Here is a 288,358-nt window from a genome sequence, read left to right as displayed (position 1 = left end):
CCTGCCCCAAAAAGCTTACAGTCGAAATAGACAAGATAAAAAGTGAGAGAGGAAACAGCAAGGTGACACAGCAAGTCAATGCCAGAGCCAGAACTAGAAGCTGCATCTCCTGATTCTCAGGCTTGTGCCTGATCCTCTAGAGTGTAATCAGTAACTTGTGTGATCAGAACCGTCGGTGCTAGAACATGGTTTCTGGGGAGAGTCTGTCTATCAAAGATACTTATATCACTGCCATTAATATAGTATCTGAGCGTTGCAGGGTCTGTCATGTGTTTTCCTCACACTGCGCCTGAGAGGTAGGGAAGAACTGTTGTTCTCTTTTTTTACATATGGGAACCGAGGGTCTGTCTACACTGCAGCTGGGGGCAAGCCAGGCTTGCGTTAATGGGGCTCAAGCCAGCATGCTAAAAATAGCAATGTGGACGTTCTGGCTTGGGCTGGAGCTTGGGCTCCAAAGCCTAGTGGGTCAGGTGGGCTTGAGAGGAGCTGGGAAGTCCAAATTGCTATTTGTAGTGCACTAGCACCAGGCTCGCTCTCAGCTGCAGTGTGGACAGACCCTGAGTGACGATGTGACTTGCCCATTGTTGTGCAGAAAGTCTGTGGTAGAGCAGGGAATTGAACCAGGCTTATTTTTCTCTGACTAAAAAGGAAGATGGGCTCAGCACAGAATTGGACCTCTTCCTTTCTCCACTGAAAAACCCATTAACTTCAGTGACAGCACGACTGGGCATTAGTGTGTATTCCTTGTCATTTGTATCAATACCTTTTCATGAGTAGGTTACATCATTTGTGTCCAGGGATAGCCAAAGCCCCACTGGAGAGATTCAGAATGTCAGAGTCGTTACAGTCAGTACAGAAGCTGTATGGACACCTGAAACAGAGGGTTAAGACAGGCCTATTCTGTTTATCTTTTTTTAAAATACACGTCTTTCAGGAATACATTGTCTGTTCACCTTCTCTATAATCTCTCCCTTTTTCAGCGGAGCTCAGGATATGACCTAGTAGTAATAATTATTATTATTTATAACAAATTATATAATTATACCATAATTATACAAATGTATGATAAATGTATACATAATAAAAATGTGTAAATAATACATGAATACTATGTGCCCTGGTGGGCAACCCTTAATTTTCACGAGGCACCTTTTCTTATGATAGTACTAAATTAGTGTCTGATCTTACAACCCTTTCTCATAACATCCAAGATTCATATAGGGTCCCCGTAAATTTGGGGTGGGGACCTTATTTTTTTTGTTAGCATGTGATATACCCTGCACTTCTATGGTGCTATATGAAACTGCAGGACAAAGTGGCAGGTTTATATTCTTGTTCGTAAGGACTCTTAGTAACACATTGAGAGATATCGCTGTCTCGCTGACTAATTGTTAGTGATCATATTATGTGTAATAGCATGTCTACGGTGGAACATTATGGGTATATACTGTACTGCAGGCAGTGGGAGAGCATATAACAACAAATCAGGCTGTGTGTATATGCATATTTCAAATTGCTACTTACACCTGTAGGCAGAGAAATGAGATATTTCCCTGCTCTGGCAGCTTTACTTTTAAAACCATAAAGATTTCAGGCAGGATTTTGAGGTGAGCCATTTAGAATAATTCTCCTTATGTGCCATGTCTTTTTCTCATCAAACTAATATGATTTTTAGCGATGAAAACTTTCCAGGACCTGTTGGATTTTAGAGGCTGTAGGTCACGTGAAATCTGACACCAAAGATAAAAGGCTGCATTGAATTATTGGTTGCGGGTTGAGATTTCTTTTCTTTCTGTGTGTTGATCTGGTGTCCTCCCTCAATGTGAAGCTGTGTTCAGAAATACATATGGATTTACATAAAGCGTCGTGGCTTCCCAGGTTCTGTAATGCTCTGTGTCCTCATTAAATCCTTCAGAGCCTTTATCAGGGACAAAAATGTCTACTTTCTGAGAAAACGTTGATTAAAGCAACAGCGAGCGCAAGTTGAAAGGCTAATATTATCAGTTTTAACTCGCTGGGGTGGTGTTTTGCCTCAGGTAAAACAGACTCATGGTGGAGAAGAGTGATAACTAATGCTGAGTGCGATTCAGCCAGGCTGTACCAGGGCATGCTACAGCAAAAGCTGGGAAGTGAAGAACCTAGGGATAGCGGGGTTTGGGAGGAAAAGAGGAAGAGGGTATTTAGAAGGGAAGCATTTTCTGTGGGCATTCAACTGCTGTCAGCCATTTTAGATTTCTGAATCCTATTTCCCTGGTGCTTCCAGAGAAGCTTTTGGGGGAGTCCCCAGCTAAAACTCAAATTTGCATTTAAATAGTTTTTTCTTTTTTCTTTTTTAATGAGTAGGACACATGGGAGACTTAAGACTATTTAGGTTTCCTTGTGGGAGGGTACAAAATGTCCTCACCTCTTACTCCCCCGTCACCTCCACAGAAACCCAGAAATTTTTAATGCACACTTCAAATTAAACATTTAGAAAAAAGGGAATAGTGCATCTTTAAGGAGAATATAATAATAAACAAATACATGTAGCTGCCTTTGCAGCAGAACTAATCTTCCCTCAGCCGAGCTGTGATATAGATCAGTAACAAGAGCCACGCGCAGGGGGTTCCTTTGAAATGCATAATACCTCCTCGTATAAATTGGAGTTGGTGTGATGGAGCTGTGAGATGACATATTGTGGCATGACCCCTCTCTACTGATTGTGGGTGAACCCTGCAAAGGTAAATCTAACACGGCGCACACATCAGACAATTTCATTTTCATCACCCAGGGACAAAAACATAGCAACAGAATCTTTTCAAATGATAATCTGCATGCTGGGCGGAATATTTTTTTTCCCTCCTTCCTCATTCCCCCCCCCCCTTTGCATGTTCAATTCGTGATGTAGGTGAAGGGAATTATAAAAGGGTTTCTAAAGTTAGTTAGGTCTTTTCTTTTCTTTTCTGTTTCAAAAGTTTGCCCCTGTGTGTGTGTGTGTGTTTGTGTGTAACTGATTCATTCTCCCAATTCCCTCAGGGACATTCCAGTAATAATGATTTATAGGAGTGCAAAAATCTATGCTCTTGCTGTTACCACCTAATATCCTTCCCACCCTCAAAAAACTGAGTTTTCTGTGGAAAAATCTCTCTTTGAACAAAGCCCCCCATCTTCCTGTGCTTTTCCATTCAATATTAGAAATAATTATCCAGTGCATATCATGCCTGCCAGGAGTATGTAGTCCTGAATAAACGTATTCCAGGTAGAACTATTTACATTGATTTAACTAAAATGAGGCTTTACCTAGGGTGAGGTAGGGGGTGAGGGTTAAAAATTTGATTGGTCCTTTAAAAAAAAGAAAAAAGCTGCAGTGTTTACTCTTTTTTAAGTGAAGAGATTCTAAGAGTAATTTTTTAAAAATTCAGATTTAATTTTAATAATACTCTAATTTTAAATGCAACCAAACCAAAAAACTCCAAGTCAAATGCTAATTGCTAATCACCGTCTACATTGTACAATTTAATGTTTGCTAAAACATTTTGGTTTCACAGTGGTGGCTTTTAAATCCACTGATTTCTTCTCCTGAACCTCTGTGAGTCAGTCAGACCCAGAGGCAGCTTGGACGGCATTCTGCCCTAGGCTAGAATCTATTGGTAAGGACTGGATCTTTGGAGTGCAGTGGTTGGTAATATGTATCAGTGCAGTTAGGCAGAGAGAGGCAGAGGTATTGCCCTCTGATAGGCAAAACCCACCTGGCTTATGTGCACATAATTACACTCAATATCAAAACAAGCAAATAAATTATACAAAAGTTGGATGTCATAGGGCACTTTGTGCAGACCGGCAAACATAGGGTAGGGCATCCTACAAAGCTCCTATGGACGTCCAGCCCCAGCACAAAATATACTTAAATGGCCCATGTCATTTTTATTGCTATAATCATGCTTATTATGGTAGTGCCTAAGGACCAGCCAAGAACATGGCTCATCGTGCGAGGCCCTGTACAATCACAGAGCGCTAGATAGTCTCTGCCCTTTTCATCATTATGGTGATGAGGATGACAAATGTCAATATTCGGCTCGCGCATGCCCCCATGATAAATGACGACTTGCCCTGGGTGCTCATGCGAGTAGAATTTTGCAAGGCTGCTTTGGGATGGCAAAGCGTTAGAACAGGTTGTTCTGGCTTTGCTTCCGCCTTCTCTCTTTCACTAGGTTCGATTCTGTGGCCGTTAAGTCAATGGCAAAGTCCCTGCTTCAGGATGCGGCCCTTGTAGATGCTTAACTACAAGCCTAATTTTAAGCATGTGAGTAGCCCTTTTGCTTAAAGATAGGCATGTGATTAAGGACCTTCTTGAACAGAGCCACCTACGTTTTCTCCTCCCACAAACCCCCTCATTCTGTTTCCTGATGCCTCTGTGCTTAAAAAATATGCCAGTGTCATTTATCTGCTCTCAAGACTCTCCCTCTAATCCAGGGGTAGGCAGCCCATGGCACGCGTGCCAAAGGCGGCACACGAGCTGATTTTCAGTGGCACTCACACTGCCTGGGTCCTGGCCACCGGTCTGGGGGCTCTGCATTTTAATTTAATTTTAAATGAAGCTTCTTAAACATTTTAAAAACCTTATTTACTTTACATACAACAACAGTTTAGTTATATATTACAGACTTACAGAAAGAGACCGTCTAAAAACATTGAAATGTAAGACTGGCGCGCGAAACCTTAACTCAGAGTGAATAAATGAAGACTCGGCACAGCACTTCTGAAAGGTTGCCGACCCCTGCTCTAATCCCTCACCTTCTCTTGGCCCTACATGGTGGGCCCAATCCTGTCACCCTTACTCCCGTGTAGACCCATTGACTCCTCATGAAAAGTAAGCGTGAAAGGCTCCAGTCAGTAGAGGCATTTCTCGGCGTGACCCTGTACTCTGCTTTGGAGAGAAGGAAGGGTGAATTGAGGAGAGAAAAACAGTTCACCGTTCCAAACCTTACAGCCTTAAAGAAGTGAATCAGCTAGTTTGTATTTTGTCTTGCTCAAGCTCTCAGAGCCCCAAATGAGAGTAATTAATTGTTTTCCTCTGCTAATTTTAATCATGGTTGCGCTAGGCCTAGTAGGTAGGGTGGAGAGGGGTCTGGCCAATCTAATGGGGTTTCCCATGACTTAGCCTTCAGTGGAGTGTGGCTTTCTGATGAAAGCAATGGAATGGGAGTCAGGGTTCCTGAGTTCTACCTCGTTGCAGCCACTGACTCTGTGTGATGTCGGGCAGGTCACTTTGCCTCAGTGCCTCAGTTTCTCCATCTATAAAATGGGGATAACAACACTTAACTACCACACAGGGATGTTGTAAGATTTAATTCATGAAGATCTATGAAGTGCTTTGTGATCCTTTGCGATGAAAGGTGCAAATGATCACTATCTAAATTGTTCACGGGGGAAATTTGCAGGCACACACGCAAACAAAACCCCACTTTAAAAAAGGGAGATTGCAGATTTTCATTGGCATAAAATTAAACACCCAACAATTAAATAACTTCACCCTGCACCAAGTAGTAGACACTGAAGGAGCATGAGATGCAGAAGAAAAGCTTAAATCTACTAACAGATTAGACTCATCATGGGGCCGCACTATTGTCAATACCTCCTCTCTCTCTCCTGATGCCAAGTGACATGGCGATTGTATATGTAACAGTCTGACACAGAGATGAGTTTGTCAGTTCCACCTAGTGTGATTGCCATTTTTTTCAAGGAGAAGAAAGGAGTGAAATTGAAGGAGAAAAGGTCAGAAAGGGCTGGTCATCCTCTCCTCTCCTCCAAAATCACTTGTTCCTTTGGAAGAAAATAAGAAATGACAGGTTCCCCTGCCACTTGGGATATAGACAGCCCAGAGTAAAATAAAAAGGAAAGCTTGTTAGAGAAGGGGAGATAGCAATGAATGTAACCTGTTAATAATGCATTTCAAAGGCACAGAATCCTAGTTATTGTTCATGGCATCTGCTACCTCCAAAGTGACAGTGACAAGTTCTTTGATTAGAAAGAGTTCCCTCTGCCACACTCCCTCCCACCCCGCCGGTGAGGTTTTGTGGAAAACATCATCCTCTACCTCAAACCCTGATGAATGCTGCTGAGTATGTGCTTAACTTTGGGAAGTGGCTTGTTTTGTTTCCAGTTCAATGCAGAATCATCTCAGTTCAGGATCCATTGGCCCAGGAGATTCTTGTGCTGAGTTTATTCTGCCCCCCACTCCTCCTGCTTATCAATATCATTCCTTCTCAATTATTCAAAGGAGAAACCATGATGATAATGATCCTCATTTCAGAGGCTTTATACCTATACACTTTTTAAATTTCAGAGCATGCTTTTTACTGATTTGCTATTTGCCATAAATCTGGACAGCTCTTTTCTTATTACTCTAGTTACTATAATTATTGTCATTATTATTTGGTCTATTATAGTGTTCAAAGGCGTGATGGCCGCTTCACGGATGGCATAAAAAGACATGTTCTCTGCTCCAAAGAGCGTACAATCTAAGGCCCTGATTCTGCAATGAGCCACCTATGCATGGACTCCTGTGTCCCCACAGAACCCTACTAATGTCAGGGGGATTGCACACTGGCACAAGAGCCCGCCTACAGCATGTGCCTCGTGAAATGAGGGCCTGAGCTGTAGACGTGACACAGTCAATAAGGATGACAACTCTAGGGAGAGGTGGGGTGAGGAACAAGGGCCACAGCGATACGTTTACTGTGTGGGTGTGTTGTGGGGCCAGCCGCCGAAGCTAGTGAACGGGGACTCAGCTGCAAAAGGCTCGTCCGGGAACATACTGAGTCTGGTTCTGATCTCACTCGCATTGGTCTGTTGCTGCTGATTTCATTGGAGTTACTCCTGGTTTACACCAGTGCGGGTGAGATCAGAATCCGAGAACATTCAGAGAACTTTCGACTGGCTTGACTAGACTTTCTGTGCCCTGTGCTGACTGGCAGCTTGCTCCAGCTGTTCCCTCCCTCTCTCCCACTCTCTTCACCTCAGCTTCACTCCACACCTGCCTCTCTTCCCCTCGCCTCCCTTCCTTTCAGTGTCCCCCTCCCTTCACTTTTCTTTCCATTTCTGATCCCCTCCTAACTACCCAGCCCCCCCAAAATCCTGGAACTCTCATGATGTTTGCTGACATCCCATTGTTCATTCAGCTTGTGTATTGTGCCCTTTCCCCCACCTGCATCTGTCTTTAGATTGTAAGCGCCTCAGTGCAAGGACTGTTTGCTGCTCTGTGTGCCCTGTTCTTGGTTGATCCTTGGGCCACAGGAATAAACAATGGTTTTATTTATTTTATTTTTCAGATGCAGAGTGCTGCCCTGGAGAAGGCCAGGTGGCCAAATTGCTGGCAGAAACATGCCCCTGAAACACAAATCAAATCCTTCATTAAGATCACCCAGATTACGGTAGAGGATTTAGGTATTGAAACCTACAGTGCGGTGTGCGCTTGGAGGGTGATGAATTGTACTGTCCCATAGGCAGCAGATTGTGGAGAAGGGGAGGAAGGATGATCTGGTGGCTAAGATACAGCACTGGGACAGAGAATATCTAGGATCTGTTCCTCGCTTGGCAACAGACTCACCAGCCACTAACCTGCCCTGTGCCTTATCTCTGTCTGTAAAATGGGGATAATACTACTTATTCACTTGTAGTATGAGGATTGGTGCATTCACATTTGTCTGAGATCCTTGGACGTAAGGCCCTGTGTAAATGCAAACTGTTCAGTGTTGTTAGCCGTATTCATTATTATTATGGGAGAGACAATGTGCTTTTGCTATATCGCACCCAATAGAAATGCTGCTTAGATAGCCTAGATTATGTATTTTTAAAAATGTACACCCTTCCTTTCAGGAGAACCAAAGCGGCAAGCATCCTCCTGATTTTCTCCACTGCGCCAGTTCCAGGCAGTCCTCTCTTGGATGCCGGCCTTTTGTTCTTGAGCACCTTTTGCTGGCTGATTCACTAAGCTTCATTGATGGCAGGGAATGGCTTCCTCAAGTTCAGATGTCAAAGCAGGGGCCAGCTAGGGTGGCAGCCTGAAGTGAAGAGGTAAGATCCTTCATATTTTAATGACATGAGACCTCCTCCAAAAATAAGATGAGAAAGGACATATTAGAGCAGGGGGAGGGTAATTAAGAATAAGTGACTGTATTTGTGTGAGAGACATAACAGTCCACACTGTATTACTATATAACTATACAAGCTCACCTTAACTTCACCACCTTTTATGCTGTTATCTCTTTAAAGTTTGGTGGGGTTCTTATACAGAGACAAGCCTCTGTATTAGATGGACTGTGGGTCTGATCCAGTCTTACTGGATATTCCAATATTCCCTAAAGCTGGTCAGAATTTGTTGTCAAAATCCCTTTTTTCCTATGAAAAATGGCTTTTCAACCAACATGAACATTTCTGCAGGAAATGTTCCTCTTTGCTTGACATTTTCTGGGTTTTTTTCATCAAACTCCTGCCCCAACTTTTAAACCTTTTTTACTGAAAACTGAGAATTTTGTTTGGTTTTATTTTTTGTTGCAAACCAAACATTTTCACAAGAGATTTTTTGGGGTGGGGTGGGGCGGGGGAAGAATTTTTTTTAAGTGTCTTGTGAAAAATAATTGGCATTTTTAACCATCTCTGCTTCTACGCAAATAGTGATTATTAAAAAAAAATTGAATGTGGCTTGTGGAATCTAAGCCAGTTCATGTACAGAAATATCCAGATATACTGTATGGCTTAAAAGATACTAGGCTGGATTGTTAAAGGTATTTAGGCACCTAGCTCCCAGTGGGTGATAGGCACCTAAATACCTTTAACTGCCTGGCTCCTTATCTCAATTCAGGTGAAACAGCATGATGCAGATATTTCTGTGTATACTAGACGTGTATCATTTTTCTAGTCCTGCATTTTTCCTGAGAGACTTAGGTCAGTTGGAGGTCTGTCCTAGTGCCGGGACATCAATTGACAAAAGACAGAGGACAGAAACGCACAGTGCAAGAAGCACAATAAACATCATCCTCTTTTGAAGTATGGTATAAAACTGGCAAAGAAACAAACAAACTGACATTTAGCTGTGGCTTTGAAAACAGGACTCCAGGAGATGGGGCCACTGATAGGAGTGAGTGCCCAGGGTTCTGGATCTCACTCTCTTGGTCTGAAGTAGCCAGAGTCTGGTGACCTTCAAAGCCATTTCTTCGATTGGGATTTTTGAGAAAGTCAAGGGTTTGTTCCCAGAGACGATGCGGGCTGATTCACTGTCGCATTGTTGATTTGTTCCTGCTGAATGCTTGTTTTTTTGGCGTTGGAGGGTGTATTATGCTATTACAAGTACGTATGTGTCTGGGCCCCTTAAACAATTCTATAGGTGTCTCTTTTCCCACTATTATTTAAATCTAAAGAAATAAAATAAATCAATAAATATAAAGTCTAGTGCATTAGCCCACTAAACCATCAGTCTTTAAGAGAAACAACTATACCCACAGAGCAAACCAAGGTCTCAGGTACAGCTGAGTAAATAATTGGATTTTCAGTTTGGTGGCTGAACTGAAAAATCGGAAATCGTTTTTGTTTTGGTTTGAACCAAAATAGAAATGTTTTGTTTTTTTCTCACCAAAAACAAACACCACGTGTTTTGGGGTTGAATGCCACGTTCAGTTTTGGGGTGGTTTTTTTTAACCTTTTAAAAATAAAAATTAAATCTAGCTAATTTTTAAAATGAAACTTCATTTCAAAACAAAAAGTCAAATGTTGCATTTCAAAAATGTCAAAATGAAATGGTTTGATGTTTTCTAATTCCTTCCCCGCCATTCTTTTGGATTGATTTCAACCTGAATTCACAAATAGTTTGGTCAACCTGAAACTCCATTTTTCTGCAAATAAACGATTTGTTTGAAATTTTGCCCAGCTGTAGCCCACCTGTCTGATGGTCCATTGTGGTAAGTAGGACCTCCCGTTTACGTGCAAGGGTCTTATTGCTCCTGTTTAAAGAAATAGATCTGGATCTCAGTTACAGTGCTGTTGCTCGCTCCGTTGGCGTGACTCTGGATTGAGAACGGTGTGAGAACAGACTTTGGCCCTTAGGGTTTTTTTTGTATTTTAAGACACTCTTATTCATAATGGACCACTTGGGTCTGGTTTTTGGAGGGAAAAAAATCAAATAGGGATGAACCGTGACTCACCATTGGTTCAGACAACCCCACAATAGTCTCTCCTCTCTCAAAGATGTCTTTGTGGCATGTCTGCTCCAAAGGGCGGAACTTTTTCAAACCGCTAAGCCCGCCTCTAGCTGCGTGCCGTTATTTCCATAATAAGATGGCTAGTGATAGATGATACGATACGGTGCTTTTGTTTCTCAGTTCTGTTCCAGTTACCATTTGAAACTGATATGACAGGCCTCAGGCTAGTATAGAAATTTGCTACAAGTTCCCATTTCACAAATGCCTTGACAGTCAAATAGCCTCCCCCGGTCTGAGCTTATTTATTCTCTTGGGGATCTATTTTTAAAAGTTATTAGCAGATTACTGGTTTTCTATCAACCTCAGGCACCAATCTCCCAAAGATACCATTGTACTTTAATAAGGTGTGTTTGATAATCCTCAGATAAAGGAATTGAAGGTGGGTTAAGGGAGGGAGAAATCACCATGCTGATTTACCTAAGGATTCAGTCTAGAAAAGGGTTAAATATACCCATGTTTCTAAATGGCTGAACTACTGTATGTTGTAGTTTTCAACTGCAAATCATCTTTAATAGCAGACATCACGGGATGGCTCATTACATTAAGCTATTTTTCATGCTATCTCCTGTAATATCCTTTAATCCAATGCGTTTCAAATCACCTCAGGCTAAAATAAGAGACATAGCGATGTAATAGCCTAGTGTATTAGTGGGTTAATTGCCCTGTTGTACTCTCTGGTAGATATCTCTGGAATGAGTTCTATATTAATTGTAAATTGCTTAATACATTTAACTCCTTGAGCAGCTTGGTCCTGTGATATATCTTTAATGAACAATACAAGTTTCAAGACGCAAATAGTTGTTTTCTTTATGGGATGCTCCAGGGTATCTTTTTTCTTTCATTAAAAGGCTCTGAGTTCATAGTTGATCCACTTCGTGCTTAGCAAAAGGTTAACATAAAGTTTTATAGGTAAGTTGTGGTTTTTCCCTAGGGATGGCCAACTTTGGGTCAGGACTCCAAGTTTCCTGGAGTTTGGCCTGTTACAGAGTCATGGGCAAGCTGTATAATTTGGATCTAGATCTGAATGTAGTCTAATTTTCAGTTTTCAGTTCAGCATCTGCACTCTTTGCAATAGAATTGAAGCCGTAGATAATTGGAGCTGCTGAGGGGAAAAAGAAGGCTTAAATTATACATCAGCTTCCAGGCTCTCAGTTTACCAGCTACATGGCCTGCCCAGATAGATGAATGACACATGCTGCAATTCTCTGTCATGATCCAGAACTGGATTACAGACCCATAAAGCATCAGAGTACTGTACATATCTTCTAAAATATCCTCTGCAACACTGGGGGAAAGTGTACCTATATGCCAGAATTTTCAGAAGAGGGCTTAACACTAGCAATCGGGACAAGATTTGGTAAAAGAATCAGCTACCAAAAGAAGTGGCTAGGTTTTCAGAAGAGCTTAGCACAGTGGAGGCATACCGGGTGCTGAACTCTTCTGAAAACTGAGCTGCCAGTGTCACAAGGGAAGCTGCTGAGGGTCAAAATGACTGCACTGCCCATTAAGTGGAGGGGGCGTTGTCTGGCTTGCTGGCGGAAGGCGTGTACCTATGGGGACAGAGAGGCATGGAGTGAGTTTGCAGCAGCTGCAGATCAGGTCAGCGTGGGGATGCTGACCCTTCCCCCCAGGTGACCAGAAGAGAGGAGATGTTATATGAGTACATGCCAGGCAGGAGAAGCCCTCTTTTACCAGGACAAAGTGGAGCAGGTCCCATCCATGGAAGTAGTGCAATACCAGCCTTACTCTAGTCGCCCCTTTCTTGGGTGGCTGGGAAGAAATTCTTCGCTTACCGCCAGATTGGGTTAGACAAAGGGGGTGGCTTAGTTGGGGCGAACATGGAACGGGAGCTAGGCTATGATGCTGCAACTCGTGCCGACTTGAGGCAGATTTCCCGTGCAGGTGCTCCGTTGGAAGGGGATATAGTGATCAGATAAATGGATTGGTAAAGAATTTAAAGGAGGTATTGGTTAAAGGAGAGGAAATGGGGGATGGAGGTTTGGGGCTCCCAAGAGCAGCATGGCTGGGAGCCAACCCCTGCTCTTTCAATGTCCCCTTAGCTCTCGTTCGAGGCGGGAGATGTTAAGGTCTCAGCTGTGGGTGGGCTGGGGACCAGGATGGGAAAAGGGGAGGGCTGACAGAGTATACGTGGAATTATCTGCACTGAGCGCTTTTATCTGCTGGGCACTCCTAGACAGTTAATAATAAAGTTGAGGCCGAATTAACCCACATCCGGTGTCTCCTGTCCTTCCAGCATAGCTGGATAAAAGGACATCTGTTCTAGCAATGGGAACTGAGCTCTGTTGAAAAATCTGTCTCCAGTTGTGAGTGCTGAGCACTGAAATACCTGGCCCCAGAAAGGTTTGCTTGTTTGAAAATCTGGCGCCTAGTGAGCTTGATTGTGCTCTCACACTGGTTTTACACAGGTGTGATTCCACTTGGTGCTGTGGATTTACTCCTGATCTGTATTCGTGTGATTGAAAGAAAGATTGGGCCCAATATGTGGTTAAAAGAAGGTTTTAAAAAAAGAATAGCTTTGTGGGTGATATATTCTATATCAGTTGCTTCTGACACAGTTTTCATTCCGCTTTTAAAAAAAATCACTTTATTGTTAATGTAGGCAAGAAGCAAAAGAAGTTTCACAGAATTTGGATTTTTAAAAATTCTCCACTTTTAAACATTGAAAAAACCTACCCTTAAAAGCTAGCTATTTGCTTAGAAACCAAAGAAATCCTGTAACGATGGTGACTGGAGAGGTGAGGGGACTGATAATAGGACAAAGAGACATTGACATCTAGGTCAGTGGTTTGAACACATGGCCTAGGTTAGTAGTGACTAACAGTCATATCCACCTGACAGCTATTCACTGGCCTATATTAAATGAATTGGGGCTTTCAGTTCATTTCCTAGTAGACATGTCTCCACATCACAACACAATGAATACAGTTGACAGTAATGATCACTTCCTCTTGGCCTTGTGTCCAGGATAAGTATAATATCTGTTTAGGTGCCAGTTCAGGAAAGCATTTAGGCACATGCTTAACTTTAAGCATGCACATAAGTCCCATTGTCTTTAAAGGAGCCAGACATTTAAAATGAAGCATATACTTACAGTGCTTTCCTGAATAAGGATGCTTCCCTAAACTGCGACCTTAATATCTGAGATATCATCCATCTGGGGTTGGAATAGGAGATCTGACAGGCTCTTTTAATCCCTAACTTCCATGAATCAATGGATATTCTTGTTGGGAGACTTAGCAAGGAGCCAAAGGATTGTGCATTGTGCGGAGGCTGAGCTATCCTTTTATCGCTCAAGATTGAGTCTCGTTGGCAGGAGCAGTGGGGGAGGATTCACTCCTGCTTCCCACGCCTTTTGTCTACCTACCTCAATATATGGCCCTTATCACTGTAGTATCTGAGGTCCTGCACAGATATTAATGTATATATCCTCCCAGAAAACCCTGGGAGGGAGAGAAGTATTATTATTCCCATTTTACAGACAGAGCATGTAGCGAGATTAAGGGAGTCACCCAAGGTCAAATGTGGTAAGCCCAGGAACTAAAGCCAGGTCTCCTGAGTCCCACTCTAGTGCCTGAACTACAAAGCTATCTTGCCTCTGCTATATCTGTTCTGTGCCAAAAGGACGTTAGTCTCCAGATCTGTGAAACTGGCAGCTTTCACAGGAACTAAATTAAACATTTAAAAAAAGCCAAAGAAACAAAATAATGGAAATTTCCACTCTAAATTAGAAAATTTTCAGAAATGAAATTCAGAGCTATCATAGGGAGAGATTTGTCTAGAATTGGGTCAGTCTAAACACATTCTGTTTATCCTGCCCAACAACAGTGTATTACGGCAAACCTCTCATTCCAGTGGAATTGTCTCCATAATATTGGCTTCGTTTACATCTGGGGTAATTCTGTTGACTCCAATGGGCAACTAAAATCCTCTTCAGCTGAGTTACTCTGGCATTACACCTGAAATCAGAATCGGGTCAATAGCCTTTGATGTAAAAGGAGTAAAACGGAGACATTGCCTGATTCTGATCACATTTAGGCTGGTTTTACACTGTGGGGTAATTACATGGATTTCAGTGGAGTTACTCCGGATTTACACCTGTATAAATTAGAAATAATCAGACCCACTGGATATTTTTGCTGAAGCATTTCTTGTTCAGATTTAAAACTTCTTTCATTTGGGTTAGTAGTGAGCTCTGGCTCAAAACAAAACAACAACCCCCCCCAAAAACCTTCTGCACTTTTAAAACATAATATGAAGATGCTCATGAAAAAATCGGTATGAAATTTTCATAATTTTTTTTTGGGGGGGGGATTCTGTTAAGCAAGGGAGCCTGTTGTTCTTTGAATGAAAGACACAAAGTGCTTAGACTGCTGGAAAAAATCCATCAAGTAATCCTGTATCTATAAAATAGGTGGTAATACAATCTGAGCTTAATTTTGATGGCACACTGTACTTCATAACAGTGACAATACCTTAAAAAATGTAATGAAAGGGCCTGATTTATTACTGAAATAATCCATTTAGCAGTCCAATAAATAAAGGGAGAAAATACAACCAATGTTTTAGGAGGGGGAAAAAAAAGGGCAGAAAAATTGCAATGCCTGGCAGTTTTCTGTACATGCATCTAGAGACTGTGGCTAAAGATTTTTTTTTTTTAAAGACTAATAGAAATTCAAAGTTAGATTTGAGATCTAGTCTTAACGTCTTCCACATACCTCATGTACCTTTTAAATACCTGGCCCGTGATTTAAATAATGTAAGCAGTGTTTTTATTTGTGGGGAGGGGAGAATGCTAATGTGGTGCCTTACAAATATTTGATTTTGAATATGCTCCCATAGCCATTATTAATCGCAAAGCAAACATATTTCTCCCTCATGCCAAATTTGTTTTAATAACATGGCGTTACTTCTGCAAATGTCAGCTCCAGACTCTCTCTCTCCATTTCAGTGGCACTTGGCCATAAGTGAAGATTGGCACTTTTTATACTCCCTCTAGGTTACTTCTATTAATCTATTTAATATGCTACAGAACGCTGTGGTGGGAATTGGCAGTAAAGGTAATAACATCCCAGCATGGCAGAGCTGTTTGTATTCAGGTGTATAGCCCTGACAGCGCGCACTCTGGAGTACAGTAGCTTCTTATTTTTCCCCTGTTCCAATTTAGATTTCCTGCTACCAGCTCTTTCCCTTAATGCAGACTTCTTCACACTGGATTTAGTGGCTTTTCTTTCAGATACTGATCAGTTAAAATTTACACAGAATGTGGTTTGCATTCTGAGGAGGCCTTATAGAGAAGCTTCAGATGGATTGATTTGTTGGCATTGTCCTGATGAAAGCAACGTATTCTGCTCCCACGCTGGCGTAACTCCAATGATTCAGTGGAGTTGCTCCTGATTTAAACTGGCTGGGGGGACACAAATCAGGCCCATAAGTGTTTTAATGGGGAACGAGTGAGCTAGCTCGACCGACAAAGATTTGCCCAGTTTTGCTTTGTTGTGCCTTTGGTTGCTAGTGAGGTCATTGGCTGATTGTTGTATTTGGTTACACTGACACTTCTTCAGATGCGGGTGATGTGCTATAATAAAACCCGCTTCCATGGCCATGGATATTACAGAGAATGGTAATCACAGCTTTGACTTTGGTACCTTTCATGTACAAGACGTGTAGTGTGGCTTACAGGATTGAGCTCTTGGTTGGGAGCCAGGTCGAACCTGGTTCTACTGCTGACCATCTTGGTGTCCTTGGGCACTTTTCAACTCTTCATCACTTTTCCCATCTACCTGCATGGTTGCCTTTTGCCTCTGCTCTGCTACCCACTTCCCCAGCTCACTTGTGTCATGGTTCCAGAGACTTCCCCTTCTGCCTGCTCTCCCCAGCTCAACTGCATGTGGAGCTGTGATCTGATCCCTACTGTGTGTGGCTGAAAGAAAATAGTCCTGGTATTGTTCTATGTGTTTAGCAGATCGAAGGGGTAATAGTTGGGTGACCAGATGTCCCGATTTTATAGGGACAGTCCCGATTTGTGGGTCTTTTTCTTATATAAACTCCTATTACCCTCTACCCCGTCCTGATTTTTCACACTTGCTGTCTGGTCACCCTAGGTAATAGTGAGCCAAATGCCTCAGAGTAGTCTCTGGGCCAGATCCTCAGCTGGTTAAACTCACATAGTTCCATTGAAACCTGTGAAGTTATTCCAGTTTACACCAGCTGAGGTTCTGGCTCAGAATCTTCAACATGACCATGCAGAGTGATGCATTGAGAAGTCCAGGCTAGACTCAGCGCGAGCTTAAGGAGTAGCCTTAAAAGTCATAAACGCGTCTGAAATTGATGAGCGATGGCCATTTGAAATGATACGACTGACACCTGGAAGTAGGCACTTCTAGTCTCTTGCCCTTGCTTTGGCCAGAGAGCTTGGACAATTCTTGGAACTACATCTTTGAGCCCAGACGAGGAGATGTTCTGTTGTGCCTCCATTGCAGGGCCGTGAGGAATCAGAACCCAATTCTTCTGCAGGTCAGGCCTGAGATTCCTTTGGTGGAACTTTAGGGAGAGTGAAAGCTTGAGGCGCACCTATCTGTGCTTGGCTTAGCATTAGCATTAGCCAGTGCTACCTGCCCTCGTTTTCACAAACATTAAAATTAATGGAAGAAAAAGAGAAAACAAAGGAGTAAATTGCTGCCCATTAAACCCTTTTTTTGTTTCATATTTCACATGCCCTCACCTTGTAAAACAACAGTGGAGAATCCTCACTTAAGGGCTCCCCCCGCTTCAAAGCCTTGGCCAATGGAATGAATATTTGGCTCCACATACCTGTATTTCTTGCTTGGTTCTAATTGCCTTGTTTGTTTTGTAATAAGTGATTCCTGCCTGTCTTGTGCTGGATTGTTTTTTTCACACCATTAAATGAAGTTCTGCTGTATTGATCCCTGTTTTTCCAATTTGAAGCCTGAAAAGTGATGAAGACATTTTCTTGTTTTCTCGTGTACTTTTCCCTCAGTTCATTTAGGTGACCTGTCTTTAGTTCCTCACTCTGTTTGCTGTAATTGCTTCTTCAGAGTAATGTTACACTGTAGCCGCAGTACTGCAGCCTGAGTACTTTTTTTATGGACGAAAGAGGGAAGGCGAGGTTGAAGTCATCAGCTAATATTAACTGTGGAAGCTTTGCCACAAATGACATCTCAATAGCAGTGTCTCTTGCTGTACAGTTACAGAAGCAAACTAGTCCAATGGACTATTATGGACATAGGCAGCAAGGACCAAGGTGTCTCTAGCTCTCATGTCAATGCATTGGTGGGTTTTTTTACATGCCTCTGAAAAATTGTGAATGCTTTTGATTATTTTTTTTCTTTTGGCATAAAAATGCCACTTTACCTTTTTCTAAAAAAACCCAAATTTTGTTTAATTGTTTCATATTTAAAACATATAGGGTCAGAGTTTCAGAAGAGTTCAGTTCTCACGTAGGCCCCAAAATTAGTGGAAGTCGGTCTTGAGGTGACAGCTAATGGGTGCTTTGGAAAATGTCACCCTTGTTTAAGCACCTGAATGGGAGCTCAGCTTTTTGCAAAATCTGGTTCTTTTGAAAATGTGTTTGGTAAGGGCCAGATTCACCAGGATGCTCCAGTGCATTACTGCCCCACAAGCTCTGAGCAACGTTGTTTAGCTGGAGGCATCCCTGCAAGTGCCATATTTTAGGGAAAGCATTTCTGAGAATTAATTAAAATGCCAGGTCTGGACCTGTAGTGCCTACTCAGGCAAGACTCACAGTTTCAGTGTGGTCTGGTCATGCAAAACTATTGAATTCAGTGGGAGTTTTGCTTGAGTAGCAAATGCGGGGCAGGGACCAAGATGTGGTGTGTTTTCCCAGACTCTGTTAACAGCTATTTGGGACAGGAACACTCTGAACACCTTTGAGCTATTTTAAAAATAGAGTTGGTCAAAATTTTCAGTTGAAATATTTTTTGATAAAAAGTCTTTGTTTTAAAGCTTTTACAAAAAATATTCAGGTTTTTCAATGAAACGAACATTTTTCCATTTTCTGTTTTGCAGTTTTTGGTTTTATCTCCTCTCTCGCCTTTTTACTGTTTTTCTTTCTCCCATTCTCCTTTCAGGGGCAATATGGCAAAAGGAGGAAAACCTGCAAAACAAAACAAGAACTGTAAAATGTTCATTAATTTTTTTTAAAAAACCGATCAGCCGTTTTCGAAACATAGAACGAAAACTATTTTGGAATTTTTTTGGCAAAAAGTTATCAGTGTTTTTGAATCAGGTCTGTTTAAAGAGCAAAAAATAATAGCAGGTTTTTTTTAAAGTGCCATAAGAGGATCAACTGAAAAGTATTGCTTCCTGTGGTTTATGTCGTCATATTCAGAGTCATTCTCTGATCTCACCACTTTGGCCCCGATTTCTCTACCAGCAAAGTGAGACGGCTGATTCAAAGTCTTGCATTGTAGAGCTGCTCTCCCCTGGCTCATTAGTGCAGCTATACTGGCTGCCCACTGACAGCGCCGGCCAAGTCTCCAGTCTCTCCTCTTTCATCCCTGCCCACTCCTGCAGACGTGTGGCAGGGACATGTAGCTGCTGTGGGGAGGCTGCTCTGTGGAGCTGCTTGATGTAGATGAAGTTTATGAAGTTTAAAAATAATTCAGCTGTGTTTGAAACTGATACTAAGGGTCATATTTTCAAAAGCTTTTAAGTGACTTAACAGCCTAAGGACCAGATTTTTAAAGGTATTTAAGCGCCCAAAGATACAAATAGGCACCTAGGGGGATATTCAAAAGCATTAGGAGCTAGATGCTCAGGTGTTTTTGAAAATCCCATTAGACACTTGTCTGCATCTTTAGGTACCTAAACACCTTTAAAAATCTGTCTCATGAGTGCCTAAATCGCTTTTGAAAATGGGATTTAGGCTCCTAAATCCCTTTCACACTTTTGTAAATGTTACCCTTAGTCTGTTCTGGCATTCTCTCTCCCTAAAAGTCCCATGATGTATGAGTCTCTCTCATTTTAAGAAGCCTTGCTATTGCTCTGAAAGTTTTTTTTTAATGGGAGGCTTTGGGGATATTATTGTGAACCTATTGTGCTGATGCATTATTAGAACGTAGCAAATGAAAAAAGGTATGTTGTTTCCCCTCTTTTCACAGGTAACATAATGAGATGTGAAAAAAATTCTTAAGGATGATGCAAAGATGAGCCACATTCTGCCCTGGAGTGTGTACGTTCACCTCCTGCATAAGTTGCTGGGAGATGTTTGCTTGCAACTGCAGTTGACAAAAAAACCTACCAAACTGTAGCTTATCTAGTGAAAGTGGCCATGTATTCTGTGGCTGGCCTAAAAGCATTACAGGCACTTACAGGTAACTCAACTAGCATCATCAGTTTGTTCCCCTACAATCCAAAAATATGAGTGTCAGGAACAAGTTGTTGGAGCTTAGATTCCAATTGTGCAAAGACTTCCATGAGTGCTTAACATCAATTGGATTGCTCATGTATGTAAAGTTAAGCATGCACAGAAGTCTTTGCAGAACCCGGCCTTCGAGACTGTACTCTAAAGCAGTTAGAGAGCAGAGTTTATTTATTATTATTATTATTATTTTATTGTTTGTTTGTACTGTGATAGTGCCTATAGCCCCAATCAGGATAAGAGGTCATTGTTGGCCATTGGACAAACATCATAAAAAACAGTCCATGCCCTTAAACTTACATTTTAAATAAACAAGACAGACAAAAGGTCAGATGAAAGGGATGCAACATACAAGTAGATAGTTTGTGTCAATGCATTATTAGAAAAATATCAGGACACTCTGACTTGTAGTCAGAGAACCTTATACCGGAAAGTGCAGATCTTGGAAATAATCTCACCTTTTCTTGCCTCTAGATTTGTATGGAATTTCTAACAGGGAAACTACATTACCTCTAATAAATAACAGAATATTCACGAATGAGACGGTTTTAGTAAGATTTGTTTCTTCCCCTCCAAATGTAAAATCTTGGAAGAAGAGTGAAAATTGGGAAGTGGTAATTTACTGAGATGGGTCAGCTGTTCCTAGTCTAAATGATAAGGGGAGGTTTTATTATTTTTTTTTATTGTGAGCTACCTTATGACAATTGATGATAAAAGAGCTGAGCCTTTCAAAAACCCATTTTAATAAAACATCGTATGACCTCATAGATATGCATAGGATTTAGAAATAACATGGATTTTAATGAAGGTACTTGAAAGGTATGGTGCCATATTGCAATTTTATGGAAGATCTTAGATTAATGAAATTAAACGTGAACTGCATTGTTTAGATGATGAACTTAAGGTCATATCTGCAGCGTTTGAAAGAGAAACCTTGAGTGGAGGGTGTAGAGCCATTGATTTAGACCCTGGTAGACAGCTGAATAGCAAGCATTGAAGCATGAAGGTAAATTCCCATATTTCATTGTTAGAAGGTTAGCTGGTGGCTGCCAGCTTTTCAGTGATAATCACCAACCAATTCTACCCTGTTTCAAAAAAGATTTTGCCTTTGTGTGCTAAAACACATTTAAAAACCATTCCAGTTCAAAGCAGGGGTGCACTATTTAAAGAGAAGCTATTTCTGCAAAATATAAGGTGTCAATAAGTTGATGCTGTCCTTGGATAGTGATGCTATTAAGTTCATTAGTATCATCATCTATATAAAATGCTTATAAGGAGAATTTTAGTCTGTTTGCTGTATACCCTAGAGACACCTGGTACTGCAGTTCATAACTACATGTCACCAGTAATTAGCTCCTTTGCTTCCTTAAGATTTTTCATTATACAGTGGTCCTTTCTGGTTTAAGTACTGTTATCCCCCCGACTTGAAAAAAAGGAATATTTAAGAAAGAAAATTAAATAAACTCTTGAAATAATGGACATAAATTGTGCACAACGGGAAAATCATTAGGAATGAAATATTCAGGCTTTAAGAATAAGTGATAATAGGATGATACTGCCAATTACCATTTGAGAACCAAAATATTGTGATTGAGACAATGCATGGGGTCGGGGGGAGGTGGCGGAAAGGATCCAGAGTGGCAGTTTGCTATTAAAGAGAAATTGACAAGGATGCCAGGATCAGGTTAGACCTAACTCTGTATTTCTTGTGCCAAATTCCCAGCTGGTGTAGGTTGGTGTAGCTGCATTGACTTCAGCACAAGATGTAGAACCTTATATCTGTTGGCAAACGCCATTAAAATCTTTCTCCCCTCTCTTAACTTATTTGTTATCTGTATCACACTATTGTCTAACGGCCCCAATCGGGATCGGGGCCCCGTTGTGTTAGGTATTGTTCAAACACGTAGTAAGACACACTTACTATTTCTTTGTCTTTCTGTCTATACTACATAATGTTCTGTATTACTTAAAAAATAAATGCCAGTAGTTATTACCAAACTGTGCAATACTGAACAAACGTGGAAGAATAGCCTTGTCTAGACTAGGATTTAAGGTGTGACGTTAACTCGGGTTAGTTACCGTGTACTAAGTAACATGTTTAAAAGTCTACCACAGACAAGTCTAGTGCTGCCTTTAACAAGCGCTAAACTGATTGAGTTAAAGAATTAATGGGGGGTTTTGCATGCCATCGTGGGGGAGGGATAGCTCAGTGGTTTGAGCATTGGCCTGCTTAAACCCAGGGTTGTGAGTTCAATCCTTGAAGGGGCCACTTAGGGATCTGGGGCAAAAATCAGTACTTGGTCCTGCTAGTGAAGGCAGGGGGCTGGACTTGATGACCTTTCAAGGTCCCTTCCAGTTCTAGGAGATTGGTATATCTCCAATTATTACATAGCATTGAGATGAGAACTTGATCCAGCTCAGCTGTAATTTAATTTGAGGTATATTAATAATTAGTGAGATTGTTTAAATCTTGGAGGGGCATATCTGATTGTGGGGATGAGAAAGAGATTGTAGCTGGATACAGAAGAATGCAGGAATAGAACAGGACATTCTCAAAGAGGGAAGGATACTTTTCGGCTCATTTACATTCCCCCTGGCATGAATTTATGGCAAACTACAAAACTCTCTCATGCCATGAAAACCGTCTGAAAGTTGCCAGTAAGGAATTATAGAAGAAATACTGCTAGAGAATGGTGGTAAATGAGGTATGATTTGTGTTCCTTTCATTAAAAAATTCCTTGTGCTCTCCCTGTGTACACTAAACAGATTGCACATGATTCATTTGTGTGTGCGTTTAGTGGTGGGAGATGGACAGAGGGATTAAAGTCTTAGAGATTTCATTGCCAATGAGGGGATTTAGGCACACCATAGCTATTAAGATGAATGAGAATTGTGTATCTAAATCTCCTGGTCAGCTTTGAAAATCTTGACTCTAGTACTTCTCTTGTAGTCATTTCCAAGGGGTTCCTTTGTTGCTGATCTCATCTCTAGGCACCATAGCATGTATCTGAGGGTAGGTCTACACTTATTTTGGTGCACAGAGGACAGGGGACTCTCCTGAGCTGCTCCGAGCCCTAATCAATTGATTATGCCTCGTGCCAGCTCTGATGTGCCCTACATGGCTCTCTGCACACCCAAGCAGTGTAGAGTCAGGTTGCTGGAGTCTCCCTGCTTCAGTGAAAGGCTCTGGCGGGGATGGGGGGAGAGGCCGTGGGGGACGGCTCTGGAAACTCCTCACTGTCGGAACCTTTCCCCACGGCCTCCCTCCCACTGAAGTCTTTCACTAGCTACACACCGCAGCGTGGACGCAGTCTGGCTTTCACCGTGGCATGTAGCCACCTGTAGCCTCCACACCGACACCAGTGTAGACAGGATCTGGAATAATAAACACAGTTGGTCGAGGATCACATGATGATCCAGAAATGGCTCTCGTCTGCATATTGCTTAATGTTCTGAGTAAGGGGAGCTCCTTCAGGAAAGTGCTATCTGCAGGAAGAGGTAGGACAGTGCAGAATTTCAAAGTTGTGTCTTGCGCTTATTAAAGATTGATGGAAATGCAGTTCTCTCTTGTTTAGGGCCTGTTTCTGATGTTACCCACAACAGTTTTACACTGGTTCTCCACTGCTCTTTACCATATATAGTCATTCACACCTGTGCAAAATGGAGGCAAAATGTTAGTGTTCTACTTTAGCCACTTGTTACACATACCTTGTGCTCACTTTGCACAGGTGTAAATGTCTACACAAGGTAAGGAGAGTGGGGAACCAGGCCCCATTGACTTTAATGAAGTTATTCCTGATTCATACCAGTGTAAGGGAGAGCAGAATCCTGCTTTAAGGGGCCTGATCTAGTTTCCATTGGACTCCGTGGAAAGAATTCAGATCAATGACGACAGCAGGCGTTAGATCAGGGCCTAATTGAAAGGCCAAATTCTGCCACTGAGCAAAACCACTCCCAAAATAGAGGCAATCTGCAGAGTGTGGAAGGATTAGGGGCCCATTGCTGTTTGAGAGCATTCACTGAAAAATTGGACTATACCATCCACTCCCTGGGTCCTTCCCTAGGACTCGACTCTATTTCCACGGATGTCTGTGTATGGTTCCTCCATGGGTTTAGCAGGGAATCTGAACTACATCCCCCTTTTTGTCCGGTGACTTCCTGGCATGCATATGAGTGTGACCATCAGACAGAATACAGCTCCTCATATCTGAGAAGATAGCCCCTCTGTGTCTAGTAAATACTAGTAATTCTGCAAAGCCGATTTGCTGAGTTTTAACAGATTCATAACTTTTCATCACTTGTAAATCCTTCAACAAATATTTTTTCCTTTAAAAAAAACAACACAACTATAGTCTTGGCTACTATACAAATGCTGACCCATTAAATCCCACTAGGAAACTTTAGGCATGTTAAATATCAATTGATTATAAAACCCATATTAATTGATGTTTAACAGCTGTGCTAATGGAGAGGAGCTCATTACATAGCTGTTAACCCTCAACACATATATTTGAAATAATCAATCAGTATTTATTTAACATACAATAACTTTCCTATTAAACTTAGATTAAATACCGGTTTATGGGTACCATGCAGGAAAAGCTGCACTTTGTGAGCCAGATACCAGGTTATTCCCAATCCCCCAAGGACAGTCTTAACACATTAAGAGAAAAGTCAAAGGGCAAAAGAAGAGTATTTCCATCATCCTGAAGTTAATGGGACTTGTGGGCAATCAGCACCTTCAAAGGGGCTCAGAATCTGTCGGGATTGGGCCCATGTTGAATTGTACAGCATGGTGCCAGACAGAGGAAGAGTTGCTTAAGTATCTGCTAAATGAAATGGTATCTAAGATACACGTAGTTCATCCCTGTACTCTCTGCAGGAGTACATGGCATGATGTCAGGACTGGCTGGAGCCTACCACCAGACAAAGGAGGGATCAAAGGGACAGGCATAGAAGAAGGGAAAGTCAGGGGGGCCCTTCTGTAGTGAGAAGAAAAGGGTTGTATTTCTCATCCCTCAGCCATAGAACTTTCACAGAAAAGAGACAAAGAGAGAGGATAAAGCAGGATTCCTTCCTTGTCCTGTCTGCCGGGATGGCCATTGTACCGACCCTCATCTTGTGTCACTGTACTCTAGATCTCCATGATAGGCCTCTGCCACCATGTGACACCACCAGGGGTGCAGATTGTGTTATGGATACCTGCCAATTGAGAAATGATTCAAGACCTCTCAACCTACTATGTACAGGTGGTGAAACATTAATAACCCTCGGTCCCTACTATCGTAGGTGGGATTTGAAAGGGCAATCTACAGGCGAAAGGCTCTGTATCCTATCACGAATCTTTCAAGCCATCTACTAACACGATGATACTTAATTCAACTACATTTACAGACAATGCGGTAAAGTGACTGTAGGATGTGAGCAAAGACCTGAGAAATGCTGGATGGATTAAAGATTGCACCAAGGATAAGCCTCATTTGTCCTCCTAAGCCTGGCCAATGTAGAATGTACTCCGTTAACAGAGTTACAGCTTGTAAAAATGAAGCTTTAACACTGCACTACCTTTTATGAGCTGAATCTTCAATTAAACCCCATTTTCAATGATTAGAATTGTGGTTTTAAAACAATTAAATGGAAAGCGAGTCAAATTTCTCCAGGATAAACATGTCACCAAAAGAGCAGAGGGATGTTTTCAGACCAATACATAGTTGTTAAATTCTGATTGAACTTGATCAGATTGAGTACTGCAAAAACAAAAACAAAAGGAGAAGCTTTGGCATCAGATCTTCAGGGGGTCAACCGGATTTCATCACTCTCACATAACCTTCAATCCTACACTTTACTCCAGGTAATCAGACCTCCATGGAAATCAGTGGAGCTCCGTGTGGGTGCTGGATCAGGACTCTAAAGAAGAAGGAAAGGGCATAAAGGTGAAAGGAAAACATGATAAGAGACTTCGGAGTGAATGCTATGGTTTCAGTACTACAGTGATGGGTGCTATGGAGCAGGGGTCTCTACTTGGGGGTTGTTACCAACTTGTCCTTTTTAGATTGCTAAAGAAGAGAGAGGTCCTGGCACAATCCTGTCTAGATGGGAGATGAATCCCACTGGGTTGTGTTTCCTAGCATGGAAAAGTTTGAGATTCACTGATATAGAGCCATCTAAGTGAGATAGGATGGATAGATTAGGTGGATAAATGGAGGCAGAGTAATGGAGCTATGTATATACAGTAGAAAAAGCATAAAAATAGGAGAAAAGTATTTTCAAATTTAAAAGGAAAATGAAGAGAGAAAAGAGCTGAAGAAAAGACAATATAGAAGGCAAAGAGGCAGGATAAGAAGACAGTGAAATGGGGCTAACTGGGTAGCTAAAATTGGAGTGGCAAAACTAACAAGCTCATTATGGAGGGCCTGATTCTCGCCTGCTTTACGCCTCAGTTGGTGTAAATCAAATGATCTGCACCAATTTGCATCAGCTGAGGATCTAGCCATTAGCAACCCTGGTAGCATGGGGACTGATCCAAATCCCTTTGAAGACAATGGAATCTTGACACCAGTGGATTTTGGATCAAGCCCACAGTGCATAGTAACAACAATGCAGAATGTCCCCCATGCGGGAAAACCCCCTGGGGGGTACAGGCGACTGTTTTCCCCCATGGATCATCCTTAGGGAGCATGGCATTTTATGCCCCTCCCCTATGAAAGAAAACACAAGGGGTTTAGAGCCCAAAGCCTACAGATCCTCCTAGAGGTAGAGACAATATTTGGGCCTCCAATGGCTGCACTGGATTTGCATGTTTGCATTGGGGGTATGATATCACTGGAATAACAGTGGTATGGCTGAACCAGGTGAATAACGGGGGATTTTAATCAGCAGGCAGGGTTTACTGAAGGGATAAGCAAAATAAAACAGGAGGAGAACAGCAATGCTATTTGTTGAAGGTTATTATTGAGTCTGATGGAAAAATTGGTCTAACCATTTTGGCTCACTTGAGAGACATCAGTGGTGTTTTATCTGGAAAATATTAATTGTGAGGCAGGGTGAGTGTACTTTGCAGTTGGTTTTTGTGCATAATGCCTGGTATAGATTGCAACCGCCCACTGAAATCTATTTGAGTTTTGCCATTCACTAAAATGGAAACAGGTCCTTGCAGTTTTCTGGAGGACTGTATCATTTCTCTGAGCCAGGCGTGTGTACCATTTGTGTGAGCACTTGCACTCAGAGTTGTGTGATTATTTTTCACCACTGTGGTACATCACTTTTTTTCTTTTTTACAGTTTGTAGAAACACTTCCATCCCCAGGAATTTTCATTGGAATCGTTAGATTTCTGCTGCAGCCCAAAGAGTAGTATTTATTATTTATTGTTTATTGTATTTATTATTTGTTATTCTGTGTAAAACCACAGACCCACAACCAAGATTTGGACCCCTTTGAGTTAGGTGATATATGTTAAGAGACGGTGACAATCACTACCCCCCAAAGAGCTTACCATCTAACTAGACAAGACAGTCAAAGAATTGGGGATAAGGGATATAACATACAAACAGAATGAACAATATGATGGTTTTCAAATGTCATGTTAGTTCCATGATTATTGTTCTTTTCTTTTCTAATATTTTGAAGTGGGTGCAATTGAAATTCCTCCCGGATCACTCTAAATGCGAGCAAGGCCTGCAAAGGCCAAGGTGGTTATGTTAGGGAGATAGAGACTGATATAAGCGATAAACAGAGGGCTTTAAAAAAACTGAAAACAAATGATCTGGGGCCTGACTTGCATGGGAGTTTTGGGTACACAAGGAATGCGTCAGCAAGCCCTGGTGAAGAGGAAGAAGCATTGTCTCTGGCTGATCTATTAAAAATAATCAGAAGCAAGTTATAAAACAGATGCAGCAGAGCAGAAAAGAAATGCTGACTTTCTTTTCAAGGCAAAATTTTGGGGTTATGCATTTCTTAAGATAGCCAATTTAATCTCTCTCCCTCCTCTCCCTCTTTCCATGCATAAAATCAAGCATGTGAAATTTTTCTTAGGATATGAGGTAACAAGTTCCTATTACCTAGAAATTTTGCCTTGGAGAAATGATAACAGAGAAAAATTTCCTGGGGAAGAAAAGGGCAAAGAATACTGGAGAATAATTTTGGTTCAATCAGCCATAGGTACTGTAATGATAGAAGTGAATTCAAGTACTAGATTATCAAGAAACACTCACATACGGGAATAACAGTGTTGCTTCCTGTCTAAGTAGTTTGGTCATCAGGGACCTAATCCAGAGCCCATTGATATCAATGGAAAGACTCTGATTTCAGTAGGATTTGGATCAGGCCCTATCTGTGCTCTGCTTTTCTTCTGGATGTTCCTATGCCCCTTAGATGTCCATTGGTGGAGGTGATTTCTTCCAGAGAGGCAGTAATTCCCTGAGAGAAAGTAAGAGCGCCCACACTTTTATTCTTCTAGTGTAGGGTCAGACCAGGAGGGGATCCATCATTCAGGAGTCTCCTCCTCTGTCTCTAACTCAGGTCTCTATGTTAGATCTGAAAGAAGGGTTGAAGGGAGATAAAATTGGGCCATCCTTCTGGGTTAATCCTGCCCTCTCTCCGCCATGCTGCCTCGTCACAGGTGCTGGAGTGCTCCACCACACATTATATCTTACTCTTGCATCGTTCTTCTTTAATCATCAAAAGCACCAATAACTATGGGTTTGGGGAACGTCTGACCTGAAATTTGCTACTGAGCCATTTGCTTGATTAACCAGATGCTGAGACACCCACCCTAAGCTACTCCTGAAGGGCACCACCTTCTCCTCACTTAGACACCTCCTGAGGACACACTTCTGCCATGATGCTTGCATGAAATTTGCCCATTAATTATGGCTCAGGAGAGGACTGGTTGGATGTGTATTACACACACAACGCAAAAGCAAAGAAACAGAGACCAAGAGGGTAACCGCCCATGCACCAGCCTCCTTTGATATTGCTTCCAGCTCCTCCCATCCTTTGTTTCTTGTCTTGTAAGTTAAACTGGGAGTCAGGAGACTTGGCTCTCCGCAGGCTTACTGCGTGGCCATGGACGAGTCATTTGGGCAGAGATGGGAGTTGGGCACTGAACTCCAATGGCCCCCTTTGAAAATCTTAGCTTCAGCTTCTTTATGTCTGTTTTCTCTCCTTTCTAATGAGGATAATACGTTCCCCTCTATGCAGGGAGCAGTTGTGAGAGTTAATTTATTAATGTTTGCAAGGTGCTTTGAGATCCCCAGATGGCAGACAAAGGGCAAAGTGTCATTTTAATGTTATTTTTGTTCTTCATGGGGCCGCTCCTGTAAACTGCTGAGTGCCCTCAACTCCACTTGGGGATGCTCAGCAGCCATCTATCTAATGTAGCTAATCTATCCAGAGTACTATATTGGCACCCAATCACCATCGTCTCTCAGCCCTCCTTGCAGGCCTCGGCCATAAATTGTGATTTCAAAGGAAGGTTATTTTGTTTGTTTGTTTTCTACAGGACAGAATTAAAGCAAGACTCACCTGGGCCCTCTGCACATTATTGCCCTGGGCATCCACAACGTGACTGTATTTCCCACAGTGTTATTTACTGACTTTTTCTATTTGCTGAGAAAACCGTGTGTGTGTGTGTGTGTGTGTGTGTGTGTGTGTTTAGGAGGTTAAAAAAATTTCTTGCTGTCAGCGAGTGATGTTACAAACCTGTTCTGACAAGGCTGGTTGTATATTTACAGTTGGTGAGACCGAAGGCTTCATCAATCTTCACGCTTTGAAAGGGACAGGCCCGCTCCCATGAGCACCTGCTCTGGGAGAACAGCTGAACTGTGACTTTCCAGGGAGCTGGCTGTAAATTTTAGCCATTCCCCCCGCAGCCCACGCATGCTTGAGCTTTTTAACCTTCCCAGGCTGGCAGGAGTCCCAGCAATCCGCTTAGTGCAAAGACTGGGGTTCTTTTTAATTAACCTTTTGTTTCCCACTGCAGGTGTTTCAAAGTTTCTTAATGTTAAAAAGCAAAAAAAAAAAAAAAAAAAAGGCTGTGAAGGTGCGGCCACATCCTTTTGTTTCTCCTATGCTCAAGTGATCAAATGGGACAGGTCTTCCTCTCATTTCCCCTCCATGCTTTTAGTTCTCCTGCACAAGTGTCTACTCTAACATCCAGTAGGAAGCAGTTATGGCTTGTGGTTTCCTTCAGGCATCCTTTGAAAGGATTCCTAGCAGGGCTTTTCTACAGCACAATATTGCAAAGTCATTCTCACTTCACAGGGCATCGTCTCCATCCCACCCTATTCTCCGCATGCAACTTTTCCCCATGACTTAATTGCCTTTGCGCTTTAATGTTCTGGCTAATTAGTCTGGTTGCTGTTAGCCAAATGGCCAGCTAGAGGAGAAAAAGTCTGACTGTAGAATCTCAGGATACTCCTTCCTTGACAGCTGGTAGTCCCAGCATTCAACCAAAGAACACTTCCTAAAGAACACAATTTGATTGGTGTATGTGTTCAGACATTAATTGTATTAATCAAACAGACCAGCAATTTAGCTGCTGGGGAGACAAAGTTTAGAAAATGAAGAATCCAGAAGGAAAGCATGAGAGAATTTAATAATCTAGAGAAAACATGGTTTGAGGACTCCCCAGGATTCCTTATATAAGGAGACTTGGTATGATGTAGTTGATGTACTGGTTTCCTAAGTACATTGGAAATATCAGGGCCTCCCAGAGGATTCAGGGGGCCTGGGGTCTTCCGCTGCCGAATTGCCATGGAAGACCCGGCACTTCGGCGGCGGGTCCAGGGGCGGAAGGACCCCCCCGCTGCGGGTCTTCGGGGCACTTTGGCAGTGGGTCCCGGAGCGGAAGGACGCCCCCGCCGCGGGTCTTCGGGGCACTTTGGCAGTGGGTCCCGGAGCAGAAGGACGCCCCCGCCGCCGAATTGCTATGGAAGATGCTCCGGGGGCCCCGGAGTGAGTGAAGGACCCCACTCCAGGGGCCCCGAAAAACTCTCATGGGGGCCCCTGCGGGGCCCGGGGCCTGTGGCAAATTGCCCCACTTGCCCGCCCCCCCGGGCAGCCCTGGTAAATATTGATCAATATTTGTTGGTTAAACACTCCTGATGGGGAAATTCAACTTACTAACCAGCAACCTATCTATCAGGAGAAAATCAAAAGTTCAACACCCACCACCACCAACATCCCCATTGGGAAAATCTCTCTCTGCTGCAAAATAACCCCATTCATTTTTTCTTTTCACATGGCAGAGGGGCATATTGTCCTATTGTATTTTTATCAGTAAGGCTTTTAGCAGAACAAGAATGTGTTGTATCGCTAAGAAAATTCATATGCAGAAATTTATCACAAGGAACAAAATGGCTTTAAACCCCACTTAAAACAATAAAATACATCTTTGAGGGAAAGTTTCAGAATTTTCTGTGTAAGAGGACTAATGGTTTCTGTAATTTAATAGGTGCTAAATTTGGTGAGCAGTGCCAGCAAATCCATTTCACATAATGATATTTTATCTCTCTTGAAATGGTCATTTTCATGAATGTTTTTTTATTGGTTCCCACCTTCCATCAAGTGTCCAAGCTGCTCCTGCTACTCCACAAAAGATAAGACTATCTATTGGGGGGAGTATTGGCTGGGGGAGGAGGGGAAGGAAACTAGGCACATCTGTTAATAATAGTGATACGCAAATGTGGAAGAAACACATGACAATTGAATGAGTTCCCTTTCAATGTCCATATTTTCCACTTTGCTCCAAGAGGCTAAATTCTTCAAAATTTACTCCTGTGCGAGTAGGGTAGACACGGCTTTTTAATAACACAGAGATGACTTTGGAGGAGCCACAGGTGAGGGATTCATTATGGTTCAAAATCGTAGTTAACAAATGGAGTAAATGTGGTAGGGCAGGCACCGAGTGAGAAGGACCAGCAGGACGAAGAGCTAGAAATCTAAAAGAGTTTAACAAAGAACAAGCCATTGGATAGTTCAGCTAGATGTAAAGGTCAATTTACCACTGAGTAGGAGTCATGGGGAACTGAATTTACATATGTGAGGGCAAAATTCTGCCTCTATTGTTCCAGTCAGTGGACCAAATTATTCTCTTAGTGCTTGTCTACACAGGGACAGCCAGTAAAATTAATCAGAATTAACTAACTTCCAAAGTGAATTAAACTAAACTGAATTAAGTCCACTTCAGTTCTGATTAACAGTGTCCACTAATCCACTTCAAATTCACACCTTTAGTTAATTCGGATTAACTTTCATGGATGTCCCTGTGTGGACAAACCCTTATACACTGTTGCAAACTCACCGAGCCAAAATCATTCCTGGGGTAACTCCACTGAAAGCAATGGGAGTTTTGCCAGCAAAAGGACTGCAGGATCAGAGCCTGAGTTAGTAGACTTGATATAGTGCTGCTTATATGTGATGTAAACTAAAAGAAGTGGTTTGAGGCCTCCTACTGGTTGACACTTCATGTTGATTAGCGATACTGTGCATCTAAGTACAGGAGTGGCCACAGTCTGCTCAAGTTTGTCATAAACAATAAACTGAGACCCAGGAAAAAGAGGCAGGAGATGTTGAATTTTAGCATTGGGGAAAAACAAGTGAAGTGCTGCAAGTGACTGAATTGAGATAAATCAACAGAGGGAAATGGCAAACCTATATAGCTGGCACTGATGCGACACACAGAGCTGGGAGTGGAAGCCAGGAGTCTTCACTACTACTGCGTTCTGGAGTCATGAGTGGTAAATCAGGCCTGTCTGGCGAGCGCGCTTCCAATGGTAACCAGAAGAAAAATACATGGAAACTACTTGGATAAGTATTGGGAGAAAAAAAATATTGCAATGATCCACCCATCCCATATTCATTAGTATGGGATCTAATCTGTTTCTAAAGCACTCAGATTGTCTGAGTACCAACGGATAACTGAAAGGCGAAGAAGAACCTGAGAATTCTGTACACTGAAATTTCTGTCTCTGTTTTAGGAAAAGAACCCTTATAAAGAAGATTAAATAGGAGCCTAGATCCAGGCTACAAGAGAGTGGCCTTTGCAAACCAATATAGCTAGCAGATTGTGTCACAATACATTATCTATCTCTACAAAGCAGCAATGAAGTTTTTCCATGAGAACCCATATCTGGCCCTTCTTAGCTGTATCTTGCAAGCCCAAGCCAGTTCTCATTAACCTTTTGTGGAAGAATCCACTTAAAAATTGCACTCTCATTAAGAAGTGACAGAAAATTACTCGGCTGAGCCAGTGGGAAGATCCAGCTGCTCCAGGCACGGGGAGCTGAGGGGAGCCCTGACAGAATGACACACCATTCTGGGTGAGACTGTAACCACATAGTGGGATTTGTTTGTATTTGGATGTGAGCTTGAAAATCAACGGGAGAGGAGAGGTGGGAGGAATCTAGTTAAATACCAATTTTTCCCCACACCTCACCCCTCTTTCAGTGTCAGAGAGAATAAGGGCTTGTCTGTCTGTGGATTTCAGTAGGCTCCAGCTCAGGCCTTAAGAAAGGAGATCTGAAAAATAGTGGATGAAATACTGTCTCACTGACTTTAATGGACCCTGACTCTCACCCAGTTGTCCGAGAGAGCCCTACTTTGCACTTGCAGAGCCTCTTTCGCCTTCAGCACTTTTTCTAGTTTCTTCTACAATATATAGAACTTCCCAGTGTGATCGACCTACTCCTTAGATGAAGGGAAACGGCTAAACAAGGAGGAATAAAGTCCTGGTGAGAGAGCACAGAGTGGGGTCTCTGCTGCATGATGCATCAACTCCGCTTCACAAAATAGCCACTGCCTTTACTGGCCAGCCACCCTAGGGGTGTAGCAGAGGGAACACAAGCCATGACAGTCGCATCACTACATACTTCCCCAATCTCAGATTGCTTTTGCAACTCTGAACGGAACCTCTCAGCCTCTCTGCAGAAGGTACAGTAAATATTAGTATAGGGGAAAATGTAGAGGCCTCTACTCAACTTTTACTCACACCTTCCTGAGGCAAAACTCCAGACAATAGCACTGAGAGCATTGCCTGCCTGAGAGCAAAACCGGAGTAGGCACCATGGAATTCTCCCCATCCCCATCTTACCAAATGGGTAAACTGAGGTGTAGAATGTTAAATGTCTCACCCAAGGTGAGGGGGTCAGTGAACCGATTCACTACAGAGGGCCACACATCTTGGCCCCTCCTGTGTGGCTGCAGACGGCCTCAGTTACAATGGAACCCACTGCCCTGGGAGAAGTGGTGGAGGTGGACTGAGGACCCAGACCTGCCTTGATGCTCAGATTTGTGGAAGAAGGGGATGATTCTGGAATTCGGACTCTAGTGGTAGAGGAGGCTAGTATTGGCTGCTGAATAATGACAATGGAAAACACTGTTTGCATGTCGTGTGTGAGAGTGTTACAGCGGGGTTAAAAACCAGCCGAGGATTCCCCTCCTGCCATAGATAAATTTGTGCTCTGAAGGGCTAAAGTCACCTCCTTGTGCAAGTAAATGGTCTCCGGCGGACTTTAGAAATGGCTAACCCATCCATCGCGTAGAAGAAAAAAGAAATCTCACCCAAATTCGCAGTACAGTAGTTCAGTTTAACTGTGTGGCTTTTTACTGTCCACCACTAGAGGCTGCTACACACCTCATTAAATAGACAAACGTGACAATTAAGAAAAAGACAGACACTGGGTGCAGTTAGTGGTGGGACTAGAACCTTGGTCCAGAGCAGTCCTATGCAAGTGTTTCTGTTGTGTAAATAGAACAGGCTTATTACTCTCAATCTTCCTCTGAAGCCAAAGAGCTCATTCTTGAGCTGTCATCGGTGGATGGGAAAGGAGAGGCCATGTTGGGCGCGAACGTCACAAGCTAAGCATTGGGGGGCCAAATTTTATTCTCCATTTCCCCAGCATGAATTGACTTTGGCAGACCTTCTCCAGATTTATGCTGTCAGAACTGAGAGCAGAATCTGGCCCCGTATTTTCAAGTGCACCAGAAGATGTGCACACCTCATTAAGCCCCAAAGAATTAATGCCCCTTAACAAATACATTTTAGAAAAAGATGCCAGAGGTAGAGCTAGAACCTAGGTCACCTCTAGCATCCCCAGCAAAGATTGTCTGTTAGCTGGGCTTCAGGAATAGCCCGTGTGAGGTTGAGCTTGCAGTGCTATTTTAAACATTGTCTGCATCTCCTTCCACTAGGCAATGCTTCCTTGCAAACATCTCTTATTGAGAGAGGCATGTTTTATGAGCAGGCCTAAATTCCTTTGTCTTAGTATTGCTAGCATTTGTGGCTGTTCAGACAGCACCCCGGAAATTGATTCCCTCTCACCTTTGGTAAAAAGATACATTCATGTCAGTAGCTGCAGTAGTGCAGAATCTAGCAGTTTTGCCAGGCTCAAACACGATCAGAAAGTGTTGGTATGTTCTTGTAAGTTACACCGAGAAGACCCGCGTTGTTATTAATCTCAGTTCTGCTGTGAGCTGCTGCTTTCACAAAACAATATACAACTTCATTCAAGCATGCCATTGTTGTTGTCTGCCTGGCACTTTAGGCTGCTGTGTGAGGGAACATTTTATAGGCTCAACATTTACAGTAAGTAAACATCAGCATTTTCACCCACCTCCTTCCCCCTCTCCCCAAAGCTCAGATATTATTTCCCCCCTTTGCCACCAACTTGATCTTATTATCCTGCAAAATGACAGCCTGGCTGTAAATCAAGCATTTCTAACCAAAAAAGAGCCCATAGCAGCTCTGCTTCGACTTTCACGTTACATTTTTCATCATCGAGGCTGGTTCAGTTCTTATTGTTTCTGCTCTTAAGAGATAAAGCTGGACAGCCCCGTTTCCCCCCAAATGTATCTGTTACAAGGTGACATATATTTTAAAAATATGCTTATCTGTCCCCCTGTTACTGGAATACCTCACAATGTATATATCCTCACAATACCAATTATATCATCCCCAATTTACAGGTGAGGAACTAAGATGCAGAGAGAAACTGAGTAACTAGAATCATAGAACTGGAAGGGACCTCGAAAGGTCATCTAGTCTAGTCCCCTGCACTCAAGGCAGGACTGCGTATTATCTAGACTGTCCCTGACAGGTGTTTGTCCAACCTGCTCTTAAAAATCCCCAATGATGGAGATTCCACCCCCTCCCCTTGCCCAAGGTCACACAGGGATTCGGTGGCAAGCCAGGTAAATGAACTCAGGTTTCATGAATCCTAGGCTGGTGCCCCAATCACTATACCATCCTTCCTCTCTTTTAAGGAACCCCCTTTTTGTGGGTTAGTTCCCTAGACTCCCATCCAAGACCTCTAATGCTTTATTCATTTTTGGACTTCTCTGATGTGGACGCCCTAATGTCAAGATGACATTATTATTGTGGGTATTAACATTAGGGTTTACGTTCTTTCCATCTGAGGCTCTGAAAGGGCGTCGCACACATTCATGAATTAAGGCTCACACTGCTCCTCTGAGATGAGTATTACAATGCCCATTAGGAGTAGATGGAGGGGGACGCTGAGTCAGAGATATGTGAGGTGATTTGCCCAAAGTCACCCAGCAAGTGAGTTGCACAGACAGTAAAACAAATAAATAAATGAATCCCCAGTTGTCCTGAGTCTGAGACTTTTTATCCAAAAGAGCAAACTTTCTCTTAGAAGGATGTCAGAAAGAGACCTTCCTATGGAGCACCAGGGAACATTTTGGGATTGGGTACAAAAATACAGACGGTTGCTGTGAAGCTCTCATGTGGAATGTTGCCAACGAGTGTCTCTCCATAGCTTACAGGATAGCACCCAGGGGTTGTTCACGCTAAGAGTACTTTGGCTGGGCAATGTATCATCTTCTGAATTTTCATTATTAGCCCTGTAATTTATTATCCCTATCTGTTACCCCGTTTGATTGCTCTTGCATGTCACTGGTACGTCCAAGTAGAACAACCCTGCTGTATTGCTCAATGTGTCAAGTACTTCCTAGCATTGCACTAATTTCAGTGGGGATTTTTAGGGCATAACAGCAGGACTGCATGGGCTAGATCAGCAGTGAAAGGGTTAAAACCAGCTTTGAGCCTGAAGATGAACCCTGGGTCAGTACATTTTGGAACCTGTTTGAAATCCTAACTCATGAAGATTGAAACATGAAGACTCATTCACACCAAGCACTGCAAAGTGAAACCCACCAAGGCTTGGCTCCATTGTGAAATCTTTCCAATGTGAACCCAATAGCTATCTTTGGTCTGTTATATAAATAAGGGTTGCAAGATCAAAATGACAATTGGGAACGTATTGCACCGACGTGCTAAATCTTCAGGGCTAGATGTGGCTCTGTAAATTAGAATAACGGCATTGAAATAAATGGGCCAGATCCTCAGTGGAACAGAGTCCTTTTTCATCAGCTGAGGATCTGGCCTAGTTACCTCAATGTTTAATAATAATGACATCATTTGACTTACTTGAAAAAAGGAGTTGGCAAATCAAATGTGACACATGACACTTCTGGTTCTCATGTACAGATTGGGGGAGACTATTAAGAGCCCCAGTCTGTGTAGAGGAGAGGAAGAAGGGACCCAGAGACGGGAGGCACTGAGAGCTTTCTGTTTTATTTCAGGGATTTGGGAAGAGGATGGTTTGCTGTTACGCGTTTTAGTAATTTTATGTAGCTGCTGTTTTAAAGCACCAAAGGGAACGATGATGTTCATTCCATGTGTGAGATTATAAAGTGGTGAAGTGTTTGTTTGCATGGCTTGGATAGTAATGTCTTCTTTAAAGAGTGTGTTCTTTTATTGCATCTTAATACTTTTTGTTGGTGAAAAGGGGCAATTGAATAAAAGAGGGTTTTTTAGTTGAGATTTACAACAAGGGGTTGATTTTTATAAAGATGGGCATTAAACTGCACATGCAGAAACGCATAGGCAATTGCAAGCATAATTGGAAAGCACTGTGACATTCCTGTCAAGCTTACATAGGTTAATAGTCCCCCACTTGCTCCTTGAACCTGCAGAATTCTTTGATTGTGTGGTTTCTTTTTTATGATGAATTTTCCATTTGGAAACATTGGAAAGTCACATCATCAGCCTATACACAAAGACCGCATTAGCGCAAAGAAGGCATCATATTAAAAAAAAAATCCAAACCAATAAACAACAACTCTGGATCGACAATATGATTAAATGTTGGCCTAATTTATAGACACAATAACTGTGATTGCTTGTGCAAGTTTGGTATTTACATATACATATAGGCACTAACATACATAGCTGGCCATTTGTGAGTGGAAATACTCAGGGTGAGGGCACAATCATGGACGTTGTGCATGCAATGGTGCACACTCATCTTCACTTTGTTGTGGGTGTGGTTATGCCTGTATAATCATGCGTGTAATTGTTAGAAAGTAAGGCCTTCATTGTTTTTCTTTTGTGTTTCCAAATATATTGCACGTTTCCTGCATAGCATGGAAGTTTTGAAATGTTGTAATAATTTGCTGTCATTGCTGTAACATCAGCTGTGTGTTTTTTGATACAGTGTGCCAAATTTTGTCTCCAAATATGTGCATGTGACTCCTATAGGACTGCACAGCGTATGGGAGTTGCATGTACATAGCTGGGAGTGTGATTTAGCCCATAGTATGCATACAGAATAGGTTGAATGTTGTGATAACCACATTTTCATCTTCCTTATTTCTTTCCCTTTATGCTATTTTCCTGTTGTAAAACAGGTTCCCATCTTCTTACTGTTCAAGAATGGTTCTCAGTCCATTTAAACAACTCCTGCAGTGTTTCCAATGCTTATAGCTTTTATGGTGCGTGTGGTTCTTGTGCCACTTCATAATCTTTGTTCATTTCCCCCATTTTATGGTTTTAAAATAGAGATTTTCTCCTCCTCTAATGTCTTTAAAATGCCGGCTTTCTAGCCGATGCATTAGTGTATCTTTGACAAATATATTATGGTCACAAGTACAGTGCTGCAGAGGACAGAAGTTCTGATTTGCAAAGGATTTGAGATTTTTTGGAATTTGGCTTCATTCCGATTAAGAACCAAACACAAAAATTTTGAAATTCTCTGTGAAGGAAAAGTCTGAAAAAATATTGTGTTGGTTCAATTAAAACCTTTTGTTTCAATATTGACTCTTGGGTTATATTATAATATATAATATAATTAAAAATAAATGAGAAGGTTTTTTTTTCAAAATGAAAAATTGAAACATTTCAGCATTGTCCAAACTTTTCCCTAGTTTTCTTCTGAGGCAAATTCCAGCAAAATTGATCCAATTTCACAAATGATGGAACTGACAGAAAATGGTTCTGCTGACGTTTCTCCAACCAGTTCCAGTTAAAAATGCTTCAAAATCATAAGCCTTCTGTCTTCCTCTATTACAATTACCAGAAAGTAGATATAATACTACATGAACTAGGTGTTCTGAGAGTTTTATCTTACTCTTAATTAAACATTTTGGTTATTTAAAAATATTAAAGCTGTTTGCAAAGTCAGACCCCCATTTGATCCAATATCACTTTTGAGTTAACTGTGGTCTTGCATTACCCATTCAGTTTTGGCAGGTTTACCCACCCCATCCTCTGACCCAGATTCCAATTTCAGACACATTGGACCTGATTTTCATTTACACTAAGGCCCCTCACTCTACCAGAGTAAACCACTTTCAGACCCCTTTACACTGCCAGAGCAAAGTACAGGAGTCTTAATGTAAATTAAATTAGGCCCACAGCCATATGGTATGCAGTTATATAGTATGGAAGTATCTATCTGATATAAATGTTTAGTTTATTCAGAGAATTTGGCCCCCTGACTCCAGTTAGAGCAATCTTTCAGTCTTTTTGTCATATACAGTATATGAGATCCCCAGTACTTTAAAACAGTTTACAGATTTTATCTAATTAATCCTTGGAATAACCCTATCAGGTGGATGAGTACTATCACCTTCATTTTATACATGAGAAAATTATTGAGACCTAGAAAGGTTAAGTGATTTGCACAAGGACACAAAAGGAATCAGTGTCAAAACTAAGGGTGAAGTTAGGAGTTTTCAGGTCCTATGCCTGAGCTCAGACCACTAGACCAAGATTGTCTCTGTGGATAAAATTTTTGTGAAAAGAACCTCTTTTTGGTGCCAGCTCAGAATGTTTGGTCTCTTCTTCCCTTCAGGCATTGTTCTGCAGTGGATCCCAGGGGGCAGAGATACTAGCCAGGGTAGCAGTTATGGAATCTTATCTGACCTTTAATCATTGGCATCAGTCCCTTTGCTCCTTATTTGTACTGCCACTAGCTAGTGAATGGTGCTGGATCCCTGTTCATCTCTGAGTAATCCCAGGGCAATTCAATCATGAGCTCGCTGGTCTCTGCCCACAGGAAAGCCCTCAACAGAACTGGTTGGAAATTTTTTGGCAAAACATTTTTTTTCAATGCTATTTTCATCTAAATTGACACTTTTAGAAAAGGTGTCAATGTCGAGGAAACGTCATTTGGAAAAAAATAACTAAATGAAGCGTTTAGATTGTGTTGTTTTCAGAACGGACAATTTTGATTTTTTAATTTCAAAACAAACTTTTTGGAACGAAATTCATTTGTATGTAAATTTAAAAAGTTTTAAAAGTCAAAATCAGAGCAAAATTTTCCAGTTTTTTCAAAACAATGTGTTTCAATTGACCTGAAATGGTTTTTTTCCCCGAGGTTTGTTTCATGGGAAACGTTGATTGCTATTTGTTGTCATTCTGTTTCAGAATGGAATTTTTTTTTTTTTTTTGGAAATCACAAAATTTCCCATGAAACAGAACATTAATTTGCCACCCAGCTCTAGTCTTATGTCTGTTTATACCTGTGGGTCTTTTGAATGGCAGGTAGCACAACAGTACTGCTGCCTTCCTCCTAAGCCAGCCAAATAAGCAAACATTTAAATAAGAAAGAAATATTATTCGTATTGCACTAGTGCCTTGGAACCGCAATCATACATAAGGACTGCATTGTGCCAGGTGCTGTACAAATACATAGGAAGAGACAGCCCCTGCCCAGAGGCTCTGTAGTGGGTGGCTCACAAGCAGAGAAAAGGGGTTATATTGTAATCCCGGTTACACTGGTTTCAATCCAGAGTAGCTCCATTGACTATACTGGTGTTGCTTCAAACTGATGAAGTATAGATGCAATCAGTCTGGCCCAAAGGGGCAATATTTGTCTTCCCAGCACATTTCTTTAGCAAATGACTCTGTTGTTTAGCCAATGTTTTTTAAGCTGTGTGTGTGTGTGTGTGTGTTTATTTTTAGTTTTTGCTGCTGCATCTTGCAGCCCTGCAAGGACACTGTGCGGTTTTTGTGCCGAGACGATGCCTGGCTTTGCGTACTTGTCTCTGAGGAGAAAGGGACTAGGATGGCATTTCAGCACATATTTCATATTGTTCCATGTGAATAACAGGATCTGATGACTGAAATCTAATACCTGGGAACCACAATGAGTTGTTTGCCTTCTCATGGCATGTTATGCATCTGCATTTCCTTCTGACTTGCACAAACAGGCGTGCACGCGCACACACACACACTTCATAATACAGCAAATTGCTAATACATATGTAAGCAAATATCTTCTCAAATTATCTCTTATCACCAAATGGGGTGTGATGCTTGTTGTTCAAGGGGGCGAGGTTGCCTTTCAATCTGCGGAGGCCAGCCTGACACCAAAAATAAACAGCATAAGCCTGGAATGGTTGTCGCAAGGGGCAGAGAGAACTTGTCAGGCGGGAGTGTGTGAGCCGGCAAGATGATAATGTGGCATGACACTTCTGAAATGAGACACCGGTTGCCATGGTGAGGAGTCAGGAGGGACTATCTCTCCAGAGGCTGAAATAAAACATGCTTTAAATGATGTTTGATTAGAATTTAGATCATGTAACTGAGTGGCTGGGCCCGTTCTGCCCCCCTCCCCTACCCTCATCATCATCATCATCTTCAGCTGCCGGCGGAGCTCACTTTCAAAAGAAAGGGATCTGACATCTAAACAGCCCCGTCCGTAAAAAAACAAAACAAAACAAAAAACCCTTCACCACCACCTCTAACATGCTAAGAGGTTACTTAGTTCCAGGCCCAGTCCATTATGCTGCTTTTTAACTCTGCCTGCATTTTCCACTTGAGTCCATCATAGTTTAAGCCAGTTAAAAATGATTCCTTCTGTTCTGAAAAACACTTAATCAATAGCACCATGAGAATATCCCCCTTCTTAGTGTGTGTTTTCTGACTGGTCTATTCATCGCCTGTTTAATGTACACTATAACTACAGCCTATCAGGGATTGGGTGCAGTGTTCTTCTTGTGCTCTTAGCATTAAAGAAAGCACGTGCGTGTGTATCAGATTCTAAGAATGAAAAGGAACTTTGGAAGAGAGAGAGAAATTGAGAGAACAATCGAAATGGACATCATTGCCTTGTGAATAGAATGGGAGAGTTTTATGTTTCTTCACAGTTTCATTTGAAGAACATACCTCAACTAATTCTTAGTTTCTTTATAAATAGAGAGAGGCAAAAACTGGATGGCTCAGGGGCTGGCTCCGGCCGAGTTTTTTTATTTTTAGGTGGCTATTAGAGATAGCTGATTGCTTTTAAAAGAAGTTTGTCAGATAAGGTATGAAGTGATTGTTACCTTTCCTCCTTGACTAAATCATTTGACCGGTACTATTCTATTAGTTACAGAGCCGCTGAGATACTGACAAAAGCATTTGTCAAATGAACTACTTGGTGAAAAAAACAGCAAATGCATCAAATAAGGTATTTGAGCAGCATTCTACATGCTAATCTCCTGAGGGCCAGATCACTCCAGCTACCCCAATTTATACCAGCTGAGGATCTGGACCTGAAAACTATTGGTGCCCCTGGCTGATGGTGACTGGCAGTTATTAGTGTATGTTGGCTTTTTGGTAGCCTCAGTAAACTGAGTTCGATGATCTCACGCTACCCTCGTTGGACGTGCGTCTGGATCACATAACCCCCCATCCCAAATGGCACTAGTTAGCAGTCTCAGCAAAGAGGCCAAGGACTAAACGATCCTGGAGTCTCTCCCATAGTGTTGCTTCCATGAAGAGCTGTAGAGATGTGATGCTGGCTCTGCACCGCTTGGGGATACACTAGCAGAATTCTTATGCAACCAAAAAATCAGCTTTCTCTTTACCGTGCATTTTAACTGTGGTCAAATGAAGTGGTTACGCCAATCCAGGTAAAAAAGCGAAGGTGTGCCAACAGTTACATTCTCCCAGTCTGTTAGAGCACTGATTACAGCTGTTATTGAATCGTGTGTGTGTGTGTGTGTATTTATTAAAAGGAGTATACAGTGGCTTTGCCTAAGACCGTGTGTATCCTAGGAGTCACAGAATGCCCTGTAATTTATGAGAGACAAAGAGGAACATTAGATATTGTTAGAATACATAATAATGCCTTGGCAATAATTTATTCAGCTTGCAAGGTTAGGATCTCCATAATTCTTGGCTGCACAGTAATGAAGACTACTGATGCTCATTATATATTTTTGTGTACATTAGCGGTACCTCTGAATATATGGATATTGGGTCCCTTCCTCCCACTAGACATGCTACTCAGGGAATTACCAAGGGGATCACGTTAGCTGGACTCCTTGTATGAACTGAACATGGAGAACACAGTCAATTCTCCTGTTCTTCGAGGGCCATTCCTTTGGTTGTGAGCTCTCTGTGACTTTATGCCAAAGAAGTCAGCTTTCTCCATGCGTTTCTAGCACCCTGGCTCAGTAGCTTGCTCACTATGAGAAAGGCACCTCTGGTTTAGGTTGATTCTCTTTGCCTAGGAGGACACCATTGATCAGTGACCTAGCCGGCACTCAAACACCATCAACAAATGCTGTGTATGTCCTTCTGCGAAAACCAGTCATACTTGATGTTCAACAATATCCAGGAGCCCGTGGTGTTTCCATCTTACTGCACTCAATGAAGCAAGGAAACACCAAGGATTGTACTGATGCAGAGCTAACATCAGATAAAGAATTTGCTGCTAGTTACCAGTGCTAGCTCTGAAGACCTCAGAGCCAGAGTACACTCCTGTGCTTCTCTACTTTCAACACACCTTAATGAGAAAACATAGGGCCAGCTGGCCACATTGGTATATAACAGTGAGTTCTGTAAACTGGTTGCTTAATGGCATCCTATGCAATAACTTCAACGCTGATAAATCAGTGTCAGCATCTTGCTTCTGCCCCACATGGACGTAGGCAACTCGATGGCTTAGGGCCATAAAAGAAGTGCTCATATATATTTAGAAAAAAATAGTTGGTTTAAATTTTCAAAACTGGCTAGTGATTTTAGTAAGGATGCCCCAGTTCCCTTTGAAAATCTCAGCCTCTGTGCCTTAGGTTCTCCATCTGTGATTGGGTGACTTTAATATGGGAGCCTTGAGTTTTGCATGGTCGATGTGAGACACCATAACAGGGCCTGATTTTTAGAGGGCAGGTTGCACATCAATTTCTGAAAATCAGGCTCCTTTACAGTGTCAAGTTGGACCCCCCCCGCAAAATTGCGGCTCCCCAGAATCACGAGCTGCTTTAGAAAAAGCTCGGCTGATAGTCTTTTTGGTCTTTGCTTTGGAGAAATCAAAAAAACTTGTTATAGGGTGGGATTTTCAAAAATGCCTAAGGGACTTAAGACTCTCAATGGGACTTTGTGCTACTACATCCCATCGCAGCTTCTGAAATTTCCACTTATAAACTCATCAGCCATTTCTGAGTAATTTCTCAGGATTCTGATGACCTCGTCTGCATGTTTTTTAGATCCTGGATGGCTTACTTTATTTTTCCATTTAAATTTGATAGTAATTGCTATTGCCCAGTCAGGTCAAGAATATCCATTCCTATGCCACCAGTACTTGAGTTGGCCTTGGGGATTTTAAAACATCCGTCTTTTATTTAATTACACCTCAACTGCACTTTTGACTGCAGGTCAGTTGCTCGGTTTGGAGTTCAAATGGTCCAGTCTGAATGCAGCCATGTGGGGTTATAAAGCATCTTGAAAGCTGCTCTGCTGCTGGCTTCTTACCTACATAGGAACCAGGGGTTATAACAATCAGATCTGGGTCTAACTATCAAATGTGAGAAGAAACTAAAGCCAAAGAAGAGGGGAGGTTCCTTTTGAAAGAGCAATAAGCAAATGGGGCGTGTATGTAGGTGGGCAAGAAATCTTCCCTCTACCCTACAGTGAGAACTCTCAGTATCTGTGGTTCAGTAGGCAGAAAAAATGGTGCTATTCGCAATGTAATAAGAACGTTGGACTGAAAATGAGCAGTCCGAGGGAGCGTGAGGTAAGCACCCCCGTAGCCCAGCCCTTGACCAAGGCTTGCTGTGCGAACAAGTTGAGTGATAAGCACGTCATTAGAAAGGAAGAAAGCAAGCATCATTTTGAAATGGGAAGGCTTGGGATAGCAATCTGTTTATGGATAGGTTTCTTCAGCTAAAGATATGCTAGATGGGCAGAAGCCTCACAATACACCCCAGCCATGTTCTTGTGCTTAGCTGTTGAGATATATGTCCTGTTAAAAACTGTTGCTGAGAGTCGGAAGCAGGGAAGGGGTTAAAGTTACTTAACGATAGGGATTTTTTTGCATAATAATTAGACATTGCACTATTTTATTATCACAGTGCATTTTGTACAGCAGCATTAAAACCCCTTGAAGTAATGTTTGCAATGCTTCCTGCGGTGTAATCTGCCAAACAACATAGGTTATCCATGTCATGGAATTTAGTTAACATTGAAGCAGCAACTAGTCTTAAAATGCTAGTAGATCTCAGTATTGCTGGTTATGGTTGGCTGATAAGTGCACAGGATTGTAGTGACTCTACATTTTATTAATCTAATAATGGGTCAGTTTTTGAAGGCCCTGGGAAAGGATAAAATCTCACTTTAAAAGGGACGAAGGAGTGGAAGGTACAGTAGACACTAAGAAACAAGGCAGACAAGCTGAAGGAAACAATCCAAGTCTCTAAAACCCATCACAGAATGGAAAAGGATTAAAAAGAGAGAATAAACCTAAAATTTCGAAGAGCAAAAAAGAGAAATAAGGGGTGGGAGAGAACAGAAAAGGTGAAATGAAGTGGCCACTCCTGTATACTATACAGTTTCAATTAGGTATAATATTGTTCATCACTCAGGGTATGTCATGTTGCTGTATGGTCTTTGGCCCAGATTCGGCCGATGGGCTTAGGCAGGTGAGTATTTCCATTGAAGTCAATGGCACTACACACATGGTTAAAGTTGGGCTAGATATGTTGTGGATCAGTCACATTTTAAAACTAAAGCACTATCATAAGAACAGCCATGTTGGATCATACCAATGGTCCACCTAGCCCAGTATCCTGTCTTCTGACAGTGGCCAGTGCCAGATGCTTCACAGGGAATGAACAGAACAAGGCAATTTGAATGTCCCAGCTTCTGCCATCCCCTGTCCCAGCTTCTGGCAGTCACCGGTTTGCAGTCACAGATTGCGTCCTGGCTCAGAGGAAATGAGGTTGGATTTTCCCAGGGGAAAGCCATTATTTCCTGATTGAAAATTTTGAATTGGGATTTTTCCAGTGAAAATTCCCATGGGAAGAAATTCCATTTTCTGGCCAGCTCCAATATTTACTATGTATAGGTCAGAAAAATGTTCAGTTTCCATTCATTGCAGACCTGATTATATTTTGCCAACAACTCCTTTGTAGGAATACATTTAACAAGAAAAAAGGGAACATTGCTGGAATAAGAAAATGCGTCTAGTTCATTATTCATGTTGCTATGCTGTTATAATTCACAGGCTGGCCAATCAGTGCACATGCTTGACAGAAGATAGCGTGCTTTGGTTTAGAGCTAGTTGAAAAATGGCAAAACTAAAACAAAAACAGGTTGCCGTTGGTTACAATCCATTTGTGGCTAGATTGTTGAAAGAAATCAGGAGCCAGCAGTTCCCTTTGAGAATAATAGGAGCTGTTGAGTTCTGAGCTCTGCGGAAACGGCAGGTGAAATCTTGGCCCTATTAAAGTCAACGAGAGTTTTGCCAATAGACATTATTATAGTTCAGATCATCCGCTGGTGTAAATCAGTGTAGCTCCATTGAAGTCAGTGGAGCTGCATCAGTTTCCACTAGCTGTGGATCTCTTCACCTTTTGGGGAGGGGGTGGGCAATGGTTCTTTTCACCTGTCAGCATTATTTACCTGCCAGAAGACCATTGTGACTACACTATAGATCTGCAAGCTTCAACCACACATCCTTCCAAGAATGCCTGATTTCTGTCCATGGCCCAGCAGCACCTACTCTACATACCAAACTTGAATGCTTCTAATTAGCTTCCAGTTACAGAATTCTATAGGATCATTAACAAACACCAATAGAAAAAAATCTCATTCGCTATTAAATTCCATAGTTTCTTGGAGTAACTTCTACAGAACCCTATGAAATTTCTCTCAAACCGTATTGGTTTGATACTTATTAAAATCTATAGGATTGTTCCATGAGGGAATTCTTTATATTTCTTTCTTCCCATCACATTAGATTCCTTACTCCTCTTCCTCTGCCTATGTTTCTTTTCCTCGATCGGTGCATGCACCAGTTCACCACACACTTTGCCACGTGCTACCACAGTGCACAGCTCTTCTGATTCTGCATCAGGTGTCAAATCTTTAATATGATTTCCTGCATGTTTGACTAATCAATGCAGAACATCATCATGAAGGATAATTTTACCCTCTGGCACTTCTGGGACAGTATAATGAGGCCTGGTGTTTTCCATTTTTTTATTCTTCTACAAGAATCTACAGTTTTAGTCCCAGCTAATTGATTTGAGTTCATGGAGGAGGGTTCCCCCTACCTCCCTTCCAGTGTCTTGGCTATTCATGGATTCTAGTGCTCTAGCATGGCTGTGTATTCAGTCTGTTTAGAGATTCAATATACTGTCATTCTGACCTTTCAGAAGCCGGGGGAAAACATTAGGACCAGCATGTTGATCCACATGGAGACCAATGTCAGGGGGAGGTTGGAATTGTTTAATTTGGCTGGAGACGTGGACTTACTGCAGGAGCGTTGATACTTGGAACTTTTGCTGCACTTTCCACCTGTGGTGCTTGACACGTTTACCACACAGGAGGAAACTTAGCCTCACTACTGCCCTGTGAGAGGTGGGGAGTAGTAGTATCTCACTTCACCAATAGTGAAACGGAAGCGGGTTTTCCAAAGGGAATGGGGTCCCTAACTCCTTAACTCCTTTGAACATCCCAGCCAGAGTGTAAGTGACTTGATCTCCGAGGAGGTCTGTGGCAGAACCAGGAGCATAGGCCAGATCTCCTGGCTCCTAGTCTTATGTTTTCATCACAGAACCATTTTTTCTCCTTTTCTTCCTCAAATGGGCTATGGACCCATGCTTTGTTTTGGAGGATAATTGAGGAACTGCCTTCTTTCTAAGGTCTCCGGCGATAACCCATGGAGTGGGTGAGATTCTTTCATGATCCCTCAGATTTAGCTGTAGTTTGACTCTGTGCATATAAGGAAAAAAATCAAAAAATCACCATGGCTAATCTCCGATATATCTATCCTTTAGAGCCCACAGGCCAAACCCTCTACTTGCGTAAACAGACATCGCTCCATTGAAGCCAACGGAGTGATTCCAGTTTTTACCAGCAAAAAACCTGGTCCCTTGAGTGTCATTTGAATCCCAGTAACGGAGATTCTGCCAGCAAAGGATTCCAGGACACCCTCTGAAGGAGGAAAGGGGGAAGACACAGACCAGGGAGCAGATATTTGAATGTTCACAAATTGCCAATGCTCCCCTTACTGGACGGTAGGGAGTTGGAAAAGAGCACTGTCTAATGGGAGCCAGCACCTGAGGTCCCAAAGAGACAAGTTTTTATGAGTAATTTGTATATTTATATATATATAATGGAGATAAACCTATATTTCTGCTCTATTTTTGACACAATCACCTAGAGTTATTCTTTTATTATTATTATTTTCTTTAGTGATGGCAGCAGCCATATGACAGATTTGTTTAGGGTTAGAGCTGTTCATAAATTAAGTGGCAGATAAAAATTAATTTTTCTTAAAAGAAATGCGTTTAGCTCCTTAAATTGCTCATTTAACATCACTGAAAAGTAATACTCCGCTTTAGAATGGACATCGTATTAACTTTAAAAGGCCTATTTAAAGTGACGGTTGTCAGTGAGTGAGAGCCAGATATGGTAATTCCGAGTTACAAATCAGAGTGAGGAAACTGAAGAATGGACAACCTTGTTAACACAAGCACGACGGAGGAAGCACCGGGGTCAGAGTGCCAGTGCAGAAAGGAATAAAGACACAGCACCAAAAATATGTCCTATAATTAGGGCAGCTGTAAGAGTCAAGGTTGAAGATTCTTCACCATGACATGTCTTATATAGAAAAAGTGATGGCCAAGAGTAATCACTTACAAGCACTGAGCCTTAAAGGAGCAGCACTTCATTTGTATTGTATGGAGGGTGCGGGGTGAGAGAAGACAAGACAAAGGAAGAAAGGGACATGGGGAGAGAGAATGCAGGGCAGGGCAGGACTGGCACTGAAGGGGTGGGGGGAAATTGCAAGCTCTGTTTCTAACACTCAAAGGGGCCAGCAAGAAAACTGATTGCTTACCAAAGAGATTTTCTGATAAAGGTGGAGTGGAATTATATTCCTGGATTCCAGGTATGGACCTGATTCTGCCCTTATGCCACTAACTTTGATGGAGTTACTCCAGATTTACATCAGAGTTAGTGAGAGCAGAATCAGCCCAATAAACCTGGGGACACTTAGGGGTAGTTTCTTAAGACAGGAGATTGCTTAATAACAGAAGTCTGTGTGTATACGGATTTCACTGTATGCACAAAAAACCAAGGAGGTGATGAATCAATCTGGGAATGGAAAAAAATGGGGGGTTCACTGGGGTGTGCATGTGATGGGACAAGTCTGGCGTTAGAATGGCATCAGAATTGCCAGACGTTATACAGAGCACAGCCAAATCCAGTGGCTGATAATAGGATCAGTCAATGAGATGCAAACTTCCTCCCTCCCTCCCTATCTGTCCATGAAATTCAGTTGGTTTATTTTATTTTTCAGAGGAAAGTGCAACACTAAAAATAAACCATGCTCTCAACATCAGCATGCAGAGGAGACCCCGGCCTGCATGGAAGTGGTGGGGTCAGCCACCCTCCACCCTTCCAACAACTCTACATGGGGTCAAGATACATAGAGACAACGGGCCCCGTCATGCTGACCTGGAAAAGCGGATAGAACCTGGACTGTGTTATTTGATCTGTGGAGCCCTTACCCTTGATGCAGATGTTGTTAGAGGGGGACCCCTGGCAACATGGCTGCAAAGGAACCATATTGCCAGCAGGGCCGGCTCTAGGCACCAGCATCCCAAGCATGTGCTTGGGGCAGTACTTTTCAAGAGGCGGCATTTTGCTTCGGCGGCGGCACTCTGGCTTTTTTTTTTTTTTGCTTGGGGCGGCAAAAAACCTGGAGCCGGCCCTGATTGCCAGGCAGCGGAGAGAGGGGATGTTGCTGTGGGAAGAGCTGTCACTTTGGTGCAAATCCTCTCCCCAGATAAATCTAGCTTCCTGGGGACTCCTTGGGATCCATATGGATCCTTGGAGATCTTCCAGGTTTCTGGCTCGTTCGATGGGCTCCCAAGGCAACGATCAGGGAGAAACGCCAGCAGGGTGTCCTAGCAAAGATTTCATTTTCTTTAGCCACCTCCTTCAGGTCTTCCCTGGGAGGGAGGATCCAACCCAATGCTTAGGAAGGAGTGAAGTAAAGACCCCCTTTAGGGCACCCCTGCCCAAATCTTCACTGCATGATCCCCTTGAAAGAATAAAATAAATGAGTCTTGAATGCATGCCTTAAACCCAAAATACTCTCCTCCTTTTGCCAAAATACCTATGTAGTTGAAGTAGGAAGGTGGAGAAGAAATCGCCTAACCTGATATGACTGAACTCCATCCTAAGGTCCTTGCCCTGCAATTTAGAAGTATTTTGGCTTGGTCAGGTCAAGGTCTCTGGTGCACTGTACAATACATACCTTGCCTTCCCTCCAAAACGATACACTGTTGGTAACCAGACAAGCCTTTCCTAATGAGACAGTTCCTTGCTTAGGCAGAAATATTTTTCAAGCCGCTTCATGGTCTTGGAGAAACAACGGAGGGGTGGGGTTTTCTCATGTTGGTTTGAGTCTTCCAACTGCTGCCATAGATTGGTTTTCAGCTTTACTTTCATGTGTTAATTTTTGCTTTTAGACACAAATCAGTCTCCAATGACAGAGCACCAAACGGCCTCTCTGGACACTCACTGTATCCGAGGACATGTGCTGCCTTTGCTTTGCAATCATTTCATGTACACTGCCTGCCTTGGAAAGGCTTCCTGCGGGAAGACGCTGTTCTCCCTCTCCTGGAAAGAGCATCATTGTGTCACCAGAAAAGGAGTTTTCTCTCTAAGTGAGGGCTCCGACTCAACCAACTTCTCATGCAGCCCCCTTTGTCAGATAGTTTATTTTGCCTTTGTCTTTTTTGACCTGTACTTGGGAAGGCTAATTCGATTTTCCATTGAGAGGTGCAGATATCTATATTATTTTCTTAAAACTCCAGAGAATATGATAAATTTCTTTTTATTGCTTCCAGCTATGTTATTTAAAGTAATTAACCTTAATTTATAAATTTTTATATCAAACTGCCTTTTAACTTTTAGAACTGGCAGGAGAAGTCCATTTCCCAGGGCTCCTAATAGCTCTCCATTTAATCAAAATTCATCCATCAGATTCCAGTGTTAAATCATCTTTTAATTGGGAGTTACATTCTGGTTAATAGTTTTATAATTCGCCGCCTCTAATAGTTTTTACCACAGGGATCTACTCCATTTTTTCTCACTCTATTATTCCTGGTGTTCAGCAGGGACATTTTAAAAACCTTCACTTCCCCTGCCTCTTCTGTTAGTCGTCTTTGTTCTTTGTGATCTCATTAATTCCTGATAGCAAGTTCCCTTTCTCCTCATTACGGGAGCATAACTACCTTTATCACTTGGTGAAACCTTGCTCATTTCTACAAGTACTCTCCAATTTTTTTCCTCTCTAAAAAATAATAATCGGAGACTTACTTCAGCAGAGCAGGTCATATGCACTGAGCACAATCCCAGAACCTGGAAATTATTCAGACTGTAAACTCTTTGGGGCAGGGTCTTTTACTGTGTGTTTCTACAGTGCTTAGCACAATGAGCTCCTGATCTCAATTAAAGCTTCTACGCTGTACCATAATACAAATAACAATAATCATAGACAAGAGAAAAATCCCATTTGTCTGGCAGGAATGTAGTGGCTTCTTTTTCAGGAACTCAATGTCAGTCGAATCATCATCTCCTGCCAAGCTTTTGCAGAAATTGCACTTAGTATCTTGACAATCAATACAAATAAGAAAGATGGCTGTTATCTCCATTTGTGTTAAACTCTCATTACATTGCAGCTGAGATACAGCAGAGCCTAAAATGTATCGATATCTGTATAAAGTGCTTTGAGATCATCAGGTAACAAGTGTTGTAGGAGTGCAGAACATTGGCGTTGTAATAAACTATTTTTTGTGTATAACTACTGCCCTCTGCTGGATAAAATCAGAACTGCTCTTCTGTGTGTCATAAACCCTATCTTACTAGCAGCTAATAGGGAGTCTCTTCTTGCTCAAGTGGTAGAGGCTTGTGTTTTGGGAGCAGAAGGAACTGAGTCCTTAGTGTTGCAATGAAGTACTGCATGGTCATGGGGTGTAGCACAGAGATAGCTGGGAAGTGGATTTATTACAGTGTTTTTAAAAAAATACATTGTGAAAGGAGAGCTCTGTATTTTTTTAAAAACCCAACAGCATATTTTCCAACTTTGCATAGCATTTTCCCTTTCTCTTTGGTGTATCCACCTTCCCTTAAAAGGGATTTGAGTGCACAGCCCACTGCTACCTACAACCAGAAATGACCATACATTACTTTTTGTAACTGTTTTGAACTACTGTGGATCTGATGTTGATTCCATTCTGTTCACATCAGTTTTACATGGTGCAACTCCATTGATATCAGAGGGATTACTACTGATGTACGTCAGTGTGGGCTAGATCAGAATCAGACCCTCTCTTTGTAATTTTTATTACCAAACACTGGATCATTTGCATGTGAACTCCGCAACCTAGCGCCTCGTTGTCAGGCACAGTGCAGGCAAGTGCCCTCGCTCAGTGCAGCTTAGCAGTTAGGACAGTGGTACATTAGCCCGGTATCCTAACAAAACAATAAAAAGCGCCTGAAGAGAAGTAAATAACATTGTATTCGAGGTAATAAACCCAAGCCTGTCGTTTTTCAAAAAATGCCTAGAATTAGTGTAAAATTAAATTTGAAACCTCAATCCTCCAAGGGCTGATTCTCAATTTGCAGATCCACAAAACCACTGCAAATTACCCTACCAATCCTACTGACAGTCTTATAGGAATATGTTATATTGACTACCCAAAGTCAGCCTCTCTGCAAGGAAGAGTGCATTGTAAAGTGCCATCAGTAAAAGTGAGGAAAAGCAATCTACTGAGGTTTATATTATCATCCCTTGTACAGTCCTGTAGAAACATTTCATATATAACATTCTATAGGAAGAATAGGATGGACAAGTGTAAACAGAATTATTGTACAATTACGCTGCCCTCAGAATAACTGTCCATAGTAATTTTTATGTCTCCATAAACCACTAGTGCTGCAGTATTCTTTTAGACCTCATGCACTAATGTAATAACTTTCCCCACTTAAAGTCTGCATCAGCCCAGTAATCTGATATGACAATGATTACAAAATACTCCAGCTGTTTTAATTGTCTGGCATTGAGATCACATCACCAGAAACAGACAAGATCTTATCTCATGTATTACTTGCATCCCGCCTGACTGTTGCAATATTTATGTTAATAAGGATAGCAGACAATAGCTAAGCATTAAGTCCTCAGCTGTAGTGACTACATTGGGAAGAAAACAATCATTTCACAGACTGCTGGCCACCATTGTCTTTGAGTGCAGTGGCAAATAAATAAATAAATACAGGTTTAGCGTTTAGCTAGGTACAGGAATATGTCTAAGGAGTTTTTAGGTTGGAAACATAGATGTATGATTTCAAGATTTCTTATGAGAAATATTACAGTAACTCAGCAGCTAAAAAGTCCCCAAAGCTTGGGACTGTATCTGAAGGAATTACCATAGAAATCTAAACTGGTATTTGCCTCCTGTGTGCATAGCAGGCATATTATTACCTACTCTTTTGTTGCTGTTGCAAACATTTACTGGGAGAGATCTTATTGTCAATTAATTTTTGACAGAGGTCAGAGTATGGCTGAGTGAAACTAAAAGAGGTCTGAGGCTTATAGCAAAAGACCAACAGCACTGACAATAGCCTATTTACACACACTAGACATTGCAACACATTTAAAAGTATGTGTGAGATGTCCGTAGTCTGCAGAAGCTTTAAATGCTTTTGGTTAAGATCATGTGGTTCTTGGTGCTGGGTGGTTCTTCTTATGGCATGATGTGTTGGGGGAGAAGGGGAGACTACTGTGACTTGCCATAGCTCTCTTGGTTGGAAATTTTCGTGGGTGGATACTTAGCATAATTACGACTAAGCATTAGGCAGTCTCTACAGGAGACTCCTTTGGGAAATCTCCCATTGTTCCATCAGTGCTAGCAGTCATCAAGCCCTGTTCAGACAAGATCTAGATGGCATGGTGGGCTTGTCTGCACTAGCGCTCCCAACTTTGCTATCGCAAGCGCTAGTGCAATTGCGGACTATTCTTCTCCTGCACCCCAAATCTAGTAAAGGCAAGGAAGGTCTGGAATGAATTCTTCCATTTTTTATTGTCATGCCAATATTCTCCAGAGGAGATGGATGCTGTGAACTAGTCGCTGCATTTGGTAATGTATCTGTCTGTGAAATCTGTTTAAAATATGGTCAACTAATAAGGGTAGGTTTCAGAGTAGCAGCCGTGTTAGTCTGTATCCGCAAAAAAAACAGGAGTACTTGTGGCACCTTAAAGACTAACAAATTTATTGTAGCATGAGCTTTCGTGAGCTAAAGCTCACTTCTTAAGGGTAGGGTTTTCAAAGGCACATAAGAGAGCCGAGCACCCAGCTTCAATGGAATCTGAGTGCGTCACTTCCTTAGGCCCTGTAAACTGTTCCCTGGTGTCGGGGCATGGCATGAGAGACACACCCTGCCTCAGTTTACAAGGTGTGGTAGCTTATCCAGAGGTCTATGCCCTAAGCTCAGTGTAGTCTTTAAACAGTTAAATAATAACCAACTCAGAATCTATCCATCCACATCTTCAAACAAACAAACATAAAAGATGGATACGGAATTGCTGTGCTTTAAGACCAGGACCTGACCTGCTTCTGGGTTAGCACTGGAGAGCTCCTCCACTATCCCAGTCTCACCCACCACTACCCTCACAGGAAGCAGGCCAGACTTTAACTGGCCTGCTGGCTCCCTATTGGTCTGTGTCCCTCTTGGCCTTTCTAGGCCTCTGGAGGACTAAATCTTACTGGGAGCATGCCCCAAATGAGTTTTCTTGGAGCAAGGCATGTCAGGGCACCCATGCCTTCAGCAGGGGGGGATGAGACGGCCCTGTCACAGCCCCCTTTGGAAAGGTTTAAATATTACGGAACAAATGACTGCCTATAGGGAAATCATTTTGACCCCACTTCTGGCAAGCACGTGTATTTATTTTTTTAGATTTAAAGTGATAAAAAAGACACCTGGCCAAGGCACGAGGCACCCTAACGCATTCATTAACTATGCATTGCAATAAAATCCCAGCAGCACGCAAATAATCATTTCAGCAGCCAGCCTGACAACTAGAGAAACTCATTTTCACCTCTTCCTACTTATGGGACGTGTCTAACGTCAAGTGCGTGCCTTAGGCCCATTGATTTCAGTGGGACTTAAGCATGTGCTTAAATGCTGTCCTGAGTAGGAATGTTTCCCTGAATTGGGGTCTCTAAGAAGTCGGAATTAAAATATATGGATTTTTTTCTTGTTAGTATCTAGCTGCACCCAGCCCAAGGTCCCCACTGCCATTAACCTCTTCCTTTCTAGAGCCGTTTTCCATACCCTGCAGGATTCAATGGGGAATAATAACCTTCCTATAGAATTTTTGAACTATCCTATAAAGTTTTCTTCCTATCGAAAAGTCTATTTTCTCTCTTTAATTCTATATTTTTCAATAGTCATTTGTATAGAACCTTACTTAATTTCTAAAGGGTTTCATCTCTATTGTGCAATTTTTCCATAAGGGAACATTAACCCTATTTTTGCAACATCCCCGTGAGACAGACAGGAAGTATCATACATATTTTACAGAGGTGAAAACTGAAACACAGATAGGCTAAGTGATTTGCTTAAGGTCAGAGACCAAGTCAGTAGCAGAGTTGGAGCTGGAACTCAGGAGTCCTGACTCCCGGTGACCTACAGTCACTCTGCCATGCTTCCTGTTAAATACTTTCTGTTGTGTGGATCATGTATCACGAGACCATGAGTTAATGTTTCAATGTTAAACAAGGGTCCTTTTTGTCTAAAACCCTTCCTAGAGTCATACTTACTGTCTCCTCCTTATTGGTTCAACACTGCAAGGTGCTGAGCACAGAGGAGCTAATCCAGCAAAACCTTTAAGCGTTTGCCTGACTTTAAACACGTGAGTAATCCCAGTGAAGTCACATGCCACAGGCCCAGAGCCTCAAAGGTATTTAGGCACCTATCTTCCCTTGATTTCAATGGAAGTTAGGCACCTAAATACCTTTGAGGATCTAGGCCCAACTCCCTTGCTGGATTGGGGCTCAGCCCCCTGGAAGATCTAGCTCTAAATTCGGATTAATCCAATCAATGATTTAAATTGGAGATTGAGTGGGCATTAAGGATTGATCCTTTTCATTTCATGCGCGTGTGTGGGTGTGTATATATATATATATATTTACTTTGAATATTTGGCCACTTAAAATATTCATCAACTATTTTCACTTTGTTACTCTTCACTTATACATTTTAAACATCTCCTCTCAAGTCAGCCCAATCTCCTCTTTCATGAATCCTTATCTGTGTCCTATGGGCATCTGGCTCCCTGTCCTAATGTTCCACAGTATGAGCATTGAGCTGTTCATAACCCTAATCATACAAAACCAGATGATTTATTACTGAAGTGACAGAAAGAAGGCACAAAGTGTTAGGATAAAAGAGAAAAGATAAAGTGGCACTGGAAGTTTCATCTCTATTAGCTGAAGTGCATGGCGGTACCAAAATAATAAAGTTGGGGTTACATAAAATGCCCTTCATTAAGATCCTGCAACAAAAGCCATAAAAATGGGCCTCATTTAAGTCAGTGGTCTTCTTGTGTGAGTTCATTGCGGGATTGGGGCCTTAATGACTACCAGTGTATAGCTAGGAATCAGAGAATCATCCCATGTTTAAAGGTTTTGGTTCAATGTTAGACTATTGCCAAGCATTCAAAAATCATGAGATACCCTTTAAAATCATGATTTAAAAAACAAAACAAAAACATTTTAGGTTCTTTTTATCTGGCTTCTGGTTTTTGAGCCTTTAAGGTTCGTGTCTGGGAGCTTTCCTCTGCAACCACAAAGAAAAAAAGCTGAAATTTTCACGCTTTCAGTGGGCTCCAGAAGCTCGGGCTTTAAGAATAACCACCAGCAATCACAAGACTCCTGATAAAACTGCAAGAGTTGGCAACACTAAGTTTTGCTCTGTGCAGCAAAACGATGCATATACCGATAGTTCCCCCAATGAATAATGCTTCTGTTAGAAAGATATCAGTTACCTGGAATATTATTGTTATTTTCATGATATCAAAATAGACGATGGATAATGAGGTTTGGATTTGATGCTATTTCCCAAGCCTATCTTGAATTAGAATTAGATGAATGGTTCTTAGGATCTGCTATTGCATTATTTAAGCATCACAGCTGGGGAAAGAGAAAGAAAACGAACCCCTCCCTCCCCACACAGGTCACTTCACATCCCTTTGCTTAGGGCTTACTTTATTTCCAGAAACAAAACTAGAGCAAATCAGTTCCAACTGCTGGGGACTAGCCACCCTACAGCTTTCAAGCTTTATCCAGGTGGGGATAAAAGCAGACACATTATCTCCCTATTGTCGCCACCTTTGCATTAGCGTCCCCTTTCTTTTTGAAGTCCCACCCAGATCAGCCATGTCACTGGAACCTGGTAACTCCTCGAGCGCCTTCTCTTCAGTCTTGCAGCCTCGTTCAGCAATCCTGCAAAATCTGACAGACTAAGCAAGGGTCAGCTAGACAAGTGTTTGAATGAGCTCTCCCAAGAACAGCGAGGTGCTCTAAATAATGATCCTGGTAGAGCAGAGTCCGTATTATGCCACCACCCCAGCTTGGTAGTAGGGCTGCTGAAAGTGCTAAAATTGAGGGCCTGGCCAGTTGTGGTCATTAAAGGTCCCATGACACTGTTTGTAAGAATAAGGATGTTACTGACCACAGTCCAAGTTGTGTAATTATATTCGGGTTACCTAAATCTTCCTTGCAGTTCTAACTGGATAGAGTATGTTTCTCAGCATATTCTCAAACATGGGCACATTTGTGTGTTGGGTGAAGTGCTCTATGTACATATCGTAAAGCACCTGGAGTTGAAAGATGTAGGTTTTGGCAGGGAGAAGGTAAACACTCCCTGTGGTTTCGGAATGACCACAGCTGCCCGCCCTGATTGTCAAGGTACCAGGGATGAACCAGCTGTGGCAAATTAAGTAATCTGCCTCACCAGCATTCCTGAGGAGAATGTTGTCAGAGGAACCTGGGTTGGCTGGCTGGCTGGCAGCATTCGGAGCTAAACCCTCTTTGAATGGAGGAGGAAAGTATTAACTGGAAACCCATCCCCTTCCCCTCCCTTTTTTATTTTAATCAATTCAAATGTTGGCTGTGTGGAGCTGTCATTTTTGGAAAAGCTGACATCAGCCCCTTTGAACTCTGTGGGGTGCATCCTTCTGGTTGTTAGGAGTGGATACAGCGGTCACTTGGATTTCAAGGCCCTGGAGTATCTGTCTTTCATGTGACGATGGCTCACCTGACCCGTGCAGGTAAGGTATTACTATGATTGTTTATACTTTGTAGCAGAGATGTGCATCCTCCTCATGGCTGATTTCCTCTGGGTTCATGGGTGGGGTGGTCATTGCTGCCTTGTAGCTGCAATGACTCCTGTGCTCCTGCTCTGTAAGGGGAATTGCTGGAGGACTTGCAGTGTGGCACCTCCACTACTCCTACCTTTTCTCCTCCATTGATTACATGGGGATATGCAGGGATCCCCTATAGAGTTGGCTCCATTGGCCTTGTGCAGACTTCTCTCCAGCAGAACTGCCCCAATTCCCTGGTGCTACCTGCAGGATCGAGGCCAGGGTTAGCCCTAGAAGGGGAAAAAAGTACAAAGTATTTCACTTAGGAAGGAAAAATCAAATGCCCAACTCCAAAATGGGGAATAACTGGCTAGGCGGTGTACTGCTGGAACAGATCTGGGGTTATAATGGATCACAAACCGAACATGAGTTAACAAGGTGAGGCACTTGAAAAAAAGCTAAATGTTATCCTGGGATGCATTAACAGGAGTGTCAGATGTAAGACACCAGGCCTGCTCTGCTTGGCACTGGTGAGGCCTCAGCTGAGTACTGTGTCCAATTCTGGGTGCTGCGCTTTAGGAAAGATGTGGACAAATTGGAGAGGGTCCACAGGAGAGCAACAAAAATGATAAAAGGTTTAGAAACCTGACCTATGAGGGAAGTTAAGGAGACTGGGCACGTTTGGATTTGAGAAAAGAAGAGTGTGGGGAAGGAGACCTTTATAAGAGTCATCAAATATGTTCAGGGCTGTTATAAAGAGGACTGTGATCAATTGTTCTCTGTGTCCTTTGAAGGTAGGACAAGAAGTAATAGATTTAATATGCAGCAAGGGAGACTTAGATTTGATATTAGGAAAAATATTCCAACTATAAGAGTAGCTAAACTCTGAACAGGCTTCCAAGGGAGGTTGTGGAATCCCTAGCAATGGAGGTTTTTAAGAACAGGTTGGAAAAATACCTGTCGGGAATGGTCTAAGTTTACTTGGTCCTGCCTCAGCACAGGGGGCTGGACTAGATGACGTCTGGAGATCCCTTCCAGCCCTACATCTCTCTGATTTTATGAAAAGAAACCTGGTGAACTCCCAGATGGGAAAGCACAGTGTTGTTAAAAACACAGTAATGTCTTTGCCTTTGCCACCTGGAAGCTCCTTCTCTGGGACTCTGTCCTTTGTGACTGAGTCACTGGTATTTTGTGTAATAGCCCCTCAGGAACAATTAATACATCTCTGGAGAATCGGGACACCTAGCAGCCAGAAAATCTTGCGTGTCATATTGTCTGTCTGAAATGGCTTTGGTGTCATACAGCCATATGAGATGCCTCAGTACCGCCCTATTATACAAACCACCACCACCAGCAAACATCCCCACCACTCAATCTCTTCACTGTGTGGGCAGGAACTCATCTTATAGCATGTAACAAAATGCCTGGGTGGACAGAAAAACTGGGAGGCAGTGTAAACCTCTCCTCCTGTGGCGATGTGGCAATTTAGTGAATCGCTGAGAAATAATATGGGGTGTATCCCTCAACACACAATCAAACGAGAAAATTTACAGGCATCTCTTCTCAGCATAATTGGGGACTGGGGGAGGGGAGCGACCTTGTGAATCAAACCTGTTCCTTTAAAGGAGGCTCCCCTTCCCTGTTGATTGTGGTGGGGTTTTCATTTATTTATTTATTTATTTATTTTATTTAAAAAAGAGGGAGGGAAACTCTTACAGAACTAATTTAGTTAAAATTTACACCTCGATTTTGTGCCTCATTTTTTTTCCCCTTTCCAGTTTTGTAGCCGTGATGCAGTATTGATCCAAAGATCTATAGGATCATACCACAGCTCCAGGTGCCTGGTGGGGAATTGAGGCTCGGCTTCATTTCCATCTGAATGGTGCAGAAAATAATTCCGCTTTCCCGCTTTTATTGCTTTGAACATTGCGTTTCTCTCATTGTAGGAGAATTAGTTGTGGTGGAAAGAAACAACCCTGTTTTCTGAGGCAGAGTAGAACAGAACAATTCAGGAGGTGTGTAGGGAGAAGGCAACTTGCTCACTGCGGTTTGTGTTTGGTGCTACTGGGTTGAGCTGAATATGTTAAAAGGATCTTCAAATTGGGGTTATAATAAATAACAATTGGAGATATACCTATCTCCTGAGAACTGGAAGGGACCTTGAGTCCAGCCCCCCTGCCTTCACTAGCAGGACCAAGTACTGATTTTTGCTCCAGAACCCCTAAGTGGCCCCCTCAAGGATTGAACTTACAAACCTGGGTTTAGCAGGCCAATGCTCAAACCACTGAGCTATCCCTCCCCCCATTGGGGACAGTGGAGTGGCTGCTGTAATCAGATACAACCCCTCTTGGTCCTTGTAATGCAAGTTCCTTATCTGACTGTGTTAACTTTCTGCACTAGTGTGAGCCCAATCCTGGTGAGCATGTTCTGTTCTAGGTATCCATGCAAAGCTTTAAAAAACATGTATTGTTTCCTTCTGTGACCAATCTTACCACATCGGGCTAGATACGCCCCTGTGTCACAAAAGATTTCACCTTCCCGGCCAGAGTGGGATGTTGTTGGTGATGGGAGGTCAACGGGGTTCTGTGTGGGTGCATGAAGTGCCTTACAGGATTAAGGCCTTCGTTTTCACAGGTGCCACCATTAGACTTCCACTGGCAGAAATTTAATTAAATCCGCACATTCCATGGTTACAGCCTGGTCATGCTAGTCATGTCGCAGTCCCTCTGGTGCAGGGAAGGGGAGTTGGTAGGTGTTTTGTAGTACAGTAGCCTCCCCCCAAGCTAACTGGGGTCATTTTGCTCTGATTTATATGTTGACCAGAAACGGGGTAAAACAGGTTAATTTGACCAATTGCTGCTTTTAAAAAAGACCTATCTGTCCTGTATTTAAAGGGCAGCCGTTAATTTGAAATCTGCATCTTTCTGAAAGTTTTATATATTTGCAAGTAACACTTAGGATAATTGAAAGTGGAAAAATTAGTGAGATTATCTTTAATTTTCTCTATTTCCCATCCACTTTGTTTACTCTGTATGTGGGAGAGCCCTTGGTAAGGTCAGTTTCACTTTTCCCCTGCATAGTCCAGCAAGGGAAAAACTGACCATCTGAAAACCCCTGTAGGAGAATCATCAAGGTAGTGTAAAAAAAAAACAAAAACACCTTATCCTGGCAGAGGGATGTTTTTTAGAGGTGGTATTCCTCAAAATTCAGGACATACTATTTTAAATGGGGGTCTATTAGAAAATATATTTAAAATTTTAAAAACATTCCAGTTGACTCTGTCTCTTCAAAGAGATTATGTTCTCCAAATTATTACCAAAGTGTCATTTTAAAAAAAAGTCATACACAGAGCAAAAGAGATTCCTTGACTTCTGTTTCACATCTCAGGTTGCTTGGGTTTCTATTTTTGGACCATGAGAATGGCTATACTGGGTCAGAGTAATGGTCCATCTAGCATCCTGTCTTTTGAGTAGCTAGTGCCAAATCCTTCAGAGGAAATGAACAGAACAGGCAATTTCAGCTGATCCATCCCCTGTGGTCCAGTCCCAGCTTCAGGCAGTTGGAAGTGTAGGCACCTCTCTTTTTTTTTTTAAATCCTGGACATGGCTGATGGGTTTTCTCCTTCCCCCTCAACCCCTCCTCCCCAAATAACCCCCCCCCCAACAAACAGCTCAATGATTGTGAAGAGTAAATGAAATGATGGCCTATATTGGATTTTAAGCATGAACATAGTTCATTCAGTTTACTGTGTGAATTTAATAAGTCAGAGAAGTATTTTTTCTGGCAGAGAGGTAAGCTGCCTAGTTCATGAACCTGGAAACCTCAAATCACACTTTTGAAATTATATCCCACTCCCAGTTTTAAACAGGCTTCTCTCCTCTTAAAGCGGGGTGGTAGTGGAGAGAAATACAGTAGCTTGCCAAGAAAACAACACTGTCTTTTTCATCAGTCATAAAAGGAAAGAATAAAAAAGGTTTCAACAATTAGGACAGTATTATCGAGCTGACAAATATGGGTCATGGAAAAAATACAGTTAGTATAATAAGGTTAGCATAAGGGGTACAAATCCCTGCCAGTGCCAGTTTCTCAGCCTGTGCTGTGAAGGAAAGGAAGGATAAACTACACTGGGGCAGTGTAGCACCTGGAATGAAGAACAACATATAAAGGTCCATCTAACCGCACCAACTTGGCCAAATGGTTCTAGAAGCAGAGGTCTCCTCTCAGGAGAATGTGGCGTTTACTCCTTCAACACAGAATCAACACTTCAACTTCGTGGTGTGATTTTTTTTTTTAGTCCTCACATTTAACATGATGCCCACATTTTTTCCATCCTCTAGTACCACTGCTGCTCACCAAGAACTTCGCATCCAATAGGGTTTCTGACTTGTCAAGTCTCTATCAGGCGATCCTCTCTTTAGCACTCAGACATGGAGCTATTTAAGCATTTATAGAAATGTGTGTTTTGAAACACAGTGCAACTCTCGCTATAGGATTTGCATTCTGTCAATGACAAGTGGAGCAAATGTTGAGAGTGCATCTCGAAGACACCGATTACCATTGCTCTTGTTCATTCAGGGTGAAATTCATCCCTGTGAATTTAGGGTAAATGTGAAGCCTGCGAGCTACTTAAACAGAAGGGCTTAAGTAGTGCGTAGAACTTGTGCAGGAACTCTGTGTTCAGTTTTCACCACTAGGGTTACTGGAAGGATAAAGCGTGGAACTCAGAAAACCATGGGAACTTTATCATGGTTTGTTTCCCAGTGTTCTGATCTCACTGACTCTAACCCAGTGATTGAAGCAGCGCATGAAAGTCTTGTGTGCAAAGTATGTTCTTTTAAGAGGTCTGTGCTCCTTGACAAATCATGTATCAAACAATTTTGTAGCCCCCTGGATGACTTGTAATTGTAACCCTCCAGGGGCAATGTTTGGTGCTTCTGCTGAGTCATTTCTGCTATTTCAGTTGTTTTCACTCCACGGTTCTAGTGTGTGGATTCTGCGCTTGCATGGACAGCGGCTGTCTTTGAAAACTGCAGAGCTGTTCCTGCAGGTCCCCCTCAGGGTCTGCAGGTTCTTGCTGGGCATCTCCATTACAATGCATTGTCCCAACCAGCAGGACCCTGCTGGAATGGCTTTGCATTCTTCAGTCATAGCCAACTGTGCACCTATTCCTGTGGATGGTTTCTGCTGTGTTCTGAACCACTGACAGCTCCAGGCAATGTAACAGAAGGAGAGACATCCCTGCGCAAGGCATCCAGGAAATGTGATCTCATGACAGTTAAAGGTGAAGACCAAATATATATATATATATATATATATATATATATATATATATATATATATATAATTTTCTCCGGCTTTGTTAGTTCAGCCATGGGACAACAATCTCCAATGCCTGCTTTAATTAGACTTGTGGAATCTGAGGCCTCGGCTACACTGGGAATTTCAGCTGCCCGTGTAGCTGCACCAGAGCAAACCCTGAGTGAGGATAGGCAAAGCTGCTACTGACTGTGATAGTATCAGTGCAGCTTAGCCATGCTTGAAACCTGGGTGAACCAAACTCATGCAAATTGTGGTTTAGAGCTGTTCTGCCTGCCTACAGGAGGGGTTTACAATGAGGGCAGTAACTGGGCAAATCCCAGTGGAGACAAGGCCATATGGATGGATTCTCCTCTCTCTTACACCGGTTTTACACCTAAGTGTAACCATTGGTGTAAAGCAGGCATCTGCTGACACCAGTGAAAGTATCAAGGCCTTGATCTATCTTGAAGTTCAGGGCTGGGTGAATTTGTAGACATCTATAAAACACAAGAGATAACAAGTGCTAGCAAGAAAACTTCAGCCACCAGCTTTCTGACAGGAGTGAGAAACTAACCCTTGGATCTTTATAAGATGGTAAGAAAATTCACGAGAAGAAGGGATGAAATACCAAAATTCTTCTCCCTCCGATCTCCTGGTTGAATCAAACTTACATGAAATGTAAATAGGAAGCTTGCAAGTTTGCTTTTATGGTATTATTTTGCTCTGAGATCTCTCTCCAGCAGAAGAATCTCTTACCACAATAAGAATTTAGAACATTCACATTAGCCTTTTTTTAGGCCTTGTCTTCTGCCAAGATGATGCTGAACTTTATTCTCAGTATTCATTGGAAGAAAATTGTTTGTAATTATTCCCCTCCCCCCCCATCTTCTTGTTTTGATTAGATTCTATTAATAAGTTTGGTTTGAGAGGAAGAGAAAGCTGAGCCTTATAGGACTAAGTAGCCAGCAGGCTTATAAAAGTGTTTACTTTAGCCAATGACAATTCAGTATGTAAAACACTTGCACAGAACCCACTCAGACTTAAGCCTTGTATTCAGGTTGTTGGCATATCTGGGAACACAATGAACCTTGAGTAACTGACCCTGCTTGGGCTAGCAGTGAGGTTTGAACCCAGGATCCAAAAGCACGAGCTTGAGCCACTTGACTCAGGCCTCTAGTTGGAATCTGTAACAGCATCAGCCCATGGAAGCCAGTGACCTTCCAGCCTCACTTCACTCCACCTGAAACAGCTGCCCATAGCCATAACAGCAACGTCTACAAACACAGGAAGGGGGTCCTCAGATTTGTTCAGGGAAAAGGAGTAAAAAGAGTGTGTGTGTGTGGGGGGGTGTATAGTCCCACCCTTCCGCCCCCTTTGAGATTTGCCTTAATATAGACACAATAATGACAGGTGTTCTATAAATATCTTATGGTAAATGGATAGAAGCCAATCCGTCTTGAGCTTCCAAGTCATATTGTGTGAGGCTTCACTTCTCACCCCTGCAAGCCCAACTATGGGGGTTTGCTTCATGAACTCCTTGGCAAGGTTCCAACAGCCCCCTTGTTCAAATCTCCCAAACCATTTTTACTTCCATTAAAAATTAGAAGGAGCCAAATAGAGCTATTCTCTCCCTCAAGCTAGTAAACGTCTGGGAAATCTTCTGCAAGCCTATCCCTTTAAAAGGCTTCTAGGCAAAAAGCTGGATTCATCTGTCACTCATATTCACAATCTATCCAGGCAACTCATCCATGCCCCTACAGGTAGCTAGTTATCCCAACGGGAATTTTCATATTCTAGTCTGAATCCTTGAACACAAATTGGTTCAACCCTATGGGTCTGCCTTGATTAGGGTCTGCTGACACAGATGTCCACAGCATGTGTTCCAAAAAAAAGCTTCCTCAAATAACTGTTTGTTTCCCCCAAAGGGAGCAAAGGTTGAGATGCTCCCTCCAGATCATTTGCTAGGCTGAGCAAAGCTTCTGGAAAGTTTAATCCCCTACCCTTTCCTAGGCAGGTTAAATTTAATATATATATAAAACTGAACTTGTGGACTCGTTCCCATTCTTAACAGAATATAGGTGCATCATGTCTTTATTTTGAGAGGACCCTGGAAATCGAAGGCAGACCCTGCCTTTCTAATTGAGACATACACCAGGGTTTTGGTTGCCGTGTCGGTGGGTAAAGCCCAGAACATCCTAATATACTTCTGCAAATGTCTAACGTTGACATCTTTCACCAACTCCTGTTGTGGATTCCTTCCCCAGGATGAACAAAATCCTCTTGTGATGTGGCCTCTGAGCACCATTATAATTAAAAGAATTAAAATTCAATGTGATCTGTTGTCATTACACAATGCAAAGTTCAACGCAAGTGAAGGTTGACTGTATTGATTCTGTATCAGGTACTCCACGGAAATAAGCTACCTTGACACGCACTTGGTATTGGCTGTGGAGGCACCAATGCACCTGCTGACAAGCTTCTTTCCCCTTCTCCCTCCACTCACTTTTATCGTTGGCAGCTCTATTCACAAAGAGAAGCGCTGCCAGTGTTTCCACCAGAAACCTTATGTTCCCGGGTTGTTTCAGGCAGCTATGGAGCACTTTTCAGCCTCCCGGGGGGGGGGGGGGGGCGGGGGGGGGAAGGATGATTTTTCAATGGCATAATGGCCTTTAGGGGCCCAACTCTTGATGACTTTTAATGGGAGTTGGGATCCCTATCTGCTCTGTGCCTTGACACTTCTCTTTCAAGGCGTATATTTTTTTCTCCAGATTTGCATTGATATTGGTCTCAACGTGATATTTTAAAAATCAGGGTGGCCCACAAGAGATTGCATTAGAAACCAACCAAACAAACCCATATCTTCAAATGCCTTGCGAACTGGCGTAATCCAAGCAGCTGACACTGGTCAGCTTCTTTTATTTTACAATACCTTTCTGGTGACTTTTTTTAGTACTGTCCATATTTCATAGTATAGTGGCTGTACTCCATGCTAAAAACGTTCTACGTGTTACTGTGATATTAAGGTTGTTCAGTTAAACACACATGACAGGAAATGCTAATGTAGTGTTCTGATGAAGCTGGAAAGCCACACTGAGAGGTAGCATGGCCTACTAGATGGAGCACTGAAGTGGGAATTGAGAGATGTGGGATTTATTCCTGGCTCAGCTGGCTCACCTTTTCTGTGCTGCTTTCCTCTCCTAGCCTGTGTTTGTCTCGTTTATAGAGACTGTCAGGTCTTTGGGGCAGAGTGTCTCGCTTTGTGTTTCTACATAGCCTGACCTCAGTCGAAGACTCTAGAAGGAATGAATCATAATCACCACAGATGAGAGAAATAGGAAAGAAGAAAGCCAGTGTGTAGGCAGATAGGGAATTCCTGAATGAGGAGAGCTGCTTCTGCAAGAGTGAGCCTCAACTGCCGTTATTGTTGGTGGACATTGAGGGCACTCGGCATGTGCTAGGAGGTGTTCAGCACCTTTCAGAGTTGGACCGTATCTTGGAAACAGCTGATCCTACTCAAAGCGCACAATGGGGCCTAAAATAAGCAGAAGGCGGTGTGTGGTGAGGGTTGGTTTTCTCCAAATGTATTAAATTTCCTAATTTATTGATTCTATAATCTCAGAATTGGGTCTTGATCCTGCAAACTCTTGTGCACTCAGCTTGACTCATGACTAGTGCCTTAGGCTTAGGGTCAGATTCATAAAGGTATTTAGGTGCCTAAAGATGCAGATAGGTATGTGATTTCCCACCCCCCCCCCCGACCCCCAAATTGCCTCACTGCCTAATTTGAATGGGTTTCAATGGGAGTTGTGCATGTACACAGTAAATCCCACTACACAACTATTTGCATCTCTAGAAGCATAAATATCCATTAGCGTTTACCACTATGAATAGTTCCATCCAGGTTCCTGATTCAGGAAAACATTTAAGCATTCCTATTCAATATGCCACTTAGGCATGTACTTAAAGTTAAGCAAATGTTTTAACTCACTAAGAATGTGTTCACATACTGTCCTGAACTGGGCTGCTTTCTTCAACCGGACCTATGCTTGGCAGCAAGTATTTGAAGCATCATGCCTTCAGTGACAGTCCCTTAAACAGAATATTGGGGGCACACTGGTCTTTTACCCTCAATAGTGTATTCAGTCCTTTTTGATCTATTTCTTCCTCCTTTAAGAAAAATAATGGTGGGAAGGGGGAAATGCCTGTATTTGTGGTGTTGACAGACGTATTTAACTGCCTGAGAAGACTTTGTTTTCATTTTTAGAGACTGCTGCTCAGCATATCATTACCTAATTAGCAAGGAGTATGGCAAGCTGCTAATTAATCACATATCACATTTTTTTAATGCCTAAGAGAATTTTTAAAGACAAATATTGATGTGATAAGATATTCCCTGAAAAGTTTTGGGGGTTTTTCGGGGGGAAGGGGGATTAGGCATGTGATTTTCTGTCCTTTATCTGTTAGAAGCTTAGAAGTCTTGCACTCCTCCACATGGCAAAGTCACTAGAGAGGTTAAATAAAAAGCAGAATGAATTTCATGTGACAGAATTGGCATTAATGAATAATAATCTTATTTTTTTAATATAATGGAAAAGGCTTGGTAAGGTTAATAAGCTAGAAGAACCTCTGTGTACTGAATCAGTGATGATAAGAGAACAAAAACTACACATTTACTAAAATAATTTTTAAAAAAAATAACATTGACTTTCCACACCTAGTGGAGACCAAATTTTCACTTGCTTGCATGCCTGCTCTCCCGGCATGCTAGGACCTGTCACCGTTCCGGCTCTCACCAGGACAGTGTGACTTTGATTTTTGACTGCTGGGCAATCTTTTTCATCAGATGGAGTTGGATCGTAAGGTGGAAATTAGGTGTCCCTACAACTTCCCACTCCTTCAGCTCACATGAAAATTTTGTGTCGAGGACATGTATCCACTTCCTACTGGCCCCACTGCATGAAGCTTTGATTAGCAATTATTTCTGAGATATTAAAAAACACAATAGAGGTTGCAGGACTCTGGCTTTTCCCTGATGGTTATTAAGGGAAAGGAAGACTACAGTGACAATTCAATAATTTATTTCTCCAGCTCAGTACGTAAATGGCTTGCATAGCCCTGGGGATGATCATGCATGTGCGCACACACAAAATGTTTACATGTGTTACTTTGTCCTCATTTGAATGGTATTAGCTGGATGTGTCTCTTTTTTAAATTTTCTCTTTGTGGGGATGGGGTGGGATAGAACAAAGTACATATACACATTTTGCTCTATCATCACTACCGTGCTGTGGTTCTTAGGAATCTGTTTTCCCACCCTCATCTTAATACTGAATTATTCCTGCTTTCCGATAATGTGCATTGAGATGACACAACTTAGAGAGACTTTTAGGTTTATGGGAGGGATAACGCACTCTGGGCATTATTGAATAATCAGTGGTACAAAAATTAACCGCTGAATCTAGGGCCTGAGTCTCTAAGGTGCAGAATGAGCTCACCCCCATTGAACTTGTGGGAGCTGATGGCACTAATCAAAGTGAGTTGGGCACCTTAATACCTTTGAGAATCCGAGTTAAGAACCTTGGATCAGTCCCATATTGGGAATTGAAATATAGGCCTTGCTCCTGTAAGCACTTATGTATGTACTTAGCCAGGTCTGCCCGACAGCAATTCTGGGCCCCAGGGCAGAGCAATCAATGGGCCCCCTAGAAAGGGATGGCTGAGGTCTACACGGTCCACCTGACGTTTGGGTGCTGCTGCCAACTGAGTTGAGTGGTGCTAGGCTGCTGGGTGCATTCTTCCGGCATGGCCAGGGCTTCCACGTGCCCGCCTGGCTGCCTTTGCCGCTGCCAGTACCACCCTGCATGCACCTAGGAGCCCTGCAGCCTGGCTGGGCGATTGCCCCCTTGGTCCCCATCGGCGGGCCTGTCCTTAGCTCTGTGCATACGGGAGTAGTCTCATTGGCTGACTAAGGGTTTGGGAGCCAGCTGTGTAAACACTTGCACACCTGTTCAATACTGCACAGGTGAGTCTCTCATTTGAAGTCAGTGGAACTGCTCCCGTGTGCAAAGTATGTATTTAAGTGTTTGCATTTTCCATACAGTGACATCACCTCAATGCAAACAAACCTCCAGTCTTCAAAGACGGGAAGTCTTGTGCCTTGATCTTTTCACTTTTAGTTTTCAAACGTTCTGGTGGCGTGCTCAATGTTTGATCCCCAATGTGCTTGTGCACAAATTCTTGTAAAACATTTTTTTTTAAAATAAGCAGCAAGGAGCTGTGCCAGGTACTCCAAAGCTCTGAATTAACAACCCCAAATGAGCTTTTGCTTTGTTCATTGAAGCGATCAAAGATTGGAAATGACTTTTAAAATCAAGACTTTTGTGCACATAACAATCCATGAAATGATTAGAGAGTAAAAGTCTGAGGCAGTGGTGGGCAGGGACCATCTCCCTGTTCTGTATTTGTACAGCACCTACCATGATGGGCCCTCGTCCACACCTGGCGCGCCTAACCATTGCTGTAATATACGGTGGTTAGAAAGGCTCATGCCCAGTGCATCATGTAGGTTTCTTTTCCGACAGTGACACTCTGTGCGTAGTGCGACTTGTCAGTAAGTGGCTGGTGTGGCTGTTTCTCAGAGATGTTTGTGTAGGGGAAAAATAACCCACTTGCCATGCAGCCTGAATGAGTTGTAAAGTTCACCTGTATCGGAGTTAGAGGCACAAACCACTTGCCCCTTTGCTTAGATCAGTGATTGAACCAAGGGTTAAAATTCTTCCATGAGCACCAATAAAGATAAATTACACACAAAAATAGCTACCATTGGCAGAACGAACTGGCAGTTTGCAGCAAGGGGTACGTGGTATCTTAAAGTGCAGTCAGTTGTAAAGGCTTGGAAAAAAATTTCAACTGCACATTATCTGAGTGAGCTTCCATATTTTACCATGACACCGACTCTGAGACTCATTTCCCTGGGTTAAGTAGTGTGGGGTGAAGTATCTGCCGCTCTCCTTTTACCTATCCATCTGCTGCGGTATTCTGGGCATTTAACCTGGAGCGCTTGCTGATGTATGACCAAATCAGAGAAAGGAGGCCGTGCTGTTTAACCCTCTCCCTTTGTAGCTGCACTTAATGAATGTCACGCAGGCCCACTATAGAAATGATGGAACATCCATTCTGGCAGCAGGAGCGGAGCCCACCACTCAATGATATGGTGAAATATGCTGAAAATATTCACGGGCGCTTGCGAACATAAACCCATGATTATTTTTTTCCTTAAATCTCAACATTTTAGCTGTTTTATCCCTTTATAATAGAAACTCAGTTCCAAGCAGCTTCTGGTTTTCATAGGAAAGAAAACCCTATTTTCTCTTAAATTAACTATTTCAGTCCAGCCGTATTAATGTGAACCAAAGCTTAATTATTTCTACATCCACGTCTTGTCCATCCAAAAATGTCTTGCAAATAAGATCTTAGGCCTTAATGACCTCATACAGTAATTCCAAGGGCCAAATTCAAAGGGGAGGAAAATGGTGGTATAACTTACACACTGTGTCTCTCACTCTGCTGGCATGATCCTGACACCCTAGCTCAAGTTGAACAGCAAGTTTCCCCGGCCATAGTCTTATCAACTTCAGTGGGATTTCTTGCAGAATGAAGTAGTAGATGTCAGTAAAGATGGCAGAATTGATCCTAGAGAGGGATGGAAGGAACATGTAGCAGGAAAGCTAGTAACCTGCTAGAGTAAGCTAAGCTAGTTCCCATTTTCACCAACCCTCCACTCACCCATCTGATAACTGATTTCTTACTACTTTTCCCCTCTAAGTTACACCTGCTTTTGTTGACATGCGGGTATAACTCCATTTCCCACCTTTTGGAGTTGGACTCCAATCTGCCGTTTCTTGGCTCAGTTTTTCAACTAGAATCCAGCCTACAATATGTATTTTTAAGGAGGAGATTCTCAAAGGGTGATATTTGCTCATGTGCAGAGGATCTGCAGAAAGTCTTAGGAATTTCTTAGGTTTCTCTTGTGCCTTATGAGCAAACAATTCATTTCATTTCGAGGAGAGAGCATGCACTTAAAAACCTGGTGGCTAAAAATCTATGAGGGACTAAACCCGGTGCCACGGTAGCAAGAGAATATACAGCACCCATATCTGTTTTATTTTGCTATAACTTAAGAAAAATGCTAAGAATGTTAAAAGCAACAGAGAGTCCCGTGGCACCTTATAGACTAACAGAAGTATTGGCGCATAAGCTTCGTCAGACGCAACTGATCCAGACTAACACGGCTACCCCTCTGATATTTAAGAATGTTAAATTATTTACCAAACAGCTGGTGAAGTTGAGCATAATGCTACTTCTGCTGCTTCACATACAGCATCTTCTGAATGAAATCTTCTGTTTGCCTACTGGCCTGAGAAATCAGTTTAAGTTTCCCCTTGTAGCTCTGCACGTGTGTGGTGACCTCAGCCTGTAAGGACCAATTATAGTGGGAAAAGAGAAGTTTAGTCTCTCTGTGGCACATTCTATCCTTGACTTCTCTGCTGCGGCTACCAGCACAGGTGCCTGTTATGATGAACCTGGTGTGCGTGTATAAATAAATAAATAAATAAATTGTCCAGTGGGAACTGGACTGGGACCTTGATTTCACCAAAGCCCCTGAACAGTCCCATCAAATAATGAGTTCTGGTTCCTGCTGACTAGGATTCCATTAATATTGGAGATTTGTTTTCTAGACACCTAAGCCATGTAATCCCCAGTTTGGTTAATGCTTTGCCAAAGAGTGGAGACTGAAACTAGCATTGCCAACCCTTGTGACTGTTATTGCAAGTGTCATGCCATTTGGTGCCTGTCTTAAAACCCTGTCTCCTGGAGACCAGTGACTCCATGTGAATTGCAGCTTGTTTTTTGTTTTTAAATGAAAATTTCTAGCCCACATGGTTGCAGAGAGAAGCTTGAAAACGTGACCCATTAGAACTCAAAAGGTCTTAGAAACCAAAAGGCAAATTAACCCCACACTTTTTTTGTTTTTTATTTTTGAATGTTTGGAGTTGCTGATACTGGGAAACAGGTGTTTGTATGCAACTGCCTTGTCTAATTTGACCATGTGTCTAATTAACACCTTAGCCCAAATTCAATTGAGCTGTACCAGGCATGAATTTGGTCTATTGTTATAACCATATGGAATGTATAGTCTGACATCTCTACCACTGAGACATACACAGGAGCATATTATGGCCTAGGGTATTGAGCAAGAAATGAGTCATGCCAAGCTTAGAACCCAGGGAGGCAGATCTATTCTGACACTATATGTATGTATCACATCCTTCTCTCCTGCTGCTAAACTTCCTTATGCTAGAAATGAACTACAGTTAAAACAAGGAGTTGTTGGTGGACAGCAAGGGGTGTTGTAGTATATGGTTCCAGCTGTATCTAAATGATCTGCCATCTAGGTGTGGGGAACACTGGGTCAATTGTCAGAGGAAGATGGGAAGAAGTGAATATAACAATGAGCAGGTAACTAGTAATAATCAGGGATGACCCTTTGCACAAAATTACTGTGGAAAAAAATCTCCCCACCTCCCCCCCCCAATATTTTTGGCTGCAGAGAAATAGTGAGCATGTGCTATAGCCACTTTGCCATCTGCATAAGAGTTTCTAATAATGAGCTGGGCACTGGAGAGAGACACAGAGACCTGGTTTGGAAACAGTGTCAGACAACTGTCCAACATTGCATGCAGTAAGTGGTGGTAGTGGCAAGTCCATGAAAAGCCATGCAGTAACTTTCATGCAGCCCAAAACACGTGTTTGAAGATGACTTCCTGTGTGATAACTGGAATATTAAAGATGCATGAGGGACTGCACGGTTCTTACTATCTGGTTCGGGAAGGATGTTCCTCTGAACCAGGGGTATGCGTACCCCTGGGATATGCAGAGGTCTTCCAAGGGGTACATCAACTCATCTAGATATTTGCCTTGTTTTACAACAGGCTACATAAAAAGCACTAGTGAAGTCAGTACAAACTAAAATTTCATACAGACACTTATACCACTTTCTATGCTATAATATGGTAAGTATCCCACTGAAGTGTAAATACAGTATTACAATTGATTTTATTTTATAATTATATGGTAAAAATGAGAAAAGAAGCAATTTTTCAGTAATAGTGTGCTGTGACACTTTTCTGTGTGTTTTTTATATCTGATTTTTGTAAGCAAGTAATTTTTAAGTGAGGTGAAACTTGGGGTACGCAAGACAAATCAGACTCCTGCAAGAGGTACAGTAGCTCAGAAAGGTGGAGAACCACTGCACAAAGTGCTGTTAGCAGCTCATGTCTGTATTTAGGGAGACCAGACAGCAAATATGAAAAATCGGGACAGGAGGTGGGGGGTAATAGGAGCCTATATAAGAAAAAGACTAAAAAATCGGGACTGTTCCTATAAAATCGCGACTTCTGGTCACCCTATCTGTATTTGTCAGTAACTACATTGAAACATGTTTTTTCTTGCTATTTTCCTTTTTTATGTAGTCTCTGCATTTAGCTTTTTTCCTTGCCTAATTTACAGAAATTGTCTGGCTTCACTGGAGGTGGGGGAATAGAATATTTGTGCTAATGTAATGTCAACCTATGTAAACAAGCCACCTCCTCTGCATGTTGTTTTGGATTAATCGGTGCATCTTGGTGATTCAAGATCAATCCTCCCTCTTAAAGCGTGTCCTTCCTTTTGGACTTGGGAGTGATTAGTTACTTACTAATCATATATACCGTATACATCTAAATAGGATAGACAAAACTCAGCGGGAGGGTGGATGCTGATTTTTAAGTTGAGCTGAAGAGCTGAGCTTAAGACTCCCTCTTCTATTGAAATGATGTGACACGGGTAGGTTATGCGAGGATCTCAGGTCCCTAGTCGTGTGTGTGTGTGTGTGTGTTTCAAATGGCAAAAGTGGTTTCTAAACTAACGTGACCAGCTAAATGGTGATGTTCCCTTTAATCCACAAACTGGACTTCTAATAATGAGATATGTCTGGCTTGTCCCTTGCACTCCAGAAGTCTGGGCAGAATTACCCAGCACATTATTTTGATAGAGGACACAAGGTCCTTCTGTACATTTGGTTCCAAAACATCTACTGTCTCTCTGCACAACACTGCTGCTTCCTTACTTCATCTGTCCACTTACAAATAATGACAATGATTCTTGGTGCCTCTTGCATGTGTTATCTGGTATCTTAGCGACTTCAGGCACCACTAATAATAACAAGCTTCCTGAAACTTGTGCCATCTCAGTCTCATGAGCTTCAGAGAAAGGATTCTTCTTTAACACCGTTTTATAACGTATATTTTCAAGTCTCGCCTAGCAGCTCCAGCTGTCTATTGTCAGACCCTACATTCCATTCATTTCCCTTGCCCCCTGCCGCCCAGCCTGTCCCTTGCGGTTGTCCGTGTTCCCTCCCCACCCAGAGCAGGCTTGACAGAATGGGTGCCCCAAGACAAATAGGCACCTCATGCACATAGCTGAATATCGAACTGTCCTCGTGCTCATCTGGAGCCAGAGCTGAAGGGAATGCTGTGAGAGCCTGCAGATGGGGGAAGGGGGGATCGCACTCGCCCTCTCTGCTCCAGCCGGGGCTGGCATCGTCTGACACGAACCATGGGCCTGCGGATAAAGGGTGGTCTCACGCACAGGACTGCATCACCAGCGCCCAGCTGCAGCAACACACAGGAAAGCAAAAGCTGCCGCTGCTAATGCACAGTGTGCGGGGCCTTATGGTGGTGCACAGGAGTGAAGGGGGGGTAAGAAGAGGTTGGGGGGGGGGAAGAAGGGTGAGGCATGCATATAAATCATTATTGGCGAACATCTCAGCTCTTGAGCCAGGCTGTCGCTTGCTGCTGCTTGTAGTGCAGCCCAGACATAAATCATAATTCCCCTACAATAGATCCTTTCGCAGCCGCCATCAGGAAAAGTGTGTTGGTTTTATCGATTTTTTGACACCGGGGCCCTGGCAACGGCCGCTCTGAATCATTATGAAATGAAACTGATTAGGAATTCATGGAATACTAAATAAACTTTACGAGCCTGTTGTAAGTTTTTTGATGCATGGGGAGCGGAAAATGAAAACTAATGATATAAAAATTACACAGCGTGCTGAGTATTATTATACTGCTATTGATTTGTTTCAAACTGTACATCAAAATCGAAGTATGTTGGGTGTGCTTGGCTGCAAGGCTGATGCTCAAAAGCTTTTGAGGGTTTTTTTTAATGCTAGTTCCAGCATTTTTTTTTTTTTGTCGTTCCAGGAAGGTTAGGGCCACCACAGAATTGCTAAAGCGCTCTTTGCACCTGCTTATTCTTCTGCAGCCACCCTTTGTGGGTTTTCATTGACCTTTATCCTCCCGTTTTGTATGCAGACTTTCGCCAGGAGAAAAATATATTGACGGGGATTTTAGCCTAAATGGATAACTTCCCTCACCTCACTGCTCTGGAGGATTTTACTTCCATTTCTTAATAATAGCTGGCTTTGTGAAGGATTCCCAAATACTTCACAAACGTGTATGCAAAACTACACAAAGGCATCACTTTGCCTACCACTGAAATGCAGCCGCCTCTGGGCTGATGAATTACAACTGATTATAACATCAGTTTGGGGCCAGAAGTGAAGGATAACTTACCCAAGCTGTTCCACCTCTTTCATTTGATTATATCCATGTATAATTATAAAATTGTCAGACTCGATGATCAGAATGGTAAATCTATGGAAATAAAGAATGAAACCGGCAGGACCTAGGGAAGGCAGTGTGACATAACGGATAAAGCCCTGGACTGGGATGCACGAAATTCTGTTTCTGGCCCACTGGATGACCTTGGGTGAGTCACTTCTGGCTTCTTTTGAAAAGCGCTATAAGTGAGGTGGTGTCTGGTTGCTCCTCTTTACTACTACTTACAATATGAAAGAGGGAGAGAATCGAATCAAATTCAGAGGCAACAAATTTAAAACAAACAGTAAAGCTGTTTCACCATAAGGGTCTTGTTGAGGCCAATTGCTGAGGAAGAGTTAACAAGAGATGGGCCATCCCAGGCAATAAAGAGCTGTGCCGTAATTGTGGTGAAATGAAAAGGCTCCTCATGTTTCAGGTTCACAATGTGAGAATGGAAAGACATTTCATCCCATGGAATAGAATGGTCTGAGTGTGGGCCTTTAACGGGTTTTAGTATTCAGCATGCGTCACTGTTGGAGACAGGATATTGGACTAGAGGATGAAATGGTTCATTACATACAGAGATTGCCATTTTAAAAAGTTAGTGATTGTCACGTGGGGCCTGCACCTACTGTGGCACAGCTATTTGGCTAGCAAATAACTGGCATAAGAGTTAACATTTGCATGTAACATCTTAGATCCATCTTGGAACAGAAACCATCTTTGATGGCTCTGGTTTCTGACAGCAAATATATGAGGAGTCTACTGGTGTCCCAACTCACCTTGGGAAATAATTAAAAGCGCCAACACCTCACCTCACAAAAACAGACGTAGAAAATTGGCTGCTTTTCTGTACAGCTTCTGTTTGGCTCCGGTCTGCAGGAGCCAAACTTGCCCATTTTTTGCAGAACTGGTAGCTTCCTTGCCACTGGCATGTATGCATATGCACCAGATCCCACAAACTTCAGCCTCTGCAAACACTTGGCCAGATAGCTGAGTTTTGCAGTGTGCATAAAAGCCATCAATTTCGGGGTCTTAGGACCAAATTCTGATGTCTAGGTGTCCTCATGAAGGCCATTCTGACAGCTGCAAGGGACTTCAGCATGAGTGCCTCTGCTGATCTTAACTGGGGGAGTATGGCATGGGGGAGAGAGACGGTTTCTCACGTAGGCAGTTTCAAGGTACTCCGTGCTTAATAGGTGACATCAGCACCTTGTGTACCACTTGAAAGCCAATGAGCAGGAAGTGCAGCCTCTGGAACACTGAAGTCACATCCAAGGGCAGGATATTCCTCTTCACAAATGAGTATCTGCCTTCTGTCCTGGCTTCCATTTCGGAGTGGCTCTAAGATGGAGCACAAGGCAGTAGTTGCATATGTAAAGTATGATGCATGAAGTGAGGACCCGCTCCTGAAAGAAATGGTTGCAGCCTCCTGACTAGATGTAGAACACTATAGGAGTGCCCAGAAGCTTAAAGGCACTCTACTGCATGGAACTTTTTAGAGGTAGGTTACTGTGTCCGCTAATTTTCCAGCCAGTGTTGCTGGTGATCATCAGTGGATTAAACGTAGCACCTGTAGATGAAAATATGATCTTGGATAGAAGGAAGAAATTCAACAAAATCAAGAACGAGCAAGAGAGAAAATTAAACCACTGGATATAAGCTGCTGATCTTCAGAGGACTAAGCTGCCACATCCCTCAATATTCTGTTGAGACTCTACTTTTCTGTGTGTAAACCTCATACAGCTCCTCGTGAATCTCTCTGATAAACTTGGATGGATCCCATCTCTGTGTAAAAGGCTAAATCCTAATTTTGTGATCCCAAAATTTGGGGTGATCTAAATTCACATAGGATGTTGTGGTTTCAAACCATTTGTTTTAAAAGCTCTATCCCATCCCCCACATATTAGATGTATGCACCTACCGTCTTGGGCGACAAGTTATGATATCTTAGACTTGAAGGCCAACAGATCAGAGCAGCTCATCTATGCAGGCCAATAGAACATCAGTCCAATGCTCCATTCTCTTCACTTCCTCCCACTGAACATTGCGCCAAATGTAAGGGTTCAGTTCTCTTTAAAGCCCTCAAGTTGGGCACAGACCCTTATCTGAAGCTTCACCTCTGTCTGCATCAGCCTGACCCCCCAGTGATAGCTACATCCCATGCGTGGGATTTTTCTAGGCCGCTGGCCAGCTGCTGTGGAACTCCCCCCTAGAGGAAATCAGAGTGACGATGAACAAGAGTCCATTCAGAAAACAGTGCAAAACCCACTCCCCGCAAAGAACGCTAACATTTTAGATTCTGGTTCAGACCCACAGCTTAGATTCTTATCATGGTCAGTATCCCCGAATATATACTATATGATATCAAATATAGACTGTGTTGTAATGCTGCATATGCAGTATAATGTGTGTATACCATTCTCCTTCACTGAGCCGTGCTGACTATCTAGTTGTGTGTCATAGGCTTTATACTGCCAACAGCTAAAGGAGATCTGCTAACTCAGGTAGTAGTGGAGGCCTGTGCTTTTTGAGCAGGAGGCTCTGAGTTCTGTTCCTACCGTCACCCTGAAGTTTTGAACGTCCACAGAGTGAATCACTGCCCCCATAAATTCTTTTGGCAGCTGTGGATTTTGTTACAATAATCTAGGGGATGCTGAGATTTGGTCTATTGTGAATGGCGGAATCCTCCTGAATGATGCTAGTTTTCTCCTTTCCGCTGTTGTACCACAGGCAGTGCTGGCTTTATCTGGCATGTCAGCATGTGCGCGCCTGCGCTGAGGATTTTCCTAAGATATGTATATTGAATTTAGATTTGTGCTCTTAGTACCTTCGCTCATTCATTCAGAGCCATATTGACTACATAAATTGAGTGTTACAAGTAAGAGAGAGTTTAGCCATTATTCTCTCAGTGATTTGATTTAATGGTCTGGTGGTGGTGGTGGGGTGTGTGTGTTGGAGTTTCTGTTTGTTTTTGGCCATGCCTCCAAACATAGATTCTTGGTTATCCTGATTGAGCATATTTTATATTTGCTATTTAATGCTTTGGAAAAGGTGCATTTCTCAGGATTAATTTAATTCCTGTGTCTGTTGTATGCTTGGGTGTATGGTTTTTTTTCTTTCCTCCCCACTCCACTGATTATACGGAGTTAAATGCAGCTGCCTATTTGACAGGAATATTGTGTACTGTATGTGGAGTGATATACAGGTCAGTATATTACTGATGAATAAAAGTTTTCTCCGAAGGCAGCTGCTGCAGATTACTTAGTGCTTGACATGGCGTGTCTTTGTGTCACTGTTACCGGGTGAAATTAAATCAGAACAGGAAAATATTAATTTAAAGTAGGGGATAGAGGCCGTTCGTTTCCAATTACTCTCTACCCTGTCAGCTTTATACGGGCGCAAACAAGGAAGGAGGCTGGATTAATTGCTTTGGACTGTGCCCCACTACAGGCCCAATTATAGAAACATATTGGCTCCCAGCATTATTACATACACTGCTGTGCAGGAAATGGTGTGAAATTTTAACGGATTTCAGATGTAATAATAGAGAACACGATTCAGGACAGCATTAGCAGTCTGGGTGGAATCTTCACAGATGGGTTAAGGTTAAGCTGTTTGGGGGTCCTTTGTGTATTAAAGGATCATCTGGTTAACCCATGTACTGGGAGCTTTTGCTATTTAGTCTGGGAGCAAATGGAATAAAAACATTCAGCCTCCGACAACAAGGAGCTAAATCTTCACTCCTCGATCAGGATGAGAGCAAAACCATAGAGCGCAATAAACACAAGGATTGCATCTGGCAATATTCTGCTGTTGGCGGTGGAACATGGTTGTAGCTTAGATCTCGTGCATGGCATTAGACATCGTGATTGTTCTAAATATACCACTGAAAACATTCCTAGTTCATTTCCGCTCTTGTGTGAACCTGATCTGCAAACCGAAGCTCTGAAATGAGAGCTACTGATGCAAAATAAAACAAAGTTAACATTTAAAATACCTACTGCCCCATGGACAGTTTTGCATAGGTCGTTGTCGGTGTAGATTTAAATTTGACATTTCAGTGTAAACTCTATTTTGCGAGGTTAAAAATGCTCTCCATTTCTTTGGCCCTTCTACATGTAAACGCACATGCCTGAGGGGTGCGAGAGAGATCTACACACTTGTTTGGATTGCAGTAGGCAGAATGCTAGGTTAACTCTCAACACAGAGAGCGGCTCAGTCCTCCCCCTGAGGAGTATGCAACTTTAATTGTGTGTCTCCCCAGCCCCCGTGTGTGCACAATAGATATTTGTGGGAGTGTGTTAAAGTTTTGAGTGTCATAGATCTAAAGACAGATTAACATATTTTTTCCAGGCTTGTTTTCTTAGCTGTTTGGGAACGCGTTTGGAGCCACCAATTCCTTTCTTTTAGTTTCTTCTTAAAAGGGCCTTTCTGACCTGAGAGGGATAGAGCTCAGGGTGCGTTCGTTTAGTTGAAGTAAATTTTTAAAAATGAACAAGTTCCATTTAGTATAAGAGGGCTCGTGTGCAATGGCAACCAATACTGACTCATCCAGATCAGTTGGTTTTTCTTCAGTCTTCCTCTTGCCTTCCTTCAGTTGGTATTGATATGGGGCTGGTTTGGATGAGTGAGTGACTGCCTTTTGGTGCCTGTATCAAAGCCAGCTGGACAGTTTGGCTACTAGCCCAAAGCTTGATTTCCCACCCCACCCCCAAAGGACATTGTTCCCCTTTCCCGTTTCAGAGCAAACAATAAGCTGCGCACAATGAAGCGACTTCAGATACAAAGCAGAAATCACTCCTGTCTATTCCTACTCTGGTAGTGTGGTGTTTTTGTTTTAAACGAGTCCATTCTCTCTCTGTTAAGAGCTGAAACAAGCAGCAATTGTGCCCATGAAGGAAGGTCTGGAGATTCAGTTTGCAGCGTCCTGATGCGTGTACTTGTTGAGCAATCTGCAATTTTCGCTCATGGATCTACCACTTGAAGCTATTATGATTGCAGTGATGGAACCTGATCTAAGGCCAATGAAATGAATGGGACTCTTTCTACTACTTTCAGTGAGCTTTGGACCGGGCCCGTAGAGAGGAAATAAAATAGGAAGGTATACGGCTGGCTCTGCTGGAAGCGTCAAAATCAGTAGACTTAAGTGATTAATAAGGTGCACTGAATGTACTTCACCAGCACCTTTCATCGGGCCATTCTCAAGTGCTTTAGAAACTAGGCTTCATAATACCTGTGTTCCACAGATGGGGAAATGAAGTCCCTTGTGGGGTGCTTAGCATATTTCCCTAGTAGCCATGTAGACCCTTGTGGAGTACTGTATGACTAAATGCAGGCTGCCACCGACTGCTAGTGCCATATTTCACAGGTGACTGATGCATGGTTTTAGGAAACTTGTATGTATGTATATAATCTGCCTGCCTGCTGGCTAAAACAGCAACTGAGGTGAACCAGTATTGGCACCAGTGGAAATTCAACTTTACCCAGGGCTCCTGCACACAGACCCATGTTTATCATGGTTTCAGTTACACTTCCTAAACTAAAGTAATAAAATCTGTTCAGGCTGCCAGAGACTTGTCTACATTAGGGTTCATTGACCCTAGGAAGAGTGCATTTGGGAGGGACAGTACCCGTGCCAGGCATATGACCTTGGCATAATAAGGGGAAGAAGCACCTGCAAGGTTTTCTCTATTAGGATATACTGCCTCATGGATATCCTGAAACTGGGGCAGACCCAGCAAATGGGAGTCCAGGTGCATGCACAGTGAAGTGTCTTTTAACGTGCAGTGTCTATCAAAGTGAGAATTGTGACTTGAGACTCATGTTGTCTGGGTGGCAGCACCAGTCCACTGTGGGGACTCATACAGGACATCTCCATAACATGGATCAGGGAGCCATTTCCTTAGGTGCATCTCCACCGTGTCTTTGCACATAAATGACAGTTTGTGCCTTCTAGAGGCGATGCAATAGAAGAGTTGCAATGTAAGTGGTGATTTAAGGTGGCAGGGGAAATACGCTAATAGCTGTCTGGAAAGTCCCAGACAGTAGAAGCAGAGTAAATTCCGACCAGGAGTGTGTTATTGGATAGCAAGATCTTTACTATTTTAGACTATTTGTCTAACTGAAGGAAGCTTATTTAGCTCCTGGTTGATTATTTTGAGGGAGGCTACATCTCTGGACCGACTCCTTCTCTCCCGCTGGTTGTGCTCCCCATTTAGAGGGCCAGCAATACTCACAGAAACCCAGAAAGTGTCGGTGTCATATTTGCAGTTTGTGCCTGCTTTAAACCAGAATGGGGAGAGTATTGGATTTATGATGTTTGGTTTGGGAAATCTATTTTTGTTCCCGGTAACTGATTGTCTTTTAACTATGAGTGGAGAGCACTGGATAGAGATCTCAGGAGAGACCCATGCGGAATCTTATTCACAAGGAGATGACAGTGTGAAAATTCTTTTGGCATTGAAGGTGCATTGATAGAACCGCAACAAAAAAGAAAGTGTCTAGGAAACAAAAGCAGCCCAAGACAACCTGAAGCCGTCTATGACTCCTTGACAGACCAGGGAAAGAGTATTGGAGATTCTACTATCAATTGCTGTTGGAATTTAACAAGGAGCAGATGCTGCTTCTGGAATTGCCTTTCCCAGCTTGGGAGTTTTAGCTTATTAAAAATCAGGAAGAGCGAAAGTATCCAAAAATCCCTTCCTTGCAGTTCATTTAGGGGTGGGGTTTTCAAACGCGTTCAGTGTTGGCCTTTCTCTGCTCCCATTTGAAGCCAACAAGGAAGTGTAGTGTTGACCTCAGGTGAGCTGAGTTAGGCCAAGGCAGAGTGCTTCTGACAGTCTGATAGGTTTATAAACCGGCTGAGGGCGTGTGCGTATGTGCCTGTGCTAGATAGAATGTGACCTCTTGGCATATCCCCTGTATTGCTGACAGAACAGAGGTTCTCCTTTAAGTCAACTGTGGGCCTGTGGTTTTGGAGCAGGAGGATCCAAGTTTATCACTGGTGTCACTGTACAGTTTGAAGTGACCCTGGTGTGTGCAGCATAGTGACAGGCAGGCAACAGACCTGCTGCCCCATGCTACGGCACAAACTGCAAAGAGACATTAACCCACTACAAAACAAGCCCTTAGTCAGCTGTGTCATCTGAAAGATGGTGCTTCCAACAGCACAGTGCTTGCTAGTGTCATGGGAGGGAGGCACTGGCTCGATATTAACAGGAGAGCAGCCCCTTACCTGGTCGGGATCCAGGGCTTTGTTGAAATATTTCCAGTCAAATACTAGGTCAGCCCAGCTGGCCTTGATCTGTTCAATCAAACCTGAGGTGGTTCCAATACAGGTCATCTCAGGTGTTTTAAAACTGGGTGGGATGAGCTAAAGTTTCGTCATTAACACCGAAAGGCAACAAATGGTTATGCTGATACAAGGATGGTTTTTTCTTCCAGAATGCATGGTTAACCTGGGTAACTCACTGCCGCAAGGTATCCTTGATGCCAAGGGCTTTGTGGAGGCCCAAAAAGATTCAGATCACTGTGGATGTTCTTGTGCTTTTTATGAATGTATAAATAACCTAAAAATAATAAATGAGAGTGAGAGAGAGAGAAACCTTCATGCTTCCACCCAGCATAAGCCAGCCACTAGCTCACGGGGAAACTTTCCTGGGGGCAGGTTATTCCAGAACTGCCCACTACAGTGGTGTTTTTGCACCATTCTCTGAAGTGCCAGTTACTGGCCACTATTGGAAACAGGACACGGGACTGGTGAGCTCCTGGCTTTGTTTGTTTGGAATGAGAATTTCTTTCCTCTGTTATCCATGCAAAGTGAAGGTCATTCTGACCCCAGTATTCAGATGTTCAAAATGTGCTGTGATATTAACCTGTCTTGTTAACTGTGAACAAATTGGAAGTGGATTGTTCTCTGCCATCAGTTCTGAAGCCCCACTGTTATTGATATATCCACTAACACTAATCCACGACATCAGCAGTAATTGTTCTCTCTTCTGTAAAACAAACACCAAGACACACAGTGAAACTGGGGGGGAAGAGTGCCTCCTCTGGGGTTCTCAGAAAAATGACATCATTGTAACTTTACCATGTTCTGTATGTGCTAATATTGCAGACCAGTGCTTCTCTGCAATGGTGATCGGTGATATTTAATTTTTTTTTTTTTTTTTAGAAGAGTGAGGGCAAATGTGTTTTGGAAGATGCACTACAACAATGGGGATCTCAAAAAGGTTTACAGGGATGGGAAAGTAGTACCACCCCTATCTGTCAAATGGGGAAACAGACACAGGGCACATAACTTGCCCCGGGTCGGTGGCAGAGTTGTCAGTAGAATAGAGGTCTCCTGCCTTTCAGCCACCTGCTCTAATCACGAAGGACCTGGTCCAATGCTCACTCGAGTCTGTGGAAGTCGTTCCATTGACTTTTATGGGCTTTGGATCAGGCCCTGGATGAACTGCCTCTTATGGGATAATACCAAGTGACCAGTGCTAGCAGTTTTGCCAATGAACTTCAAAGACACGTGTACAGTAAACTGTCGCTGGATCTGCCACTGAGCTTCTCTCTCTAAGGCAATGTTTCAGGCATTCCTGGCGCCATAGCAGCACACGCAGGGTTAATGGCTCTGCTGGACTGATTTTTGACTAGGGCCTGTAGTTTTACTGTAGCAGTAAAGCCACTTTACTTTTTATGTTTAAAAGGCAGCAAGGAACAAGTGCAGTTACAGAGACAACTGAAATCTTCATGGGTGCCCAACAAGGGAATCGGTTCTGTTATTTGGGGTTTTTTTTTTTAAAACAAGAAAAGTATTGGAATTCTAACTGTGATTGTTACGTGGGGGGTGGGAATCAGTTCTCTGGAATGCTTCCTGGTTTTAAAAATGCTTTATTTTATTTGCCCTATAAAGTCAAACTTCTAAAATGTGATAAGGGAGCTCCCTCCCTCTACACACAAGACCTGAGAATACTCAGAGCTGTCCCAGCACTGCTGCCAGTTGCTCAGATATATATCACTCCATTAGCATCTACATCCTTCAACTCTTCAGTCAGCTTTCCTGGGTTGCGATGGCTAGTGGAGTCACAGCACACCTGACCCAGAGCTCTGCACCAAGTTTCTTGAAGCAATGAATTGCAAAAAGACTAGGGAAGAAATCCAGTGATTTCAGTCACTTTAGATAGATAGCTATAAATGACCATGTATTTCGTTGTTGATTGCTAAAGCTGTTGTTTTTCTTTAATTGTCCCTTTGCAACCCATCCCACGGGGTCTAAATAAAACACTCAATCAGTGGGGTGTCCAGGCATTAAACCAAAACAGATCCTGCAGATTTAAAGTAAGTGAAGCACGAGTTTATTTTAGGTACTTATGGCCTCAGTTATTACTTTAGTCTTCAGTGTGTTTACAACACTGCTGTCAGGTAGGAAAGTACCATTCTACCCATTCTACAGATGGGGGAACTGAGAGACAGTAGTAGAGCTAGGACTTGAGGATGGGTCTCTCAGGTCCAAGGCTGTTGCTTTAACCAGTGGATCATCCTTTCTGTCTGTCCAGAGTAGGTCTACCCGCAGGACATAAAGTTAAGCATGCGCTTAACACTTTGCAGGATCTTGGTCTTATTTTGCATCTCTGTCTCTGGTATATTCCTTTAAGTATGTGTGAATCTAAAACAAGAGTCTAACTGCTATAGAATTAGATATTCTTGGCATGATTACAAAAATGCCAGAAAAATTCAACCAACTTAATGCTACTGTGAAGTGCAGAGAAAAAGATCAACAGTTTGGATTCCTCCTTGTGAGAAACAACTGCCTGTAGAAATGCTAGAAACTATTTGTTTTTTATTTTTTTTTATTTCCGTTCAGAAAAAACATCATTTGTTATAAGGTGGGGCAGAGATAGAAAAAACGGAGATCTTAACTGCAAACTTGAAACACAGTTGTTATGACACCCAATAAATCTATAATAGGTAAGGCCGGGTGACCTGATTTTTATGGCACTTTCGCAAAAGGTCTGAGAAAGTTGAGAGAACAGGTATGACATTGGAGTTTGACTTCTGTGGAGCCATAGGGTTTGTTCTGATAGGCGAATATCACTGAAGTTGAAATTTGACTAGGCCAGACCCAAGCAGGGCACCGTCCTATCTCTTGTTTCTTGGGAAATGGTGTGATCTCTAATATAGCCCCATGGGGCCCATTGGGTTAGGACCGTGCTTGATATACTCCATCCTGTTGACTTGGTCGAGGCCTTAGTGTTGATTTCTGCAAAGAGCAAAATGACTTTCATTTAGGGTGACTAGATTTCAAGTGTAAAAAATCGGGGTGGGGTGGGGGGTAATGGGTGCCTATATAAGAAAAAGCCCCCAAAATCCCGACTGTCCCTATAAAATCGGGACACCTGGTCACCCTACTTTCATTCCTGTAGTTTTGGGTGCACCGGATGAAAACCAAATTAAAAGACAAGTCAGTCTGTTAGGAGTTGAGATGTTGGATTTCCTGACAAGAGGAAAGGTGAATTTGGAGAGGAAGGAGAAACGCCCATATTTTTTTTTCCTTTAAAAAGTTGTTAGCATACAAAGTGTCCTGATCTTAGTTTAACCCCCCCTCAGTTCCAGAGTAACATTTCCTTGGGTGAAGGCCTGCACATGTGTATATTATAAACTGAGGTCAGATACATTTCTTGCAACAATATCCTTTCCAAGCTCTCAGACTAGAGGGATCTTTTGTCACTTTGGATTGGACTGGATTTCAAAATAGGTCCCCGAGGTGAAGGGCCAATATCTCAAGCCACTAAATCATGTTTTATACCAACCCCTAATAATGAATGAAGTGCCATTTCATACAACACCTAAGTTAGGATTTTATTGATTAACTCTCATCTTGGCATTCCACCCAAATCTAAGATGTATTGCTTGCTGTAATTTTTACATTAGCTGTCAAATTCATCTTGTCTTCCCTGGGTTATGATGTGTACAGAGCAGACAATAAACAACATCACCGTTTGAGTGTTTATCTAATGAATATACACAGACCAGAAAGATTAATAATGATTTGATAGGCAGAGCCAAGAGGCAGGAAATATCCACATTCTGTAAAGCCCGGGATCATGATTTGAAATTAACAGGAGTGCTTGAAGAGGGGAAGCAAGCTTTTTCCACCCCACACCTCCCTGTTTTACCTTGTAGCACATAGTTCAAAAATCTCAAGAAGGCAAAGATGGAAGCTTTTTTTTTTTTTAATTCAATTCTACTCGCTTAAATATGACAGTGATGCCTGCACAAGAAATAGCTGCATTTACACATTGCCTACAAAGGATTTTTAAAATCACCTTTAAAAATATTCAAGGAACAGTACATTAACGTGCAGTATAGTGTTAACAGATAAGTTGCCCTTGATGGGTTCTCTGTGGGGATTGACCTGAAGACCGCCTGGGTTTTGGAGGGCTGTCCGCTAGAGGGGGACAAACAGCCACACTTTGTTAGTGTGGGGTTATATTTACACTTTACTCCTCTTCAGAATAGGATTTGGGGCACATAACGTGCATAATACCTCGGTGTAAGTCTCCTCCTACCTACTGCCCTCATCTGGATGGAATGCTCTTGCCAGACCTGCTCCAATGGGGTTGACTGTATTCCAGCTTAAAGAGTGTTTGAGCCCATGTCAGGCTCCCCAAGCAAAGTGAGTCTGATGCACCCCTTACAGGTCAATGGGGACACAGCTTTATTTTGATTAGAAGCATCCACAGGATGATCTGCATTAAGGGAAGGGTGTGTGTGTGTGTGTGTGTGTATAGCATAACAGCTCTCACCTGCCCTGCCTCCCTTTAGTAAAGTAATCTGAACCATTTGCCATTACTTGTCGGGTGATGACAAGTTACCTTCGGTTACCCATGCCTAGATCAGTGCAAAGAAATGCAGATCCTCAGGATGGGACAGGGAGGTAGAAAGGAGAGGAGGCTATAAAGAATGAGAGGAATTTGTCACAATCCCATCAACCTGTAAATCTGAATAGGTGCCAGTTAGTGTCCTGTAATTGTATCCCTGGGGGAGGAGCGGGGATGGGGGGGACAAGGGGGTAAGGAAATAGGGCATTAAATTGGGCTTGGGGGCTGTTGTAGGAATGAAGATGGGATATATGGTCCAAAGGTGTTAACATAACCCAGTCACTGGCCAACATGAAACTGTGTTAAACAAGATTTGGGTTTGGAATACAGAGACCTCACCCTGTTTAGTACCATGGCAAACAAACCATTAAAAATCCTTTTAACCTTTTATTAAAGGTACAGAAGAAAGGGAAAACAGTGAAAGCATTTGAAATATAAAGGATTAAGTAAGGCTTTCATTTTAACAACGTTGCTAATGTTCCTTTTTGCTGGAGAGCGATTTAGAAGGGGGCAGGAAACCCCTTGTCTGACAGTATTAAAGACAGTAATAACTGTCCTTTTGGGTAAAAAGAAATGGGTGAGATGGACTGGAGCTGTCGCTGCAGTTGTTAGTCTAATCCCATTTCTTTCCCCGGGGTGGTTGGGATTCAGCTGGAGCTAGTAGGGGTGGTAATGTCATCTGGATCCCTCTCTCTGGCTCGGCTCGGTCCGGCCAGGACATCTTTCAGGATAATGTAGGCCCGGGGTCTCAGGAAGTGGTGAGGGTAGAAGCCATGATGGTAAGGCTTGCTTCAGTAGCCTGCGTCTGTTCTTTTCTGTCGTTCCTCCCCAAAAGTCTCATAAAGGAAATGATGGGAAGACTAGCCTATCCCCTCATTATTTTTGTCCACCAATTAGGCTTAATATCTGACATGCCAATTTTGGTTAATTAACTTCTGGCTCCACATCTGTTTTTTAACTAGCATAATTTCAACAGGCCTCAGCATGGTCTTTTTGATTTCAACTAAGCTAGTTTCTCTATCTAGTTCTCCTGAACCCGTTTATAACTTTTTTTTATCGTAGGTCATTGTGACATCTTATGAACGTATACTCCCTTTTTACAGTTAAATTCCGCATTAGGGTAAATTTATAAGCCCATTTATCACAAAAGTATCCATGACACCTGAGAACAGGAATCCCTTGAAGAGTTTTGCATAGAGCTGTCACACAATACTAGGTCACTGTTGTCCTTACTAAGCATGAAATCGAGATATTTCCATGTCCAAGTCTGCTTTTGTTCCTTACACATCAGGTTCTACCCAGCCTGTGCCAGTACGTCAGACCTCGCTCATTTGCTGCCGTTCTGATTGTTACCTCTGTTATATTTATGTGGAACTGAGGCTTTAAAAAATGGTGGCTTGCCAAGCTTCCTTGGAGAGCTGGAATAACCAAATGACCATGCTCCTTCCATCGGCTTGTCCACTTTACAGGGAAGTTTGAACAAGGGGAAGTTCTTCCTCTTTGGTCTTTAGTCCGCAAATAGAGAAGTTAACCCTTGTAGGCTCTTTCTGGAATATACTAAGGGTTTTTGGATTCTCCAAATCCGGGTTGAAGAACATGGCTTTGCTTCACTGAAAATCCTCTCCAAGCTAAGGCCCTGCTCATGCAAATGCTTGCAGGCCTGCTAAACTTTTATGTCCTGTGAGTGTTCCCATTGAAATCACTGGGGCTTCTAGCACCATGTAATGTTAAACACCAGGACCAATATGACGCTGCGGATCTCATTAGGTCGGTATTGACTGTTGCTGATACAGGTCTGTCTGCAATGTAACAAGTGCTAAGGGAAGCAGAGCTGTTCGGTAGCTAGGGCACGGGATTGGCAGGAAACAAGGGTTCTATTTCCAGCTCGGACACTGAGCTCAATCTGACCTTGCATGAGTCATTTGGGGCCTGGTAGCTCTGAGTTGCCGAGCCCCCATAGTTTCCACTGACATCAGTGGGAGTTAAACGTTCATCATCTCTGAAAACCAAGCTTAATCTCTCTGTGGCTCTGATCACTGCTTATCATGCTGGCCAGCGTTGTCTCTTTGTGTTCCTCCTGTCTATCGTATGCTTCTTGTCTTATGCTTAGCTTGTAAACTCTCCAGGGTTGGGGCTGTCTTTTTTTGTTGTTTTGTACAGCACCTTGCACAAAGGGGTCCTTATCCCTGAATAGAGCCTTGAGGTGCTACCTAATAATAAACTGTAGCCGCAATCCCGCTTTCCTGCTGTAAAAGTGGGATAATGATATGTAGCACTTACAGCATGTTTTGTTTGTCTATCTCCAAGCCCACTGCAAAGGTAGCTAAGTACAATTATTTTATGACTATATGCTTAGATGACATTAAGGAAGAGCTGGTAAAGGCCACTATATTTCAAAACCTACTCAGTGCAAAAAGTAATGCAACTTTTTAATAAACTACTGAAAAATGTGGAAGACAGCAAACTGAGCCTCAAAGTGAATTGCTCCTGCATCTCCTCCTTTTGGTCAGTGTTTGTGTTTGCATTTTCCTTTTATACATCACAGCATGAAAGAGTAACACATTACAGTACAAAGCAACCCACCACTTATCTAATCACTAATATAATGCAGGGTAGATACTTTTTGTGTGGAGACAGGATGCAACGGTTTACATGGACAATAGATTGCCGCAGATGTTTGCGTTAGACAGTTGAACCAATTATACTATTCCGGTGACTTCTCTGAGATGGGAGACTGTTTCCTGAGCCTGGGTAAAAGTAATCAGCATGGCTATTCATCTCAGCAGACCCTCATTGAGACTGCGGGAAAGGAATGCCATGCAGAATGGAAAGTGTCACTACTTGTGGCCATCTAAAAGATTTCATGGCTCCCTTTGCTAGGGTAATAGGGGGGTTTCACTCCGTTGTCCTGGCCAGAGTTTAATGTCACGAACTGCATTTTTGCCTACCTAAATTCATACTATGATTTCATGTGGATGAGCATATTTGTAATCTTCTGTCTTTAACTGTTGTGTGGTGTTGCTATGTATTGAAAACAGCTGTTGTGCTTCACCTCAGAAATAGCTGCATTGCAGCCACGAGTGAAGTGACTCCTGCGTATGTAAACTTAAAGCAACATGTACATTATAAAGTGCTTTGCTTGCAACCCTTTAGGATGAAAGGACCTAGACTGACCTAAGTTATTTCCTGATTATTTGTTATTAGTGGTGTGTACCTGTTGGCTCTAAAACCAACATCTCTCCCAAACTCCGGCTGCTAAGATTGACTTCAATTCATAGAGTCAGAGATTCCAAGGCCAGAAGGAACCATTATGATCATCCAATCTGACCTCCTGGAGAACGTCCCTAAAATAATTCCTAGGGCAGATCTTTTAGAAAAACACCCAGTCTTGATTTTAAAATTGCCAGTGCTGGTGAAACCACCACGACCCTTGCTAAATTGTCCCACTGGTTAATTACTCCCCTCATTAATCAAAAATTACTTCTTATTTCTAGTCTGAATTTGCCTAGCTTCAGTTTGTCTAGCTTCCATCCATTGGACCGTGTGAAGGCAGAGGTGTCATGAAGGTAACAGGTGGAACGTGTTTTCCTCTTAAGCAGTCCCCTACCCTCTGAACCCAGCTAGGTGATGCAAAGGATTCCACAGCACCTCTTCTGTAGCATGAGTCAATTTTCAGCATCAGGGACACTAAGGGAAATGTGCTTGATGATTCCCTGTTCTGTTCATTCCCTCTGAAGCACCTGGCATTGGCCACTGTTGCAAGACAGGATACGAGGCTAGATGGGCCATTGGTCTTACCCAGTGTGGCTGTTCTTAGACACAAACTTGAATTGCTTAGAAGGAAGCAGGATTCCAGTGTATGGCAGAGACTCAAAGTAGGCCCTCTGTAAGGGTTGCGTGCAGGTCATAATGCTGTGTCTGGGACACCTCCAGACCCCATTGCTAACAAGAACACTTGTGACTTCTGGGGCGCTGAGCCTGGTCCACATAGAAAGTTGCCCCAGATTAACTAAAGGTGCTGTTTCAAAACTGATTTAGTCAAACCTATGTGGTGTGTCGGGGGGTACTCTCTTAAATTGATTTAAACCTGGCTTATATTGACTTAACTTGTATAACCATAATTAAACCAAGATGTGTATCCACAGAGGAGTTAATTATTATTCCTGACTTCTAGAAATGGAGGCACAGAGGTTAAGTGCCAGATTCTGATACCTTCACTTGAGCTGACCAGCACTTAACTCCATAAAGATTTCCGCATGAATCGAATGGGGCTAATTAGGGAGTAAGGCACTACTTGCATCCTCAGCAGTAACCACTAGACCCTTCTCCTTCCCTGTTGGGCAACTTGATTTTTTTACTATATGACTCTAGTCTTCATTGCTATGACTTGTGAGTTATCTCATGGCTTGTTGGAGGTACCATCCGCTCATGATCGGAAATCTCATTTTATTTGTGATCCAACTCCCATCTTAGCTCCTGCCACCCTCTCTTAGGACTTTAATCTCCAGCAAAAATCAAAAATACTTCCAAAAACTTCACACCCATCCCAGCATGGAAACAGCACTGCTTTGTAAAGGAGCTTCAGTGTTCTATTGAGTCCATTGTCCAAGTGTCTTCAGAATACATACGTACAGTTTCTTGATCTCTGTAACGTGGAGGAGAGCAGAGAGCGCGAGCGGACATGATTGCAGATATCAATACACTAACATGTAACCTTATTGAAACGCTGTCAGCATGAAAACACTGGGTGAAATTGACAAGGGTATTTTTCTTGTTGTGCAGCTTCTCCTGCCAAATGCTGTCTTTGCATTCAGAAGCAAAAGGAAGATTAGCAGAGATGCCTTTCTGCGGGGAGGAGGGGAATGGGAGAAAATATATGGAGCATCTACTAGGGCTTGCATGGTACATTAAATCGTCTGCAGATTTTTTTTTTCCCTCAAAGCAAAATTAATTATTGGGAGGTGATGTTCCTTTAATGAACATCATTTAATTTAAACAATGGACCAGTGCATTACCATTATGTCTCTTACTGAATGTGGTGTATTTTCTTAAACTAAATCCAGCTAGTGTCACACAGTAGTGCTAAGGTGGAGGGAAGCGTCAGAGAACTGAGTGAGAAGAGCATCTTGGCTGCTGAGAATCACACCTACACGCAGAGAATCTGATCCTTCTCTGCCTGTGGGGGACCCCGCTTGACCACTCATTGCATATCTGATCAGTTTATTCCTGGATGCAAGAATCACAAATGGGTGTCAAGGTGACAGTCGGGTTCAGATTAATCAGCACGGCAAGGAATGGGAAGGCAGAAGATATGCAGACCCAGTTGTGCTGCGTTGCCAGTTCCATTTCTTTTTCCTTCCTCCTAAAGGACACAAAGATACAGCAGGGCACACTGGGAAATGCATATGGACTGATGGGCGCTTAATGCTATTGCTGGAGAAGGATATTTTATTTTGCCTGATACTAGTAAAAAATAATAATTTAACATACCAAGCACGCCTTTTCCCTCTGCCCATCCCCTGCCATAGGAAGGGTGTGGGCACTGAAAAATATTGAACAGTGTCACTGTGGGTCTGATTTTTATATCACTGTAATATGGACATTGCAACAGATTACTGCAGGCTCTGATAGGTAGCAGCTCCACTATATAATCATCTCCACATTTATTAAAGGACTTTAAAGATACATCAGGAGAAAATTTGGTTTAAAAATTACAAGGCCAGTTGCTATTAAAAAAAAAAAATTGTGTAAATCAGTTTGAGTCCAGAATCCACTTTGCTGGTTTCTGATACTCTTTATTTTAATGCCAGGTACTGGTTCGAGAAAGGGTTACACTCAAAAACTAGAATTAGACAGCTAATTTTTAATGAGGCCAGTGCTCCTTTTCAGGACTTCCAAAGGTTTGAAAAGACTGATACGTGTGATCTGCACCTTACTTTTTTTTAGATTCTTTTAAGTAGAACTGGACCCACCCTCCAAAATGGGGGGAAAATGGGGAATTTCCTTCCCTGTTTTGTCAGAAAATCTCAAAATTGAATACACTAGCTCTGCTTTTAAGTATAATGTTTGTTTTGTGTATGATTTCAGTCCATAGGTCCCCATACAAAGATTTGCTACTGATATGTCCTTCGGCATGCCTTACAGGACATACCTTGCTCCAGATGTGTTGTCAGACATTATAATGCATTATTTTCAGTGTAGACACTTTAAGATACTTAAATTTACTTTAACGGTTGGATTAAAAATAAGATAACCAAAGAATCTGAACTACTGTGAATAGAACACAAAACACTCATAATAGTATATGCTCTCAAGGATTCTAGGAACTGGCCCAAAGTCCATAGAAAATGATGGTCTCTAACCTGCAGTATTCTTCTCTTCCTGTCCTATAATGTTTTTGGGTTCTGTATTAAGTTATTGCATCTCACCCCAGAGATAGCATTTCAGTGGTGATTGCGGGTGTGTGTAAGAGAGAGACTAGTTTGTAAAACTCTTTAAGCTGAAAGGTACTATATAAAAGTAAGTGATATTCACTCAAGAAAATATTCACATGAACAAATGGTCTTCTCAGACATGTTCGCATGTCTCATGTTTTGTCACTTTAAAACAGGGGTTCTCAAACTGGAACCCCTCAGGTTCCACCCCAAACCCCGCTTTGCCTCCAGCATTTATAATGGTGCTAAATATATTAAAAAGTGTTTAATTTATAAGGGGGGTTGCACTCGGAGGCTTGCTATGTGAAAGGGGTCACCAGTAAAAAAAAGTTTGAGAGCCACTGCTTTAAAACTTCCAAGCTCTTGTTTGGTGCTCAGACCCACACTGCAGAATTAAACAAGTGCCCCAACTGTGGGTTATTTTTCACCTCCCTCCCCAACCCGTCCATTTCTTCTGAGGACAGAAATGCTAATTCTGCAATACCAAAATGAAGAAGGATTGTAAAAAAATATTGAGGAAGTGTGTGTGTGTGTGTGTGTGTGTGTGTGTGTTTATAACTCTCACTCTCTCTCCCACACCCACACACACGCTACCTCTTTTGTTATTTCAGTTCTGGAGCTTTGGTACGATATACTCCAAAAATCACCAATCTGATTTCCAGCAGTAGCTGCCAATAGACAAGATTGTCTCAACATATTGAGTGTTTTGTTGGTTTGTGTAAAAGCACTTCTCTGGTGTTTGATTTGGCTGTGGAATGCATCCATAAGGCCCCATAATGAGGAAGTATCCGCACCCCCTTTGGTATCAATATTGATTCTCTGTGGGTCTCTCTAAGTAATTGTTTATACATGAACAGTGGCTTGGTTCAAGCCTAATTCAGGTTATCGGGGAGCGGCTGATCTGAGTCCAGTCTAGATGGCGTGAACTCTTCTCAGATCTTGAACTTGCGGCGTGTGTGGGTGCACGTGTGTGTATGCATGATGTTGTATAAGGTGCTCTGTGTAATGTGACGGGAGTGTGTGTGGTCCTTACCCAAATAATTCTCTGCTCCTCCCCAGTCAAGCCTACCAACCCTGCGGTTTGCCACCCAGACGTTGCAGAGCAAAGGAAAGCAGGAGGGCTCTCTAGCCTCTTTGAGGGAGATGGCAAATTAGCATTGTGGGTTGAGCAATTTCACTCCCATCAATGTATGGGGCTGGGTGGTTTCCCGTAGGCTGCCCTAGCCAGCCCCCATCACTGACGAGGCACCCCTGAGAGAGATCCGCTGTTCCCCAGGGAAGGCAGCAGGAATCTACAGAGGCGGAAGGGAAGCTCAGGAGGCGTCGGAGAGACGCAGACATGCTCCTGCAGGGAAGATCCTGAGACCGGGAGAGTTGCTCCAGCTAGGAAGGGCTGGGAGTAGCCTGCTAAGGAAGACCCCTGAGCAGACCAGGGGAGTCTGGGGCAGTGCCCAGCTTAAGGCTGGAGGGGAGACCTGTTTTTGTGTGTTCCTTTTTGAGCTTTTAACTTAATAAACCAGACCCTAAGGTGGGCGGATGCTGCTGTTGGGCTCGTACAAGGAACCAAGAGGGGAAACTGAGGCTGGAGGCTGCTTGCACGGCTGCCCTGAGGCCTCCAGAGGATGCCTTGGAAGAGGCCCCTCGTTGACAGTGCCCTGGCAGAAAAAGCTCAATTTCTCCTTCCGCCCTGGCTGTGTTTGGGCAAAACAATATGACATAGAACAATGTCGGCTGGTGCTCAGGAGACAGGGCTGCCCGGTGGGGGGGCAAGTGGGGCAATTTGCCCCAGGCCCCCACAAGAATATAATATTCTATAGTATTGCAACTTTTTTTTATGGAAGGGGCCCCCAAAATTGCTTTGCCCCAGGCCCCCTGAATCCTCTGGGCAGCCCTGTCAGGAGATGGGGTCAGAGGGCACATTACTCCTGGTAGCTGGCACCCCTATCGCACCTTCTGTCTGAGGCTCTCAAAGCCCTTTACAAAGGTGGGTTAATCCTCCCAGTTTCCCTGTGAGGTTAGCCAGTCTCATTATCCCCGTGCAGGCGAAGGGAGGCACACAGCCGTCAAGTGACTGGTCCCAGCAAGTCAGTGGCAGAGCCGGGGACAAAACCTGACCCCAGCTCTAAGCATTAGACCACAGTGGGTCTGTGTACTGTGCGCATTCACCTTCTGTACACAAGCGAAGTCATGACAGTTCTGGGTAACGCCAGCTTTACAGGGCTCTCGGTGTAACGTTTCTATTTCTAGGAAACCTCCCCATCTCTCTTCTTCGTTGCCAATCTGCAGAAAGGACACGTCATGACGGACACGTCATGCACAGGGCAGGGTCGTTTGGTCCAATGAAGCCTCTGTTCTTTTGCTGAGGTCCATTCAAGTACTGGTGAGCCTTAAAATCAGTTTCTTGTGGGGAGTGGCCAGGTTGGTTTGTTACCCCTAAGCCCACTGGGAGGTTGCAACAGAGCTGGAGTGTTTTTAGTGGGTGTCATGCTATCTGTAGCTTAATCTCTTTAGCACCGGATCAGGGAAGAGTAAACTAAGGCCCGGGAGATTGGAATCGCTCATCTCCATCGGCAGCATGTGAGAGAGGAATGGGGTTTCGAAGCTAATCCCTTTAGCACATTAGGTTATCCAGCAGTGAGGCCCTTTCTGAGCCTGCTAACAAATGCTCCCCACTCTGCCAGTCCTCAGGAAACTGTCACTCCCTTGAACAGAGGAATGGCCCTGGGAGTGGACAGAGTGATAGGCCTCGTAACGCTTCAGCCACTATGGGGGACTAGCAATCTTGGGTGAGATCAGGACTCCTGGTGCTGCCTTCCCACAATTGGCAGTAACCCTTAACATTGGCTAAACTGGACTGTCCGTTATATGTAGAGCATCGTGACTTTTCCATTAACTTCCCTTTCACAGAACAGCAGGGAGCCGTGGGTAATATCAGTTTATTTTATGATCATGGATATCTCATTCTGCTGCGGTGATTAAAAAAAACTAACAACCAGCCAAGCTGATTACTGAAAAGAGAGGTTAGAATGGAAACAAAACCCCAGCCTTATCTACACTGCTTGCTACCCACGGCCGATGCTGTTTTAAAACTCGAGCCTGCGTTTCTTGTTCGTTGGTTTGTCCCATTCTTCGACATGGTAAATTTACAACAGTGGAGGACGTGGTAAGATAAGGAATACGGGATGACAAGCGCTTTAGGCTGCGATTTTCAAAGCCACTGAGGGGATTTACGTACACAGTTCCCATCCATTTCAGAGGGGACTCTGCATCTAAATCCCCTAGTCAGCTTTGAAGAAAAAATAATTCCACCTTCACTTCTTTAGTGCCATGTCCCTGCATGCTCCCAGAGCCTCTTTACAAGTCACAGCCAAGAACGAAAAAAGAAAACAGCCTGGAAAAACTTACCAGCCCAGGCACCAAGTCCACTTGCTCACATTCTAATGTGGGGATGGGGAAATTAATATTGTATTCACCAGTCAGAGAAACGGAATGACTGGCTGTGAGGGAGGAATTTTTGCAAGGCTGCTGGGTAGCACATTGGTACAGCCATGGGACTATGGCGGTGATACACATTAACTCACCTTAAGCGACCCTCCCAAAGTGCATCAATCTGTTTTGGCTTTAACACTATACTTTTTAGTTACGCGGGGAGGTTAAGTAACTCGGCCAATCCATCCCGTTAAGTGAAGGTAGCAGGGTGCCAACAATTAAAGAAGTAATTGTTCAATTGGCTCTGCAATAATCCTCATTGATTCTTTGTTTGAAGTGATTTGCTTTTCAATCCCCCTACACTTCGAGATCTTGTTTCACCTATGTCAAGGCAAGTTCAGGAAACCTAATTAGCTGGGTTTTGTTTTTTATAATTAGGTCCCTAAAATAATTCATAGGTGGTGTTAATAACCCCATTTAAAAATCTATTAAGCTTTTGGAAAAGTCGGACAGAATCCTCTGTGCTATTCTCCCCCCCCCTCTTTTTTTCCCTTTGGAGACATGGTGGTACTTCCTTTTACAGTGCGCTAATTAAAAACAGTAGGATTATGGTGGGAAATAATATGCATGTGAGGTTATCATCCACAGGGCAAAAGGAGGCTGCTGCTTCCCTCCCACCCCTCACCCGCCTGGCTCGGAGCTGCGTTCTAGGTCTTTAGAGTTAGCTGGCAGAGTTCATTAAAGGACAGATTGTTTGTGCACACTGCAAGGACCCTTGGCATTTGTGAAGCTCCGAGCAGGGCCCAGAAGAGAAATGCTAGGAAGAGATAATCTGCAGAAAACACTGGGCTTGGATTGTCTGCTGAGCTGTCTCAAATGCAGGCGTCATTTTAAGACAGATAAACCCCAAATGGTATCTACAGTGGAGTGAGTTTTAGAAATGTAAACATTTGTCCTACCCACCTGTTTATCTGCAGCCTCAAGGTGGTTCTTACGGGCATCTCTGGCAATGACCCTGAACGTGCTGTGCTCTTCCAAGCCTAGGAAGGGGGAGTGGTTTTGTAGGCAGTGCTAACATTAGCAGGTCTGTAATGTCGGATCCTTTTAGCATGAACCAGGAGCCCCTTTTCAGATAAGGTGGGTAGAAGCCAGTGTTTGCCCTTCTTCTCGCCACCTCGACCCCTCTCACAAGGATAATGTCTGTGCTTCTGTCGGCTCTCCCACATTATTGCTGCCCTTGTTTGAATTTTGCTGAAATCTTCGAGTAGGCCGTGTTGTCATGGGGGTGTCACCGAGTAACACAATGGAGTCCATCGTGTACTCTTCACAACACCAAGATTTTCCCCCAGGGAGCCAAAGAAGTATTGTCCATGCAAACTGTTGCATCCTGTCTCCATACAAAGTATCTACCCTGCATTATATTAGTGATTAGATAAGTGGTGGATTGCTTTGTACTGTAATGTGTTACTGTTTCATGCTGTGATGTATAAAAGGAAAATGCAAACACAAACACTGACCAAAGGAGGATATGCAGGAGCAATTCGCTTTGAGGCTGTTTGCTGTCTTCCACATTTTTCAGTAGTTTATTAAAAGTAGCTAAAGCACAGGGGAGAGTCAGATTTGGGTTCTAGACCTGTCTCTGTTGAGAGCTTGCTGCACAGCCTTAGGCCGGCTTAATAATCATTGGTATTGCAGTAGCTCCTGGAGGCCATAACAGAGATCCGAGCTCCATTGTGCAAGGCGCTAGGTAAAAGCAGAGGGAAAGACAGCCAGGGCTCTGAAGAGATTTCAGTCTAAATAGACAAAGAGCTAGGGGACGGAAATGCGGTTGCTCCCATTTTACAGATGGGGAACTGAGACACAGTGATGCAGGCAGCCTGGGACAGATCTGGCAATTGAATTCAGACCACTAGGGTCCAAGTCCAGTGCCTTCACCGTAAGACCCTCCTCATAGTGCCTTGATCCAATGAAGCATTTAAACATGAACTTGATCCAATGAACTTTAAGCGCTTGAGTAGATGCATTGAAATCAGGGACTATTTACATGCTTGAAGTTAAGCCTGTGCTTATGGATCATGTCCTTGGTGGGCAAATGCTGCTGCTATATCCATTCTGAAGATGGGTAAAAATTGCAGAGGAGGAAGGAGTTCCTCTGGTTTTGGCACTGCCTGCCGGTCCGTTCCCAGGTGCTGTCAGTAAAGGAAATTTGCAGACGTTTTACTTGGCACAACTGGGATTTTTGGCTCACAAGTCCAATATGACCTTCTGAGGGAGCTCTGAAGCATGTCATGTACCCCCTCGCAAGCCTGAGAAATGATGGATTTCCCACTGCCACATTTTCTACCCGAAAGTCAAAATGTAATTTTTTTTTTCATTACCCCTCCTGGATGTGACAAGGTCCACTTAAAAATTTAAAGATTCGCATCTCCACATGCATTCCACGGGAAGCCTCCAGATTGCTGATTTATTGTCAGGTTACACAGGCTAGAGTAGGGGAGCAAAGTTAAATCTACAAAACTGGCCAACGTGGCAAAATCAACAGTGGTCAGCAGTGAAAGGGATGAAGGCAAATGTTCATGCTCAGCAAACTGTGGCATGGGGAAGTGAAGTTAGAGTCTCACGCTTCTTGCAGAATGTCTGCTACAAAAACAGGAACGTGGGGGCTCGACCGATCCCATGGCTGCAGTAGGAACCCTACAGAGGTGGTCATGCGGCTGAAAGTGACTGTTAGATTTCAAGGAGAAAGGTTGCCTTGAAAATTGGAAATGAACAAGCTCCACGGTATATTGGATCAATGAGTCCATTCCCCTGCCAGTGCAGGATTATTTTCTAAAGGTGGGGAGTGTTGTATGGAGGTTGGCGTTGGAGATGGGATTGCTGGGGCCTCGTCTCAGCTTTGCCGCTCATGTCCTCTGCGACAACCCGTTGTTTGCTTTCCGCTCAGGCACACCCGGAAAGTTCCGGGCCCAGTCAGGCGGAAGATGGGAATGTTGGAAAAAGGAGCAGCTTCGCACTTTTGAAGTAGTCGACTAATTATTTATCTTTTGTGGGGGATGTTGAATCTCAGAAATGTCTCCAGATTTCCCTAGGACATTTTGGGAAAGGTTAACTGGAGTTGTCTGTTCATGAACTTTTGAATCTGAAACTCTTGCATTTATTGTGCCCAGCGGGGAGGATTCAGAGACTGGTGAACTTCTGACAAGCAAGAGGCCAAGGCATGGTAGGCTGATGTCACGTTTATAAAAGAGCAAATGCTTCGGAAAGCTCAGGAAATGCCAACTTTAGTTTTTACAGTTACTATAATACACCAAAAAACCTCCCAAATTACAGAAAGAGTAATTCAATCCTCACAGCCCTGTCTCCAGCTCTAAAGCGGTGCCCATCCTCTCTTTCTCCACACACCAAACACCTTTTAAACCAACCACCTCTATTTTATATATCATCGCTTCCTCCCACCCCCCACTATTCCTCGTATGGACCTATTTGCCTGTTACACATGTATGAACTGTCACTCATCACGTATTGGCCACTAAGTCTTAGACAGTAGGATAGCCCAAGGCAGTGTGGTCTAGTGGAAGGAGCAATGGACTGCTACTCAAGATCCTTGGTGTTGTGACCCTGGGCAAATCATTTCACTGCTCCGTGCCTCAGTTTCCCCATGTGATACAACTTTGAGAAAGCACTTTGAGCTCTATGGATGAAAAAGCACCACATAAGGGTTGGTTAGTATTAGACATACCTTTCTCCTCTTTAATTGTCCATGCAATTGTCCTCTCCACATGCGTTGGAAATTGAGCTTTGTCATTCATCTGAGCTGCTAATCTACTTCATTAGTGCTCCAAAGTACAGAAGGGCTGTAATTCCTCACCATCCATCCTTTGTTCATCACAAAGGTGGGGAGGGATAGCTCAGTGGTTTGAGCATTGGCCTGCTAAACCCAGGGTTGTGAGTTCAATCCTTGAAGGGGCCACTTAGGGATCTGGGGCAAAATCAGTACTTGGTCCTGCTAGTGAAGGCAGGGGGCTGGACTTGATGACCTTTCAAGGTCCCTTCCAGTTCTAGGAGATTGGTATATCTCCATTATACTTCATGTTTTTTTACATACTATGGCTCAGTCAGTACACCATAAGGGACTTGCCTACTTGCTCTGCCTCTCTTGAGCATCTGTGGAGACAGTATGATGAGGGAGATCCTGCCTGTACCTTGCGATTGCTACCCTACTGAACACTTTCATTCCTTGTCTTCTCAGACATGCAGGCTCGCTTTGCTGGCTCCCGCCCGGACTGTCTCCAAAGTCTGTCCCTTGCTTTGATCCCTACTGCTTAAAAAACTGCTCTATGCACTGATCGTGTCTTTCTTCACGGCACTTTCTCAGTCTTTGCCCTCTAATGGCCAGCCGAGTCTCCAGATTTCTTCCTTGCCCTTTGCTCCAGTTCCAGACACCTCTTCCAGGCTCTGCTCACTTTCCCCTGCATCTAGTGCCTTGCCTCCAGCTGCCCCAGTGTTCGCAGCCAGGGTGAATCACAGGCGTACGACAAAGATATTTGTACAGGGTGAACGTTAACTTGGCTTGGGGGATGTTTAGCCGACTTTGCAAACATTCTTGTTCACCTTGACTTGGACTCTTTTGCCTTTCAAACACTTGGGCTTCAATGACTGTTACGTTCTAGCAAGGGATGATTTCTTAAATAACTTGGGTGGTTAAAAACTGGAACCAACGCTATTTCCCCCCCCCCCCCCCCGAGAATCTTCCATGTCTTTCTTTTCGGCGATTCTGATTAAATCAGGAGACTTTCTATCTGGTGGTGGTTTGAAGCCATTCGTTTCCAAAACTGGCCATCTTGAGTTCATAAAACTAGACATGTAAGTACTTGACTTTCTAGCCTCTTAATGGAAATCACAGGTCCATTTGGGATGTGTAAGCTCTTTTCGTGCTTCCAGGCCAGGGGCCTCTTCTCTAATACCGTAGGAAAAAACAAAAAGGTTAATACAAGATGGATTATGTTATATCAGTGAAAATTCACATCACTGGAAGAGCAGCTTTTCCTGCAAAATGCACCAATATAGCTGAATCCACAGATGTGTTAGGACCTCTCATATCACAAATGTTTGTCATCTCAGAAGAAAGTGGATGGGGCTTGTTCTTTAGCACCTGACATGCCAGTACATGCTGTGAAGTGCAAGCAGAGGAAGAAAAATTAACACACAAAAGAAACACACAGTTTCTGCAGGGAAATTATCTAGTTAAAACTGGCTGACTGGCATTTTAAACAGGAAAACGGTACTAGCAATATTTTCTTCTTGCTTTGTTGGGAGAACTGAAAGGGTTTTCCCCCCAAATGGCCGGAACACCTGGAGCTCTCACCCGCTTCATTTGGAATGGTGCATATTTAGCACCTCTGTAAATCAGACCCAAGACTTCTTTAAAAAGCTTAACACCGAAGCTTCCTCACACAGATGAAGTTTAAAACAAAAATGTATATTTTGGCAGGGTCCCTTTTTGAACACTGTCTGATGGAAGAACACCAGGGCAGAGTACCTTTGCACAATTGTCTAGGTCTCTCTTTTTTGTTGTTTTTTTTAAAATCCTGATGTAAGTGAGAGTAGGGTTGGTTTATGGGGCTTCAGTCTTTTTTAATTTCAGGTTTATGATCATTTTTATAGTGTTTTTTAAATGAGTGAAGTAGGGTGCAGTGTCAGTTAGTAATTTCTTTTGATGTTAACTGAAACAACACATTAAACTGTGCCTAAAAGAAAACACATATTAGATCCTGAATGTGAAATATACCTAAGCTAATCTCAGCAGCTCCTAGTTACATATGTGGGTTATTATAAGAGAAAGAGGCATCTTGCCCTTTTGATGAATTAGGGTGGTGGAGGTGACTTTCCTGCAGGAAGATTAGAGACTGGCAGGTATGATTTGTCTAACTCTTTTTCCAGGTTGCTGCCTGGCCCAGTTGAGAAATCATTTATTACAAAGCCAGGCTGCTGTTCCAGAGTGCTCGCTCGCTGTGGTATGCGATTCAGCGAGCGCTGTGGTTGGGGGCACTAAGGGGTTTGATCTTGAAACCAAGACTGGTGCAAGGGGTGCTACTGGTGTCAGTGGGACCCTTCCCCTGACTGAGGACTACTGCGTGAGTAAGGGCTGCAGGATGGCCCCCCCCCAAAGTAGGTGCAGTAGGGCAGCAATATAGATTTCTACTTTCTCTTGTCTGGGGCATGGCCCTACAGGAGCAATTTATAGCCAATCGGAATACGAGATGGAATTGGCCCATACGTCCATCACTGCAAGAGGGTAGCTTTTATTATAGGGCTAGGATTTGAATCCAGGAGGCCAAGTTTATTTGCCTCTGAGGACCTTGAAAGTTGACCCTGTCCAGGAATGTTACATTTAGGATTTTGTTTTTATTCCTTACCTGTTAATAACAAACAACTGCTTGGTTGCATGCAGCTGAAACCTGTTCCCTTACAGGCTATTGCAGGGTGTCTCTTTTCCTCCAGTGCACTCACGTTGGCTAGTTATTAGAGCAGCTCTGGTCTAGTGCAGTGTTTCTCAATCTTTTTGACACCAGGGACCGGCTTGCTGCCTTCCTAAACGATGTCAGGCTGATCTCAGGGACTGGCACCGGTCCAAGGACCGACTGTTGAGAAACACTGGTTCTAGTGTACAGGGCTGGGAGTCGGAAGATTCTTCACAACTCTGCCACTGACTGACTCTGTGACCCTGGGCAAGTCTCTTAAGCCTCAATGACTCGCTCTCTTGAGGATAATGATATTTACCTCTGCAAAGTGGCCTGCTTGCTCTATATGCCCAGTGTTTTATGTAATCCTTTGCACTTACTGTTTATAGTAGGGTTGCCCATGAGGGCTAAGCTGTTGGGACTGCCCTTTTCCTTTAAGATGCAACACACCGTTGTTGGCTGGTGGTGTTTTTCCTTCTTGCCAAACTCTCTGAGAACAAATCATGCAGATTTTGAAACTGGCACAAGGGATAAAAGAGAGGCCTGCTTTGGATCACGTCAATCGCCCCCCAGATGCAACAGGGCTTTCGTCCCCCGCCATGGCAGAAATGAGAGCCTGCCAGGGGTCTAGTCTTGGAGAGGTGAGGGCCCAGGGAAGAGTTGCTTGAGGCCTCCTTCATGGCAGTTGCTTTTAATTGCAAATAGTGTGATATTTAAAAAGGCGGGGGAGGGGGGAGATCTTTTTGCTTCAGGCTAGAGAGAGAGATTGAGAGCTGGCTGCTGTGGTCATCGGAGGTGAAGAATAAGTCATAAATGATCTGAGGGCAAAGGCCAAGTATAGACTGATAGCTGCATTGTTCCCAGCAGCCTTGGAAAGGACCTTGCTGCCCCACCGTGCTTGCAGCTCAGATCAGTTTAACCCTTCCCTCTTCAACCCTGCTAACAGTTAGATAGCAAAGTCCAATGTGGGTAAAGAATACAGGCTTTGGATTTAAATATGTTGATGTTTGGACTCTGGTTAATCTTTAGGAGGAGGAGAGTTTGGGCCCATGTTCCCTTCTGTTCATTTTTTTTCAATGTTTTTGGAGAGTTTTGGTTGCCCACAAGAGATGCGGAGATTCATGATCCTGAATTTGCAATTCTTCTTCTGTGAGACGCAGTCAAAATTCTCTGCTGCTTTGAGCACTCCCCCCTTCCCCCCCTGTAAATCTGTTTGCCTAACCTTGTCCCTTGGAAGCAGACACGGCAGAGGGGTGAACACAAAAGGAATCCCTGTAAAAGCTAGAATTCCTGCTTGTGAATGAGGAGTTCGGTGGTGTTTGTCCAGCTCCATGGAAAGCACCGCTTGTACCCTTCACCATTCCTCCTTGGGACCCGTTCAGAGGTGACGTGTGACTTGCATGCTGCTGAGTGGGAGTCAGGGAGTCCAAGCCAGTGTAAGTTACGGGCCCGTGGAAGTGACAATAGGGGGCTGCTTTAGCTTTCTCTTTCTCACACTCTTCTCTTGCTTTTCCTGTACCCCTTCAGCCTATTCAGCGTAGACTCCCTGGCCCGTGCCCTCGTGAGCCAGAGTAATACATGACACAGACAAGGTTTTGAGTTACCCATTGGTAGGTAAGCGTAAGGGAATATTAGGTGGAAGTCTGGGAGAAGGTTTGTTATCCCATGCAGACTCCTATAGGCTCCCTGCTGAATTGGCCTTCGGTTCCTCATGTATGGTTAACTTCTCACCAACACCTGGATGCCCGGACACTGCAATGAAGCTGTGATGGGCAGGAGGCCCAGACATACGTCCCCCAGTTCCTTAAGGCCCTCCTTGAAATGATGCCTCGGGACCCTGAGCAGTGCCTCGGGGAAGCATTGGGGCTAGGAGGATAGACTCCAACCCTAACTTCCCAAATCCTGACCCTGACCCTACCAACTAGAGTACTTGTGCTGTGTGCAAAGGCTTCTCCCTGCCCTCTTGGGGAGGGAGCGGGTATCTCGCTGGATCGGTTTCAGCAGCTGGCCACAAAGGCACCCATCAGTCATTGTCCTCTGTTAATGCTAAAGCCAGCGGTGGCAGGTGGCCAGCAGCCATGATACAATCATCTTGGAGCAGAGAGGGGAAGTTGCTGGCTTTGAATCTCCACTTGCCTTCCTGCTCCCGGCGATGAAACTTCTTTCATCTTTAAAGGAGCAGGGAAAGCAGATTCTCAAAATGTCTGAGCCAGTGCAAACAGCACAGCTGGCTGGCTGCACAGCTCGGCCTGTTTGAATTTTCTGGATGCTCAGGGGCTCGTTGTTGGTGCTTCCCCTGACCAACAAGGCACCAACTAGGGGAGGCAGTATGCTCTAGTGGCCAAAGCAAAGCACTGGGAATCCAACTGGAATTCCGATACAGACACTGCCACTGACTTGTTGTGTACTGGGGCCAAGTTGCTTAAATTCCTCGTGTCTCAGTTTCTCCTCCTGTAATATGAGGGGAGGGAATTGCGAAGGCCTTTGAGATCCTGACTTGGAAGTTCCTACCGTGGGATCGTGTGGAGCCCTGATATAGCACCACTCACTGCCCATCGTCTAGTGAAATGGGGACCATCTCCGATTGCTTTGTGCATTTTCACTCCACTGACAGTGAAGTTTCGCTCTGTTTGGAATGAACGTCTCACTCCACTTTGCGTGTGTGTTTTACTGTGGTGATTCCACTGAGTTTTGTCCGAATTTACACCAAAATAACTGAGATTAGCATCTGACCTGCCAATACCACGAGCCAAATTCATCCCGGGTATAACTCCACTGAAGCTGATGGTGTTTCACCAGGGAAACATCTAGCTTAGTATGTTCTTCAGCAGGGCTGGCTTGAGCTCGGTCCATGTAAAGAATGTCTCTGCTTTGATGAGGGGGTCAGGGGGGGCTCAGATGTGTGTGTCTTTCACGCTTCATGATGACAGGGTACTCTTGGAGCACGTGAGCTCTGATGGGAAAAACAACCCCCTTGCTCTGTCACCGAGCCCTGCCATTGCTGGCCATCCAGCACCCTGGCTGCATTATCCCTTGAATCAAAGCAGAGGTTGGCAAAGAAGAATGTTTAACTGGAGCCTGTGCTCCTCAGGTGTGACCCTTGGGGCCCTGTCGCAATGAGATGCACAGTCATGCTCTCTCCCAGACGCTGGGTTAAAGATTTGCTTGGGGCCAGTCAGTAGCACGCACTGAGTATCTTCCTCAAGAATGTGTCTGCTCTTTTCCTGCTTCCAAGTAGCAGCACTTGAGTCTCACTCCCCTACTTGAATCACGGCACTATCTCCACTTCATCAGAAACCAGAGAGTTGAGGCTTTGATGATTGTTGTGACTCACGGTGTCACAGAACTACTTACCCTGTGATTTCAGCTTTAATCACTGATCCACTATCTATAGAACTGCCCGTGGAACAGTTCAAATTGTAATTATAGGAAGCTCATCTGCTGCAAGCCACAAAGCAGGCTTTACCATATGCCTTTAAAGGTGAACTAATGTCATGATGAAATAACTGTGTTTTGCCGCAGATTGATACCGCCGGCTCAGAAGTTAACATACGGGATGAAAGCTCTGACATTTTGCAAGCTGCACAATCGCTCTCTAAGTCATGTTAACCTAACATTCCCTGTTGTTTTACAAGGGAGCTGCAGGTAACTGGCAAGTGTCCTCAGATGCCAGGGATAGGGAGAGTATTTTGATACAGTGGGGTTGGGCTGAAATGGGTTATGGCAGCCGGTGATGGTGCCTTTCCAAGGGTGACTCCTAGGGCCCGGAACTGTCTTCCATCCCTGCCCCTCAGCATCCGTCTTAGTATCTCCTGCCACTTCTAAATGGCCCCTGAAAATCTCTTTATTAGAATCACTGTTACCCTCCATAGTCACAAACCTTTTCAAGTTGTTGGTTTTACCTAGGGTGACCAGACGTCCCGATATTTACTTGTTTGTCCTGCATCCCAACTCCACCCCCCCCACCCCATTGGATCCCTCCCCAAATCTCTGCCCTGGACCTGCCTCTTCCCCAAGCACGCCACATTCCTCCTCCTCCTCCCCCCCTCCCTCCCAGGCTTGCGCGAATCAGCTGTATGGCGGTGCAAGCGCTAGGAGGGAGGTGGGAGAAGCAGGACGCGGCAGCCAGCTCAGGGGAGGTGAAGATGAGCTGGTGCAGTGCGGGTGGGGCGGGGAGCTGCCGGTGGATGCTCAGCCCTCACCAATTTTTCCTATGCTCCAGCGGCTCTTTTTTTGTTTTTGCTCCGTCGGCGACCTCCATCCCCCGTGTCCCGATATTTCATGTCTCTCATCTGGTCACCCTAGTTTTACCTGAGCTACCATAGCACCAAGAGGTCCCAACAGAGTTCATTGCGCTTGGCGCTGTACATAAACCTGGCGAGAGAGAGTCCCTGTTCCGGAAAGCTTCTAGTCTAAGTAGATCAGACAGACAAAGGGTTGGAGTGCCAAGAGGTAAAGTGACTTGCCCAAGGGCATTGGCACAGCCTGGACGCTCATCCTCTTGTAGCCTTATAATGCTGCTTAATCTAACAATCCATCCATCCGAGAGACGAGGGGGGAGAGGTAATAGCTCTTAAAGCTTGTCTCTCTCTCCAACAGAAGTTGGTCCAACCCAGCCACCTTGTGTGGTCTGATATCCTGGGACCAATCTGGCTACAATTACACTGCACACAATCATTCTAGAACACATTCCAGCCAAACACCTACGGGAAGAACTTCACCAACATGAGTGAAATAAGGCTCAGTACCTTGGTGACATAGGAAGTACTGTTTGGTTCCCCCCCCCCCAATGAAACGGGGGCGGTGTGGTACAGCGAGGTGATATGATTTGTCTAAGGCTTGTGGCAGAGTTGGGAATAATCCAGTCTCCTGACTCTCCCTGAGCTTTCAAGCACTCGTGAACTAGCTAAGCTGGAATTGTCCCCTTTCCACTAGCACTCAGCATTGACCTCAACTGATTCCCTAAATCCTCACGTTATAGGCCAACTCAGCCCTTCACTACTCTGCGATGGATAAACTGGGCTCCGTGCAGTTTGCTGTGAGTGGCTCTTACAGATGAGGCCTCTAAAAGGGAAGAGCTCATGTCTGCTCTGTGTTCACACTAGTGATCCCAGGAGAACCCACAAGTGTAAGGATCTGATCAAAATTTCCTTGCTGCTGGCTTGTTATCCTCTACCCCAGAAGTAGCCGCATTTCAACACCACTATATCCACCTAGTTTAATGACAGGCTTGGCATATCCGCTAGAAAGGTGCCATATGAAATATTTCCTCCCCTCCAATTATAGTATGTAACTTTTTCTACCCCTGCTTTTTAGTTAAAGATTTTATCATGGAAACAATCCTGAGATCTAAATGCCCAAAAGCTTCCCATACTCTAGTTGTTCCAAAATCTCCCAACTCTGCCTCCGTGTCAAATTGTTTCTTGCCTTCCTCTTCTCCCTCACCCTCCTGTAACCGGCCACATAAAGATAAGTAACGAAGATGGTTTTATTGCAAGCAGCTGGGGAAAATCACGTTGCTTCACCTTCCATAAAATAGCCGAGCCTCGGCTTTTTTTTTCCTCCCCCTGCCCATTCGCACATCCACTATAAAAGGGACATCAGTTATAAACATTTCCTGTTTGTGCATACAGTCTTCCAGTGCTTATGATGTATAGACTGACAAAAGGCTTAATGCTTTGAATATATAAAACACAAGGCCTGTGCAACGGAGGGTGACAGTTGCCCTTTAATGTTCTGCTTTTTAAAGATCAGGGTAGAGTTCAGAAAGCATAGTCATGAGGTTTAATGATTTAATGGGGACGACTGGGGAGCAAAAATAGTTACTACACCCTCGGGAAAAGTGGTTCCTCATACATATTACTTTAGCCTAATGGCCTATGAATGCTTCCTCGGTGACATAGGAGGGTGTCACGGTACATAGACTCTATAATACTGAATGGGTTGATTAAATGCATATTAAACAATACTAAATTGGAAAAAAAAAAGGCGCCACCAACTGTATTTATTCTGTTCTTACAAAATGTTGTTACTCATTCAATTTCATTTGCAATATTATAATTTTTCCCCCATTGCGTGCTGATCTCTCGTCGCAGGGCAATGGAACCAAGTGTAAACACCGCTGATGGCTCCTACGTGGCAGAATTGTAATTTAAAGATTGATCAGGGGGTGGGGGAATAGTGCCATGGAGTAATACAGAACTTGATTGCTTGTCGGGGGGGCTGGGGAAGGAATCCGGGTTGCATTGGGCTGGACTGTTGGGTCCTGAGGAAAAACAGTGAGATGCTGGCGAAATATATCGAACAAGGAGAATGGAGTGTTCTGTCTGGAAACTGGCCTCTCTTCATTCTCTGTCCTAGTTCAGCTCCATCTTTTGATATCTTTATGCCGTGTTCCTTTCATTGTCAGGTTGACGCTACTATGCAATGTGTTGACTTGAAACTCCAGCAAAAATTAGCCAGAATGCATAAATGGGTTTTGCGTTCCTCTTTTGCCACTCAGCGATGTTCTCCACATGCTACCTGGGAGATCTCATACAAGCAAGCTGTGGCTTCCAGCTTGTGAAATCACGAGTGTTGATGCTTATCCAGGCTAAGAATTCAATGTGAAAGGCATGGAAGGCAAGCTCTTTGTGGACATCTGTGATATCCTCTTCTGCTGGGCTTCGCTTTTCCTAGGCCTAGCTGACCTTCTCTCCATTCATAATTCACTGATGTCTTCTGCTAATGATCACAGAGAGCCTAATTCTGCCAGCTTTGCTCACAGGAGTCCAAACAATGAGTCCTCTACAGAAGTAAGTACTGCTCCACAGTAGTAAGGGTGGCAGAATAGACTGTACAGCTTGCAGGTGATTTCTCATATAAATGTAAATCTTACACATATATATGAATATGCATATTTACTCATGCATACTCAAGACAAAAAGATGTCTTTTCATCCCCCAAATGCGAAAGGGAAGATATTAACCGTTGCCTAATCTTGTGTGGCACATGGTGTAATCTAGGCGAAGCTAATCTTTTCTGGAGAGAGGGTTCTGATAGGCTAATTTACCAGTATGTGACTTAATCACGATACAAACTGTTAATTTGGCGTGAGTGTTTAAAAGCTTGCCTTGAAAGAAGGCCGATTTTAAGTCTTGTGTTGGAAGGCCGGATCTACCATTCTGCTTGGGTAGAGGGGAATTTTTATGCCATTATCCGATCTTGTGTGAAATATTGTATGGTTATCTTCTCTGCTTCCTCTGTTACTTTCATATTTGATTACAACACCTTTTCCTATGGCCCTGTCAACAGCCTGGATTTTAGTTTCCTTTTCTTTCTCCTTTCCCTCAATCAGCTGCTTATTCCACACCATGTGTTTTCAAGCACAATTTACAATTCTCCATACTGCAGAAGTAGCTGGAGCTGATGAGCCTGCTGGAGAGCAACTCCAAATTAAAGGGACAGGGCAAATTGCCTCTATATCGGACTGCAGCATGGCTGCAAATGAGAGAGAGATTGTTTTGACTGGAGAAATGATTTTCTGGGGTGTGGGGGTGTGTGTGTGAGGGATTAACTCTATGGTGTTATATGGGAATTATTCTCAGACACATGTTCTCTCATCCTCTTTAAAGTCTTGTTGATTTGACTAGAACAGTGTTGAAATATTTGCTCACATCCACTATGTGAACCACTCAATGCATTGCAAAAGTACGTGATGTGTTGCAAGGGTGCATGAATAGGAAAGGAGGAGATAATACTGCTTGGAGAAAGGATGGGTGGTACAGCCATCTTTGTGTTCAAAGCTACTGCCAAGTGTGTGAAACAGGCTGCTGCTTCAAGCAGTATCCTTGGGGGTGCTCCATGTGCACACAGCCATGCACTCCTGACTGCAGATTTTCATCAGCAGTGCCTTCAGGTCCGTGCCTGCCCCTTCCCCAACACTATATGCCCTCAGACCTGAGCTTGAGGGTTCTAGGGCACAGGAGTGGATCTGCAGACGCTGCTGATGAAAATCTCTGATCAAGAGTGCATGGACATGCTCCCATCCTGATGTGGAGCACCCATGGGCTGTGACGCATCTCGAACTCGTTGCTGTACAAAGTAAGGAACCTCTCCTTTCGTGAGATGGCTGAGCAGTGTTGGGGTTTCTGCCAAACAGTTGGAAAAGAAGGTTGGGGAGAGGATTTGGGGCCTCGTGGACAGGGAGGCAAAAAGGGTGCTGTAACGGCACTTGCAGCCATCACGGTAAATCGCTGCACCAGGGCTATCCCTTCGGGAGAAGCTTGCTTATGTTCCACCGGCAGGAGTCACTTAAACCTATTCCACAAAGCTAAAGTGACCATAGAAATCAACAGACCCAACCAGACCATTGTCCTCTGTGCAGTTACCTGGATCGTGCCTGTCTTCCCTATCTTTTTTCTGGCCCAGGGTTCCCTCATCCCAGCTTGGCCTTCTTCCCATGTTGTTTTCTCTCTTGTACCTTGGCTGACATGGCTTCTTCTGAAAGCTCATGCAGGGGAGGGATAGCTCAGTGGTTTGAGTATTGGCTTGCTAAACCCAGGGTTGTGAGTTCAATCCTTGAGGGGGCTATTTAGGGATCCAGGGCAAAAATCTGTCTGGGGGTTGGTCCTGCTTTGAGCAGGGGGTTGGACTAGATGACCTCCTGAGGTCCCTCACAACCCTGATATTCTATTCTATGGTACATCTGCTGTTAACAGCCATTAGAGATTCTCCTCTAGCTCATATAAGGGCCTGCACTTTTGAAGCAAGAATATCAGTCCTCTCCTGGCAGTGGCAAGCTATCGTGGCCAATGTAATGTGCCAGTGATTTTATTGCATTGATGTGTATTGCTCACACACTCATTGGGGGTGGAGATTTTTAGCGATAAATGGTATACAACAAATTATTCTTCTTGTCCAGAAACCATCCGTGATACTGCAGATCTGTTCCTTGGGCAGCTTTAGATATGGCATAGCCTCGAAAAGTTTAAAGGTGAATCCTGGAGACACTTGCTGTAAGCACATACTGCTGCAAATACTAAAAAAATCTCTTCAAACATAAGCAATTCTTCCAAGGACCAAGAAACTGATTGACCCTCCTCTCAACAGGTTCTTATTGATAGAAACATTTTTCTAAACAAACACCTCTAGATAACATAGGCCGTAAAATATGTAATTAGAGATTATAGGATTGGACGTTTTTCTTTGATTAAATGCTAGGATTCTCCCCCAGGATACTGCCACGATGCACTCCCTGGGGAAATGGGGTGTATTTACTCCATGTTTGATAGGCAGCCTTTCATGCTGTTAATAAAGAAAACACCTTGTGCTTCAACCTGTGTAACACCTGTGGGTCTCTGGCTTTGCATTTTCTGATCTTGACCAGAGCTCCCCTGCCTCTTGGTCTATAACTCGGACCTTGGTAAAAAAGAAAGCACAAAGCAAAAAGGGAAGGAAGAAATATTCAGTGTAGAACGTCCTGGAAATATGAAGCTGGGCAAACTGCCACAGGTGACTGCCTCTATGTACTCAAGATGGGCTGAAGTCAGAACTTTTGGATTCAGTTCTGGATATCAAACACACCGGGCATAGGGCTGGTTTTACGTTTGGAGTGTTGGCTTCTCACAGGGGCCTTCTCACAGAATTCACCCCAAGGTCTGGGTTTTGAACAAGCACAAAACTATGGTGTGAGAGGTTTTTTTTGTTTGTTTGTTTTAAATCAAGGGGTGTGGGTCAGAGCTAGTTCTCCGAGATATGGTAAATGGGACACACCGCTACCTTCTCCTTTCATCCAGTCTTTTTCCAGCATTCACTCTGCCCTTTCTCTGCTGTTTTTCTCCCTTCATTCTATTGGTTCTTTTCTCAGCGTCTCTCCTAATGAGGGCTGGAGTCCAAGACAAACAGCCTGACTGTGCTTCATCCAAGTAGGGTTGAAACCCCAGCAAGCACAATTTGCTCATCCCCTCCCCCCGCTCCGGAGGTTTCACTGGCCCTTTAAGATGGGCCATCAGGCAGATTCTTTCCTTGGGCCATCCTTAGCTGGACTTTAAAATGCAGAGGGCAGCGTTGTGCAGTTCCAGTTTATACTGGTAGGAAGAGAAGTATCTGCTATTGGGGCCTCTGAATGGAGTGAGCTTCCAGTAGCTTTATTCTCTTCTCTACCCCCCCCTCCCCCTCCCCAAAGGAGGAAAAAATGTAATCTCCAAATTGCAGTCTTCCCACTTGCTCCCTCTACCTGCCATTTTTAAACAAATGCAAATTGAAACCCTCCCCGGGTTGGTTCATTCCCTTCCTTCATGTAACTGATGTTATTGGATTTTTATGCAGCACATTACACCCTGAGCCATGTCTTCCACTATTTTGCTTTCAAATTGTATCTCCTGCCATTTGTGTCACATTTAAAATGCTAACAGTATAGAATGTCATTTACAGAATCGGGGCGTTTGCTGCGGAAAATTAATTTGACTTATTCCTTCTGCCTGTTCCTATCTCCAGGCCAATATTATGCTACTCATTCTACAAGAGTAATACTTAATGAATAGGACTATTAATAATGTCAAGGTCCATGGGGGTCTTATGGGTAACGGATAGGCGTAGACTGTAAGGGGGTAGTCACCTGACTTTGGTTAATGTTCCATGAAAATATCAGGCAGTGCAATGTAATTATGGAGCAGAGGATAGTAAAAGAGGCAGGGAACTTGGAGTTTCTTAAATATTTTTTTTAAATTAGTCAGTGCTTTTTCAGTAATTTACCTGAACCTTGGTCAGGCCACATGTGAAAGCTATTTAAAATGTAAAAGGAAAAACCGGCTTGGGAGCCTAATCCATAAAAGGGGCTAGAGTCAGAGCAGGTTACATTGATATTGCAAGAATGGGGTGTGTGTGTGGTTTCTATTTTGCTGGGATGTGGGTGTGTATTGTTGTACTCAGACTATATTCGTTGTAGCTTTTTTTAAATGAAAAGCTATTGGGGGAAACACGTGTTAATTTTATTACGGGCACAGATTGCAAACAGAACTAGAATCTGCACGCGGCTATTTATTGTGCTCCTTGCTGAGAAAACGCTAGCCAGGATAACATGACTTGAGGCACAAGCCTGCCGTGGGCAGGTGGTATGCTAGGAAAGTGCTCGTTTTTCTCCCCCGTGTGCTAAGCTGCTCTCAGTGCTAATGGCGTGTTGAGGGGAGGGAAGATCCTCCTTTAGGGTCGGATCCAACATGGCCATGCTCCCATTGGGCTTCACTGCGTGCAGGCTTGAGCCCTTAGATCTAAGCAAGAGGAAGATTTGAAGACTAAGTTCTAGTGCAGTTTGTATCTAGGATGGATTGGATTAATTATCAGGCTTTTCTGGGGTGGAGGGAGGCAAATAGGGAAACTCGCAAGCGGCACCCTTTGCTTCTCAGCGAAAATCTTTTTTTCCCCCTCCCTGTAACCATTGGTATAAATCAGGGAACGTGTCTTGGTGGCTAAATCTGAAAAGGGAACCCAGGAATCCTATCTCTGCATCTGCTGCTCTACCACCTGTTGCCTGCGGGTATGTCTACACTGCAGGGTCTGTGGGACCCAGGCTTGAACATCCACACTGCACCATAAACCTGGGCATACAGTTGCTGGACCTGGATCTCTCAGCCAGGCTAATGCCTCTATGCTGCACTACGCAGAGCTTCTGACTCTGCTCTGTGGCTTGAGCTCTGTCCACATTGAAAAATGACACAATGGGACTCAGGCTCTGACCCGTCCTCCAGCAGAGTCCTTGGACTTGAGTCCTGAGTGCTTGTGATCCAAATCAAACTATTTGTGTGTGTGTGTGGATGGGAGTTATGGGCTCAAACCTGAGTCAGAGCCCAGGCTCAGTGTGCAGTGTAGACGCATCCTGTATAACTTGGTGCACCACTTAACCTCTCCACGTGTCATTTACACACCTTGTACAGATGGCGAATTACCGGCCTTCCCCACAGGATCATTGAGATTGCCCCCTACCCCATTCTACAACTGGCTCTGTGCCAGGAACCCCCCCCCCTTTGCTGACCAGAAGCCAGGTGCAGAATCAGCCCCTTAGTTTATAAAGTGCAGGTGAAACATCCCACAAGAAGAGCTCAGTGTTCTGGAAGTTGTGATGGCAGAAGACCATTGCTTCCTCTTTCCCCCTTTCTAAGTAACTACCATTTTCCAGAAACAGACAATGAATTAAAATGTATTAAAAACTATGATGTTAGTCAACCAGGCTTGGTCAGACTTGGGCAGGGGGGGTGGCTGTAGGCTAGGAGTTCAAGTCCTCGTTCCTAGCCCACCAGGAGCTGGGAATGCTGCTGATGGAACACGTTTTGCTTTTAGGAAGTGTCTCGTGTCACACTCTAGCAACCTCTCTGGCTGACTCAGCAGCTTCAGTGACTCGTACTTGACAGAGTCACAACAGGGACATAATGTATCCCATCCGACCGGGCGCCCCTCTATGCCGGTATCCTGACACCACAGGGGCCAGCTGCCAGCTGCCTGATTTCAAGAATGCCAGTAATGGACAATTATGGAATTGTATGTCTCTGTGATCCCCTCGGTTAGAAGATGGCCCATTGCCTGAAGCAGAACAGGTGGCCCAATGGGAGAGATGAGGGTGAGGAGAACAGAGGATGGAGGCAGAGACCCTTGGAGATGCTTCCTCTCAAATTAAATCTTTGACTCTCCAGGTTCTCAAATGTAACTTGAAAGCAAAGCCCACAAATTCTCCTCTTTTGTTGATGGAATTTGTACACTTGAGAAGTATTTCAAGCGCCGCAGTGGAAATACGCCTCATAAATGATCCAGTATGACTAAGCTCAGAATTGCATAGTGGGTATCTTCCATTTAATACCTTAGTTCACCCTTGCCCCTCTCCACCACCACATTTTCTTTCCTCCTTCAGGAAGCTTTATTCGTGTCTGGGCCTGCATTAATATTATTGACAATGGTAGGCAGACACCGTATTTCTCTTCGTTGTGTGGGGCTCACTAATTCTTACTCTTAGGTCACATGCTGACAACTTCAGAATGGAGTCGTATCCCTCTGTCATGGTTCTCCATGAATAAACATGAAAGAGACAAATGAGAGAGCCCTGTACATTGCTTTGCAGGCAGCCTTGCATTTATTTCCCCACCCCGCGCATGCCCGTAAATGACAGCTCTTAATTCAATAGCTGTATTCGCGCTTCTTGGTATTGTTAGCACCCTGGCATTGTTTGGCTGTTGACTGTCGGATTGTGGTGGGTGGGTGTTTTGAAGTTCCGGCTCAGATATTTAATTGCTTCTTTCCAAAACTAAGAAGCACCCTGTAAAGTGATAATCTGATACAACATGAGGGGCACACTAATTAGGAAACGGTTTATATTCCCCATCCATGTGTGAGATGCATAAGTATTTAGCCAAATTCTGCTCTGAATTACATGGGTATAAATCCCAAGTCATTTCATTGAAATCAATGGAGTCACTCTCTATTCAGAGCATTGAGGCTGATGGAGTTGGTCTGAACCTACATTGGTGAACCTCAGCAGAATGTGGCCTACCATCAGCTAACCCAATGCATGAATTTGACAGACCATATGGTACCTCCAAACTATCTGTTGGGCAATGCTCTCCAGCTGAGGTGAGAAAATATCCCCTTGGCCTTTGATAAAGTAAAAGAAGCAACAGCTGGATATTTTTGCAGGTCCTGCAAAATCAATGTTGTTGATGCCCCCTGTGGTCTCTGTAGCAGAGGATAACTAACATTGCCACTGGAGCTGTGAAGGCACAAGAGCTGGTGCTTGCACGCTAAGGAGAGAGGGTCTCGTTAATTTCAGCCCCATCAGGAACACAGTTGGGGGGGTGGGGAATAAACTGATAGTTGCCCTGAAGGAAAAGGACAAAATTGGAAAGGGCAGAAAACTTGTATTTCAAACTTCTGGGAGGGTGTGAGAGGAATGAAAGGTTAACATCACGTTCTAGAGAATATTGGACCAGCCTGCTAAACTGTTTCAGCACCACGGACAGCAACTCTCACTCTGACTTGGGATATGGTGGAAAGGTAACCTGGGTGGCCCAAGTGGCTTGAGTCTCTGCTCACTTGCTTTAGGTCAATAGTGAAACTGACTTTGGATCACCTAGTCCTCATTTGTGCTAAATCCACAGTTTGGCAGCAATGGTTTGCTCAGCTCGAGGAAGGCTCAGCACTGGAGCGGTAGTGGAGCCACAGGTCAGGACCCATGTGAGAGCTGAGTGGGGGAGGCATACACAGTATATCTGGTTAGAGCCAGGCATATTGACACCCAACTCTTCTCCACCCCTAAATTAGCTAAATGTAAAAGTAATGAAGTAGGAAAGATTATTCTTCCATCGGAAACACAAATTTCTCCTCTAGCTATTGGTGGGCGTGTGTGCACATGAGCGTGCCTTCTCACTGAATACGTGTGTGTGTGTGTGTGTGTGTGTATATATGCTCACAACATGTACTAAAAGTCATGCTCACAGCTGAGGAATAGTCCCATTGACTTCACTGGGACTACTCACATGCTTAAATTTATGTACCTTGCTGAATTGGGGTAAACAGTGGGTGTGGTTTACATAGAGAATCTTTGTGTATAAAATGAACCATATTTACTTAGCAAACAAAGATGCTATGAAACTACACCTTTAGTCCATATATAGGACCTGTATTGGCTATACCTATTTACTCTGTTGTAAATATTTCAGTATAACTATATTCTCTCTCTGATTTGAAACTGGGCTAATTTTTGTCTAGATCCAAAATGTTTTCTAGACATGTAACTTGCTGGCAAATGCATTTAGAACATCCTCACATACGCATTAAACCTCCCCTGCTCTTCGGGCCCTCTTTGTAGCTTCACAGGAAGTGGGAGCATTTAACATACTCTGGAAATTGGGTCTGATGAATTGCAAACAAGCCCTGTTTATGCAGGAGCCGTAGCTTGGAGATTCAGGTGAGAGACTGGTATTGTGACTAAGGCTGGTCAAAAATTTCCCATTGATGGTTTTGTTTGTTTTTTTTGACTGAAAATTGGATTCTTGATTAAACAAACACTTTCACAAAAATGGTCTGCTTTCCTTGAATTTTTTAATTTGTTTTATTCTTTTCAACAGAAAACTGAAAGTTTGGGGCCAAAACCTGAACATTTTTCAGCGGTTTTTGGCAGAAAATCTTCACTTTTCAGCAGCCAAAGAATTTTTGGCTTTTTGACAAAATTTGGACATTTTCTGCTGAAAATTAGAAAATGAATTGTGTTCATTTTTCATTTCTATTTTCCCAGGGGGATTGGTGGTGATGTTACCTATTTTTGACCAGATTCATAGATTGGCTAGAAGGGACTTATTTAGTTTGACCTTGTCCATAACACAGAACATAGGAATTAATTCAAGGAAATCTTGTTTGAACTAGAGCACATCTTTTTAGAAAAACATCCTATCTTGATTTTTTTTTAAATTTCCAGCGAGGGAAAATCCACCACAGCTCAGCTCTGGTTAGGACCTGGATCCTGAGATTGGGGGGAAAAGGAATTGCAACCCAATAGTCACCAAACTGGTATGCTGATGCTGCATAGAGTGATGTCCCTTCAGTTTGCCAGCTTTGCCTTAGATAATGAACGTTCTCTGTGGTATGTTTGTAGCATCCTCTCTGTTTGCTTTAGGGGATACCTAGAGAATGCGGTAGGTGCACAGAGGCAACATTGTTTAGTATATCCAAGGCAGTTGGTACATTTTGAAGGGAGACCTCTGCTGCTGTGCACATCCCCTCTTTAAAATAGTCCCGTGGTTTAATTGCCTACAAGTCCCCCAGTAACCGAGACAGCTGCACAGAGGTAGACAGCCTGGCAAACTTGTGTTTTGGAGCTATGGGGGCTCAAAATTCTGGCTTCGCAACAGCTTACGGGCTGTATCCACAAATGAACACAACATCCTTCCCCCATCTCTCCCTGCTACACCTTGATGTCTCCTCTCTACTCAGATTTACAGCTGTCTTGTCCAAATATATTACAGGAAATAAAGGATAAAATGCTTTTAAAACCCCACCTTCCCAACCAGGAGAGCAGGCATCAGGGAAATAAATGAGCCAGTTTGTTATAATTCTCAGCCTCTGTCTTGTGAAGGTGAGGCCTCTATTTTTTTTCTATTATTATTATTTTTATTGCCACCCATTTGCCTTCATTTTAATTTATTTGTTAATCCATGCTTCAGTCCATGAATTTTGCATTCAGGGCTGGGGGGGGGCGTTAAGAGGGAAATGACATACAAAAAAAGGATGCTGGCCCCTTAAAAAGGTGAAGGACACGGTTCTAGGATGAGGGGCCGCTTTACTAGCCTTCCATCATCCTTGTAAAAGGCAAATAAGCAGTCAGCAAAAAAAAAAAAAAAAAGATAAGGACTTCGCAATTAATAATTATTCTGATGGCCTCATCAGGATTCAGACCCTCTCAGGTCAGAGAGGACAAACGTACACCTTTCTCTCCGATTGTTTCGCCTTCAGGTGAGCTGCTGCTATACCATTTCTCTACCTCTACGATGCCAACTTTCCTTCTCTCTCTCTTTCCCCCCCACCCCTTGGTTTTTTTTTATGAGGCATCCTGAGTGTAAAAAATATGGCCTGCCTTTATGGTGCTCCAGCACGAATGAAGCTATAAAATTATGAACAGTTTTTATGATGGCTATTCAGGGGATGCTTTTATATTGATGGTGCGCAGGCTGTATCTATTTTTTAATCCCTCCCCCTTTCCTTGGAAAGAGATCAAGCTGAGGGGGGCAGAGAAGCACGTGAAGGGAGGGGGGGGATCCTGTGTAACTATTTTTCATGCATTTAATATATTAATTATCCGGTAAATGCTCCCTAGGCTATACTTGGGATGCCGAAGAATGACAGCTTTTCAACGAAGCTCCAAAGGCAGCCCATCAGCCCGCAGTGTATTATGTCGGCGAGGTCAGGGTGGGGTTAATGTAACTTTTTATTTGCTGATTTTTCATAGGCGGGAGCAAAGCTCGTAAGGGGGGGAAGAGAGAGAGACTGAAAAGGAGGTGCAAAGAGAGCAGAGATAATGGCAAGCCAGTTACTCCCTCTCCCCCCGTCCTCCCTCCCAGTCCACTCAATGTCAGAGAGCTGGACTATGCAGAAGAGAGAGATGCATGGAATGCTCTCTGGTTGCTACACTTCTAGGTGTTGGCCTGCAGAGAGGAGACCAAAATCTGGTGGGAAAAATTTGAGCGGGGTGGAGAGAGAGAGAGAGAAACCATCACAATATTGATATTCATTAAAGCCTCCAAAATGGAAAATGGGGAAAATTCTTTATGCCAAAATTTTGAAAAGTGCATCGAGCATCAGCAGGGGAAAAAATCTAAAGACCAAAAATATGAGGGAAGCCGGGACACCAGGCGGCTTGCAAAGTCAAGTGTGTTTAGTGAAGGATGATCTGGGCAAATAATGAGTGCAGAGAAATAAACTGATCGTGGTGGTATCCCACTCTCCACTGTCACTCAATTTACAGCTGTCCGTATTAAGTGGTCTCGGACCCCAGTCACATTGCTGTGAGGACTTGAAGCAATACTGTCTGCAATCAAAGTCTGCTTCTCCCCCCACCCCCTCCTGCTCCCTCTGTCCTCCTTTTATGGAAGGTACAGATCTAGGGCCATCATGTACTGATCTGGGGCAGCCCTGATCTAATGGTTCTATGTATCTGAGTATTGATCTAGGAGGTAATAGGAATTTAATTTTTCTTTAAAAGGCCCACAAGCGACCTTGGGCAAAATATTTTTCAAAAAATATAATGTAAATTGAGATTAGAAGGCTAAAGAAGTTTGAAGAATTGAGATCTAACTTTTACCTATAAATTCTATAGCAGGGGGACAAGTATGATTTTGTAGTTTACTATATAAAGCCCCAGATGATAGATATCTAATGATAAACTAATTCTGCTACAGTAAATGTCTTGGTTTAAAACATCTGCTGTCCATGTAATACATTAAGCTGTACATTTCGTGTGTAGGAAGGGTGTGTGTTCACACACGCAAATGTTCAACAATTGCTCATGTGGTATTATTGTTAAATCTGAATTGCATAAAATAAGTCGTACGGAAGGTAACTATGCCAGCTGCTTTATTATTAATTTAATTCCATAGCACGCTGTAAGCATGCACGTTGCTGCACAGAGAATGAGAAGTGGCAAACAAGTAAGAATTCAAAGAGCCACTTCCTGTGAGATGCTGAGCACCTCCTGGTCGGTCACGAGCTCCTTCAACTCCCTGGAGAGTCTAGAATGCTCGGAACTTCCTGGTCGTGACCACTTCCCAAGATTGGGCTAAGAGAGCTTATGATCTGAGGTACTCGTGGGTCCAATATAGTTCAAAATGGGTCACCAAAGAAGCTAAGGGAATAGTCACTAAAGCTAGAAGGTTTCCTGGGAGCAGCAGGCGTTTTAGGAGGTAACTTGTCTCATGGGAACTGACCCCATGTATAACCCTGGTCAGCTAGGAAAAATTATTTCTGCTGGGTCCTTAGAACAGCACATTCAGGCTCCAGTCCAGGAAGGCATTTTACCAGGTGCTTAACTTCAATTGCCTGAATTGAAGCCAATGGGACTACGCAGGTGCTTAAATGCTTTGCTGGATTAGGACATTATTTATTATTGGCTTCTAAGAGGTAGAGGAAATGTTTCACCCAGGCCTTGTGTGCTAGTGAGATGCACTGGGTAAATATGTAGTGTGTTACAGTAGATTATAGCAATCCAATATAATTCTTATGCATTTTTTTATGGAAAAATACAATGCACAGATAAAAATGGAAAGCAGAGTTTTAAAATGCTTTTCTGTGTATTTTCTGGATGTATTTCTCTTCAGGGAGTTGCCTTAATACTATTTAGCATTTTTAGAGTGAATGAAAGATATTCTCTAAATCTAACATGGAAATATTGTCTCTGGTGTACAGGTGGGGCAGCTGAGGTGGATTGACTTGTTCTATATTCCTAAAAATGTCCCAAATCTGTGCTCAACCACTAGACCATGTGTCTCTCTCTTTAAACATCTGCGATAGGAACAATAATCTTCATGGGAGATAACAGGCATGAAGCACATGGGGGTGGTGAATGCAGGGCTGTTCCCTGCATAAAGCAGGTAAGCAGAAAGCTTTCCAGGTTATCCTTATTGAATGCTCTTTGGTGGGAATAGCATTTCCATTGGGGCTGGGCACAACAGGGAGGATGGGGGGTTGACACGCTCATGTACTGGTATGAACACAGCTGAGTTCTTACCTGGTGCTGCCTTGGCATTCTCTGCATTTCAGGGGTTCCTGGGGATAGAGGTGGTCTCAGATGCATTGCCCGCTGTCGGGAAGGCTGAGAATTTGTGAAGCTTGAAGATATCCATCGCCCTAGCAGGCACTGTGCTAGGACTTGTACTGCAGTGTGGCTGGGGTGATGGAGAACCTGCCTTTGACCTAATTTTGCTTAGAACCAAGCACTGATTTTTTTCCCCTCCTCCTCCCCTGATATAATTGCAATAAAAGTGCTTTTGCAAACTTGTCTCGAGAGGGAGCTGGGGGTTGTCTCTACTGCCCATGATGGGAAGAAGCTGGTTATCAATGACAGCCAGGCGAGAGCTTTTTTCTCTCCCACCACACCCTGGCTAGGTCCAGCGAGGAATCTTACGGACAATCCTATCAAATGTTTGCATGGGGCACCCCCAGTTCAGTCTCTTCTGTTTCTGAGCCCATATGGTACATATGGTAATCTCTCTTCCTTGAGTGCCTGTCATTTAAAGGTTTAATTTCAAGTGAACGTTTTTCTCCTATATCTCTTGTGCTTTTACTCTTGCCTGACCTACAGAGAGCGTCTCCAATATGCCCATTCTGCTGGCCCAGTGGAGAATGCTCAGCACAGGTGAGTGGGCCTATCCTAAAAGTGATGATTTAAAAGATTCTTGTGAAGCAGAAGTGAAGGGGTTAAATAAAAGGTTGCCAGTCATTAGATGGAATGTACCAGGGATTGCAGCCTTTTCGTACCACAGAAAAACAAACATGGCCAAATTGGTAATGTGCATGTGCAGTCACTTATGCATGCCAGCTTTGGATGCCTATAGCTGCAGTCACTTATTAATGTGTTGCTAATCAGTCAAATGCTCTGCTTCAACTTTTCCCCATGGCACTAAGATGGGGCCCAAGGTGCATCTATAGATTCATCCTGGGAAATTCCCAGTGGCTTGGAGGTGCTGAGTCCAGTGTTTTGGTTCAGGCCTATCTTTGCTGAACTATGGCAACTGCCTTTCCCAATTGGCTAAAATGCCCTGAAGTATTTTTCTAAATGGCAAAAATGGACCTGAACTGAAACCCCAGAGCCAAACCCCACCCCAAGCTTTGGGGAAGCTTGAATCTGGATGCACCATTTGTGGTGCAGCGAGTGTGATGCACTTGAGAAAGAGAGAGCATGCAGCGCATCTATGTAACATGCCTATAGAGAGTACATGCATTGAAGGCCTGATCCAAAGCCCATTAAAGACAATGGAAAGACTCCTTCTGACTTCATCAGGCTCTAACTGACTCCGATTATATATGCCAAAGGCCCAGCAGGTTAAGTGAAGACCTTTTTCATCTGACATTCCAGCCACATATTGCAGGGAGTTCTACTCTGATGTCCTAGCCACATCTCACAAGACATTTCTTCCTTGACTCCTAGCAAAATCCAGACCCTTGACACAAGTGTGATACTGCCTAGGGGAACTGCTATTCCAAAAACTACTGCTCTGTATTGTCTGCTGCTAACATTTTCATACCTCTGTAGAAGAAATTACATCCTTGGTCATATTTTTTTTTCAGTTTTAATATTTTATATTTCAGAAATGTAAAATAAATAGAATTTTAATTGGCAGGGTACTCACAGAAACTTTAATGCCAAAAAACCTTTAACAGCTTCAACCCCCCTATTCACTTTTCCCTTTTCCCTGCAGAAATTTTCTGTCAATATTTTAATTTCAGTGCGTGGAAATATGAACTGAATAGGATGGAGAACTGGGGTCTAAACAGATGGTTGTTAGCTAGCTGATAAGTGCATACTGCAGCCAAATAATAGTGTAGAAAATATCCAGGCAACTCGGGGGCAGTGCTGTTTCATCTTCCTGTCTATACTAGAGGAATTTTGACTTGACTTGGTGAATATTTTAGAATCTTCATAGGATTGTTTTGTTTCCAGAATAATACATATATTGGGTTTAATTAATTATGCTTTATTTCAAAATCATGTAATTTTCAGAAACACCATAGGGGATAGATGCATATATACCTCCTCAAATTATTGTCAGTATTCCTTTTAATTTTCTTAAAGTGATGCTGTCAGTTTAGTTTACCTCCCAAACATAGCTGTGATTAGAGATGAGGGTTTTACAATGGTATTTTATGAATAAGATAGTTTTAAAATGTATTTTAATTCAGGAAGATATACCCCTGTGCTAATGAAAAGTGGAAAGTGAAAGTGACTAGAAGAAAAATGTAACTGCGTGACCTTTCCTTATCCAAGTAGCGTGTGATGTAAAGGTAAAACCAACTGCATTCCTGGGGAAGAGTAAATTAGATCTTTAAAACAATTTTGGTTCTCATAATCTTCAGGAATTTAATTTGCAGAAATGGAAGTATCAGCATATGCCATCGTTATGTTGCATTGTACTTCGTGGTCACAGGCTACCATTTCCTTCCATTATTACACTTAGCACAATTTATTTTTGTTCTCTCTTGGCTAATTCTTCTTCATCAGAACCATCCTGAGTTTGGAATTCTCTTTGGGCATTAAGTAGATCCTCTTAAACCAAGACCTGCTCACTTCGCAAACCTGAATGAGTTAACTGTTAAGCATCATAACACTGCGCTGAGTTGGGCAAGTGTCAATATACCCATTACAAAGAGGGGTGAATGGTGCACAGGCTCAGTGATCTGCACAAGGTTACGCTGACACAGCGTGGCAGAGGCAGTCAGAAAACTCAGGTATCCTGACTCCCCGTTCAGTCCCAGACCTGCGAAAGTCTTGTGCATTAACCCACTCTAATACCAAGATATTTATTCAACCAGAATTCCTTACAAATAAAGCTTCATGAAGAGATTCCTAAAAGGGCAGTCAGCTGAGTCTGGATATAAAATGCTCTCCTCTCAACTGTACATTTCTCCAATGTCCCGCTAGGTGTGGTGGTGAGGTGCTTTGGTGCTCCTGTGACCTGAACGTCACAGTTTTGTCAACCCCAAATTTCCAAAACATGACTCAGGGCCTCTAAAAATCATGAGACTGGCTTAAAATGATACTGATCGCTTTTAAGATCTACTAATGAAAAGCACTATGTAAGAGCTAGGTATTAGTACTAGTATTATATAACTTAGTCATTCATTTTGATGGGTCTTTCTGCAGATCAGACAAATCCTAAACAGCAATATTGTGCTTTGAAACTAAAGACAAGGGCTAAAACAAATAGCAAGGTTGTTTTAAACCTGTTATTGCTCTACCTTTTGTTGATGTGGCAGCAGGAACCAATTTCTTCCATGTTCGCAGCTCTCTCCTGCAAGTGCACTGATGCGTTACTGCTCTTACTGGGCCTGATGGGAATTTGCCATTGACACCAGTGGAAGCAGAATTATGTCCACTATCAACATCCACTATTGTTTTGTTGAGTCCCCTGTTACTGTTTTGCAGCATTATTTAGTCAGCCAGGCCCCCGTTGTGGGAAGTGGCCTGGACCAACAGTTCTGACCTCATAAAACTGGATTGAAAATGCAGGCATGATTAACCCGCCATAGATTTATGTGAAATTAGTAGGTGTTTCTACAGCGGGGTTATAAATACCGTGTGCCCTCATCTAGCCAGTGGGGCTTTACGTAATTTCAGAAAAGCCCTCACGATGGCCACTTTAAAATGACAAAGGAGGGAAGGAAAAGCCTAACATGGCAGGTGCTGTATTAATTGCATCCAAAACACTGTCACCTATTGTGAAGCACTGTGGGGAGGGAAAATATTTATAAGGACCAAACCACATTGTTGGGGGAGGAGTATGAGTTGGAGCCACAACGTTCCAGTCTGTAGATCTCACGTAAGGAGAATTTGAACGGTTTCATGGAAAAGAGAACCTTTTGCCTAATACTCCAACTACTTCAAAAAAGGCTTTGAGTTCAGAGATGGCTCTGAACAAAACTCGCAAATCTGAACTCATTGGGAATTCAGCTCTGGATCCAGCTCTGAGTCCATAAGTTGCAGTCTGGGTCCATCTCTGCTTTTGAAGGATATAAAGTTAGTACATTGAATTACATACTTTTTTCTTACCTCTAATTTGTTTGCTTGGAAGTGGAAATACTCTTTAGTCATGAGACTTTGCCACTGAGCTAGAATACCAGGAGAAAACCCATCTCACAGAAGATCCTGCTCTCATGAAATGTCCATTATTAATACTTTTATTATACCAGTGTCTCAGGCACCAGCCATGACCAGGGTCCCAACAGTGCTAAATATTGTACAAATAGGTAGTAAAAGACTGTCTTGCCACAAAGAGTTACCAATCTAAATAGATAAGACAGACAAGAGTGGGAGACAGGGAGTAAAATGTTATAGATGGAGAAACTGAGATGCAGATTAAGTGACTTGTCCAAGATCACATTGAAGGCCAGGAACTGATCCCAGATGTCCTAGCTCCCAGCCCAGTGACTTAACCACAAAACCATCCTTCCTCTCTAACTTGCAGGCAAGTTATTCAACCATAGGTCTACCTAGGTAGGGATACTTGGGTCTGTTGCAGTTCGTCCCTCACTAAATGTTGTCCCTCACTAAATGTTCTAGGATCAGTAATTCCGTAACCTTTAAGACACGTTTTCATATAGTTCAGTTAATAACTAGCTAGTTGAACAATAAAGTAATCTGGCCATGCCAGCAGAAACCTAAGCATGTTTGATTGTTAAAATATTTGCTGTTCAATATAGCATTTGGATTTGGGTACAGGCCTAGGGTGCGGGATTAGGCTGCTCACTCTTTCCCAGGTGCCTATATGGTTTGCATACCATGAGAGGTTAGGTGCACTGTTTCTTTAAAGCTGTATCAGGAAGCCAGGCAGGTGAGAGGCTGGAGAATGTTCTAAGCAGCATTCTGCAGGGAAGTGGGGGGAGAGAGACCCAGTGGCTTTAGGGATAATACAGTTTTCCTTAGTCGTATAAAGTTCCCTGCTCAGAGTTAGAAGAAAGCGACTTTGTAATTGTGTGACAGGCTTCCTTGCTACAGAACTGTTGTATCTTGGTATGTTGAGGTGATGATCCAGCATATCAGGTGACACCTCAGTAGTGGTTTATACTGCTACTGTGAATTATATCCAGTCAGTAAACTTGCTAAGCATTTGAGTGTTGAGATCATATTGGAGGGTGTGAGGGACATACTGGTGATGCATACAAGTGCATGGTAGGGGGAGATCTGAGATGGAGAAGCAGGTGGATATCCAATCTAAATACAAAGTGCTGTTATGGTTTCATCATTGTTTCTTTAGCATGGCAGCTTTAATAGCTTCTGATTTTCTTTCTTTTTTTAACAATTCCCATCACAGGGTCTATGTCAACCATCCAGACTAGCAACTGAGGAAGGATCTATTTTTACCTTCCCATTAACACCATATACACTGCTCCAAGCTTATTCATGGCAATAAAATAAATAACTAGATACAATTTCTCTTTCACTCATGAGCACATGATAGATGGACATGTTCTGACTGACAGTCCTGTAAACCAGTGTGACTTTTTTATTGTCTATCCCCTGGATCAGCTTTATTGCACTATATGGGCCCTCTGGTCTATGGGAAAAGTTACAGTGGGGTTTGTTTAGAGCATTTTTCAGCCATTGGAATAGTCAGGATTCCACAGAGATTTGCTACTTGCGTATAATGCTGCCATCTGAAACCCACTCCAGCAAAACCTTAATACATGTATCTCATCTGGTGGTGAGAGAGTAAACAGAGCAGTGAATCTAAGCACATGGGTGTGTGTGTGTGTATATAGTGGGTGTATATTGCATGTGATGTGTAAATATGTATATAGGTATGTTATAAGCAATGTAAACAAGTGTCATCTGAAATTGGAAGTGGCAATTTACAATGCTTTAAAACAATTTAGAACTTTAATTCTGTTAACCAGAAATGAAATCTCATTATCACTGATCTGCTTTCTCATAGCACCCTAAGATTTGCTAAATAGCTCAACAATTTTTTTGTAATTATTGTGTATGCATGTTAGGGTACATACGCACAATCAGTTTTTATATAAAATAGATATAAAGCAGAGATGGTAAATATACATTTTCTGTACTATAAAATGTGTGCATATGTATATATTGTGTATATACACACAATTTATAAGGCTCTGATGTTGCAAAACTTACCCACATGCTTTATTTGAGGAACTTAAGTAGTCCCATTGACTTCAATGAGATTACTCACAAGAGTAAAGTTTAAGCATGTGTATAAGTGTTTGCAGGTCTAGGCCCAAATTTATGTTTATTTTCGTTTATTGCTGTATTATATTGATAGAGCTGCATGTTTGTCTCTGTGCTTTGTGTGCATCTCCCTGCATGCAGACACAATAATTTCCCCTCTTCAGTGACTACATCTCCAACTTCTTTGATTTGTGGGTCGGGGGTGGAAGAGGAGTGGTCAGTAAAATCCAGACTATTACTGAAAATAATCAGGAGCAGTTGGCAACCCTGTTCCTGCATATTCGCCAAGTGCTTGGTGATTCAGCCCTTCTCCATTTTCAGGCCAATGCGGCCGTCACTCTGAATTATTTTCAATGAGCACTTCTATATCTCATGTCAGTTCCCAGTTCGAACCCATCACCGAGTGTCGAGGCTGCGACGTGCTGTACATCTCGATGAGCTCCCCCCCCTTCCCCTGCTTTGCTATTAACCTTTCCTTTTACCAGAGTTACCCCTTTGTCCTGCTGCAGTTTGCAGTGGCTGATAGAAGCAGCTGCCTGTGGCCAAACGAGCATCACATTTACATTTTCTTTCTTGAACCAAAGAGTGAGCCACAGAATTTCAGTAAATGATTTTTCCCCTCTCTCTTTCTATCCATCCTCCTTTCCACCTGCCCCTCCTTTAATGCATTGCCTGGAAATCTCTTTCTTATCTAATTTTACTAGATGGATCAACAGGGCTATGAATGTAACCCTTTGTCATCCATGGAAATCTTTTTATCCCATAAAAATGATTAGATTTGATGCAATTAGGATCATGAGGCGTGTGTAGGGCGTTTAAGGGGGGAAAGCCTAGGACATTCTGCCTTGTGTCTGCTGCTGTCGACTGACACATTAACAGCCCGTTTATTAGCTGCTTTACATCTGGGCTATGAGCAATGCATTCTTATGCCTGTTAAGCCCAGCGAGAAGAGAGTGCACCTTATGGTGTGTGATATGAAACAAGGGGGTCACTTTTGTTTGGGGTGCTCCCCCCGCCCCTTTCTATATTGAAATCTATGGCAAGTTTTTAAACCTGAAACAAAACCGAAACGGCTAGGTGGCAAAATACATTACAGGTAAACGGAGACCGTTTTCAGATGTTTGTTTGCCGTTATACCTAACCTGGCGGATGCTGTGCTGATTATAACAACTCTGTTCCCCCGGCCCTCCCTAAAAGCCTGTTGGTCTGCTGAGCTTACGTAAAGGCTGGTATCAGCTTGCATTAGAGGTGCATGTGTTGACTTCCTTCTTACCAGCTTGAGAGGAATTTATAATCTATTTTATTAAATATAGTTGTGTGCTTCAGCTGCGTGTAGCTAGAACATTTTCCTGCAGTTTCATGAGACAAGCTGCAATATTTTTTTTTCCTCCTTCCCTGTTATTTCCCTCCCAATGAAAGGGTTATATGCTGTGTACAGAAAGGGACCCACAACACTGTCTGATCCCCATTCCTGGTGACCACTGTGGGCCAGAACCTTGGTTGGTGCAAATCAACACTGAAGTCAATTGCACTGTCTTAACGTCCACTGTATGAGCATCAGTGGGTCTTCTTTACTCTCTGGGTGTCTAATCCCACTAAGGACATCATCATGTCAGAAAACAAACGAATATGTCTCTGTATTCAATGAAAATAAACAGTGTGTAAGCTGAGCTAAGTAGGTGTACATCTTACAGCCTGTATGTTCCTTCTCTTAGGTCACTCCTTCTGTAGGAAATCTAACTTCTCTGGTGCTCTTTTTGCTACAAATGTATTCTAGTCACTACTGCTGTCTGGGAGTTAGTTGGGGTAGGAGGCCGGACTTCAGGACATCTGAATATTAGTCCTTACTCATTGGGTATGCTTCCTGTTCACACCTACCAAGATCACTCATAGCTAGTGCTGGGATGTGAAGATCATGCATGTATATGTCCTTAATTAGGCATATTCCTTGCATTCATTCTTGAACAATTGATCCTTCCAGTTCTGATTATGAGATGGGGAAAAGTTACTTATCCTCCCTGTGCCTCAGTTTCCTTATCTGTTAAATGGAGATAATGGTAGTTAGCTACCTTCCGCAAAGCCATTTGAGAGACACTCTGACAAAAGACCTGGCACAAGCACAAGCTGGTACAGGTGCCATGTTTCATAATAAAATATTATAAGGTTGCACATTAATAGATCTCTCACATGTCCTACAAAGTAGCTGAGACTTATTTAGCCCCATTGGTCTAATTAAATAGTTTGTCCTTGAAGAATGTCATAAAAGCAGGACTTGTGCATGTTAATGTACCTGTAGGCATGACATGGACGACAAACTGCAGGATTAGGGCCCTGATTCAAGCAAATATTCCTGTTTGGGAAGGGCATTTAAGCACATGCTTTAGTAATAAAGCCACTCGTTGGGTCAGTTACTCTGGTAGGAGAATCAAGCTCTTTAACTTTTTCTTGTTTTTCCCCCGTCCCCTGATATTTAATTTCAAAATGGCCCTATGTAGTTTAGTCTTGATCAAACAATTATTCCTATTTGAACGTGTAGGCTGCAGAGAACACTTAGTTAATAGTAACGTAGCTCAAGTAACATTCCTATTTATTTAAATATTCTGCTTTTAACTGCAGCCTATTTCATGGCTTCAGCGCGTGTTCCTAAAATAACTTCAATAATACTAGCAGCATACACCCCTCTCTGTCACACGGTGCCTGCCTTGAAAATCGGCGCCTGGCAGTTAGCAGAGACCTGCTGGGTAGATGCTGTCTAATGGACAGCTGCTGTGCACCATTAACTTGTGAGTTGAGGCTGGCAGGGATTGTGCCAAAACCAACCCTGATGCTGCTGACATGTAAAGTTCAAAGGATAGGAGATTTCTCCTGTAAGATTCAGGGAAAGAAAGGGTTGCAGCCCCGTCTTTACGAGGATATTTGTGTGTGTGTGTGTGTGTTGCCACTTAAGATGGGTAGGGGAAACTGAAATTCTCCTTTCCAAATTCTCCTTTCCAAATTAGGGCCCTTTTAAAATTTCTGTCTGTCCAGGGGTTTCTACCCTGCTCATCACCTCTGGTGGCAGAGGAGAGCATAGGCTACTCATTGTCTCTGCTGTGAATGGAACTAAACATCACCCCCCCAGCTCCCCCAGGGGAGAGAGAAAGCTAGCAAGCTTGGCTCCTTTTCTCCATTAGCTTCAGTCTGTGTGGTACATTTTACTAGGTCTGTAGCAGCACGTATTCCAAATATAAGAGCCCTAGGATTTTCCTTTAAATGGGGCCAGGCTTGTGCCATATTAGGTTAAGCCTATAACAGGATCAAATCGCCCGTTTTTTTTTTACTGTGAACTGAAGAGATACTTTTCTGGGATTTCCAATGGTAAATCTCTCAAATTCCTTTGAACTGATAGATCAAAAAACTCCGAGTGTGTGTTAGCATGCTACTACCCAGGCAGCAACCTTGCAGCTTGACGGTAGCCCTGCTGCGTAGCCCAGCGAAGGCTTTGGATGGGATGGGATCAGTAGAAGTATCCAGGAGCTGACGTTTGTTGGCCTTGCTTTTTGCCAGAGAGGCACTGAGCTCCTTTTTATCAGGAGCTGTGCAGTAGCCCTGTCTGGGCAACTATGATCTGAGGCAGCAAATAGTAACTTCAGCGGTTCAAGTATATGTGCGTGTTACCGCTAAGTACAGAGCAGACTTGGTGCCTGGCTACAGCACCAATGGCCACGCCCTGTGCTCCAGATAAATAAGCCGAAGGCCTTCCGGAGCCTTGCACCTGGCTTCCGAAATGAAGAGTGCATGTGTCTTCCCCATTCCTCCTTCACCTCTGCGACCCTCCTTCCCCCTGGGAAGGGTAAAGGCCCAACCTAAAGCCATCTTCGGTTCTAAACATGTGAATCTTGAGCCTCCCCCGCCTTCCGACTGAAAGAGAATACAAATAATGTTAAATAATATAGCTTATAACCTCAGGGCTGTTTTCAAAGTTGTATAGAGCAGTTGTCAACAGGCAGAGAGGTAGGGAAGGGAAATTATAGGCTGCACAAAGGAGGAAAGTAAAAGTGAAAGCTCCATAAAAGAAAGTGGAACTATTATGGAGCAAAATGCCAACTCATTACAAAACAGCCAAATAAGAGAGAAATACAGCTTTCCCCGTAATAGCAGTTTACAAGGGAACATTGTATTGCAACATAACGGTGGTGCTATAATTTGCTCTAACAACTCCAATTATGCCTTTTATTGATTTGGCAACACATTTAATAGGAGTAGCCACACCTCTTGTGTTACAAATCATTAAAGGTGTTGAACAGTGTAATTTTAAAATTGTCCTTCTCCTACAGATGTCAGTGTGACAGCATAATTTCCCCTGATTTCTGCTATGTAAACAGCGCGTTACAGTAATTTCCCCCTTACAAAGCAGAAATGTTGTCAGCCTGGGTTTTTTTGTGCAGAAACATCCATTTAATATTTTCCCCCAGTCTGTTCTCCTAATTGCTCTTTTTTTCTTTCTTTCTTTCTTTTTTATCTGTGGAAAATAAACATTTTTTTTGCCATCTTTTAGAGTGACCTTAATTGCTACTTAAATCTTCAATATACACTTAACATGGGAGGTAAAACCCTGTTGGTGTAATTCTGCTCCTCTTCACGAGAGTAGCATTTCAGGGTTGGTAAAAGCCATGTATCTCCTGGTAGCAATTTCTAGTGGTGCTTTTTCTCCAGGCGTGATCACGGTTCCAGTCTCCACTTCTTTGTAAAGCCCAGAACCTTGGAGAAGAGAGAGAAGCGTACGTGCCAGGGTGAAATCGCGTTTGTGCAGGGGAATGGGCAAAGGCCTATTTCCTCCTCAATAAAGATCTTAAGTAGTGCGCAGGCCTTTTGCGAGTTTCTCTGCACAGCAATGAGCTTCACCGTACCGTGTTCTTTTCTGCAGCTGCGGCACAAGCTCCTCTTTTTAAGAAGAAGAGGGTGAAGATTGTGTAGGAAATGGGGTTTGACATCTGGAAGCCGATGACAGGTTCTTTTAAGAGGAGCACTTTTAAGGTGTGCTCCGAGGTTGGAATTAACCCTGCACAAGGCCTATTTTGAGGGCCTAACTAAGTGGCACATTAGACCTTTGTGCGAACTTTCTGCACAGAAGGTGAATTTTGCCCGGAATGAAGAGACCGGAGCTCCTGCAGCTCCAGGGAGCACTTTGGGCCTAGGACAGCGCCAGTGTGTGACCTGCCTGTGTGAGGGACAAGACAAAGAACGTACTCTCCCCCCTCCTAAGCGCATGTCGGCGGTGACGCGTGTAAACGAACTTGACAAGCTCTTTGAAAAACAAATAGAGGCCACCAACCAAGCTTTTGGCACACGGATGAGCCACAGCCCTGTTTGCCTGCTCTCTGGCCCCCAGGCAGCAGCAGGAGCGGTGCCTGTCTGCATTTGTCTGGCTCTGGCAAACTATCTCATTAACAGCTGTGTGTGTGTGTGCGTGTGTGCGCGGGGGAACCCCTCCAATGCAGGTGACATTTTTCACGCTGGAGTGAGTAAGCTGCAATATGTGTCAGGCAGCCAGGGCTTACCCTGTCCTATCCCCATCTGCCTGCCCCAGAACAAAGCCGTGCAAACAGGCCCCGCTGGCCTGACACCAAACAGGCAACCAAAGGAGAGCTGACAGCCAGGTTTGCTTAGAGGTTGTTTGCAACTTTTCACACGTGCATAGGACGTGAGGTGCTGGACTGATCTACATGCTGGTGGGTGGGGGAGGGAGGCTCTCTTGCCTTACTCCTCAGACAGTATAACATCATAAAACACCCTTACAACAGGGGAAAATGATAGATTAAATAGCCTACCTATGGTAACCTTCAGGGCATACTGAAGCAGGAGTAATTCACATCAATGCAAATGATTTTTGTTTAGTGCAGGGTATATGCACTGAGGGTTTGCACCGGTGCAGTGTGCACAGTAGGGGTTTGCACCAGTGCGCGCACAACCGGATGTAGATATACCTTTGGATTCTTCAGCATTAAAGTCAAATGGCTGTGCGCTGATTGGGGGATGTGCAAACACTTTGCTTCCAAGGGCCTGAGAACATTTAAACATCTGGAAAACGTACAAGCCAGCTGGGTTTCCCCAAGCAGCAGTAATTGCCAAGTAATCTACAGGTGCCTGGATAAAAGCAACTTATGTGCATTTGCCAGACAAAACGGTATATGATTACCATCCAAAACCAGCGATTGCACATTTAACCAGAAACGTTACCTTTGGGTCTCAACAAACATTGGGTGAATAACTGTGATTGGTTGATTTTATTGGACTAATGTCACCTGTCTTGTCTTGTTCATAAAATTTCCACAAAAATTCTTTCAAAAAACTTTTGGGAGTAAATCCTGGTTGGTTAACAACATGCTCATCGTTGTTTCTACTCCGTCACTGGATTCTCTCTAGAATCAGGCTTCTGGTACCAGTTCTCCCATTTGTGAATTCAGAATTTTCTTTCCAGCAGTATTATCTAATAGCTGCACAAAATGCCCTTTTTCTGCATATATGCTGGCTTGTTAGCTAGGATATTGCTGGGAAACCAGTGCAAAAAGGGGGAAATGCAAATGTATTCAAAAAGTTCAATGAATGTCCAAGGATGACTTTTTGTAATAACTGTCTAGCTTTGGTTTTAGCCACCGAAGATTAACCCTGAGCATTCTTAAGTGGTCAAGCCCCAGGTATGCGACGGCAGCTCATCTTCATAGCCAGAGTTTGGATAACTACAGTAAAGTCAGCGTGTATTCAAAGCTCCAGTCACACGTATGCACTTAAAATGGTCTCCAATGGCACTGAACATCACGTAAAGAAGTTGTTTGACCTTGTACCCCTGGTCTCAAGTGCAGGCGTTTGAATCAATTCCAAAATCTCCTTTTCTGCCCTTTCTATCCTTCCCTGCTCGACAGTTCCCTTTTACTTGAAATATTCCTGTAGTTCATTCCAACCAAATTGAAAAATAAGAGAATGGATTTGGCTGTATTACCGAAGCCCCCATGCAACCTGCCCTCTGAGATGGAGAAAGGAGGGAGGCCAAAAAAGACCAGGATGAGGAACTCCACTGCAATGAAGTTCAACGGATTGCGCCCAAAGAACATTGTTCCAAGCACAGCTGCAGCAGACCAAGCCCAGTGCTATCTGTCCTGGGTTGTAGGATGCCCAAGACGCCAGCCCTTGAGGTACGAAGGAGGGTTGTAGCCCTTCGTTGATTGGCCTCTAATGCATGTACTGAAGTTATACTTTGAACTAAAGGGCGCGTTTCCCAATGAATTCATCACTGCACTGACTCAGGAAGACTTAGCTCTACAACCATATTGGGGGCAGTCACATAAATTGCTATTTCAAAACATCTACACGCCTAGTTCATACAATACTTGTTTCCACCACCAGTATATTTCCTGGTCACTATCTAGAACAGTGTAACCCAGGATAACCCCCCTCTACTAGCTAGACCACATGTGGAGGTTAGACTCATCTTCTGTTCTGACATAATGGAGCTGCATCATAAAAAGTAGAGGATCATGCTTTTACATCCAGAGATCCTGGGGTCAGTCCTCACAGGCGATCTGACCAAGGGTCTCATTATGACTGGTACCTTCAGCAGCTCAAAATGTGTTAGAGAATTCCAGCTTTGAGAATCCCGAAGCAATTAAGCTTCATAACACTCCCGCGAGCCTGTTTTTACTGAGGGGACAAAGTGAGGGACAGTGGATGAGAAATTTGTCCAGCAAGACTATGGCAAAGCCAAAAATAGTCCCCTGTGGTGGCCTTCTGCTTGTAGGATATTGAAGCTGAGCTAATGTAGTGGATATGTACAGACTTCTTTCAGCTCGGGCTTTAACCCTTTCTGTAAATGGCGTCTAAAGCCCCGCAGGCCCAGCAGTGTTATAGATGCGGTTGTCTCGCTGAAGGCCTGATGCTGAAGGAAAGCTCTTGGCCGGCATTCTGGGTGCATGGGAGAGGGAGAATTTGCTCTGTATGGCTGGCTGAGGTGCCCCATACATAGTGCAAGTGAGCACAGAACAGTCTGCACTGGGACTCCTAGGGCTTAAATAGGGCTTTAAAGGTGGTGTTACGCTTTTCTGGGAAAGAAATTTGTTTGGCTACAACTAATTATTAACGTGCCTTTTTCATTAGCATTATCTGACTGAATGGCTACTGTACACTGTCTGCAAAGGGAGAGATGACAGTCACCTCCCCTGGAGGATGTTACAGAGAGAGGAGGGAAGGGGGAGTGGGAGCAGCTCCTGTTGGTATTCTGGTGTGATGGATCTGAACTGATCTTCCCAATCATCTCAGACTTAATACGAAAGCCTGCTCAAATATACAAATCATACGCAAAGATTTCAGCGGGGTTTAGGCAGCTTGGAATGCCCCCGTCCTCTCTGGATGGAAATTGTGAATTATTTTTATCCAGCTGGTTTATCCGGCCATCCGTGATTAAAGTCATCGGAAGTGCCAGGCACCCCATCGGTGGCCAGGTTTGCTTCGTATGTGCCAGTCATACACAGGCTGAAAATGAATCTGAGCATTTGCTGGTGACTGTCACGGTGGAAGCGGGGAGGCAGAAGATCTGACTGTTTTCAGTCTGCATTTTCGTGGAGGCCATCTTTTCCCTTACCGTTCATGTGGGGGCATATCCGAGAGTATTGTCAGTGATTCTCAGGGCCTTTTAAACTGCCCTGAAAGAGGGGCAGCGTTTCTAGAATGTCTGTCTGCAGCCAAGTGGGTTGTTGAGGGGGAAAATGTGGTGATGGAAGAGCTGAAGGGGCTATTTAATGCAGGTTGTTTAGAAAAGAGAGAATTTGGAAAAAACAAAATCCCTATTAATGTATGTTCCAAGTAGAGCTGCTCTTCGGCTTTCCCTGGTATAGAGGAGAAGACTCCATGAAGTCCACTTGGGACCTAGCCATTCCGAATTTAGCTAGGAAGTGCTTAGATACCATGGTACTGGGGACTAAAACTCAGAGAGAGGTTACTGCAATGGATGTGGGAAAATCTGAGAGAGAAATATTGCCATTGCAAACTGACATTAGCCGCGTGACCGCAGGAATGGATTTGACCCCATCCAAATCCCCAAGGAAGCTGAGAAGGAAAAATCAGGGCTGCTTTTTATAAGTGCCGGTGACTGAGTCATTGCACAGAAAGGGGAGAGGCACGGAATAAAGTTGAGAGAGAGCTCTTGCTACCCTTGGTGTTTGCCGGACACCTGGCTCTTCCCATTTTTGGGTAGCACAGCTATGGTCTCCTAGACTGGTACCCAAGAGCTGATAGGCGAAGATAAGATGCAGGCTGTCGGTGGTGGTTTTGTTTTGAAAGTACAGTATGAGAGCCCTGGCCATTGAGTCCTGTGTGTGTTATCATAATGCCTCTTTGTTGTAGCTCTGAATGAATCCTTGTTTCTGTAGCACCTTTTCCAGTAAGACCGTTTTGTCCATATGTAAGTCCCCAGGGAATTCCCTCCACATTTACTAACTCGATAAAAGCAGTCACCATTTTGTTTTACCAGAGAAATTCTATGGATTGGTTTTTGACTCGTTCTCTTTGCATCTTCCATAATTCCTTTAGTGATGTTGTTTCTGGTCTCTGAGTGGTGGGAGTGATTTGGGCCTTATGCACCCAGGGAGAATAATACTGTAGGAATCAGTGGGTGAAGTTCTGTGGCCTGTGCAGTGCAGGAGATCTGACTTGATGAGCACAAAGGCCCCTTCTGGCCTTAAAAAATAGGAGAGTGTGACCACAGAGAACCTTTCGGATGGGAGTGAGATAGATGTGTAATTAAAAGGATAAAAAGGGACAGTATGTTTCAACTGGCTCTACTGCAAATCCTTTCCTACTAGTGCTTTTCCTTTAAAGAAATGTCTGTAGCTGCCCCAGGGCTGTTATGGGATAGTGAATGGGTGAGGGTCATGTGATTGTGGTTAGGAGAGTAGGTGGAGCTACAAGACAGGATCTCTACAAAGGTGTGGTCCAATGTGAACAAACTTTCAGGAACCCTGAGCTTAGTGGAAAGTCTTTTGTTTCATTTCTGCCCCAGCACTAACAAGCTGTAATGTCAATAGATGGACTGGGTAGGTTGGAGACTGTGATTTCAGGGCTGTGATTGCCAGTCGAATGATATTTAAGGCGATAAGTGTCGTGTGGGATGATACCCATTTGTAGTAATTTGGTTCCATTTGGATTGGAGATCAGCAGCTCTACACTGAACATGTAAATTATAATGGCACTAAAACTCAGTGGCAATAAGCTCCCCAAATTTATTTGCACTCGTCCGCTGGCAGTTTCATTTACAGCGAAGAAACTTTCACCGTGGATCAGATCTTTTTAATATTTCCTCATAACTTCTCAGTGACAATCAGCTTTTCCATTAGGAGAGATCAGACAGATAAGTAATACTGAGAGATCTGCATGAATACCAAGTCATTCATTAGGCGCAATGCCACTGCGATGAATGCTGAATGAATTGACAGTGAGGGGACACTGAAAATTAAAGGTTATTCTAAGTTCATTAACTTCTATATTCCCTTCTATAACAAAGCCTTTCATGAGATCAGCATTTGACTCTTAAACTGGGTCTCCTTGTCCCCTAATTTAAAACATATTAACATTGTTTAACTATTTTCCCTCCTTTAAAAAAAAAAAAGGTATGTGAATGTAGTACTCATGAAAGTGGACGGTACTGGATAGCTAGAGAGACCTATGCATGATTGTGAACAGGTGCCAGGCTGGCTTTTCTTTATGCATCTCTGCCAATGCACTCCTGTCATGATTTGCAAAACCTCTTGCTATTCTAATCCCAGGTTCCTCTCTCGCAGAGACTGATGAGAGTGGAGAGCTGGGGGTGGGGTGGGGGGTGGGGCTGTTCCTAGGATATGGACAAGAAGCCTTTAAGTACCAGAGCAAGACCTGAGAATTCCTTTCACTCATGTCTCAGAATGTCTAAGTAAGTCTGTGATAGTTCATTAAATCATTATACCAAGTGGCCCTTCTGTTACTATCAAAGCGAGGGGCCATTTGCAGCTTGTTGCAAATTAGAGCAACCCTGAGGTTGCTCTAACTTGTGCTTGATTGTGGCAGGATCAGGAGGAGAGCGTAAGCATTGCACACAGCCCCACTTGCTTCCCATGCCAGTTTGGGGTCTAGGTCCAGTTTGTTTCCTGTGTTTTATTTTTGGTTCTAGCCACCACTGTGCAAATGCTCCATCCCCGTGTACACTGTATGGTGTACGCTTAATCCAGTTTAGATTTGGTCTCAAGAGGTTAGGCTGTGATTGAGGAAAACACTTAAACACATCTGAAGTCTATCCCTATTCAGGATGGCACTGTATGTGCTTGTCCACTTACTTCACCGAGAAATAAACGTGCTTAAATTTAAGCGCATGCTTCAGTGCAGTCCTGAAAAGGGATGGATTCCTGAGTTGGGGCCATAATCTCCAGCACTGCTGTCTGGAAAACATCTTCCATACAATGTGGCATCTAAAGGGGCAACCCCTCAGCAAAACCAAAACACCACGCTCGCTATAGTTTATCAAATAAATGTGGACTAGGGTAAAAGAATGATGGAAGGAGATCTGTACGAACTCAAGGGCCTTAGTGGTTTGTAAAATACCTAATGTTTTTTCCTTTTGCATCCTGGACCAGTGGGAACAGACTTCAATACTTGATTGAAATCCATTGTGGTCAAAAGATACGTGGATAAAACCTTTAAATCAGGGCTGGCCAACCTGTGGCTCCGGAGCCACATGTGGCTCTTCAGAAGTTAACATGCGGCTCCTTGTATAGGCACCGACTCCGGGGCTGGAGCTACAGGCGCCAACTTTCCAATGTCCCGGGGGGTGCTCACTGCAGCAGGCCCTGCCCCATTCCACCCCTTCCCTCCCCCTCCCCAGAGCCTGCCGTGCCCTCGCTCCTCCCCCTCCCCCAGAGCCTCTTGCAGGCCTCGGGAGGTGTTGATCGGAGGGGCTGCCGCTGGGCCGGAGGTGCTGGGAGCGGGGAGGAAGGGGAGCTGACGTATTACTGTGGCTCTTTGGCAATGTACATTGGTAAATTCTGGCTCCTTCTCAGGCTCAGGTTGGCCATCCCTGCTTTAAATACTGCATAGTATATGGGCAAGATTTTCAGGGAAGCAGAAAGCCTACAGCTTCCATTGGAGTTGTGGGTGCTCAGGTCTAAAAATCTGATCCTCTATTTGTGTGTATAAACTTGGACACACTTTTTATGATCTGTGTCTCAGGCGTATATGAGTCAGGGCTTGTCCCTCTAAATCCAACCTTTTCCTTCTCCTATATTTGACTTTCCAGTGAGCTTAATAATATCTATTAGCATTGCTACAACACGCAACATCCTCTCAAACCATAACAAGACCCCTGTGTGAGGGGGAGGGCATGTATTTTTTTTCCATTTTGCAGATGGGGAAACTGAGGCACAGAGTGGCTAACACCCATATTTTGCAAAGCATCCACTAGTTTCGGCTAATTTTGGGGGGCCAAACTGAGACAGTGAGGACCTGAATTGAGTCAGTTGAAGTAGTGGGTGGTTGGCATTTCTGCAAATCAGACCCCGCTGTCTCAAGCTGGGAATCCCAAATTTTAAATCTAATTGACTTTGCTTAAGGGCCACAGAAGGCGTTGGTGTCGCAGCCGGGGTTGGAACTCTAGTCCCGTGATCAGTCCAGGAGACTGTTCGTTATGATGAATTAGTGATATTGCAGCAGCTTCCATGTTTTATAAATGTTTACGATTACATTGCCGGATCCCATTGCTGAGCGGGAGAAGAGAATTTTTTGTTAGCCCCAACACCTGCAGTAATAGAGGAAATGTAAAACACAACAGGCAGTGTGAGTAATATTGTCTTGCTTCGACATTGCCTTCTTTCCTAGCTGGCCCATGGTGTATGACTAGCCCTCTTTTCCGGGTTATGGGCCTCTTGCGTTGTCTATGGGGCAAAGAGCAAGAGCCAGCGACGTTGTGTTTTTTTGTTGCAGAGCCTGAATCCGTGTTCCTACAGGGAGGGGGAGAAAAAGGAAACGTCACTTTTTTTTTCTCTACATGGATTAATCTGTTTAGCTTTTAACCTGTAAACCAGAAGAATTCTCAGAGAGTGACAATGGGAAGGTTGTGGAGATTGAGGGGGGTGTGTGTGTGCGCGCGTGTTCAGGAGGGAAGAGTGAATGATAAAATATTGTGCATTTTTTGCGCTGGAAAGTTACGCTGGTGGCGGAAGGGGAGAGGTTAAGCCGAGGCAGAAAAGTTTGTGTCAGCCTTTTTCGATTTCTCCCTGCCATAATCACCACCTCCTTTTCCCCCCTCCCCCCATTTTGGAAGAAGGAGGTTTGCTGTCTTTGTATTTTAACTGTAGCAAAAAGATTAAATTGTTTACGAGCTCAGAGCCCTGGCTCCCTGGATGAGCTGCAAGAGACAAAGATAGACATTCTAATTCTCCGGTGTACTTTGTGCTTCTGTCCCCCTGTGCTGCCACTAATTCTTTTATCTGGCCCCAACACTCCAGGCATTATGTGCATTCATAAAAAAAAAAAAACCTAACTGAAGCAGGCAAAATTACTGTTCTCTGCGCTGTACCTCCGATAACAATCTCTTGAATACTGATTACTTTTTTTTCCCCCCAACACAAAGCGACCAACACAAGTTGGTCTTTAACCCTTTATCTTTAGCAAGCAGAAAGACACGAGGAACATCTTACTCAGTTGGAAAAAAAAATAGCATACAGAAGAATTACTGTTATCTCCTAGCCAGAAGAGGAACAGCAGAGATAAGAAAAGCCTGAAGAATTAAAAGGAACGTTGCATTTGGGCTGTAAATTCATGCTGAAGTCGGTTCTATTTGTCTGTCACTGGGGTTCATAATTTTTCGAGGTTGTTTTGATAGACTTATTGTGAAGACTGCATAGAAAACTCATCAGCATTTGTTGCCTCTGAGCATTATTGTCAGTGGTAACCGCATGGTTATAGACTGGAGGAAGATAATGGTTGAAGTATAAAGGAGATAAAGGCAAAACCTCTTCTCATTAAGGGCTATCTCCACCTCTGCAGACTCTGCGGTATTGAGTGACTGGCGCTAGTGCATTGGGCATAAATTATAGCAAAAAAACTAAAGGCGGCATCATTATTTTGAAAAAGTTATAATGACATGCCACAAGCGTAAGACCTATTTACTCCAAAGACTGACAATAAATATAAAGAGAGCTTTACTCTGGAGTGACCAGCACTGGCTTACTATTGATTGTATTGCCTGCACACATCTGTCTGCAGGTAGAATATAGCTCAGAACTTCAGGGACTTTGTAGAAGGGGAAGATCTGAAAGTTTTATTGCTTTAAAATGCCTGATTATCTCCCACTGAATAACAGTCCCCAAGGAGTGCTGGAAAGAAACCCATCCTTACTACAGATCTTTAGGGGGGGGAATGCCTGGTTTTGTTTCCACTGGAACTTCTGTTTGGAAAGCATCTGTGAATGTTAGACTAGAGTTATGAGTGGGGGAAAAAAATAAAACTAACTCTCAAGCACGGAGGTTGTGGCCTGGGACATTTCAGCTATTTGCACGTCAATCACAAATCAGTGGCCAAAGCTGCTCGCAAACTGTGGTCCTCCCGGTTTGGGGGTTTTTAATCCTGAACCAATTGTATTTAAGAAGAACGTGGTAGTTCTTTAAAGTTGTGCCAGAGCATCCACGAGGCAAAGGAGGAGTTGTGCTCTATAGCTGGAGCTGAGATTCCCTTCCATCAGGATAATTAACTAGGCTGCCACTTCTTTCCATTTTCCTCCCCGTTCAGGCTCGCTCTGCAGGAGAAGGAGCACGATTCTTAGTGTTTTTAACTTTTTAAGTCAAACCTGTAATAATAATATATTGCACACCGATCACCCCCTCATAGTGCTTCATAAATATGAATGAATTTCCAATACCCCACTGAAGTAGATAGGTATTATTTTTTATAACTGGAGAAACTGAGGCACGAAAATTGTGTGACCTTGGACAAGTGTCAGAGTTGGTGGCAGAACCAGGAATAGCATCCAAGAGTCCTAACTCCCAGTGCCTTGCTTTAATAAGCAAATTATGTTCCTTTTAGTCCTTGTAAAAGGTGCCGGATTTGCCATCCTGTGGACTCCAAATCCTCTGTCCACATGGCACAGGCAGTGCAAGGTTCTGCACCTTGATTGTTCCGCCATTGTGCTGCAAGCATGATTTAATGGACAGTGTCTACAGGTCAGAAGCCAGTTCAGTCTCCATGGCCCATTCATGATAGATGTTCTGCTAGATGCCCCACAAGGACACCAGTTGTGATTTGTGGCAGGTTGGCTTTTTTTTTTTTAATAAGGACGCTAGTCCATGCGGTACTGGCTGGAGACCCCTTGATCCTTTCTGGATGCAACAAGTCTGCTGTGGACAATTGAAATAGATCTTCTCTTCTTCAGTTGTGGTATCCGGTAGCCATTGAGTTGACTCCTATGACATAATGCCTTTGGCAAAGAATTGCTTCCAGATTAGCTTTTTGGCAAGGCAGTCACTATGCTGATACATTAGTTGTGATTAGTCTCAACAGCCTGAAGTCAACTGTCTCTTGGTGTGTTTGGCAAATGACCACAAGACATCCCCTCCTGGACCTCTTACCGTCAATTCAAAGTGAACAACAAGGAATTACTGATCTTTTCTTCCTATGCTCTGTCACTGTTGACAGCGCCACAGTCTCTCTGGCCCACACCCATCCTTGACTCCTCCTTGTTCCTTATCCTGTCTGCACTAGAGACTTTTTAAAATGAGGCGGCACAAACACTAGGGAACAAACCTGCATTGGAAGGAACTGGAATGGATGACCTTGCGAGGCCTTCTCCACTTCCAAGACCAGGCTGCTGCCTAGTTACTCTATGAATTTAGAGTTTGAACCAATGTGCTAGAGCAAAACTGCCTTAATTACCCCTCAGAATAAGAATCTGATCTTTATTGTGAGAAACAGGTAGGTAGGAGGATTTGAATTCTACAGTGAATCCTTCACTAATGAGCATCTCTAAGAGGAAAACTCCTGGCTTAAACAACTGGTTTTAAAGTAATCACATGTGGCATTGTGCATAATTTTCATTCCATTTTTTGTCAAATACTTGACTCAATATGCTATTTGCTGGTGGCCCCGTAAAACAGATTCATAAGCCTCCTTCCTCTCTTTAAGGTAGGATGGATAATTTTGTACTTAAGACACTAGCCTGGGACTCAGGACCCAGTGGCTTCAGTTTCTGGCCCTGCCACTGGGTCCCTGTGTAACCTTGTCACTTAACCTGTAATCTGGGGGTAATAATTCCTCCCTGGTTCTCAAGGGAGGGTGGTGAGGACACTTGTGAGGCACTCATACACTACCGTGATGGGGGCTAATGTGAAAATGCAGACAGGCTTCATTGTGTTAACAATAAAGCAGGTAACCATCACTGGAATTACTCAGTAAAATTCAAAACTGAATGATTCAATAGAATGGTCATGAATTCATGGTCTATTTATTAAAATTAAAATAGAGATCTCTCCATTATCTCCCAGTGTTCCAAACCCCTCTCATTTCCAATCACGTCTATCATGCTATCAGAAATCCAGCTGACACCCCCAAAAATAAAGATCTTTGAGACCTAGGGTGGAGTGTATAGAGCTGGGCCCAGGGTTTAGGGATAACTTGGTGCTTTTGGGGAAAAAAGAGCACTTTTTACATTTATCGATACCCTTTTTATTTAAGGTTTGAATGGATGGAAAGTTGTAGCCTCCCTGTTTTACCGTGTGTGGTGATGTTTAGCTCAACTGCTCTCAAACTGACGGCTACGAGTGTATTGACACCTCTATAATTCTAGCCGAGAATTACTGGGGAAATGTGAATGTTGGCCCGATTTCTTAGGCTTCCTTGTGAAATTGGGTCTGGCCTACAGAGAGCTAAGTAGATAGCAAGGCTGCTGCTCTATCATTGCCATCCTCTTGCTGATAACTGTGAGTCTTACTGCAACTGAAGATGAGCCGAAGTGGTGGTTCAGATCGAGTTTAAATTCAGATTTTAGGGTTCAGACTGACGGATGAATCTGAACTCACACTCCGGTTCGAGTCTGACAGCACAGAACTGTTCTTGCCAAATTTTAGTCTAAAATAGTGGTAATCAGAAGAAAGCATGAGAATTACCACTGTTTGGGGCTGAAATCTCCCAAGGGGGTTTTCTCATTAGATTTCTACCACATCCAAGCGGTAGAAGGAAATCAGACCCCCCCCCCCTTTGGGCCGTGGAACAAGAACTGGAAGGAAGGGCTTGGTACTCAAATCCAAGTTCTGTCTGTCTGTGTCTCAGATTGAAGGAGTTCAGATTTGAGTCTCTGGTTTTATCCATCTTAGTCTGAGAGCTGCTGTATAGACTGAAGACCAAGAGCAGTGAGGGTCCATCATGATCCTTCATATACACCATTGCCCTAATAAATTCTGTTCCACTCCAGCTGCCACACAATGGAATGGAGGTGACACGATGGATGCTGTATCACTATAGAATCTATCGAGAGTAGAACTGCAGTAGCCATATGAAATTTGTACATATTGACCGGTTCATATTTGTATTCAATAGCACTTCACAGTTTAATCCAAGCCCTTTCCACAGTGATCCTAATGGGATTATTCTGGATTTACACCATTGGAGCAGAGAGTAGAATTTGGCCAACTAATCCTCACAACATCCACATGACTAATGTTAATCATACTGAGGGCCCGTCTGAAATATTTATGATGAACTGTGCAAAAACTTCACTTTAGGGCTTTCATATTTTCCTTGTGAAACCAGGAACTGCACAAGTGAAGGGACCAGATCCTCAACTGGTGTAAATTGGCATTGCTCCGGTTTAGGATCTGGCCTAAGACCTCCAAAATGACCTTAGCTGGCCTATGTTACCCATGGAAGTGCCTCACTCAAGTCAGGAGTCTCATGTTCCCAATCCGTTTTTTTCCCCCTCCTGCACCCCCACTATTCCTCTCAACAGGAGCGTTTGCACCAGAAACCTGATTCAGTAAGTTGTATTAAAGTCACATGAACAATACTATGGTGACCTATAGGTCCACTGATAACCACAGTTAAAATTGTAGTGATTAAATACTCTCAACAAACTGCCCATGAACATTCTACATGTGAAAAATACATTCAAGATGGCTGCTCGCGGACACTTCTTGAGCTGAAAGAGAGGCTCGCTTTGTCTGCTTAGTTTGCTATGAATTGCTTACTCAGCCCTTAATAGTAGGCTCCATTTTGCCCTCAAAGATTTAAACGTGGCTCCCACCAACTTCCGAGGAAGTTGCATGATGCATCAAGGGACAGCATTGGCCCATCTGTGTACACTACAGTTGCTGGGCATGATTCTCGCTAATGAAGGGAATAGGAGCCGGGCTGCTATGAGGAATCTGGAACAGAGTCTCCTCTGGTTGATGCACTGCTGTAATTTAGGTGAAAATTTGGATGCTTAGATGGGAGGTTTAAAACTAATGCATCAAAATCAATGGGAAATTCAAGAATTTACTAGCCACACCCCTCCTAGAACGATTGAGCTGTAGAGGCAAGATTGCTTTGCAGACACAGTGGCTCTTGTGTGTCCTGGGTGGGCTTTCTGAATTGGTGATAACCCCGACCAGAAATGACTTGTCTTTATGGCTGGAGTGCTGTGACGCTGAACACAGGTACTGACCTCAGTAGATATATTTTCATTTTATAGTGTGAAATACCAACAATGATATCTACCTTATAGCTCCCAGATTATAATATCCGCTCCTTACCAGTGCCTGTACAAGCCTTCCATTTAGGCTTTCAATACATACAAACACAGTTGCAGTAATATTTCATTTTTTGATGGCATAGCAATGGTTTTTGATTATATAAATCAGGCTTTAGAAAAGGAATACAGCATTGTGACTGACTAAATAAAGAAATGCAAATGTAAAAGTCCTTACAAATAATAATAATAATAATTAATAATAATGCTGCTTTCAAATGGACATTCAGGATCAACTGGAAAACACTGCACTCTTGGTGTGAATAGGAGAAATCAGTTGGGCGCAGCATGCAGGCGGGTTCCTGATAAACTAATGCTCCTTCACACAATTTACAATCCAACTGAATTCATTTGCATGACAAAATTGGCTCGGGTATTCATGTGTTGCAGCAAGACAAGTGTAACATTACAAAGAACAAGTAACCATGGGGAAGGTTAATGCAGACAATAAGGAAATACAATGACATGAATTGGGTTCGTCTTTTGCCAACCTCTTATCTGAAAGAGAAAAATAACAGCCCCCTTCCTCCTTGTTCATGAATAAAAGAGTTGTTTCATGGAGAGGAAAGTGAGGGAAGGGGAGAAATGTGCGAAGTTGACAAATAAAGATCTATAATTCCATCATTTTACAGCAGGTGGTGGTTGAAGGGAGAGGTTTAATTATGAAGGAAGAACATGGGTTGGTGATGTGAAGCGTGTTTAGCTAATCCAGCCCTGAAGACATGTGGTTGGTAACTGAACCATCAGTTAAGTGTTTTGAGTAGCCAACGCAATTGTGACACATTCTGCTCTGTTTCACTGGCAGAAGTCCATGGGGGGTTTGCAGAAACCACGTGGGCTGCACCAGTGTAACTGGGAGAAGAATTTGGCCCATCGTGGGCCAGGGTTTCAGAAGACCTCAGCCCTCACAGTCAGAGGCAAATTTTCAGAAGATCACAGCAGCACATCGGACGCTGGCTTCTTTGGCAAATCTGGCCACAAAAGTTGCTCCTGGGCGCTGAGCACTTTTGAAAACCTGGCTGGCATTTAGGTGCCAGAGTGTTAGCTGAGCTCTTCTGAAAATCTAGGTCTGATTGTGAGTGCTGAATATTTCAAAATCTGGATTACTATGCAGCTTTCAGGAAGGATTGGTTTTTTAGCCTCGCACATAAATTTGTGTTGGCAGGTGAACCGAAGAAGCCTGTCTAAATCTCACTGTTGAAAGGGTTAGGAGAGGTCTTTTTTTTTTTTTTTTTTTTGAGGCTGTGAGCACTTGTCCTGGATAGAAAGCGATATTCAATAATAAAAACCTAACTGCAGTTCAGTGTCCTGTGTGACTGGAAAATCAAGCAAAGGGAAATGCAAAAGTCATTGCCAGAACTTGAACTCAGAGCACCACAGGATTTGAGATCAAGAACTCTTCCAGGCAAACTCCAGCTTCCTATTCTCCACTAATCTGATGAAAAGGATGCTTGTCACTGAATAGAACGTTACTTATGGTAGCAGGGAACGGGACTAATACCATGCTGAGGCAAAAGTGTTAGAGAAACCAAGCCTACCGGGGAATGCGATCTCTTCCTCTGAGATCACATTGAACTGCAGGACAGGAGAACAAGAGGTTTTGAGCCACTGTCTCCCAGCACCACACTCTCCCTCAATAGTTGGGCTTTTGCCTTTGCTTGGCTTTTGGAGTCATCCTCTAGCCATTAAAGACTCTCCCGGACTGGAATAGGCTTCCAGCTCTTTCCTGCTCTCAGTAACTGCTTGGCTAGTGGGGCCTTTGAACACCGTGAGCTGAGGAACATGACATTTGCCATCACAGATGTTGCTCCACGTGAAACTTGAGCAGAGAATCAGGATATTTTGTGGCACACGGGTGCTGCTTTTCTTAATGGGTGCCAGAGGTCCATAGGGCGTTGAAGTAGCTCATTTATGGTTCATTTTAAAGGAGTCCTGGCTTCCATGCTCCAGCACTTTGGCGTATCACTTCTGAGGACCTAGAGAGAGGATTCAAGCAAGGTCCCATTCTGCCATCGGTTCTCCCATGTGTCCGTAGCATGCAGCTAGCACATGGTTTGGTACAGTCACGCGTGTCTGCTCAAGGTAAGGCCAACTTTGCAGGGGGTGATGTTCATCGGGGTTGAGGTGTGTAGGAGGAGCTGTGCGTGTGGGTGGGTCTGACGTTTACACCTTCCTACAATATCACTGGAATCTGTGCTTTGCTTGCTCACTTTCAGGCGCATTAAAACATTCAACCACCTATTAATTTTTAAATAGAAAGTGTGGGTGTGCATGACAACATTTGTAAGTCAGCAGATGACTGAGCTGCTGCTGTCATGTAAGAATAGAGTTATACCTGTATTTTTCATAGATTTCCTGGGTGACTTTCGAAAGCCACTTTGCTTCTGTGTGCCTCAGTTTCCTCCTCTGCAATATTGGGATAATGTTACCTTCCTGTCCCCTACAAGCATGTTGAGACCAAACTAACGGATGTTAGCAAAATGTGCCGAGTTGCTTCAATGGGAGAAGCTATATAAGTGCAAATTATTATTATTATTATTACGGTATAGAATTCTTTGAAGAGGAGGGGTAGGCTGGCTAATTGACTAAATGCTTATTACATGGAGGAAAGCTTTCTGGGTCGGAGGAACACATCACTTCTAACAAGCAGACTGCACCGTTAGCAGGCCTCTTTATTCATTGTTGTTCTCAAATTGGAGCACTCGTCTCCATTTCCAGCCTGGATTAGACGCTCTGACAACGGGTACTTGATAAGTACAAGGGCCCCTCTTTAGATCGGCTCTGCTCAGCGACTCAGCAGGTTAGCCCCTCAATTGCCATCTGCAACAAATCTGTAACAAGTTGACAAACGGCTAATTTTAATTTAATCTTTCGGTTTCCAACCTAATGGAAAGAGAAGAAAAAAAAAAAACAGGGGAAGGAAGTGCTCACCCGCATCCGTGATTCACACCACTCACTCGATGGGGAGTTTCTGTGCAAAAACTGGTTAGGAGCACAATAAGTGCCTTACATTTTTGAATTAAATTTAACCCCAGGGTGCCACTGCTTCAGAGCCATTGGAGGCAGAGTTGTAAATCATGGTAGCAGATTCCGTTTCTGATGAGCACTTCCCATCATGATGACATTTAAACTATTAATTAATTAGGAGAGAGCAAGATGAGAAGATTTGGAACTCTCCCCTTTGGATAATTACCGTAGAACACATTTGTTACTGTAATGAACGTACAGGATATGACTTCAGTGAGTGCATGTTCTGTCTGTGTGTGTGTGTGTGTGTACAGATTTTTCAGCAAGCACTAGAGACTTGACAAGGGGTGGGGAAGAATTCCCCCCTCCCCACCCCCGTAACCATGAAAAGAGTTTGTTTGGGAAGGATGTAATACAGGGGTCGGCAACCTTTCAGAAGTGAGGTGCCGAGTCTTCATTTATTCACTCTCGTTTAAGGTTTTGCGTGCCAATAATACATTTTAATGTTTTTAGAAGGTCTCTTTCTATAAGTCTATAACATATAACTAAACTATTGTTGTATGTAAAGTAAATAAGGGTTTTTAAATGTTTAAGAAGCTTCATTTAAAATTAAATTAAAATGCAGAGCCCCCAGGACTGGTGGCCAGGACGTGGGCAGTGAGAGTGCCACTGAAAATCAGCTTGTGTGCCACCTTTGCCTACCCCTGATGTAATATATGCACGGACATGCAGCCTGATTTTCAGAAGTGCTGACACCCAAAACTCCCACTCAACACCCATTGGGCACAATGGGTGTTCAGCACCTCTGAAAACCAGCCTTGTGATACCCATTATATTGCCTTCCACTTTAGAATTGTGTGCTCTTTTATGGCTGATCCAAAACCCACTCATGTCGATGGGAGTCTTTCCAATGCAGCTGCTGGTGCAATGGTTTCCAGAGCCAGACAGAGCACAAGCCGGTAGCATGCTCGTCTTGCACAGTTCTTCCAGTATCAGCACTGATGATTCTCAACCCGCTACTATTCCAGTCTGGGACTTCTTCAGCCATTGTATTAATCTGTATGGTGGACACCACCAGAGTCTAGGCTGACAACTCTGGCTGAGTGCTGTATTAAAGCTGCTTCTCATTTTACTTGAAATGGTGCTTATGGAACTGACTGTTTGCCTGAATTCCGCTCAGAGATCTCTGAAATCTTGCTCAGATTTCTCTTTTCAAAGAGGATAATGCCCATGTTGATAAAATGGGAGTCGCTGTTTCCTTACAGTATCTCTGCTTCCTGTTAGCAATCAATAAATAAACTCCATATTTACTTTTTCAATGTAAAAATGACCTTTCCCTGCTAACCCAGTCTAGCTTGACAGAAGCCATTTGAATAGGAATGGGGAATCTTCACTGGTTTATATCAAACAAACCTGAAACCTACGTTTACAAAACTGCTTAATTCGTTAGGTCATCTCTATCTTTGACAATTGCGACATTTATGGTTTAACAAAAAGAGTAATTGGATATTGACTTGATGATGTGTTGTAGTTAATTATAGACTTCTGGTAATATGAGAGGTTCATTTAGAACCTCCTTATTGAGGACTTTGAAGGTAAGAGCATAAATAGGTGGCCATTGCTCCTTGGAGGTAATCAACATCTCTCTAAACAGTTTTCAGTATTTTATTACTGTGAAGCTAGAGGACATTGAAAGAGTTACAGAAGACTCTGGAAAACTGGGCTGTTTTGAATAGTCAAATTAAATGACAAAACAAAGTTCGGGGAGAATACAGACATAAATGTCCATCTGTCCTCTGACCCATGTAAAAAACATGGTTTTGGAAACATGTAAGTTAAAGTTCAGCACGTGCTTAAATTCCTTACTAGATAGAGGTGGTTTGCTGAATCAGGGCCTTTGAGTGTACACAGACAAGTGTGAATACCGTGATTTCACATTTTAAATAGGGCTGGTTGAAAATTTCCATCTGTTTTTTCAGCCAGAGCTTTGCTATTTTTTAGGTCAACATTTTCAGGTGGAGGAGAACATTTCTGAGTTCTAGTTTTAAAGGGCTTTTGAAAAGGTGGCACTAAGTAGTTACTCTCAAGAAAATTGGTGGGAAATGGTACTTTTTCAGATAAATGGTTCTGCAATGAGGTCTGCATGGATCTAATCTCAATGGTGGAACAGGAGCACCAAAAATGTCAGCCCCACCTTTATTCTGCATGTTTGTTTCTCTGGATCTGTAGACATTTCTTTACATTTTAACTCACTCAGTCACCTCTTAGTTCAATATTCAGAAAACAATCTCCCAAAATTCTTCCTCAAACCACCTATGAACCCATCAACATTACTATCACAAACATGAATCCACTGAAAATATCAGAGAATCTCTCTTGGAAATGTTTTTAAAGACCACCTGATGTTCTGGAGCCTTCAGCAACTAAGATATGTGCAGCGATGGGATCCCAGAATTGTGTGTGAATCCCCCACCCCAAAACGTACATGAAGTTAATACAGTTAAGTTCATTCTCAAAGTTTTTCTTTCTAAATGCTGAAAATATTCCTAAAGGCTGCTGAGAAAAAGAGAATAAAATGTTTTTTTTTAAAAAGTCTAAAGAATGCTGGGATGTGACAGTGGGTTTCAAGAGGGACTAACCACTGAGATTCTGAGATTCTGAGATTCCTGCTGCTCTCCATTCTGATAAAATGGGACTTGTTGGGGTCAGTGCTGAAATTTCTAGTGACATGACTTTTCATTTAGGCCCCGACTCAGCAAAGCTCAAAAACTCTCTGATGAATCAGGACCTAAAACGTTAGCAGAAAGGCCAGCCGGGTCACTCAGGAGTCTCTCATCGGGTTTGATTTCAGCTCCAAAAATTAGCAACACAAGCCAAATGGGCCTAATTTGGATAGACAGTTTCCAATTTTGTTTTAACTTTTTCCGCTCTAATCCTCCAAAAAGGGCTCCTTATCAAATACATTTTTAAGGCATGTTCCTATTTTTCTCCTTAAATGTTCCTGTTTACAGCTTTCCAGTGCAGGCAGTTACAGCAACAGTGGATAGTCCTCCTCATCTGAGGGATCTGTTGTGGTCTATGTGCAATGAGGAGTTTGGTTAGTCCAGCTCACAAAAACTACTAACTTGCTTGGCAACAATAGTCTGGACTCCTCTCCTTGGTGGATCAGCAGGGCAATGAGTGAACTTCAGGCTTGCGTTTCTACTGTGCTGTGCACTTCTAGGCTAGACTTCAGACTTCACAGCTGTCAACCCAAGACCTTTTGTCAGCACAAAGGTCTCTCAAGAATAAGGAAAATCAAGACTAGTGACTTTTTTCATTCATCAAATTTTCCTTTCCTTTCCTTGTCCATCGGTGGTCATGTTGTGGCCATGAGTGGATTATCTTCCTGAATGACCTCCCCTTCCCAACCAGAGAGCAGTGGCACATGAATTGCGGGCCAGCACCTGGAAGCAGATTGGTTCTTTTGTGGTTCCTTTGCTGTAGCAGACTTCCTCAATGGAGATTAGAGTATAAATTGTTTGTCCATAGTTCTTTCAACCGTCCTTACTTTTGCTTCTTGTATCTTGTGGTTAGACCACACTTGCCAGTTATTGCCTTGAAAAGACGTCATTGTTTGTGTGTAATAACAGTGAAATACACAACTCCCAGTACTGCAGGCTATACAAGCATTTTGCACATGGTTGGTGTAAAACAAATAATACATGAATAGTTATTATATAGCAAGCTGCTTCTGGAATATCTTAATCATTCAGGGTATTCATAATTACCATTTTAGCTTAGGAAAGAACTTGATATAACATGGGGACAACTTGTTCCGAGTCTGGAACAACAGGTACCAAAGTTCATCACAAATGAGTTCAGGACCTGACCGTGTACCAGTGAAATCAATGGGCATTTGCCATTGGCTTTAACGAGAGCCAGATTTGGACCTTCTGCTGTGAAAAATCGCATGTATTCTCAGTAGACTGAAAATAGTGCAAGTGAAAAATTTTATCTATTAAATTTTGTATGAAAAGTTTTTGCATGTTGGGTTTATTGCGAAATGTCGTCATAAGAAGTTATGGGTCCCCCCATCTGAACATCTGTCAATCAGATAATTGATCTTTGCACAAATAACATTTAGAATTGTCATTTTTAAATCTTGAGGTTTCAGGTGGCAAATAAGATCATTTTTAAGTGGAGAAAAACCACTTTATATATATTCTTGTGTATGGAACATTGCAACATTTTGCAGAGCGGGAAGGGAAGGGTATTCCAAATTTGTCCCATTTCTGCTGAGGGGGGAGGGGGATCTCGAATGTCAATGTTGTAAATGTTTTGCACATCTTAGCTTCCAGATCACTGCTCCATTGTGTATAGTTGAAGCAGGAAGGTTTGGTTATTACCATAGTAATACATACAGTGGAAAAGTCTTTGTTTTAACCTTTGCTTGTTTGAGAAAAGAGCTGGATCAGCATTCGTGCTGTGTCAGGAACTTTGCGTTAGCTGGGATGAGGACACAGCTGCCTAGACCTGGTTAGGCTTGATGGTAGAGCCGATTGGCTTTGGAAGCTGAATGCCCCAGTTCTATTCCCAGATGTGTTTTATAATGAATTAGTTTAATTGCAAACCTCTCAATCTGCCAATACCCAATTGTGGGACAAAGACCCAAAATGAGACACGCACAAGAAAATTAATACTGCAGGAGAGGTCGTAACAAGGTGGGATTTAATTCTTTCAGCATAAGAAATATTTTTCTGTCGCCTCAGATTCACAATTCAGTGTTTTGTTTGTAAATAATCCCACAATAGTAAGTGTGGGCGAGTGCCCGGTGTGTGAGAAGCAGAGTTAAATTTGGATTTAAACTGAAGGAGGCACAGTATGGCTAATTGTGTATGGTCCAATGTCAAAAAAAGGTGGTGATGGAAGCCTTTGGAGGCTGAAAAATAGTCTTTATTTGACCCTCCTAATATATGACCAGTTTGCAACAATAGTCTGTCTGTGGATTCTAGGTCATTAGTACTTTAAAGCATAACCTTATGAATGTTCACTCTCGCTGATACTTAAACACCTCATTTAGGTTGTTTCCTTTAATATTGTGTTTGTAAAGTGCCATGAGGGTCTTAAACAGGGCACGGTTACTATTTCCTTTATGCTTTAATACCTAGTATGATGGCCGAGGGTGCGGGGAGAGGGGGGGAAGTTGGTGAAGGAAAGAATAATTTTGACAAATCCAAAGGGGGAAAGCTTGGCAACATGGTGTAGCTGAGTGTAACCATAAATAAAACCCTGTGTGAATTCCCCTTGGAGACGCTACAGATCTATTGAACAGGACACCCTCTCTATAAAAATTGTCCGTGAGCGGTAATAGCAAGCTATACATTATGAGAAAATATAGCATGGGGATTTGCTATACTTGGAAGCAAAACTATGAGAAAAATGGTGGGAGGTTATAAGGAATGGTTGTTCCATCCCCTAAGAAATGTGTTTTATTCCAGACCCCCAGATTTCACCTTCCCCGCACACCTGAATTAGAAATGAAAATGACAGCTTTCCAGGGTGTGCAAGAATCCATACAGTGATGGGCATTATTTTGGGAAGCTAATTAGGGCAAACAGAGATAAAGCACCCTCTGTGCGTTATGAGCTTGTAAATAATGGGAAAGGATTTCCTTAGGAAATTAGCACTCAGATGTATAGGAAGCTATGAAATCAAATGCTGCAAATATATATTGTATTGTCTCTCCATTGATTTTTTTTTTTTAAACCTTTAAAAAATGACATGCAGAAGGGAACCCTCTAGGATTTGACTGGCACAATCCTGCAAAACAAGAAGTTCGGTTTTAAAAAAAAGAAATCCACTCATTTCTAAAGAAATTTCCCAGATTAGATTTGTAAATCAAAAACCAATATATAACATGCAAGAATTGATCTGTTTTATATTCCTCAGTTACATTTTTGTGAAGCACATTTAGAAGATTTAGAACGTATTTGCGCCTGCTGGTTGAGCCATTATATGCTTGAGTTCATACATCTATTTGTGAGGCTATAAAACAGGCATCGACTACCCATGTAAATTGTGTTCTCCACAATAAATTATATGCATACTTGCAAAAATACATAACTGCTGTTGGTTGGCTTACGTAGGCTGAATACTAATGATGTTTAAAGTTGCATTGTCCCTCTTCTCTGGCCTAATTTAGCCTCTACATCAAAAATTATGTAGGAAAAAACACTTTATCCTCTCACTGAGAAATAAAATGGCACTTACGGGCACCCACATATCTTTCTTTTATGAAACACCACCATTTTCATACTAATTTTAGCTGCACAGGGTTCACGGAAAAGTCTGTCTCATGCAAAGCTGGTAGGAGACATCACTATGTATATACGTTTTACAGCTGTGTGTGTGTGTGTGTGTGATATCCACCTACACACAGAGTGATCCTTTGTTTTCTTAATATGTTTTTCCCTGAAGTTCACAGACTTAAAGATTCTTACCCCAGGTTCCACGAATGTTGAAAACCATTGAGAGAACAAATTGGAAGCCCTGTTCGGACAATACACAAATGCAATGCCTTTCTCTGGGTGGCCTTCGAGGGATGAATGAGTTAATTAATTGGTTTGGGTGCTCATATTTCAGGCTTCTTAAGAGAAGTGGAATGTGCCTCTTTTCACAATGGAATAGGGGACTGACCCCTGGCTTTCCATTATAGGTCAGTTGTTCTTACAAATAGGAGCTGTTTAACATGCGTGTACGTTTGGTTATTTTATTGTAGCAAACTTTCTATGTTATCTTCATTTTTGTTGTTTATCTGGTTTCACATCCTTTCTTCCACTCCCCCCCTGCCCCAATCCAGGGCATCTTGGTGTGTTTCCCCCGTGCCTTTTTCAGTCTCTCTTTATCTAATTTTTTATACCTTTTAAGATTTTTCTGCTCATTCTCTTTTCTCACTTCTTTTGAAGATATTTTTTCTTTTCAGATTCTACCTTCCTCCTCAATTCATTTTCCAGTTTGTATTTTCCCTCTTTTCTCCCTTTTTCCATTACTTCTTCCCACCCCCAGTATTCCTTGTCTCCAGTTCCCTCTATTCTTCCTTGAACCCCAGACTACATCTGTCTCGGAAGCTCATTTCTCCATGTGCCAATGGGACACCGTGGGGCTATGACATACAAGAATCTCTGCTCTGCTGGCCCCAGGACATCCTTCTTGTGTGGGCGGGGGGGCGGGTCATACTCTTTCCTTTCCCTTCTTTCCCTCTTACCTGGGCTGTGTAGGAAATAGAGGAAGCTGTCAGATCACCTCTTCCCATGCCCCCTGCTGAGTGGGAGGGTCGTGTGTCCCTTCTCTTGCAGTCACAGATCCAGGTGATGCTCATATACTAACCAGGAAACTTCTCCGGACAAAAGTTGTGTGGATGGGAGCGAGCTTGGTGTTCCTTCCTCGCCTTGCAGATATTTATTTCAGAACAATGCTCTGCTCGTGTCACTCTGCACTGGCACTTGGGAATGTTGTATAGCACAGTAAGGGCTCTGCTGCAGGGAGTAGTCCTGTAATTTGCAAGGAGATAGACTAGATAATGCAGAACTGTCTTTTCAGGCAGCAATTATTAGTAGCACAGCATTGCCTAGAGGCCCCTGTCAAGGCCATGTCTCCATTGTGCTTGTGTGTACATGCACACGACCTGCTCCAAAATGATTACAGTCTAAATAGTCAGGATAAACGAAAACGAGGAGGGGAAACAGAGGCACAGTGAGGTCAAGTGGCTTGCCCAGCGTTCTGCAATAGGAGTAGAACCTGGGTCTCTTTGTCCCCATTATTCTTATTGTATTTATTATTTGTGTTGCAATAGTGCTTAGGAACCCCAGTCACAAACTAGGGCCCCGTTGTGCTAGGTGCTGCACAAACACAGAACAAATAGAAGGTCCACAGCCCAAAGAAGCAACAAGCTCAGTATGACAGACAGACAGGGGAGTGCAAGGAAACAATGAGACAATATTCCCATCCAAATATTCCCATCTGGACTGTGCTGCCTCCCAGCAATGAGTTATTGTCATCAATCATCCTCTGAAATGATCGGGCGAATGGTGGTAAGTCACGGGTGGTGGCAGATGTTTGGCAGGTGGCTTCTTCCCAGGGATGGCCTGGCTCTTCAGAGACCTTCATTCTGGTGAGAGATTGGGACCCAGCCCAGTGCTTCCGTCTGAGTTCGACTATCTTCCGGAGGATGACCAGACAGCAAATGTGAAAAATCGGGACAAGAGGTGGGGGGTAATAGGAGCCTATCTAAGAAAAAGACCCTAAAATCAGGACATCTGGTCACCCTAGTCTTCTGCAAACTTTCCGCGCTCTCATGCAGGTCTCTGCTCTTCATGCTCTCCATGGTTGAGTGAGTGAATGTTGGTTTAATTACTTGCCTCTGATAGCTGCTCACTGAAATAGTACTTTGTAGCTATAGAGCACCTTTCATCGTAGGTTTTCAGTGTATTTTACTAATATTTAATTAAGCTTTCCAACACGCCGGTGAGACAAATATTTTATAGCCATTTTACAGATGGGTAAAATGAGACACCGTGGGTACCTAAAGGTGCACAGTGAGGTCCTGGCTTAATTGGGAATATTGGCTCCCAGTTTGTGCTTCTCTAATCGTGAGGTATAAGTGGATTAGTTGCAGTAAGTAGTAGGAGATGCCAGTAGCAGTAAGTGCACTAAAGAGGGAATCTGTATGTTGACTAAGGGGAAAATATTCACAAATTTTAAATAAGTCTTCAAAAATAAATGAGTTTACCCCATATTTATTATTTTGAACATTGTGGCGTTTTCCTCTTTTCTATCTTGTCATTGAAAAGAGGGAGAAAAACATTGGAGGGTTCACTGGAGGGGGAACCCCTGAACATTTTTTAAAATGAAATGTTTCCATGCTGCTTTTCTTTTATTTATTTTTAAAAGTCCATTTTTGATTAAATATCTTTAATTTGGAAAACTTCAACCCGCTGTAATGCTGATCTATTGGGCTGTGCAGCTAGGAATTACTTCTATTTTTTAGTTGCTAGATCACATCTTCTCATTGAAAAACCAATGAGTTCTCCTTCTGTCTTGGCTGTACAAGCGGAAGCACATCTGAGGTCTGTTCCAACAGCTCAGATGCCAGGACAACCACAGGCTAGGATTGGATCACACAGCCAGGTTTGCATAGCAGCTCATGGTTTTTTTAAATACCTGTAAAATGCTATGCACAATTGTGGTGCTATAGAAATAATACTAATAATGAAGGTACTCGTATGGGCTTGGGAACACAACGGCAAACAGCCTTCTTGTGTTGTTTCAGGATTTCCGCTTCCATTCCCATGCCAAAATCAATGTGTAGAATAGTACCAAAATAGAAACTAACAAGATCCTCCAGTGATGAGTGATGGCTCAAGTCAGTTCTTATTTGATCTGACTTCATTCACCTATCCATACTGGCAGTGCAGCCATGGCTGGCCTTTTTCATTAGAGTTACTGTAAGATCTGTCAGCTGATTCACAGTGTACAGAAAACTCTCTTTAAGTCACAGAATAAGGACCCTTATTCTGTTATGGTGAAAGCCAGTGCCCACTGAAGTCAATTGGAGCCTTTCCACTGTAAGGGCAGGTATGACCAACTGTTACATACAGTTTTATATCTTCTTTTTCTTAGTGTGCAAGTTTTCATTCTTTGAAGACAGACAACACTGCTGTTAGTTTGCTTATGCAAGAGTCCATTGAGAGATGCTCTGGCAAGCAGCGCAGGAGAGTCTGCTATCTCCCTTTGTCTCTAAGTAGAGGCAATTCTTAGGACAGATAGACTTCCGGGGAATGCTTTCTGGGAACTTGGCCACTGGTGTTTGGGCTGTGATTTCTGGAAGAGGTGATTCTCTACATGCTGTTTGTGACCATCTCTGTTCCAGGACTGGTGAATGTAAGTAGACAAAGGAGGTTACGCATAGACTATATCTAGATTCACTGTGGGGAATTTTTTTTGTACTGGGGAACTGACCTGCAAAGCCCTGAAATTCTGCTACCGTTCTGCAGAAGAATAACACTAGTGTGAGAAGTGGAACAATAGTGCCAGCACCCGCCACAAAACCATTGGCTTTAATGGGTGTTGAATGGCTCCTAATTACTGTATGAGCAATGTAATCATCTTGTAAAGTTTCAGCAACCACTTCCAATGCTGGAAACCTTGTTGAAACAGGCATGCAAGTCTCCGGCTTGGTTTGTGCATGAAATGTCATCTTTGGGCAGAACAAAATATTCCTAACAGCTGTGTGCCAGAATAATCCATTTAAAGGGTGTGTTACTTTAATACCAGGTTTCAGAGTTTCAGTGACTGACAAAGTAACCTAGATATAATTTGCCTTTGTGTCAGCCACACGCCACTAAAATTAGTATTAAGAGAGACACAAAGCTCAGTGGAGTTTTCCCAGTTTATCCTGCGGCTGATCTTTCTATATATATTTTTTTCTTTTAAAAAAAATCTCTCCTCTTATTCTTTGCAGCTGGCATGTCTAAACTACTAACATATGTGCCTCTTATACAACGTACAGTTGCTTAGGACTTTTCAAAAATACAGAACCTCCGAATCCAATAAAATTGCAAATTTCACTGTATTTCACAATATCCTAAATAAACATGAACAGCGTGCATTTCTCTTTCTGGCATCAAATATTAATCTGTCTGTGGTTGGAAATGTGCTTTCCATCTTGTGTGTGCTCACATTGGGTAAACACTTGGGAGATTTGCTATTCCAGACCTTTCATTCTCTCCTAGAGTCAAGAGCATGACAAATTTTTCTCCTAATTACACCTGCCACTGTTTGCCTTCTAATACTGTAAATCCTCCATCACATAGTTTTTCAGATTCAGGATTAGGTTCCTTTTCTGTCATACAAATGATTGGAGGTGCAATATGTAGTTAGCAATGCACATTAGGAATGTTTAGCAGGTTTTTTAGGAGCATAGTTGTTGGATGAGGAGAAATGTGTCCAGATTTAACTTTGAATGTGGAGTTCAAGCTGAGACTTCTGTCTATGTTTTGCTGCCAGTTTGAACTGTAGAGACAGTGAGCGCACTGTCAGAGAAAGAATCAGGGAATTTTGAGATTCTTCCCTAGTTTTGTGGGGGAGTTTCTTCCACGTGGGAGCTAATAGGGGGAGCGAGGAGTTAAGTAACTTTTCCTTCTTATAGATAAGAGAACTGAGATACAGAGCCATCGCCTGAGGTGTCACAGCAAGTCAATTGACCAGGTCCAGAATGCAACCCATGAGTCCTGGGGAGGGAGAGAAGGATGGGGCTGGACTGGGACTAAGGGGTTTGGGGTTCAGTTTCTTGCTGGGTCAACTTGGGAAGTCACTCGCTGTGTTCTTAGATTCCCATCTGTATGATGGGGCTCCAGGGGTGAAAATAACTTAAAGGACTTACTGGTACTCTGGAGTCCTGGGCAGGGGGCGGGGCCTCAACCGTAAGGGGTGGGGCCTTTAGAGCCCCACTGCTGGAGCCGGTGGCAATTTAAAGGGCCCAGGGCTCCAGCTGCTGCTAGGAGCCCCGGGCCCTTTAAATTGCTGCCTGGGGAAGCTGTTCTTTCACCTCTGTGGGGATCACAATCCTACCTTTTTGTCTCATCTATCACAATGTAAACGTCTCAGAGCAGGGACACCCGCTGCCCTCTGGGGTGCACAATGGGACCCCAATAATGGTTGTGACATTCTAGGCTCTACGCTAATATAAAGACTAAGTAGCGGGTTTCTCATCCTGCTATCTACCCACTAGAAGACTCAGCCTTCTTTGTTGGTACATTGGATGTCTGTCTCTGCTCTGCCCAGAGAAGGAAATTTAGTTATGTAAGGGAAGGACTGTCCATCTGAGCAGGCGCTTTCTAAAGAGGTTCTTGTGGGCACTGCCCATCACTGTGGGGGGAAGAAACAAGAAAACTATTAAAATTTGACTAAACATTTCCTGAGACGATTCTATTAAAAATCACCCCAAATAAAAGAAATCTACCCCCCTTCTCCCCCAAGATAGTTAAGCTCAACCAACCAAAACCCAGCAAAGAGAATCATGAAAAGTAAAAAGAAATTGCAATCTCATTTCAGTGGCGCTTTCAAGAATATCTGTGACATAAGCACACGGGAGTCACTGGAACTCAATTGCCTTTAGAGCACAGGCTGCTGATCCAGAGCAGGGAAGGTATAAGCAGTGCTTGCCTTGTTTTTTCATTGGGCCCGTGCAAACCTCAGTAAGAGAAAAGAAAAGAGCAAAGGAAGAAAAAGGACCTGACCCACAGGAAAGTGTAACGTTTCAGGTTTGCCCACTTTCAGGGGTCACCCCTAGCTTGTCATACAGTCCTCCTCGGAAGCCTTAGAATTCCTGCATAGTCCAGGTCCAATCCATTTCTGCTCACTAGCAGCTAATCAACACATACGGAAGTGAGCGTCTCGCTGTGAGGGATTTGGTGAGGTCACTCATCACCTGTCCTTCTCAAAGAAGGGGTGGAAAGGGTAGCATTATTTTCACCTCCTGAAAGCTTGGCTTCCAGACAAGAAGAACAGGGTTTTTGTCATTCACCTTCAGCTTTTCTGTTTGGTTTATTGAATCTCTCTTGAATCAATCAGAGAGTTGGGACTTAATGATGAACATGGACTAGATAGCTTAGTCAGGGACTTAAAATCCCTTCCTGCTTTTTCCCCACTGTTCCTTTTAGTACTCTGAGTTCCATGAGGGGTGGGAGATGCTGGGTGCAAGTTGTACAGGGTCTTGCACTGTGGGGGACTGAGGCCCTATGATAACACAAATAAACTAATAATAAGGAGGAGATTTTGAAATTACCTTCCCTCCACTAAAGTTTCAGCCAACTTGCAAAAATCTCATCTCAGTCCAGAGAAAGTGTCAGGGCTAGTGAGTAACTGTAGCCTCTGCAACTGGTTGTATTTTGAGAGAAAAATGAACAGCTCATGTTGCATGGAGGATGGGTTGTAGTGAGTAACCAGATACTTAGGAGAAGGAGGTGTGCGTCTTTGTAAGTAAGTCTCCCCTTTGTCCTCTCTTCACTTCAGTCTCCTCATCTGAACAGTGAGGATAAAATACTTGGCTACATCATATGGATCTAGTCTGAGGCTTAATTGGAGTTTGCTAAATGCTTTGAGAGCACTGGAGGAAAAATGCAAGATGAGTGTAAAGAATTATACTGTTCTTCTCTCATGGTAAGAGAGAATAACATGAACCCATGCTAGATAATATCTGTTTCTAGTTCTATTGAAAGGTGTACTTGGAACTGTCCTCTGAAGAAGAGAATGCTGATGGTCTTGCTCATTAGTTGCCTGTGGCCTTAGACAGAGGATCTGGAAGGCCTTGGAAAGAGTAGCTTATTGTGGATAATGGAGAGGCTCCAACAGCTAATATATTTTTGCATCCAAGGATTCTTGGCTCAAAGTCCCAGAGTGGAGTCACTAGGTGAAATTGTACAGGCTGTATTATGCAGGAGATCAGCCTAGGTAGTTATAATAGCATGATCTGCCCTTAAAATCTATGAAAGCAACAAGAATCCTTGCAGCGCTGTGGATTTGACTTCAGCACTGGGTGAGGAAGGACAGTAGAGTGAATACATCTTCCAGGCCTTTCAGACCTCATTGGCTGGACAGTGTGATGAGAGTTGTTCATGCTGAAGCCTTCCTGTAGCACCAAAGTGAGTCGATAACAGATTCTCCTTTTCATTTCTACTATTTAGGTATTTTAATGGCCCTCATCACCATAGTGTCAGAGTGCCTGGGAGGCAGGGAAGTATGATCCCCATTTCACAGATCAAAAGTTGAGGTACAGAAAGATTATTAGTCCAAGTTTCCACAGGTAGCCTGGCAGAGCTGTGAATTGACCCAGGGCTCTCAGTCTCACTCCGTTGCCTTTCCTCAAAACCATCCTTCTGCCTTCCATGCAGATGGAGAGAAATCTGTGTTCTGCCACTCTCTCCTGCTGCAAACGCTATGTTTAAGTGGAAATCTTCTAGGCACACAGGCTCTGTGTAGTTTTGCTGGTACAAATCTTCCATTAACAACTTACAGCAGGGGGCAGAGAAAATTGGGCCAGCTCTGAACTAATCTGCAAACTAATGCACAAATGATGAGCTGAAGGGAAAGGATGTGCAATATGGGCCAGATGAATACAGAAGAACAATGACAGATGTGTCCTGGGATGCCTCACTGTGTGTGTGTGTGTGTAAATCTATTGTGAAAAGAATTTTACATGTTACCTTGCAGGCAAACAACATCACAGCACACACAACCAGAACTGTTGCATAACACACATCAATCGCGCACACAGTAATTCAGATAGATCCTTAACTACTTCTTGCTTAATAAGTTCAGGTTAATACAGACTGAAATGTGTTTGTTGTCTCAGTCCACTTCATAGCTGGAGAGGTGTCCCTATCACATCCACCACAACTGGTAACAACTATCACCTTTGACTGCAATCTCAGCAGAAAAGGCTGAGGAGTGAATGCTTTTGTGGAACAAATGCCGCCTTCTTTTCTAGAGGTGATCCTTGCAGAATTGGTTTGAGGCACATGTGGGAAAGCTTGCACTGAAGGCATGTCTACACTTACCGGGGATCGACGCTGCTGCGATTGATGGACCGGGGGTCGATTTAGAGGGTCTAGACCCGCTAAATCAACTGCAGATCACTCTCCCATCGACTTCGGTACTCCACTGGAACAAGAAGTGTAAGGCAAGTTAACAGGAGAGCTTCTCCCGTTGACCCAGTGTGGTGTAGACACCATAGTAAGTCAACCTAAGCTACCTCGACTCCAGCTACGTTATTCACGTAAATTGCGTAACTTAGGTCAACTTACCCTGGTAGTGTAGACAAGGCCTGGGGTAACTAGAGGGTTTGAGTCTATAGGAATAAAGAGGAAAAAACAGTTTGCTTCACTGTTAGGTAAATAAGCCATCACAATTACTTGTGGGCAGAGGTATCTAGTGTCTTTTCTTGTGGTGGTGGGTCTCCTTGAGAGCTGGTGAAAAATTCGACCTTTTTCCCACAAGAAACAGTAGAAAAAGAATTCTCCATTTTCTGGGAAATTGTTACATACTATTGTTGAAAAACTGGAAAAAAATCTATTTTTGTTTTAAACCATTTTTTCCTACCAAAACCTAAAAAAAAAAAAATTAACAAATTTTGGTTTCTGGGTTTTCATTTTAAAAAAAACAAACAAACTGGAAAATCTTGACTAAAATGAATATTTTCTTCCAAATTTTTTGCTTTGGTTGAAAAGCCATTTTTGTTGTCCACAACCCCGCACACAAGTCCCTCCCTGCCTTCCCAACTAAGGAGATAAAAATTGGAGACAAATAAATATCTTTTTGCAGCCTAGATAATTCCAAAAGAAATTGGAGCTTTGAGCCAACAGCAACATGCTGCTGCAGCTGGTACTGGTTTCCAGGTATAGCAGCGGAATAATCTGTCAGTTTGCTGGTCTAGAATGTGCCCGCAACACTTTGCAGTGTAGACATCGCCGAAATCGCTAATTACTTCCACATCCCTGAGAGACGTAAGTTATACCGACCCAAGTGCCGGGGTAGACATAGCAACCGCCGTGAAATAATTCCTTAGCTTGCCTTAGACACGGGGTTGAAAAAGGCCCTGGCTAGGATCCTGTCTCTTCTCTCTCACCCCCACCCCCAGTTTTGAGCCTTAAGCAAATAATATATTTAGGTGTTCAGCTGGTGGAAATTGTCATCGCTTCTCTGACTTCAGTGGGTCTTTGCTGACTTACTCCAGCTGAGGATTTGGCCTTTGGTATTTATAGTGCTTTACACATTCAAACACCATAGGGGCAATAATCCTCATCACACCTCTGTGAGAGAAGTGAGTAAGTATTATCTCCGTTTGGTTGGGTCTCTGTCATGGGGCCGTATGCAGAACTTCAGATCTGAGTGTCCCAACCTGGAGAGAGCTTCACAGACTGAGCCCAACCTCCAGTTTTCATGACTGTAATAATTAAATTATAAATGAGCCAAATCAGTTTAGTTCACCTTAAAAGCCTGAGGCTCTAGGATACTTTATTTGAGAATAAACAACTCCCCCTATGTTTGAGAGAGGAACATAAGAAAATCTCTATTAAAAATCCCATGTTTAAATATAATCCTATCATTCAAAACCCTCTGAAATGGAGCATTTTAAACTCTCATTTCCCTCTTGGATGGAGACTTTAAGTGCCAAGTTCTAGCCCAGCAGGAGTTTTATGGTAGATCAATCCTGTAGTAGGGCTGACATAACCTTAACTATAGCAACCCCAACGAGAGGCCATAATGATGGAGAAGTGCCCTTGGTATTGCAAAATCCATTCCTTTAAGCACTGGGTTTCTCCCAATCTTTCAGAAAGAAACAACAACAACAAAAATCCTATTTCTGCCTGATAGTTATCCCAATACCATTATCCACTGTGGCAGGTATATCTGTTCGGGCTGGGTTCGGGCCAGCCTAGCCTCGCAAAGGCTGTACCACCGTTCAGAATGATTTACAGTGATTGGCTGCAGTTGTCACGTTTGGTGATGGTGACCTGTTTTTGACCCCTGGTAGATAGCCAGACAAGATTTCCTGTGAAACACAAACAGAAGGTTAAATGCTCTAGTTTTCGGCTTAGATGGAGCCAATGATTTTGAGGACATGCCCCCCTCCCCATTCGTTCTTTATTTCATGTCATATTTCTCTCTTGTTTGTGGGCGCACAGAGCTCCCGCGCTCTCGTCTTTCAAAATATGCAGCAACTATTTTCCAGAGCTCTGTACAGTGGACTGGATCACATGGGAGCAAGTTTAATGAGTTAAGTCCCTGACGGGTCTCGGCGTTTTGCTCCCAGCGCCACAAATGCTTTTACTCCTATTTTGTGTGTGTGGATGCCATTAAATCCTACAGGGGATATGAATTTGGCAAATGTCATCCTAGTCCCTGTTGTGGGTGCATTACAAAAGCCATAGGTCATGGCTTGCTGGTTTTGCTCATGGAAATATAAAGCATGAGATGGCCAGGGGGTGTTGCAGAGCAGCGATGAAGGAAGAGTGTGTGTCCCTGCATACAGGTGTGCGAGAGAGAGAGAGAGAGAGAGAGAGAGAGAAAGTGGTGCAACAAGGATAGCTTTAAATTAGCTGCTGCTGCCATCTTTTGCAAACTCCAGAGAGCTAGTATTTATTGAACCACCCACCGAGGGGAAACGGGACATCAAGAAAAGGGATTAAAAGGTTCAGTGTGAGTATGTAAAAAGCACATCATAAAAATAGCTGTTACCTTCCTGCTAATTACAGCCTTCTAGTGACCCCAATATGGTGACCATCCTAATGCCAATGCAAGCAGCCAGCCACTCCAGGCATGGCACTAATGAAAAGGAAAAAACCCAATCAATTACATTTAAAAAATGTGACTTGTCTAGGTAACTGAAGATGGTAAGAAAACAAATCCAGCAGGAGCCACTTCCTACGCATACTGCCTAGCATCTAATCCATGCCCTATAACTTACATCAAAGGGTTAAAATACATTAGAACTTAAACAGGATAAACTTAGTTATACATGTATTTTGTGCCTACTTTCCAGCTGATTAACTAGCATAGGAAGGTTGCGACATGCCCAAGATCCCATACAGTGAGTTTCTAGGTTTTAAGGCTAAAAAGGACCACTGTGAACAGCTAGTCTGAGCTTCTACCATAGAGCTTCACCCAGTGATTCCTGCAGTGCTGGGAGATAAACCCAGAAATAGAACTCAGGAGTCCTGACTCGTCACTTCAGATGCATGTGAGACAAAAATGTTTCGCTTTGATTAATTTTCAAATCGGCTGGAACTTGGCCATTTGCCGTCATCCTGGGAGGCTCTTACTGGTCACAGTGATAAGGAGGGTAGAACCACCTAGATCAGCAGTGGGATATAAAATATCAGCAGGAAAGAATGACAGCATCAACTCATGTTATTTTAACACACCTAATCGACTATGGGGTATTAGACTCTCGTGGAATAAAAACGATATGGCATGAATGGATTCCCTCCCATGTCACACCAAAAAACCTATGATGAATTCAAGTAACTGAACTGAGGCAGACCATAAAGGCTTTGCCTTCATTTTAGGTTTGGGAATTGGTGTTTATGAAGTGCTTGTTGAAGATAAATAGGGGATACGACAATAAGTTCAAACTTACTTCAGAAAATATATATATAAAAATATAAAATATCCATCCCCACCCCATAAATATTAACCCCTTTTTCCCCTTGAGATTTGATACTTGCCTTGAGCTATTTAGAGTTTAAAAATCAAATTTGGTCTGACGCTATCAGCAATGTTAATGCCACGTAGAAATAATGCCATGTATTTCCAGTAGCGCTTTCATTTAGAGATCTCAAAATGCTGGATTATGTATTAATTCTCATGCAGTGTAGTTGTAGCCATGTTAGTCCTAGGCTATTAGAGAGACAAGGTGGATGAAGTAATACCTTTTCTTGAACCAACTTCACCACACTGCCGTCAATGCTCCTTTACAATATGTGCTGACTATTCCACCTTGCGTTTTGCTGTGACGCTGAGAGTACCTTTCCCAGACCTGAAAAGCAGCTCCCTGTGGCTCAAAAGCTTGTTTCTGTCACCAGCAGAAGATGGTCCAATAAAAGATACTGCCTGACCCACCTTGTCTCTCTATTAATTCTTGTAACACCCTTGTGTAGTTGATGAGCATTATCATCCTGGTACATTTCAATAAACTGAAACTCAGATGTGAAGGCCCCACTTCAGCGACGTACTTATGCATCTGCCTAGCTTTAAACGTATGCGAATAGTCCCACTGACTTGCATTCAAATGGGACTGGTCATGTTCTTAACACAAGGCATGTGCTTGTGAATCTTGCCGAGCTAGGGCCCTAAGTGCTTTGCTTCTGACTTGCTTTATGATCTTGGACAGTGTTTAAAATCAAACTCAGGCATAACAAATCCTAGTAACCTGCTCTAACTACTAGACCAAATGCTCTCTAAATATGAACAGTGATATTTACTTGTATTAGGCTAAAGATTTATTTTTTTTTTGCTCTCCAAAAATGATACAATAAAAATGGAGACAGGACTTAAGTGTGTGTGTGGGTATGTATATATAAAGGCTTTTCAGAATATTTAAAATGCTTTTGCCTTCTGGCTCTTGACTATAACTTTTGTGCAAGTTTAAAACCAATATATGTTTACAATCAAATTATTTTCTTCCATTAAACTATTCTGTCATTTAAATGCTTAAGCTCATGAATAAAATGTCTGTATACCTATATATAATCAGCATAGCCGCCTTTCTCGATTATGGGCTAGTGGCTTTTTGGACATCTAGAAAAATATTCTTAAACTGTTCTCAATTATGATTCACATCTGTCTAATAGCTGGGGGTGTGGCCCGTCCAGCCACAAGTATGTTGATCCATTCACCACAACCCCCCCTTGCACAGGTGTGGTGGCCCTTTTCCCCAGCCGGGCTGGCTGAAGCTGTTTGGGGCAGGCGCAGTCACTTACAGTATGTTCGTAGAGCACCTGGTAGTCAGGATCCTGATGCTGTTGCACTGTCTTGGGGCTACCACATGATTAACGTACCGGTAAATACCAATGGCTACTCCACAACTTGCCCATTGTTTGGGGGTAGACTCTGTCCCTGCAAAACGTCCGCCTGAGTCCCACTGCCTGCATGAAAGTCCCATTTGCCCTGGCTTTGTGTGAGATGTCATGAATCCCACACTAAATGATTAGTTCATAGTACGGACCAACTGGACTTCAACAGGAAAAGGCGAAGAAATGGCACAGATCTTAGAATGGGTAATGAAAATCCCACATGTTTCTACCAAGAGGGACTAAGCTCCCATTTAACATCAGTGGGATCTCCCCAGGCATATTGAGAAAATGACTCCGGTGCTTATATAACTGAACAGTCACCCACAGTTGTTTGAACCGACTTCATCAATATAGATTTTTAAACTCTATATAAATATTCCACATATGACCAAGGCACACAGCTTCGGCCTCTGACCTAGTGAAGGAAGATCCAATGTTAGCCAATAAGTCAGAAAACTAAACCCAAGATGATAGGCTGTCTAAAATGTTCATCACTTGACAGCCAATCTCTGGACTGTGTAACACACATTTCCTTAGCTTCCATGAAATGGTCTTCTGTTACCCCTGCCTGCAACTCCATTCCTGCTCGCCCTCTCAAACTAATAAAAGGCCAGTTCTCCCACTGTTGATTTAAGAAGCACAACCCAGGCAGTTCAAGGGACAAGCTGTCACCTCTTTCAGCGGTTGGGTTTGCTTATTCTTTCTTAGAATAATACAGTGAGGTGAATCGAGGATGGAGCGTTAGGCTTGGCTTTGAATTTTTGCTCTGTCTCAGTATTTATGATTCCAGCTGCTTTGTATCCAGCTTTTATTTAAACATTGTTTGTTTAATTTAACGTAGACCAAATTAGATCTCAGGAAACAGATACCGTGCACCTTTGTGCTGGTAAGAAAAAGAAGTGGTGTCGTTCATGTCAGATAATTGGTGGTTTTAGCTCTCTGTAGAATAAATTACAGCAGACATATAATGGCCTTTCATCCAATCACTTCTCTACTCTAGACTTGAAATGAGGTTTGTTGAAAACATCATTTCAGGGATTATTGACCATAGCAAAACCTTGTTGCCCATGTTCTTTGTATGTATTGAAAAAACACAAGTTTAAAAAGGCAAGCTTTAGTGCTTTGCCAGTGAATCAGAGGCTGGTGACTAGGAACTGCAGGAGCCAAGAGGTTATCTCTGGGGTACAAACTCTACCCTATGCTCATTCTTGGTCCCTTCCTAGAGAAATGGTAGCTCAATAGTCAGGCTAGAAAGGCTCATTGGAAAGGAGACTGAATCCTTTCTTTTGTTCTGTATGGTAGAACATCCAGTATTGTGGAAGATCAGATTTATATATTTTTATTTAAGCATTATGCTGAATGTCTCTCCCCAGTGCAGCTACTGTCAATACTTTCTCTTTGTCACCTGACCCCATAAAGTGCACAACCGTGTGTTGTGTTTAGGATTCAGCCAGTTGATATAGTACTTGGAGTCCTAGAATATTTAACACCCAATTTTTAAAGAGCAAAGGAAGTTCTGAGCCCTCTTTTTGCCTGGATGCTCAAGGCTGGAACCTTGTGTTGGATTCTCCAATGATTCCAGTCTGCAGTTTGCTTTATAGCTTCTCTGTTCTCACCAGTCACAGCCCGAATCTGAAGAACGACTCTGGAGCTCTAGCTACGTGAATTTTGCTCTGGGTTGAATTTTTTTTGGTCCCTAACTACTGATCTTTCTTGTGCTTCCTCGACCCTTGTTTCTGATGAGGCTGGAAAGAGCTGTACAGCTGAGGAAAATATCTGCTTCTGCAGGGCTGCAGGAGTTCATGGCATAGTTTCTGGGGATCCTCCCTGGATTTCTGAATGATGGCAATCAAAACAAATCTAGAAAGTTTTTGTTTTCCGCAGGGCTTAGCAACTGTTCTGGGACACTGCAGGCACGTGGTTTCCTTGGACTGTGGACTGGCTCCATCCCCACCCCACCCCCGCCCCCGTTGTGTGCTGTTCTATCTGTTGCTACGATTTACAGAATTTTATTGTACTAGAGATGCACATTTTGGACCTGGATCCGAATTTTTCTGTTGCCTGAGTATATTCAGATCCAGGGTTTACTTCGACCCATAATACAGATAGGGGCACGTCTGAGAAGAGGGAACTGAGAAAACTTCCCTAAAAATCCAAAATGCTGGAGTGGGCTCATGTATAGGACATACCCAACAGCTCCTTGATATCTCCCCGGCACCTTGTGTTGTAGCTGAAACTATGAATCACACTTGAATCGCTCAGACACAAACAAAATTTCAAAAGAACTACTTCAGCTGGCCTCTCTGGCAGAGATACTCGATGTTAAGTTTAGCACAATCTCAGAAAGGACGTGCCCTTGGAAGAGAGAAAGGGGCGGGGGGCAGAGACTCGCTTTTGTGTTTCTCCTCAGACTGACTACAGTTATATTAAAATTGTCCAGAGAGAGAGCATGGTTTCAAAATTTAAGGTGGCAGTGTTTCTCTGTCAAATAGCATGAACACTCCAGGCATATTTCAGTGAGTTCGATCTTCTGGATCTTTTAACAGGCATCCTTTGAATAGTATATGTAAAAGTTATAAGGTACAACTTCCCTGGTCAGGATGGGTGGGTTGCTTATAATTGCAATAATAGACTTTTCATGTTGTATCATATTATGTGTACAATGCCTATCCCAGCAGGACCTTACTGGAATTACTATCTGCTACCATCCTACAAATGATAAATTAGAATACTCGTATGCCTGGGGCCACACCAATGCTCACACCAATCCTTATTTTAGCAAAGAGAAGTTTAAAAGGTGACTTGATCATGGTCTACAAAGACCTATGGGGGAAGAGATTTTCTGATAGTGGAGGTGCTTTAATCTAGCAGAAAAGGCATAGCTAGATGCAGTGGTTGGAAGCTGAAGCTAGACAATACAGACTAAAAATGTGTGTCTCATTTCTAATAGTGAGGATAATTAACCATTGTAATAAAAAAAAAATTCTCCCTCACTTGCAAGTCTTTAAATCAGACCTGGATGTCTTTCTAAAAGAGATACTGTAGCTCAGAGAGAAGTTAGGGGATTGATGCAAATCTTACTGGGTGAAACTCTCGGGCCTGTGTTATGCAGGAGGTCAGACTGATTGATAATAGGTCCATTCTGACCTTTAAGTCTAATTTCTGTTGGGTTGCTTGGCTGAAGTTTGGTTTCCTGAAAACAACAGATCATCAGTGCAGCAGCTCTTCTGGTCCTTCTGTGCTCCCGTGAGAGCACGTACATTTCAATGCCTTTTTAAAGGAAGGAAATTGTACTTGAGAAACACAACAGGCCTCATGAAAGCTGAATGCCTGGTCTTGCAGCACTTGTCACAGAGAACAAAACAACTGAGTAGATCAGCCCTGATGGAATAATGGGTGATGTGTCTGAATTTTGGTTGCCTCCAGACTTCTCTAATACCAAAAAAGGATCACTTTGGAAAAATGTTCTCTGCTGCTCTGACTACTTGCTATCTTTTCCCATTCACTCCCCTTGCAATTACGTATGGCTGCAGGACACCTGACTGCTCAGTGGCTTGCATGACTGTCCTTGCGTGACAGTCGCTGGGTTCAATGGGTAAGATTATCAAAGTCAGAAAAGGGATTTGGCATCCAAGGCATTTATGTGGCTTTGAAAATCTCAGCCCATGTGTTTTCTATACTTCTACATAACCTCTTGGGATATGCGGTGGACGTTAAATGCTGAAGAGTGGTGAGTTGCCCAGTTCGTTTGTATCTGCCCATGGATCAACCCCCAAAGCGCATGTTTTAGTCTTGAAAGTGCTGGCTTCTCTTTTCATTTAGTCCTTATAAAAGTTTGGCCAGCCACTGTGGAAGAAGCTAAATCATGTTGGGCTTCTCCCGTGCTAGACAAGTGGGTTTAGTTTTGGTTTTTTAAAGCTTGGTTACAACGCACAAGCCAAATTGGTTTATAATCCAGTATGGCTAAGCCATGCAACAGTACAGTTGTCTTGATAGTCTAAGTGAAGCCTTCCTGCCCTTATTCCTCTGGAAGGTGATTCTTATGCTGAATAGCGTAAGAAACACCGGAATAGCCATCTTTTATGGTACTCCTGCTACCCAGTTGGCTAATGGTTGTTTCTTTGCTTCTAGCCTGCCAACCTGCTGTGGCTTTCTAGCATTCTCCTCCTGCAGCGTTGTTCAGCTGTTAAGAATTTGCTTCCAAAATGCACCAAGCTTATTTGTTTGTTAAATCTGTAGATGGATGCTCTTCATTCACAGTTTGATTTAAAAGCATATCCTTTGGGGGAAGGCATCTTGTAGCCCCAAAGGAAATCATCCAGGCAGGATGAAAGGATCCCACTTTATGCTTCTACAAGAATTTTCTTCTAGCAAAAATTCATCAAAAAGATGATACGTTGTTTTCGCCTACCGATGTTTCCTTTTCCTGCCAAAATCTGCCCTTGGGGGCATGCATGGGGTTGTGGTAGAAGTCTGTGGAAGAATTTGATTCTGTATGAGGCTTGGGTTCTGAATACCTGTTGCATAGATCCATACTGAAGCACTTTATAAAATCCGGTGACCCATAATGCAGTCTCATGCAAACATTTTAAAAGTGCCCTGGCATAGTTGCTGCTTTTGAAAATGCACTCTGTCTCATTGTTTCTTTTCTCATACTATCCTCAATCTGGATTCCTCACTCCCCAAATTCCCATTGTAAATCAAAGGCACTTCTGAGCTCTCCAAGGGCAGAAAAGCGCACACGACCCGTTCTATTCTAAGAATTACCAAAAACACCCAGCAAATGATTTAGGTTAACCCTTGTGGTGCTAGTATTTTCTAGACCAGAAGGGAAGTGGTGCTACTATATATGGAAAAAGAAAATATATGAGGCAACAAAGTATTTGGTGGCTCCTAATTGTGTGGCTGACTCAGGGCTGTCAGTAGTGGACTTCAGAGCTGACTTTACAAATGAATGCTTAAGGAGAGCTCTTATATTCATATATTTTTACCTATAAAAGGATAGAGAAAAATTATATACAAGCATATAGAACATACCCACAAGGCCTGAATTCCAGAAGTGCTGAATTCCCACCACTCACCAGCTTCATTGTGTGCTTGATATCTTTGAAAATCAAGCTTCATGGGAGTCCCCAGGATTCAAAGGGTTAAAAACAGGCAAAGCCTTTTGAATGTTTTAAGAGTTATGCTTCAAGGCCAAGACCTGGCCTGCTAGGTTTTAGACCAGAGCAAAGTTTAACAGCCATGTTATAAACCCTGGAAAACGGGGGAGGGCTCGAGAGGACACCTTGACCTATGACAAGGCTACCGGGCGCTGTCTAATAATGCTCCGGTCTTACTGCAGATTTCATTAGCCAAAGGGAAAACATCTTCATCCTTTACAGTGTTCTCAAGGGAGTAAGGTTAATAGGATCCCGATCGCGGGCAGTTCCAAGACTTTGTCAACTCTCAAGCAACAAACTATTATTTGATTGTTCCCTTCACAATGAGATCACATCGGAGATAGGGTCCAGCTGTCCAGTCATCTAGGAGACTAATTAGCCCAATTAATTAAGAAGTTGCTCCATGTTTCCCAGTGTCACTCAGGGCCCTGGGAGAGAGAGACAGGGAGAGTGAGAGAGGGTCAGAGGGAAAGCTCAGCATCTATTGTGGTAGAGACACAGTAATTAAACTACAACAGACAGGAACTTCTGCCTCTTGAAAAGTGCTAATTACAACCCATAGGGTCATCGTCTCTTGCTGAATGGGAGGCACGTGCCCATCGATTCCGTTGGCCTTAATGGAAGGTGCGTAGGGCAGCCAGGGGAGAACTGACTCCATTATGACAACCATGGGAACTTCACTCAGCATCTCTCTATCCCGTGCCAATCAGGGGAGTGTCTCAGCACCCAGCATCTCAAGTAGCTTCTTACATTAAGCCTCAAGTGCACCTGTGGGACAGCTGGGCACTGTGGAGGCAGACTGGCTTAGTGGATAAAGCACTATATTGGGACTCAGGAGATCTGGGTTCTTTACATGGCTCTGCCACTGGCCTTCTGGGTGTCCTTTGACAAGTCACTTCACCTCTGTGCCTCAATTTCCCCAGCTGCAAAATAGGATAATGATCCTCTCCTTTGTAAAGGGCTTTGAGATCTACTGATGAAAAAATGCTATATATTATTATTTATTTATTTATATCTCCATTTTTACAAGTGGGTAAACTGAGGCAGGGAGCATTGGACCAACATGTCCAAGCTGACCAAGTGAGTTCAGGTCAGAGATGGCAACTAGATCGCTACACTCCTCTCAGGCTGGTATTCTAGGTGCTAACCCCACTCCCTGCTCTCATTGTGGCACGGGATGGAAGAAGCCGCCGCCAAGGGAGCTACCTGCACTGACTGGATTTGGTCATCAGTATGCAGCAATGGCCATGCTGCAGTAAGGACCATTGTATTTACTGAACCCCTGTTCAGCCACTCCTCTAGCCAGGGCAGCAACGTCTGCTTTTCATTTTGAAACCTGTGAATAACTAAATCCAAATGGGGATCATGAAACTTCGCCACTTCATCTGGTGGTGGTGTTATGGGAGCATCCATAGGCCCCGCTCAGGATAGGTTTCCATTGTGACGGGCACTGCACAAACGTACCCAGAAAGACGTTACCTGCCCTATAAATCTGACCAGATGGAACATGGCATTCAAAAAATTCCTCACTGGACTATTTAACCTAAAGAGAGAGGACCCAATGAAAATAAAGAATATTGCTCCTTCTCCACTGTCCCTTTGCGGTTCATATTTTTACCTAGCACCAGAAAAGGCATTGTCAGTTGAAACCCAAACAACTAATACTAACGTTTCATTTTAAATCCAAGCCAATCCACTTTATAATCCAAACACGGCATCCTGCTTGAGCATTGCTGTTGGATAATCACACGGTGCTGTGGCCTTTTGCCCTTGTGCCTTGCACAACACACCCGAGGCGTGAGATTAGGCTCCAGTAATAACACACCCCGTTGTGCCTTTTTGCTCAATTGATAAACCTGCTGTATTAGGAGATATTGTCGTAAAACTGAATGGCACCCTGTAAATCGGAATCTCGCTCTCTTCCCTGTAGCCAGGGAATTAGATGCTTTAGCTCCTCTCCTGGTTTTATTTCATGGCTGCAATATGCAAGAGACAATATAAGCCCGTGCTTCATTGTTTTTTAAATTCTGTGCGCAACTCTGGTGTTGTATAAATAATATCTGCTTTATATACTGTGTTTGATTCCCCTCTCACTTACATCTGGGTAACTCCTTTGGCTCCAGTGCAGTTAGTCCCGTACATCTCAAAAGAGAATTGGGCCGTTTATTTTTCCATAGCTAGCGCGTGAAAAATTACCTAGCTCAGAACATGGGCAGGACAAAATGACAATCGAGCTGAGCTGTTACCCCGAACTGTAACAGGGATTAAAAACCGCTTAGAACTAGGACGTATGTGTTCGGTCTGATCCCACACACAGACGCTCCCAAGACCTTGAGTGGCACACAACTAAGGGCAGCATTTTTAGCCTTTTTAAAGAGTGTCACTTTAGAGGAAGGTAATTAAATAGTGATGCAAAAATGAAGTCAAAATTCGATGCTTAGAACCTCTCGCGGGAGCTATTTGCTAATAAAGACGCCAAAACTTGTACATATTCTCTCTCTCTCTCTCTCTCTCCTTTTAATTTCCTTCTGGGATTGCGTTTTTAACTTTGCTTGTGAAGTTCTCTGTTTATAGAGAAGTGTTGGTGAAGTTGAATGAGCAAAACTTTGAAAAGAAGGTGGTTCCCCTCCAGCTCTGGCAGGAGCGCTGAAGTCCAGTGTATTTACATAACAGAATGGGACCCTTTGTACGCGGCCTCCCCAGCAGATTGATTAACAAAGAAATACACTGGAGGCGGACTGCATTGAGTTGGCTTGATCACAGAGCTCTCTTGTTGCCTCCCTGCTGAGAAGCACACGGCTTGGCCCAGTCAGAAGCTTAGTCCAGCCACTTTTCACAGTGTCTGTCCCCACCCCGGGCTATGGATTAACCAAGGAGTGATACAAAAGGCACATATGCTCCTGTGTCCAGTCCTGTCTATTCATATGTGTGTTACTTAGCCTAATAAGGATTAGACTTAATGAATTGGAAGGAGTTAACAATATAAAGAGGCAATAGAAAAAGGCCTAAGTAGTCGTAATTCCATTTCATGTAGCTTTGGTGTTGCTTTGCTTTCAGCGAATAGGTGTAATCCTCTTTGAAATCAAAGGTGGTACAAAGTATGAATTTAAATTTGACATTTACAGCTCCTATAAGATTTAGTATTCCAAAAAGGTTTGTTCTTAAAAAGCCATCTGCTCTCCAGGCCTCCCCAGCACAAGCTATGCCAAAGTTGGTCTGCAGTGTGGTTTTCCCAGTGAGGGATCCTTGTGTTTTCCTATGAATGGGGGTAACATGCTCTTCATCTGGGGGCAAAGAGAACACCATGAGTTAATTTGTCTTAACTAGATTAAGTCAACAAACTACTAGTGCTGTAGGAATTTAAGTTGCAAGCCTTCTGACTGAATTCCAGTTAAATCTGTGATATGTCTTCTGTTGGGGGCACATCTTGCCCTGGCTAGGGAGTATAGACTCAGTGATCGAATACGTCTTTCTGTCTCTCACTACAATGACGTTTGTCTGTGATGCCCTTAGCAGCAGCATCCTTAGGCCATTCATTTCTCCTCAAACCCTCTCTGTTGCAAGCAAGAAAGTTGCCCTATTGGTTGCGACCCGGCCGACCTCATTGGTCATAGATACATTTCATCTCCTCAGAAGCGACAGCCCTGTCCCGGTCACAGCTTGTTTGATGGCAGAGAGATGTGGATGCTTCACTGCACAATTGCTGCCATATGTGGAGAGGATGAGCCTGGCTTAATCGCAGAGAGCCTGCTGAAGCTGCATGGAAAACTTGGGGAGGAGGAAGCCTATTTAGTGGCAGTTCTGCCGGTGTAGCCCATATTTTGTGGGGTATTTCTTCTTCCTTTTCTTGTCCTACTAGGAACATGTACACAAACATGGCATGCTTAGGAGCTGATTGGCTCCAGTTGTTTGTGCTCTACCTGAAGTCCCCATATATTCCAACTCAGCCTTGGGAGCATTTTAATGTAGAGTCAGGGGCGAGGACATTTTGTCCAGTTCAGGGCCACGTTGCCAACTTGCCTGAGGGCTGTTCCTCATGGATATGGTGGCAGCCGTGTCCTTGTTTAATACCAGAGGTGCCTACTTGCTTGGATCAAGATGGCTGTCTAGTCTCAGAAAGCCATGCTGTGGCTTTAAAGGTAAAGGCAGCTGTAGGCTGCATTGTAGCACACTGGGCTGCATGTGCCCTAGGAATAGCACTTCGATCCCCCTTACATACCTAGTTCTATGTGTATAAGGCCTGGTTTACACTTAAAAATTAGATCTAGCTACATGGCGCAGGGCTGTGAAAAGTTTGCACCCTGAGCATTGTAGTTAGGTCAACTTAGCTCCCACTATAGACACATAGAAGAATTCTTCTGTCAACCTAGCTTCTGTCGACCTGGTCCAAGACTGGAGCTCCCATGGGGGGGGAAAAAGTGGGTGCTGAGCACCCACCAGCAGCTCCCCTATCAGTCCCCCTTCCATTCCCCAGCGCCTCCTGCCAGTCGGGGGCCCCACCGATCAGCGCCTCCCCCTTCCTCCCCACACCTGCCATGATCAGTAGTTTTATGGTGTGCAGGAGGCTCTGGGCGGAATGGGGCGGGAAGAGGTGGGATTGGGGTGGGGGCTTGGGTGGAGTGGGGGGTGGGGCTTGGGCAGAGCCAGGGGTCATCCCAAACACCACCCCCCACACACACACACGGCACATTGGAAAGTCAGCGCCTGTGCTAGCTACTGCCTCTTAGAGCAGTGGATTAACCATTTTACGTAAGAAGCATCTACACCAGAGTGCGGTAGCTGCAGTACTGAAGCTGTGCTGCTGTCGGGCTTGTAGTGTAGACATAGCCTAAGTGGTGGTATGGAAGGAGACAGTAACACTGATTTGCTTGCACCGATATGAATCGGGGGTAACTCCACTGAAACCAATGGAAATACCTTGGTATAAAAACAGCATGAGTGGAAAGAGAATCAGGTCCAGTGTCTCCAATTCATGGTCTCATTTAAGTCCTTCAGCTGTTAAAGAAGCTCGTCTATTATTGTGTTTTATTATTCTTTGTGGCCAGGATCCCCTTGTGCTAGGCACAGTACAAACACCCAACAAAGACTATCTCTGCTCAAAGGGTTTACAATTGAACATCTCTGTAGCTTACATACTTCTCTCTCTGCTGGTGCCTCTCACATCCTTCCTTATATGCTCAATGCCAAAGGCATGGCAGACCTCCTACTCCCTTTCGAGGACGATGCCTCCAAAAGACACCCAAACACAGCACTCTGGTGCCTGGAAAAAGGAAAATCAAGGGGGATTTACAGTATTTGAATGGACAGCGATGGATGGGGAGGGAGTGCCTTTTCTTCAGTTCCCCCTAATCTAGTGGAGTATGGTGAACGTCAAACCTGTCCTCAGATATATATTTTTTTTTTTCTCTTTCTGAAGGCAGACAGATTCTGCATGGAGGTGTCATTTGCTGCCTGTCTCCGATGTCATTGATTTTTAAGTCGTTAATTAACGGTAGGTGTCAGCTGGGAAGATGAATTCTGGCCCTCCTCTCCTTTCTCTTTTGTTTTGGATTGTAAATGCTATAGATCTCCCCTGATGGAGGGGCGAGAGGTCAGAGGGCATGAGAGCATCTCTGAATGTGGCATGGCCGTATGCAGAACCCTCCCAGATATACGCTTGGTAAGAAGCGGATGGGGAGGAAATATTCTCTTTTCCTGCCTATGCAGCTTCAGATAGAGATGCATCAGCTTTGGATAGTTTGATCTCGGGTTTGTGGGGGAGATTTTGGGGTCATTGCCCTGCTGTGTTGCTCAGCTACTGTCACTATGTCCTGCCCTATGAAGACTGGGAAGGGAGCCCATCATGAAAACAGGCAAAGAAGATTTGCTTGTTCATGAGCACTGGCAGGTAGGCTAGTGCCCATTCTGAATGCAGAGGTGCTGAAGTTTGTGCAATCAGTTTTCCGATGCTACTGCAGACCCGCCCCCATCTCCCCAGCTACTTCCTTCTCACCATAGTTTGGCTCTGGCAAGTTGCTTGTTAGCTGCGTAACGCACTGGTTTAAAATCAAATGAAGAGGGAGGGATAAGGAGTTTGGTAGTGGAAGTCTCCAAGTCACAAGTTTAGTAATGACTAGAAGTTACCACCATCTAGTGGCTTTTGGGGGAGCCTGGACAGAATCCGTTTGGTGTCCTCGGTCCAGTTTGGTGAATAAAAATACCACATCACAACAAAATGAACTGCATAACTGACACTTGGAAAGACCAAAGACTGGTCAGGCAGACCAAATGGATTTCCCCCACACCCACAGAGGTGGTTGCTTCAGGTCATTATAGAGGTTCCACAAAGGGGCAGGAACGAGAAGATTCTAATGCAGCCGCCTGTGCCCTACCTGTCCTCCCGGATAGAGAGAGAGCTACTACTCCGATGCTATCTGTCTGATGCCTTCCTGAGTGCTAAATATTCATAAACAAATGAGCATAAAGCAATAAAGGAATATTTCACACTACTATCTCTGCAAAGGAGGAGATGGCATTTCCGTACTGAAATCTCTCTCAGCTCATGTATAGGAAAGCATCTGATGTCCTTGCTTTGTCTGATGGTACCAGGTAATCATTAGGTTGCACTGTAAACTCTTCTAGACAGGGAACTGTATATTACAATTGTCTGATGGAGACGATGATTCTCCAAATGTATTACTGCAAAAATGGGGTTCTTTTTATTCTCTCCCCCACCCTTTTTCTCCCAACTGAGGTGATCAATGTATGCTCGGTGCGATTTTTGCATAAATGAGCCTAACATTTTCAAAACAGCGACAGAATTCACCAAATGGCTGTGAAATATCTCCAGGTGCCATCCCACTAATGCAATCCAGAGTCCTGTGTCTTTATGCTGCAAACGCCAACAGACTGCCTCTGCAGTGCTGCACTTTGAACCTCCCCCGGACATCAGGAGAGTTTGGGACTGGATAAGGGGAAAGGACATTTACTTGTGTCATTTGTTATCCTCTGGGGTAGAGGAAACTGCGCTTCAGGGTAAACCGGGGTCAGGGTCTCACCTCTCAGCCTCTATTAGGTTTCAGAGGGAGATTTCAAAATGTACTTCTCCTATTTGTCTTTTTAAAAAAAACAGGGAAAGTGGGTTGTTTTTTGAGGGAGACACCTATTTGTCTTTGGCTTGACTGGGGAGATGGGGGGGAAGGGATATATTCCCAGCAAGGCTATCTGAGCTATTTGCAGTGTAGTCCTGAAAACTTAATCCTTCCATACAGGAGTATTTTATCTGACAGGAACTCAGTGTTATTCAGTGTAGTTCCTCCTGAGGGCAGGTGGGACTTTAGGGTTCTATGTCCATGCCACTCACCGGAGTCCAAGATGGGATCATTACAGATGCTCCACCAGAGCTGAGACTTTACCCAGCTCTAAATCAGAAACTCCTTCATGATCAAGGCTTCCCCAGTTACTGCTCCTAGCAACTGGTAGCTATTTGTAGTTTGTTTGTCGTGATGGAGGGGGTGTGGTTGGATTCCTAAGAGATGGAAAGACTTGGATGAGAATACATAATTCAGAATTCCTGACTGGAACACGCTGGAGTCTCTAGCAACTCACCAGCTTGTGTCAGGGAGGTGCTTCTGATGAAGATGTGGATTCTTCAAAGTACCAGAGAAGTGTGAGCAGTCCCCAGTCTCCCTCACATCCTTGTCCTACCAGCTGAGATTTGCTCTCTGCATATTTTAGCAGGATTGCCATATCAGACACAGGTGTGCGGAGTGGAGGTCACACATTCCTGGCAAGTCTGACACTGGTTTTGCAAACAAAGTCCTAAACTTGTCTTTCAAGAGAGGAAGTTCACCAGCTCAGAAAACAGCAAAAGGCAGCATTTCAAGCCACAAAAAACAATGGGGGTGGAGGGTGGAAATAGAACATTTATATGGTCTTTTATTAGCAGTAGTGCGGCATTAACACTTAAAAATATAAATGAATGAGGCATGACGTGAGTAGATTGGCTGAGACAGAAGAAGAAATGGGACTATGTTAGGCATTCAGTAAGGAAATGTAGCTGATACTTCACTGAAGTGCTATCAATATTTTAACAAAGGATTTCCAAAGAAGTAATAGAATTGCCAGAGTGGATCAGACTCGAGTTCCATCCAATTTAGGGTCCTGTCTCTTGACCGTGGCCAGGACCAGACGCTTCAGAGGAAGGAGTAAGAGCCCCGCATGGGCAGACATATGTTGATCTGTCCCTTGCATTGGGTCTCAGCCTGATTTCTAAAATGTAGAGATTGGCTTAATCCCTGACGCATGACGTTTAATATCCTCTCCAAAATGTTTGTCATTAATTATAGCTCTGGATATTTTTTGATATCCCTATCAATATCAAATCTGCTCTTTATCCCACTCCCACTTAATTTGTGATGATCACTCGTGAACTAGAGGTGCCCATGATCTCAGAGATTCTGGGTGCTGGGCTATCGATTTTCTTTGCATTTTCCCATTTCAACAGAAACCCCTTCTCCTGACCAAGGAAAGAAGCAATGCCACTTGAAAGACCAACTTTTATATTAAGTGCCACATGCTGGAAATGTTTATACTGTATTTAGCCCCTGAAAAATATACTGATTATATTAATAGTATAGCATAGCATTCAGCTGGTGTGATTAGAAATGTGGGGACAGGTCGGAAGGAGAGAATCAACAAGGATTAGGGAAAAAAATAAAAATAAGGACCTGGCACTTGAAGCAATCTGATGCATTCCAAAGGGGAAAAAATGCTTTTCAAAAGTCTTTAATCTCCAAGGGGCAAAAGTGATCGCTGGCAGGGATTATTCTGTGGTATTCATAAAAAGGGGGGGGGGGGGAGACCGTCACCAGAGGCAGGGAAATCACCTTCCCTTTAATTTGGTGTCCTAATTTCATCAAAGGGCTCAGGCCCACACCACTTTGATACCTGATATCTGAACTCTGGTAAGGAAATGTTCCTTTGTTGGAAGAAGACACCTAGAATGCAATGATGATTACGCCACTCATGAGGTGTCAGTCTCCAGCCGGCCACCAACGTAAATGTTGTTAATGAAAAAGCAGAATTGGAGTTGGTAACATTATAATGCTTGGCAATAAATAATTCTGTTAGGAGGACATTCCCATGGTACAATATTTTATTACAAAATGAATGAGAAGTCTCAGGGCCCCCTCTTGTTTCAGTGTCCATTCCCCAGATGTTTTTCATCACTTCTGCATGTTTTCCATTTTATTTTAGTTTTTTTAAACCTTTCATTTAAAATGTTTACTTTGCAGTGGCTACCCAAACCGATTCCTAAATCTGCCACATCCTATGCTTTCCATACACAAAGAGAAACCATCTACTTTTAACATGGGTGCCTTTTTATTTTCTGTCTAAGTGAAAACACACACACCAGTCTCTGATAGAGTACGGGGTGTGTGTCTCCTCTGTAACATGCTGTAGCTGCCTCCAGCAGGCTTCTAGAACTTTAAAGACATGGTATATTTTTTTAAAAGCATAAGTTAAATAGCTCCATAATCACAATTCTGAGCAGGGCAATGGAAGAGTTTGAAAACAGAACCCTGAATAGCAGGTGCACCTGGCAAGGTTTGGGATTTCATTACATTTCACAAAAGCTTGCAAACCTCTCGAGCAAACCTCAGCCACTTAAGGTTTGTGACTTAAGTGGGGGCCTACCCCACCCTATTGCCTCAGATTGCTCCCCAGTGGGTCAGATTCTGCTCTGTTACATTTTTGTGTCAATCCAGCCTCATTCCACTGGGGTGAATCCACACTGATACCTTTGTAACTGGCAGCTGGGATTGGCCCAATGTTGCTATATATTCTGGGCTCGGTTACTATTTTTTTCTGCAGTGTCTCTGCTGTCCAGTGGGATTGTGCCCAGCCGCTGTACAACAATGAAGGAATCTTCTACCACATCCCCTTGTGCCCCATGAAGAGCAGAGAACAATCTAGTCCTTTATCTGCTTATTTTACCGTACCCTCCCCACCCCCCTCCAACCCTCAAAAAAAGTTTCTCAGCTTTAAACTAACATAAATATTAATGGAAAATATGGGGGTTTCTGGCCAGTATTGATTGGCTGTGTGAGCAGGAAGCCTGCCACTTTAGCAAAGTTCAGGGTGTTTGAAATCTCTGAATACTTTTGAATGTTTTTATGGTTAGGAAACACTGTGGATACAGTTATGCTGCAGCTAGGAAGGGTAGTTCCTTGCTCAGGTAGATGTACATGCACTAGCTTGATCGAGCTGGCACACTAAAAATAGCAGTGGCACGGGTAGCCACCAGTGTATGTACCTAGGCTCTCAGATAGGATCGTGTTTGGACGGCTAACCCAAGTCATCACCCATTCCACTGCGGCCACACTGCAATTTTTAGCGTGCTAGGTATATCAAAGCTAGTGCACATATGTGTGCTCAAGCTGAGAATTTCACCTCTGTGCTGCAATGTTAGATGCACCCTTTGAGTCTAAATTGCAAATGAACTTTTGAGCAGGATCTTGATGCCGAATTTTCCCACATGTGTATCTGAAAAAGTCAGAGCTTGTTTTCCACCTTGGAAGCTGTTCCAGCAATGCACACTGTTAATCCACTGTCCTCTCATTGTACTGTAAATCAATCAGCAGGTCATATGTGAAGTGTTTTCTTACACTGGGGTTAAGAGCAGGCCTCAGACATGGTGACTTGAGGTCAGTCCAGCGGCACATCGTGACGGCTGATGTTATCAATGCTGTGAGTATTTTTGGTGAGCTTTTATTAAGTGGCAAAGGAATGTCACTCATAGTCTAAAGGATGTTCATGTGAGAGCTCTGGGTTGTGCAATTAATCATTAATTTATGTTTACATTTTTCCAGAGGAAACTAACAAGCAGCACGTTAAGTGCATGGAAAGCTTTGCTTCCTAACTGCCAGCATTGGCTATAATTCTTGCTAGGCTCTTTGGCACAGTCTCGCTCTAGTAGGATTCCTATGGTTCTGTTTATCTTCTCCCATCTTGCCATTTTCTGTATAGATTCTAGACCTGCACAGAATATTTCCAGCAAACTCCCACATCAGCTATGTGTCATACTAGAAACTCTGGCCTGATTCATTTAAAAAAGTTCACCCAAACCTTCCAGGAGACCCGGACCACGGTTTTGAGAGAACAGTCCTGGGGATCTATTTCTGACCACATACTGCATTCAGGCACAATTTATGGCTTTGAGCTCAAAACACGTCCCTTTGCAACCTGCAGTGTATCCAGTCCACATTTTCCATGTCCTGTGCCATTTCAGCAAAGTCTCCAGTTTACTGAGAACTTGCCATACCTAGTGTGGGGCAAACACTGATCTCCTTGCTGTAATGCAGAGGAGTAAGTCCACTGAGGTTACTGCCCATTTGCACTCGTGTAACTGAGAGCAAAGTCTGACACTGCATTAGTGACTGCTAAACTATGGCTAATGTTTCATAATATAAATGACCATCTTCAGAGAAACAAATAGGGAAATCTCTTTAGTTTGTGGTGACTGATTCAGACATTATTCTACATGATGATGCACAGTAGTTTACAGGGGATAAATAATCCACCACTCTGCTGCAGATTTGGAAAGATTCCATCTCAGAAGTAGGAATCAGAGCCTATTTGGGGGAGAGCGCCATTGAAATGGCATGTCAGGACAGATCCTCCACTGGTCAGCATAGCCCCATTGAAGTCAACTTACACCAACTAAGGATCTGGCCTTTTGTATCTTTGTGGTCTCTTCCAAACAAGGATGAGCTGAACTTGTGTGGCACATGTGAACCCAGGCAGTTCAAATCAGAAGGACATGATTGCACAAACTGCTGAGTTTCCCCACTGTCCTAGATGGATTCCATAGGTTTTCAACCAGTGGGGCAGCAGGTGGGGGGGAGGGGGGGAATGTAGCTGGCTGGAGTCTATAGCAGGCAGAACTACTCGTTATGAATAATATACCGGCCTGGTCCTACAAAGACTTACGCACATGCTTAAATCTCAGTGGGTAGTCCTATTTGAAGTTAATAGCACCATTCTCTAGAAGTAAAATTAAGCACGTGCGTAACTCTTTGCAGGACCAGGGTCTACATTTGTATGTGCCTCAGAGGCAGAGGGTCCCGGCTGACTCTCACTCAAATGTTGACTAGCATCCTCTGCCCTCATAGCAGAAGATCTGGTGAAGGTCTGGTAGGTCTGCCTTCTAGCTCTGCAGAAACTGTAAGACTGGTCCTGCTGAATGCTAACATGAGGCTAACATCCTCCCATCTCTTCTCATAACCGGTTGTGGTAAAATGACAGGTTCTGTTATAAAGACAACTCAGACAAAACAGTTGGGTTTGTGTTGTTATAAATCAAACACAACATACAGCAGGACTTAATTTCCAATAAGACACTGGCTCTTGAAAATTTACAGTATGCTTGGTTAAGGCAAGTAATTTTATTCTGTAACAAGCCCTGTGTTGTGGGGTTATAGAATCACTGCCAGCAGAGGTTGTAAATATTTTTGGACAACAAAACTATCCATTAAAGAAATGCACCTACAGATGAACAGTCTTAAGTTTGCTGACAGTTAAATATCCCTCTGTGATGCTTGTTGTTATTGAGTTTGACTGCAACCATACCCCTTCTGATTCCTTGTCCATGTGTAGAATAGGAGATGGGTAATTGTTTGTGGGAATGTGTTACCACTTCATTAGCCAATTCCTCCCTGCTCTTAGATGCCCTTCACATGACAGTATCATGTCATCATTCTGCCATCATCCTGGCCATGACATGGAGACTCATACTAATTTCTCAGCCCAGGCCTTTCATCTGGGTCTTAATTATTTTCTCCATTCAGAACAAGCTATTGTTAAAGTGACATCTTAATGCCAGTTATCTGATTGATCTATTACCTGTCTTCCTACCCAGGGACGAAGAATAGAAACCACAGAATCCTTTTGTCATTGGAACTGGAGAAATACAGTTTTAAAAAAACCCTCAAGGCACCAAACAGAACTTATTGCAAAAAAGAAAAAGTTAGCAAACTTCACATTTGATTTTTGATGGGTTTACTTTAGTGGATAATTTTATCCCAGAACTAATGTAGGTCTTGATGTTCCTCTTACCATTGAAGGATTAAGGACAATTTCAATGTTTTTTATGTGTACCAGTTCCGTTAAGTGATCATTAGAGAGAGACATTGTCTAATGATCTGAGCACAGGCCTACAAGCATGTAAACACCACAATAGTAATCCCTGCTCTAAATCCCACTGCGGTGCGGGTAAGTCATTTCATTTCTCAGCCTCCGTTTCCACATATGAGGAATGGGGTATTGAGAGGATGCTACTAAACAATGGTAAATCTTTGACAATGGAATACAGGTGCTCCAAGTGCTAAGTGTCAGCAAAACTGCAGCTTTGTGAAATTATACAGATGTGAAGGCCTGATTCTCTTCTCACTTAAACTAGTTTTACATCAGCGCAACCCTAATGACTTCACTGAGGTTACTCCTGATTTACACTGGTGTAGGTGAGAGGAAGAGCAAGCCCTGTATGTAGGGCAACATATATTTTGAAGTATGGCACTGAGGGCCCATGAAATTCTGCCCTGTCTCCATTCGCACACTCTGTGGTCAGATTCAAAGCCCTTTGGAAAGGTTCCCCCTTGACTTCAATGGGCTCTCCACAGTCTGAGGGGTGAATGCACACAGCTGGTTTCAAAACGCTATTTGTACTGAAAGCACAGCTTCGAGCACTAGCATTGTTTTTAAAGTGTTAGCAATGGTCGTGGGTGGGATTCCAAAATGGCAGCCTCTTAGCAATCGCTGTCAGAGAGGCTAAAGACTGAATGGACAGGAGAGCAAATTACCCTTCATCCTGGTTCCTTCAGGTCCAAGTTGATGCATGTTAATAGCTCCGTCTGTAGAAATCTCCCTATGCCTGACTTTTTTTCTGTAGCTAGATAAGAAATCAGTCAACCCAGCCCCTTTTACCAGTGCTACAGTGAACAAAATCTTCTTAACGAACCCAGAAATTTAGAAGGAGAATGCGGGAGCAGGTCTATAAATGGTTAGAAATGGCATTATTCATGTAATTTATTAACTAGATAAAAATTATGACAGACTATTGTTTGAAATAGGCACGTGTCGTCCCATCCCCATCTCCCCCCTCCCCCCCCAGCCACGTGGATTTTTTACTGTTTCTCACATTGTGGAGTCACCTCTTTCCTCTTCATGTGACATTTCCTATCCACAAATCTCTGTTTAAAAGTACCCGTGAAACTGGGTTACGTAACATGAGCAAATAATACATGCCTTGTATTGGAGAGCCTTTATGTTGTGACTGAAACTAGTTTGCATGCTGATTTGTAGCAGTGCCCAGGCTGTCCTGTCTCCAGGGTTCTCCACCAACTAAGTAGTAAATAATGATAAAATGAACATAGCCTTTCCTAAAACAATTTTGGAGGTAAAAAAAAATAAGGGAATGGAGGACAGTTATTGATTGGAGCTTTTCTCCTTTATGTTGCCACAGGTTTTGGTCTGGGATGGGTGACAAACGAGTAGAAAATAATTACAGATGAGGATTTACTTTTTTTTTTTTAAAGTGGATGTTTCTAAGGGTATCACCTGCAGCTCATCTCATCTGTTTGCAATAATGTTGCACTTTGTTCCTAATGTAACTCTCTAATGAATGTTGCTTTTTAACTTTGGGTTTGCAGAAGTTTATTTTTAGAAGCCCAGAAAGGAATCCAGCCCTAAACCCCTCTCTTCTTAAATTCTCAGATTGCAAGGTCTGCTGGGCCAAGAACGGGAGTTTGTCTGATGCATTAAACCTGACACTCTTACCTAATCAGCTTCAGATGGCACCTTTGATAGCAGCCGCAGATAAGCTGGAAAGGCAGCTGCTGCTGCTGCTTTCCTTACAGTGCCTGCTCCCTGGTACAGCTTGCTCACTGTCTGAGTGCAGCATTAAAAGAAAACAAATAGCCACCTTCACCAAACACATTGGATAAGATACCACATTCCTTTTCCAGCTCACCTTTGCTACAGAGATTGACTGGCAAAGGGGCGGTGTATCTAGCAGGCAATGCTTTTTAATGTATACCATCAGACTCTGGAAAAAAATTCTTATGGCAAAAGAGCTTAGCCAATAATATAAACAATATATCCTTCTCTTCATTCACCAATATCAGTGTGATTTAAAGAGGAAGATAGATATTATTATCCCCAGCTCACCGGGGAGGAAACTGAGGCACAAACAGGTAAAGTGACTTGTCTAAAGTCACACAACTGGTCAGTGGCAGAGATGAGAATATAAACTAGTTCTCCTGCCTTCCAGTCCATTTCCCATTGAGTCGCACTGATTCCCATACGTGTGTGTGTATGAATATGTAACAGCAGTGTTTTGCATGGTTGTTAAACAACAGCTACAACAAAAATCCTCAAACCCTGCAATATGATACTCATTGCCCCCAAACACTGCAATATCATTGATTTAGTGGTAGGGTTTAGGAGTATTAGTGCAGAATACCATAGTACTTGGCTTTATATGAGGGATGAGCCCTGGACAGGTGAAAACTCTGTTTTAATATTATTAAACTCCAAGCATCCCAAGATGCTACAAATAATAAAGAGTAAGCATAAAAGGGACTGTAAAAAAACTTGTGCTGTGATGATTTATCCAATGGAAATCAGCAGAGGAACGAAAGCCCAAGTAATTTCTCAGCAGCATTCGGTTGTTGCAGGGAGTCTATTTGCTGCATGGGAAGAAGCCCCGTGGTACTTGGGTGATGGCTGAGAAAAACCCAGCCTCAGCCTTTCTAGCCTCTGATGTTAATCTTTGTGATGGGGAGGACAATATTGACAGCGGGATGGTGCACTCTGCCTTCAATGACAGGCCATATGTTTGCAAAATAGACTGAAGTACCAAATATAAAAGGCATAGGCAAGTGTGGAGTGAGGGAGAGATGTATTTTTTTTTGTTTTACGAGTAAAACTTCCCCCATTTGGCAGCAGCCCAGTAACAATTAATCAGCAGGGGACTTTTAGAAAGCATCTTCCTAGGAAGTCAGAATACCGAAAAATCCTTCAAATTAAACATCATTTAAAACAAAGCCCTGCGTCAATATAAAACGGTGAAGGGACTTGCAATGAATATGGATTGCTCGGTGTAAATAAATTGGACCTGTTTCTGATCTTGCACCAAGTGTACACGGATATATATCACTTCGTTTCAATTGGATTGTTTCAGATTTTTACACTGATGTAAGCAAGAGGAGAGCGCTCCAATGGGATCTGCTGTTTCAACACTAGGTGGCCACCTGGGGCTCTCTTGAGACAGGCACTCTCATCTTTGGTCCTTGGTGACATCCAAGAGTCCAGAGTTTTTAATCCAACCTGCGCTTAATAGTTTGTTTTAAAATGTACACTGCTTAATATTGTATATGAAACACTTAAATGTCCTAATTCATACTCAAGTATCGGGGGTAGCCGTGTTAGTCTGTATCCACAAAAACGACAAGGAGTCGGGTAGCACCTTAAAGACTAACAGATTTATTTGGGCATAAGCTTTCGTGGGTAAAAAACCCACTTCTTCAGATGGATGGAAAATGACAGCTGCAGGCATTATTATACTGACACATGAAGAGAAGGGAGTGGAGAACCAGTGTTGACAAGGCCAATTTGATCAGGGTGGATGTAATCCATTCCCAACAATAGATGAGGAGGTGTCAATTCCAGGAGAGGCAAAGCTGCTTTTGTAGTGAGCCAGCCACTCCCAGTCCCTATTCATGGTGTTAAATTTGCAAATGAATTTTAGTTCTGCAGTTTCTCTTGGAAATCTGTTTCTGAAGTTTTTTCGCTCAAGCCTGGCTACTTTTAAATCTGTTACAGAATGTCCAGGAAGATTGAAGTGTTTTCCTACTGGCTTTTGTATGTTATAATTTCTGATGTCCGATTTGTGTCCATTTATTCTTTTACATAGAGACTGTCCGGTCTGGCCAATGTACATGGCAGAGGGGCATTGCTGGCACTTGATGGCATATATCACATTAGTAGACGTGCAGGTGAATGAGTCCCTGATGGTGTGGCTGATGTGGTTGGGTCCTCTGATGGTGTTGCTAGAGTAGATATGGGGACCAGAATAGGCAACGAGGTTTGTTACAGAGTTTGGTTCCTGGGTTAGTGTTTCTGTGGTGTGGTGTGTGTAGTTGCCGGTGATATTTGCTTCGGGTTGGGGGGTTGTCTGTAAGTGAGGACTGGCCTCTCTCCCAAGTTCTGTGAGAGTGAGGGATTCATACTAAAATCAAGGGCATGTGAGAATTCTATATGCAATGCAACCAGTGGATTTTAATAAAAACAATTCTTTTCTGGTTTGAACAAAAACCTGGATGATTGGGGATCCCTGAGGACATGAATTTGTCGAGTGTGGTTTAAATTTTGAACTGTAATTTGCAAAACCTGCAAACTTTCGCTGAAGTCCTGCTCATTTTTTGGGCCAACTCATATTTTTTTGACCATCATGGACACAACCCCCACCCCCATATCCCACGTAGCCGCCTCCTTGCATGTGTCTAGAATGCAGGCCTGTAGGCTCTGTGGTTACCACAGTCCACAAGCTTGGAAAGTGGCTTTCCAAGCTCTAAGCCCTGTGCCTGAGGCCCCGGGTGTATTGTTGTCTTTTTTCAGTGCCTGAGTAAAAATACTTTAAATCTTTATGTATTTTACTCAAAATGAGGAAGATAAGCTGAGGAATGTGTGTGAGCGTGAGATAGTGTGCTAGTGAGTGAGTCTCTCACCCAGTGGGTGAGACTGGACATGTCTGTGCTTTGCACCTTGTGTAGTCATTTATAGCTGCTGCTGTTTAACATTTACGTTGTGATCGTGCCTCACCCAGTTCTGGGCTCCATTGTACTAGATGCTGTACAAACACCTGAAAAATGACAGCCCCTGCCCCAAAGACCTTACAGTCTATGCAAATAGGTAAGACTTAGGCCCTCACTTTCACTAGAGTACAGCAGGAGTGTAGACTCTGGAGGTGTCAATGGAGTAACACTGGTGTAAAACCCCCATGAGAGGAAAATCTGGGACAAGTGAGTGTAAAATTGCTATAAAGCTGATTCAGTAAAATTTTACAGCCACTTTGCCAAGGTGTAAATAGCTACACAGGGCAGTTGGGCTCAGGGTTTAGATAAACTCCTCTAAATTTAAATGAAGACCAGTGCTTCTAACTATGCAGCCATAAGCCAGACAAATGCTGAAGTGAGGAGGGGGGAGAGAAGGGGAGATCAGATTTCTAAGCACCCTTGAAACCAAAGCTGCACTGTTTATAAACTTCCATAAATATTAATTGATATTTAATAAGGTAGGCAAACACAAGGGAAAGTATTGTTTTGGCCAACTCCTACACAGCAATCCCAGCCAAGCGTGAAAGAGTTTGTGTAACTTTCCTCAGGGGTTAAGAGCAGGTCACAGAAGGTCCTTTTTCCTGGCCAGGGTCCCAGCTTTTTAAGCTACAAGGGAACACAGTAGGCTCATGGGAATTTAACCCAAATACCTGCTGCCTATAGAGTGAAACTATTTGACTGCACATAGCTTTTGGACTTTAAAGTGTATAGACTAAATAAAAACGGGTCGGGGAAGGGGGAAATACCTTCCCTCCTTTTCTTCCCTACCCTCACCAGAAATGAGGGGTTGATGGTAATGTTGCTGATGAAATGAATGATGTTGGTTTTCCAATAGGATTAGGCTTGAAAGGGGGTTAATGTTTTGTCAGTTGTGAAGTATGATGAGATAATCGCAGAAGTTAATTGATATGCCTTCCCACATAACTTGACAGCTCAGACAGGTGGTGAGTCGCCCTTCTGCTCGCACACATTGGACGGTTGTCTGCCGTGGCTGGGTTCTAACTTACACAGACAAGCTGACTGAGAAATAGGTCAATGTTTAAAAAGAAAAATCCCCTCAATCCGGTGCCGCAAACTAGAAACTAACAGTCCCTCTGTGTCTTGCTGCATGGTCTATGTTGTAAAGTGGAGGAGCAGGGGGGGGAAAAATGCTAGAAAGATTGCCAAAATTATCCAAATGAAACTCACCTGGGTTTGGAGTGAATCACCAGCTCCAAACCAGAGAGCAAGAGTGCTGAAGAGTTTCTTCTCTTTTCGCTAACCTAAATGTACATTGGCCACTTGAGGGATTCTCACTGAGATTCAGAGGAGGCCCGAGTTACAAAATCAGGATCTGAGTTTTGAACCCTCAATAGACTAGGTGTGCCCAGAACCAGAGTTGGATTTGATCAGTTAATGGAGGTAATGGCTAACAGTAAAATAAGGAAATAATTTCGCGTTGAGGAACCTCCCCAAAAATCTGTAGCTTAGCTTCTACTTTTGATGCAAAGCCCGGTGAAGCTCATCAGTTCAGTCCAAAATATTCTTGGACGTTTATGGGATGGACTTTTCGAAAACACTCAGTTGTGGCCTTCACTCTTCTCCCATGGGATTCTGATGGTTGATTTAAACGGGACAACGCTAAATGCTTTTGAAAACCCCACCCTTTGCATTCATCAGACCCATAGCTTGGAGGGACTCAGGCCATGTCTACACTACGGGGAGTATATGGCATAGCTATGCTGCTGTAGCAATGCCAGCATACCCCTGTAGCATCGACATGGCCTACAGCAATAGAAGGGTTTTTTTCATCCCTGTAGGAACAACACCTCCCTGAGCAGCAGTAACGAGGTCAGTGGAAGCATTCTTTCATCAACCTAGCAATGTCTATGCCAGGGGTTAGGTCAACACAGCGACAGCACTTGGGGGTTGGATTTTTCACACCCTATGCACCGTAGCTATGTCAGCCTAAGTCTTAAGTGTAGACCAGGCCACAGGATGTGGGTGGGCAGGAGGGTGTGGATCAGAATCAAAGAAAATGTTCACACACTCCTGGGGACCAAAACCACAGAGTTTCATTCAGTTCTGAGAGCATTATTATTTACATAGAGAAATAGGAGAGAGGAAATTTTGGAAAAACTTCTAACAACCCAGTTCAACAAAACACCCAAACGATGACCCAATTCAGCAAAGCCCTTAAAGTTTCCTGAATCAGGGTCCATAGCTCCTTCTCCTTAACATCTGCCTCTTCCTTACACAGAATGGCCAGGCAATAACATATCTTGGGGATGTTTTGTTTATTCTTATTTATTTTTGAGGATATAATATATTGAATTAGTTAGCCAGTCTGATGAAATACCATACTGGAGTCTTTCCTCAATAATATCACCACCAAGCCATTTATTGTTGCAATGTGTCAAATGATTGGATCATTAGCCTATGAAAGATTAAATAAATTTGAAGAACATATTTGCTCCTGCATGTGGAAGCAAAAGCTGAAGGTTTTTTTTTTCTTAATACGGAGGCTTCTAGCAATTTAACCAATCATACTTCTTAACAATTGTGTTTTCCACCCAAAATGGATCAAAGTTGCTCTCAGTTGCACCTAATTTGGGAAGCTTTTGGAATTCTAAAAGAAAATTGTGGCAGTAGAACTAAACATTGCTGCTGGTATTCATATCTCAGACAAAGACAGCTTTACAATAGTTGCCTGTCTGTATCAAGTTCACCAGTTTTAATTACAACACCCCACAGTGGAAATTTCACAAAACATTTTATCCGTGCGTAAAATTTAATTAAACAAACAGAACCCTAAAGAAAGCATTACATTTGTCACAGCAAAATCTGCAGTGGAGTAGGATATTTCCTGCTCTTACAAATGGGTTATGTCTCAGGATTGACAGGGGTTACCTTTGATGCAATGCAGATGGAAAATCAAATGTAGGAATTAATCCCTCGCTAGCCAGATTATGTGGAATCTTAAACAGGTGGCAAGGGATGTCAAGCCCTTTACATTTTTCATTATATTGTGGTACTAGTGTCGTCAGATGCTGGCCAACCTTCTAGCAGAATGTGTTATGTGATATAATTGTAAGATGGAAAACAGTGAAGGAATTTCTTCCATTAGGTTTCAGAGGCCATGATGGCATCTTTAGTTGATAAAGGAACTGGATTATGTCTAATCCCTACTTTTGGTGACATTTTATTTCTTAGAAAACACTTTCTTAAAAGCACTTCCACCACTGCAAGTGGAATGTAAAATATAACTTGCGATGAGGCTCAAGTCAAGGTTTTCAGAAATGAGTAGAAATTCTGGGTGCCTCTATTTTGGGGTTTCCAATCAGCAATATTTTAAAGGGGCCTGATTCTCAGAGCACCCGCCCTCTGAAAACCGGGGTCTTTTTTTAATGTGTGTCAAATTGGAGACCCAAAACTAGAGGCATCCGCTTTCAATAATCAGTTATTTAAATGAATGTGAATTTTAATGTATCGTATTGTTTAGAAGTACAGATTTTTTTGGTAATGAATAATACACTTATGAACCCTGAAAACTTGGAGAAACAGGCTGTCAGTCCAGGGATTACAAATGAAGAGGTGAGTATCATGTATAGAACACACACAATACATTGTCTGGGAAACTTCCTTTGGAACAGCATGTGGGACACACTTCAAGGATCAAAAAAGCTCAAAGGACAGAGAAATAAATGGAGAGAGCATAGAATCAATGTAGGTTGTTTGCACCAATTAATGATGGGGCCCTTAATCCAGGGTCAAAACGCTCTTAGACTTCAGGGAAGTTATGGTTCTGATCTGAATTTTGTGCACCAAACTCAGCTTCCGGAGCCAAACCAAGACCTGGACCCAAACACTCCTGAGCTTCAGGCATGTCAGGATCTGAGTTTTGCAGCTCAGGTGTACCCTAGACTCAGTACTTTTCCTATATTTTCGGTATTTTGCAGAAATACCTCCAAATATTTGGGAAGGTTGAGCTACACAGCACATGATCTCTACTATATTCCCTGCCCTCTGGGGTCAACAAGCTTCTAAGGACAACCCCTATCTCAGTCCACTGAGCTCTGATCTTTGAAGCCAGAAGGATCTACTTGCTCGGACAGATGCATTAAACGTTTGTAACAAAACCTTTGACCCGGTGGTGGCATTTGTCACAAACCTGAAACCTGGGCAAGGTTCACCAACCATCAAGCAAGCCTGGGATTGAGCTGGACACCATGGGAAACTTTCTGGTTTCATCCAGGTTTTGCTTTGTTGTTTTGGGTTTATTCCAAAATGAGAGTCCAGGGGGACACAGCCTAGAAAACAGTGAAGCCAGAACAAAAAATCTGTTTGAACCTCAACAGGCAAAAGTGTTTCTAGCTGGGCTGGTCCTTCCACACAGCGAACTAATATTTACAGCATGAAGGACTGAATGTAAACAAATCATCCAGGAGAGAAACTGTGGAGGATACACCATTGTGGAGAAAAGTAAAGGAGAAATATGCCATTTTTTCTTGATGTATTGTTAGTATAGGCTAAAAAAAAATGTTATGGCCTCCTCAAGACCAGACACATTCAAGATTTCCCCGCATTCTGTGAGTGATGCGCACCAATCGGACCAGGACAGGAAGACAGCATGCGCTAATGGGTAGCGCATGGAGGACAGTGTTTTGAAAACTGGATTCTATTCCTGACTCTCTGATCCTGGTCAAGTCACATTGGGCTTGATCCTGAAAAGTACTGGTGACTCTGGTCCCGATCCAGCGAGGCACTTAAGCACATGCTTAACTTCAAGTGCTGGCATAGTTGCATTGATTTCAATGTATGTGCTTAAGTGCCTTGCTAGATTGGGGCCAGAGTGTTCATCTCTTTGCAGGATCAAACCCCTTAATTTCTTTCTTTCTGTGCTTCAGTTTCCCCATTTATAAAATCAGTATAAAGACGTTTACCTATCTGCTTCTGTAATTGCTTTGAGATTTAAAGTGGAAGCTGTACAGTTTCCTTTACATTTCAATATGATTCCTGAATTTAAAAAGTTAAATAATGGGTCTATGTAAGGGCAAAGCATTGTTTGCTTCTTGCTCAGGCTGTTCCATTGTAGCTCACAGAACAATGGGGATTCCTGATTGTTTTGCAGAAAGGTCAACTTTCTCACAGGAGATAAATTTCATGATCACAGTTCCACCAACGGCATCTTCTGTTTTGGGGGGGGGAAAATGAGTAAAAACCAATACACCAATTATATATACTTTTAAAAATATATAATCTATATTCACAATCTTTGAACACCTTTCATTGTTTAAAATGCTAGCCTTGTTTCATGGCCTCTCATCCATTCCACTTGTGAATTATTAACTAGAAGTGGTTGAAAAATGAAAAATGGAAAAAAAAAAAAAAAACCCACAGAGGAATTTTTTTAATAGAAATTTTCAGTTTTTGAAAAATGTCAAGCACTTTATATGCTGGTCAAAAAAGTAACATCTTTTGGAACAAAAATTAAAAATTTCTGCAAAAAATATAATTTAAAATTTTGAAAATGCAAATATTTTCAACCAGATCTATTCTTAACCAGTTAGAAGTACCTGAAATACTGTGCATTCATTTATAAAATGCAACAGTGCATTAACTCAGCATTGCTATGGCACTAATTGTCACCTATGTTCTGTTTGCAGTTAAATCAAGGTGTAAGTTAGGGGACTTGCTTAGAGGATACAATATAAAAGTGAGTCAGTGTCTCCCACCATCTAGAGTATGACCTAGGGAGTTAAGAGACCTGGGTTCTATTCCACACACAGTCATTGACTCACCTTGGGGAAAGTCACTTAACTTCTCTGCACCTTTGTTTTCCCATCTGTGAATTGGGGCTAATGGTATTTAGCCTTTGAGATCAATGAATGAAAGTGCTGTGTGTTACAGTATACGAGCTCAGTATATGAGACACTTTGCCCATGTCTTCTGAGTCCCCTGAATCTTTTGACTTCAGCACCCCGGTGAATTTATTTATGGCAATCCGTGAGAATTCTGTGCATCATCAATGCTGACCCCCACTGGATTAGGTCTGTGAGAAGAGAGGCCAGACAATCACCTTCTGGCAAAGATGATCCACCCAAAACCTTTTCCTCTATACCCAGCTATGAATCCACAGGGCTGAAAGGGCTCAAAGGAAAGCAAATGCTCTTTTGCATTACTCTGCAGCGTCACTTGCAGAGGTCAGAGTTCAAGGTTCTATGCTTCTCCTGCATTAGCTGATAAATTCCCTAGCCCCTTGAGCAAGAAGCTGCATTCACTGAATCCCTTTAACTGCTTGAGAGGTTAGCGTTGTTGTAATTTCTTTCAGGAGAAACCTAGAATGGCTGCTGGCAGACGTGTAAAAGAGGAACTGATAGTTGTGTTGACTGTCCTGTGTGTATATTTGTAATTTTTATTTCAGTAGAATGTGCTCTGTTTGTGACTTGGGCTCATAATAAGAAACTCTTTACACTTGTAAGAACTGAAGATCTCAAAGCACAGCACTGCTCTGAGGTGGGTACGTGCTATCTCCATTTTATCAATGGGGAAACTAGGAGCAAAGATGAAGTGATTTTGCTTGTGGTTGCACAGTCACTGGCAGAGCTGGAAATGGACTCCATTGTTCAACTTTCTCGAACCTGGGCTCCAACCACTAGGAAATGATCCATATCACTTTCAGTGTCTGAAAAGCATTTCAGTTCCCCTTCAAAGACTCCAACCCGCCTGCTCAAATCCAAGACATGCGGCCTTGTCCCCATTGACCTGTGGCCAAAGAGATAGCAAGGCAGAAAAGTGTGTTTTATTCTGGAGGTTGACGTTTCACTATACAAGTGCTGTTGAAATAAGGAAAAATGGAGGGAAATTGTAGTGAGCTTAGCAGACAAAATTGAGCAGTTGGCTGTGGCAAGGCTCACAGTACTTAAATGCAATAGCTGATCTAATCGTTGTTCTTGAGGAAGCTTTTTGCTGCATTTTAGCACACAAAGCTTTCCCTTTTCTCTTTTGTGGCTTGAGCTGCTATTTAAGAAAGCAAAAATCAATAAACCTTTCCAGCTTTCAATCTTTTGCCCCAAAAGGTGTTTTTTTGGGTAGTGTTTTGTCATTCATAAGCTGTGGCGACAAATCCTTGACATCATTCGTGGATAATATCGATCAGCTCTTCCATTGCGCCAAAGGACAAATAGAAATCATTTATCTGTCTGGACTCCAAAACAGCAAAAGACAAAGGGCTCTGCCAGCCACCCATGACAATCAGCAGCTGAAGGTATTAGCAGGAGGTCAAGTTCAGAGGTCAGAGGTCAAACAGGTTGTCATCAGTTTCTCACAGCTTTCAGAGTGGAAAAAACCAGCTGGTTCTTATTAGCCAAATCCACTCCACTGTAAAAAGAGAAGGAGGAATGGCAAGAGGTATGAAGGGTTTGCCGGTTGTGAGATCAGTGAGCACGGGAGGGATTTTGAAAAAAGAGAATTGGGCGAGCAGAGGGTGCAGTTGGCAACGCCATACTTCAGGAAGGGAGCCCTGTCAATGGGATTTGCTGCGTCAAATTCTCTGCATACTCGTGCGATAAACAAAGATACTGTCACAAAGTGGAACTGCTTGTGGTATTGAGAGAATGAGCTTTCTATGAACTAATCCTGTTGTCCGGTTAAAGGGTGAGAGAGTGTGAGTATATGTGTGTGTGGTTGGGGGGGTGGGGAGTGCCAATCTTCCTGCCAGCTTTCAATCCTTTAAATAATCTGAGGACTGCAGGTAACCACTTCCAAATCAGACAGGAGGAAAGTTGCCCCTGCAGAGGTCTGGTATCAGCCAAAAAGTGAGTAAGGATGGCCTTGTGATAACCTAGAAAGTGGGAGAAATGTGTGCTTTCTTTTCCTCCTTATGATATATCAAGAAGGTACAAATTTCAGGTCCTTACTGACCTGGTTTTGCAGGAGGACCGATGCATTACTGGGATTATGACAGGATACAAAGCTGAGTAGTTGAGGGGGGAAGGGATTGTATTTGTCTTAATCTCTTTGGGTTCTGTTTGGTTTGATTTTGTTTTTGTTAACATGACCTAATTCAAATAGCTGACAAACGCCTAGAGGACAAGGGCTCTTTGCCCAAAGCCCCCTGTCAATTCAAAAGCAAGCTGCTGAGAGAGCCTCTTCCCTAGTCCTCCATGAAGACCTCCACCAAAAACGAAGTCAAGACAGGATATTTCTAAAATTAAACCCAACAGCCTGTCTTCCCCCATTTCATTTATAAAAAGCTTTTAGGGCATCTCTGTGCATCCTGGAGGGTCACAGGGCTATTAATTTCTTTTACTTGCCATCTTGAAATCAGTCAGGACACCTGGGTTCTATTCCTGGGCTGAGGCCAAAGGACTCGTGGGGGAGCAAGTCATTCATCTCTCTGCATTTTCCCACCCCATAAAATGGAGTAAAGGTGTTTTGTCGATCTTCCATGAGACTTGCATGAATAAATTAATAAATGCCTGTAGAGTGCTTTGAGATCCTTGGACAGAAAGCGCTTATATGGGTCTGATCCAAAGCCCATTGGAATCAACGGGAGACTTTCCATTGGAAGCTTTGGATCAGGCCCCATAACAGGCCCGTTTCTAAAATGGCCACATCACTCATCTTTAACACATTCGTGGCCTTAGGATGATAGAAATAGAGCTTATGTAGGGCATAACTGATGCATCGCTTTGGTGTAGGCCTTCTGTATCACGGTGTATTTCACCCTTCATTTACTGGCTGAAAAAGTATCTGGGTCTTGTCTGTTTCATGTTTAGGGTCTCTTCATTAGGCTGTTCTCCAAGATCTGTGCTCTGGGAAGAAAGCACCTAATGCCAGTGTGCCCTGGGCAAGGGTGGGCTCCTGAATTCTGAACGAATGGGGAAGTTGGCTTCCAATTTAAAAAACCTTTTTTTTTCTTTTAAGGCAACTGCTACTAGAGATTGATGTCTAAAGTCAGGCAAACGCCTGAAAAGGTGCCCATTCTTTTCACACTCCTCTTTGAGGGAGTTTCAGTGCTTTTTTTTATTGTTGTTTCCAAAATTGCCAGTCCCGTACACGGAACACTTCTCCTCACAACCAAGCCTCAATAAAATGAACAAGGAAATAAGAAATTCGTAGGTGTAGACATAGAAAAATGAGTGAATAAATTGCAAAAAAAAAAATGTAAGTGTACATTCGGATAAATAATTAGGAAACATTTGTGGCTCAGGGTTGAAGACTGGCTAGACACAAGTTAGCCCGGTCACTGCTGAGGGCAATAGCGCCTGTATTCCCCCTCCATGGGCCCTTTGTTTGATACATCGTATTTGTTTGCAAATGCCCTATAATTCTTTATCTATGTGGGGTGGGGGGAGGGGGTTGTAATATACAACGCTAATGCTTCAGTGGTTTTACCTCTGCACCACTACCAAATCAAGGCTGGCTACCTCGAAAGCTAAGCCAATAATCAATCTTACAGCAACAAATTGGCTCAGAGAGGAACCTCCCTTGATTCGTCCAGGACTCATGAGCCACCCTATCACAACAAACCGGGGTGTGCAAATCAGGGCTCATAAGCATCTTGGTAATAACAGTTTGCACAGCCCAAGGGTCATGAGCATCCCTACAACAGCAAATCAGTGTGCATGTGCACTGAAGAAAAAATACCTTCTGTTTAAAATAGCAGTTATCACTCACAAACTACCTAAGGGCCTAATAAAAGCAGTGAGGAACATTTATTTTAAATAATGTAGCATACTTTTGATTTTTTTTTTTAATTTAACTACAATTAAAATAGCAAGATAACTCCTCTTTGCCATCAAATTTCACCTGAGCCTTTCAGAAATATGAAATGCCTTTCCTGGTGTATGGTGAAGAGTCAAACCATAATCTAGAAATCTTAGTGCACCAAATAAAGCAAGTCCACGAGAACATTGCAGGGCCGTCCCTAGGAAATGAACGGCTTGGAGCTTTTCACCTGCAAGGTGGCAGAATAAGTCCATTTCCATCTTCTTTCTGTACGACATAAATACTTTAGAGTTTACATCAGTCAGCAGAGTGCTCCAGCCTAAATCAGTGTCTGTGTAACAAGGAGAGTAGGGTTTATACACAAAACCATTTGGTCAGTTCTAAGTCCAATAGTGTCACAGAGCACTTCTTGTCTCCCTCCTGAAAGGGCTTTCTCCAGGATTGCTTTGCTTTGGCTATCAACTTTACTGACTTACATGGTGAAGGCCTTCTGTGGTGCAAGTCTACTTTGGTGCAGTGAGTGCTGAAAATCACAGGTGCTCCCTAAGCAGGCTCACGGTAACAGAACAGAGGGTGGTGTTGCTGTTCAGTGTCATTTAATGTATTGAGTTAATCTCCTGGCTGAGATCACATGCTAGTGTGACCAGATGTCCCAATTTTATAGGGACAGTTCCGATGTTTGGGTCTTTTTCTTATATAGTCTCCTATTACCCACACACACCCCAGTCCCGATTTTTCACAGTTGCAGTCTGGTCACCCTATAGCCCATCCTGCCCATTTGCATAGTGGGGGTGAGATGGGGGAAGTATCAACCCCATAGAGGTTTTCTTCCCCGCCTAGTTGGGCACCCTATCACGTGTGCCTAGTTGGGTAAAAATGGACCCAAACGAGGATGTTTAAATCCTCTTTGAGAGGAAATGGGAAGTTCCAGTCAAGGAATGATCTAGCCAAAAACTACTACGCAACAGTGAGCGTCTGGCAGTTACTGCTCAAGAGACCCCAGCGCTGGGACAGCCGAGGATGCTGCCTGTCTGGACTCAGTGCTGTGTTTTCAGAAGCTTGTGCAACACTTGCCAGTCCTATGCCTGGCTCTAGCTAGTGCTGTCATCCCTCATTTGCATACGCAAAATCAGTCAGGCTCAGATGCATTAAAAACAGGGACACGGTCCAGTCTTTTAAAGCCTGGTCATCTAAAAACCCTACGCTGTGATGAACTGGATACAGAACTATAATCAGTCCCTCTCTTGCACATTCTCTCTCTCCCTGCTCTGCTTTCTACAGCTCCATCTCCCCACAATTATTCCCAACGACTTATTATATTTTTTATTTTTGTTGGACTCAAAAAGATGCATCTGATATTTAACCACACATGCCTCAATGGAATTTCACTCAGGGACTGCACTGTACACAATATTGACAGCACAGTACCAGCAGGCTGAAAAGAAACACACTGTGTATATATACTTGTATGTACATTTTATTTATACCATGACACGTTTTTTCCTATTCATCAGCTACTAGCTGAGAGGAGAGACACCTTCTTACAAGCAACAGGCATCTTATTGTAATATAACAAGGCTATCTCTTTGCACTTTAGATAGCTAGCTAAGCAAATACTTGTCCAAGCATAAACCATCACTGGCTAAATAAACCCAGGTCTGGAATGCTGGGATCTGGTATTACAGATTCGCATTAAATACTTGATGTGGTAAATTTAGTGCTTTACTTAAAATATATAAAAATTCTCCTTTTATTTTATTTTTCTCCCAAGGCCACTGTCAAGGTCACCAAGAATCCTGATGCGCCAAACAGTGTATCAGGGATACAAACCCATTTCACCAGACTATTGTTGTGTGTATCCTCTTGTGCCTCCAACTTCATTTCCACTTCAATTTTATCAACCTTCCACTGGAGACACAAGGAGATAGGAAACAAGTACTGACACGAATTAGCCCTGAGATTGACTGATATAGCTTAGCCCAGGGAATTCTGGGTAAAACATTCTCTGGGCTCGCTCTCTCTCTGCTTTTTTTTTTTTCCTGATACACTACAACCAGGCTCTGTCAGTCACCTGTCACAGATGTCACCAATCCTGTCCAGGATGACAGACAGGGCAGGAAGGCTTTGGATGGGGTAATTTGCCAAAAATACAAAATGTGGTGCATTAAAGATGGCAGCGAGGTCAGTGGGAGAATGGGTGGTGGAAGCTTGAGGGAAAAGATTCCCTTAGAGAGGAATAGCTGAAAACATTCTCCTCTCATAGCCATTGTGAGTCTCCGGAAATCTTATTCCTTTCCTCTCAGAAGCATTTCCTCCTTTGCTAACTTTGCATTTCTTTGAAAACCTTCTGCCTGAGGATCCGATAGCATTTTATTTATTTGGATGGTCGGTAAGTGTTATCTCCTCATGAGCAAACTGTGATATGGAATGATAAAGTGATTTGCTCAGAGTCCTGGGAGGGCTGCATTGGAGCTGGGTATAGATCTGAGATCCCCTGACTCCATGTCTTGTGTTTTAGCCATCATATCTTGCTTCGTTTCTTCTTAGTGATCGGGATGTTTTCCCTCCTGCCTGTGTGTAGGGAGAGAGCCTCCCTCTGTATTTCCCCTACCTTATACTTCCGTCCTACGGACACCACCCTTTCAGCCAACATGTGCGAAAGGGTGAAGGGAGAGCATCTGCCATTCTAACCATGGTGAGTTCCATCTTACTGTATCAGCAGGTCTACTGATTTCAGTGGGACCGTTTGCGACATAAGGTACTATAGTGGAACCTCAGAGTTATGCGCACTTTGGGAATGGAGGTTGTTCGTAACTCTGAAATGTTCATAACTCTGAAGAAAACATTGTGGTTGTTCTTTCAAAAGTTAACAATTGAACATTGACTTAATACAGCTTTGAAACTTCACTATGCAGAAGAAAAAAGTTGCTTTTAACCTTCTTAATTTAAATGAAACAAGCACTGAAACAGTTTCCTTACCTTGTCAACTCTACTTTTTCTAAACTTTCCCTTAATTTTTTTAGTAGTTTACGTTTAACACAGTACTGTACTGGACTGTATTTGCTTGGGGGAAGGGGGTTCTGCTTCTGCCTGATTGCGTTCTTCCGGTTCCAAATGAGGTGTGTGTTTGACTGGTCAGTTTGTAACCCTGGTGTTCATAACTCTGAGGTTCTACTGTAGTCAGTGTGAGTAAGGATGGCAGGATGGAGGCTGCCAAGTGTCTTGCCCAAAGTCACAAGTAAGTCAGCAGAAGCTCTGGGAACTGTGGCATATTGAAAACTTTATTGAAATTGTAAGCTGTCACTTTAAGTGCTGAGGTTTTTTTCCTGGTTCCACTTGCAGAGTAGGGTCTCAGTGCACTGTATGGGCCTAGCTGCAGTCAGTTCTGCAGACAGACAGCTAGAGCAAGGTGGGGTGAGTTGTTCCTTTCTGTCTTAAGGAGCAGCCTGCTTTTTCTTTCTCTGTTTTTGGGTTCTTGTGAATTGTTGTTCTGAATCCAGGAGATAAAGTAATGTTACACTGCGCCTTCCAGCAAGAGTATTTTGTTTAGTTTTTTATCTAACGTCTCTCTGTGTATGAGGTAAACACAACAAGAACACAACCCAGGAATCCTGATTCCCATTTCCGTGCTGTAGATCCCTGCCTGCCCTAGCTAAGCATAAGTGGAGGAAAGGACAGAAATAAGTGTGGAACAAAGCAGAACTTCCCAGTTCACATTCATCCATGGGTTGTGTGTGCATGTGGGGTTTTTTTTTCTATTAGCAGTTCCATTTGATAATATCGCTAGATGTTGCCCTACCAATTCTATCTGCCACACAGTAAATGGGCTGCCACAGTGTTTTCTTTTATCTGCACTACTAACAGGGTTCATTGCAGAGTATCAGCACTGCGCTAAATTATAGTCCTGCCAGTGGTGGCATACAAGTTTTAATTCTGGCCTGCAGCTTGACGGAAAAGGCCCATGAAAAGGCAGACAGCAGGTTGTACTTTCACCCCATGCGATCAGCATTTCAAGTGCAAAGCACTCTCTGGTTTGACTGAAGCACCTGACAGGGATGTATTGCTTTCTCAGGGTTTGGGGGAAAGGGGTATGTTGGAAAGGGGAGGGTTTTTTCTGCACAGTGTCTCCTGCATATATTTTATACAAACTTCATCCCCTTTTTTCTTCCTTGGGGTGACATGAAATTTATGTCCCTTTTGGTTCTAAAAAGCTCTTATAGGAAAGAGGGAGGGGAGGTGGCGAGGTGGGGAGAGAGAGAGAGAGAATGAAAATGATTTTAATTTTTTTTTAGGCATAGAAATGAAGCTGATATTGAAAGTGAGTAAATTTTAATGAAACGGTGCAAAAATGACATCATTTACTCAGAAATCATTAATTTGTCAGCCTTAATATTTCAGCTACAACATTGCCTGTCAGTTTGTGCCAGCAATGACTGATAAATCTATAAAAGTGTGCTGCTAATTTACTGAATATTTATGTGCAGTGTCATTTGCAGAGTAGGATTTGAATTTATTTCACTCAGTATTCAGCTGGAGAACATTTCTAACAAACCTAAAATGAGCAGCACCAGGCTGCACAAAGTAAGGCTGGCAAAACTTCTTAAATAACATTTTAAAGGGAGAGGAGTGCTGACAGGAAACCCTGCTACTTTCTTCTTGGAAGATGCCATTCCAATGATGGGGCAAAAGGCTTGGTTATTGCAAATTCTATGTATGTAATGGAGAGTTTTGCGGGGGGGATGTATGTCTTCAGGAGGTATGAAATCTCTCAACCTTACAGCTTTTTTGACCCTAACTTAATACCTCATGCTTTATATAATAAGTTTCATTATCTGAGCACTTTAAATATACTAACTAATCCACTCAATTTCCCTATAGGACAGGTAAATATTGGAGTAGGACAAAATATTTGCGATGAAAACTTTTTTGTTACAATTTTGCATGTTTGAACTTGAAAAGCTGGATGAACATTTACAGAGCTCCAGAAGCAAAGTATTTTTATTTTTTCTGTCATGGTGATTGAAAACTTTTGCAGTGAACTTTTTAATTGCTTTTTAAATTTTCAGGGCAGGTGGGTTAGTTGTGATTGGTCATGTTGTCATACGATGATGGTTCTGGACCCAGGATGGGCTGAGCTATACCCTGTGTGGTCTATGGGCCTTAGAGAAGCCATCTTGGCTCATCACCTCATGGAGAGTGTCTGCCTTTTGTGGCTCTTCCTGAGCCGGTCAAGGGAAATATTGCCCAGCAGTATGGAGTGGCTGCTTCTTGAGCCCACCTGATGAGGACAATCCAGGATTTGAGGGTAGGGGGCAATCTTTCTTATTTAATTTTACTTATAAGCTTTTCTATGGCATTCTTCGCCTTGGTAACTGAAGGCTTCCCAAACATTAGTCAATTGATCCTTAACTACCTCACAAGAAGTTGTGAGTTCAATGTTTATAAAGTGTTTTTATTATTATTTATTTCTATTACAGTAGTGTCTGGAGACCTCAGCTGAGATCCAGGCCCTGTTGTGGTAGGAGCTGTTTGCATGCACACACGTGGTGTGATAGTCCCTATCCTAAGCAGATGAGACAAAATGGGGGAGAAAGAAAGTTGTATTGTCCCCATTTTACAGATGCTGAACTGAGGCACATAAAATAAGAGACCTGCCGAAGCTCCATGGCAGAGTTGAGAATTGAATCCCAATCTCCTGAGTCCATCCAGTGCCTTAAGCACAAAACCGTTTTCCCCTGTGTTCCTTTGATGAAATGTTCTATGTAAATATGAATTATGATTGTACTGGCTGTGGTGCAGAGTGCACAGGAGAATGATGCGTGTTGACCATAGAAGAATACGTGTGTTTTTTATTTCAACATACCTTACCTAAAGCAGCACTCCGGACCCTGGCTGTCATATGAATGTGTATGCTGGATCTTATGTCTTGAGAACCATCCATTAGGCAGAGGACCACAGGAAATGCTAGTAATTAACAGGGATCTGAATCCAGTAGAACACAATGGCCTTATGATGATCACATTTTTCACTTTCATCAGATTTAGATCATATATTAATGTTTATTTCTCACAAATAGACTCTAAAATGAGCTGGGACGATGTATGGTTTGGTGGTCTATATCAACCATGGGAAAGGTGGGACAGCCAGAGAGGCATCGTCATTGGAATACCTGCTGCCCACTGCTTCCCGTAAAATACCTGTGTAACAGTTGGAGATATAATGATTGGAATACTCACCACCCACTGCTGCCAGCTAAAATACCTGGGTAGTTGTGGGACAGCTGAAGAGTTCAGTCATTGGAATGCCCACTGCTACCCCCGTTAGAATGCCTATGCAGTTGTGTCATGAATTTTGCACTCCTGGGAAGCCGTGATACCAATGATGTCTGATTGTTCCGGGAAGGCATGACTTTATTGGCAGAGTTCCATACCCCTACGCACCTTCTGGAGGCGTGTTGTGGGAAGTAGGGGAAGGGAATCTGGTTCAATATAATGAAGAGAGTTTGGGGATCCCGCTCCTTTTAAAGCACAACTTATTTGGTCACAGCTGTAAACAAGACTAAGATTTACTTAAAAAAAAAAAAGTCTTGCTTAAACCTTACGCACACATTTCTTACCTTAAAACTAAGGACTCTGTGGGAACAAGGGATAAATCCCCAAAATATCAGCCGCATGCATTAATTTTTCCATGGCACAGGGATGAGGTTAGGAGAATGAGTTTTAAGCATGAGTCATTCTCCAAAATGGATTTTAAGACTTTTAATTGTGGAAGGTTAACATTAAAACGTATTATTTATGAAGCTTTGGCTTGGTCTTACATGGCCCCTGTGTCTTTTTATTCTTTTTTTAAGCAAATCTCATTTATTTTTTTCCCCTAAAAGATGGTGTAGGATCCAATATGAGCATTATGAATATTTAATTTTCAGAGCAGGGTTTACACAATACCAGAGCGTCTGTCAGCTCGGCTCTCTGCACAATAGGCATAATTTTGAGCTCCGACAGATCTACTTGATGGGTAGGTCTTTTCCTTTATCACTCTGCACATATTTGGCAGCGCTGCTTTGAACTTTGGGGGTGCACGTTTCTGGTTTGGGTACAATTCCCAATTGCACTGGGACCCGACCTCCTGAAGAGCTAGGTTTCCACTGAGGCACCTAAACGAAGGGGGCAATTTACAGAAATGCTCAGCACTCGGCCGCTGCCATTGACGCTTACAGCACAGTTCCCCGAGAAGATCCCCACTCAACATGCTGAGATTCTTGGGAAAATGTGGCCACTTATTTTGGTGCCTAAATGGGAACAAACTATTTTGCAAGTCAGGGCCTTAAACTTTAGTCTAGCTCTGGCTTCCAAGCCTCTAAAGAAATGATAATTGGTAAGGGCGATACAGGCATGGAACATGGAGGATATTGGGGTGAGGGGTATTCAGTGGTGTTTCATGTTTTGGCTCCTTTCTGTGGCAGCAGGATTAAACTCTGCATCATAAAGAGAAGAGGCAAGAGGAGCATCCTGAAACCCAGTGCTCTCATCTCCCTCCTTGATCCAGACCTTCCAGTTGCCTCCCCTGTCAAGTTCCCCCTCCCCCCAACTTTATTCCCTTCCCCAGATTACTCCACAGCCGTCCTTTTTCATCACTTTTTTTCCCGCTAGAGTGTGGAACTTTGTCTTCTGAACCTCCAGACTCCTCCTCCTTCCCATGGGGTCCCAGGATGTGGCCTGTCCAGTTTTGCACAAGATGAATCCCACTGCAACATAGCGGCAGCAGCTAACATCTCATGTGACCTATGAAGGCTAGCCTCCAGCAATGCTGTGCTTCTCACCTTATGATACAGTGGCCTTAGAGACACTGTGACAGCAAGGGGGGTTTCTGGCTGGCTGGATTCTAACTGCATTGGAGCTCCTCCCAATGTCAATCTGCCGCACATCCCCAGTCCATGCCTAGAGCTGCTCCTGGCTTGCAACTGCCTTATTTTACATATCTGGTGATAGAAAAAACATGCAGGAACAGAGACTGGGGGGCCTTGGGAATGTCTGTTAAAGTTTACCAGTTCTTGATGTCCTTGAATGATTGATCCCATTTCAATAGAAGGGTAGGTATTTTCGAGTTGGGTTGTTATCACTTAACTAGTGTATTTTACTACTCGAGCAGGGCCTGTCTTTTACTACCCAAGTTGGGGTGTTTCATTCCCAGAGTATCTTTCACTATATAAAATTAATGTGTGTTACAATCAGCAAAATAAGTGCAGGAGGCACCTGAGAGACTTCAGAGTGGTAGAACTTTATTGGCTTTCTTAAAAGTAATACGATACAATAAAAATATTTCACAAGAGGGAGGAATTCCCGGGTTTCATTTTAAATAGTTTAATCGTTAGGTTTTTTTTAAAAAAAGTATTTCCTGGAATGTTAAAGATTTAATTAGTCCAGTTGAAAGGCAAATTATGGCTCATTTGAAAAATCTGAATGTTCTCTAGCTTTTTCTTCAGGGGCTGTATATAAGAGAGATGGGATTCCATCTAGGGTGCTCAGATGGATTTGTCTCTGGTGCACAAGCTGTAAAGGTAGCAGAGCAGTAATATTGGTACCCACCAACCTGAGAATCAATTCGGGCTCATTCTACTGACTGAGAGGTATAAGGTGAAATTCTTACCTTATACCTGCAAGACTTCAGGCTTTTTTTTTTTTTCCTCCTCCAGCCGCATTTCAGTTTCCCTACAGTATTAAATGAAAGTGATATGACAGTGCTGTTTGTATTCAGTCTTTTAGAAAACAGAGCTATAGCTCTTCAGAATGCATCATCCCTGGGCAGAGTCTAAGTCTCATTCTTACACAGCAATTTATTATTTTTCAGTTTGTACTTTTCTGCCTTTTTTTTAAATGGGTGGGGGTCTCATCTAATGGTCCCAGCAGGAGAGTGGGCTTCAGGAGTCCTCGCTTCTATTTCTAGATCCACCACTGACTTTAGGCAAGTCATTTAAAATCTCCCTGACTCAGTTTCCCCCACTGTAAAATTGTAACACCTACCTGATAGGGTGTGTTGGGAAGCTTCATTCATTCATTAAGCTCGAAAGGTACATTGAGATATTAAGATGAAAGCTTCAGTACGAGTACCCTGCATTATAGACTTACTACTTTTGTTTGTTATGCATTTCTGCTTTTAGTTACTGCTGTTCAGGTGTTCAGAGGATTTTGCCAGACCAGGCACCTATAAATTATATTAGTTTAACAAAAATGCATGCAACTATTTATACCAGCAAATTTCCACAAAACACTAACTTGTATATAACGGTTCATTAATCCCAATTCTCTCTAACAAAGCAGGTGTTAAATGATATGACCCCCAACTCGACTGCGCAAGCATTTTCAGAAGATGTTGGCCCCATACTATGCTCCTCATATGGCACATACCTGCTTTCCCTCTGTCCTAACTTCCCTTAATACCCTCACTAGGCAGGAATATGCTGATGATATGCTAATAAGAGGTAATTATTATGCAGCTGCTGTGTTCAAAGGGATATTTCTACTGAAATGAGTTCTGTACTCTTGGACGAAATAAATATTTACCGCTGTGTTATCCATTTACATTTGGCACAAAATACACACTAGCTGGCTGGGCTCACACACTTTATGGCTTGTCTGAATATAAGGGTGCATGTGCACCCACACCCACACCATCAGTCTGGGATTGGGTCATTCCCAATGGCTCCCTACCACTGTTGTAGCTCCCCAGCTCCCCTTTCCCCACCAAGGTAGATCTGGTACAAAAGGCAGCTTGGCAGCTCTTCCTTCCTTCGGCTTTCATGCCCAGTGTGCTCTTCTGTGCCTCTTGCTCCACCACTTGCCCTGGCTTAGAAATGTTTTTATTCTGAGAGGTTCCTTGTATTAAGCTTAGTTAGCCCCAAATGTCTCACCTTTCCCCCACCTCCCTTTCGCAGCCTGATAAATGCTGCTTCTGCAGTTAAGGTAACCTCCCCAAATGTCCTTCATTTGTCAAAGATCGCAGCCTTTTAGTGCAGGTCATTATTTCACCAGGAATTCAAACAGAAATATTACTAGTCCACGCCGAGTGATCTATTTCGCTTCCCCACCCACCACATTAGCCTCTGAATACTCTCATTATACCATTACTAATTAGAAATTCTCTCAAATTGGCGGCTGCATTAAAAAAAAAGACAGTGTGCTGAGCATATGGCATAATATCCTATTAATGAACACTCTAAATTCAAACTCAGGTCAGCTGCTCATTTCTTGCTCATGACACCCAGGCAAGGGAGGGTGCGGGGGAGGGAAAGCAACCTTTCTTTTTTAAATGCATAATACCAAATGCTTAGGATGCAGCAGTGCCTTGGGCCAACACTTTATTTTACTTGGTTAATTTTTGTGTACAGTTGTAAAAATATCGTGCAAGCCAGTGACTTACTGGCTAAGTTTTCACCTGTGTTGAAATGTCCCCTATCTCTTTCTGGCTATAAGAAAGATCTCTTCCTGAAACAATAGAACAATACACCTTTCACCTGCCTCCAAATATCTGCTAATAATATACCTCCCAGACTTGCAGTGCTGATGCATCTTAGTAGTTGCTGCTCATCCTGAGAAACTAAATTACCTGCTCTCGCAAGGCCTGTATAGGGGTTATGTAGGTAAAGGTCAAAAGAGAGTATAAGGGAGGGAGGAGGGAAAGCGGAGCGTATGGTAAGGTTCTGGTATGCTCCTTGGGCAGGGATTCTTTGCACAGCGCCTAGCAAAGTGGGGCCAGATGTTGGTTGGTCCCTAGGCACTGCCCTAATAAACATGATTATCCAATAATAAAATGCACACGTTTTAAACACGAGAGTAAATCCCATGGAAGTCACAGTTCAAATGTTTGGCTAGATCATGACCTAAAAGCCCAGTTTTGGGTGGGGATGGGAGTAAGGTGGGTGGCCTCCACACCGATCTGCACTGCACAATCTGGGTGGGACGTTATTAGCTGCTATTTGGAGATTAAGTTGAACCAGTGCCAACAACCCCTGTGTGGAACCTCTTTTTTCAGTTTGAGGGGATTGTTTTGATTTGAGTTTAAACTTGTTCCTAATTGACAGACTCACAGAAATGGAAGGGACCTCAAGAAGAGACCTCACCGTTTGAGGCTAAGCCAAAGTAAGTCTGGTTTGAAACTGAAATGGGAGCGTCCACACAGCTTTTTGCACCAATTTAACAAAATCCTCTGAAAACCCCACCTCACTGTAAAATAGCACAATTCTGTGTGTTGCCAAGCCCGTGGAATGGACAGGCTCAGTCATGGTAATGAAGGGATGGTGCGGTCAGTCATTCCCTGGCGTCAGGCTGGTGTAGACCAGCAGTGACTGAAAGCTGCCCATCAGCTCTCATTGGCTTCTCAGTCTGGTTCCCGGCAGAGAGGCATTTATATCACTGCAGGCCACAGTTGCCAAGGTCTGAATGAGCATAGAGATTGAGCTCTCTGGGGTAAGGTGCTGGGGTTGCTTTTCTTTGAGTTGGTGAAAATCTACTTGCAAACGTGAGGCCTGAATGAAAGAGCGAGCTTATTTCTCGAGACATGAAAAGGTTACCAGCCTTTCCTAGGGAATTTAAAACTAAAATGCTGTGAAATGTGCAATAAGGTGAAATAGCAAATTCTTCTATCTTCCCTCTATGGACTGATGTAGTTGTCAGGGCGTTAGGCCTCATCAGTCTTGTTGTCACCGAGGTTTATAAAATTACCAAATGATATTATGTCAGCTGATTCTTTAATGGGATAATCATTAGCCAAGGCCTGAGTAAGGTATTTTTGCCATCACTAGTTTCACCCCAAGGTCGATGTGCCAGCCAAAGTCTTTGGTACAATGTTCACTGTGATGTATGCTCTTGGCATATCCTGGGCCATGGTGCCAGCTTCAACTCATTTTGGCTTCAGGTTGTGCACCCTCTTTGCTGATGTGATGTTCATCTCCGTAGGATAACTCTGCACAGGGAGGGTCTGATCTAAAACCTCTGGGAGTCCAGGAGAGCATTGAAGTCAATGGGCTTTGGATCAGACCCAAAGTGCATTTATATATATATATAAAATCCCTTATTGGCAGGTGTGTCCATCTTATCCTGATGTAATCAGAAACAAAGAAAAATCTTATAACTGCACCAGGATGACAACAGCATTTTAAAATTTTTGTAGCATTTACTTATGCAGTGAAAAACATCTGCCCTTTTAAGATTATTTTTGTGTCAGAGGGAAAAATTCCCTAGAAAGCCCAGGGCCAAGTTTTGATGTCAAGCAAAGTGAGGTAAATCCAGAGTGATGCTACTGAAGTCAGTAGAATTTCTCTGCGTTTACATTATTGATTTCAGAATCAGGCCCTGGAATTCAGGAGGTCTGGATTCTATGCTGTATTACCTTGGACACTTCTCTGGGCCTCAGTTTTCCCACCCACAAAACATAGCCATAGAATCTCTGACTACTAGACACTAATGATACATTCTTGCTTCTATAGAGAATTACTTACCCTTTCATGCTCTTTACACGTGGATCTGATTCTCCTCTCACTTGTACCATTATATCCCCATTGACTTTGGTGGAGTTCTTACTCGAGTTGGATGGAAAAGTGGGTGTTTCCCCACAGAAAATTGACTTTTCATCAAAAATGGAGAAAACCAAAGTTTGGGGTGTTCAACAAAACTTGATTTTGTCAAAAACCTAATTTTCTGTCTCAAGTTTTGATGCAAAATTTCTGGCTAGCTAAATCAAAATAAGATACTAAGCTGAAATAGGAGTTTCCACACAGGGGATTGCACTGCTTCCGCTAAATCTCCAAATAGCAGCTGCTAATGTCCTACCCAGATCGCGCAGTGCAAATTTGTAAACTGTTGTAAGCTCGAGGAGAATCAGGCTATATAATTACAAAGATCATGTTCACCCTCCAATTAAGTTACAAGAGAAGTGAACAATCATTACTCCATCTGAAACCATGGGGGCAGGGCATGGGACTTTATAGAGTCGTAATGTAATTACCCTAGTTAGAGTTTAGTGAAGACCCCCATTTTTTGCACATCATAATCATTATGGCAAATCCCAAAGGAGCGTGGCCTCCTTGCAGATCAAATGCCACCTAAACCACTCTCTGGGCACTAGATTGCTTTCTGGTCCTTAAGGTGGTCTGACCAGATATTCAATTTATGTCCATTGCTGGCAATCTTTTCTTGCCACCAAAGTTTTTGGCACCCACATGTTTGCCAGCCAGGCAGCAGTATTCCTTGCTGCACACACTTCACAATTCATTGGTAGTCCATTGCCATAATATATCCCTACCATGAAAGCCGCTGGTGGAAGTGATTGCTGGGTTCAGCTTTGAATATGCTCACTTTGTATTAAGTGTCAGAACAAGATCAGGCGCATCTGACAAAGACGATGAGGATAGAAAACATCAATCCAAAATGTCCAACTTTGGCCTTTCTCAGGGCCCACGTTTCTCTCCTGTACAATAAAGTTGGTCAAACCACGGTTCTGTAGATCTGCAGCTTCAAGGCAAGCTTGATGACATCCTCCCAGAGGCTGCTGAAATATGGCAGCAGTGGCTGTTATAAGAGTCTTCATATCTTTTGAGCATCCTTCAGTGCTGTCTTTGACACTGCTCAATTATCTGACAGTTGCTATCTGCTTGATAGCCCATCCAGACAGCTTAATACTGAGCTGGTTATAATCTAGTCAATACAAGCGTTGATCGGTTGATGGATATGCTAGAGGAGGCATCTGACGGTGGCATTGAGCTGAACACCGTTCTGCTTTGAGATCTTGAATATGCCAATGTAGTTGTCTCGTTGGCTCAGCTTGGTGAATCACTGCATCTGATTGGGTAAGCAGCAGCACACGTCGGTCTGGTTATTGATCTGGACAGAACTGAATCCCTGGCCATTTCCATCAGGTAACCTCCAGCTCCAGACTACAACCAGTTCAGTATTAACCTGTTTCTTGGGCGGTGAGATCTTAAATGACCACGAGTGACCTCAGCTTTACATACCATCTGAAAAACAAAAGAGAGCAGATGAGATGTTTAGAGGGTTGACTAGTTTGTGTAAGCGAGTTTATCTAATCCTGGAAGAATATGTGCCTGCTAGACAAACTGTTGGTAGGAGGTGTACATGGAGGCCTTGCATTCAAGCCCACAGTAGTAACTTGGTTTTTCCAAGTGCTAAGAGTCACTTTGGGTCTGCTGCCAGACTTTCACTTGCAGCTCATGTACCATGCATGTTGCTGTGTTTTCAAAGTAATTTATCCTGGGGAAACAACATCCTGGTTCACAGTGGACAGAGGCTTTAACCCAAACATGAGAACTGAACACCATGGAACTACGAGAAATTTCAGGTTCAAGCCCTGTGGACTGGGCCCCTCTCTCATTTTTGGCAATGCCCATGTTGTTGTGTGACAACAGGCCACCATAGCTAATAAAAGAGATTCAGACCTGGACCCCCAGAGGCACCCTCTACAGCAACTGTACAGAATGGGAGATTGTCTCTATTGTGGATTCTGTCTGGAGGCTTGGCTATGAGCTCTTAATATCCAGCCTCTCAAGGTTGTGTGGTCTAGTCAGTCAGCTGACTTGGGTGATGCTGTCCCAGAGAGGGGTGGAGCTTGTTCTCACTGGGAATCAAGTCAGCTCAAGAATCCTGGGAGAAGTCAGGCCCACCGAGGTCTACTCTTAGACCCCTCCCCATTGTTGCATTCACCTTGCTCCCAGCTCCTGACCTTCCCTCAGGCTGGGAACCAGCAGGGGGAAGTGGATGATGTTTGGAAACTGAGGCTAGCTGTAGACAAGAGCTGCTATGGAGCCACCAGCCACTCCATACAAGGTGTGGGTAGGGGAATGAAGAGGCTGAGGTGGAGTGTACAGCATTCTGCACAGTAGAATTTTCCAGCACTTTACACGTAAGGGTGGGAGATGGGAGGCGGGTTAGAGGTTGAAGGTGCTTTGCCGTGCTCAGGGGCTAGGAGTGAGGAGGGATAGAATGGAGAGATACCGGAGAGCTGTTCCGTCGGGTCCAGTCCCTCAGGTGAATGCATTGAAGAGAGGTACACTTGGTCTTGTGTTCTGAGGGTTAACGCTGAGATGAGCACCGTGCACTCCAGGAAGAATTGAGGTTTTATTTCATAGGCATTGGGGTCATTCCTGATTTAATTATGTAAAAATTAATGTGCACTTCTTCCCTAGTGTGTATAGGCCATCCATGGAAATTGAATTGGGTGAAATGCTGGTTAAGCTAATCACTTGCAAGTCGTTATGATGGCTAAGCACAGGGATGTTGTAATCTTTTGGGGGCGTCTCAAGAACCTGATTGAAGACCAGGTTTAAAACCCATGAGTTTAATCAGCTGATATCAGCGATGTTCTTTGAACTGGCTTTTCCCTGTCAACATGGTAAGCAGAATTGTTTCCAGATTTCTCACTGGCTTGAAAATCCAAGTCACGTGTGGTTGATTCAGCAGTTGGTTGTCGGCCTTCCAAATCCTTACTGAGATGACTGTGATGGGAACCCATACAAAATTTCTGTTGAGAGATATACCATTCGAGAGCGGGCTGGGTTTTTATTGTTTATATAGCACCATTAATATACACAGTCACGGCACTGTGCAAGATTAATAGATTTTTAAGGCCACCAGGATTAGATTAGAGTATGTAGTCTGTCCTGTATAACGCTTCCCATAAAATTTTACACAGTTCCCCCTATACTGAGCCCCAAAATTTGTGTTTTAACAAAGCATATCTTCCAGAAAGGCCTCCAGTCTTGATTTAAGGACATCAAGAGATGGAGAATCTACCACGTGGTTTGGTAGTTTGTTCCAGTGGTAGATCACTCTGTTTGTTAAAACTGTGCCTTTTATTTTTAAATTGAATTTGTGTGTCTTAACTTCCAGCCATTGGTTCTTGGTATGCCTTTTTCAGCTATATTTAAGAGCCGTTTGAGGGCTGGTATTTTCACCCTGTGAAGATACTCATACACTGTAATCATGAGAAGTAACTTGTGCAAAACAAGTAAAGCTGTCTGCCCCAAAATGGGTATCATCTAACAGCACAGAAAAATCACACACCGTGAAATATGGTAATCCAGGCTAGAATGCTTTAAGGAAGAGTTGGGGGATTCTTTAGGGGTTAGGGATGTAGCTTGGACCACACTGAGTGAGAGGCTGTTCCAAACTTATGGAGGGGCAAGAAAGCATGCCTGAAGTTTGGTGTGCAGATAGGAGAACAGCACTGTCAGAGTGTGAGCAGATGGAGGAAGACAAGGGGGTGGACGAAGAGTTCTGGAGAACTTTCAAGGTTTTCCTCCTTACTTGCAATTTTTTGCATGGAACAGAGGGAAAGCCACTCCCCAGGAGGTCTATCTCTATATGTAAAGTGTTACTGCAGTGATAGCACTGTAGGATCTTAGCATCGATACTATGAGAACAGAAGGTAATCTTTGCAGTTGCTTTCTTGAATGGATTAGTGAACATTAAAGATACCATAGCACTAGTTGGAAGAGCAGAGGCACTGGCACCAGTGTCCTGGCTTGTCCGGGGTTCTCTGCTCGGTGTCCCCATCAGGTTCCCTTCATTTAGCCCTATGACTTCACTCCCGATCCTGTTTTTTTCATTGGTTGTCCCACGTAATTAGTTAGTGTCCCGGACCTGTGGATCCTCCCCTTAGGCTGGGGGGAGGTCCTTTAGCAGTGGGCGGGCTTTGCCCGCCCACTTCCTGGTTACTAATAGGACCAGTGTCCTGGCCCAATTTCAACTTGATGAATTGCTTGCTGCCTGCCTCTGTAAAACATCACTTCAGTTTCAACTGGATAGCGTGTCCTTTGTTCCTAAAAGCTGTTGTAGAATAGCTCAGCCTGTAAATGAGGGACCCCACTGCAATGGATAAGGAAGTGCAGTGACTGGGTAAGGGAGTGGGTGTACGCAACATGCTGGGGGTAAAACTCCCTCGGGAGCCAGTGGGTCTCCGTGTACAGAGGAGGCCCTGGAGCCGGATCGGATTTAACTGCTCTCAGTTGTTAACCAAATCTCTCCTGGCTGGGGCAGGGACCCAGGTGTTTGAGTGTAGCATGATGATGCAGACCCTCTGGGAGTTTTCTCTGAGGGCCTTGCTGGTAGTGCCGCTTGGCTTGGTGAGGGATGATTTCCAAAGCTATTGCTGACACGTATGTACCGCCCGGGCTCCCTTAGCTGACTCCCCAAACTCAGGGATGTCTCTCTCCTCGAGCTATTTCCCCCCTCCCCTCCTTTTGGGGGTAAAATTCCTGCCTTTTGATTGGTTCAAAATATCTGTGGCTCTTCCCCAGCCTTCATAGTCTATTTTCTGAAAGGGGGGAGGGGGACCTTTTGTTGCTATGACAATGAGTGTCTTCACATGAACTCTTCCACCTGGAGTTACAACTCTGCAGAGGAGAACTGGCAAGGCTCACAAGCCAAGTACATGTATTATTAATTATTGACTGTTTTTTATCTTAGTGTCGTCCAGCTTGTGGATTAGATTCAGTGCTCACATCAAGGAATCCACAGCTTATTAGCCCTGCTTTCCAGGGTGGTCTCCCATAGCCTATGATGGTCATCAAGAGGGCCATTAAACTGAAATAATCCACAGCCTTCTGTGCCAGAAATCCCTGTGAAATGATGCTGACATTGGCTCTGCATCTGATTTGATCTGTTTACCCCAAAAATTGGCTCGGCAGCCAGGTCAGGTTTGGAATGCAGAGATCCATGCCGGGCTGGAGTGTTTTAGGGGTGGATTTGCATAATTGGTTTTCTGCCTGATTCATGAAGGCCCCATATCATTCCTCTGTAGTTTGTCAGGTTTTTGTTAAAGCGTAGGCTGACACACAAAGCTGTGACCTGGATAGGAACATTCCCAGAGTTCAGAGCTGTTATGATCCAAAGGTTTTGCTTTGTCATGTGTTAGGTCTAGGTCAGGTATGAAGTTTGGACCTGGATTCAAACTTCCCCAGAGTTCACAAGGTTTGACTGAGGCACATCTGTACTATTGTTCCAACACCAGCTGTGCCAGTGCACTCAGCAGACCTGTTGTTCTACTGGTGCCTGAGTTCTCTAGATCCAGTGAGAGGTTGGGAGCAGCTTTATACCACTCACTAGCAACTTCCTCTGATCACCTGATAGCAGTAGTGATGGATTCCTGATAGTCACTATTATGTGCGGACCTTCTGGGGTAGTGAATTCCTGGGGAACCTACCATTTTTATTAAACCACCTGTATATCCAAAAATAATCACCGTGCATGAGATACAAAACACTGCCTTAAATCTGAAGAAACCCAGCATTTTTTACAAATAACCTGTTTATGAACAATGGGTTGTGCATGCCGACTTAATCCAGTGCCTGCGATCAGTATGATATTCCAGACGCTTTGTGTCCCTGACTAGCACTTTCTTCTTCACTAGTTTTACCCTATGACGGCTGCTTTCTCACTATACCTGTAGTAGGACCAGCAGGGGGCTTGCTTATTCTATTTGAATTCAGATAGCCATAAAAATGTAGACTGAGTGAATTACTGTGTGCTATCGGGGAATGTTTAATGCAAAGAAGCAGGGGCAGGGAGTGAAGGAAGCTAGCTGTGTTGTAATATTCTATGCTGGCATTCGTAAAGTGTGTAATCCTTGGGAGAAAGCCTAACCCTAAGCGTATGGCAGCCTATCTCTCTCTTCCGTGAGTGGTGTCAGAGACTCCGGGTGCATGTAGTCAGAATTGCTGACATACAGAGCTCTCTGCTCTTGTTAAGAAAGGAAATTCTGCCAGGGATTCTGTTTCGGCCTCCTCCAGCAGAAATTAGTCATTTTAAGATAATAACAATAATCCGATTAAAAATGTAGCTGAATTGTGTGGAATCTGAATTCCGTAAGCTTGATGGGGCTTGAATATTCTTTCACAATAACACTAGCCCTTTGGTGGTGGTGGTATAATGCTAGCAATGTGCCCACAGCACTACTAGAGATAGAGTCCGACATTTGGAAAAAAAAAGCTAGGCTCCTAAATCCATTTTTAGGCACCTACCTTGTAACGAAGTGGTCTGATTTTTGCCAGTGCTGAACTCCCATTGAACTCATTGGAAGCTGCAGGGGGCTCAGCAGTATGGAAAATCCAGCCACTTATTTACATGCTTGTATATGGATTTAAGAACCCAACTTGCACCCCCGTTTTTTTTTTTAAAAGATTGACAATACAGACAGAACTGGCTATTGTTCGTTTGCAACATAAGGCCCCAATCCTGCAATCTGATCAACATGGCTGGAGCCGTGTGGAATACCACTGAGCACAGGGTTCCAGCCACATGGATCCAGTTGCAAGATCGGGGTCTAAGCAAGACAGGCACAGAGCAGAGTTGTTGTAGGTAATTACTTTCTAGAACAGGGTTAGGAAAACTGGTGAGACCTGAAACTGCTCTTAGATGTGAGCTTATTGTTGCAGTTATTAACCTTGTCTAATTTTGGTGTCAGAGATTAAGGATTGATTTTATGTTGTAGAATGGTAAAACCTATATAAAGATGTGTGTGTTTAAACAGCTCGCAGGGTGTCTTTTAGTTTGAGTTCCACTTTGTTTCTTTCAGTTCAGCTAATGTCTAAGCAGTAGCCTCTCTAGGTAAGTGGCTGAAGTGCTGCTGGGCCACTGCTCCATTCCAGACTCTTTCAAGACCATTACTGTCCATATCAAATCCAGAAGCTTGCTGCAATGTTCACAGAAATGTAATTTGATTTGCCTTTGTCAACAGAATCTGTGGAAACCTCCCCTGCCTCAATAAATATCCCTGCAGGGAAGCACATGCTTTGTAAATAATTTTCATTGTAACCCCCTCTTGCTAGCAGGGTGGAGAGTTGAGAACATTCATCAAGTCACACATTAAGAAAATAATTTTCTTGTACGTAATTTGCGCAATAAATAAGGCCCACGATTTCTCGCTCCTGCAGCAAGGAAGTTTAAAGAGCTGTCTTTTCTGATGGCCAGTGTGTCTCATCTAACCCAAATCCTGCTTCAGAACCAATTCCTTCCTAAGGTCAATGGCTAAGTGGCTGGTGATTTTGGGTGCCTTACTTTTCAGGTGCCCAGCTTACGAGGGCATAATTTATAGAGAGTGAGCACTGGCAATTTAAGAACATAGAATGGCCATTTTGGGTCAGAACAATGGTCCACCTTGCCAGTATCCTGTCTTCTGACAGTGGCTGGAGACAGATGCTTCAGCGGGAATGAACAAAACAGAGTAATTTTTCACTGATCCATACCCTGTCGTCCAGTCCTAGCTTCTGGCAATCGGAGGCTTAGGGACTCCTGGAGCATGGAGTTGTAATACCAATCTCCTAGAACTGGAAGGGACCTTAAAAGGTCATCTAGTCCAGCCCCCTGCCTTCATTAGCAGGACCAATTTTTGCCCCAGATCCCTAAGTGGCCTCCTCGTGAGTTCAATCCTTAACCCTGGGTTTAGCAGGCCAGTGCTCAAACCACTGAGCTATCCCTCCCCCCTGTCTCTGTTCATCCTGGCTAATAGCCATTGATGGACCTATCCTCCAGGAATTTATCTAATTCTCTTTTGAACCCAGTTATACTTGGCCTTCACAACATCCCCTGACAACAAGTTCCACAGGTTGACACAGCCCTTCATATCAAGGACCCACATTCATGACTCACATTTGAAAATCTTGGCCAATGGGACTATGCCTAGGAGTAAGCAGGCTAAGTGGTAGCCAAGATTTGAGGAATATGGGCCCTTCACTTTTGCCCACGTACATCTGGCGCAACGTCTAGTTCCTCCTTAACTCAAGAGGCTGGCGGATGTGCTTGTTCGTTTGTGAGCTGTGACTGAGACCACCTTCTGTGAGTGCAACAAAGAATCCTGTGGCACCTTATAGACTAACAGACATTTTGCAGCATGAGCTTTCGTGGGTGAATACCCACTTCTTCAGATGCGTCTGTTAGTCTATAAGGTGCCACAGGATTCTTTGTTGCTTTTACAGATCCAGACTAACACGGCTACCCCTCTGATACTTCTGTGAGTGTGGCTTCATCCCTACTGCGATCAGAATCGTAAACTTCCTCACAGCTGAATCCTGAAAACTCCAGCTGTGGCTTGTGTTCAGAGGCTGCCCCCCTCTCTTTTGTCTGTCCCTCCTTCTCTCTTCCCAGCCCCCAGCATGACTGATTTGAACACCTGTAAATCCACAGGGGTCATTGGGCAGCTTGGTTGATTTTTAATCATAATAATAAATATCAGTGAACCATTATCTGGAATGATTGCACCTTGCCAATGAGCAGCACAACCGAGGTGCCTTTCTCTGAGTCAGTGCTGCTAGCAGGGGAAGGATCCGTTCGGCTACATTTTAGACTCCAAAATGTGCTGCCGTTATAACAGGAGGATTCTGCACATAGGCCCAAATCTTGCCCAGTCTTCTGCAGCTGCAATGGTCCCCAGATGCTGTGGAAGGGTTGCGGTTCGGCGCCATCGTGATTAGAGGGGGCTGGGTTTGTGTATGCTGTGCAGGCTCCCTGGTGACTGGGGGACGATGGCTGCTACCACACTGAACTACCAGCCGTCGTCCTTCCTCAGGGTGGGGATTTGAGTCTGGAGGATGCAGTAGCCACTGTTGAGCAGTGTGGCTGCTGCTCTGAGGCCTCAGAGAACGCTACCGTCCCCCTTATCTCCCCCACAGAGTCCCTGCACGCTGTCTGACCATTCAGGCTGCACCCTGGAGACCAGGATTTGGGCCTTACTGAAAAGCTTGTTTAGACGGGAAGCAGGATTTCCACCAGGCAGGAGCACTGCAGGCAAAGCCCTGCTCCATGTCCTGTTGGTAGGATTAGCAGCACCGTGATGTGCTTATTTACGGTATGTCGATAGGTCCATCGGTGGCAGTCACAGAGCGAGGCACAGCCCCCGCCCCGAGGAGCTCACTATATTAACTGTACGTAGCAGATTATATAGGGGCTAATCCGCCACTAAAACAGGGAGTACATTCCAACCACCAATTTGTATTCATGCATGTAGGAGCCACTCAATGGGATCTCGACACTTCCTCTGATCTGCTGCTTTTCAAAGATTTGGGCTAACGCTTTATCTGGTAGTTTGATTTCCTTTTTCCCCCTGCCCTCAGCGCAATTTCCATCCCTCCTTTTCACTGTAATCTGCAGGGAACAGATGAGACCAACCATTATTCATTTATCTTCTACCACTGGAACTGGGCCTTAACTCTTTGCCCCTCTTCTTTCACGCTCCCGTCTCTGTGTATTTTCCCAATCAACACTCCTGAGCAAAATCAGGAGTGTATAAAACATAAGGAATTGTTTTTCAGTGGACGTTGGATCAGGCCCTGGTAGGCATTGCCAGCCTGAGTTTATGCCTTCAGAAGTCACCTTCAGTGCTTTCCTCTCCCTCAGGGTGCTTCCAAGCAGCAGTGAGCAAGCACATGACTGAACCTATAAGACAGGGTTTGACTTTTAGGAAGGGAGCCTGGAGGGCACTGAATAATTTTGGAATCTAACCAGCTGCACCTCAAATGCCTGGATTACACTTATGTTCGTCCTTATCAATCCCCCCGAGCACTTGAAAGCTGGGTGTAGACTCCCCCAGTGTATCAGTGTTTGAGGAATAGCTTTGCTTCTTCCTAGTAGAAATGTAAAATTTCTATTTTTATATATAGACTTTTTTTTATGGATGGCATGTTCCTATCCCCAGGCATTTTGCATTGGAATTCAGCTCATTGCAAGCCTATTACATGTTCACTAACTATAAACCATCTGATTTATATTCATTAACCAGTACTAGACAGCAGTAGGGGCATAACTTTAGCACTGGACATGCCCCAGTCGAAGGGTGAACTAAATTTGAGTTAATTAAGGTGCTGTAATTGTTGTCCAGTACAAGTGTCTTCAGGGCATTGGCTTTGTAAATAATTTTTCTCCCCAATCTCTCCTGTGCTCTGGGTTGCTAGTCTGCAACTTTGCTCAAGTCATAAACTAGGGAATCAACTTCCCTGCATTTACTTGTAAAGAGAACAAGGCATCCTTCTTGCTGGAGACAGCAATGACCTTATTGACTAGTGAAGTGCAAACAAATTCGGGAGGAGAGAAATTACCCCAAAAGTAACACAAAATGGTAAGGATTCAGGTTATGAGAAGGAAGTTTTGAAGGACTGCACAAGGGTTTACTAATTTTTCTGGAGTGCTGCTGTGAGGTTTGGTTCAGATAAACATTCAACGTTCCTGACATCCTTAGCTGAAGTTCACCAAAATAACTTCATCAAGAAATCAGTCTGAAAAGCTCAGGATAACAGGCTTTCTCATAAGAGTCCCAATATTTCCTGGTTCTGGAAATGCCCAAGATGACTCCAAACCAAAACCCTGGATCTGCACATCCCTAAACTTTGGTGTGAAGTTCAAAATCCAAACTCCAATTTGTATTCCACAAATGACTCTTATCTTTATAGTGAACTGGGTCCAGTTACCCCGATCTTCGTATTCAAAATCCAGATGCATATTTATATCTTTAATCTCTCTCCAGCTGAAATCAGCAATTACAGAAGCACCCACAAGGGATGACCGGCTTCAAAACAGAGAGCCGGGGAGACACACCTGGCCCCACCCCAAATACAGAATGAGACAGCCAAGGCACTGGACATTTTGAAAACCAGACAGGTTTTCAATGTATTTATCCTCTCGGGTAGGGCAGTGCTGTTATCCCCATTCTAAAGAAGGGGTCTCAGGCACAGAGAGACAAAGGCACAGATTTTGGAGGCATTTAGGCATTGCTGTGCTCAGCATTGCAATGCCTAATGGATTTAGGAGCCTACATCTCATTTTCAAAAGCAAGCTAGGCAATGGAATTTAGGCCCCCAGAGGCCTTTAGAAACTGAGAGAGGTTCCTAAATCAGTTAGGGTACGTCTACACTACCCACCGGATCGGCGGATAGCGATCGATTTATCGTGTGTAGTGTAGACGCGATAAATCAATCCCCGATCACTCTCCTGTTGACTGCTGAACTCCAGCTCGGCAAGAGGCGGAAGCAAAGTCGACGGGGGAGCCGCGGCAATTGACCCCACACCATGAGGACGCGAGGTAAGTCGAACCAAGATACATCAACTTCAACTACACTATTCTTGTAGCTGAAGTTGCGTATTTTAGGTCGATTCCCGCCCCCACACACCCTGCAGTGTAGACCAGGCCTTAGATGTTGCTGTGCTCAATATTACAATGCTTAAATATCTTTTAAAAAACGGAGTCTAGATGATTAGCCAAAGATCAAACAGGAAGTCTGTGCCAGAGCAGGAACTGAATCCAGGTCTACCCAATGCCCAGTTAGTGCCCAAACCACTGGATCATCACCTGTGGCTGACTTATCAGAAAAGAAAGAGCGGGAATAAGGATGAGGATAGAGACAACGGACTATGCAGTTTCTTGGCTTGAGAGCTAAGTTAGGACCTGAGTTAATGACTTACAAGTGGCCTGAGGGCTGTTGGACTCATGTTTGTGGATGGGTGTATCCCTCCTCTATTTATGCGCTGTCTGCCCTCTTTCTCATAATACAGTTGATGAGCAACCAATTTGTAAGTAAACAGGGCGCACAGGTCTAATGGTGTTTGCGTGCAAAAGATGCGCTGGGAGATGCCCCATGGAGTGGGGGGGGGGCGAGGAGGGGCGGCTAATCGGCCCAAAGTGAACAGTTCATAATGAGAAGAATAGTGATCCGTGTGAGCAAACTAAAAATCCCTGCTGCTCCTGAATCTGTGCGCACCAACTGCGGAGTGGTAATTAGGAGAGAGCCTGGGTGTGGAATTGAAACTGTAATTATGAAGAACTGCTAGATATTACAGTAGCATCGTGTTTAATGCTCTTCCCCCACCCCCCACTTTTTACCCCCTGCCCCTTTGATTAATCGCTGTTTTGTCAGAAGTTTAAATTTGGAGGAAAATATTTGGAATTATCTGGGGTGTTTTGTGGCTTTCCTTTTTAAGCTGAGGCCTTTTGAAGTTGAAATGGGAAATGGTTTATTAGTCTGTACATGGACATGAATGCATGGCAGGGCTGAGGGGGACTGATTTTCAATTAAAAGGCTTGCAGCATGGCGGGCTTCGTTATCTCTTGCATTGTATCCTTACCACGCTTTGTGGACAAATGCAGTTTTTACTTGAAGGCTGCTGCAAGTGCGTGTGAGAGGAAGGGCAGAGGGGTGTGGGGAATGCAGAAAATGGAGGGCTGGAATATCCGATCGATATGTTGATCTGCCGCTCTCTCTGGCGTCATCACTCTCATAATGAAGCTATCACAGATCTAATCAATTAGCACATCGGGCACCAATTCCATCTTGAGGCGAGATTCTGCGCTGTGCCTCTTGGTGGCTCAGCCCAGGGAGGAAAGTGGGTTCGTGAGTTAACTTCTGCCTCTTTCTCATTCCTTACTTGGTTCTATTCCTTAGTTTCTCTTTTCTCTCTGGTTTTTGCGTTTTGTTCTGTGTTTGTGCAATGCCGATCCCCGTGGGGGTCCTGGGCCCCAACTGGGACTCCTAGGCGCTATGATAATATAAAGATGAAATATGTATCTTTTCCTCTCTCTCTCTCTCTCACTGTCCCTCTCTTCCTACCTCATTTCGTTACTTCCATTTCAGTTTTTCTCCTTTTCCTCTCATTGTCCTTTTATCTGACCTGTCCTTGGGCCACTGATTGGCATTAAAGCTGTCATGACAGTCAGCTAAAACTCTTTCCACGGGTGGGATTGCCCATCACTAATAGAGAAGAAATTCCAAAAGGCTCTATATCCCCTTCAGTCCATGGCAGGCATCTCCCTGATGTCAAAGGAAGCAGCGTGTGAGGATCCAGGGCCTAGGTTTGAAGATGCAGAGCAACTGGGTTAGAATTGTCCACGTCTGAGGGGAGAAAGCTCAGGTAGAGTCTTATACAGTAGATGTGATCAGTGCTGAATAGGGCTTTTTGTCATATATTTTTTTTAAGCACCATTTGGACTAATATACCTTTTTAAAGTTAGGATCTTGCCATTGTTTTGTACATATGTTTGTTTTTAAAATGCTTCTTAGCAAAGCAATAGATTCCCTGTAACCTCTTGCTATGTTAAAGGGCTCTTGACTGTTTCCAAACAGGCTAGAATACACTCTAGGAACCATGGATCTAGGAATCAGAGGTTCTATTCTGACACTTCCACGTGACTTCAGGCAAATCACTTAGGGTACATCTTCATTGCAATACAAGACCCATGGCCCAGCTGCAGCTGGCCTGGGTCAGCTGATTCGGGTGCCAATTTGGGGGCTATAAACTACAGTGTAGCCATTCAGGCTAAGGCTGGAGCCTGGGTTCTGGGACCCTCCCGAGCCCAAACATCTACACTGTAATTGTATACCCCTGCAGCCCTGGCGCCATGAACCCCAGCCAGCTAATGCTAGGCAGCTGCTGGTCTTTTGTTGCCGTGTAGTCGTGCCCTTAGTCTTTTTGTGCTTTCGTTTCCCTGCAAAAATGTTCTGAAGCAATTAAGATGGGTTGCTCTGAGACCTAAGTGCTTCTCAATCCTCACAAGAAAGATGCAGTCGAGGTGCAAATCGTTGTCATAAACAGTGGAAGGCTGGAAGATGTTTGGAAGAGTGATAGTTGCGTTTGTTTGTTTTTTGCAACTGAATCAGCAGCGTAAATTAGCTGACCCCTAAGGCCTTGGGTCAACTTTCAAAAATGCATTTTTGGAAACGCTCTCTCTTGTGTAGACTAGGATTTTAGGTGTGATCTTAGCACGTGTTGGCTAACCATGCTAATTATCATTATCCTGGTTTAAAAGTGCAGCCTCTGACATGTGCTAAACCAGTCAAGTTAAAAGTGAAGTTCCCCACTAGACTTTACTCTTGGCCAATTTAGCACATAGTCACTGCCTTGTCTGGACTAGACTTTAAAAAAAAGGACTATATAGCGCATGTGAGTAAACGTGTACCAATGTCACACCTTAAACCCTAGTCTAGTCATGGCTCCAGTGAATGCCCACAGACGTCTCTGCAGTGCATAGAGGACTGCTGAAGCTTTGTTCGAAAAGGAAGCGCACGAAAGCGGTCTCTGTGTTGATCTCACCCCTCAGTTTGCCTGGTCACGTTTGCTATTGATCTGACAGCTCCTTTCCAGACCTGCCTTGGCAATAGACACATGCCAGGCTCTCATAGTTCCTGTTCATGTCCGCTTATTAATATAAAGCTTCCACTTCACACTCGCTGGAGTAAACCTTGCATGATGCCTGTGACAGGTTTTGCAGTAATTCAGTTGTAGCGCCAATCTCATGCTAGATCTCTCCACTATGGCTACCCCTCTAGCCTTTTCCAATTTTTCACTACAACAGTCATGAATAAATCACCAAAACACATCAGATTGCTGGAAATAGAAATACCAGCGATAGGGCCCACTTCAGTAGTCAAGGAGCATCATCCTTGTACGGCAAGCCAGGAGCGCTCTGTGCTCTCTCGCCATTGGCTGCACATCATCCAGCCTGCCTTGTCATCAAAAGGTCCCAAAATGACTGCAGACCACCAGTGTGCAACCTGAATATCCCTTGCTTTTAAATGTAGAGTGCGCTCTACATACCTTCCAGCTCAGAAGGGAGGCAATTTTACTGGATATGCTGCAAGATGAGGCACCAGCAGCATCCCAACACATGAGGCAAGGGCTCTCGTGTATGCTAGAGATGAGCCCTCTTCATTTTCACTAGTGGTTACTTGGTGATGGAAAAAGCAACAATATTTGCTCTGCTAGTTGTTTCTTCCACCACAACCAAGCTGCAAGAATCAAGCAAAGGTCTGTAAGCTCTTATTACTTACACCCAGTGTGTTCCCGTAACCAACTGTCCATAGTCTCATATAACCCTGCTTAGTGTGCTCTGAACGCCTCTGCCCAGTCTTGCATCAGGAGACTGAAGCCACATAGGGTGGCTACAACGGCTTTTGCTACCCTCCACGTGGTTAAAAGGCTACAGCCCACTTCCATTGCTAAACGTAGGAGGTGGGGGAATGCACTCCACTGTCTGGATGGTCATCAGACAGAAGGACCTTTGTCTTCCATTAACATCTACTTTGGTGGCTACTTGGCTTTGAATTCAAACCTTACCAGGTTTGGATGCTGCTGGTGTCCCCCAGCCCTCATCCTCTGATATGTACCATGTTCTTTCCTCGCCACTTCTTTGTTGGTTTTGACATTGTCTTTATGGCTCTATATCAGTGTTGTGAGGCTGGATTATTGTGAAGCCAAGAAGTTTGGCTCAAAGGATGCAAATAACTATCATTCAAATCAGTGAGGTCAGAAACTCAGCTAGAATTAACAACAAAAATCTAAACACAACTCCCCTCCCCCAAATAAAATAAATCAGTTTTTAACTTTAAAATTAGCCGTCTTAATTTGGACATCAATTTTATTTCTGGATGGCTTGTCCATTTTACAATTTAGTTTCTTTTATCTTTGTTATTATATTAAGCCCCCTGCTAATAAAATGTCAAATTAAAAAAAATTAGGATCATTGAAATTGCAGAAAACCAATAAAATAAAACCTTACAAGAGAGGCTAAAGAAAATTTCCATCATTCTCTCCTTAACCGAAATCAAAATTAGAATGTTGTTAGAAATTTCATTAGGATGGAGCAGATTGGTAATGAAATTACATTCCAGCTTTCTGTATACTCAATGTGTTAAGTAGGTTTGATCAATGATGTTCACACAATTAATTTTGTTGATTGCTGAGGATTAGTTTATTGGCAGTCGCATTTCACACTCATGTGGGTTGTGGGGGTTTTTTTTGTTTGTTTCCAAGGTAAATTCTACATGATTCGAGTCATATGACAGAGAAGCAGAACTGAAGTCCAGTTATCCAAGCAATCTCCATCAGACCTTGACTGGTACCAAGGTGAGGATGTTATTGTCTAAGGACCAACTGAGAACCGTGCCCCAATGCGCCAGACATTGTAGTACACAGTCCCTGCCCTGAAGAACTTTCAGTGTAAGTAGACAAGACAGACATGAGATACGAGAAAGCTGGCTGACATTTAAACCCCGTGGTGAGTGTACAGATAAATTCCTTCACCCCATGCAAGAAACATATAACTCTTGCCCATGGACTCTAACTGTTCTGTTCTATCAATATGGCTCTCATCTCATAGTACCCAAGTATCTCACAATCATTAAAGAGTTTTATCCTTCCAACTCCCCGTGTGAGGTAGAGAAGTGTCATCATTCACAGAGGGGAATTGAGGTACAAGGTAGATTAAGTGACTTGCCTATGGTCGTGTAGGAAGTCTGTAGCAGAGCTGGGAATTGACCCCAATTCTTCTGAGTCCCAGACCAGTGCCCTAGCCACTAGGCCATCCTTCCTGCTCTTGTGTATGAAGTGCTGTGACTGTCTTTTGGGGGAAGAAGCTCTATTTCTTGCACTTTCTCTTATCTTTTCTTGTGGCAGGGAGGCACTGGACTAGCAGATCTTGATTCACTTCCTGGCTCTGTCACTGACTAGCTCTGTGACCGCGGACAAGTCACTTAATGTTTCCAAGTCTGTTCCCCAAGATCACAGTAAATGATGACAGTGCTTCTCTATCTTAAAGGGGTGCAACGGGGATATGTTCATTAATGTATGTGTGGCCCTGTGATACTATGGTGATGGGTGTACGAGCAGATGGAAAGATAAATCTGCAGCATGAGATAGCATCAGCGATAGGCGGATTATGTGGCCTCAGTCACTTTGCCTTTCCATGAAATCCCATGTGCCCTTATTTTGGTATTGATGGGCACATTTCAAACAGTGCGCTGCATTTCTGTAGTGTGAGTACTCCCCAGTATTGAGGTCGCTGGGAGTCATGCTGTTAAACCCACAGCACAGCTCTCTAATCGTGGCCCTGGAGTGTCCAGATTTGCTTGGATTTTTTGAACTAGTAGAAGGCCCCAATTTGTCACTGATACTTTGTCCTCACGCAGCTGGGTCATCCTGGTCCTGCAGCATCGCGTTTGCTGCTGCTGTTACCACTCTGCCGCCAGTGATCCGTAACTGGCCATACCTAGCTGTTTCTCTTTAACTGTTGGCCTTCTGCCCCTCTCCTCCTTTGCCCCCTCCCCCCCCGGCGTGGACCATAATTAGTGGGACTTCAGCATGGGAAAATGCCATTATTCCTGCCTAATAGCAGGAGCGAGGCCTTCGAAGGGACCTCGGTTCGTGCTGAAGTATCTCCCCACATACTATGGCAGAGAGTCTCCAAGCCATATAATTTCAAGAGGAATTGAGCACCTAAAATCCTTTGGGCATCTTTGAAAATCTCACCCTCCCATTCTTCTGCCTGCACCAACCCCCATTTTCTGGCCATGAAATAGAGACAGGAGGAGTGGTCATTCAAGAGGGCTTGATTTACTTCCACGCACTGCAACTGGCGGTAGACACATTTTGCTGGAGCCCAACAATCTTCCATCCCCTACACATTTTGCTGGAGCAAGGTCATAGTGCTGGTGGGTTTGTCTAGGGGTAGCCCTGATGTCCGGTGAAAGCCAAGCAGAGTGCATATTTCACCCTCCCAGCATTGTTGCTAGTCATGGGATGACATTCCATCTTTGTAAAGGAATGAATAACAAACAGTCAGTGTCATCACTACTACTACTGTTTTTACGACAATCTGATTCCATGCAGGGCCTGGGGCTGGAAAATGTGTAAAGTATCAGCATCAGTAGAGCGCCCTGCCTGGGCCTCCCAACTCACAAGATATTTGCAGGATTTAAAAAAAAACAAGAGGTGGGAGGGGGGGAGGAATTAAACAGCATTTTGGAAGAGGGAAAAAAGCTCCCATTATACCATACGGATATAAAAGAAAATTCATCTTTGAAGGAGTCTTTAAACCTTATGTTAAGAAAAATGCCTGGAATTAAGTTCCTAAAAAGCTACAAAAGCTGAACGAAATATTATCAGGGCTTGAAATGAGATTTTTTTTCTTTTTTTCAGGCAGTGATCTACTGATGGATTAGCTGGAAATCAGCAGTAAGTGATCTGTGCTTTTTTTTTTTTTTTTTTAAGAAATATGCATTTGTTGAAGTTTAAATTGCAGGCAGAAACTGGCTTTGTGGATCAGGCCTGTATGTCTCAGAATTGAAATTGAATTTCAGTTTTGTTTTACTGTGAGTTATCTTCCTGCAAACCATGGCTATGGTTTTCCCAGAGAAATCTGAGGACAGTTTCAGCTGAGCTAGGGCTGAAAAGGAAAAACCCCTCTTGTTCTTGGAGTGGATCCTAAATGGTCAAAATCATAAGATGGATCTGATTGTTAGAAATGAGCCATCTCATCTGTCAGGAGTCAAGTAATTTAAAAAAGAAAAAGAATATGCTGCCTTTTTTTTTCTTTTGCTAAAAGTGTAGCAAAGTTTTTTTTTTATCAAGATGCCATGTATCAGCGCTGCGACCACCTGACTAACAGTAGGCATCCTGCCAATCATTTTATGGAAATAGGCAAGGATGCCCATCTGAATCAGCTCTTGTTCATGTCAGCAGATCTGATGTGAAAGCAAAGGTGCCCCTATGCCGTGTAGTTACCATCAAACATGTAAGTGTCAGCATTTTAAGGCAAGGAACACAATGCGACTGATAGCCAATGTCACTGGTTTAACCTTTTTCAAAGACGTTATATCCTGCGGTCTTTTCCTATTTCTTGTCTCTTTGGGATTTGTTATGCTGGAAATGCTCCTTCAAATAATTATCGATGCACCTGTATACATTACTAGCAGTCCCTCTTAGTCTATTCCACAGGTCTGACATGTTCCTTAGTTTGGGAGCTAATGTAGCCTTTTAAAACATTATTTTGAAATAGTGACTTTACAGGTTCAGACCAGCCTATACCAGCCCTAGAGTCACACAGCCTGGTGTGTTACTTTCATAGATTTCATAGATTCCAATGCCAGAAGGGACCACTGTGATCTTCTAGTCTGACCTCCTAGGGTGACCAACTGTCCTGATTTTATAGGGACAGTCCTGATTTTTGGGTCTTTTTCTTGTATAGGCCCCTATTCCCCCCCCCACCCCCATCCCGATTTTTCACACTTGCTGTCTGGTCACCCTAGACCTCCTGTATAACACAGGCCAGAGACCTTCCACACTCAAAAATTCCTATGGCTTATTTTTAGAAAAACATGCAACCTTGATTTTAAAATTTCCGGCGATGGAGAATCCAGCATGACACTTGATAAATTGTTCCAGTGGTTCATTACTCTGTGTTTAAAAACGTACACCTTATTTCCAGTCTGAATTTGTCTAGTTTTAGGTTCCAGCCACGAGTTGTGTTCTGCCTTTCTCTGCTAGATTGAAGAGCCCATTATCAAATATTTGTTCCCCATGCGGGTACTTACCGACGGTAATCAAGTCACCCCTTAACCTTCTCTTTGTTAAGAAAAATAGATTGAACTCCTTGAGTCTATTACTATAGGACATGCTTTCTAATCTTTTAATCATTCTCATGGCTCTTCTCTGAACCCTTTCCAATTTATCAACATTCTTCTTGAATTGTGGGCACCAGAACTGGACGCAGGATTGCAGCAGCAGATGCACTAGTGCTAAAATGACCTCTCTACACTTGCTCAAGATGCCCTTGTTTATGCATCCAAAGATTGCAGTCGTCCCTTTTGTCCACAGTGTCATGCTGGGAGCTCACATTCAGCTGATTGTCCACCACAACCCTCAAATCTTTATCATAGTCACTGCTTCCCGGGATAGAGTCCCCCATCCTGTAAGTATGGCCAACATTCTTTGTTCCTCGATGTTATGTGTACATTCAGTGGCATTAAAATGCACATTGTTTGCTTGCAGCCAACCTACCAAGCGATCCAGATCATCCTGTCCCCTTCATTGTTTATCACTCCCCCAATTTTTATATCATCTCAAACTTTATCCGCAACGATTTAAAAAATGCTAAATAGCGTAGGGCCAGGACCAGATCCCTGTTGGATCCCACTAGAAATGCATCTGCTCAAATGATGGTTCCCCATTTGTAACTACATTTTGAGACTTATTTATCCATCCACTTTCCATCCATTTAATGGACGCCATGTTAATATTATATTTTTCTAGCTTTTTAATCAAAATGTTGTGTGGCACCAAGTCCTATGCCTTGCTGGAGTCTAAATATATTAGATCAACACTGTTACCTTTATCAACCAAACTTGTAATCTCATCAGAAAAAGATATCAAGTTAGTTTGACGGGATCTGTTTTCCATAAGCCCATGTTTATGCATACTTACACGTTTCAGACACACTAGGCTTGTCTGGACAATGATGTTTTGCTAGCTATGTGGAACTTTTCTGTGGCAGGTTTCTTTTATTTCAGAGTTAAGATGGTAGACCTCAATTTTTATATATAGTGATGACAGCTGGGTTCAGTCTTCATGTATGCTGAGCTTTTAGATGATCAAGGACACCTAGCGTGTGGAATGGGTACTTTTTCTAGTCTATACACAACCAAAATAAAGGCGTGGTTAGGAAAGCCGATTACATCGCCTACAGTCTTGACTTTAGTGGGACTACTCACATGTGTAAAGTTCAGCACAACGAGTGCTCTGTTGAATCGGGGGCTAAGCAAGTAACTTTTGTATAATATTAGGTAGAAGCAAGTTACAATCAAACTGGTTTGAGTCCTGCTTGGTGTATACTTTTGTCTATTGGTTGTTTTACAAATAGATTGATTGACAGTAATGAATACGACTATATCTTTTTTACTCTTCGTTTTATCATTATCAATATATGTGAACTTTCCATACACTAGTTGTGACCTTTAAAAGATCCATTTGTTTTGGGGAAACCTCTTATTGTTATCTGCATCGTTATTTTGTTTAAAATCCCCAAATAGTAACCGTTCATTATAAAATCATGACCGGCCCATTTCTTTTCCTGGGAGATTTTTGAAGGATTGGGATGGTGCTTGAAAGGTCATCTTTAGAAAGGATGGGGTAGTCTTCCTCATTTTTTCCCCTTTTGCTGCATAACCTAATTGGCTTCTGCAGTATACACTAGAAATGGTTGCTGATTTTGATGTCTCAGTGATTTTTGCTTTTAAATTATAGTTAAGGACGACTAGAGTTTGAGATGAGCATTTTTTTTTCTTTATATGGTATGAGGCCCTGATTCATCAATCCATCTCTGTTCGGCAAAGCACTTAAGCATGTGCTTATCCCCATTAACCTTGATGGGGCTGAAGCATATGCTTAAAGCTAAGCAGCTGCTCAAGTGCTTTGCTAAATAGGAATGAACGTAATTGTATACTTAGCTGCTGTGCTGAATTGGAGCCTATATAAATGAATATATAGTTAACATCAGCTGATCACAGCACCTACATAAAATGGAACATGAACATCACAGTGTTTGGACTGGATCTGAAGTATAAGTCACTCTATCTTGGGTTTCATTTCCCACCTGCTAAAATCTTACTTGTGAGTTAATTATAGATAAGTAGGTCGTTTGTACTACTGCTTTGTACTTGTATATCACAGATTTGTGTATTTATTTATGCGTTTATAGTTTGATTTCCCCCACCCCCCAAAAGGGGAGAACTAATCAGCAAAAAAGGACAAAAAACAAATGAGGCAGGGAGGAAAAAGGAGAGCAACAATGCGGTTTCCGTCAGCTAGGAATTAGACCCTCCCTAATTTAGATTGCCTGTTCCAGCCCTGAAACAAAGGTTTGTGTTTATCCTTGAACCCGCCTTAGCCAACAGGGGAAGTGCTTTGCAAAACAGTAAAACCTCTACTATGTTTAAGGCTGATTCAACAGAAAATTATATTTTGTTCACACTGGTCCCCATGTAGATAACCGTGCGCAGGCCTTGACGAAACAGACAGGGGCTGGAGATGTGGGTCTCCCCACACAGGTTTTGGGACTGTCCCAGGATGCAGTCCTGTTGGCTAGAAGAAGAATTAATATGCTATAGCACCTTCCTTCCAAATGAAGGAACCTCTCCATGATGACTGCATTTCGAAAGGCCTAAGGCCTTGTTTGTGCTTCAAAGGGTTTGCCGGTATAGCTGTACCGGGAAACCCTCCTCAGGGAGATACTGCATATAGCAGTTCCCTGAGTGAAATAAACTAAACCCGTTTTTTGCTGATATAACTGCGTCTACATTATGGCTTTTGTCAGCATAGCTGATTTTTTCACACTCAACCAATGTAGGTTTGCTGACAAAACTTTTAAGTTTAGACCAGGCCTAAGTGACTTACTGAATGTCACACAGTTGAAGAACCAGGAACAAAACTTAGGAGTCCCAATGCCATGTTATGTGCTCTAACTGCTAGGCAATGTCACCCCTCCTAATTGGCTTGGTTCCCAATGCTACTCAGTTCTCAGAAGAAACTTTGGAGGTATCATCTAATGCCAAATGCATAAGTGCTGTTGCCTGCCGGGACCCCTGGGATGATCTTGATGGGGCAAAGCTCAACGCTTTCGAGCCAATCTAAAGTTTTCTGGGCCCTACCACAGTGTGTGTAATGGAATGCAGAAAAACTAGCATCATTAATCTCCTCAACTGTAGCCTGGGCGTTTCAGTTGAGTAGGTTCCCTTGTGGGAGAGGGGCATGGAGTTTAGTTGTGTGTTTTCCCAGCAGCATGGCATTTCCCACCTTTGTCTGTGTCTTCTAAGCCATTTGCTTTGATGTGTGGAATCACGCTGGGTATAGCTCAGGTGTCTTTTTCCATCCTATAGCAGGATTTTAATCCAGCAGGTACCTTTGTGGGACAATCTGGGACAGATGGTTTATCATTTCAACAAATTAAGCAGTTGACCTGGATGTACTTCATCGAGGTCTCTTTCAACTTGTTGCTGTTAATTTGCATAAGATTTCCCCTAGTGTATTGTAGTCCAGGGTTTTTCTGGGGGGAGAGGGGGAGGGAGAGGTCATCCTAACCTAAAACAAGAAATGTTTGTCTTGGGTTATCAGCAGGAACTGCTCTGACCAGCAGGGAAGTTCAGCAATGCTTCTCTAGTCCGTTCCAAGAGCATTGCAAGGTGTATTCTCTGGCAGCAGCCAGACTTGTGCAGCTGTTGACACTAGAAGTGATTAACACCGGTAGGACAGTGAGAGGGAAATAAATAACATCCTAATCTCTAGCGCCATCATTCCTTTGATGAGAACAAAAAATATGAAGACTGAAAGATCAAAATAACTGTATTAGAGCATGAAAAGGGAAACGCTCTTTTAACAACCGCTGTTCAGATATATCTCCTTAGATCTGACATGCTGTAATATATTTGTACCACAGATATATATTAGGGGGTAAAGCTGGTGATTAATTTGCTTTACCTTTTCAGAGCATATACATAAAAACCTACATTAGCGGAATTAGCATTTTACCTATCTTTGAAGATTCTTGCTTTGAAATGTATAAAGTCGTGTCGGTTTTATGTTTCTCTGAAGGATATGGCTTTTTTCCTGCCACGCTCACCCCCTCCCTGGTTCAGGCGAGTGGTGTAGGCAGAGATGTGCTGGGTTTTGTCTCTAATTACTGCATCACTCTCTAGGGTGTTCCTTTAGCTGCTGCCCATGTTCACCCCTCTTGACTCATAATTGTGGTTGAAGCTTCTGAGCCTAGAGATCAAAGTATTCATGACATTCATGTTCCTGTCAATGGTCTTATCATTAAAGAAGCAACTATATTTCAAGAGACGTTTCCTCCTCTTAGGAGCACAAGTCAAACCTGGCTCACTATTTTTCCCCATTTGTGGCATTGCAGTAAGACCTAAAGCCGGCTGCAGGATAGACTCAGGTGCAATGGGGCAAGAATCGATGCTTATGCTTCTTCCTCATGCCAAAATAATACACAGTGCTACTCAGTTGTGGATTTACCAACACTGTCAGGATTAAAAATGCTATTTCAAATAAAAAATCCTTCCCCCCATCTGAGCTGAAATTCCTCATGTGACTCAAACAGAAAGGACTTTGAAACAGAACTTTTCTTTTCACCATTTACGCTGTTTGCTTACTGCATTTCATTCCGCTTAGCAGGGAAAGGCTCAAGGGCGGTTACACCAAGCTCAGTCACAGTTTGCTTTTTGTCTCTTGTCATAAACTGCGGTAACGGGGCGGGGGCAGGGGGCCTGTCTTTCTTTTCATGTGTGCGCCTAGCACAATGGGGCCTGATGCCCAACAGGGTCCTTTAGCTGATACCAGAATACCAATAAGTAAGAATAAGGCAAGTGAGCCGGTCAGTTCCTTTCACTTGACCTCCTTCTCTTGCTTGGCACGTTGTGTTTCGGTTTCCAGCACCACAAGGAAATGTTGACATTTTGCTTTTTAAATTTTTTTTTCCATCCATTTAAAAAACAATCAAAACATCTCCTTTTGAATTAAGTGCTATAAACTAGCCTCCTCCCTATTTGTTAACGCAGCCTAAATTTGGGACTTAAATTACAGGTCAAGGGAGAGTGTCAAGTCATTTAAGTGCCACTTTATTTTGGAAAACGGATCACGCGTTCATTATCTAACATTGTGCTAGGCACTGCGCATGCACAAAAGAAAGACATTCCCAGCCCTGAACAGCTTTCAATCACATGACTTCTTGTGCTTGTTCCTAGCAATATGGTAACCTGGCACTTCAGTTGTCTTGGAACTTTATGGCCGCAGTGGGGATAGAACTCTCATATCCCCTGCTCCAGACACACAATCCCCTATCATTTGAGCTAAAGAAGAATCTTCATTTGCTGTTAGCAGTAGATAGCAAAAAAGCACTGAACCCCCTCCTGTCAATGTTAGCCATTTCACTACAACACTGAGGCAGCCAATGGTGTGTTGAGACTTTAACGACTGCATGTGTTGAACCTCAAAAGGTTTCTCTATTCCTCCATATTAATGATTTTCCATATAGACGTGTGTCTATAAGATGGTGTGCAAGAGACACCATTACAAATACATGTTTATTCCACTCCTCTCATTACCTTTACAATATTCCACATACTTAAAATAAGAAAAAACAACTGAACAGTTTAACTACTGCATTTGGTCCAGTTGCATGTCCAATTTTTCATAGTTACCGCTACGCCTCGGCTCTGGGATAGCCAGGTGATGATACATTAGAAGTAACTAAGCTAGAAGGTATAGTCACACACAGTCAGGTGCGTGTATACATAGGGGTTTTTTTTTTACTTCAGTTTTATGTAATATTTATTTTTAGAGTGTGTTTGGTGCTTGTGAAAGTGCCAGATGCACAGTCTTGGGGACGGAGATCTTCTGTCTGTCCACAGTGCTGGTTGAGAAGGGGCCGGTGTCAATTCAAGTATTCCACAAGCTTGCTGCCCCTGACCATCATGTCTCAGCCCTGAGCTGGCAAGGCCACTTTTAAGTGTGAGAAAGTACTTGCTCCTTACAGTTCTTGGCCTCTCTGTTGTGGTGGTTACTGCTGGTATTTGTGGTGGTGGCTTTGAGATGAGGAAACCTGTCCATTACAATACAATACACAGCCATCAAACATGGTAATGACATCCAGTTTTGACCAGCATGCACTGCATTTGAACCAGCAACCTAGACAGGCAAGGCTGTCTCTCTTTTCCTTTAGGAACTTTGTGACTCAGGATATCAAGTCCTTCCACTTTAATTGTGGTATTATATGAAATGATTGCTGGTTGTTAATAACCCCCCCACACACACTTTGTCAACAGTATGTATTACAAACACACATGCACACAATAAAATTGATCTTACAACACAGTGTGTACTGTCCAGGTTCAGGTGAATGTCTGCTCACTCTGTGGTTGTATAGTTTCTTTATCCCAGCCAAGTCTGAGAGTGTGAGTGTGTGTATGCCTGAGAGGGAGAGAGAGAACTCACCCCTTTAAGAAAAATGGGGGAGGAGAGGCAGAAAGGAAGAAGATTAATGATTTAGTAGATTAAAAGCACTAGGCTTAAACATATGGAATCAAGCTCTAACTTTCTCCCCTACATGAAATGATTCTTGTAATTCAAACTCATTCCCTACTGTATGGCCATCTAGTGTGACAAACCCAGCACCACCTAATTTGACACAGTTTGCAGTTTATGCTCGGGCAGCAGATCCCTTGGTCTTTGAGAGCGTAAATTACCAATCCCCCCCAGTGGGTGTTTCCTTCAGATCAGTGGCCATCACAGCTTCCCGCATAAGTGCACCACTCTTACCAACTCATTGGAGCTCCTGAGTGCAGAAATCCATAGAGACACTCACGCCAAGAAAAGGAGAAAAGCATTTTAAGGAAGATGTGAAGTTCACTTGAAAACAGCCCTCCTCCCTTCCAATGCATTTTCCTTTCCCAAGTTGCTTTTAAATGTTTCATGATTGTTTTTGCATGCCATATCTAACACCCCTTGGAAACAGTATCTCGTGCACCGGTCAAAAGCTCAGAGAACTGGTTTTCTTTACTTTATTTATGCACTTAGCGTGAGAACTTGGAAAAGATCTTTGTCCTGCCTTAATTTATTTTTTGGAGGGGGGGGTGTGTGTATCAAATTATCTGGACCTTAAATCCATTATTTCTCTGCCAAGGAATGACAATTCCAGTACAGATCTCTATTAGAAGGCTCCATACTTAAGGAATATGATCATTGCTATTTATTATTCGTATTGTGCCATTGTACTTATGTACGAGTCTCTCCTTACTGCTGTATGGATACTGGACTTCACGATCATTTAGCTAGTGAGCCGAGCTGGTCAGCTACACGCTGATAACACGTCAGAGTTGCGCCTTTTAGATACATACAGGAAGATGGCTGTCACTCCTCCGGTGAAGTGGGGCACTTGGGTGTTCTAATGGTGCCCACCCAGATGCAGTGCACTGAATTAATTCAGGTCCTTTACCTGAGATACTTAACCTTTAGCAACATTCGGAGCTAGCTGGCTGGAGACTGGATCCCTTCAAGTCACTTTTACTGAGCCATCTTCTTAGTGGAATGTCCAGCTGTTGCCATGTCCTGTCAATAAAACAGCTTCTGGGCAGAAAGGGTGCCTCCGTAGTGTTCTGGCAGTAAAAGGATTAAAATTATGTCTGTGTTGGGAATGAGCTCTGGTAGAGCTGGAAAAGGGCTGTGATGTTCCATTGGTCCAAATGGATTTTTCTTGTAATTTTCTTGCTCATCAGTAATGCCAGGACAGATTTTTATTTCCACTGTAGGGATGTGGTACTTTGCAGTTTTCACCCATAGATCTCTGATGGCTTGAGGGAAGGGGGTTGAACTTGGGATCCATATTTCTCAGCTGAAATGCCCTTTCACTATAATGACTCCAACCAAAACCCTGGAGTCAAACAGCTCTGCTCTTCAGCGTGTTAGAAATCTGCCCATCGATCTAAAACCAAGTTCTGTTATAAAGTTAGTGAAGTTGGCTCCCCACCCCCTACTTTTGGTCACCTTCCCATGTGGTGTCCTGTTTAAGCGTGCTGGGGCCGAGGCTATGCCTTTCTCTGTCTTCTGTGAAGCACCGACCACGCTTTTGGGAACAACAAAATAATACTCCGGTTGTGAGCATGTGCATAAAACACAATTGGCACTCTCAAGACCATGGACTGGAAAGCCTCTTTGGCAGAGAGTCCCTATAGGATGTGCCAAGCCTTTACTCGCTTTCTATCCCTGAGTCCTTCCAAACCCTCTTGGAGAGTGTGAGAGAGATGCTAACAGGAGGAGAAAGTGGAGGGAGCTCTCCTGTTTCCTAAATCATGCTCAGCAGCACCAGGTCATCCTGCCACATGAACTTCCTGATGAGTTTCTCTCAGAGAGTCCTCGGATTTGGGAGCAGGGAAAGAACTTTATAAAATTCTCCACGACCAGTCGAGCGGAACCTATTTTCTCTCACAATGCAATTAACGGCACCAACATTTACAAAATATGATTACAAGCGCTTTGGTTAAGTAGAGGAAAGTATATTAGATAGCAGCGAGGGGTTGATCTTAATGTGCATTTTTTCGAGAGACTTGCATTTTCTTTGTGCAAATAAAGAGGCCCTAAATTCTCCATAGGCACTAAAATCAATGCAGTGGAACCATGATAACAAACACAGGCTCCACTTTTTGCTACATCCCCCAATTAATTAAGCCTTTCACGGGCATGTAATTAGGAACATTAGCAAGTCATAAAATTGCCGTGAGTCTCTAAATTATGTGCTGGCCCTCAGCAATTTGTTTTTAATTCCTTTTGAAGACAATGGCACTGCGGGGCCCCATAGATCTTCATAGCAGCCTACTGTTTACTTCTTTATGGCTCTATGAAGATCTAACTGTTTTCTACTACTCCCAGATGCACCCCACTATTTTCTTGTGCGTTTTCATTACCTGAGTTAGATTTAAAGGGGGAAAAGGCATACTAGTGCCTTACATCCCTGCCCCAACAGTCCCTTGTCAAGACACAATATCAAAAAGGGGAAGGAGGGCTTCATTTGGAGTCTGAACTGCTAACCAAACAGCAGCCATCGCCACAATTTATGAACTTTTATGTAGACTTCTGTGAAGCAAAAATAAATAAATAAAACTTTTCAGGGGAAGGATTATTTCCCTGTTATGGTGATTTACTCCTCGATGAAAGTGTCTCTTTCACAGCCGAGGTGCGGAAAAACATTTGTGCGATCTCTGGGTTGAGAACAGGAGGCAGAAGTAAATAGTGGGAGCAAATTGTTTTTCCTTCCAAATATCCCGAGTCATTTACAGCCAGCGAATCGGCGTAATAATAGGGGGACCTGTGTTCCAAGAGCAGAATTATTTCCTGATTGAAATATATAATGTGGTGGCTCTTTTTTATTATCCCAGTTGGTTGGGTTGTATGAGAAGTAAATGCTTCATTGTGAATGAATGTGCACTCCTCTCTCCTTCTGTTCTGTGGCTTGTCCAGTCCGGCTGCTACAATCGCCAGGACCAGGGTTGTCTCAAAGCCAGCCTCAAGACAGCTTTGATGGTGTGCGGTCAATTGTGCTTTGTTGGCCTAAGTTGCCAATTGTTAGCCACCAAGCTTTCTTGTTCCTGGGATACCAAATCTTGTCAACTAACATCACTGACTAACAAAACAGGTTGAATAATACTGAGAGAGAGAGTAATAAAAGAGGCAAATTGTCATCCACCATCCACAACAGCCCCAGGAAGTAATGAGCTATATGGAGCACAGGTAACTAGGCGGGGAAGAGAATCTCTATGGGGTTGATACATCTCACCCCCATTATGCAAATGGGCAGGATGCACTGAGAAGTGAGTATAGGGTATAGGGCTGGGAAGTGGGTATAGGGTGACCAGACTGCAAATGTGAAAAATCGGGATGGGGTGGGGGAATAATAGGAGCCTATATAAGAAAAAGACCCCAAAATTGGGACTGTCCCTATAAAATCGGGACATCTGGCCACCCTAAGTGGGTAGAACCTAAGCTGATAGTTCCCCTGCCCGCTTTGGATAGCAGACTCTACACCCCCCCCATGCTGGATAGCATGATTCCTCCAGCATGTCAGCGGATGCTAGGCCAGGTGCAGGCACTTTCTCTGCACAGCAGTGGGGAGCCTAGGTGGCATATGGTAACTCTGGTCTGCTCTGGGGCAGTTCAACCACACTTCCCCGGCTGAAGCCACGACTGAACCCAGAACGTTTTCTGATCGGTGACGTCTATAGTCTGCTCATAGGAAAGAATTGAGAAGGGATTGGATTAGTCTAGGCTGGGACTTCTAATTCCCATTTTAATCCTCCCTTGTCCATTGAGACATCATGGAAGCCCTTTCAGTCTTTGGTCAAGAATTAATGGTTTATTTCTAATGCTTTTCTTTATATAATGTAGAGGAGCTGCTACTGCTGAACCAGGGGATGTGTCAAAAAGCAGCAGCCTAGAAGGAAAACGATCCCAAGAATACTTTATCACTGGTGTTTTAGCTGCCTGATTAAGCTTTGTTTTTTGGAATGGTTGAAATGTGAAGCCAAGTAAATTTTAAGACCTTACATGTTGGTATAAAGCAATATCTGTTGCACGCATCTTAGGGAAACATTTTTACAGATAGCTTGAGAGGGAGAATGAACCTAGAATATGCTTTGTCACATGGTCCATAAAGGCTACTTCTCAGTGTATTGAGAATAGTTGGGAATAATGGTGAATGCTTAACTGTTCCAAGGGTGTTTGTCTAAATCACAGTTAAGGGAAGCTGGCTCAAGATAGCTCCCATATTAAACTGTTTTTAAAAGCAAACATTAAAGACTCTCATGGGCTGATATCCTCCCGTGGTGAGAATAATTCCAAGTTACTTCCCACTGCCGCTTCTAAGGCTGCAGTACAGATATGCGCCAAAGAAAAGAAATCGCAGTTACATTGGAATCCTTGGCCATCTATGCAACGGAGCTTTGACTCACTCCAGCACCTGGCTTTGGGAATTGTCAGATGGCAGCAGTCTAACTTCAGATTCCAGCGTAAGATTTTGGTGTGTGGGCGTAACAGGCAGAAGAATTTTCCTTCCTTGTACAGCACTGCACAATTGCAAGGGTGCATTGTATGGAGAGGAAAGATCGTGCTCAACTGAAGCATCTGGTATTAGCCAAGAGACACACACAAGTGCGCGCACACACAAAAAAGCCGGGCTTGATGCAGCAGTGGTATGGCAAATATTAGATTCGGTGGGTGAAATTCATGCCCCTGCCCCATGAAGGGGGGTGGGGAGGATGGGGCAAGCACAAGGCCTAAGCACTATGTAAGTCCCACTTAAGTTTTCTTTTGAGAGTGCAAGTGGAGACCCCTCGTGAGCGAGCGTGGGTCTTGTGCTGGGCCTCTATGCAGGAGTAAATTGCACCCTACGAGTACAGCTCTCCAGGTGAGGAGGCCATTGAAATCAAGATCAGCAGGCACTGGCTATAAACGGGAACTCAAGGGTTGAAATCAAAACACAAAGAAAATCTAGCTAAAAGTATTGCCCAGATCACATACTGTCTCTCTGGTTTACTATCAATGGGAAGTTCACGCTCTCTTTCCAACAATGGTTTATATTGACGTAAACCTTTACCCAGGTTGGTTGCTTAATTTGTTAAACCTTTGAAAGATATTTCCTTGGATAGCAGAGGCTACCACTTGGATTAGCAGAGCCAGAGGCTGACACCGGCATTGTCATGTAGGAGGCTTGGGGTTTGTGTGTGTACAACGTGTTGTTTTTTAATCTCTGCTCTCTTTTCCATTGGGGACATGGTATCAGTGGCAGGGGATCACACATTCTTTGACTGAGCTCTTCAGTTCAGGGCGTGGGACAGATATCATCTTCACTCAGTGATACACTATTTTGACACTGTAAATTTATTGCGAGGCCTATTGGGACAGGCCTATGCTTTTGTGAAGAAAAAGCCAGTGAAGGCCACTTTCAGTCAGATGAGCTAAATCATAGGTTGATGAGGACTGGGTGGGAGGGTTAGAGGGGGTACTCTCCTTAACCTGATGCTTCTGAGGATGAAACATGATTATATCCGCGACCCGTGCCTCATAAGTAAGTTTGTGCCAATGTAACATCTGTAAGCAGCTCCTTTATGACAAAATTATGACCAGCGTTGCCAAGTCTCGTGTTTTTATTACGAGTGTCACAATATTTGTTTTTACATAAAAGTATGTTTTTAGCCTTCATGGTTAGAGAGAAAAGCTTGAAAATGTGACCCAAGGAGCCCCTAAAGCTCATAAAACAAAAGACAAATGAACCCAACGTGTATCCTTTTTTAAAATCTCATAATTTTTAAGCCAATCTCATGATCTTTTGGCGTCTGACTTGTGAATTTTGATCACGTGAGATTGGAAATACTGCCCCAGGGAACTGTTCCGAGATGTACAAACTAGTAAAAAGAAAACGAAGCTGAGTTCAACACACACGCACAGCCAAACTGTGCTGTGGATCTGTTCAGGTTATGGTTACGTTGTGGGAAGACTTTAAAGCCCCTCACGAGCACAATACGCTCTGTCTTCTGATGATGGGGTTGGCATGCACAGCCACAAGTAGCTGGCAGTGTGTGTTGTAGCACTGGCCCTTCCCTCTATACTGGTTGGCAAAAATGCATTCTAGTTTCTAGTGATCTTTGCATCCTGGCTATATCCCCTGTGGTGTGGGATGAGCTGGGAATGAAAAATTAATTTTTTTAATGTATGTTACATTAATGTATGTAACAAATGCATGCATTTGGTGACTTCTAAATTGTGACTTCTAAATTGTCAGTACAATGTATGCCACAACACTTGCACGTCACAATACCAGCATGGCTACAACTTCTGTCCTTCTGCTCCAAAAGCATTTGGGCAGGAGGAGGATCTCCATTAGCTATTAGCCATCTAGGGACTATGACAGTTAAAGCAGCAGTTCCAAGTAGGACAGGGCAGGGATTTACATTCACGCTAGCTGGTTTGTTACAATATGAATGTGGTTTTTAATGTGGATTGACCAATGTCAAGGACGTTCTGACGGTGAGAGATACAGACCAATTGTGTCTCTCCACAGCCTTGTAATACATATGCTCAGACACACAAGCATGTTTGTGTACTGTATGTTCACATGCGGGGCTAAGTGGAAAACGAAGAAGCATAAAAATTAGTTCTTGTCTCTGCAAGGCCAGAAACTAAAGTTGAGTTTGGCTTGTTTCAGAGGCACAATCCCCTAGGAGGTAGGGAATGGTTATTAAGAAGCCCGGAAAGCAGTGTCTAACCTTGAGTAAGTGTTTTCTTGTTGTCAACCAAAGATCTAAAGAAAATCCTGATGAGAATACATGGCAGGGACATATATTATAGTTGGAGCTTTTTATCTCACACATGTGACTTTGCCTATCATGAACTGTACGTTTTTATTCTCACTAGTGGGACAAAACCGCATCCCACAGCAACATATATCAAGAGGAAGAACATTGTACCTTCTTTGCATTAATATAAATAGCTGTTTAGGACTGATTCCTTGGCCAGATACTCTCATCTCACCTGTCCTTCATCTACTATATTTGGCATGTAGCTCAGGTTTGGTTTATTTAGAGCCAGGACAAAGCAGCTTTTACATATTAAAGGTGCATTTTAAAAGAGCATTTTCTATTCTAATTTGGGGGGAATGGAGCTCTTTAGGGCATTCAGGGAATGATGTCCATCTGATTTACATTTCCCCTGTCGGAGAGAGCTGCATACGCATATTAGAATGTAAATAATAGTGATGGATACATGTATCTTTAAAAGATCCATTTTCCCTTTTGACTAAGGAGTCCAGGAGAGGAGAGAGACCGTAGATCACTTTTACAGGTGAGAAATCAATCTTCTAAGACAATGTACATGACGTGTATGCTAACCCCTCCTTTGCAAGGAGCTGATAGCTGGGGAAAGGATATTAAGTTACTAAAGAACTTGTATTTAATGTAAGAATTGACTTGTCAAATGCATATAATTTATAATAATACTTAACTCTTAAGTAGCACTTTCCATCAACAGATCTCAAAGCGCTTTACAAAGGAGGTCAGTATCATTAGACCCATTTTACAGATGGGGAAACTGAGGCCCACAGCAATGAAGTGACTTGCCCAAGGTCATTCTGCAGGCCGGTGGCAAGCTGGGAATAGAACTCAGGTCTCCTGGGTCCCAGTCCAGTCCACTATTTGCTAGGCCATATAATTAAGCATTCTCTGGTGTATAGGATGTTAGCAAAAAGCCTCTGCCATTCTAGGACTTAAACAGCACCCTATCTGGATGATTTGATTAAGTTGGTGACAATTTCACCTGTTCTAAAACATTGTCTTGCTATTGCTACTCTGTCCTCCCTCCCTCTGACCACTCATTTGTCTTGCCCACCTGTTATGTCCTGTCACTTAAACTGTAAGCTCCTTGGGGATAGCGTGGTCACTTATTATGTCTGTACAGTGCCTAGCACAGCGGGGCCCCAACTTAACTGAAACTTCCGGTGCTACCTCTGAACAAATAATCTTTCTCCTCCTCTTCAGTGAGGGCTATCTATAAAGTCAGGCTTGCCTCCTTTAGGGCCATATAATGACAACTTTGCTACAGGTTGGAGGCAGTTTGAGGCTGTTAGAATGTTGTGACTGGTCAAAAGGCACCGGGTCCATTCTGTGTTCCTGTCCCATGGAAGAAGAGTATAATCCAGCAGAAAAGGAACTGTGGGACTCCCCTGAGTCTCTGGAGAACTTTTTCATTTGTCTTTTTGCCCCTGGCGACTGTCCCTCTGAACTGCAGAAGCACCAAGAAATGTGAAAATACTTTGATCTATTTTGGGGGGAAATGAAATCAATGAAACGTCACTGGGCTTAGCCTTTTTCCCCCTCTGTTCTCCAGAGGGTCCAGTTACAGCAGCAAAGCTAATTTCCTCCTTGAACCCAATATTCCCCACACTGAGTCAAAACTTCCTCAGAGAAGTGGTGCAGCAAATGGGTGGGGATGTGGAATAATTAGCTGGGGAAAGAAAAGTAAGAGGATGAACTGAGTTGATTATCTTGTTTCAGAGAAGCATGAAATTAAGCAATCAGGGGTTGAGGGAAATTAGGGGAAGTTTGCAGACCAAAATAAACAAACTCTCCAGTTTGGAGGAGAATGCTGGGACGCAGGGCGAAGAAATTCTTTAATCTTCTTCATTCCTGAAAGCACAAACAACCCTGACATGAGAAAGTGATGCTCCAAACAGACTTGCTTAGATAGGGAGAATGAATGAAGGTCCTACTGATGCTGTTAGTTTGAAAGAATTTGTCTTCAGAACATGCTTCTTATCAGTAAGGCTACAGAATAGAATTTCTTAGATCTTTCTCTTTTTCTATCTATCTGTCTCTACCTCTCTTTCTTTGCTCTCATTTGTTTCCAGCAGTTTGTGGAAAGTTTCTAATTTATGTTCTGAAATATGTCTAATTTTTTCTGGTGTATGTAGCTATTGTATACTATGTGTGCCTATGTCTGTACTTTCCGTCTATAGAATGGCCAATAAATCTTCCATATAAATCCTTTTAGGTAGCCCATTAATGAGTTATTTTGATTGTTATGGTTCTGATTCTGTCACCCTTACTCATGTAAAGCGGCGCTTTACTCTGCAAGTAACTGCATTAATTCCAATGGGATTTCGTGTGGAATAAGAGAATACAAAGGTCATAAAATCAGGCTTTTTTAAATTATTTTTTCATTGACTACTACCAAACATTTTCACAGCACCATATGTTTATGTAGGGCTTCAAGGCTCACTCTTTCAGTGCAAAAGTCAATGCAAGCAGGATTGTGCCCTAACTCAGGGCTTGTCTTCATGTACAGCACTGCGCTTTAGTGAAGATGGTACTACACCGACAGGCGAATTTCTCCTGTTGGCATAGTTAATCCACTTCTTCAATGGGAGAAGCTCTCCTGCTGGTGTAGCGCTGTCTACACCAGGTCTTAGATCAGTATAACGAGGTCGTTCAGGGATGTGGATTTTTCATATGTTTATAGTGTAGACCTGGCCTCAGCATGGAAAAGACAATTTCCCATTCCTCCACTAAAAGTTCCCTAGGGCTCTTTGATCTCCTCCACTTTCACAGCCAAGACTCTGTTTCAGCTCAGTCTGTGTGCATTTTGATTTTAAAAAATTCATACATGGAACATCTGCCCCGTGCTCTGTGTGCCTCTGCCAATATTTAAAACACGGAATAATCAACTATTGCACAGGGCTTCTAAAGTCGATTGGTAGCCACTGTTGCCATTTTGCAATTAACAAATTCATGTGTTGCTCTAAAATTGTAAGTGGCAGCCAAATGCTATAGGAAAGAGGCATTAAATTTTTAGAACATAGTGCTGGGCATACCCCAAAGAAACTGCCCCCCCCCCAACCTTCCTGGCCGGTTTCTGCAGAGAAGCTGCTTTGGAGCCTCTGTTAGGAGTGGCATGTTTAGGGAAAGGAGCTGTCCCAGCCTAGCAACCAGGGAAGGAAATCTTCCTTCATCAACCAGCGAGTCCACCATAATGAACAGTGTGTCTGATTAAACAATGCTCTCTCCCCACATGGAACCTCATCCCATTTCATCTCCTGGCGTGGCCCTTATATGGAAGGTGGCCGTCATGCGACAGAGCATGCGCTGGTGGTAAACTGACTTTAACACAAGGGGACGTTTCTCGGAGACTGACTGACAACATGAATGAAGCAGATCGACGTCAAATATAAAGGCACTGGCTTTCCTCTGCTCAGATCACAGTCATATACTGTCTCTGAATTATGAGCCTTGCAACCAGCAGGCATAAATTCATACTATACAGATGAGAACAGTGCCTCGGAGACAGAACATCTATCTCTTTTGCACTTATCTGCCACCGTGACACAAACAATCAGGGATGATTCTCTGGCACAACAAACAGCCAAGTATCTTCTTTGTCTTTGCCTCGAAGGAAACACCATAACACATCTTTTTGCCCTATGCCTTTATTACTTACTTTTGTTCAATAATCTTCCTGCCCAGCACACATCTGTGTTCCAGGGTCGGGCCACGTAGATATATCTACCCAGTGCATGGTGTCTGAGCAATATACAGCCAGGTATTAAAGGGGGAGAGAGAACACACAGTCAGTCAGAGCGGCTTAAACAGTCCACAGCAATCTAGGGCTCAGCCACAAATCTCCAGTTCCATCCAGGATTTACTTTTCTCTTCTGTCGGGGACTCTTGATTTTTGGTCAATGGAAGAGAGGAACCTTGTATGCTATTTAGGAGTCTTAGCTATATATATATATATATATACACACACACACACACGGAACCTCTCAGCTACACACACGCACTCACCCTCTCCTACCTGAAACCATGATGTATGTCTGTGCTGCCAAAATTCACAAAGGTCACTATGCCGCCCATTCAGCCTTCTGCTTCCTCCTGCTATTACATATCTTATGGCCCCGTTCCCCTCGGAGCGTTGACTCTGGATCTTGACAATGGCCACTATAAAGAGCAGCACTGCTAAGTGTTTCCCTGCTGGTCATTTTACCAGAAATATGTAGCTGTTCTCGGATTGTGGAAGGAGCTTATGTTTGTGGGCAGAATCTGAGTTGAGTCGTCTCGGGTCTTGCTCACAAGACTTAATTGAGACTTCTGGGGCTTGATGGCATTTATGTAGTAGGGAAGAATAATTTTCTCCAATGCTGAAATGAAATTTTCTGGCCAGGAGGTCAGACTAGATAATCATAATGGTCCCTTCTAGGTCTTAAAATCTAAGGGTTTGGTCTATGGACATTTTTTCTACTGCTATAACTATGTGGACTAGGGGGCGTGATTTGTTTTATTGATATACTGTACAACTGTTAGTGTGGGCACCGTTATATTGGTATAAAGGTGTCTTATACCAGTATAGCTTATTCCCCTTTCCATACAGAAAAAATTATACCAGTCTAAAGCACCATTATACCAACATAACTGTCCACACTAGGGTTTGCACCAGTATGACTGTACCAGGATAGTTAATATAGTACAGCTTTCTAGTTTAGACAAGACCTTACTCCGGTATAAGCACTTTTATACCAGTATAACGGCATTCACAGTAGCAGGGTTGTACCGCTAAAGCTACACCAGTGAAATTAAAGCAGTACAACTTTTGTGTCTAGCCAAGGCCTAAGAACGTGTGTAAGGAGAGTTGAGAGCCTTTGCATGGAAGATGCTGTAGAAGGAAAGTGTTTCTGTAATTGATCTATGCAGATAATACCATTAGAAATGGTGCCGTCTGAGTCTTTAACAGCCCTAGACTTTTTATTTGCACAGTCTCTCCCTTCAGATTGAAGAAATATATCCCGTACTACATGCCTTATGGTTTGACATTATTTTTCAGGCATTAGTAACGTTCTCTCCCTTCCCTATTTCAAAAGGAAAAATGGAATCCAATTGTGCCTCAGATGCAGACTGTCCCTTGCACTATATTTCCTACACCTCCTCTCCAGATAAGCCACCTTTTAAGATGATGTATTGTACCACTTACCTTTTATAGTGTTCCACCTAGCGAGAAATGGTGAGATCCACTCTATATTTAGTCACAAGTAAACTGATCCATTTAAAAGAGGAAGTTGAATATACAGAGCAGATTAAAGTGGGGGCCAAGTTTTTTTTTGCTAAGGTTTCAACCCTGGAAGTATTGTAATGTAGCATTTTGTGCTCCTTAAAAAAGAAAGGGAATGATGGTCTTAATGTTGTATCATTTTTAGATTGACTTTCAATTTGTTACTAGCATTTTATATATCCCCTTCAGCTAATTATGTGCACAGATTAAAAACGCCTTATCTCTCCAATCCCAGGTCTGCTCTCCATAAATCTAATCCAGAGGGATGCTATCATTTACATGATATGATGATAATCCTGAAATTTTAAGCACTTGGGTTTGTTTTTTGTTTTGTACTGGGTCATTTTTTTAATATTTGCGGGCAATGGGTTTAGTACTGTTCATCTTGGTCTCTGTTATCTGTGCTCCATGGTACAATGAGGATTCTTTTCTTTTCCGTATGGGCCTAACATTGCAAATCATTTGTTTCTAAAGCACTGACTCCAGCAGAGGCTTGTGAACGGAGATGCAAATCATTCATCGGCATCCTTGATCTAAAATAAACGTTTGAGTCTATTGGAGGTGTGGGGGCAGAGATGAGCATCCCCAAAATGGCATTCTCTCATATTACTCTGTCCTTAGGGTCACCTATCGTATAAGAATGCACAGCCCCTAAATTCTAAACCAAAACACAGATGGAGTGTCATTTCCTGACTGCACCAAATCAATATCTTGATGGTCACTTAAAAACACCAGGCAGCTTTCCCAGGCCGAGTCCCTTGTATAAATGAAGTTGTCATTGACTTTTGGTGTATCTGGTCTGTGTGAGATCCTAATTAGGACAGGATCCTAGCAACTGGGGAGATGATAGACCTATTGGATCAAGTCTGTCTTCCTGCAGTTGCAGGATATAGTTCTGCTGATACAGGATGTATCCTGTGTTGAATAGTAACTAGCCTAAATCTTAGGTTAATGTGGATTAGAGATGTGCAAAACTAGTGTAAGAATTTCCAAGAAATTTCACATGAAAATATTCACTGTTTCTTTTCTGGTATTTCCCTACCCCTTCCATTTCATTTTTCTGTGCAATTTTAGTTTTGTGTTTCGAAAGCATGCTGGAACAAATTCAAATCGAGAACTTTAAACTTCAAAGCCGCCTTTCACTGGAGAAATAGGCTCGATTTCAGTGGAGACACAGCCTGGTTTTGAGCTTCCAAATCCATGGAACTGTCAAAAATTCTCTGCAAATTTTTCAGGTTCATCGCAACATGCAAAAAAACCCTCCTTCAATTTCAAGTAATTTGGCCTTTCCATGTGAATATTTTCCATACCTCTTGCTGCAGTGTAGCCGACCTGTGTGAGTTCCTAATTCCAGAGCTCAGTAAAGAAGTGAAAAGTCAAGAGATTCCTTCATGTTAACCAATAGCCCACCTTTGCATTGACTCAACATCATAGCCACCATCGAGAGCTCGCAACCAAAAAGCGTGGAAACCAGGAAGTTCAGAGATTTCTATTGAGTTTTGGGCAAAGACCTGAATGAGTTCTGACTTTTATTCAAACTGATCCAACCCTCCATAGCATTCATTAAGTCACTTGCTTTGTTTCTCCTTTTAGTTGTCTTAATGCAAATTTCTCTCAGACCCTACAATGAATTCGGAGGAGAAGTTAATGGAAACTGTGGGTTCTGAGCACATCTAAAAACCATGCTACTAATACCTAGGAACATTATTGCTGGCATGCGCCTTATCTGCTCTAGAATGGTTTGAAACTGTGGGGTTTTGCTTCACCCGTGGGTAGCACTCATTTGCAAAATGAGGATTCAGGTCTGGGTTCGGAGTCTACAACTCCTTCCCCACCTCCCACCCCAAAGTTCAGAGACATTCAATTTCAGGCTTGCAATTTAAACCCTGATTAAGGGTTACTCTCCTTATCACTCATCCTGCTTTTCCTCTTGTATCCTGAGCTTTTCTCTTGTAGCCTGAGCTTTAAGAACATCAAAGCATTGGGGAAAGTAGTGTCAAAAAAGACTGTTTATTTGCTCTGAAAGTGCAGCAAGCCCTGGACACAGGGAAAAGACTCTTTGATTAAAGTCTGCTGCTTCTTGGCACTGTTTGACGGAACAAGGCTGAGACACTCTATTTCACTGAGTCTGTGTCGTGCAATGTGTATTAGAGAGTCCTCAATTTCACACGTGCTTACTCCTGAGTGAGTTTCGCATAAAAGGATTAAGGAGAGAGGAAGTGCAGAGGAAATGGGATGTTAGACACCTTGTTAAACGGGCTGTCAGGGTTTCTGGAGCGTTCATTCTAACTCTATTCCACTCTACATAGAGGGCATGCCATTACCTGGGAGATCAGAGAGAGCCCTTTGTTCTGTAGTAGGAGTCAAGTATTACTTAAAATAAAGCAGAGTCCAGGGAGGAAGGAATCTGGATAAGATTAGTAGGACCTACAAACGCTGGACACCTGGGCTGTGTTCTTCCATGATAAATCTCAGCATGCATAAGATTTGGAAAATCGGTGGGATCCAAGCTTCTGGGGACCCCAGGGGGTGGGGCTTTGGGGGGAGTGAAGGGACAGGCCTGGGAATGAAGAAAAAAAAATAAAATAAAAAATGAACAGAGACCAGAGCTGCAGCCTTGGGTTTTGTGCCTTTGGTTTGTAAAAGTTTATTAAGGGGCAAATCCTGCAAGTAAGTGCAAACGGGCCCCAGATGCAGCTGCACCAGATGCAGTATTGTTGCATCAATACGGCGGGGAGAACCGCAGCTGCTGAGAGGCCGTTCCAGGAGGCCTGCCAGTGTGGTGTTGTCAGGTGGCAAGTGGATCCCCCCCTTGTACAGCTCCGGCAGCCATTGCTCCATCCTCCAGCCGGTTGGAACGGCAACCTCTGGTTGGCTCTGCTGCTGCTCCGTGGCCTGGAGGGAGGGATTCCTTCCCTGTTGCATGGATGTCCTGTCCGCTCCTGCTGCTGGGGACTTGGACTAAGTCAGTGCAATGCGTGTGAGTTCCCATTATTGTACACAGACCATTCAGAAAGGTTTGCAATCTTTCATGGGTTCCTTCATGAGCACTTCAGGCTGGGTGGACTGGTTGTGCCTAACCTCACACACACTCAGATACTGTAGATGCAGAATTTCATCTCTGACTGTGATGTGGCTTGGGCTTGTGCTCTGCCTACAGGGGCTCATGAGAGGAGAGGTGGAAAGAAGAGATATTCAAATGAAAAATTACAGTGCGATAGATTGGGACCCCTGGGTTCTATCCCCCTGTCATTTGACCACTCTGTGCCTCCACTTCTTCATGGATTTCATAGTACAGATTAAAGTTCCTGGGGTGTTGTAGAGCTTGACTGATGAGCACTTTGAGATTCTCAGATGAAAAAGATTCCCATAGGTGTTCAAAGTATTATTGCATTAATCTAATATCTAATGCTATCTTCATTCTATAGAAGGGCTTGACTTGAAGGCATCTGTAAAGTACCTTAGCACTTCATGCCACCACACACGTGCGTCTGATTGCAATGAAACTCCAGGGTCTCTCTTTGAGTGGCCATGTCGGTTTGTTAATGGGCCCTTTGGCTGCCTCAGGACAGGAAAAGGACTTTTCACTGGGGTCTGGGGCAGAACTTTAGGGCTTTCATCTCTGCTCCCCTGTGTCATAGGACTAACATCAGGGCTGCATTGTTTCCAACCTTTCTAGGGAATGTTGTGTCCAGTAACAGCACAGCCTCATGCTGCCAGGCCATGGAAACTCACAGAGCTGGTGAAATACCAATTAGCCTTCAGCTTTAGCGGCTCCCTCGGAAATCACCGAATACCCTCTCCCCTTTGTCACTCCCCACCTCACTCATCCCTTTGCCAGGAGGCTCCCCAGAACTAAGCGTGCTGCTGTGTCTTGTGCCCACATGTGTAGTCTTTAAAACTGCTTTTCTCCCCTTGGCTCCAGAGCAGCAGCCATCCCAGCTCTGACCATCTGACTGGCTAATTAGACAGTCTTTGATAGACCTTGTTGTTCTCAGAGAGGGACAGTGCTTCTCAGGCAACCTTCCATGCCCCTTTACTGCCAGCAGTCTTCCTTCTCCCCACCATGATCAGCTGGTAGCCTGGGAAAACACTCCCGCCACAGGTTGGGATGGGAGATTTGACGGGCAGTTTCAATGAGCACCGATCCAGGCAGAGAGAGGGGGCACTTGGACAGCTCCTCTCCAGAGCTGAAACCAAGGCAGTTGAGAAGCAAAGGCAAATCAGCTCTCCTGCAGCTTACAATGATGGAGGAGGATTGGGATGCTAAGGGTGGTGATGGAAGTGCCAGGCAGGCAGTCCAGCATCTTGTAACTCCTTTTACGTGTTGCCTACACATTTTAGCAATTCCTTTCTCTGCTGGATTGCGGGAGCATCATAGCATGACAGACCAAAGGCCAAGTACTGTAGCTGAAATAAATAAAAGGATAGGGACAGATCCTGCAGTCCTCCCACAGTCATGGCTCTCCTTAGGATCTGGTGGAAGTTTGCACAAGTAAAGATTTCTGCCCCAGAAAATCTACTTAGTGGCCATAATCTAAAATAGTGGTCACGCCGGGGTGCCAAACCCTGATAATGCAGCAGTGTCCAGGCAAAATGTCAGGTGCTGATTCTCCACTCTCCCTGGTGTAAATCAGGAGTAACTCCATTGATGCTACATTGTAGTGGTGTGTGGGTGGAAAATCACGCCCATGGTATTTAGAGGTGCCTGATTTTCTATGGCCCCCAAGGGCTCCTAAATTCCTTTGATTTAACCTTGCCCCTGGCGTGTGTTACAACTACATAGCACTTGTGTGTTCCTGTAGATTACCTGGTAATTGCAGATAGTAGCTCTGCAGAAGTAATTACCCTATAACCTGAGTGAGTCAAGAAACAGAATTCATTGTGTGTTTACGCTATAGTTACATGGCACTTACCTTGTCAATATATTGCCTCCTCTTGGCATGTGCCATGTAACTGGATGATCAATAGAGCTGACTAAAGGGGACTGTATGAAATGCACTTTGTACGATAAAGCACTAGCTATTTCACACTGGTTATGTCCACCGTGATGTTAAATTAAGTGCAAGCTTTGCTGTTGCCTTGCACCCTGTATGGTCATTTATGCCCATTTTGTACAAGTGTAAATAACTATGCAATGGGCAAAGCAGTGGGGAGTCAGGCCCCATGTTTTAGATTTAGTACAAATTGTCCTGAATTCTGTGCTCACTTGTGGAAGCCCCATAGATTTTCCCCATAGATTTGTAGACTTTAAGATCAGAAGGGACCATCATGATCATCTAGTCTGACCTCCTGCACATTGCGGGCCACAGAATCTTACCTGCCCACTCCTGTTATACACCCATAACCTCTGGCTGAGTTACTGAAGTCCTCAAATCATGGTTTAAAGACTTCAAGTTACAGAGAATTCGCCATTTATACTAGTTTAAACCTGCAAGTGACCCATGCCCCATGCTGCAGAGGAAGGCAAAAAAAACCCAGGGTCTCTGCCAATCTGACCTGGGAGAAAATTCCTTCCCAGCCCCAAATCTGGCAATCAGTTAGAGCCTGGACATGTAGCCAAAACCCACCAGGCAGATACCTGGGAAAGAATTCTCTGTAGTAACTCAGAGCCCTCCCACAGTGTCCCATCTCCAGCCATCGGGGATTTTTGCTACTGGCATCACTGATGGGTCACATGCCATCATACCAACCCCTCCATAAACGTATCCCAGGTGTGTCTCTGTTGACCCAGGATGAATTTGGCTCAAGGAGCAAAGTTTCTTGGTTTCGGCAGTTACATACAGCTAGTGACATTAGCCTTGTAGAAGTGAGAGCCTGAGAAGAACTACTGTGTCATTAGTTTACCTAGTCCCCCTGTCTGTTCAGATTGTTCCATAGAGGATATTTCCTTTTCAATTATGAAATGTCCTTCCATTTACATTACAAACTCCTACTTTCAGGGGTTGATAATTCAGCCATAACATTTACTCTGGGCAGAAACGTGACATTAAAGGGCTCTGTCCACAAGGGGTTTTTAAAAATAGGTTTTGGCTGCTTAAAATTATAGGAATGCTTAAAAAATAAGGAAGGATGAAGTAGAAGTTTGGCTTGGGGTGTTCTTGTTCTTACTCTGAGTTGTTTACCCCATACCCTTGATTCTCCCTAAATGTATATTAATACATTCATTACTTTAATGCTGAAGAGCATTTTCTTTTCTTCACTGGAAATAATTTTAGACATGAACATGGTGACAGCATCGTAATCAATCTAAAGCTATCCTAGCAGGGCTGGCAATAGTATGGGTTGGGGGGCCATAGTATTTGATGCTGAGGCCAGTTTATTGCTGGTGTTGGGGAAATGGTCCGTGTTCAAAAGGGAATCTATATTCTGGGTTCTTCAAAAATTGTATGTATTATTAAAAACCAGGTAACATCATAATTTATGTGACATTTGACTTAGGCACTTATTGTTTGTATTTCAGGGGGAGGGATAGCTCAGTGGTTTGAGATTGCCTTGCTAAACCCAGGGTTGTGAGTTCAATCCTTAGGGGCCAATTAGGGCAAAATCAGTATTTGGTCCTGCTAGTGAAGGCAGAGGACTGGCTCAATGACCTTTCAAGGTTCCCTTCCAGTTCTATGAGATAGGTATATCTCCATATATTATAGTAGCACCTAAAGCTCCGCCCCAGATTGGTAAAAAAAAAAAAAGATCCCTGCCCCAAACAGCACTTAATCTAAACAGACCAGGTAGCTAAAGGGTAGGGAGGAAGTAGTATTGTCTCCATTTTACAGATGGGAGAATTGAGGCACAGTGAGATTAAATAACTGTCCCAAAGCCACACTGCAAATCTGTGGCCAAGCCAGGAATTGATCCCTGCGTCCTTGAGCCCCGTGGCACTAGCCACAAGACCCTCCTTTCTTCTGCCATCAAAAGAAGACAGCCTAGTCCTAATACACAGTTTACAGTCTGAAGTCCTGACCCTGCAAAGGGCTCAGCGCTTCAAGGTTCTGTGGAAGCCAGGAGGAGTTAAACTCACCCTGCACCCAGAGATAACGTAGAGAAAACAAACACAAGACAAGAAGTGGGGCTGCAGTTTGTAGAAGGAATGGTGTGCGCACGCTGTGGCTTGTAACATGGTGGGATTGTGTGACTCTGGTACTTCAGGCCTGCTTGCTTTGTGCCAGGGCATTCCAAGTGGAATTGAGTTTCCCAGGGCTCGGAAAGATTTTGCTGGGGCGCAGCCATTTCTTACAAATAGATGCTAAAGGCAGATATCAAGGGGAAATGGGTGATAGCATTCAAGTCAAGTTTATAAGCAACGTGGTTCCACATCAGGCTGTTTCCTAAAAGTCGGGTCCATTTTAAAAGTGGTGATGAAAGTGGGCTTCAGAATCCACTCTGTGAGCATCCAAATTAAAAGCTAAACGGGATGTAGCTTTCAGTTTGGCGATATCTTCATATGTCAACATTCATTATCTTCATATGTCAACACTCAGCATCTCTCCTCACTAAGTCTGGCAAACCACTGCTCTTATCTGTGCTCTATGCCGAGAACATGGCTTCCCCTCCTGTTTGCAGGGAACAGCCTCCCGTTTGCTAAGGGCTTGTTTAGATTCTGTGCTAATTGGCTGAAGAGATTACAGAGTTTGTTCTGCAGCTAGTGGAGAGACAAGCTCAGGGAGATGCAGTTTAAGGTCAAGCGTACTTGTTCAGTAACCAGGCTTTTCCTGTTTTTGACCTAAAACACCAGTCACACACACCCCTCCAAGTTCCATGTTCTGCAGCAGCAGGTTATCATAAGTGGTTTGTATTTCCTAGGAATCCGGACTATGGATTCCTTTCCTCCACCTCTGCCACTGACTAAGACAAGTCACTTGACCTCTCTGATCATCTGTAAAATGGATACGAAAGTAATAAAGTATGTACCTCACAGGGCTAAATTTGTCCAGTGCTTTGAGATCCTTACATGGAGAGTACTATGTAAATACAGTTATAATGGAACATAGGTTGTATCACCTGGAATTTGCTGCTTAAATACATTGTAACAGAGCTATTGTCTCCTAGTTCATGCCTTTTGGGGTTCATGGTGGCATGTAAGAAATGTAGGACCATTATCTTGAGTTCCATACCACTTGAGACAAAGGAGATTCTCCTTTGGTTATCAGCAGCATTAGGAGCCAAGGAAAAGTAGTCAAAACATCAGACGACCCCAGTATTATTTTGAGCCTCCTTTCTACAGAGGAGTTAGGTGACTCATGCAGGGTAACCCTGTAAATCAGTGGCATATCCAGGAATAGAACCAAACTCCTAGTCCTGTGCTTTAAGCACAAGACTGGACTTTCTCTTCCATTACTGCACACCCACTGTAGTCCAAGTCAATCAAGAATCCATTCTGGGAGTAGCAAGAAAGAGTGGGGTCATGAGCCAGGGACAAAGGCACCAAAAAGGATTTCTAAAAATAAATAAACCAGCTCCATTGATGACAACTCAAGAGAAGCCTGAAGATTCTGCTCCCATTCGTTATGGACTCTAGGAATGAGATATGTCAACAATAATAATAATGTCTTGTTCAGTTGGTCATTGGGGGTGGAAGGAGCCACATAGCCACTGAACTCCTCCACCAGTAGACAGAGTGGGTCAGCTAGGCAACATCTTGGCTGATATTCTTGTAAGGACAGCTGCTGATAACCTGGGGGGTGAGCAACCCAGGGGTTATCTCACTGGTTTTCAGCTCTTGTTTCTATTTCAGCCATGGGAATCTTATGCTCACATAACAAACAAATTAACCGACTGGGTGGGTGTGGGGAGAAAGCCAGATTAAAATTATCATCTCTGGGTTGAAAAGGGGGAGGGATGTGAGTTTGGGAATAAATAATCCCATGCCTGGCCTTTTAAGTCAGTCGTCTCCCAGTCAGAAAAGTCAGGGGTTGCTCTGTCGTGCCAAGTTAATTACTTGAAAATGAGTGCCTGGGGTTGGACCAAGAAATTTCTCATCAGCATTCAGCACCAGTGCTGTAGCATGCAGGAGAACCCTCCACCACATGCAACATACGAGTTGGAGGGGAAGATGAAAAGAAAGAGAGCACAACGCTATTGTCTTTGGTTTTCTTTCTCATGTGCTGGAGCTTGGTTTAATTGAAAAGAACAAAACTTTATTGCTACTGGGTCTGTGAATGGCAAGCACTAGGTTCTTGTTTTAGACCTCCAGGGTTGGTGATTGGTGGGGCTGCAGTATCGCATCTGAGTCACGATAGCTGTGCACCAGCCTGACAGAACTGCCAGTGGGATAGAGGCCTGTAGCAATGAAGGCTTGCCCATCTCAAATGCAGGATCAGAAGCCCATAGAGTGGGACGCAGTTCCTTGTGACTGGGAATGCAACATTCAGATCCCAGTTTGAGTTTGGTTTTTGACTGCCCCGGTGTTTGGCAGTATTTGGATTCAGCTCCCAGTTTCAACCCACTATACAGAAAACCCCTGCTCTCAGTCTGGGTTGAGATATTCACTTCCACACACCTCACAAATTGATTCTCTGGGTTTGGGGAAGAGGTTCTGTGTCAGTGTGGTGGGGTGGCTGTCCCACACAGGCAGGAGATGGGTTAAGGCAGCCTTGGAGAGGCTGTGCAGAACCCAGCCAATCAGGAAAGCGTTTATTGAGAGAGCCAATCAGGAGAAGGCTTGCTGGAGCAGCCCATATATAAATTGCTGCTCAGGAGAGCAAGGAGTAATCTCTTCCTGGAGGGCAAAGGGGAAGGACTGTCTGCTGAGGAGCACTGGAGATACTGCCGTGCTGGGCAGGGTAGTGTAGCGGAGAAGTAGGGGAGCTCTTGGCTGACCATGGCCAGACTGAGGCCCTGAAGCAGGGGCAGGGAAGGTGCTAGGGCTATGGGAGAAGTGGCCCAGGGAAAGTAGCCCAGGGGGAATAGGAGAAGGGGCAGAAAGTGGCTGCCAGCTATAGGGTCCATGGCCCGGGACCCAGAGTAGTGGGTGAGTTTGCACCTGAAGCCAGGGGCTAGACTAGAGACTTCAGTTGGCTACTGAGGCATGTGGAAGGACTGCCTGTGCCCCAAAAGAGGGGAGCTGACAGGCTGGGGCACAGCAGGAGGGCCGTGTCCTGAACGGGACGCCGCAGTCTGGAAGCAACGCGGGTTCAGGTGGTGGAGACAGTGGAAGTAACGGCAAGTGAGACACCGCTAGTAAAAGGCGCCCTGGTGCTCCAAGAGAGCTAATTCCCAGCACGACCAGCAGGAGGCGCCATCGCTGTCGGTCTGCACGGCTGCAGTCAGGCTTTTGGAACTTAACATTCAGCAATTTAGGTTCTTGTCTGCCATGCTTTGTTAGCAGGTTTCGTGCATCCTCGTCTCTCGAGCAAGCCAATTTGGTGACCTGAAAGCATTTGCTATGCCAAAGTGGCTAGGCAATCCGTCTGCAAAAACAGATTTCCCCCACCTCCCGAGTCCCACAAGCACTCACCATCTGCATACAAATGGAGTTATTATGGGGAGAAGGGGGAGGAGAGAAAGTCAGTTCTAATACTAAGTAGCTGGGTCCTTTAAGCTGTTTGGCCAGACCTTATCGTTAAAAAGAAGAAGAAAAAATCGTCTCTAAAGGATTGTTTGAGTCATTGCTCCTCGTGTGTAAACAAAGAGAGGCAGCTTACATAGCAAACTCAGCCTGGAATAGCTTGAGGTGATTAACAGTTATTTGATTCCTTGAAGATTTCCACATGCTTATGCCCATCCAACTGGGAAAGGCAGAATAAATATTTTGAATATACCCCTTCTTTTGTAAATTGGGCATGATGAGTGCTGCTTAACCAGTTAGTTCCGAGTTACAGAATTGGTTTTATTTAGCAAACAGTAGCACAAGGCCAGAACCTAAGAAGAATGAGGCTTGCGCGCGCTCTCTCTTTCTCTCTACCATTTTATAGAGCATGTACATTGTGTGCGTCTGTCTAGAGATCTTATTGTTAATGCCTGTTTGGGATCTCAGCGCTCTAAAGAGAGAGCTGCGTGCAAAAGCTGCCCAATGGTTTTGTGAGAACAATACTTGCCATTTGTACGCACTCGGGATTTTCATCTGCTGGCCTAAAAGCAATGTGCAACGGTGAAATAGTATTTATATCCCCATTTTACAGGTGAGGAAAGTGAAGCACAAAGATTAAATGATTGCCCAAGGTTACACTGCTGGCTTGTGGCAGAACCAAGATTAGAAACCCGGTCTCCTGACTCCCAGTCCTGTTCTCTAACTGCAGATGTTCGTCTTCATATTAGTCTCCAGTTTCTAACACTAGCGATGCTGACACCCTAGGTATGTGCTCATTTCATCTGTAAATTCAAATCCTGATTTGATTTGATCAGGTTAAGGTAATGTCAGACTGACCAACTGGGTAAAAAATGGGGATGGGTGAAGTGATTAAGAATATCAAGCCATGTTTCACAACTGTTCGCTAATTGACCCATCTTTGAGGTTCCTAAAGCTTTGCTAACTGTTTTATAAGTTGTTGTTGATGGTTTCCCCCTCCACCTGCCCCCAAGTTTTGATCAGAAGACGATATGTCAAAAGTAGAAATGAGGCCCAAACCGAAACCACACATCTGAACAAACACCCTGCTTTGGGGTGTTTGAAAACCTGATTTGGAACTGAATTGTGTGTTGAACCCATCTCTAATTAGAACCAAACTGTTCAGCTCTTCAGCATTTGATTAAAAATGGAAACTGCAGAAAGGTTTGCCTTATGCTGATAGCAGTGTCACTCCTGTACTCACTACTGACCTTTCTCACTCCAACTGATTATGTGCCAGGGGCTATGTAAGTTCTCCCTCTCTCCTTACTGCATGACTATAGTATCTGTTTCCCCAAACCACCAAGCTATCTGGAGCAAAAAGTTACACTTGACATTTATATTAAAGGAAAACTATTTCCTTAAAATAAATTGCAACATCCACAGGGTTTTTTCCCCTCCTCTTTTGTTTATTCTCAAGTTATGGGTTAGCAAAATATAAGGAAGTGTTGAATCACTTTAACCAGAGAAGTGACTGCTTATTAGTTGGTGGGTTCACACCCCTTACAGACATCCACCTCAAAGTGCTTTACAGTCATAAATGAATGAAGCTGTGCAACCCTCCTGTGGGACAGTAATGTTTTATCTATCACCTTGTTACACACAGGCAACTATTAAGTGATTTGATGAAGGTCACGACACAGGAGCCAAGATTTTATCAAGTGACCAGTGATTTTTGGTGTCTGTTTTTAGGTCCCCACTTGAGATGCCTTAAAAAGACTTGATTTTCCAAAGGACGGGGAATCGGCACTTTCTGAAAACCAGGCTCTTTTCTTTTAAGGTGTCTCAAGCTGGACACCTAGAAGGCTCCCAAAATAACTATTAAAAACCTTGGCCAGACAGTCTGTGTCAGAACCAGTCCTGTGCTTTAACTTAAAGCTTGTCAGGAATTTTTTGATGAAACCAAATCATTTTACGGGAAAGGGTTGGTTTCAATTATTTTTTTTTGACTTGGGGAAAAAAATGTGAGGAGAAAAGTTTCAAAATTATTTAAATTTTCCTTTTCCAGCTCAAAGTTTAAAAAAAAAACAAAAAAACCTGTCAATCAAGACAAAATGTTTTTAAATTATCCAAGCAAAATGTTTCGATTGAGCCAAGCTGAATTTTTTTTCAGATTTTCAGTTCATGCAATTTTTTTAAGATTTCAACTTTTAGTCTTGACTGAGGATGGGGAAAAAAATTGATGGTGGAAATTTTCATGTGACAGGAAAACTGTTTCCCATCCAGCTCTACTTTATCCATCAGATTGCAGGGGGCGGGGGGTCATTGTTTATTACAGTCCTCTCTGGAACAACAGTTCACGAGCTTTTAGTTTTCTTAGAATTGCTCCTTCTTTATAACTTCAAAAAAAATCAAGGAAATTTTGGACTATACTGTAGCAGAGATATTAAAGCTGAAGGGAAGTACTTTGTTTACCAGATAAATAGGCTTGGTGACACTCTGGATATGTAGAGAGTGGTGAATAATTTCTTCTGCCTGGGCTCTGTATCCTTAGAGAACTCGATGAATTTTTCATCCTAGAAGATGTGTTCGGGTCATTAATTGCAGTTTGCCACAGGTCTGCTCCACTTTTGTCTGAGTATCTCCTATCTACTTCAACATACAACTCATTTACCCTTTCTAATCTGTGTAACATTTGCATTGTAAATTGGTTAGCTTAACTTAATACATGAGTAACCTTAGCAAACCTTTTGGAAAGGATATTATGTGCATTGTTAAAAAAAAGAAAAGAAAAGGGCTCCTTCTCTTGCATTTGCGAGCTCTGCCTAGCCTAGAAGTTGCCAGGGTGGGATACAGGGATTCTACTCACTGAAATCTCCATGTCCTCTGATATTTCAGCTCAGCTGGTCCCCTTTTACCTCAGATAATGTGAATCCCAGGTTAAAACACAATCACCCATGTATGCCTTCTCACAAGTTACAGAAAAGCGTATGCAAGTTGCCATCAGCCTGTGGTCTATGAGAATCATGATATTTTATTCCGTCTGCCTACATGGGCTCTGCTGATGGCACAGGGCCATGGAGCTGTTTTCCGTATGCTGCCAGCTTGTTCACGTGACTCTGCAATGTTTGTTTTAGCCCCTTTTTCAAGTGCCTCACGGAGCATGCACGATTTCAAGAGGAGGTTTCTGTATGTCTCCGTGTTCATCTCTCCTTCTGCCTGCTTTGCAGGAACCCACAGGCAGGCTGAATGCTCCTGACCCACGGGCACAGAAATTGTCCTCTTTACTTCTGAAGCTAAATCCAGCTCTGCACTAAATTAACAATGGTACATCCCAAACTAAATTAACGATGGCACATCCCAAACTCTGACCGCAGGCAGGCAAGGTTCGTAATGGATTTCTGTTTGGAAGTCCCATTGCTGGAAATCATTCTCTAAGCAGTGCACACTTGATGCACATACACAGTGCCTCGGCTCTTGGCTTCTTGCACTCGGAGCCATCTGTTAGGATGGCATGGTGCCCAAGCTGAAAAGTTTTTCTGGAACTCTGCCTTAGGCACAGGTGCCAAGAAATGATGGTCTTAGATGGGCAAGCGCCGCAGCCCGGCAAGTCTCTTATCTCCTGTAGGAAGTCAGGACTGCCATATTGTTCCCTCACCCATGCATCTTTGAATGCAGGAAAGTTTAGGGGGTCAGAGACTGAACTTGCCAGTGTCTGCCCCCAGCCCTACCCCCTCTGCTGTATTTCTAACTGCAAATACCTGCTAAGTGGAGCACAAAAAAGAAGCACTTAGCAGTAGAGGTGCTATTATTATTATTATTTCTTTAAACGAACGGCAACTCTTGAGTTTCCATAAGCAATAGTTGAGAAGGAGGAGTTAAAATACATAAGAATTTACTTGACCCCAGTGGCCAAGAGTGAACTGAATATGAGCCACTCAGTCTTACCTCATTTTGGGGGGCTGCAGCAGGTGGAAAAGGTGGTGGTGTTTGTTTTCACTTCTCTGCATTGCTGAGCTGCTTGGTTTCAGCAAGGATAGGAAGCAGGAGCTCTAGATTACCAGGACAAAAAGCTGTTCTCTCAGGATTGCACACCCAGATGGAGCCAGGAACTACGAGAAATCTTATAGGGGAGCTTGTTCTCATCAAGGGAAGGGTTGGAGGAATTTGGAAAAGCATTCAAGCTTTCAGCAGATCCCCCAACCCTATTGTCTATGCTAGCAGGGTGAATATGCAACAACAATGGCTTATTCTTAACCTTCTAATTGTGCTCACAAAATGGTTAATGGCTGTCAGTGGACGGCCCTCAGCTCTGGAGTTCTTCGCCAACAAAGAGCAGGATGAGTTTGTTACACCCGCCTTTGCGGTCCAGGGCCAAATGTAAATCCTCTCTGAAACAATGGGGAAAAATTCCTATTGACTTCATTGGGTTTGAGGTCAGACCAGTGGAAGGTGCAATACAGGCCTTCCCTCAACAAAGAAAGCTACTAAATGCCTGGTGTGATTATTTTCCTCCCTTAGATATTTTCTTCCTAGAATAATCCGTAGGAATAAAACCCTTCATCATAGAGGAGCAGAGAATGGTCCACTCTTCCACAGCAATTCTACTTCATTTTAACACTATACTTGGTGCCTAGATACCATGATGGGGGTGCACTAGAAACACTGTACATAGGGGCCCATTCCCCAATTATCTGCTTATTTATTTAAATAAAGAACTCTTGTGAGAATTGGCATATTTCTATATTTTTATGAAAATTGGCACCTTTGCCTTCCTGGGGGTAGGTTCCATTAACATGTCAGTATTTTTAATCTCCTCAGTGAGAGAAGATAAAAGAACAGGGGAAGTCATCTGATAGACTCAGGGATAATAGTTTGCATTCTGTGGCTTCAGATAACACATTGCATGAGTAAAGAAAATAATCTATGCAGGGGAATGTATTGTGCGGAGAGGAATAGAATGGTATTAGGAGGGTGCAAATCTTCACCTGGTTGTCAATCGTGTAGAATCACATGGGGTAGTTATTGCCATTCTCGCTGGTACCTTTTGCTCTAATGAAGTCAGGTGTATCCATTCTACTTGGCTCAATATCCTGTGCCTCATTCCAGCCATGAAAGAGAGGAGATGGCTGACACCCCCAAACTGACTTATTGTTCCAATCTTTGGCTACAGACCCTTCCCCCGTGCCATGTGTTGGGTGTCAGTGCCTCAGAACAATTCTAAATATGCTATCACATGTGGCCGCTGGTTTATTTTGTCCCAGTGCTCACTGAGTTGTCTCCCGACTTCCCTTTCCTGCTCCCCAGCTGATCATAGGTAAAAAGATTCCACAGAAAAATCCCATGGTGGAGTAAAATGCACTTGAAATTGATCATTAAAATGGAGATTTAGTCCAATATGCTTGTTTCTCTGCTCACTCAGTCCCTGATGCTCAAGAGAAAAACAAAAGTGCCCAATCTGGGTAATCAGCAGCCTGCTTCCCATGTGTTCTCACTCACATGTGAAAGGACCACCAGGTTTTGAGGTGTCTCGCTTGAAGGCTGCTTCTGGAGAAATGTCATCCTCTTCGACATGCTTCTGCTCCCAGTGAAGTTAATGGCGAGACTCCCACGGCGCCCTTAACGTCGATGGGATCAGAGCCTGTGTTCTAAACTGCAAAGTCATTTCCAGAACCAGCACTTCTCTTGCCTGGCTGCACATTCAGTAACCTGGCTCATGCCCACGTTACATCCACCCATCTGGTAGGCAGTGAAGAACAACTGACACTCATGTCACTGACCCAGTGTATCAGATAGCTCAGAAGGCCATGGAACTTGCAGGCCAGTGAGGGAATTGTCCAAATGACATCAGCTGGGCACAATGCTGTTCTTAAAGATGACAGGAAGGGGCCACTGTGGGTGTGAAGCTGATTCAATCTCTGTGACCTATTAATTCCTTCAGCAACAAACAAGTGGACATTTCTACTTGACCTGAAGGAGTAACTCAATCAGCTGGTTGCAGTAGTAGACCTTTAACCTTTTACATGGACCATCAGCTAGAGTGGGACAAAGGCCCACATTCTCCTTGACCACAGATTCATTTCACATAGAGTGTCTGGCTGTCAAAGAATAGCTGCTTCAATTCACTACCCAGAGTCAGATTCAAACCAGCGACTTTAAAACAACAGGTCCCATCTGCCATTACCAATCCACTGAGTTGTCCATTTCTTGCTTGAATGTGCTTTGGTGGTCTCCAGCCATTCCTTGTTCCCTTTCACTCCATTCTGATCTCTGATTAAATGGAAGCGTTTTCATCACATAGCTAGTAAAACCAGATACTGTCTTTTTACTACATATCCCCAAACCTCCTCTCTAGCTAAGAAAACTGGACCTGCTCTGGCGTGATGCCGAAGAGGAAGAACAAACAGTGCTTTGATGGGCTCAGTTTCCCAGCATTCCTCTCTCCTCACCTGGTTTTACTGATGCTTCCTTTTCCTCAAAAGACCAGAGCCCCCAGAGTCTAGTTGCTTTGGTCTTGTTTATGGTTACAGCAGCCTTATTTGTTCTTTTATGTTAAAACTTCTGGCTTGGTGTGAGTTGGTGGTGTAGATTTTAACCCTTATAACGCCCCGCTCCTCACCACAGGCCAGTGAAAGCAAAGCCTCAGTCTCCGCTGAACTCTCTACCGCTGGGGCTGTACGTCAGTTTAAATGAGCCTTATAGCTCCCATACCTAAAATCTTTGAAATATGCTGCAAAGAGGAAATTGAATGAGCATCAAGGCAAATCCTAGGAGAGCTGTAATATTCCGTGTGTACAAATCACTGTTTAGGATGTCTCCGCCTGAAAGTCCTTTTTCACCTAGCTCATTGCACAGTATTAGAGTCTCCAGCAAGAAGTGCATAGTTTGCATGCTATTCTATTTCATCCAGGGCTGGAGATGCCTTCAATTCCAGCCTATAAATATATGTGAAAAGCATGGATTTATGGCACCAAAATCTCCTAAATATCTTTTTAAAGTTTCTTTTTATGAACACAAACCATCTGAAAATCCGGAGATTGTGGCATTCAGTAAGGGGGGAGGAGTGGGTAACTGCCTTCCTTTACTGCCTTAAACCTCAGGCTGTCATGCAAACCAGCGGGAACCGTCTAACGTAGCTCGCAATCTAGAGTTTGACATCCAGCCCAAAGAAGGACACGGTACTTTGTTTCCTAAATATTGATTTGAATCAACAACTGAGTGCCCTTTTATAGCACTTGTTTTACTATTCTCCTAGGAAGCTGTGCCTGGGGTATGGAATAGGATATGCAGCTAACCCCCACATCCCTTGATAACAGTCAGGATTTAGCACAGTTTGGTAAAGTCCTCTCTCTGATGTGAAAACTTTGCTGAGGTGTATTTCTGAAGCCGTTTCCATCCAAGCACTCACGGTGGTTCTACAAATGTGAATTAAGCGTCCCGACATCTTTGTGTTGATTCTACACCTTTGTAAACTGAGGCAGAGAGATGATAAATGGCTTGCCCAAGATCATGCAGTAAACCAGCTGTAGAGCCCGGAACAATTTTGACTTCTAGTCTCTATTCTAACCACTCAAAAAAAGGCTACAATCCATGTAACCAACAAAGCGATGCCAATCCTTCACCATATTTTGTTTGTTTGTGTTGTATCCCTATCAGGCAGGGGTGCTGGAACAATTTATATAGTGGGGGTGCTGAGAGCCATTGAACCAAACTGTAAACCCTGTATATGATGGAAACCACTTCAGACCAGGGGGTGAGGCGGCACCCCTAGTTCTAGGACCTATGCGTTTGGGCTGGTCTACCCTAGGGAGGTTTGGGGGGGATCGATCTAAGATATGCAACTTCAGCTGAAGTCGAAGTATCTTAGTTCGACTTACCTGGCCATCCTCACGGCGGCGAGTCGACTGCCGTGGCTCCCCCATTGACGCTGTTTACTCCTCCTGCCGAGGTGGAGTATGGGCGTTGATTCGCGGATCAATTTATCATGTCTAGACGAGACGCGATAAATCGATCCCCGATAGATCAATTACTACCCACCGATCCAGTGGGTAGTATAGACGTACCCTTTGTCTCTCTTTGTCTTTAGGTTCAGGCAAGGATTGTGTGTCTTCTGTAAGTGTAGATCACCCAGCATAGTGTGGCCCTGATCCTGATGGGGGGTATAGGGGACTACCATAATATAAACTTTTACTGCTAATAATGTGACCTGTCTCAACAAGAGATTCAGGCACCATGTGTGCGTGAGTGTGTGTGTGTGTGTGTGTGTGTGTGTGCAGTGTACAATCTTGTTGACAATGCAAAGGGTGGAAACTTCTCTCTGTGAACTCGGACTGCTTTTAGGATTATTCATGTCTCAGTACCTTGTACCTTTCTTTCTAATCTGCTATTAATCACACTCCGATTTTTGTGTTGTTTTGGTTGTTGTTGGGGTTTTTTTTGAGGGCAGGGGGGATGTGTGTTAAATAGCACGTTTTGCTGAATAAATCAGAGAGGTTGCCGGCAGCCTGCCACAGTAAATATGCATGTTAAATCAAATCAGATCTGCAGCAATAGTAAAGATTTAATGGTCGGGGTTTGTTTTCTCCCTACCATAAACATGGAGATGTGAGCACTTCACGTTGAGAACATCTGTGGACTGGGCAGGAGGTGTCAGGAGCTGGATCTAACATGCAAGGCTTCTCTTCTGTGGCCAATTAAACAAATTGCAGCAAAACAGCATTTTATTAGTATTTGCCCATAGCAGTCGCCTGCTGCAATAAATTTCCTTCAGGCACACTCGAGAAAGAGGGGGGAAAAATTGGCATGTTAACTAGTGAATGGTGGAAAGAGAGCACCGTGGCATAGCCTCTGGGGCTACTGAATATCAAAGTGCCTGTCTCCAAAAACAACTGCTCTGCTTTATCATAAACATGGTGAGTTATGAGATGCTGCACTGCAAACCATGCACAAATAATAATAATGAGGAGGAGCAGGGAGAGTTGGTTTCCCCAGGCAGGGGGATGTTCAGAGAAGACTTAATAACAGAACTTACCCTGATTGTTCTCCTCTTTAGGGCAAGTTCTGCCATTATACTTTAAAATTCTTTAACAAGTTCTTTTTTCCTCCCTTGTTTCTTTATGCTTTTATTTTTAGCACAAGTTTGGCTTCTTTATTTTTCTTGCTTTTTTAAAGGCTTCTCCTGCTCTCCACAAGTGGCCCCATGGGGGGGTCGAATTCATCCCTGATGTAGATTTGTTGAAATCAAGTGAGAGTTTCAACGGACTACTCAAGTGCTTACAGTTAAGCACACATGTTCGCATGCGTGGTTACGAGAAGAGGGTGATACGTATTAATACAATGAAGTTATGGAGCCGCGTCCTCTCTTAGTGTGAGATGTGAGCCACACTCCCACCTTGTATTTTTTGAGTGATCGATCCGAGAACTGAAACAGGAAAGTAATGGCCTCTTTTTTTCACTCTGTGCTCTTTCCTGGTCCAGCGCATCACCATCATGTTGATTGATACACCATCACTACTGAAAACTGGCTTTCTTGTACTGCACGCACACAAAGTTAGGATGCACTTGAGATCAAGCTGTCCTCTCCAGAGAGGTCCTGGGACAGTAGAAAGTATCAATAAATACCCAAAATAGCTGACGTTAAGGCTAATGGATGGCGTTCGTGCCACACAAATACTGTCTGCCTGTGAAATGTTGCAACAAGAAATCGCCTATTTGTTCCTTGGTTATCTCCATATTTTACATTTTAAGCTCTATCCATATCTAGATAGTGTCACTCGTTGGCCTGGTAATTCCTCATTTTCAGAAGCAGTTATTGACATCTTCCAGTTTCACAGGGTGTCTCTGTTGTTGTGGGTTCTCTCCCCTCCCCGGCTTTTTCAAGGCTGCTCCAGATAAAGAGATAAATAACTCTAACAACATTTCTGATTGATAGCAAATTAATGCTCAACTATCACGCCTTTTAAACTGTGTCACTTTAGACTGCCTAAAAATTGTATTTTCTTTTTTCCAAGAACAACAAAATCGAGGCGGTTTATTATTACCAGACATTAATTATCTGATTGTAATGAAGTAGCTGACCAGATTGGCCGTTGATGGATTATACCTATGAAATTGTATTGCCGTTGATACATAGAATATGTTTAGATGGCAGCAACCTTTTGACTTAAGCACGGATTTGATTTATACCTTATTAACATAATTCCCAACACGTTGCTGCTTTGAAAAAGAAAATGAGTGTCTAACCAGAAACTAACAAGTTTAATGGCTTGCTTGAAGGAAAACATAGCCACTGACTGAGCATAACTAACTACAGGCATTAATGTGGTGTTGTTTCATTATAAATATATATTTAAAAGGAAAAGTTTGTATAAAGCTGCCATAGGCTGTGACTACTTATAAAAACACTACACTAAAAGACTATATGTGCTTTTTGCATCATGAGATCCTTCTATACTTAGCAATGCAAACGCTGATGCACAATAGCCTGTTTATGAAACTATCTGTATTAGAGTTGAGAGACATGAGCATGGTGGTGGAAATTAGATTGGGGGGATTTCAAGTTTACCTGATCCCCAGGGATATTGCCAGTTGTTTGCAGTGCTTTGCTCTTCTAAAGAGGGGAGATGCCTTGATATGGACAATATCAAGCTCTTATACAGCATTCTACATCATCAGTTCTCAAAGCACTTTACAAAGGAGGTTGGTATTGTTACCCTCATTTTTCAGAAGAGGAACCTGAGGCAAAGTGACTGTCCCAAGGTCAGCCAGCAGAGCAGTGACGGAGCTGTGAATAGGCGCCAGGGCTCCTGAGTTCCAGTCCAGTGCTTTAGAATGTAACTTTGAAATAAGTGTGTGTAAAGGCCCAGGGCATATGTGCAAGGAGCTGTCTTTTTGTTCTGTGTACGTACAGTGCCTAGCACATTAGTGGGATCCTGGTCCATGACTGGGGCTTTTAGACACTACCATAATACAAATAATGAAGAAGCAGCAGCATGAGGTATGGACGTGTTCGGGCTGCAAAACATGGCTCCCATTTACTCCCATTTTGCAAATGTTGGGTTACTAATGATTGCTAAACTTTTCTACCAGACGGGTCCTAGCTAAGTGGCTGGCAGATCTTTCTCTCTAAAGATAAATAGTCCCGTTTTGTCCTTTAAATCCTGTTGCATTCTGTAATGTCAGCAGGTAAACAAGGCAAAATGCCTGAACACTTCTGTACATCTCTGTGAGTACAGGTACGAAACTAGCTCAGCTAGTGAAAATGCAGGAATAAATGAGAAATTCAAGGGAGGGTGTATGAGAGAGAGAGAGGGAGGAAGAGTTGAGGTATTGCAGTCATAAAACCAACACTGTTGGAAGCAAGAAATAGTAACCCTGAACTTTGAAATCACCTGGGTCCAAGTTCTGTACTGGGATCCATGCACAGCACAGCAACACCTGCTAATTCCTTAAGAGGAGGCTTGGCAAAATGTCTCCTCCTTTTCCAGAGAGAGCTCCTCTTCAAATGCTTCCTCTACAGTTCTGAATGTTGCTATCAGATGAAATTTGTATGGGGAGGCGGAGGGGGTGTGTGTGTTCATACTCTACTGTGTGGATTATGGCAGTCCTAATGAAAAGTATATGTGACCCCTTTACAGGAGGCAGATTAAAGTCTGCTAGATTAAATTATGCAGAATACATGAGCACAGTCACTTCAGTATGGCCATGCTGTGTGTGGATGCACCGAATTGCCTCTGTGAAAAGCAGCGTTGCTACATGGATGGGCTAAGACAATGTTGAGCCATTTCTCGCTATCGCTGCTGCTGCGATGGTTTCCTTGCTCAGTGCGGAGACATGTCCCGGTTGTTTATGAGCCAGTACGAGCTTTGCAAGCCTTGCATTCGGAGTTATGGCACCGAGCGCCCCGTCAGTTTGCAGCTCGAACCCATCTCCCTCTCTTGGGCTGAGCCTAAATCTGAAAGCTCCAAACTTTAGGCAGATTCTAATGTGGATCATGAACCCTCAACGTAGGGATTTTTCTGAGCCAGGGTTTCGGCTGAAATACGAAGCTTGGTTCTAGAATCAGCTTAGCTCTCGACTTTGAGTTGGCCCCATTTCTTCCTTGCCTGAGCTTTAGAACGCTGTAAAAATCACTGATCGCTCTCCTAAGTCAAGATTGCTCCTGAGAGCTGTGGTTCGTAATTTTTAAAAAGCCCAGTTCCAAAGCTTGGGCTTGGCACTGCCGTCCTTACTGGGGCAAAACTCCCATTGTTTCTTTCCTGCACCGCATGATGGTTTTGTCTCCATTTCCAGTGTCTGGAGTGTCCTCCTGCCTAGCACTTTGACACCTTGGGCTTTGATTAATGAGGAGCTGTCCTCTGCCCTATATGAATCCCAGTTAGGTTCGGTGCTTATTAATTACAGCACAGCGCTGTCAGCACATTTAGAACTGGGGGTCCTGTTTTTCTAATTCCCTCTTTTTATTTCCTGTTGCTTTCATTGGCTTTCCTGCCCTTTGTCTCTCCTCCTCCTCCTGGTCACTGATAGATGAGGTTTCAGCGGCAGTAGATGTCATGCTGGCTGAGCCAAAGGTCAATGCTGGTAATGACTCCAGAAAAAGCAGCTGTTCAGCAACTGACCACTTTCACGGTGTGTCCCCAGTTTCTCTCACCTTCTTATCTGCTTCCACTCACCCAGAGCTGTGTCTCATGCTTGCTCCTAAGCCCAGACTTCTCAGGCTGCACTGGGAGAATCTCTCCCTTTTCCCTGTATATAAGCAGTTTGCACCCCGGTTTCCTGCACTCATCACTCACCCTCAATTTTATAAAAGCTTTTACAGTTCAGGTGGAATCTGCATCCCCCTGGGTTTTATCGGAAATTAGGGGTATGTTACAGTGAAGACACGTTTTTGGGTTATTTTCTTGGCTTTTGTGTTTGTTGCTTCATTGTATGATGATTTCTTAAAATGCTTCCAAAATTATCTTTTTAAAGAAATGATGATTTATTATGGATAATCTGGAGCAAGGGAGGGCAGCATCTGGCTGTTATTCTCATTTACATTATAGTACTGCTTGGATGTCTCAGTCGAGAGTGGGGCTCCATTCTCCTAAGCACCATACAAACACACAGTGAGAGAGAGTCCCTGCCATGAAGATTTTACAATCCAACTAGACAAGCAAAGCAAGGGTGGGAGAGGCTCAGAACGGGGAAGTGACTTGCCCAAGGTCATACAGCAGGTCAATGGCAGAGTTGGAAAGAGAATCTAGGTCTCCTGATTCCAAGTCTAGTGCCCTATCTCCTAAATTAGATTGATCTTGCAAGCACTGAAGTAAATGGGAGCTTTATCATCAATTTCAGTGGCCACAGGGTGAGACTCTGGGTTTCCATCCATTGCAAGCCCCAGTCAGGTTGTTTCTATACCATGTGTGCAATTCAGTATGTTAATGATGATCTATAAAGTCCCATACAGTCTGGGCCCTCAGTGCTTCTAGGTCCACTCTGCACCTTCTTTGACTTCCATGCATGACACGGGCAGAGCAAAGTGGAGAAGTGCTGCCATCTTCTTCGACAGAGAATGTCGCCCTCCACGTGTTGCCAGGCACTGATCCAGCGGTGCCCATTCAGAGTGCACACCGTTCGGAAGTATAACCCAAAGTGTCAATGAACATACAGGAGGCAGCGAGCTTCAATTTAAAAGCCTTGCTTTAGTTGGGAAGGGACAATCTTGGGGATGTTATGACCGGTCCGGAACAGAGAAAACATGCACTCCCACTTAGAAACGCAGGCACGTCATATGCAATGCAGCCGCTGGCAATAAGCACACAAGTGGGTTTTTACCCTTTCACTAGCCCCTGGCTTCACCTCAGATGCAAAGCATGGGAGCCGCTAATAATAGGCAAACACACACATCTCTGCCTGAAGTCACTTACCCGATGAACGCCTTGCCGAAAAGAGACAGGCATGATAACAAGGGGAATATCATCCTCCTTAATCTGGCTTTAAAACTTTTTGCTGATAACAGGATTGCATTTTCGTTAGCAGTCACTGTTCAGCTCCTTTGCACGATGGAGGTAAACCCCATTCTGATTTATACTGCCCTCCTGCATCAGCTTCTCTCTGTTTTCCGTCTTGCCTCACAAATAATAAGGCAGCTCGTTTGTTTCCTAATGACAGGGGTTTCCATACTGAGCAGATTAAGAAGGAGGAGATTAGAAGATTATACACCAGGCAGGATTCACAGTTTTGTGGGGCTTTGGAGAGCCGACGATTAATATGTTTTATAAATGAAACTTTTCTTCTTGTGATGGTGCTGGTGGTGTTATTGAATTTAGACTTTTCATTGTTAATTGTGCATGTACATAGTGATTTTTTCACTTGAGACGCTCAGAGTGCTCTAAAAAGATGAGTATCCCCCTTTTTCTGATGGCAGCAAGGATAAATTCATAGATTGGCCCAAGGTCACACAGCATTCTCAGTCCTGTGCCCTACCCACTGGGCCATGGTGTCTCAATGGGCTTGTGACACCATACGACCTCCCTGCTGTATGATTGGAGTGAAAGGACATCAGTTTATTTCAGTGTTGCCCCACTGACGTGCTCTAGGTCAGGGACAGCCTGTCGGCATGAGAGGGGAACATTTTGAAATGAAAGAAATGTTTCAACTTTTTAGCAGAAGATTTTTTTCCAGCTGAAACTAGTTGCTGAATTTGACAAGAGTTTGTGAAAAGTTTTGATCTACCCAAAATGGACTTTTTAAGCCAAAAAAAAATTGTCTGAAAAATTTCATCCAGCGCCACTCAGAGTATTTAATGGGTTAATATTCATAACGTGCATGTGAGGGAGGGCAACGCTGTTATCCCTATTTTACATATGGGGAATGAGGTGCACCAAGATTAAGTGACTCGCCAAAGGTCACACAAGAAGTCTGTGGCAGAGCGGGCGCTCAAACTCAGGTGTCCTAAATTCTAGGCTAGTCCCCTAACTACTGAATTTCTTCACTCCTTCTAGTGACCAATATTACCAGTTCATGGCTGTTCACTGGCATAGGGAAAACAAGCTGGGTAGATGTCAGTGCAATTCCCAATAGATGGGTGACTATCACAGGTGATACGAACTTACTCTTTTTGGTTGGCCATTTCAGCAGAGAGGCCAGGGATTGAATTACCATAGAAACCAAATCACTCTCTCTCTCTCTCTCACTCACACTCACACACACACACACACACACACACACACACACACACACACACACACACACACACACACACACACACACATATCCCGTGCAACAAGTGTGGGAGCTGTCCCTGCCCAGCCTGCTCCATGCCAAAAGAAGGGACAGCAGCCACCAAAGGTGGTCCATCTGGCATCTCTCCCCAGCACTGCTTTCATTTTGAAACAGCCATTGAAAACAAGCCACCTTCTGGGCCTTTGGAAAGAGGGGTGTTCTGATATCCTAAGGTACCTGCAGAAACACTGGCATAAAAAAGAGCTATTTGGGGTTCTCAGTCACCCATCTGATCAGCGTTTTGCATAGCCCAGCATTCCCCAGATCCAGCACGTCTCTTAAAGAGGAGGGGGCAAGGGGAGCCCCCTCTCCAACTTACTTCCATAGGTGGTCATTCCGAGACGAGTTAATCGACTTTGGCTCCTCTAACAATATTCCTAGCCTGCCAAAAACAAAACAAAACAATGCAAAGGGGACTGTTGTACTAAAAGGAAAGGAGAAAAAAAGAGAGAGAGATTCCTGGCAGCCTGAATTACATTAAAATTTAGGAGTTAATTAAATTACAATTTGCTGTGCTGCCAGTTCACACGAAGCTGCAACATCTGTGGATAGATGGGAGAGAGCTGGGCTGAAAGATGCAGCCAAACCTGGAACACTCAAAAATCATGAGCATTTTAAAATAACAAATTTGCTTTTTTTTTTAAACCTGACTCAGGAGCTGTGTTTAACAAAAACACCAAATATCACCAGGCTGGTGATAAAATCGTGAGAGTTGGCAACACTCTTATTACCCATTATCCTTTCACCCCTGGAGGTGGGCTTTACTAGAATAGGTTTGGAGGCACATTGGAAGGGTGGTGTAGGAGAAGTTTGCATTGCTTCTGCCTGTGTTTGTAACTGTTTTGAAGATAGAAGATTTCTGAAACTGTAAGACCTTTAAATCCAGTTGTCTCTAAACTTTCTAATGTTTATAATTTTTTAACTGTCTATTTCCTGACCATAGCCAATTTTTGCAGCCAAGTTATTAAAGCCTGAAAATAGGAGATTTCCGTAAAGAGAAGTGCAGACACATGCACACAACCTGAAGAGTAGCAGGCAAACTGCTCTGCGGTAATAAGCTCCATGCTGTGCTTAAAAAGGGCACTTAATTTTTCATTCTTAAATGCTGTGATGCTCTTGTCTTCCGGCTTCACCAAAACTCCTACATGGAGATGGATGGGCCATCCTGAACACAGTCATCAGAAAGATTAAGCCAGGACTTGTCATTTTTTTATATCACTGAGCAGTCAGGTTGACAAGTGATGTCCTCTTAGCTCCTGGGATGCGTCCGGCACCTTTAGTGCCAGTAGTAAAAAGGACTATAAAAAATACCATAGAAGAAAGGGTAATGATGAAATTTAACTGCTCCCTAGCACACACCTGGGGTCTAGTAATCTGGAAATAGGGGGGTTCAGGTGCTTCATCTTTTACTGCCTTGTCCTTGTCTGTGAGTTTAAGGTCCTTCCACTGAACCAGAACATATTGTGGTCAGTGCAGAGAGCCAGTCCTTGGCCCCTATAGCCTGTGGAGAAGGAGAAGGACATTTCGCTTCAGGCACAGTGGAAGCTGAGCACTTTGCCCGCAGCAGCCTGGAGGAAGTAAACAATCCGATTGGGGTTTCTTTCCCCTTGGTCGTTGTGCTTGCAACAGGAAGCCCCTCACTCCCTGATCTCTTTCCTCTCACCCATCTCTGATCCAGTCGTGGGTCGAGGGAATGTTCTCATCTCTCTGAGACACTGTCTGGAGCCGCACTGAATAGGGAAGGGGGGATTCTGAAGTCCTCCGTCTCCTCTCTCATTCTGGTTCAGCATTCATCACTCTGACCCCTAAAGAGGCACAGTATGCTAGGGACTGGGCTGCTTTCATGAAACTCATAGTGATCTTCAAAGAAAGGAATACGAACGCGCTCTGAAACTATTACCGTCCTATTCTACACTCCCTAGTTAAAACCCCCTGCCACCGCTGCAAAGAGAACAAACAAATGCCCTGGCAATCCAGCTGCAAGCTCAGCTTAGAATAACAGTAGATTTCTAGGCATCTTTTGACTGCATCGCCTTGTTTATGCCATGTGAGCATCAGTTCGAGATCTATTGCACCTGGCAAGACGTTCTTACCTTGCACCCATTCACTGCACTTCTTTTTCGGGAACCACAGAGGCTCACCAAAATGACAAGACTAAACATTATCTGAACACTTTTGAATGTCAAATATGATTCCATTAAGGTTTGGGTCTATTTTGGGGGGAAAGATCTAGGTCGGTTCTTAAAGATCCAAAGTCGTTTGGTGGAGGATGTTCTACTAAACCATCTGCACTCTTTTGTCAGTTAATTTCCTCTTCCAGTGGGGAAACATTTAAAAGCATTTTGTCCTGTTATTAGAAGTGACTATTTCTGGTGACACCCAAAGGCTCTAGTTAGGATGGGAGGCCCATTGTGCCAGATGCTCTACAAACACAGAAGTAGATTTATACCCTGTTACAATCTATGATAATATAATATGTGGAGATATACCTATCTCCTAGAGCTGGGAGGAACCCTGAAAGGTCATTGAGTCCAGCCCCCTGCCTTCACTAGCAGGACCAAGTACTGATTTTGCCCCAGATCCCTAAGTGGCCCCCTCAAGGATTGAGCTCACAAGCCTGGGTTTAGCAGGCCAATGCTCAAACCACTGAGCTATCCCTCCTCCCAACAAGCACTATTCAAAGGGTTCAGGAGAAGGAGGCAATTTGATATATATTTTAGAGAACTACTACTACAGTATTTCTTTATTATGCTTCTAGATTGTGGTCTGTCCTCATGTTGTTAATCTAAGAAACAACTTGTACTAAATGATCACGCTGTGTTACATTTATAGACCTTTGCATATAGCACCTATTGACCTTTTTTCAAGCATCATAAATGTATAATAGAGTGTATGTGGCGAAGTTTTCCCTACCACTCCATTAATGGCGGTTAAACCTTTCATCTGTGGCAGAAATGGACAATGTCTCTCTGTGGGCAAGGATAGTCTCTCTGTATAACTTGTGTTTTATTTACAAGCAGATGGGGAAAGCTTTCACCAACAGAGGCGGAAAAGCCACTCATTTGCTTTCTTTCCTGTGTCACCCTCTTCCCATTTTCTCTTCCTCTTCTTGCCTAGTAGGGCACCATCCATCATCGTCTTCTCTCTCCCTCTCCCCCACCCCACCCCCATCAAAATGATACCACGTGAATGTACTTTCATTCCAGTGTCTGCCCAGTGTTCATGATTCTGAGCTGTCCCTGCTGCTTAGGGCAAGATTGAGAACACAGGCTAGGTGAAAGGGTCGGGGAGTTCATTTACCGTAACCAGACACAATCCTGCCCTTGCCCTGCTTCCAGGAATGGTAACTTACAAACGCACGGAAGCTTATGAATAGTGCTGAATCTTTCCTATGGATTCTAACACTTCCTGTACTGTTAGGAGGTTTCTGCTGCAAAATGTAATTCCCAGGGTATCCTCAAGTAGGAGGAAGTTTCATGCCATGCTTAGTATTAGGAAACTGATTAGACTGTGTAAGCTCTTTGGGGCAGAGACACGGTGTCTTTCCTGTTTGCTATGCATGACACCTGGCACAGTAGTGCCCTGGCGCTGACTGAAGCCTACTTACAAATAATAACTTGTAATCATAATTATGCTATCCTCTAGCATAGCACTGAAACACCTCTCGCCATCTAGGGGTGAAAACCCAGCCCCATGGCAAAACTCCAATTATTTGCACAGCTCCACCTGAGAGTCAATCAGATATTCTGTAATTGGAGCCAGGTAAGTACGCAAACTAGATTACTGACCTCACTGGCATTCAGACCAGTAGTCCTCAAATTAAGGTCTGTGCCAGAGGGGATGCACATGGGGGCAGGGTCCATTCCCCTCCCCCCCCCCGGATTAGTACGGAGCGTGCTCATACAGACCAAGCATGCATCCCATTTTCAATCCCCGGAGCCGTTGGTACTCCTCTCAGAAGGAGAGTTTGAAATTCTGACAGCCCTTTGTGTTGACACTGTTGGCATCTCACCTGTTCCACTTTTGAAACATTCCCTTATTCCTGTACACCTGTATTATACCAAATGAGAGCTAGATGCCCCCTACATCAGCCCCATGCTGGAGTTTGCTATTATCTAGCCACCTGAGTTTCAATTAGGCTTTTGCAATATGAGGCAGAAGGGAGTGATGAAAACATGTCTTGCCCGTCAGTGCTTCTATTTCAGCAGTTACTTTTCAGGGTCCCTGTTAGTCAGAATCAAGGGTTTTTTCTGAGATGGCAGTGAAAACCAAATGGAAATTTGTCACGAGGTGGGTGGAAAATCAGATGAGCGTATTTTGTTTTCCTTGCTCATGATTTCAGTTTTTATTGACAGCTTGCAGAGTTTTCCCAGAGCACGTCGGGGAATTGGTGACTGAACAAGGCTGTGTGAAGTGTGTAAAGTTTATAATCGGCGTCAAAAAGGACATGTGACAGATGCTTCAAATGAATTTTTTAACGCAACTGTTGATTGAGGCCTGTTAAATAACCGACAACGAATCTCCTAGCAGTGCGTCTTAAGGAAGTTGAGTCGCTGAATTTGTCCTTGCTCTCTGTGTGTGTTTAGTCACTGCCATGCAACTCTACTAATTTTGCTAACGTGCCATCAGCTTTTCAAGCTTGTTGCCGGTAAACATACTGGATACTCATTGCCCTCTGGCTCTTCCTACAGAAGGTTCCTTGCCTTGTTTCCTCTCTGCCATTTCTCTCCTTTCCCATTCCCATGCCAACCACCATTGTCCTTACAGATCCTTCGCTCTGGCTACCACCAGGGTATTATGATGGTGGGTAAAATCCCTCAACAGAACAGCTCACAATAGGGGGAGAGTTCATCACGGTCAGAGGAGTGGACTAGTACTTGGAACTCCGGACCTATGTTTTATAGCTGCTGATCTGCTGGGTCATCACGAAAATGTCATTGTATTGCTCTGTGCCTCGATTTCCCATCCGCAAAATGGGGGTGTTGATGTTCTCACCTCGCAGAGGAGCTGGTTAATGTTTGCAACCAGCCTTGTGATCCTTGGCTGAAAGGTGCCATTGATGTGCAAATTTATGTTTATGGCCATTAGCTTCACTTATGACAGAGGACAGGGGATAACTCATGAGTGGCACAATCCCCACTGTCTAAATTATTCCTCCTCCTCCTCCACAAATGTCATAGCAGAGATTAGCCATCATGTGCTCTTAAGTATCCCATTTATCCCAAATGACTATGAGCATGTTAACGGCTTTTAGATGAAAATGAGCCTTTATGCTATGTGCCAACTTCCTTTTCTGGTTCAGCCCCTTTCCTGCCCCTAGTTTTAAGGATTGTGGAAGACATCCAACTCCAGGGCTAGAGTAAAGAAACAGAACTAAATACTTTTGTGTGCATCGGCAAACCAGCAATTTCATTTTCCCAGGTAAATATTTTTCACCCCACTGTTCTAGGACAACTTTAATCCCTGCAAAATTGTCTTGATATCGGTTGCCAATCATGGATTCCTTTCCAATTAACCTCAAAAACCACCAATTAAAGAAGATAGTGCAGCCATCACGTAAGAATACGATGCACCAAAGCCTTCAGAAATGCTTTAGCACCAGAAATCTAATGATAAAGGTCAAAAGTGGGCCGCACTGCAGAGTTAGATTTTCATGGAATCCCCTGAGTTAATATAAGCTTGAGCCCACAAAGTCTTCTGAAAATTTGGGCTAGATTTAGTTAAGCTTCTAATTACCCAGTTAAATTTGTCTCTGATTTGGATAGAGAGTTTCAAACCTGCTTGATCGCAGATTCAAGGCAGGGGAAAGGGACACCTGGACATGGAAAAGAAATGAGAACAAGGTGGCAGACTTTCTCTGTCATAATTCCCTCCAGGTTGGGAGATACTATCAGACTAGCCCTTTCTCTTGGTGTTTTCTTGCTAGCGCCGGAGTTTGCAGGCTCCAACTCAAACCAGGGGCCTAATGCTCCCATCTTAAGATAGAGGCAACATCCAGTTCTCTCCCAGCAGGGGACGAGAAGTGAATGGGAATTACACGCATAACCTGCTGTAGAAGAAGAGAGCCCCCTACAAGAAGAGTTGCATATGAATTGGAGAGAGAGGGGGCTACATCAAAACTTTTGAGCTTAATACATTTAAATTTTAGGCAAAGGTTCTGCAGTTGGTTCCAGTGGGCCTAAGCCACAAAATTCAGATCTGGATCCAAATTCCCCAAAGTGTGTGTGCAGGGGGTGCAGGCTTTATATCCTAGGGTTTGTTTCAGAGGCTATGGAGAGAGATGTCAGAGGCTCTGAGCAGATCTAGACAAAGACACTGGTAAAAATGCCCTTAGTGCTCTAGACTAGGCCTTCTGCCCATGCCGGTAGCACTTATGGGAATTTTTAAGAGGAAAAAGTCCAGTGCAGAGACATCCTTGCAGCGAAACTTGTGTCCCTGTCTTCCTCCCTTTTGTTGTTGTTTAGTAAGTGCTGTAAAATTGCTTTCTCCTATGACACTCCAGCCTTTTGAAAGGCAGTGCTGTTCCAGAGAGTATCTGATAAAAGAAAAAGCAGTTAGGAAACTCTGAAAACACATGTCTTTCCCAGCCCAGTGTCACCAGCGAGAGAACTGAAGGCAACAGGAAATCTTTCTGAATTTGAGACATTCTGAACAAAGCTTCCGTAAAGCCAGTGACATGGAGTTGGGAGAAATCCAGCCAAGGTTTGGGGTACATTCTGTGCTTGTCCCCACCCAGAAGTCCAGTGGATTAGTATGAATCTCTGTGTGCTTGAGAGTCCAGTTCCCAAACGCGTGTCTACTGCATCATGCGAGATGCTGAAGCAAATCTGCACATATTTACTCTGGACCTGATAAAGCAATTATCACATGGGGAAAAGTCAGCTGACTAGTTAAAGCGTATTTATCTAGGATCATAGGAATTGCCACAACAGCTGAGCCCATTGAGTCCATCAATTCCAGTAGCCTGCCTTTGGCACTGGCAATTGCCTGAGGCTTCAGAGGTATAAAAATGCACTGACAAAACACACCTGGCTAATTCATTTTTATTTATAGTTGGGCACCAGAACATACTGGGCATTGTACACAGTGCAAATTACAGATGGTCCCTTTCCCAAGT

Source organism: Mauremys mutica, chromosome 19, assembly GCF_020497125.1.
Source record: "Mauremys mutica isolate MM-2020 ecotype Southern chromosome 19, ASM2049712v1, whole genome shotgun sequence".
NCBI lineage: Eukaryota > Metazoa > Chordata > Testudines > Geoemydidae > Mauremys > Mauremys mutica.
The sequence above is the reverse complement of the archived record's forward strand: the minus strand, read 5'-3'. Positions refer to the sequence as shown.